Raw genomic sequence first — 257,679 nt, forward strand, 5'->3', positions numbered from 1 at the left:
CGCCAGCCAGATTAGCAAAAATATACCCTAATTTAAGGCTGAATTACTAGAGATGTGGAAATGATAATGGAACTTTCTTCCATATGTGGTGGACATGTCCCCAAATAAAGAAAATCTGGAATAAAATTAGAACATGGATCAATGAAATTACCTTACAAGAACTTAAATTAAAACCTGAAATCTTCCTGTTAGGCATAATAGACTAAAAAAAAAAAAGAATACTTCTATCTTATACAACATATAATCACAGCGATTAAGATATATATTGCCCAAAACTGGAAGAAAGAGGAAATGCCAACAGAAAGAATTGTGATAAAAAAATATATGACTTAGATAAGTTGACATAAGAATTGAAAGATAATGATGAATCAAAATATTACGAGGTATGGAAAGAATTTTACAGTTGGTTGGAAAAGAGGAAGCAGAAATAAAGCTGTATACAGGATTACTATGTTAAAGAACTGTTGAAACATAAAATGGTTTTTGTTGAAACTAAACATAAGAATATATACTGCTCAAAAATAAAATAAAGGGGACACTAAAATAACACATCCTAGATCTGAATGAATGAAATATTCTCATCGAATACTTTGTTCTGTACAAAGTTGAATGTACACAACAGCATGTGAAATTGATTGCCAATCAATATTGCTTCCTAAGTGGTGTTATGCCGGGCTTCACGTTACGAGCCCCAATTAAGTCAGAAGTGTAAATTCAAACACACATGCTGTTGTAAACAAAGAGTCGGTTTATCAAAACAAAAGTATTGTACACACGCACTTTAATCAGCAAAAGTGCTCTCCCACAAACCACAAGCCTGGAATGCTGTGAAAAGCAAAAACAAAAGCAGAGCAGAAAAAGACAGCTGTGAAGACATCACAGCCAGCCACCCTTCAAGAGTCCACAAACTGTACTTAACTGTGAAATATCCAAAAAGTCTTTGTAAATTCTGGAGCAGTCCAAAAATCAAACAACACTCGTCTCTCTTCAAACGGATAATCTCCCAGGCATGCTCTTAGCGATGCTGGCAATTTATCAGCAGCCCCATTAGCCTAATTGCCCCAGCCACAGATGTTTCCCCTTATCTTCTATAATACTTGCGCAGTTGTTCCCTTCTCATCATAAACCTGTGCTTGCGAGCATCTATGAATCCCTCTTCCTCCGAGTCTAACGATGACTCACTAATGGGTTCATTAGCTAATGGGCTGCCTATAACTACCTCATCATCTGATCCTGCTTCGCTCCCTGAATCTTCCCTTGACACAGAATCTTCACTGTCCGAAGCTGTTGGCAGTAAAACCAGTCTCTGAGAACGTGAGGATTCTCCCAAACAACACCCACAGTCCTCGGAGCAGGAGCTGGCCCAGAGCCAACCATGACAAGTGGACAGTTTGATTTTACAAAAGTTTGATTTACTTGGAGTTATATCATGTTGTTTAAGTGTTCCTTTAATTTGTTTAGCCGTGTTTATGCAAAGCAAAAAGGTTTTACATGAAGCTGAAAGAAAAACCATTGGTTCCAAGCATGGTAAAATAACATACAAGATATAAAGAAATACTGTAGCTGTCAAGGACAGCATGGGTGTGTGGGTGTTGTTATATGTTTCTATGTTTCCTTTTTCCTTTTCTTATTTGTTCTTTCTGTCGCTATTGTTGTCTGTGTAACCCGTTTGTCCGATTTAAGACATTGTACAATGCAAAATTAATGTAAATAAGTATGAAACAGATGCTAAAGACTCTATATAAACGATCTCTGTGACAATATTACAAGTAATTGTGTTCTCTTTGCTGATGATGTTAAACTATTTAATACCTCTGACAATACTTCTACCCTACAAGGACCTTGACCATGTAGCTGAATGGTCTAACAACTGGCAACTTCAAATCTCTACCAACAAATGCTCTGTCCTACACATCGGTAAAAAAAATCCGAATACTAAAACTGGTAAAACTGAACTCACAGAAGATCCTCACTCAGTCAAAGACCTTGGAGTACTCATTTCCAATGACCTAAGTGCTAGAGCCCACTGTAACAACATTGCCAAAAAAGCATTAAGAATTGTAAACCTAATCTTGCATAGTTTCTTTTCTAGAAACACTGATTAACCAGAGCATACAAAACATTTGTCAGACCTATTCTAGAATACAGTTCACCTGTGTGGAATCCACACTGCATATCAGACATTAATACAATTGAAGGAGTCCAGGAATACTTCACAAGAAGAGTCCTTCACTCCTCCTCACGTAACAAATTACCCTACTCCTCCAGACTTCAAATACTACATCTAGAAAATTTACAACTACGTCATATCCGAACTGGTTTAACTGTTGTTCATAACATCATACATCATAATGTACTCCCTGTCAGTGACTACTTCACCTTTAACAACAACAAAACAAGAGCACGTAATAGATGCAAACTGAATGTAAATCTGGTAACTACAGGCTAGTTAGCTTGACATAAGTTATAGTTAAAATGATGGAGATTCTACTCAAAAAAAGGATAAATCAGCACCTAAAAACCAATAACTTATTGGACCCAAACCAGCATGGCTTTACTGAAGGCAAATCATGTCAGACTAATCTCATTGATTTCTTTGACTATGTCACAAAGGTGTTGGATGAAGGTGGTGCCGTGGATATTGCCTATCTGGACTTCAGCAAAGCCTTTGATACGGTTCCACATAAAGAGCTGATAGATAAGTTAGTGAAGATTGGACTTAATCCCTGGATAGTTCAATGGATTTGCAGTTGGCTGAACTGTAGATATCAGAGGGTTGTTGTTAATAGCTAGTATCCTGAGCAGAGCCTGGTTATAAGCGGTGTGCCACAAGGGTCTGTTCTGGGTACCATTCTTTTTAATATCTTTTTGAATGACATAGGGGAAGGTTTGGTAGGGAAAATTGCCTATTTGCCGATGACTCTAAAGTGTGCAAGATTGCCATTTGTTATTGAACTAAAAATTGATTATAAATCTCTGATCAGTTTTATTATACTCTGCAAACTCTACAAGGCACCAATAAAGGCATTAAATGTTTATTCACATGACAGCAGACATAAAAGAAAATATTAGACATTTGACATAGGATTAGATTTTTATTAGACAAGAAGCAGAAAATGATTTTGTGGGTTTATTTAATTCTTTTTTTGATGCAACTAATGGAATCGGAAAAAATGAAGCATTAGATACACATTTATTTGCATAAACCAATGAAGAATGTAGAACAGCATATTATTAGTACAGCAGTAGTAGAAAACATTTCTCTTTAATAAAATAGAATGCAAGTAAGATGTGACACAAAGGCTACTTAATCCACTCCCTATTGTTGAGGGTCATCAAGTGAAAGCTATCCATTTGAACACAAAAGCATCAAGTAAGAAAAACCTTTGATTGACAGTCAGAACAGTCAAAAATCTATGATAGAGGAAAGTGAATTGACCCTGTTGTGAGAATATCTGGCCTTTTCCTTGAAATGCTCAGTTAGTTATTGATTTATTGGGGCTTTTTTAAAGACATGTCTCAAAGTCCTTTAACTTAAATAAATGTAAGTAAAGTTATGATAAAGCAATTTGTTGCTTCCTCAGAAACAAATGAATTCTGTCTTTTAATCATTTAGCCAACAGCCCCCAAACCATTGGAATAACAACTGATGGCCGATTGAACCGAAATTTACTGTAAAACAATAAGAAAACAATAAGAAAACCTCTAGTGTATTAGGCATAAGCATATGAGACTATTATTTTGACTTCAGATGATATTCTCTCATTATTCTTCCAGCCTGCCTCACAGCATTGTTTATATTATTTTATTTATTAAATGTATATGCCACCCATTGGGGTATATGGGGTGCTCAGGGAGGGGTAGCACCTCTGGTGTAGGGTCAAGTTGTGTCCTTTTATGGCAGTTCATTTAGGGCAGCTCATTCACCTTTGGTCTCCACCTGTCACTCAGATCTCACCTGTGGCTCCTAGTAGCTGTAGCATGCGCAGCGGCCACATCCCGGGCAACAGCTTCGATAGGCTGGCCAAACCAGGCTGAGAGTAGCCGATGAGTCATTGACCTTTGGCAAGATAGGGACTTGTCTATCCTGAGCATGTGAAGACAGGTTCCGGCAGACTGAGCAGATGAAACCTACTAGAATAGCTCATGAATAGCTCATGAAGGTGGTCTCTGCAAGCGATGTGGTACACTAAGAGCATGGAAAGACACGAAAGAAGCCCTGGTCAACCACTAGGAGAAGGGAAACTCTGACTGCAAACCTCCACTTCCTTGTGGCTATATCCATCATTGGAAAAGGCTTCAGGAGTAAACCCCCGAGGCAAAATCTGGAGCCACAGTCCCAGAAGCAGTTTGTGCCGGTGTACAATCACGTTCTGATAACTCCTGCGATGTAGCTGGAACCAATCGTATTGGCCCTTGCGATACCATTGGATTATTTCAGAGACATTGAGAGGAAGGATCTGCTCCTTGGGTAACAGCTTATCCCCCATACTAACCCACCCAGGCTTTGTGCTCCAGGAAAACCAGAGCATGGTGCCATGGTCTTTCGAGACCGAAGCATGCCAATGCAATGAAAAAATGCCACCCATCTCACTATCAAAAGCAACTCTGGATGGCTGTTTCTAGCTGGTGACCAAATAGAAAGGAAGCTAAAGAAAGTAGACTTGACAGTATCATTTGTACACATTAGGAAGCTGCCATAGAACAGCTCAGCGGCAGAGTGGGAGGGGTTCTCTATGGTTCAGGCATGAATCTTCCAACCCTCTCCGAAGATAATAGGAGGTTGTACCTGGAAGCTTTTGCATGCCAAGGTCATAACTCTTCCACTGAGCTATGCTCCCAGCTAAATGAACACAGCTGCCTAATGAACAATCTATTTCATTATTGACTTTTCTCTGGGGAAAAAGGATTTTTCCTGCTCTGCTACAGAGATTTTTTTTTCTTAAAGGACTGAAGGGTTAGGACTGAAACAAATGCCACCCGTATGGAAAACGAGTTTCCTCTAAACTTACAGCTCAGGGGAGTTATATCATTTCAAATGCATAAAACCCTAAGGCTGGAAGGGAACCTTGGACATCTTCTAGTTTAAACCCCTGCCCAAGGCAGGAGTCCTTATACAGGTGAGTCCTCGACTTACAACAGTAAGCTATTCAAACTTACAACTTATTGACCAATGACCATTTTTCACACTTTTCATGGTTGCACTTTTCATCATTGCAGCATCCCATGGTCACATAATCAAAATTCGGAAGCTTGGAAACTGGTTCATATTTATGAGGGTTGCAGTGTCCTGGAATCATATGGTAACCTTCTGGAAAGCAAAGTCAATGGGAAAGCCAAATTCACTTAATATTTTTCTTAGCAGTCAAACTTCTGTGCTCAATTGTGGTTATAAGTTGAGGATTATCTGCAGCATCTTATAAATAGCTGGGAATTTATCTGGCTTTTTTTTTTTTTTACATAAAGGCTCTTATCCAGAAACCTAGATTCCAAGAAGTGGGGCAATCCTGGTTTCTATCTCCCTCTTTTCTAATTTCCTCCCCTTTTCCTTCTTTATTATGCCTGAAATCTCTGATATTTAGTATAGATAGGGAGAAAGATTCCAATAGGATGAAATTCTATGATCTCTAACTTTGGAGTAAGACTCTACAGAATTACTTCTGAATTGGCATGGGTAACATCGGGTTATGCGTGAAACAACAAGCAGAGAGGAGCAGGAAGAAAGAAGTGGAAGAGATGAAAAGAGGTTAAGTCAATGTCAGCTAATTTCTGGACTCAGCAATACATTAGGAACTATCAGGAGAATTTCCAGGTTGGAGTCTGGAAACGCAATGGTTCATCACCATCATCATCATCATGTCTAGAAACCTGTTCTTGTGTTTTAAAAATGGAATTATTCCATGGAGTATAGTGAATGCAGACACTTCTTAAGGCCATGAAACTAATGATAACTACTATTTTCTGACCGCTCATGAGGGCAGTGGGATTTCCTGCTGCAGCTGTGATGTTTAATCTTTTCAATCGGAACCACATGACGATTGTTTAGAAAGGGCTAAGCCAACTCGGTCATGATCTCGGTCAAAGACTGAGTAGTATCGTCGGAGGAAAACATCTCCCAGGATCCAGAGTGGTCCTGTGGGCTTTGGGATGTCGAGGGTCATGAATCCACTGATGCAAGCAGTCACCTTTGCCTGTCTCACCTGTGGAAGAAAGAAGACACCCGAATAAGCTGAATGATAAGCTTATGAACCTCAGGGTTTCACATTTTCATCATTGCATGTCTTTCCCCTGAGCATAACATCCCCTGCTGATCTATGGCAGCTGAAGAACAGATAATCCCCTTTTCCTCCTAGCGTAATATGATTTATTCTGTTTGAAAAGAACTTAGATACTTTCCCACTCTTCTTGCATCATTTGTAATCAAAGATGTCAACAACTGAACTTTCATGTTTGGGGGCAAATGTCCACATCCATTGAGGCAGGGCCCCAATGACAAACTTTGGACCCATGATTGGGGTACAGCCCTATGGGAAAATGCCAGACTGGGGAAAGTTGTGCTGGGGTAAATATTTCTTGGAAACATGTACTGCATTTATTTTATTTTATTATTTTACTTTATAGTCATTGCACCCTGTACAATGAAATTAAATGCCATCTTCAGTGTACATTATAACTATAAAAATAAAACAGAAACATACATCCTTCACATTCTATACAATTGAATTGAAAACGTGATATTGCAATAATATTCCACTGTACAGTGGAATTCAATATTGTTACTTCCCTAGGATAGAGGTGGTGTAGGGTTTCCTGCAGTGAAGGGCTACCAAAATGTTTACTACCACACTGTAGGCATGGCCCTGCATTTTCTTTCAACATCTTTCACTGCAAACTGGGGTGGAGCTCCATTTTCACTGCCCCACTGCATTCCCTCATGTCCGGGCAGTAGCCTACCCCTGGTTTCCTGCCTAAGCAAGGGGTTGGCCCTAGAAGACCTCCAAGGTCCTTTCCAACTCTGTTATTCTGTTCTGCTTTTTCAGCCTATTTGTCCTTGTTTTATTTTCCTGTACCGTCTGCCGGATGGTAATAGTTCAAAAAAAATGGGTGCCCAGGATGAAATGGATCTTTAAGGATGTTTGAATTTTCTTAAGGCAGCGGGAGCTATAAGCCTCTTCCAAAAAGGGGAGAGGGCAACCATTGATCTTCTGGGCAATGACATTAACCCTCTGGAGTGAGGTCCTATCTGCCACTGTGCTATTGGCAAACTATACAGAGGACAGAGGTGCAGTAAGTTAAAATACTCTCTATGATGCAGTGGTAGAAGGTCACCAGCATTTTTCATTCAGTTGTTGTTTCCTGAGAAGTCTCAGGTAATATAATCTCTGCTGGGCCCTTTTGACCAGCACTGCAATGTGAGTGCTCCAGGTCAGATCCTCCTTTATGATAATACCCAGAAACTTAAAACTGGCCACTTGCTCCACTCGGTCTCCATTGATAAGCAAGGGCTGGATGTCTGATCTATCTATCTATCTATCTATCTATCTATCTATCTATCTATCTATCTATCTATCTATCTATCTATCTATCTATTTGATTTGTATGCCGCCCCTCTCCGCAGACTCGGAGCGGCTAACAACAGTGACAAAAAACAGCATGTAACAATCCAATACTAAACAACTAAAAAAACCCTTATTTTAAAACCAAACATATATACAAACATACCATGCATAAATTGTAAGGCCTAGGTGGAAAGAATATCTCAGTTCCCCCATGCCTGACGGCAGAGGTGGGTTTTAAGAAGCTTACAAAAGGTAAGGAGGGTGGGGGCAATTCTAATCTCTGGGGGGAGTTGGTTCCAAAGGGCTGGGGCCGCCACAGAGAAGGCTCTTCCCCTGGGTCCCACCAAATGACATTGTTTAGTTGACGGGACCCGGAGAAGACCCACTCTGTGGGACCTAACTGGTCGCTGGGATTTGTGCAGCAGAAGGCGGTCCCTGAGATAATCTGGTCCGGTGCCATGAAGGGCTTTGTAGATCCTATTCCTTCTATAGTTCATTATAAGTTCTTTGGTCTTATTGGTGTTACGATTGGACAATGACATTAACCCTCTGGAGTGAGGTCCTATCTGCCACTGTGCAATTGGCAAACCATACACCATGAAAAAAACTGGTCCACCCCAATCAAATATATACTAGATTCCTAGCTCTTCATTATATATGTTGGTCAACAACAACAATAAAATACATACTACTGAAAGTCTCCTTTGCCCCTCCCTTCCAACAGTAAATAAAGTTTCCCCAGGATGATCCAGTGATATTTTATTAATGTACAGTAGACTGAATCGGAAGGATTTATACAAATCTAATAAATTGAATTATAGAAAACATGATCTGTTTGTGAGCAATTGTTCCTATTGTGAAGCCTTCAAAGTAACTTCAAATTTTGTCAATACATTTTATGGAATTATTTTCCATTTTGTTTTATAATTTATATCATTTGTTTTTATAAAGGGAGCCAAGTTGAATGTGGTAGAGGGAATAATGACATTATCATAATGTATCCTCTGGTTTCATTTTTTTAAAAAATGTGTAAAATGAAATATTCCTCCTGTCTGGAGGAACAAATTCTCTGCCCTTGATTTTATAGGACCTTCCTTTAAATATTCATGATATTATGAGGAGATCAAGATTCCACTGGTTTCCAATTTCCATATGATGCAGCTGAAATAATCAAGATGGAATACTGACAGTGCGATTGATTTTATATAAATTGGGCCACCATCTTAACATTTTTCTTCATACATTGTGGACATTTTTGGTTCAAAATATGCTCAGCCCGTACTGTTGTATTTGGGGACCTCTTTTTTGAGTAGGATCTTAACCTTCTGCCCTGCCCATGATCTGGTTCCATCAAGACGCTCTACTCCAGGAAACTGCACCACAATTTCAATTTTAAAATCTTGGGAAAATTCTTCACTGACTGGAGGCTCACTTCTATTTCCAGCAAAATGGTAACTATCTACTTTCACCTTAACAGAAAAAGTTACATATGAAGCCCCAAAAGTCTACTTAAACAGCAACTTATTCCCCTATAATATCCATCCAAAGTCCCTTGGAATAACATTGGACTGGAGTCTCTACTATATGATACAACTAAAGAATATGACAGCAAAAATCAATACTAGGAGCAACATACTCCATAAATTATGTGGAGCTAAATGGGGAGCATCAACTGCCAACCTCAGGGCATCAGTACTGTGGTTGGTCTACTCCAGGGTAGGCAAAGTTGGCTCTTCTATGACTTGTGGACTTCAACTCCCAGAATTCCCTGAGCCAATCATGCTAGCTCAGGAATTCTGGGAGTTGAAGTCCACAGGTCATAGAAGAGCCAACTTTGCCTACCCCCTGGTCTACTCCATAGCAGAATACTGTGCCCCTGTAACAGCTGCCATACTAGTAAGTTAGACACCAGACTGAATGACATCATAAAGATTTTAAGCGGATGTATTACAATCGCTCCAACTTGCTGGTTTCGTCCTTTGAGCCATATAGCATTGTCAGTTTTATGAAGGCAAGATACACTAGTGAAGGAATACAGAAAAATAATGAACAACTCACTGCTATCAGTAGTTCATGCTGACCTTTCTCATTTATCAGCTGGAAAACACAAACCCAGGAAGCCCCCCCATTGGTACTTCCATAACATCTGCCAAACAACTTGAACATCAGTTCCCAATGGAAAGTCCAATGGGCTTCTGAACGCCCAGACATAGAAAAACATATAAATTACCACACACAAAAAGGTGCCAAGCTCTGAATCACCCTGCCAGTAATGGGCAATCTTGAATATGACTCACACCTCACACGGTGTCTGCTAGGATTCTCGGTATAAATGGGGCATAGTACCCTCCCCTCAATGGGACTGTGAGGTCCCATGTCAAACTGTAAATCACAAATTGTGAGTAGTTGTAAGTTTAGGGCACATGAAGAATGTGACATGATGGTTTTTCACACTTAAGACCTTTTTAGCAGATTGTGTGATTAAAAACTCAGGATGTTTGGCAACCGGTTGATACTCATGATCATTGCTATGTCCCAAGGTCATATTATCCCCTTTTGTGACCCACTGACAAGCAAGGTCAAGGGGGAAACCAGATTCACTTAACAACGGACTTGCTAACTTAGCAACTGCAACTATTCATTTCACAACTGTGGCGAAAAAAGATCATAAAAAGGTACAAAACTCATTTAACAAAAGTCTCACTTAACAGAAATTTGGGGTTCAGTGGTGTGTGTGTGTCATAGCATTATCTGTATTGTCAAGTATCTGATTTTTTAAAAAAAATAGAAACAATGCTGCACGTCAGTGGTTAGATGGTCTAGTGCAAGGGTAGGCAAAGCTGTCTCTTCTGTGACATGTGGACTTCAACTCCCAGAATTCCTAAGCTAGCATGATTGGCTCAGGAATTCTGGGAGTTGAAGTCCACAAGTCATAGAAGTGCCAACTTTGCCTACCCCTGGTCTAGAGCAGTGAGGGCGAACTTATTTTTGGTTCGTGTGCCAAAAGGGTGTGTGTGTGTGTGTGTGTGCTAGCAGGTGTGCACATGCCCACACCTATTCCCTCTGCACCACCAGGGATGAGTTGCTACCAGTGCGGTAGGCAACTGCGCACCAGCAGCGGCTGCCAGATTGTGCAATTTGTGCGCAACCACTGCTGTGCCAGTTCTTCGGGCACTACCATCTTTTTTCTTTAATTTTTGGTAATTTTTTGCCCTCCTGCACATGTGCAGAAGCAAAATCTCATGAGGGAATGCTTGCACACCTGAGATTTTTCCAATTTTTTGCTCACACACATGCGGGGAAGCAAAAAAATTGCTGAAGTCTCTCTTGCGCGCATGCATCCCCTCAAGAGATTTAGGCGCATTTTTGCTTCCTGCTGGGGACACAGTGCATGTGTAGAACGTGCGCACACACAATATTCCCAATGCTGCAAGCACAGCGCACTGGTAACAGAAGGGAAAAGCAATCCGCCCTTCCTTCCCACGCATGCAAACACACACTCCTGCGCGTGCACACAATCCGCCCCATTCCCGAGCATTTGCACAGGCCTTCCTGAACCTTGGGGCGGTAAAAAATCAACCCGGAAGTTCAGAAAACCGTACTTCTAGTTTGCCCATTGTGCTGTTTTTTGCACTCTGGAGCTTCAGGACAAGGGGAAACTGGGAGTTTGTTTCTCCAAACTTCCGATCTGCCCGTTGGGCGTTTTTTTGCACTCCGGGAAACTTATCTGAAGCTCCCAGAGGGTAAAATGACCTTCTCCAAGGCTGAAAATCAGCTGGCTAGTGCACACGCGTGCTGAAGCTGACATAGGGCAATGGCCTCGTGCCCTCTGATATGGCTCCATGTGCCACCAGTGGCACGCTTGCCACAGGTTCGCCATCATGGGCCTAGAGATTGGGATTTGAACACAGACCTTTTAGCATTTATATTTTATTGTGTTTTATTCATCTAGTTGCAATGTTAATGCTGTGAGCCCTAGGAGAGGGGCAGCATACAAATCCAATTAAATCTAAATCTTAATTTATAGTGTCAGTCATTTTATATATATATAAATTGCTAGTGCAGGCAGACGGGGACATGATTGAAGGATTGACTAAATGATGGCAAAATGAGATACAAGTAGAGGTACAAGAGATGGAAAATATAGTAGAAAATATAAGGAAAATTAAAAATACAAGAATCGGGGAAATGAGAAGGAAAATATTACATAAGTGGTATTTTACTCCCGTTCAACTCGCACACTTTCAGCAGAATGTCAGGGGTAATTTTTGGCATGGGTGTCAAGATAAAGGAGTGTTTATGCATATGTTTTGGGAATGCCCGAGAGTACAGGAATTTTGGCAAAAAGTGAAAGAGGATATTAATAGAATGCTAAATATACAATGGACAATCACTAAGGAAATGACAGTACAGTACTAGTTAAAAGTAATGCGATGGGAGAATTTAGAGAAATAAAACAAGCAGCAATAGAAAGCGCTCAGGCAGTAATAGTTTTGGGTTGAAGGGATGCGACAAAATGGACAATGCAAAATTGGTATAGGTACATGATGGACCATATTCAATTTGAAATTATGGATAAAAGGATAAATGCGGATAATGAAATTGAATTGGGACAACTGATGGGACGGTGGGACAAGGTAAGGCGACATATGATGAGCAGAATCCTTGACCAAGCTACAAGAAATAAATTGGAATCCCTCTATAATATGTAAATAGATTACATACAAGTGGATTATATAAGAAACACCTCCGATTTGGTGGTGGGGTATGTGTGTGTGTCTGGGTGGTGGGCACATTTCACTATGCACTGTTTTATGTTGTGTATATTAAACTTGTTAAAAATTAATAAAAATAATTTTTGAAAAATTATAGTGTCAGTCCATGTATGATATGTCATGCTCTAAATAAATAATAAATTTCAGTGTAAATGGAATTAAACCTTACATCGGAAGCAGAAAAATGAACCTGGAAAAACATGGTTTTCCGGCTGTGCATTAAGCGCCCCACCTACCCCGCTGTCTCGGGGATTTCATTGGCTCACCTGGAGGGTATATTCTTCGGGAGTCAAGGTGTAAGGTTTGCCATCCAGATGAAAAGTGATACTGGGCATCTCAGTTATTTTCTCGCAATCTATTATGTACTGGAAGAAGGAAAGGGAGACAGGCATGAAGAAAAAGAAGAAAAAAGTTACTCTCACGCTTATACAAAAGTGCTTGTGTTGTTGCTGGTTTTTCTCTTCTCCTCCCTTGCTGATTCCCGTCACACTCGCTGCCTGAGACAGGTGGGAAAAACTGTCACTGTTGATCACGGCAATCTTGTTTCTTGGTTTTTCTCTTCCCTGTCAAGCCCAGCAAAATTCAGCAGGTGGCATAATGCCATCATGTAGTGACTTTGATGCCAGCAGGAAAGGGAATGTCGTCATCGTTATCATCATCATCATCATCATCATCATCATCATCATCATCATCTTGAATTTATATAGCCACCTTTTCGCCCATGGAGACTCAAGGCGGCTTACAGAGTATAAAACCACATTTAAAACAATAAAAAGAATGAAAAGAATCAAACCAATTAATACAGTAAAATATAATAAAACACACACACACACAACCCAGTGGCAACTGATCATACAAGCCATTGAATGGGCTCCATCCCGCTCTGGGTACCCCAGGCCCACTGGCAGAACCAAGTCTTCAGCGCCTTCCCAAAAAGAATTAGAGTGGTGGCTGTTCTAATCTCTAGGACAGTGTTTCCCAACCTTGGCAACTTGAAGATATTTGGACTTCAACTCCCAGAATTCCCCTGCCAGCGAATGCTGGCTGGGGAATTCTGGGAGTTGAAGTCCAAATATCTTCAAGTTGCCAAGGTTGGGAAACAATGCTCTAGGAGAATGATGTTCCAGAGAGAGGGAGTCACCTTGGAGAAGGCCCTTCTTCTGAGTTACACCAGGTGTATCTCCAGACGCGGATTCCCATTACAGATGCTACCGGTGCACTGTGCGCACAGCTTCAATCCTCTTGCGTCCATGCATCACAGTGTGTTTTTGCTTCTGAGCATGAAGCAAAAATGCACTGAAATCTCGTGAGATTTCATTCATTCATTCATTCATTCATTCATTCATTTGAATTGTATGCCGCCCTTCTCCGAGGACTCAGGGTGGCTCACAGCATATAATATAACAACACAGTACAACGGCAAATCTAATTAAATTTAAAATTACAATCTAAAAGTCCAATATTTAAAAACAATCATACTAGTTCAATCATACAACATATATTTCATTTCGTTGGTTAGGGGGCTGAGACCGAATTGCCCTAAACCTGGTGACAAAGGTGAGTCTTAAGATTCTTAAGGAAGGCAAGGAGGATAGGGGTAGTGCGAATCTCCGGGAGGAGCTGATTCTAGAGGGCCGGGACCCACACAAAGAAGGCTCTTCCTGTATGCCCTGCCAAGCGAGTCTTTGGAGAGGGGCGGCATAAAAATCTAATAAATCCTTAAATCCTTATTTATTTATTTTATTCAATGTTTCTTTAATGCTGCCCTTCTCCTTAGACTCAGGGCGGCTTACAACATGTTAGCAATAGCACTTTTTTAACAAAGCCAGCCTATTGCCCCCACAATCCGGGTCCTCATTTTACCCACCTCGGAAGGATGGAAGGCTGAGTCAACCTTGAGCCGGTGGTGAGATTTGAACCACTGACCTGCAGATCTAGCAGTCAGCTTTAATGGCCTGCAGTACTGCACTCTACCTACTGCGCCACCACAGTATGACTGTGATTGGGTGAATCTGCTTTAATGATTGTTAATTGTCTGGGGTTTTAGATTTAGATCTTATGTTTGGGTACTTCTTACATTTTGTATTCTTTATTTGATTTTATCTTGTAAGTTGCCCTAAGTCCACTGAAGGAGGGCGGCCTAGAAATACAAACAAACAAAGAAACAAACAAACAAATTTTCGGTACTTTGCACACTCCCTTGTTGCTGTCCAGTGATCATCTGGGGATATATCTTCCTTACCTGTCCACCGAAAGCATGTTGAGCACCAATAATTTCATGCAGAGCCTTTATGTCCGTGCTTGGTCCCGTAATGAGAGAGGTTCCGGTGTCCACAATGCCTTGGCAACTGTCTTTGCAGAGGGTGGATGAATTGGTAGTGTCAAGAAGGGTCCATGGCCAACATGTATTGTCCCTGCGTTGTTTCTCTATGGTTATCCTAAACAGAGTTTTGGGGAAAGGACAGAGATTTGGTTCTGCAACCCAACAAGACTTCAGAGGGTCATCAGAACTGCAGAAAAAACAATTGCTGCCAACATGCCTTCTATCGAGGACCTGTATACTGTATACTGCCATGAGTCAAAAAGATGGCAGTAAAATTTTTTACTGACCCCTCGCATCCTGAACACAAACTGTTTCAACTCCTACCCTCAAAACTTCACTACAGAGCAATGCACACCGAGACAGCTAGGACACAAAAACAGTTTTTCCCCAAATGCTATCACTCTGCTAAACAAATAATTCCCTCAACACTGTCAAACCTTTTACTAAGTCTGCACTTCTATTTCTACTAGTTTTTTCTCATCATTCCTATCATCCTTTTCCCCCCACTTAGGACTGTATGACTGTAACTTGTTGCTTGTATCCTAAGTTTTTTATTAATATTGATTGTTTCCTCATTGCTTATTTGACCCCTATGACAATCATGATTCTTGACAAATGTATATTTTCCTTTATGTAAACTGAGAGCCTATGCACCAAGACAAATTCCTTGCGTGTCCCATCACACTTGGCCAATAAAGAATTCTATTCTATTCTATTCTATTCAAAACTTGGTTTAGATTGGGTGAGAAGGCTCAGTGGGAGGTGAGAGAAAGTGCCAGATCTTCCAAAAGTGCAACTTCCATTTCTCTTGACATAGGAGAACAGATAATCTTTGACTCAATTGGGATAGGTTGTTATGTGAATTGCACCTCATTTGATGGTTTTACTAGATAAATGGTCAAAGCAATGGAAACTGCAGTTTAATGTTTCCAAATGTAAAATAATGCACTTGGGGAAAAGGAATCCTCAATCTGAGTATTGTATTGGCAGTTCTGTGTTAGCGAAAACTTCAGAAGAGAAGGATTTAGGGGTAGTGATTTCTCAAAATGGGTGAGCAGTGTGGTCAGGCGGTAGGAAAAACAAGTAGGATGCTTGCCTGCATAGCTAGAGGTATAACAAGCAGGAAGAGGGAGATTGTGATCCCGCTGTATAGAGTGCTGGTGAGACCACATTTGGAGTACTGTGTTCAGTTCTGGAGACCTCACCTACAAAAAGATATTGACAAAATTGAACGGGTCCAAAGACGGGCTACAAGAATGGTGGAAGGTCTTAAGCATAAAACGTATCAGGAAAGACTTAATGAACTCAATCTGTATAGTCTGGAGGACAGAAGGAAAAGGGGGGACATGATTGAAACATTTAAATATGTTAAAGGGTTAAATAAGGTTCAGGAGGGAAGTGTTTTTAATAGGAAAGTGAACACAAGAACAAGGGGACACAATCTGAAGTCAGTTGGGGAAAAGATCAAAAGCAACATGAGAAAATATTATTTTACTGAAAGAGTAGTAGATCCTTGGAACAAACTTCCAGCAGACGTGGTTGGTAAATCCACAGTAACTGAATTTAAATATGCCTGGGATAAACATAGATCCATTGTAAGATAAAATACAGGAAATAGTATAAGGGCAGACTAGATGGACCATGAGGTCTTTTTCTGCCGTCAGTCTTCTATGTTTCTATGTTTTGCTACAGTCATTAAGTGAATCACTGTCATTGCTTTGTTGGAAGCCCTCTCGAAAGGTCACAAATGGCAACTCCAGAATTCAGCAACCTTTGTAAATACACGATGGTTGCAAAGTGCCCTTATTTTGACCATGGGTGACCACTGTAATTGTGAGGACGACCTTGCCCGTGACTTTGTTTCAGTGTTATAACTTTGGACAGTTGTTGCAGGAATGTGGCAAGCCAATGCAGAAGCTGGTGATAAATTAACTGCTTGCCACGCTATCTATAGAAGGCCTGATGTTTATGGGAACTTGGAATTTTCATGAGGGAACCGATGCAGCCACAAAGCATTCTTTTGAGTGGTTCAAGGCCATCCTATGCCCACTCACCTGGACAGAAGTGGAAGGAGGACTGGCCATGCTGGCACAATCTGAGTGGACAACATGACAAGTTTGTGGCTGGGGGACAAGGGATGTGACCTTTCAACTGAGTAGGAAACTCAGGTTCAAATTTCCCAGTGTAGGTGCCAGGATGGTTCGGGCAATAAATTGGAACTTTGAAGAGTTACTTTGAGTTGGACTCTGATTTAGGTTGGATGCTGCCTGGAACCTTGACAGAAGGATCATAGTTCTTGGAGCATCTGTATCTGGACTGTGCCACTTTTAGAGTCTGGTGGGAACATTGTCTGACTGTCTGCTGCTTTATTCCAAAACCAACCACCATTTTCATTCTGTATACATCTCTGTGTTAGGGAAGAAGGTGTAGCCTCAACCTCTTATTGAGGTGGTAAATTTTTATGCCTTGGGGTCACATTGGACTAGCCCTCAGATGCACAGGGCCCCCACCAGGCTGTGTACTCTCACCACTTCTCTACTCTCTCTATACCAATGACTGCATCTCAAGTGATCCATCCATTAAAATACTGAAGTTTGCAGGTGATACAACAGTGATTGGTCTCATTCGAGACAATGATGAAACCGCATTCAGATGGGAGGTTGAACAACTAGCTTCGTGGTGCAACCAGAACAATCTGGAACTGAACACACTCAAAGCCATAGAAATGGTGGTAGACTTTAAGAGAAACCCTCCCATCCTATCACCTCTTACAATACTAGACAACACAGTATCAACAGTAGAGACCTTCAAATTTCTAGGTTCTATCATATCTCAAGACCTAAAATGGTCACTTAAGATCAAAAACTTCATCAAAAAAGCACAACAAAGAATGTTATTTCTGTGCCAGCTCAGAAGCTTAAACTGCCCAAGGAGCTGCTGATACAATTCTACAGAGGAATTATTGAGACTGTCATCTGCACCTCTATAACTGTCTGGTTCAGTTCTGTAACCCAACAAGAGGATAATCAGAATTGCAGAAAAAACAATTGCTGCCAACCTGCCTTCCATTGAGGTCCTGTATCCTGCACGAGTCAAAAAGAGGGCTGTGAAAATATTTACTGATGCCTTGCATCCTGTACATGAATTGTTTCAACTCTTACCATCAAAATGACGCTATAAAGCACTGCACACCAGATCCTCAATCCGAGTATTGTATTGGCAGTTCTGTGTTAGCAAAAACTTCAGAAGAGAAGGATTTAGAGTTAGTGATTACTGACAGTCTCAAAATGGGTGAGCAGTGTGGTCGGGCGGTAGGAAAAGCAAGTAGAATGCTTGGCTGCATAGCTAGAGGTATAACAAGCAGGAAGAGGGAGATTGTGATCCCGCTATATAGAGCGCTGGTGAGACCACATTTGGAATACTGTGTTCGGTTCTGGAGACCTCACCTACAAAAAGATATTGACAAAATTGAACGGGTCCAAAAACGGGCTACAAGAATGGTGGAAGGTCTTAAGCATAAAACGTATCAGGAAAGACTTAATGAACTCAATCTGTATAGTCTGGAGGACAGAAGAAAAAGGGGGGACATGATCGAAACATTTAAATATGTCAAAGGGTTAAATAAGGTTCAGGAGGGAAGTGTTTTTAATAGGAAAGTGAACACAAGAACAAGGGGACACAATCTGAAGTTAGTTTGTTTGTTTGTTTGTTTATTTATTTATTTATTTATTTATTCAATTTTTAGTTGGAGGAAAGATCAAAAGCAACATGAGAAAATATTATTTTACTGAAAGAGTAGTAGATCCTTGGAACAAACTTCCAGCAGACGTGGTTGGTAAATCCACAGTAACTGAATTTAAACATGCCTGGGATAAACATATATCCATCCTAAGATAAAATTACAAAAAATAGTATAAGGGCAGACTAGATGGATCATGAGGTCTTTTTCTGCCGTCAGTCTTCTATGTTTTATGTTTCTATAACGGGACACAAGAACATTTTTCCCTGAACGCCATCACTCTGCTAAACAAATAATTCCCTCACCACTGTCAAACTACTCACTAAAGCTGCATTACTATAACTATTAGTCTTCTCATTGTTCCTGTCCCCATCTCCTTTCACTCATGACTGTATAACTGTAACCTTTTGCTTGTATCCTTACAATTTACATTGATTGCTTCCTCATTGTTTATTTCTTTGTATCCTATGACAATTGTGAAGTGTTGTATCTCATGATCCTTGACAAATTCCTTGTGTATGCAATTTTACTTGGCCAATAAAGCTTTTTATTCTGTTCTATTCTAAACTGATCACATTATCTGCAGTTTGAGAAGGCATTCATAGAATCATGGCCTTTTAAAGCCTGGAGCTGGGTCATTGCAAACTGGACTTTTTTTAATTTAAAATTTGATTATGTAAATTAAGTGATTAACATAAACATGGGGTGAGGCAGCCAAGAAAGATCAATGGCAGCCATTTTATTTCATTAACATCATTAATATTTGCGGCAAAGGAAGAGGGGACAGGACAGGCAGTTGCATTGGGGAGACAAAATAACTGTGCCCAGTTTAGGCTAGAGAGATGATTGACATCCCTGGTCTCTGTTAGTAAGAATGACGAAAGCACTTTGGAAGAAAATAATATATCAAGTGTGGTAGATGTGGGCTGCTAAGCTGGAACGGTGACGTGTGCTCGCCCCCGTGGCTCTGAGTACTAGCGGAATCCAGCGCAATTATGCTACTGCACCTGGACAGGTAGAAAAATCGTGCGCAGACATACAGGTGCACAACAGTTCTATTTATTTATTAATTTATTATTTATTAATCAGATTTGTATGCCGCCCCTCTCCGCAGACTCGGGGCGGCTCACAGCAATAATAATACAATGTAAACAAATCTAATACTGTATTTAAGTTAATTTTTAAAAAAACCCAATTTAGAAACCAATCATACATACTGACATACCATACATAAATTTTATAAGCCTAGGAGGAGGGAAAATGTTAATTCCCCCATGCCTGACGACACAGGTGGGTTTTAAGGAGCTTACGAAAGGCAAGGAGGGTGGGGAAAACTCTGATATCTGGGGGGAGTTGGTTCCAAAGGGTCGAGGCCGCCACAGAGAAGGCTCTTCCCCTGGGTCCCGCCAAACGACATTGTTTAGTTGACGGGACCCGGAGAAGGCCAACTCTGTGGGACATAACTGGTCGTTGGGATTCGTGCGGCAGAAGGCGATCCCGGAGATATTCTGGTCCGGTGCCATGAAGGGCTTTATAGGTCATAACCAACACTTTGAATTGTGACCGGAAACTGATCGGCAACCAATGCAGACTGGGAGTGTTGGTGTGACATGGGCATATTTAGGGAAGCCCATGATAGCTTTCGCAGCTGCATTCTGCAGGATCTGAAGTTTCCGAACACTTTTCAAAGGTAGCCCCATGTAGAGAGCATTACAGTAGTCGAGCCTCGAGGTGATGAGGGCATGAGTGACTGTGAGCAGTGACTCCCGGTCCAAATAGGGCCGCAACTGGTGCACCAGGCGAACCTGGGCAAACGCCCCCCTCGCCACAGCCGAAAGATGTTCTAGTCTCATTTTAGGCATGAATTTTGGCAGGGTGACTGAGTCAGTGACTTTCTCTCTCAGTCCAATGCACCTCACAGGGTGGTGGTTGTTGTTGACAAAATAGGAGGAAGAAGGAGCAATATTCATGTTGTTGCCTTGAGTTACTTTTAATGTAATAAAGGTGGGATTAAAAAATCTAATAAATAATGGTTTCTACAGAGAATTCCCGCTGAATCTCTTATACATCTACCACAGGCAAAATAGGGGTTGGCCTAAGGCAGGATGTATACTGCTAAGAAAAATAAATAAATAAAGGAAACACTTTTAAACAACAGAATATAATTCCAAATAAATCAAACTTCTGTGAAATCAATCTGTCCATTTAGGAAGCAACACCGATTGACAATCAATTTCATTTTGTTGTCACAGAACAAAGTATTCAATGAGAATATTTCATTCATTCAGATCTAGATTCTGTTATTGGAGTGTTCCCTTTATTTTTCTGAGCTGTATACAATCTTGGCTAAAATTTTATCTGTCATACATCATCTTGACATTTTCACCCAACCTTGGTGTCCCCTTCAGGAAGGAGAAATACGTTACCCAGAATTCTAAGCGGTGGCTCTGCTGATAGAAGGTTTATGGAATTCAGTCCATACATCTGAGGGAGAGTTACACTGGGGAAAGTCGCTCTATCTAGTCTTCCTTTTTTCTATGCTGTCATTATCAATCTGACGCTTTCCATGTATAGTAGACTGCAATACCCATCAGTCCAGATTGGCCATGCGGTCCACACTAGGTTGGGGGAAACTGTGTTTAGTGATCAGAGAAGCAAGCTGGAGGAGACTGCTTTGCTTCTTTCTGGTGCCCTTAAGCTCTTGCAGGACTATTAGGTAGGACAAGAAAAGAAAATAGGGAGGGGGGAAAAACTACGAAGGAAATAGCATAATAGAGGACAGCAGACTCGATTGTCATTTTTTAAAATACTACGGCATTGCCCTCTAGTGTTGAGGGGTGTCACTGCAAGCAGCTAAACTCAGCCCGCACTAGTGGTGGCCTACTATCACTCAACTTACAACCATTTGCTTATTAGCGATTATTCAAAGTTACAATAGTATTGATCAATGTGATAATGAGAAGTTCTCATAATTATGACCACTGCAAAATCTCCATAGTCACGTGATCATTATTTGGGCATTTCACAAATAGCATATATTTATGATGGTTGTAGAATAGAAGAGAACAGAACAGAACAGAGAAGAGTAGAGTAGAGTAGAATAGAAGAGAAGAGAACAGAGTAGAATAGAATAGAATAAAGTAGAGTAGAATAGAATAGAAGAGAAGAGAAGAGAACAGAGTAGAGTAGAATAGAATAGAATAGAATAAAGTAGAGTAGAGTAGAATAGAATAGAATAGAATAGAATTTTTTATTGGCCAAGTGTGATGGGACACACAAAGAATTTGTCTTTAGTGCCTATGCTCTTAGTCTACATAAAAGAAAAGATACATTTATCAAGAATCATGAGGTACAGCACTTAATGATTGTCATAGGGGTCAAGTAAGCCATCAGGAAACAATCAATATTAATAAAAATCTTAAGAATACAAGCAACAAGCTACAGTCATAAGTGGGAGGAGTTGGGTGATAGGAATGATGAGAAAAACTAATAGTAATAATAATGCAGACTTAGCGAATAGTTTGACAGTGTTGAGGGAATTATTTGTTTAGCAGAGTGATGGTGTTTGGGAAAAAACTGTTCTTGTGTCTAGTTGTCTTGGTGTGCAGTGCTCGGTAATAACGTTTTGAAGATAGGAGTTGGAACAGTTATGTCTAGGATGCGAGGGGTCAGTAAATATTTTTTACGGTCCTCTTTTTGATTCATATACAGGGTCCTCAATGGAAGGCATGTTGGCAGCAATTGGTAGCTGTTTGGGAGTGTCATTCACTTAATTTCAGTGATTCTTTTAATAACTGAATCAGCAAAAAAACCGGTCATAAAATGAGATGTGACTCACTTAACAACTGTCTTATTTATTTATTTTTTATTTATTCAATTTTTTAATGCCGCCCTTTCTCCTTAGACTCAGGGCGGCTTACAACATGTTAGCAATAGCACTTTTTAAACATCGCCAGCATATAGCCCCCACAATTCGGGTCCTCATTTTACTCACCTTGGAAGGATGGAAGGCTCAGTCAACCTTGAGCGGGTGATGAGATTTGAACCGCTGACCTGCAGATCTAGCAAGTCAGCTTTAGTGGCCTGCAGTACAGCACTCTACCCACTGCACCACCTCGGCTTGCCAATGGAAATTTGGGGGTGAGTTGTGATCTTAAGTTGAGAATAACTCTCATTTTCTCCAAACAGATGGACTCTTAGCCTTTTCTGTCTGTGTCTACAAAATCATAATGTCTCACATGTGTGTTAAACCCAGAATCTAAAGGTGTACTCACTTGTCCATCTTGATCTGCCAATAGGCTTTGCGTGACACTGGGATGTAGTGAAGCTTTCCAATATAGGCGTTGTGGTTGATGCCTCCAAAAATAACTTCACCTCCCTGGTCTTGTTTTGAGGTCTTGTTGGTGCTAAGAAAAACATTGCAAAAGTTAAAGCATCTCTCTTAAACCCCAGCATCATTTAATACAAGCAAGTTAACTTTTCCAAGATGGCTGAAGGTCTTGAGGTTTTAATGGTTCCAGAGAGGAGTAATTATGGTACTCATGTTAATTTATCTCAACTGTTTCCCTTATTGTATTATAAGCTGTAGCCAGGAATGAGTTTCAAGTGTGTCTAGTGGCTAGAGCAAGTGTCAGCAACCTGCGGCTCTGGAGCCAGATGCAGCTTTTTGGGCCCTCTGCTGTGGCTCCCTGTTGGGTGATCCCTGCCCTTTGCCCTCCCCTCCCAGTCACTCCTTGCCTGGCCTGAGAAGTTAAGGGTGATGGTGGGGGTGGAGAAATTGTCAGGGCATAGATACAGAAAGAGGAGAAGAGAGAGGGAGACATAGAGAGATTCAGAGGGAGGGAATTTCAGACTTGAAATTCTTGGTTTAGACAACTTACAACTCCGTCGTCTCCGTTCCGACTTAATTATAGTTCATAAAATCATATACCAAAATGCCTTACCTGTTAACAACTACTTCACCTTCAACCGCAACAACACACGAGCACGAAATTGATTTAAACTAAATGTCAACCGCTCCAAACTTGACTGCAAAAAATACGACTTCAGCAACAGAGTAATCAATGCCTGGAATGCACTACCTGATTCTGTGGTTTCTACTCCTAACCCCAAAACCTTTAACCTTAGACTATCTACAATTGACCTCTCCCCCTTTCTAAGAGGTCTGTAAGGGGCGTGCATAAGCGCACCACTGTGCCTACCATCCCTATCCTATTGTCTTCTTTTGTTACTTTTTATCATTACTTATCTAATGTTTAATTTGTACAAATTATAACCCTATAATTGTTTGACAAATAAATAAATAAGTAAATAAGTAAGGAAAGAAAGAAAGAAAGAAAGAAAGAAAGAAAGAAAGAGAGGGAGGAATAGAGGGAGAGTTTTGTGGTTCCCGGTGTTTTTCAATAACCAGTTCACTGCCCTAATAACTGGCTAAATAGGTGTGGTTTGGGAGGGTCATGTGGCCACTGCTGGAAGTGAGTGGCATTGAGTTGGCCATGCCCACCCAGGTTTTATGGCTCTCAGTGTTTTGTTTTCTGTGGGAAATGGGTCCAAATGGATCTTTGAATGTTTAAGGTTTCCGACCCCTGGTCTAGGGCCTAGGAATAGAAATCAGGATATCAAAACATTTTGGAAAATTGAAAGCACAATCCAGCAATGGCTTTCCTTGGTTTTTAGGTGTATCCTTACTAAGGCCTTAGGTGCCTGGGCTAGTTCTATTATAGCTACCCAGCCATTTACCCTACCTCCAATCATCTATTCCTCTATTCCAATTGTGTGTGTTTTTCTAACCTGACCACTTTAAACATTCTGCCTGAGGAATTCTGGAGAGCAGATGACTTATAGTGACTTAGGTCTGAATAATACTGCCCTTCCCCATCAATATTCAAATTAGATCCACCATACCTGGGCTGCACAACATCATAGAGCCACCAGATGGTGGTAAAGAGGTAATTCTTCACCTGAGCAGGTGAGAAGGGGGGGAATCGAGGCTAAGTGTTATTTCTTTCCCCATAAGGTCAATTGTCCCATTAGCTAAAGAGAAGCATTTTCACTAGGGAAAGGAAGCATTAATTCCACCCTCCCAGCATTCTTTGGCAATTCTAAAGGAAATTCCCTTCCAGTTTAAAAGTTTAAATACTGGCAAAAAAGTACTAACCATTCCATCAGACCATTTAGTGAAGGTAACACTTAGCAAAGGTTGATAGCATGCTTAATTTTGCCATCAAGAATCAGTTCTTATCTTGAATGCTCTTTTTCCCATATCTATCTATCTATCTATCTATCTATCTATCTATCTATCTATCTATCTATCTATCTATCTATCTACGGTATCTATCTATCTATCTATCTATCTAGCTATCTCAGTGTTTTTCAACCAGTGTGCCGTGGCACACTAGTGTGCCGCGAGACATGGTCAGGTGTGCCGCGAAGCTCAGCAAGAGAGAGAAAGAGAGAGAGAGAAAGAAAGAGAGAGAGAGAAAGAAAGAGAAAGAAAGAGAAAGAAAGCAAGAGAGAAAGAAAGCAAGAGAGAGAAAGAGAGGCAGGGAAGGAGGGAGAGATAGAAAGAGAGCAAAAAAGAGAAGAAGGAAGGGAGAAAGAGGGATGGAGAGAAAGAGGAAGGAAGGAAGAGAGAGAAAGAGGGAGAGAAATAGAGCGAAAGGGAGGAAGAGAGAGAGAATTTTTTTTGTCCAAACTTTTTTTAGCCCCCCCACTCCCCCCCGCTCAAGGTGCCCCATTATTTTGTATATGTAAAAAATGTGCCGCAGCTCAAAAAAGGTTGAAAATCACTGATCTATCTCTCCATCCATCCATCCACCCATCCATCCATCCATCCATCCAGTTATTTTGACAGAGGAGTAGGCTCATAGCCATTCAGGACAACCCTATTGATTCTTATTTGATAGATTTCAAAATTAAATCCAGATGTTGCACACAGCCCTTGATCAATACCATCAAGTGAGATGATGACACGAAACAGAATCAGGTCGCGTAGCAAGCCAAAACAGGTTCCTGTTGAATTGGCACAATTCCTATTTCTGAGTAAGCTTGGTTTTGCTGTACAAGGGAAGTTTGTTTTCGTTCCTTTTTGTTTCCGTCCCTTTTTTGCTCTACTCCTTTTTCACATCATATTATCATTAAATCTATCACAGGGAGGTGGATTAGATGAAGAAATCAACCTGACTGGCCAGTTGGAGAGAGGACTCAGGCCAAGAAGCATGGAAAGTAGTCCTCCAGGGCTGATGGCTGAGAGCGCGGCTACTGGAAGGCAGGTAACAATACGTTTTTTGCCTGGACTACAATTTCCACTACAGGTAGTCCTCAACTCATGGTCAATTGTTTAATGTTTGTTCAAAGTTATATGACAGATTTTCCCTCCCTCCCACCTCAGAAAAGGTACTTAGAGCCTGGCTTCCAATGGGCCTTCCCTCTTCCCATAGTCACATGATCACATGGTCACATGTCAGGTGCTTGGCAACCGGCCGGCATTTATGATTAGTAAGGGGCGAGTACAAGTGCACTGGAGTGCCTTCCGTCCCCTGTCCTATTGCTCTCCTATATCTCCTATACCTTTCTTCTATTCCTATATCTCTTCTTCTATTCTTTCATTGATATGTTCTATTACTATATCTTCTTTTCTATTCTTTCTTAGATATATTTTACTATGAATATCTCCTCTATAACCTTCATCATGTATTTTATTATGTTTGTGTGTGTGTGTATATATATATATATATACATATATATATATATATATATATATATATGTCAAATGTTTTAGCTGAATTTGAAAATTAAGGGAGACTAGGATAGATCTATTTCGGCCTTATTTTGGCCTCATCAGCTAGCCATACCCACTGGGACTTGAACCTGCAACCTTTGCCTTGTAAGGCAGAGAATTAACCTCTAGGCTAATATATATATACCCACTAAAACCCTCATTGTGTGTTGGACTAAATAAATAAATAAATAAATAAATAAATAAATAAATGAATGAATGAATGAATAAATAAACAAACAAACAAATAAATTGCAACATGGCCATTTATGATGGGATTTTTGCTGAAAACTGGAAGCCAGTTGAACAATGAGTTTGCTTTATAATTGAGGGGTTTTCTTTATGACCCCAGCATTTGCTTTACCACATTATCTTAAGGACTCCTGAATTTTATTTTTATTTTTATGGGCCTGGTTATGTGATGACCTGTTTTACAAGCGTCATGACATACAATTGTAATGTGCAGGTTCCATTACTGTCCTAAGTCAAAGACTACCTTTCTCACATCCACATACAGCCTGCCTCTTGACTAGGAGTGGGAGTGAAGGGTTAATTTGGTAACTGAAATAGTCCACTGCAAAAGGAGGGTCTCAGTGGCAGAAGACTTCATAAGGCGAAGCTGACAGACTAAACGCAGGGGTAGGCAAAGTTGGCTCTTCTATGACATTTGGACTTCAACTCCCATAATTCCTGAGCTAGCATGATTGGCTCTGGAATTCTGGGAGTTGAAGTCCACAAGTCATAGAAGCGCCAACTTTGCCTACTCCTGGACTAAAGGAATGACCCAACAGTTGAAGAGAGAAAGAATGAATGGAGATGCTCAACATCCCACTTGTATGTAAAATATGTTGTCTGATGCTCTATACAATATGTTAAATGGTCACATTGTATTCAACAGCTGATAATTGTGTACTTCAAGATGTTTTGAAATCCTGAATTGCTCTTGCTGAGTCAGTTGGACACAGAGCATTAAACCAATTACAAAACAAATTATCCTCTTGGATAGAAGTGATAGATGGTGTATTCCAACACATCTGGAAGGCACTTAGGTCAGGAGCATAATCTTTATCTTTATGCAGGAAGGAGTGGGAGGGAAGAAGGGAGGAATGGAGGGAAGGAGGGAGGATATGCCATCCTGAGTCGTCGGAGAGGGGCAGCATATAAATCCAATGAATGAATGAAGGAAGGAAGGAAGGAAGGAAGGAAAGAAGGAAGGAAGGAAGGAAGGATATGCTACCCCGAGTCCTCGGAGAAGGGCGGCATATAAATCCAATAAAGAAAAGAAGGAAGGAAGGAAGGAAGGAAGGAAGGAAGGAAGGAAGGAAGGATATGCTACCCTGAGTCCTCGGAGAAGGGTGGCATATAAATCCAATAAAGGAAGGAAGGAAGGAAGGAAGGAAGGGGAGGCAGAGGCAGAAAGATAGAACCAATTACGAGCTCCTAGTTTGATGTGACTTTAAGTCTAATTTATCTTAACCAGTCATTCTACACCCTACTGAACTTAAGGCTAAGATTCTTCAAAGAGAATGTTTCCTGTAGCACAGGGGTATCAAACTCATGTCTTCACGGCAGCGTCACATGACATATTGGGACTCCCCCCCCCACTAAAACAGGGAAGGGCATGCTGATGTGTGATCCATCAGGCCTGCCAGATGGGAGTTTGACATCCCTGCTATAGTACAAGGCAATATGGGTTGGATGCCAATTGCTGAGTATGAGGAAGGGACACCTCCCTGTCACCAAACTCTAACAAAAAAAAATGAAACCCAGGAGAAAGTCTTGTGCTTTGGACAATATCAAGGAGGAAGTGATACCGATAGCAGAGAGGTCCATACTTGCAAAGATGGAACGAGAAGACATTGTCTTTCAGAAGTTTTGCCTTCATCATATTATCAAAGGGTGGGGTGATGTTGTTTACTGAGATGGAGGGATAACCCAATCCCATGATACCGTCAAACTTGGCAGCCACAAATACCAAGCCTGGCAAATCGGTAGCTTCAGCAAAGGTCTGGTTCTTAACGGTCAAGTTACCAATCTGAAGAGAAAGAAAATACACAGCATTTTGCCTTCTGTTTCATTTATCAAGAGGTGTCCATAAAATATGAACCACAACAAAGTGCAATGATAACAGTGCAATGATAACTGCCTGGTTTTTATGTGCATCATATAATCACTAAACCCAGCTATATAACTTTTCAAAGTTTACTGCAAACTTTGGTATAGAAATCTCATTCAGTAGAAAACTGAATTTTATCTTCAGGAAAGGAAAGAAATATGCCCTTCTATTTCCTTCTTAATCCCCACTCTCTTCCAGCATTAAAACTATTTATTTCTCAACCCACTTGATAATTACTAGTAACTTACTAATATTACAACCTACAATTACTTCTCACTAACAAAAATAACAAACATAATCAAACTAAGCCATCACAATCCAAATGCCTGCTAGTTTGCAGGTACTCCTCCTCCTCTCTTTTTCTCTCTCTTCTCTCTTTCTTCTTCTTTTCTTTCTTCCCTCTTTCCTTTTCTATCCCACCTCCAATCACCTTCTCTTTCCACGTTATTCTATTACATATTACAGCTATAAGATTATCCAAATAAGAATATTGAATACAAAATATTTACATGTAGACAAATATTCGGAATGTGTATACAATAATATATATAAGCCGTTGTATAAAAATACTATTTACCCCCTCCCCCTCCCCCTTCTCTTTTTTGTATTCCCATCCCCCTTTTCCCTGTTTTCTTTTTTTAATAAACTAATAAAGTATATTTTTTAAAAAATCTATTTATTTCTGAGAACCAGATTCCGTCAGCTTCCAATACTCACCCTGAGGACATCCTGGCTTAAGAATCCTTTAAGGCTACCGCTTCCATAATGAATTTCAAATTTGCTTTTATCAGCCTTGTGGGTGCAGGAAAACAGGGAACGATAATGTTTGTGTACCCCTGATGGAGAAAAAGCAGTTAATTGAGTACAGAGAACAGACTGATCTAGGGCTTCTTTCTCCTTCTCTTCCCTTCTCTCCATGCTAATCTACTTTATGGTATATATCAGTGATATTTCTCAACTTATAGTCTATGTCAGGGCTTGTCAAATTGGCGGTTCGTAGGCCAGATATGTCACATGCAGGCCGTGCCCATCTCAGCTCCGCAAAGGGGAAAAAATCATGATATGTCACATGATTACAACGTGATGCCGCAAAATTGACACCCATGGTCTATAACAGTGATGGCGAGCCTTTTTTTCCTTGGGTGCCGAAAGAGTGTGGGTGTGTGCTATCATACATGTGTGAGTGCCCACACCCATAACTCAATGCCTGGGGGGGAGGAAACTGCTTCCCTCACCTCCCAGGCGCCTTCTGGAAGCCGGAAGTAGCCTGTCTCCCAACTTCTAGTGGGTCCATGATTCGCCCTCCCCAGGCTCCAAAGGCTTCCCTGGAGCCAAGGGGGGTAAAAACACTCTCCCCCATCCTGCCAGAGGCTCTCTGGAAGCCAAAAACAGCCACCCAGAGCCTCTGTGCGAGCCAAAATTCAGTTGGCCGGCACACACATGCATGTTGGAGCAGATATGGCTCTGCATACCACCTGTGGCACCCTTGCCTTAGGTTCGCCATCACTGGTCTATAATATACCCTTCATGGCACCGGACCAGAATATCTCTGGGACCGCCTTCTGCCGCACGAATCCCAGCGACCAATTATGTCCCAGAGAGTTGGCCTTCTCCGGGTCCCGTCGACTAAACAATGTCGTTTGGTGGGTCCCAGGGGAAGAACCTTCTCTGTGGCGGCCCCGACTCTCTGGAACCAGCTCCCCCCGAAGATTAGAACTGCCCCTCCCTTGCCTTTCGTAAACGCCTTAAAACCCACCTTTGCCGCCAGGTATGGGCGAATTGAGATGTGTATGTCTGCTTAATAACGGGTTTTTTTTTTATGTTTTTAAATTATTAGATTTGTCATGAATTGTTTTATTGCTGTTGTGAGCCGCCCCGAGTCTACGGAGAGGGGTGGCATACAAATCTAATAAATAAGTAAGTAAGTAAGTAAGTAAGTAAGTAAGTAAGTAAGTAAGTAAGTAAGTAAGTAAGTAAGTAAGTAAGTAAATAAATAATACTGCAGGTAGATGTGTTATAGTTGCCCCCCCCCCAATAACTAAATCAGTTTCAATGCAAAATATTTTATTTGCACAGAACTTTTCCCTAACTGGAGTATAAGACCAAACTTAACATGTGATCAGCAATATGCTTCACAGTCCCAATACTCACTGGGAAAAACTGCAGTTTTCATGGCTGCCATGAATTCCTAGACTATCAGAGACATGCAATTCCCAAAGAGTCACTGAGACTACTCACTATCAAAAAGTTATGTGATTTCAACTGTAGTTATATTGACTCAACTGGGCAAGCAATTACATAGCGGGGTGAATGGTGTGCTAACTCCTATCAGCCTGAGAGCTCCCAACCTTATACAGTGGTACCTCTACTTAGGAACTTAATTCGTTACGTGACCAGGTTCTTAAGGAGAAAAGTTTGTAAGAAGAAACAATTTTCCCCATAGGAATCAATATAAAAGCAAATAATGTGTGCGATTGGAGAAACCACAGGGAGGGTGGAGACCCTGTTTCTTCCCAGGAGATTCCTAGAGAGGCTCCACAGAGGCTTCTCCCTGCCTTTTCCGGCCCTGTTTCCTCACACAAGATTCCTAGAGAGGCCCCACGGAGGCTTCTTCCTGCCTTTTCCTGTTACAGTTTTGGAGGCTCGGGTTTGTAAGTGGAAAATGGTTCTTGAGAAGAGGCAAAAGAATCTTGAACACCTGGTTCTTATCTAGAAAAGTTCAGAAGTAGAGGCATTTGTGGGTAGAGGTACCACTGTATATTCAATATAATAATTATTTTTGTCATAGGCAACTTGATGAAGGCTCTAATTGTTATGGGCGTCAACAAGGCCATCCATACCTAACCTTATCTGTCCCACCAGGGAGAATCCTGCTGGGGAAAATGGAACCCACACAGTGACACTAGCGTTCTTCTTTGAGTCTCAGTTTTTACATCAGGTAGGGTGCATCCATAATCCAATCATGGATGGTTTTGTTCTGATTTCAAAGTGACCTACCTTTCCAGGAAAGAAAGGCATTTGGACCTTCCAAATCTTCCCTGGTGTTGGATTCACACATTACTGTGGCTTCTTTGCTTTGGTTTTTGCCTGTGAACCAGGCCAAAGTCTCCTAGGATGAAATTGTTCTTTTACCACTAAGTTGAAAACTGGAGAGAATTTGGCTGACCAAGTAATCCTTCTGCTTCTCTAAGAGAGGAACGGATTACTGTAACAATGGTTTCATTTATAATTTTCTCATCTGGTTCATTCTACTGTCACATCAGTTTGTGATTTTAAGAAAAGCCTGCACAACACTTTGGATACATAGCCATGCACATTTCTCTTGAGCACCTCCTCCCCATGCACTTCCACTCAATTCTCAGGAAATCAATTGAGGGTATGATGTCTTACAGCATGCCAGATGTATCAGGCAACATTTGGAAGAAGGCACCCACAAGTTGGACGAGCCAGTATCAAAGACGACGTTGAAGCATTGTTTTGGGGTTCCAAGACAGATTTGACCATAGTATTGGGCCTAAGGTATAGCAAGAGAAGAAGAAAACGAAAGGGTCAGCATTTTATAATGACTTGAACCAATGTCTTTATCTATGGTAGTAATTTATCTATTTATTGCCCTTATTTGTTTGTTTATTATTCTTTTTTCCCCCACTTTTTTTAAAAAAAACTTTATTGAGTTTACAAAAAATAGGTTAGAGATAGGTTAACATTCATTTAAATATAAATCCGCATATTTATTACTTAAACCATGACAATATCAAACTATTAGGGATTCTTAGGGAAAAGGGAGGGTAAAGGGGAGGAAAGAGTGAAGAGAAAGAAAAAAGAGAATAGAGGAGATATGTAAAGAGAAGCTAAAGTAGCAAAAAGAATAGCAAAGAAAGATAGAGGGAGGGTGAAAAGAAACCAGCGAAAAGCTGATGTATCATTTTCATACGACGTTGAGTCAGAATTTATCATTGGTAGATTATTCCCTTCCTTAAAGCAGAAGAAAATTTCTGTTAGATTATTTTAGGGTTAGGGGTGTAAATTTTTCCAGTGTTACATATGGATTATATTCTTTTACTTTGTATTGATTAGAGTATCTTTTAAGAATTTGTCATTCACTAATAAATTATTTTGTTGGGTTATTTTCTTTTTGGATTAATTGAGATATTTTTTCCCTCATTCTTAAATAGAGACGACTAATTTGATGCTGAAACGTAATTGCAGGATCTAAGTTCAGACCCTTGAGTGATTTTGGAATAGACATTCTCTCTTAGACCAACCTGTCTCACAAAGTGCAAAGACGGGCTACAAAAACGGTGGAAGGTCTTAAGCATAAAACTTATCAGGAAAGACTGAATGAACTCAATCTGTGTTGTCTGGAGGACAGAAGGAAAAGGGAGGACATGATCAAAACATTTAAATATGTTAAAGGGTTTAATAAGATTCAGGAGGGAAGTGTTTTCAATAGGAAAGTGAACACAAACCAAGGGGGCACAATCTTAGGTTAGTTGGGGGAAAGATCAGATGTGAGAAATGATATGAGCAATTTGAGAAAATATTATTTTACTGAAAGAGTAGTAGATGCTTGGAACAAACCTCCAGCAGATAGTAACTGAATTTAAACATTATCCTCAGTAACTGAATTTAAACATGCCTGAGATAAACATATATCCATCCTAAGATAAAATACAGGAAATAGTATAAGGGGAGACTAGATGGACCATGAGGTCTTTTTCTGCCATCAATCTTCTATGTTTCTATGTTTCTAAAGTTTCTCTCCCTTCTCACCCAATGGCCATGTAGGTTACCTTGATTGTCTGATTCAGCGTCACCCAACCTTGGCAATTTTAAAATGTGTGGACTTCAACTCGCAAATGAAGTCTGCATGTGTTAGCTGAGGAATTCTGAGCGTTCAAGTCCACATGTTCCAGATGGGGCATTTCGGGAGTTCAAGTCCACATGGGCTAGATAGTGTATTCTAGGAGTTGAAGTTCACACATCTTAAAATTGTCAAGGGGGAGAAACCCTGGTCTGGAGAAAAAAATAAAATAAAAATGTAATTGTAAATTAAATAAATACACCAATAACGAACTCATTCTAAGCGCCAGTCTTTTTTGTATGCGATATGGCAATCGCCAAAGGCAAAACTGAGATATAGCACCAGGCACAAAAACCCTGACATTTGCAGAAGAATTCAAGCACTTCAGAAACATTAAAGAAGAAGAAAAGAAGAACAGAAAATATACTACAAAAACATATGGACTTCATAACTTGACCAAGGTAAATCAATAAGTGCAATTTACATAGACTTTTGTAAAGCCTTTGATTCACTAGTACATGACAAACTACTTCGAAAACTAAACTCTTATGGCATCTCTGGTCCCCTTCATGATTGGATAACTGTGTTCTTGTCAAACAGATAACAAATAGTTAAAATAGGGAGTGCCCTATCAAATCCTGCATCTATCAACAGTGGTGTCCCTCAAGGCAGTGTTCTAGGACCAATGTTATTCATTATTTACATAAATGACCTTAGTGATCATTTTGTAAGTAACTACATTCTCTTTGCTGACAATGTTAAACTATTCAACACCACCGACAATATTTCTACCCTTCAAAAAAGACCCAACCAATGGTCTGATAGCTGGCAACTTCAAATCTCAACCAATAAATGCTCTGTCTTACACATTGGCAAAAAGAACCAGAACACAAAATACAAACTTGGAGGAGACAATAATAATAATAATTAATAATAATAATAATAATAATAATAATAATAATAATAATAATTTATTAGACTTCTATGCCGCCCCTCTCCAAAGACAACCTTGTAGATGACCCTGTCAAGGATCTTGGAGTATTCATATCTAGTGACCTAAGTGCCATAGTCCATTGTAACCGCATTGTAAAAAGGCAATAAGAGTTGTTAATCTTGTGTAGCTTCTTCTCTGGCAATATTAATCTGCTAACCAGAGCATTCAAAACCTTTGCCAGACCAATTCTCTAACACAGCTCACCCGTCTGGAACCTGCACTGCATATCGGACATTAATACAATTGAGAGAGTCCAGAAATATTTCACAAGAAGAGTTCTCCATTCCTCTGCTCACAACAAAATACCTTATTCCACCAGACTTGAAATTTTGGCTTAGATAACTTAGAGCTATGTCGCCTTCGATCTGATCTAAATGTAGTTCATAAAATCATCTACCGCAATGTCCTACCACCAGTCAGTGAATACTTCAGCTCCAGCCACAACAACACACTCACAAAACATAGATTCAAACTCAATGTAAACTCCTCAAAACTTGACTGCAGAAAATACGACTTCAGCAACAGAGTGATCAATGCATGGAATGCACTACCTGACTTTGGTTTCTTCCCCAAACCCCAAAAATTTTAACTTTAGACTATCTACAGTTGACCTCACTCATTCCTAAGAGGTCTGTAAGGGGCATGCATAAGCACCTCATCGTGCCCATTGTCCCTGTCCTACTGTTCTATTGTCCAAATTTACTTACTTACTTACTTACTTACTTACTTACTTACTTACTTACTTACTTACTTACTTATTGGATTTGTATGCTGCCCCTCTCCGGAGACTCGGGGCGGCTAACAGCAATAATAAGACAGCGTACAATAATAATCCAATAGTAAAAATGATTAAAAACCCATTAATATAAAAACCAAACATACATACAGACATACCATGCATAGAATTTGGTTGCTTTTGTTTATGTTTATATCATACTTATTATCTTGTACACATTTTGACAAATAAATATATAAGTAAATGGATAGTTAGCTAGATAGCTAGATAGCTCGCTAGTTAGATAGATAGATAGATAGATAGGTAGGTAGGTAGGTAGGTAGGTAGGTAGATAGATAGCTAGATAGATAGCTAGATAGCTAGATAGATAGATAGATAGATAGATAGATAGATAGATAGATAGATAGATAGATAGATAGATAGATAGATAGATAGATAGATGATAGAGATAGTTAGATAGATAGGTAGGTAGGTAGGTAGGTAGGTAGGTAGGTAGATAGATAGATAGATAGATAGATAGATAGATAGATAGATAGATAGATAGATAGATAAAATTATCCTTGAATCCTGTCTCATTATGGTAGGATAAGTGATGTTCTTTGGAGGAAATGTATGCCAAGTGTATTCTTTCATTAAGGTCACCTAAGGTCACTCCAGCTACCCAACTAAAGACAGCAGGCACCTAGGTTCAGCAGCAGTGATACAGGAAGATGCTGGAGATTGGTGATCACCTTAACCACAACAGGAAGGGCATCATTTTAAGCTGTGTTAGAGAAGGCAGTGATCAGCTGCTTCTGCATTTTACTAGAAAAACCACATGGATAAATAAGATAGAAGTGATTGATGTCATAGTGCCACTCAGGTCAAATTGTACCAGACATACTAATTGTTTATTTCTGAAAACTAATGACGTTTATGATGAGGTTAGATTGGAACTGAAATTCCAGATATTTAGTTGCTGATGTTTGTCATGCAGGAAAAGAAGATCTGGAACTTACTAACTAGCTAGCTAGCTAGCTAGCTAGCTAGCTAGCTTGCTTGCTTGCTTGCTTGCTTGCTTGCTTGCTTGCTTGCTTGCTTGCTTGCTTGCTTGCTTACTTACTTACTTACTTACTTACTTACTTACTTACTTACTTACTTACTTACTTACTTACTTACTTACTTACTTACTTATATAGAAACATAGAAACATAGAAACATAGAAACATAGAAACATAGAAACATAGAAACATAGAAGATTGATGGCAGAAAAAGACCTCATGGCCCATCTAGTCTGCCCTGATACTATTTCCTGTATTTTATCTTAGGATGGATATATGTTTATCCCAGGCATGTTTAAATTCAGTGACTGTGGATTTACCAACCACATCTGCTGGAAGTTTTGTTCCAAGCATCTACTACTCTTTCAGTAAAATAATATGCTCTGACCTTGCTTCTGTTCTTTCCCCCAACTAACCTCAGATTGTACCCCCTTGTTCTTGTGTTCACTTTCCTATTAAAAGTCCTTTCCACCTGAACTTTATTGAACCCTTTAAAATATTTAAATGTTTTGATCATGTCCCCCCTTTCCCTTCTGTCCTCCAGACTATACAGATTGAGTTCATGAAGTCTTTCCTGATAAGTTTTATGCTTAAGACCTTCCACCATTTTTGTTGCTCGTCTTTGGACCCGTTCAATTTTGTCAATATCTTTTTGTAGGTGAGGTCTCCAGAACTGAACACAGGATTCCAAATGTGGTCTCAACAGCACTCTATACAGCAGGATACATATTTTGTGTTGGTTCTGATGTTTACGTGAGTTCCTGGAGCAATACTTACTTATTTACTTACTTACTTACTTACTTACTTACTTACTTACTTACTTACTTACTTACTTACTTACTTACTTACTTACTTATTTGTCATACAGGAAGAATTGACAGTGGAGATATGGAATGCAAGAATCATGAACATGGAAAAGTTTTATACAGAGATATGAAATGAATTGTATATAAATAACATATTAGGCCTCGGTAAATTGAAATGGATTGGAGAATCAGACGATCATACTTTTAACTATTCAGGACAGGAAAAGCAAAGAAGGAATGTCCCTGTTTTTATAGAAAGAAATAGTACAGGCCATCTTCCAATTAAGAAAATTCCTGACTGTTGAAATCTCGAACCTAGATTATAAATTCCTTCAGAAAAGTGCATCAGAACTTTGATTGTTCATTAAGTGACTGGTTATAAATTGAGGACTACCTGTTCTTGGGAACAATATAATCAACATACAGGTAAATTTAATAGAACATCATGGACAACACTTTAATATTATTATCTAAGTTCATGGTCCAATCATTGATGCAGAAGGAGAAGGAGAAGAAGAGTTTTATTATTAATTTCAATTTGAAATGTATAGAACATGCAAAATGTGCTGACTATGGTTAAAAGCTACAGATAGTAGTAAATATAATCCAGGAATATTTTTTTAAAAAAAATTGTATAATCCAGGAATAAAAAATAAAGCAAGACAGTGACTAATTTCTGTCTGCCAATCCTATAATATTGTCATTGCCAGACTACTCTTCAACCAATTAATATTGTGCAAATTCCAAGCCAAACACAAGTCAAATCCCTCTGTTTTCAAAGGCCTCATTTGCACACAAATGAAGCTTCCGGGTCTCCGTCTGGGCAAAAGTTGTCCCAGTAGTACTAGTAAGGAGTTGAGGGAGAAGGGAGGAGTTGGAGACAGGTGCCTCAAACACCTCTCCCTCAAAGGGAAAGAAAACGTCGCAAAGAGGAGACAGATACGTATTTGCAAGGCAAGTGAATCTGGTGAGGCAGGGAGCGAAAAGCATGAGGTAGGGAGGCCTTGGGGGCGTGTTCCATCTCTAGCTCCGCCCCCCACGGCCTTCCCCACCTTGAGATACCTCATGTGCACTTAGCAAACCACGCATCCGCCCACGCATTAAATTAGTGAATGTGTGGACGAAAGCAGGGAATAATCTCTTCAAGGTATGAGATTTATTCCCACGGATCCTCGAGATATGAATGGAATGGGCAGGCCCCAACACATGCATAACTCGAGCAGACATTGAAGGTAGAAGCTGACACAAAAATCCAAGCTAAGTCTTTCAAAGTATTTCCAAAATCAGAAGGAGATTTAAGTTAATACGGTAAAGGATGTCAGTGTACATACAGTAACTGATTCAAAGAAGGTCAAATAAAGATGACGAATCCCAGCGGCCGATAAGGTCCCACAGAGTTGGCCTTCTCCGGGTCCCATCGACTAAACAATGTCGTCTGGCGGGCCCCAGGGGAAGAGCCTTCTCTGTGGTGGCCCCGGCCCTCTGGAATCAACTGCCCCCGGAGATTAGAACTGCTCCCACCCTCCTTGTCTTCCGTAAACTACTTAAGACCCACCTATACCGCCAGGCATGGGGGATTTGAGACACCTTTTCCCCTGGCTTATTATGATTTATGTTTGGTATGTATGTGCTGTTTCGTTTTTAATTATGATAGGGTTTTTAGTTTTTTGGGGTTTTTTTATATTAGATTTGTGCCTGTATAATACTGTTTTTATCGTGTTGTGAGCCTCCCCAAATCTTCGGAGAGGGGCGGCATACAAATCTAATAAATTATTATTGTTATTGTTATTATTATTATTATTATTATTATTAATAATAATTTAGGATCTGAACAACAAATACATTTTTCAAGGTATTTCCAAGAATCTCTAGTACTAAAATATGCAGTTAAATCAACACTTTGAATAGTAGTATTATCAAGTGGGAGGGCTACAAGCATTGAGAGAATATCCATATAAAAACAGCAATGAATAGGAAAAGAATCTGTAAAGACTCTAACCAAATTATGCCAGCAATTCTAGAGAAAGACAAAATGATAAAAGAGAACGAAAAAGAGTAATCTATTACAAATCAAAGAAAGAACACTTACTTATGCAACTATGGTACAGTAAACCTGATTGCACATCCTAGCAAAATAATACTTAGGATTATTTGGATCATTCTAGGTTTACAAAAATTATTTGGATCATTCTAGGTTTACAAGGACTAAGAAAGATTATTGATAATGCACCTAGAAAATTAAGAAAGGGAAAGGATTTTATAAAAAGTCAGTATGGGCTTAATTGATGATATAAAGACATTTTGATTGCATCAGCCACGTCCAATTGTGGTATATCCTGAGAAAATCAGAAATCCTAGAATAACTTACCAGCCTTGTGCAAAATTTATGTAAAGGACTGGAAGCCACAGTTTGTACAGAACACAGCAAAAAGAATGGGATTTATAGTGAATATATATTCAGCAAAGCTGGATTGGAAAAAACCTGAATGCATACAGGTAATCTTCAATTTAGAACCACAATTGAGCCCAAAATTTCTGTTGAAACATTTATTGTGAGTTTTGCTCTGTTTTATGACCTTTATGAGCAATGTTGCTATTGACCTGGCAGGTGGTTTCTGCTTTTCACTAGTGAGCAAACAATAGGAAAGTAACGCTCAAGAAATATGTCACAGGATAGAATTTTGTTAGGATAGAATTTTGCTATTTTGATAGCAATAAATGTTGTAAGCCGCCCCAAGTCCTCGGAGAGGGGCAGCATATAAATCCAATTAAATGAATGCATGAACAAACAAACAAACAAACAAATAAATACCTGGAAAATATATTCATACTATATGCTGAGGAATATCTCTATATCTACAAAAATTAAAATTGTGCTTGCAATGATTTTCTCTGTGACATGCCATGGAAATTAAAGTTAGACTTTGAAGATGCAGGCTAGAAAGATGATTATTTTGAACTTTGGTGTTGGAGAAGACACCTCAGAATGCCATAAATAACAAGAAAACCCCTACAACTTTAACCTTAGACTGTCTACGGTTGAGCTCAGCCCATTCCTAAGAGGTCTGTAATGAGCGTGCATGAGTGCATCATTGTGCCTACCATCCCTAACCTACTCTCCCCATTTATTTGTATCCATTTCATGTATTCGTAAACATGTTTATACACTGCTCAAAAAAAAATAAAGGGAACACTTAAACAACACAATATAACTCCAAGTTAATCAAACTTCTGTGAAATCAAACTGTCCACTTAGGAAGCAACACTGATTGACAATCAATTTCACCTGCTGTTGTGCACATTCAACTTTGTACAGAACAAAGTATTCAATGAGAATATTTCATTCATTCAGATCTGGGATGTGTTATTTGAGTGTTCCCTTTATTTTATTTTTTTTGAGCAGTATAGTACATCTCACAACATTACCATTTGTTGAAGTGTCATCTATTGAATATTAAAAAGGGCAAGTAGAAGCCAAGCCATTCATTAACTACAGTGCCTGAATTCCCACAACATACCTAACCAGAAGCAAACAAGTTTATTTTTTATTAATTAGATTTATAAGCCACACAACTTCTTACGGACTTTGACGGCATGGGTTATCACTGTGGCTTATGTAAAATACACAGTTATTGAGACTCCTATCTGGCAGCTAAGTTTCCTTACTTGATAGATTTGTCACTTGCTTTTTTCCAGAGGCTCATAGTAGTTTACATAGGGTCTTTCTTCAATTTATCCCACAACAATAGCCCCAAAGAGTAAATTTGACCGGAAGAGATTAAGTTTCCTTAGTTGAGGATGGGCTTGAATCTCCTCAAATTTGTCCAATGATTTGACCCTCAGGTTATGGTATTTTGACATCATCACACTTGGGTTCAGAGGCCCTCCATTTACCACTGCAACACTTCGACATTTAATCATAAACTTATCCCTTCTATTAAGAAAACATACATCCATGTAGTTGTGGAGACGCTGGCGAGTGATAGAAGCTGTTGTTGGTGGCTTTCCAGTCCTGAATCCACCTCGCCTTAACACTTCAGCGATGGGAAGCCCTGACTGGCCAAACCGGTTTCGGACAGATGGGAATTTCTGGAGACTGATCCTGCCAGGGAATAGAAAACAGATAGAAGGGATGGAGTGGGGGGTTAAAAGTAATGATGGAGGGTATGATATTCTTGCTATCAGTCACTATCATTATAATAAATCAATGGGCCTGATGATTGACAAAAATCTAGGACAGACATAAAAAAATATAAATCTTAGTAGGTTCAAATGATTTCCCAGAGCCCCCAAGATTATGTACAACCAAAGAAATGGAGTGTGGGAGTGGGTGGGATTAAAGGTAGCCCCTTTGCCCTTTAGCATTCTTCCTCACTTTAAATTGTATTATTTGCAGCATTCCCCTTCATGAAATACAGTTATCCGGATGATGAAAGATATGCAGACCTGATTGAGGGCATATAATGTACGAACTGAAATTATTTCATTTGGTCAAATGGTGCTACGGGAAAAGCCATAATCGATCAGATTCACACTACCTACTGATCTATGAAAAATGAAACAAAGTAACTTATCAATGAATGGTAAAATTTAAAATTATATTGTATTTATCATATTATAAAGGATGTACCCTATATGTAACATTGGAAGATTTTATTCATTTACTCCCAGACAAATCTAGTAGAAACCTTTAAAGCAACAAGAAGGGGAATAATATATTAGTGACACTTTCGAAATTTAAGTCGTATTGATACGATACATCAGCTACATTGCTGGTTCCTTTCCATTTCCTATCTATACTCTCCCTCTCTCTTTATTCTTTTTTCTTTCTGATCAATACTTCCTTTTTCTCTGTTTTCTTTTTCTTTCTTCACCTCTTTTCTTTTCTCTATTTTCTATTTGTATCTCCTCAATATGTCAAATATTATGTGATCCTATGGTATAGATATCAATTGTACTGATTTACAACCAAATTACTGTTGACTTATTACAAGTTACCTTTTCTGTTTTTGTTTTCTGTAAAACTTAACAAAGACATTAAAAAAAAGAAAAGAAAAATGAAGCAAGATTCTGGTTTAGGATGAAGCAAGATGGAGTAGATTCAAGACAGGTTTACTTTCTTGTAGTATATGTGTTGGGACAGATGTTAAAGGTACAAGAATATTTCAAAAGTAAAACGGGCAAATCAAACTCTAGGGTTAACCCCTTTTTTAACCTCAGGTGCCAAAAAAGTGTGCATGCACATGACAGCGTATGCATGTGTGCCACCTTCTAATGCAATGCAGCCTCGCAGGGGGCCCCCACATGTGTTCCCCCCATGCGTGCACTGGTGACCCCCACTCGGCAGCCCTTTTTTGTGCTAGCAGGCCTCCCTGAAGCCTCCTGGGACCAAAAACAGTTGGGGGCAGGGAAGGGCTACCCAAGTTTTTACTACCACATTGTGGGCATGGTCTATGCAGGACGCCCTGCATTTTCTTTCAACGTCTGTGCAAATTGGGTGCTCTGGGGTGGAGCTCCATTTTCACTACCCCAGTGCGTTCCCCCGCATCTGAGCAGCAGCCCCCCCCTGGTTGGGGGATACTGCACCCTCCCATGTCCCATTTTTAGTCCCAGTAGGCTTCAGGGAGGCCCGCTAGAACCAAAATTGGAGAGGGGTGATCTGCGTTCTCCCCAATTTCTTTCCCCAGCATCGCGCACTTGGATTCCTTATTCCCGTGCCTTCTCCAATCTATCCAAATTTCTTTCTCCAGTGCAGTGCGTGGAAATATCCTATGCATGTCTAGCAGAAATCCAAAGATCAGCTGGCTGGCGGGAGGCCTGCACATGTGCAGTGGGGCTGGGCTGGAGTGATGGCTGGCGTTCCTGCAGAGAGGGCGTTTCATGCCATCACAGCTCTAGAGTTTATTATTTCCTTGGATTGGGATTTTAAATCATTGAATTAGATCATTGGTTCACAATCTGGGGGTCAGGACCCCTTTGGGGTCTGTTCTGCCGGGCTCTATGGTAAGAGTCTCCCGAATATTCAAGGGTACAAATTTTAGACACACACGCTTGAAAGTTCAAAAACAATGTTTGTTATCACAAAAATTCGAAAGAAACAAAGCACCCTTTTTGTATTGCAAAGGGCACTCGTCCAAAAACCACCTGATAGTCTGTACAATCCCCTTAATCAGTCTTTAAGTACTCAGCTAGCAGCTGTGAAGGAACGTCACAGCACTTCTTCTCCCACAAAGTGAAACACACACACTTTACTCTGCTTTGGTTTCAAAGTCGTGAAAAATCAACAAAGTCCAGAAACAGCAAGGCACAGTCCTGAAGAACAACAATCAGATAATCTTCCACAACGGCCAAACCAACACGCTGCTATTTATATCAGCAGCTCTAATTACTGGAGCCCCACCCAAACACAGGTGGCCTCTCTTATCTCCTGTAATATTTCTGTAATTGGTCTCTTCTATGCATAATTCTGCGCATGCGTGGGTCTAATACTTCCTCATCCGAATCAACTGAAGATAATGGAGATTGGCTTCCTGGGCTGTGTGCCAAGCCCCCCTCTTCTAAGTCACCCCCAACTTCTTCTTTGTCCGAGGAAACTGCACTACCTGCCTCTGTCAGCAATAAAACAGGCCTATGACATGTTGATGTTTCCCCTGCATCCACCTCCACATTCCTTGGGGCAGGAGCTGGGCCAGAGCCAACCGCAACAGGGTCAAACGACCATTTCACAGGGTTCGCCTAAGACCATGGGATAAGACAAATTTCCCATAGTGTTAAGAACTAAACCTTCTATTCTGGCACCTTGGAATGTATTTTTACAATCCGACCAATCAGGCGTTTACAGTGGGGGTGTCCCTCTGACCTTTCTGCCAATCAGCTTAAAGCTCTGTTGGGAGAATTGGTGCTAGACTTATGGTTGGGGTCACCACAACACAAGGGATTGTATTAAGGGGTCACGGTATTAGAAAAGTTGAGAACCACTGAATAAATTTCATAAATTTCTTAATTCATAAATTTCTTGTCCATCTGGCATTACTGTGTTCAGAAATCTGTAGAGTTAGCTTGGCATTTTTCATCCAACATTCCTCAACCCTCTCCCACCTACCCACATGAGAGAATATTAGGCATCAAGGGAGAGCGATAAATCCTTACACGTGTAATGAGAGATTTTTTAATTAACACTGATACTTGGGCATCACCCACCTGTAGGCAGAAACAGGGCTGGACAGGTGAACTAATTGTAGGTACCTAGTATCCCTAATCAGTGCTGAGTAAGTCATAGACTGGTGTGCTCTGGCACTTCGTAAGACATCAGGTGTTTTCTCATAGCTGCCTGGGAGAAGCCAAACATTAGCCAATCTCTTGATTTGTATCATATGTAAAAGATTTTCAGGAAGGAAGATGAACCAGAACTGATGGATGCAAATGGGGTTATTCTGGAAGAATTGGGTTGAGTTATCAACTGGATAAGATATCTCTTCAAAATACAGGAAAGTGTATTTAACTATTACTCTCCGCTTTGCTCATATATTTATTTATTTATTTATTTATTTATTCAATTTTTTTATGCCGCCCTTCACCTTAGACTCTGGGCGGCTTACAACATGTTAGCAATAGCACTTTTTAACAGAGCCAGCATATTGCCCCCACAATCCAGGTCCTCATTTTATCCACCTTGGAAGGATGGAAGGCTGAGTCAACCTTAAGCCTTTGATGAGATTTGAACCGCTGACCTGCAGATCTAGCAGTCAGCTTTAGTGGCCTGCAGTACTGCACTCTACCCACTGTGCCACCTCGGCTCATATATGCTACCAGGAACTGCTTGGCAGATCTAAATGACTGCCTCACTATATCTCTACAATATTCTTGAATCATAGATCTCATAAATATTTGATTCTTATTATTTTAGAGGAGGAGAGTGAATCATATACATCCCATGTATACAGCTCATCCGTTTGGAACCCATATCGCATCTCAGACATCAACACCCTTGAAAATGCCTAAAGATACTTCACCAGAAGAGCCCTTCACTCCTACACTCAAAACAGAACACCCTACGAGACTAGACTTTCAATCCTGGGCCTAGAAAGCCTAGAATTAAGACGCCTTAAACAAGATCTAAGTATTGCCCACAAGATCATATGCTGCAACGTCCTGCCTGTCGGCGACTACTTCAGCTTCAACCACAACAACACAAGAGCACACAACAAATTTAAACTTAATATTAACCGCTCCAAACTTGACTGTAAAAAATATGACTTCAGTGACCGAACTGTCGAAGCGTGGAACTCATTACCGGACTCCATAGTGTCATCCCCAAACCCCCAACACTTTACCCTTAGATTATCTACCGTTGACCTATCCAGATTCCTAAGAGGTCAGTAAGGGGCGAGTACAAGTGCACTAGTGTGCCCTCCGTCCCTGTCCTATTGCTCTCCTATATCTCCTATACCTTTCTTCTATTCCTATATCTCTTCTTCTATTCTTTCATTGGTATGTTCTATTCCTATACCTTCTTTTCTATTATTTCTTAGATATATTTTACTATGAGTATCTCCTCTATAACCTTCATCATGTATTTTAGTATGTGTATATAGATATATACCCACTAAAACCCTCATTGTGTATTAGACAAAATAAATAAATAAAATAAATAAATAAATAAACAAATAAATAAATAAACATGTTTAATGGCACCCAGCTTGGGAAAATCCATAGTGCTTGTTTCCCAAAAGGGAATGGCTAAAAACAGAGACAGATTGATTGGATGATAACCCTGAAAGTGCTCCAGTTCCAAGTATGAGTAGTCCTTGATTTATGACCACAATTGGCATCAGAATTTCTGTTATTAAACAAGATGGTTGTTAAGTGAGTCACACCCTATTTTACAGACTTTTTTTTTGCCACAGTTGTCAAGCAAATCACTGCAGTTATTATTAAGAGAGCAGCTTCTCCCGTTGACTTCTCAGAAGCCAGCTGGGAACGTTGCAAATAGTGACAAGTATCCATCATAAATTACATGTCAATTGTCAAGTGCCTAAATTTTGATCATATGACCATGAAAATGCTGTGATGGTGAAAAGTTACAAAAGGGTGAAAACCGATCAAAAGTTACTTCTTCAATGTCATTGTTGCTTTCAATGATCACTAAACAAGGACTACCTGTATTGCTTAATGTTGGAATTCATTGCTGGAATGTATTTCTATGTAACACCTACAGTAGTATTCAGCCAGTAGATGGCAGCATTTACAAGTTTGGATCTGTGCTATGTACTCCATACTCTTTTGTTCTAAGAGGAGTTTCCTGTTTCCTGTTACAGTTAAATAGTTGAGCAGTGAAGCACATGGTGATTGTTCTCTTTTGTTTGCTCTGTGGTGCTTTATGGAAACAGAATTTCTAACACTTACCATGTTTCTCAGAAAATAAGACTGGGTCTTATATTAATTTTTGCTCCAATGGACACATTAGGGCTTATTTTTCAGTTACGTCTTATTTTTGAAGAAATATAGTACTAACTGCGTCTGTCTGGCTGACAATTTTAACGGGATTAATTTTGGGCTAGGGTTATATTATTGGTATGCCGAAAAATCATGTTAAAGCTTATTTTCCAGTTGGGATTTATTTTCGGGGAAACAGGGTAGTCATACCCAAGCAGCACCCCATATCTTTCTTATTCCCTTAGAGAAAGAGCAGGAGAGTTTATTTGGCTTCCTCCCATTCCAGGATTAGTTGGCTTCACACACTGCATTAAGCCATAACATTTATTTTTTGGGGGGTTTAATATGTTATGTGAACCCTGTCGTAGTGGCTAAGCATTGGATAAGACAATGACTACTTATGTAGTTATAGGTATCTTAAGGCCCCTAGCACTACATGAAGCTGCCAGATTTGATTTCAAGTTCCAAAGATCAGACTACAACTACAAAAATAGTTGTTTTATACACTGATTAGCTTTTTGAGGTAGGAAGCTCACAGGACAAGTATTGTAAACCCTAACATTTAAATTTAAACTTTAAAAGTCTCCCTTGAAGTAAACACATCTTCGTGAATGTGTCTGTGAATTTGTCTTGGCAACAGTGCAAAAAATGAAATGATCTTATTTTGGGATTTTCTAAAATAATTCACCCTCTAAACTGTTTGATCCTACATGGGTTTTTATTTCATATTGAACAAACGTCACTGCTGTAGCACAACCTAAGGGGGTTAATTGCACTCTGAAAAAGCCTCCCCCCCAATTTTAAACATTCATTTCCCAAATCAAAAATTATCCTACATCAGTTCTGGACACACATATATTCCTGATATATGTATCATGACCTCACTGACTTTATATCCATGGTCTGCCTGTGTTCAAAGGTCAGTGCAACAGTGAGTACATTTAAAATACAGTCAGTTGGATCTAATGCTCCTGATTAGGTCCCTAATATGAACCAGATAGGGCAAGCAGTTCTATCTAGCCGTCCCGAGTCTGCGGAGAGGAGCAGCATACAAATCCAATAAATAATAATAAAATAATATGAGGACCATAGGACCAGCCTTGTGAAGTATGATCATCATAAAAGTAAAGCTCTGTTTCTGGTTTTCCTCAAATGTCCTTAGGGGCAGAGATTTCTGGGTTTAATTCTTTTCTTCTTAATTATTATTTTATAATGTTTTGTTCTTTTTCATTTTAAGGCATTTCTTGCTCAAGATAGCTTGAAAATTCTGCATAGCATTTGCAAATCAGTCTCCAGCTAATCCTGATGTTCTCGCTTCTCTACAGCAGAAATGCTCTACAGTATTTGTGAACTAGTCTTTGAGTATCTTATGTATGATACTCATGATTCTTGACAAATGTATCTTTTTCTTTTATGTACGCTGAGATCATCTGCACCAAGACAAATTCCTTGTGTGTCTATTCTATTCTATTCCATTCTGCTGTATTCCATTCTGTTCCGTTCCATTCCATTCTATTCTATTCTATGTATTTATTTTATTTTAGAGAGCTTCTTTGTTTTTATTTAGGTTAAAGAACAATATATTTAACCATTTCCCCCCCATAGTTGATAATTTTCACTACATAGGTTTTTCTCCTAATTTGTCTGATGCATGCATGGAAAAGTGCACACATTTCAGCAGATTTAAAAAACAACCCCTAGTATTTGTCTTTCTATTCCTAATCTCCAGTAATGTGTTGTTGTTAACCAAGAGACCAAACCTAAATGGTGAGTTATTGCCTAACTATCAGGAGGTTGTGAATTCGATGCTACTTAGAGGCAGATGTAAGGGTCCCCTGCTTGGGCAGGGGGTTGGACTAGATAATCTGCAAGGTCCCTTCCAACTCTGTTAATCTGAACTCTAACGCAGGGGTGTCAAACTCAATTTCATTGAGGGCCATATCAGGATTGTGTTTGACTTCAGGGAGTGGGGTGGCGTGGCCATGGCCAGCCAGCCAGTTTGACGTCACTCAATATTCAGATGCCTGTGGTGGATCCATTGCCTCCAGTGGAGGAAGATGAGACCAGGAAGAGCACTAAATCCTATCAGGCCAAAGCCAGAATGCTTGGAGATTTTTGCCTGCTGCCATGTCCTGTAGAGGAGCCATGAAGCCCCTCTCAGGTCACATGGAGGATCCCCGGACAATGTCACAGGCTGTCCAGAGTCCTAGGCAGTGGAGAGCAAGCACTCAACCCAGCACTCAAGCTTCAGGGCGCTGGGACCCCCCAGCCCAACCTGACCCAGCCCCACTTCCCAGAGGGGGTGCCTGGTGGCGCTTACCTCCTCGAGGCTGCTGCTGCTGTTCTCGTTCTCCTTGGCCAGGTTGCTCATGGTGTGTGCGGGAGGGCAAAGTATGTGGGTCAGAGAGAAGCCCACTCCCTCTCCACGCAAGTAGACCTGGTTTCGTAACCAAAGCATCCTCAGCGATAGGATGGGAGACCACCAGGAGAGGTCAGGAGGAGGAGACCAGGGGATGGCGAAAGGACAGCAGGGCTGCTGGTGGCCAAATGCTAAGGCAGGACTTTCTTTCTTTCTTTCTTTCTTTCTTCTCTTCCCTTTCCTTCCTTCCTTCCCTTCCTTCCTTCCTTCTCTTTCCTTCCTTCCTTCCCTTACCTTCTTCTTTTCCTTTTTTTCTTTCTCTCTTCCTTCTCTTTTCTTCTTTCTTCCCCTTTCTTTTTCTTTCCTTGCTCTCTACCCATCTTCCCTTCTTTTTCTTCATCTCTCTTCTTTCTCCGTTCCTGTCCCTTCTTGGATGCTCAAATGCAAAAGGGGAAACATTTCTCTTTTAGTTTTGCTTTTAGTTTGTTCTGCTAGCCTTCTGCCAGTGAAAATGGAGCTCGGAGGTGGGGGGAATGCTCAGATTTTGCTGGCAGAGGGCTGCAGGAGGCTGTCACAGCCAAAAACAGAGCCTGGGAGGGCTGTGCACGACAGCCCCAAGTTCTTTTGGGGTTTCCAGAGCTGCCCTGCAGGCCAAATCTAAGCATCCCAGGGGCTGGATCTGGCCTGTGGACCTTGATTTTGACACCCCTGCTCTAAAGGTACCTTACAGTAATAACACAATGTAAAGTTCACATTTATTTACCGGGATATGCTATTAAAAGTTACAACACCTATTTTGAATCAAGGCCAACTCTTGTTTATTTTGTAATCAGGCTACTGTAGTGTTCCTCATCCTTGACCATTTTAAACTGTATGGATTTAAACTCCCAGAATTCTTACCCTAACCCTATGGAATCTGAAATTTCATACCTCCATATCAAAGGTGGGAGAAATCTACATTAAATCTAAGGAAAACTCTTAGCTATCATCAAAAATGATGAAGGACAAACCTGAAAGAAGACATATGTATATTTGTGTAAATTTGGACCTGCAAATTGGCCTATACAATAATTTAAGTAAAAATGTAATCTGTCTCGGTTGAGTTGGGCAGAAAATAACCATGTTTCTGCCTGGCTACTCAGCTTCTTAATATGGATGTGTAATTTCAAGACTATTGTTTTTATCTTGAAACTGGACAAGTGCTAAAGGAATTTTCAGTGAAGAGGGAACTCTCAGTTGGAGTCCACTAGCATCCTAATCCAGCAATTTGTTTTCTGGCCAATTGCAAGCCTAAAACTCAATTTAATCCCCCCCTTGTTCTTTTAAAGAACCAAAGAGTTCTGGTTCTCACAAGTTTTGTTCTTTTTACAGACTTTACAGGAATGTAAAGAATATATACATTTATAAATACTGTATATACATATATATTTAAAAATTTTTTTTTAAAAAAAGCCAAGTCTTTAAACCCAGTCCTGTAGCTAAAGTCTTTCTCTTCTAATCTGTTTAATTCCATTTCTTTTCAAATGTTTGAGACATCCCAGTTTTTAAAAATCTTTTAGGGTGTGCTTTTACTACCAACTACTGGTTATTCAATATATCAGTATTTTTCAACCATGGCAGCTGGGAGATGGAAGGACTTCAACTCCCAGAATTTCCTAGCTAGCCTAGCTGAAGAAGGTTGAGAAACACTGCAATGTATACTTCTTATTTTTATCTGAAATCTCTGCATTGTTCTTTCTTCTGCCTCCTTTGAAGACACTTTCCTGCATGATAGAAAGTCCCTTTTTTCCTATCTCACATCTAAAATTTCAGATGTGTCAGAACTTCTACTTTTTCAGATATTACTAAGGTAGAATTCTCAACCCGCTGGGTAAAGCTGTTGGGAGTTAAGTCTATGGACAGTCTATGGGCAGCCACAGATTCACATGTTAAGCTGCCAGCATCCTTCAAGAGAGAGGAGAGTCCTCTCTCTTGAATAATATTATCTATCGGTTTGACTGATCTATTATTTTAATCTAAGTTTCCACAACCAGGTGATCTCAAGATTTATCGAAACTAAAATTCCACTATTTCCAGGATCTCCCTCTGTATCCCAGTACAAAGAAAAGGGAAAAGTAGATCATTACATTAACTTCACAGAGATCCTTTTCTAATCCCTATAGCTTGATTCTTCAAATTCTCTGCAATCTTATTCTTCTTCCATGATCGAGGGCCCCTCAACCCTCCCCCCTAAACTAGAATGAGGACTAGAGTTTACAGAATTCACCCTGCTAACCAGGAAGTTGGGAACTAACTGGTCCAGCCCAGATGTCGCATCTGAAACTAAAAAAGGCTATCCTATCTTCTATGAGGATCTAAATTCCTAGGTATTCCTCTGCAGCCCAGAGTTCAATAACCATCTTGCATTATCTCACCGGATTTGCCCTTCAATCCCAATTGCCAGCAGCATTATGATCCAGATTCTGCCTCCCATCTTCCGTCGGTTCAGTCCTTCGGTTCAGTTTCCAGCAGGAATTCCCTCCTCCGTGTGTCCTGAATGCACCCGGATTATTTTTCACGGGGATGGAGAAGTATATTTGCACTGGCTGGGGAGTAGCATTATTGCCTCGCCCATAGGACCTAGGAATGTGGGTTGTAGATCCTGACTGGTTAGGACTGCTGGGGTTTACCGCCTCTATTCTATGTAATTATTGGGGTTCATGTTTCAATTGACTAAGAGCACCTGATGTCAAAAATGCTTTGCCGCACTCATTAATGAGCAGTGAATTTTGATAGCTCTGAACTCTTTGGTCGTCAGGCGAGCTCAGTCCGAAAGCAGATCTCCTTAATGTTTGGCTAGAACTTGTTGTATTCCCTGTTTGTGTCATGAAAACCTGAGGGTTCAGAAACAAAACAATTTTCCTTGAAGCCCTTGAATAGGTAGAGCCATCATTGGTGCGATATACAGTATCTCTTGCCATCAAGACAGAGAGATTAATTTGGCAGCAGGAAATATTATATGAATCAGCGGACAACAGCTGGGAAATTCCCCTTCTGTTTTGTTTTTATTTTCTTTAAAACAAAAATAAAATCAGGTAACTATGCTTATATAAATCTGGGACACAAAGAGATAGTTACTATGCATACAAAAAACCTCTCTCCCTCTCACCAGACTACAATCTAGTCATTGAGATAAACTATAAAACCTATCCAGGTCTGATAAAATAATGGTTCCTAGCTCTGATGTCTCCTTAATTTAACTTTGTAATTTTTTTTCTATCATAGCAACTGACCAGACCTTATTAATCCACCCACTTTTTTTCCTGTTGTGCCAAATGTTGCAAACCTTTTGTTCAGGTGAGAAAACTACGTTTCGTTAAGATGAAGTTACTGCAACAATCCCCAGTGTATTTATTATTCTATCTCAATCACACTTCAAAATATTTATAGTCACTAAGGTAGGGTTTGAGGAAACACTCAGGCTTTTGAAGACAATTCATTGTGAACTGCTTGCTTATGAGACAGCTGCAGTTGCTGATTAAGTTAGGCAGAAGGGAAACAGCTAACTAAAAAGGACTCAAGAATGACTCACTTTTTCATTTTGCAAATTAAAGCTTTTCTTGAACTTAAGGCCAATATTAGCATCTGTTTTGCCTGAAAGTCCCATCCTCTTCTGAATAGATAGTCCTCAACTTACATCCACAATTGAGTCATGAATTAGCCATAAATTGTGCTTTTGGTTAAGCTGGTCACCATGTGATCATGCCTGATTTTATGATATTTTTGGGGGGTGATGGTCATTAAGTGAACTCATTTTCTTTAAAGGGTATTTTTTTACCAGAAACTGGAAGTCAATGCCAATTTCTGGCAAAAAACAAAAGCAAAAAGCAGAGTCATGTGACCAGGGAATCAGAGCTCTTAAATGCAGGTTAGTTGCCAAGCAAGGGGTGGGTCGCCATAGAAACCTCAAATCTGGGTTGTAAGTAGTTCTGTGGAGACCAGTTGTAATTTCAGTCACTAAGAAATTATTTCTAAGTTATGGCCCATAAATTATGGGCTATCTGTAATACAGTACTCAACTTACAGCAGTTCATTTAGTGACTGTTCAAAGTTAGAACACTTTAGAAAACTTGTGACATGACCGTTTTTCCTAGTTACATCTGTTGCAGCATCTCTGTGGTCATGCTGTATTCACAATCTCCCTCTTCCTGCTTGTTATACCTCTGGCTGCATAACAAGCAGGAAGAGGGAGATTGTGATCCCCTTATATAGAGCGCTGGTGAGACCACATTTGGAATACTGTGTTCTGTTCTGGAGATCTCACCTACAAAAAGATATTGACAAAATTGAACGGGTCCAAAGATGGGCTACAAGAATGGTGGAAGGTCTTAAGCATAAAATGTATCAGGAAAGACTTAATGAACTCAATCTGTATAGTCTGGAGGACATAAGGAAAAGGGGGGACATGATCGAAACATCTAAATATGTTAAAGGGTTAAATAAGGTTCAGGAGGGAAGTGTTTTTAATAGGAAAGTGAACACAAGAACAAGGGGACACAATCTGAAGTTAGTTGGGGGAAAGATCAAAAGCAATGTGAGAAAATATTATTTTACTGAAAGAGTAGTAGATCCTTGGAACAAACTTCCAGCAGACGGGGTTGGTAAATCCATAGTTACTGAATTTAAACATGCCTGGGATAAACATGTATCCATCCTAAGATAAAATACAGTAAATAGTATAAGGGCAGACTAGATGGACCATGAGGTCTTTTTCTGCCGTCAGTCTTCTATGTTTCTATGTGATCAAAATTTAGACACTTGCCGAATGACCTATATTTATAATTGTGATATCCTAGGGTCATGTAATCAATCCCCTTTTGTGCAAAGAAAAAAAATCTGTTGCGAACTCCACATGGCAACAGGAAGGGCACCCAGACAGGAAATTCTCAGCTCCATCCAGTCACCCTGACTCTACCTTGAATTAAGGGATTACAGTGTCATTAAAAGGAAGTTTTAAGCGGACTCTGACATAGTGCGGGAATAAATGCTAGGGAGAAGATGTTTCTTCTCACAAGCCTCTCAAAAGTTGTTTGGATTCACTCCCTGGTGGTTTCTGTTGCTGGCGATTTCAAAACACCCACATCGGTTTCCAACTAGTCAGGAAGAGAATGCAAAGAACATAACAGTCAATAGTTCTCCCCTATAGTTATGTACTTGCAAAAAATTAAAAAATGAAAGGTTTCTATAAGGAAGAGCTAAGAGGACATCCAGGCACTATCCTTCTATTTGCTCTGAAAATACCTGTGAATTAATAGTGTCCCAGTGTGATTTATATTCTCTTGGTAGGACCATGCTTGGACTATTGCATTCAGGCATGATATTAAAAAGGTGTTGAGAAAGAGTGCATAGAGGAGCAATAAAGATTATTAGGAAACTGGAGACTAAAACGTGAAGAATGGTTGCAGGAATTGAGTATGTCTAGCCTAATGGAAATAAGGACTGGGGTGACATGATAGCAGTGTTCCAATATTTGAGGGTCTGCTGCAAAGAATCGAGGAGGTCAGTCTATTCTTCAAAGCACCTGAAGGCAGAACAAGAAGCAATGAACGGAAATTAATCAAGAAGAAAACCAACTTAGAAATTTGGAGAAGTTTCCTTAGAGTTAGAATAATTAATCAGTGGAATGGCCTGCCTTTGACAAGTTACGGATGCTCCATCAGTGGAGATTCTTAAGTAAAGCTTGGACAGATACAGTGTCTCCTGCTTCCAACACTATTATTTTTCTGCTATAACATCTGATCCTCTATGAGGAAGTTAACTTGAACTCATAATCTGGGAGGTGGATTGAGCCGAGAGCTCCTGCCAATGGGCCAGTGGTTCTCCAAAGCGTAGCAGCCCATACCACAAAAGAGAGAAATCTGTAAATTCCAAATGCATCCTGGCCAGTGGTGGGATTCAAATAATTTAACAACTGGGTTCTCTGCCACGGATGGGGATTGATAAACACTGCATTTTATCCTGGGATCACATAATTGCCGATTGCAACCTTCCCAGATGGCTTCTAGCAAGCAAAGTTAATAGGGATATCTGAATTCACTTTATGGCCATCTGATTCACTTAACAACTTTGCAGTGATTCGCTTAACAAAAGTAGCAAGAAAGATTGTAAGATCAGGTATGAGGTACTTAAATCACACCTGATCACACCTAATCACACTAAATTGCTTTGCTTAGCAATAGAAATTCTGGTCCCAATTGTGGTCATAAGTTGAGAACTACCATATTTTTCAGAGTATAAGATGCACACACATCCAAAGGAGGCTGAAAATTTTAGTATGTAATATACTCCAAATGTAGCTTTTTTAAAAAGCTTTTTTTCCCCAGCCCTGAGGTGCTAATGATCTTCCTGGCTTGCAGGCTTTTTTTTCATTGCTACTCCGAAGAAAGTTTTTTTCTAGCCCTAAGTCTTTACAGGCTTTTTTTCAGTGTTACTCCCTGCGAACATTTTTTTCAGCCCTAAACAGGGGATAAAATGTGCTGAAGCTAATCAGACTAAGGACACTAGCTAGGTCAGGGGTCCCCAACCACCGGGCCGAGGACCAGTACCGGGCCGCGGGGCATGTTGCACCGGTCCGTGGAGTCAGCAGCTGCCGGCCCTCCTGCCGCCACCCCTTCCCTCCAGCGCTTCGCCTCCCGCCAGGCAAGAGGCCTCGGGAGGCAGGTTCTGCCGGCCACACGACGATGGATGGGACAGAGTGGCGGGAAGGACTGAGAGGCTCAAGCCTCTTTTGGCTTCTGCCGCGGTGCGCTTTTGCGTTTTTGGCTGGGAGGAGGCAGGAGGGCCAGCCTGACCCCCTCTCTCCAGCGCTTAGCCTCCCGCCGGGCAAGAGGGCTTGGGAGGCAGGTTCTGCCGGCCACAGGGCGATGGCGGGAAAGAGGGGCAGGGAGGACCAGCACCCCCATGCTTAATCCCGCCCCCAACCACACCCCTTTCCGACCCCACTGGGCCATAGAAAAATTGTCTTGCTGAAACTGGTCCCTGGTGGAAAAAACGTTGGGGACCACTGAGCTAGGTAAATACTTGGTAGGTAGATTTCCCCCCCCTATTCTCCTTCCCCAAAACGAAGGTGCATCTTATACTCCAAAAAATACTAAATTAACTACTAGCCATCCGTCCCCTGACCCTCCCACTTTAGGAAGAATTGGTATCTGCTGCCGTGCTGGCATTTCCGGGAGATTTGGATGGCACATCCTGTCGATCTTTTGCAAAGCACTGAAGACCTGAAAGCTTTCATACACAAATTTGTGCTGTGATGTATGGATGTCCCACTGGCTGGTTGTTAAGTCATTGTTTCAGTAATTGCACTAAAGTTATTCCTTTTTTATTTATATCTTTACCCAAATCATGTATTTTGTTAGAGCTCCTATTGCTGTTGTACTTTGCTTTATTCCATACATTGTACATTGTTTCATGTTCTTTTTTAATGGTTTAATTAATAAAACAGCTAATTAGCAATTTAATTAACATGATTAAATAGTTAATGGCACAGTTAAATAGTTAATGTATTTAATTCCTCCCTCCACCTCGTATCATTATTATTTGGTGAGATTTTCTATGGCTGACACCTTAGGGTGGTTTCTCCTCGCTTTGTTTCCATATTATGATTTTCTGCAGAGGAGATCCAGATGTTTCCTGGGGTAGAGAAATGCCTTGTAATGCCTCTTTTAATGTTTAGAGAGAGATTTATTTAACCTGGGGTGGGAAAATCAAATGACAGTTGACTATGAGGCAAAGCTCAGCTGAGATATGTTTTCCTCTGAGCCGAGTTCAAATCTGTTACGTCTATCTCCATGCAGTTTTCCTACAATACAGAAGTGCTTTGTCATTATCTTCTCCAATCATGGTTTTCCAACTTACAATCTTGTCTATAGCCTTGGGATTTCCTGATGCCTTTTTTTGCCAAGTTCTAACCAGCTTTAAACCCCACTTAGTTTTTGGAGATCAACCACAATGGTTAGAACTGGTATGACCTACATAATTGTATCTTAACACAGCTTCTGGATTATTATCAATTAAACTGACAATAGATACGTTGAGAAAAGTGTAAATAAAATGCTGGAAGCACACCAACAAGCACACCAACTGGCTTACATCAGCCCCTGCCCATGTATTTGTAGGATTAAATGTGTCATAAGAACCAGAAGCATGGAAACAAAAAAAAAAACTAAAAATGGCCACTATGCTTATTTATTTATTTATTTTCCAAAATCCACAGCTACTAAAATATCAATTAAAAAAACCCAACAACCCACAGATGTTCACAAATTCATCTTGGTTGTCTCAGCCTTGTTTCCACACTTTGATGGATGGAGTGCACTTCTATAGGTGGAGTGAAGTTGCTTCTGAATAGTTTTTCTTTCCCAAATATCAGTCATCCAGGGATGTGTTGAAAGAACGGCGTGGTTGGGCCTTACAAACTTCCCACACTTCACTAACTGGCCATGTGAGGGCCATTTTCAAATGCATATCCATCTCACGTGCTGCAGATCTTTGGATTAAGATGTGACTAAAGAGAATTTGTGGGGTTGTGAGACATCTTTCTTGTTTTGCTTCTTGTGAAGTTTGACCAGCCCTTCAGGGCACGGTGCTTTCAACCTCTGTGGCAAATAAAGGAGAGCTTTAAGGCACCTTGATTTGTTTGTGTGTCAGAGAAACAAGAAGAAAGGACGAATAACTACGTAAGCACATAAAAATCCGCAGGCATACTGAGTTTGTAAATCAGACCGGATGTATGTGTTCAATAGATGTATGTGAGTATGTGTTTGTAGTTACTTACAAGTGCTATGTAGAGGAATTTGGTGACTATACTTTTACGCAGCTTTGCTTCTGAGTCTTTATTATTCTAGAGTCTATTTTACCAATTTTGCGTCACCCTCAAAACAACAAAAGCCTTGGTTTCTGTGAATAAAATATTTAAATGGCGCTTCAGAGGGCTTGCCTTGCAATTCTATAACTAAAGGGAAGGACAAAAAGCTAGGCTGAATGCAGAAGCCAGAACCACCCATGTGGGGTGCCATGTGGACCCACCCACCCGTTGTAGCTTCTGAGATTTCACTACCATTTCCCACAGTTTTCCGGGTGAACTTCGCAACTACATAGGCTAAGAACTTTCATGACTATCAAAATGCAACCGGATCTCTGAAGAAACTGAATTTTGCATCTTTCTGTCTTGGAAAATGCAATCTCAAAAATGCAAACTATATAGAGATGTAATTTTACTGATTGGGTAATTCCCCATCCCCACCCACCCCCGATTCTGCCCATTCTATCTAACCCTGTATGGGTTCCACATAATTGGCAGGGTAGAGGCCCACGTGTCCACTGTCAGTCACTCCTTTGCACCAGCCTTGTTCATCCTCGTCTTCCAATTTGGTGAGAAGCTCTCCTGAAAAGGAAAAGCAGGGGAGGGTCTCGTAAATTATTACAGATAATGAGAAGGGTGAAATACAGTGGTCCCTCGAGTTTCGCGATCTCACCTATTGCGAAACGCTATATCGCGAGTTTTCAACCCGGAAGTAAACTCCACCATCTGCGCATGCGTACCCTTCCACACATGCGTAGATGGTGGAGTTTCCCCGCCGGGCAGAGGCTTCCCTGGGTCTTCCCCCTCTTGCCCCGGTAAGGCGCGAGCAACGGCGTGGGCGGGTGGGCGGCACACGCACGGGGAAACCCCAGGGCCGCTTCTCAGCTGAGAAGCGGCCCCAGCAACAGCGCGGGGGGGCGGGCGGCACGCGCGCGCGCGGGGAAACCCCAGGGCCGCTTCTCAGCTGAGAAGCGGCCCCAGCAACAGCGCGGGGGGGGCGGGCGGCACGCGCGCGCGCGGGGAAACCCCAGGGCCGCTTCTCAGCTGAGAAGCGGCCCCAGCAACAGCGCGGGGGGGGCGGGCACGCGCGCGCGTGGGGAAACCCCAGGGCCGCTTCTCAGCTGAGAAGCGGCCCCAGCAACAGCGCGGGGGGCGGGTGGCACGCGCGCGCGCGGGGAAACCCCAGGGCCGCTTCTCAGCTGAGAAGCGGCCCCAGCAACAGCGCGGGGGGGCGGGCGGCACGCGCGCGCGCGGGGAAACCCCAGGGCCGCTTCTCAGCTGAGAAGCGGCCCCAGCAACAGCGCGGGGGGGCGGGCGGCACGCGCGCGCGCGGGGAAACCCCAGGGCCGCTTCTCAGCTGAGAAGCGGCCCCAGCAACAGCGCGGGGGGCGGGCGGCACGCGCGCGCGCGGGGAAACCCCAGGGCCGCTTCTCAGCTGAGAAGCGGCCCCAGCAACAGCGCGGGGGGGCGGACGGCACGCGCGCGCGCGGGGAAACCCCAGGGCCGCTTCTCAGCTGAGAAGCGGCCCCAGCAACAGCGTGGGGGGGGCGGGCGGCACGCGCGCGGACAAGCAGCAGCAGCGAGGCGGCGGGGAAACCCAATCTTCGGCTCCTCGCTGCTGCGGTGGAAATAAAAACACCATCTGCGCATGCGCAGATGGTGTTTTTACTTCCGCACCGCTACTTCGCGACAAATCGATCATCGCGAGGGGTCCTGGAACGGAACCCTCGCGATGATCGAGGGATCACTGTAGCTTGAATTCATAAACTGATCTGCCATCAGTTGCGGCCCTATTTGGACCGGGACTCACTACTCACAGTCACTCATGCCCTCATCACCTCGAGGTTCGACTACTGTAATGCTCTCTACATGGGGCTACCTTTGAAAAGTGTTCAGAAACTTCAGATCGTGCAGAATGCAGCTGCGAGAGCAATCATGGGCTTCCCCAAATATGCCCATGTTACACCAACACTCCGCAGTCTGCATTGGTTGCCGATCAATTTCCGGTCACAATTCAAAGTGTTGGTTATGACCTTTAAAGCCCTTCATGGCATCGGACCAGAATATCTCCGAGACCGCCTTCTGCCGCACGAATCCCAGTGACCGATCAGGTCCCACAGAGTGGGCCTTCTCCGGGTCCCGTCAACTAAACAATGTCATTTGGCGGGCCCCAGGGGAAGAGCCTTCTCTGTGGCGGCCCTGACTCTCTGGAACCAGCTCCCCCCAGAGATTAGAACTGCCCCTACCCTCCTCGCCTTTCGCAAACTCCTTAAAACCCACCTTTGTCATCAGGCATGGTGGAACTGAGATATCTCCCCCAGGCCTATACAATTTATGTATGGTATGCTTGTGTGTATGTCTGTTTAATAATGGGATTTTTAAATATTTTAAATTGTAAATTATTAGATTTGTTATAAACTGTTTTTATTGTGTTGTGAGCCGCCCCGAGTCTACGGAAAGGGGCAGCATACAAATCTAATTAATAATAATAATAATAATAATAATAATAATAATAATAATAATAATAATCAAATTGCATAACTACATATAGTGCTCGTCTTACAACAGTTGGTTTAGTGAACGCTCAAAGTTGCAACGGCACTGAAAAAAGTGAGTCATGATCATTTTTCACACTTACGTGTGAAAAAAAAACTATGACCGTTGCAGCATTCACCTGACAACCTGGCAACTGAGTCATATTTACGACAGTTGCTGTGTCCCAGGTTCATGAGATCACCTTTTGCAAGATTACGTTCTGACAAGCGAATCAATGGTGAAGCGTAACAACTGTGTTACAAACCTAACAGCTGCATGTGATTCACTGAACAACTATGGCAAGAAGGTTCGTAAAATGGGACAAAATTAACAAATGTCTCACTTAGCAACAGAAATCTTGGACAGAATTGTGGTTGTAAGTCGAGGACTACCTATATTAAGAGAATGGTTTGACACATATTCTAAAACAATCGAAGGATTTCTGGGTTGCTTTTCAGAATTTTTTTCCCCAACAAGGTATCCAAATACAGTGAAAATCTATTAAATATTTATTAATGTTATTTTAATGGACTAATTATTTGAAGATATGTTATATTGCTATTAATACCAGCCTTGTTCTGGTATTGTTACATTTAGAATAGTAGGACTGTTCATATGATTCTGGGTTGATGTCTAAGTGTTGGGAACGCATTTGTTTTTTTCTTGGCTATATTCCTAGAGATTAATTTAAAATCCATTAAAGCAAAAAGGTGGATTGTGCAAGCATGGAGACTTACCAAAAGAATTAACATACCGTGCTGGAAGAAAAACTGATTTAAAGCAATGCATTTTTGTTTTGTTTTTTTAAAGATCAAGATAAAAGATTTTTGATGGTAGTAATTTTTTTAGTCGTTTTGTTTATTACATCCTTTTTCAGGCCCATCTTCCTCTCTGCATTTTATTAACATGAATTTTACGTAAATGATTACACATGACACACACACACAAATTTCAAAGCCAGCCACCTCATCTCAAGTTCTAACCTATCAAAAACAAGCAGCTATAATATGCCATCTATTTTTGCTAATTAAAAGCAGGCTGAAATCAATCAAGTTTTAGAATTGTCTTCCCCATCCTGGAACTCTTCAGATTGCCACTTCCTTAATTCCCCATTCAGGTTAGATATTACTCAAGGAGCCAGCATGCCCACCAATTTCAATTACGGTATGCCTACAAGTAGGCAACTGTAGCTAAACTCTTGTGGTGTTACAACACTTTCCCAATAGCATTGTGGTTGCTGGCCAGCCAAGCCTTTGTTTAGAAGATTGCTTGTTAATGGCCCAGAATCTTGATGTTTCCTTAAGGAAAAGTAATGTTTGGGGAAGATCTCTCGAGAATCAGCCCCCGCAGCTCTGAGAAAATGAGCCACATGTACCTTGCTGAGCCTTAATGAGTAAGAGGGTGAAATTATGCGTACGCATGAGTCTGTATTCTGAAACAAGAGACAGAGATGCCAATTAGTTGAGGCTTGAACTACCTTCGAGATCTGGTATACGGTAACAACTCCGACGCTGGAAGTAGGACGCATGTTTGCCTTCTATGTTTGGTTTGTAGGGCATCTGTTTTGTTCATAAATATTACTGGTAGTCCTCGACTTATTTTTTTTATTATTTTATTAATATTTTTATTTATTTTCATAATATAACACACACACACAACATATAACATGTGCTCAGTGATTGTGCCAACCACCAGACAATCAATCATACCCCACCACCAGTTGGGGGTATTTCTTGTATAAATCATTTAAACCCAAGAGTGAAATATTTCTTTACATATTATAGAGTGATTCCAACTTGTTTCTTATAGCTTGGTCTCGGATCCTACTCGCCATATATCGTCTTACCTTCTCCCATTGCCCCATCAGCTGTTGCAAATCAGTTTCATTAATCGAATTCATCCTTTTATCCATAATCTCAAATTGAATGTGTTTCACCATATACCTGTACCAATTTTGCATTGTCCTCGACTTATGACCACAATTGAATCCAAAATTTCTGTTGCTAAGCAAGACACAAGTGACTTTTGCCCCATTTTATGAGCTCTCTTTCCACATTTATTAAGTGAATCACTGCAGTTGTTAAATAAGTAACAATGCAGTTAAGTGAATCTTGCTTCCCTATTAACTTGGCTTGCTATAGGAGTTGCAAAAGGTGATCCCAAGACTCAGGGACACTGAAACCAGTATTGAGTTGCTACCAGTATGGATGAGGGCGGAGCACCGATAGTGAAAGTTGCACTACACGCGCAGCTTCTGTTCTGTGGTGTGCACATTTTTCCTTCTGTGCATGCACAGGAAGCCAAAGATTAAGGGACGCGTGCAAGAGAGAGATTCCATCATTTATTTCCTTCTGGGCATATATCCAAAAAATAATAATAATCACAGAAATCTCTCACTTGTGCGCATTCCCTTGCAGGATGTTGCTAGTTGCTCATGCACAGAAGCAAAAACAGGCTGAGACACATGCGCGTACACACAGGAAGACAGAAGCTGTACATGCAGCGCACCAATGGGAATCCACCCCTGACTTAAACCATTGTAAATAGGAGTTCGTTGCCAAAGTCTGAATTTTGATCACATGACCACGAGGATGCTACAACAATTGTAAGTGTGAAAAACAGTCATAAGTCACTTTTTTCAGTGCAATTTATTTATTAATTAAATTTGTATGCCACTCCTCTCCGTAGACTCAGGGTGGCTCACAACAGTAATAGAAAAAACAATGTACAATACAAATCTAATAATTAAAACTAAAAACCCACAATTTAAAAAACATGTACACAACATACCATACATAAACAATATAGGCCTGGGGAAGTTATCTCAGTTCCCCCAAGCCTGATGGCAGAGGTGGGTTTTAAGGAGTTTACGAAAGGCAAGGAGGGTGGGGGCAGTTCTAATCTCAGGGGGGAGCTGGTTCCAGAGGGTCGGGGCCGCCACAGAGAAGGCTCTTCCCCTGGGACCTGCCAAACGACATTGTTTAGTCAACGGGACCCGGAGAAGGCCAACTCTTGTGTAGAGATGGGTTCCTACCGGTTCTAACCGGTTCTTTAGAACCGTTAATAAACCAGTGGTGACATCACAGGAGCCGGTTCTGTCGGTTGGGCGCCACCATCTTTGATTTTGCTTCTGCGCATGTGCAGAAGTTAATTTTCCAGGAAGGGATGCACACCCATGCACAAGCACACTTCCGGCGCGATGCAAAGGGGTGAGCATGGTTAGTAGAACCTACCCCTGGTGTTGTGACTTCGAGCATCATTAAATGAACTGTTGCAAAGTCGAGGTCTAGCTGTATTAATGTTTCGCTCCTCCCACAAAAAGGAGAAGGTCCTTGACCATGGTCCCGTGACAGAAGGAACCATGGCCACTCTGCTGATCAGCCACAGCTGGACAAAGGGGAACAGGTTTCCCATTAGAACCAGCACAAATAAATATTCAATAGGGCTGTGAAGCAGGGAGGAGGGATACTTTAATCTTAGTTGCCTTATGCAAATCCAAGTGAAAATTCCTAATGCCAACTGTAGTGGGGATAAAACCCTTTTCAGTACTGCTAAAGTGGGGATGGATAAATCTACTAAGTCTAGCCTGTCTCCCGAGAATCCTAATGATGAACTGGCTGTCCTCTTCTCTTCCCACCCCTCAGTCTTAGCAGTAGGTCCCCACAGGCTGAGTGGAACTGAAGAGAAGAAGGGAGTCAAGTGGCTAGCCCTGAAGAACGTTCGGAGACTACAGTTGGTCCAGAATGCAGCCGTGCGAGCTCTTGTGGATGCCCCTAGATGCACCCACACTATACCAATTATTCACGAGCTGCACTGGCTTCCTATCGGCCTCCGGTCACAATACAAGGTGTTGGTCCATGGGGTAGAGCCTTCTCTGTGGTGGCCCCGACTCTCTGGAAAAAGCTACCTCCTGAGATCTGTACTACCCCCCACTTTATTGGCCTTCCAGAAAGCTGTAAAGACCTGACTTTTCCAACAGGCTTGGGGCCACTGACCTTGGGAGGGGGGATGATTAGTAAGGTCGGCCCATGAATGTTTGAATGACTGTAACTCTTTTAAAATGAAATGTCTTTTATATGGATCTATACCTGTTTTTATTGTGAGCCGCCCTGAGTCCCAAGGGAGTTAGGCAACATAGAAATTAAATTTAATTAATTAATGAGTACCATAGGTTGAGGATACTGAAAAAGAGATAGCTCCTCGTTTCTTCTGCCAACCTTGTTTCATTTTGAAACTTAGAAACATAGAAGACTGACGGTAGAAAAAGACCTCATGATCCATCTAGTCTGCCCTTATACTATTTTCTGTATTTTATCTTAGGATGGATATATGTTTATCCCAGGCATGTTTAAATTCAGTTACTGTGGATTTACCAACCACATCTGCTGGATGTTTGTTCCAAGGATCTACTACTCTTTCAGTAAAATAATATTTCTCATGTTGCTTTTGATCTTTCCCCCAACTAACTTCAGATTGTGCCCCCTTGTCCTTGTGTTCACTTTCCTATTAAAAATACTTCCCTCCTGAACCTTATTTAACCCTTTGACATATTTAAATGTTTCGATCATGTCCCCACTTTTCCTTCTGTCCTCCAGACTATACAGATTGAGTTCATTAAGTCTTTCCTGATACGTTTTATGCTTAAGATCTTCCACCATTCTTGTAGCCTGTTCAATTTTGTCAATATCGTTTTGTAGGTGAGGTCTCCAGAACTGAACACAGTACAGTATTCCAAATGTGGTCTCACCAGCACTCTATATAGCGGGATCACAATCTCCCTCTTCCTGCTTGTTATACCTCTAACTATGCAGCCAAGGATCCTACTTGCTTTTCCTACTGCCCGACCACACTGCTCACCCATTTTGAGACTGTCAGAAATCACTATCTTAAATCCTTTTCTTCTGAAGTTTTTGCTAACACAGAACTGCCAATACAATACTCAGATTGAGGATTCCTTTTCCCCAAGTGCATTATTTTACATTTGGAAATTTTGTTTGTTTGTTTGTTTATGATTTGATTTGTATGCTGTCTAGATGGTATGGATGGTATCTCGTCAAGATGGTATGGAGGGATGACTTTAGAAAGGAGAATCTCAGATGGGGCAATTGCCATGTAAAAAATATCTCAGCCACAGAAGGGGAAATGGTGTGGGAGATGTTTCAAAAGAGACTCTCATCGGTTTTCTGGAAATTAATAAAAGGGGAGAATACTTTCATCTCGCAAGATTCTTTTAATGTAACATTACAACAGAGATCCAGCTTAGTGTAGTGATTAAGGCACGGGACAGCTGGATGACCTTGGGCCAATCATGTGTTTTAAGCCCCAGGAAACACATAATGACATACCATTTCTAAAATCTTGCCAAGAAAATTGCAGAGACTGGTCCAGACAGTTGGTTAGCATCATCAATTACTCAAAGAGCACAAAAAACAAATCAAAACCCAATCCCAAACCCCTCACCATAAAGCTAGAACTTTATGTCTTGTGTGGATAAAATTGCAGGCTTAATACCACTCTTTTCAGCCCTGGCTGGAATAACGTTTGACAGACAGAACCCCATTTTTGATCTAAACTTCCATCAAAACTCTCTGGTTACTCAGCCTCAACTCAATCCCCTCAAGTACATTGCCTGGTATGTTTAGTGGGACAGAAGGAAACAGAGTCAGTAGAACTCTCTATGTCTTTTGTTTAGTTCACTGTAAATGAGGATGCCGTTTAATGGCATTATTCTATGACATAATAAAGTGGGTCAACAACTGTTACGCTAGTACAGGGGTGGGCAATTAATTTTTGCCATGGGGCCGCATGATAAATTGGGATGGTTTTAGAGGGCCGGATTAATATAATTAACTCAGTTCTACCCAATACTGTGTATTATTGGGTAGAACTGAGTGAATTATATTATAATTATAAATTATAATTATATATAATATTATATGTTATATGTTATAAATTATATTATAATTATAAATTAATTGCCCACCCCTTCCTTCCTTGTTGCCTCCATTTCTCCTTCCTTCCTTCCTTCCTTCCTTCCTTCCTTCCTTCCTTCCTTCCTTCCTTCCTTCCTTCCTTCCTTCCTTCTCCAGATGGAGAGAAGCTTCTGTTTCTCTGATTTTCTCTGCCATTTATTTCTGCTTTTGGGCAGTTCTTTACTTCTCTTTCAAAATATTCCTTTCAGCTGCCTCTCTTCAACTGACCTACATTGTCAGTTGAGAAAACATAGTGGAGGCTTTGCCTGAAAGTAGCTTTGGATTCCTTTTCTTCTTCCTTCTCCCTTCCCCCCCCCTCCCTTAGAGGTGGGGTGGGGAGTTTGCTTTAAATTTCTTGGAAATGCCAATGAAACCAATGAAAAATTAAAAAAATGAACATCTATTGGACTTTTGCAAAAGGGCACGGAAAGAGAATTTCTCCTTCCTTCCTTCCTCCCTCCCTCCATTTCTCCTCCCCTCCTCCCTCCCTCCATTTCTCCTTCCTTCCTCCCTACCTCCCTCCCTCTATTTCTCCTTATTTCCTCCCTCCATTTCTCCTTCCTTCCCTCCTGCCTCCATTTCTCCTTCCTTCCTCCCTCCATTTCTCCTCCCCTCCTCCCTCCATTTCTCCTTCCTTCCTTCCTCCCTCCATTTCTCCTTCCTTCCTCCCTCCATTTCTCCTCCCATCCTCCCTCCCTCCCTCCATTTCTCCTTCCTTCCTCCCTCCCTCCCTCCCTCTATTTCTCCTTCCTTCCTCCTTCCATTTCTCCTTCCTTCCTTCCCTCCTCCCTCCATTTCTCCTTCCTTCCTCCCTCCATTTCTCCTCCCCTCCTCCCTCCCTCCATTTCTCCTTCCTTCCTCCCTCCATTTCTCCTTCCTCCCTCCCTCCATTTCTCCTCCCCTCCTCCCTCCCTCCCTCCATTTCTCCTTCCTTCCTCCCTCCATTTCTCCTCCCCTCCTCCCTCCCTCCATTTCTCCTTCCTTCCTTCCTCCCTCCCTCCATTTCTCCTTCCTTCCTCCCTCCATTTCTCCTCCCCTCCTCCCTCCCTCCATTTCTCCTTCCTTCCTTCCCTCCTCCCTCTATTTCTCCTTCCTTCCTCCCTCCATTTCTCCTCCCCTCCTCCCTCCCTCCATTTCTCCTTCCTTCCTTCCCTCCTCCCTCCATTTCTCCTTCCTTCCTTCCCTCCTCCCTCTATTTCTCCTTCCTTCCTTCCTCCCTCCATTTCTCCTCCCCTCCTCCCTCCCTCCATTTCTCCTTCCTTCCTTCCCTCCTCCCTCCATTTCTCCTTCCTTCCTCCCTCCATTTCTCCTTCCTTCCTTCCTTCATTTCTCCTTCCTTCCTTCCGTCTTTCCTTCCAACCTCCTCTCTGAGGTGAGGAGAGGCCAGGCACCCTATCCCTAACCCTTGGCGTCAAATTAGCCACCTTTAAGCCAGTCACATGACCCTTAAGCCACCCCGGCCACATGATCGTCAAGCCACTCCCACCTGGTCACATGGCCAGCAAGCCACACCCATAAAATAAAATAAAATAAGTGTGATAGTAAAAAAATAAAATCAGCTCTTCACTGAGATAGCACTGAATCTAACTTGCATGGAGCAGCCTTAGGAAGAGGCAGGACCATTCTCAGTTAATCCTGACCACTTTGGCAAAGGAGGAAATAATATTAGATGAACAAGGCCTGTATGCATCACCTCTGTAACTGGAAACACCACTATCTCCTGATCCTTGTCAAGTGCAAACAACCACAGCCTATTTATGAATAACAAAAGTCAGTAACTTTATTATCTGCCACTAAGTTACAAGAATCTCACCAGAATGCTTGTCTTTCCCTGGGAACAACTAGAGAAGGCATCACGGATCCTGGGAGTCGGTGGGAGATGTCAAGTTTATGCCACTTGCGGCTACAGAAGGACTCCAGGCTAGGCCCTTGCTCGACTCTCCCTTCCAGCCTGGCCGGCAGTTTTCCAACAAGCCACTGATTGCTTATCCCCATCTTAAAATTACAGTGTTCCCTCGATTTTTGCGGGTTCGAACTTCGCAAATAGCCTATACCACGGTTTTTCAAAATACTTAAAAAATTAAAAAATACTTCAAGGTTTTTTTTTTCTATACCACAGTTTTTCCCGCCCGATGACATCATACATCATAGGCCAAACTAATAATTTTTGCAAATAAATAAAAAAAATAATTATTGTTAGTAAATAATTATGTTTATAAATATCAGGATTACTAAGTGTCTTATTCAATATACCAGTAATAATGGTGAGTAAATTGTTGTTAAGGGGATGGGAAATGGTAATTTAGGTGTTTAAAGTGTTAAGGGATGGCTTGTGAGACTGTCCATAGCCAAAAATGGTGTATTTACTTCCGCATCTCTACTTCGCGGAAATTTGACTTTCGCGGGTGGTCTCGGAACACATCCCCCGCAAAAATCGAGGGAATACTGTACTATGTTTCCTGGAAAATAAGACCCAGTATTTCTTTCTTTTGGGCCCTAAAATAAGTGTCGCCAGGCAAAGGCAATCCTCCCATGGCTGCCCGGCATTGCGGCCCACTGCCACTCTGCTTTCCCGCGGCCTGTGCCGTGCATCTGGATCATCATCTATCCCATGCTTCTGCCTCTGACTGCTGCATCCCATGGCTGCTGGTTCCAGCCCATGGCCTTGGCTTTCCCACAGTTCAATCAGCACGTCCGGATTACCTGCCTCCCCTCTGCACCTCTGCCTCTACTTTCACAGGTACTCACCTGTGTTGCGCGGACTGTGGCTGCTGCCAGACACCATCAGCTCATGTGCGCTTGCATCCGCCTACGGTGGCCACCCCCACCTCCGTTCACTAAGTCTGACATTTGGGGAGGGCTTATATTAGGCGCATGCATTAAATAAATAGGGTTGGCATTATTTTCGGGATAGGTCATATGTACGAGGACATGAAGAGAATGGAATAATGTGAATGACAAGAGAAGGGAAATCAGAATACATTTTAGGAGGTTGGAGTCCAATTGTCTCTCCTTATCCTATACCCTCATATATCTTTTCTTCCTTTCATATATCTTCTCCTCTATTTTTATATCTTTTCTTTATATATAATGCACCATGTCTATTCTCTTCAATATGTATTGGAATAAATAAGTAAGTAAGTAGGTAGGTAGGTAGGTAGAGATAGATAGAGATAGATAGAGATAGATAAATAGAGATAGATAGATAGATAGAGATAGATAGAGATAGATAGATAGATAGATAGATAGAGAGAGATAGATAAAGATAGATAGATAGATAGATAGATAGATAGAGATAGATAGATAGAGAGAGAGAGAGAGAGAGAGAGAGAGAGAGAGAGATAGATAGATAGAGATAGATAGATAGATAGATAGATAGATAGATAGATAGATAGACAGATAGATAGATAAATAAAATTTAATACCAGCCAGTCTCTGGAGATGAGACTTTGAAGAATGATGCTGTGTGGAAGGATTATAAAGATAATACTCACCTGCCTTGAAACTTAGCTCATCTGCTTCCTGGCCAATATAATCGTACACGGCACGAACCCGCTGACCTGGTATTGGTGTAGGTGTAGGTGCAGGTGCAGGTGCTGGTGCAGGTGCTGGTGCTGGTACTGGTGCTGGTGGTGGCTTGGGACTGTAGAAAGGAGGGAGAATGTGACTATAAGTGACCTTGTTCAACCTTTGCTTATTATACCTACCCTGATCTTTCTGCATATTCTACAACAGGTTAAGGCGATGTACATGGTAAGCCACAAATTATGTGTTATTATATTACAGCTTCGTGTGAACTATGAAGAAGATCTGACACCAAGTGAAATTAATGGCCAAATGGAGATATATATATAGGATTTCTTTGGATCATCAAAGTTAGCATCTGGTCATTTCTTTGCTTTATCATAGAATATTAACGGCAGAAAAAAACCTCATGGTCCATGTTATACTATTTCCTGTATTTTATCTTAGGATGGATATATGTTTATCCCAGGCATGTTTAAATTCAGTTACTGTGGATTTACCAACCACGTCTGCTGGAAGTTTGGTTCCAAGCATCTACTACTCTTTCAGTAAAGTCATATTTTTTCATGTTGCTTTTGATCTTTTCCCCAACTAACTTCAGATTGTGTCCCCTTGTTCTTGTGTTCACTTTCCTATTAAAAACACTTCCCTCCTGAACCTTATTTAACCCTTTAACATATTTAAATGTTTCGATCATGTTCCCCCTTTCCCTTCTGTCCTCTAGACCAGGGGTCCCCAACCACCGGGCCGCGGACCAGTACCGGGACGCGGGGCATGTTGCACCGGTCCGTGGAGTCAGCAGCTGCCGGCCCTCATGCCGCCACCCCCTCCCTCCAGCGCTTCGCCTCCCGCCGGGCAAGAGGCCTCGGGAGGCAGGTTCTGCCGGCCACAGGACGATGGATGGGACAGAGGGGCGGGAAGGACCGAGAGGCTCAAGCCTCTTTTGGCTTCTGCTGCGGGGCGCTTTTGCGTTTTTGGCTGGGGGGAGGCAGGAGGGCCAGCCTGACCCCCTCTCTCCAGCTTTTAGCTCCCGCTGGGCAAGAGGGCTTGGGAGGCAGGTTCTGCCAGCCATAGAGCGATGGCGGTAAAGAGGGGTGGGGAGGACCAGCACCCCCATGCTTAATCCCGCCCCCAACCACACCCCTTTCCGCTCCCACTGGGCCATAGAAAAATTGTCTTGCTGAAACTGGTCCCTAGTGGAAAAAACGTTGGGGACCACTGCTCTAGACCAGTGCTTTCCAACCTTGGCAGCTTGAAGATATTTGGACTTCAACTCCCAGAATTCCCCACCCAGCGAATGCTGGCTGGGGAATTCTGGGAGTCGAAGTCCAGATATCTTCAAGTTGCCAAGGTTGGGAAACACTGCTCTAGACTATCATGTGAGTGATAATCATAAATGTAGAAAATAACAAAGGATTGAAAATCTATAAATACCAGTAGTTAAAGGGATTCTGAAACCTGCTAGCTAGCCGAACTTTCTTAAGGTCTCCATAAATACAGGGACTGTCTTTCCAAGATGAGATTTCAGGAAGAGATTCTAGATAGTCCTTGATTTATGGACCACAATTGGGATCAGAATTTCCACTGCAAAGCAAGGTGGATATTAAATGAATCATGCCCAGTTTTGCAATCTCTGTTGCAATCTTTACACTATTAAGTGAGTGTTGCAGGTAGTAATGATGTGATCCTTAAGCAAATTTGACTTCCTCCATTTACTTTGCTTGTCAGAAATTGGCTAAGAAAGTTGTAAATTATATTCACACTGACCTTGAGATGCTGCAACCACCATAAATACATGCCAGTTGCCAAACACCCTAGTTTTAATTACCTGATCACAAAGATTCTATAATGATTGTCTCTGGGAGAATTTCTTGTAAAGCACTTTTTTCCAGTTCTGTTGTAACTTTGAACAGGACTAAACAACTGATTGTAAGTTAAGAACTACTTATAATTTGTTTGTTTCAAGAAGTCTTGGCTTGTTGGTCTACAAGAGACATGGATTACCAGGTCCGTGAGAACAGATTTAATGTCACTGGGCCTAGAAAAACCAGAAAGTGAGTAAAATTGTGACAGACTTCTTAGTTAAGTCTTTTGAGTGATATATCATTTTTTTAGAAGGGTAATTGTATCTACAGTCTAATTCTGTACCTCTGTCTCTTTGTTTGCTTGGGTTACTTATGAATTACAAGATCTCAGCTTCATAGAACTGTCTGTAGTTTTATATAAGGTTAAATCATAGCAATTGGACCAACGTTTATTAAAACTAAGACTTTTGACCTGGGTGATTAAATATTCATTTACAAATTGCTTGCAGTGAAACTATCCTAGCAAATCTTTCCTTTGTTGTCTTATTATTATTTTTTTAAATTACACTATTGGGTTTGTAATCTCTCATTTTATGTTCCAAAACTATTTGGGTCTGGTAATCCTGCTAAGAAGGGAAGTGCTTTTTCCCGGGGGGAAAAATGGTTCCTGTCTTAGTATAAATTGAGAACAAGTTTAATTTTATTAAATTTTATTAAATAAATTATTTATTTATTTTATTTTATTTAATTATTTTTTTAATTTAACAAGTCAACATTTTATTCCATCAAGCTTCCTGGTAGCTTTGGTTTACTACTGGTAATCTTGGATTTACTACTGTTTGATTAATTCAAAGTTCAAAGTTCAGGCAATCTCTTCCAAAACCTGTTTATGACCCAGTTCCAAAGTTCGGATGTTTGTTCCCTCCCCACCAGTAACAGTCACATGGTTGCCAACTCACCCACATTTATGGCAGTCTGCGATCCAACCATGATTTATTTACGGGACTGTCTCCTGCCACATACCTCCAGGAGACCAATTAGAGCACGCAAAGTTGGCATCTCCAGGTCCCATCAGCTAAACAATGCAGGTTGGCGGGACCGTGGGGGAGGGCCTTCTCTGTTGCTGCCCCAGCACTATAGAATCAACTCCCCCCCCCAGGTCCGTACAGCTCCCACCCTGCTGGCTTTTTGTAAGGCCACGAAGACCTGGCTACGCCAGCAGGGGGCCCTAAGTCAACCACTAGCTCAGTGTTTCCCAACCTTGGCAACTTGGAGATATTTGGACTTCAACTCCCAGCATTCGCTGGCTGGGGGATTCTGGGAGTTGAAGTCCAAATATCTCCAAGTTGCCAAGGTTGGGAAACACTGCACTAGCTTGTCCATGTGTATGAATCGGTATGAATGGCTAGTACGCATGCTGCTGAATTGTTTTTTGAGTTTTAATTAGGCTTTTAGAATTTAGTTTGTTTTTTTCTTGACTTTTTATTGTCATTTGTAATTTACATTGTTGTAAGCCGCCCTAAGACCTTCAGGATTGGGCGGCATACAAGTCAAATAAAATAAATAAATAAATAAATAAATAAATAAATAAATAAATAAATAAATTTACGGTCATTTTGCTGAGAACCAGAGTTTATTTTTTGTTTCGGGCAAAAATTGGCCCATGGTAAACAATGGATTCACTTAATGACTTCAATGCTCACTTAATGACCACCATAAAAATGTTGTAAAATCAGGTTTGGTCATGACTCACTTTCCGATTGTCACAATTTATGATCATAATTGCAGGGCTTCATTATGATTGTGACTCAAGGAATAGCCATACTTTGCAAGTGCTGTTGACATGGTTAAGCAGAGAGAACATATTTCAGGTCTATAATTGCTGGGCTGCTTTACAAATTCAATATTGCTCCCTATAAAGTAAAGGAGCAACATTAGTCTTCAAATATTCCTGAAAGCAAACTCAAAGTTGCAATTCTTTGGAAAGTGAGGTTATTTTTTTTTATTAAATCATAAACGTTCAAAATAACTTACTGCAGAAAAATAATTAGCACAAATTTCTAAAATGGCTACAGAACATTTGATTGTGTTACGAAACAGTTAAGCTCAACCTAGATGTTTTTTTAAAATAAAGTTTTATAAAATGCCACAACCTGGAAGATACCTTCCAAATAAAACTGAATCCCGACCAGAAGTATTGTTTTCTTATCATTACTCAAGTTATAATAATAACCCAGCAACGTCTCTTTAATTATTTCATCCCTATCCTATCACGTATTTTTAAATTTGCTTAATAATTGAAAGGGCATTTGGGAGTTTTCTTTGAATAAAACCAGAGATGATTCAAGTCTAAAATACTAATGTTTAACCCCGCCACCAAAAGCAATTTCAGAAGTTCAATATCTGATTGAACAAGGATGAGCTGCACAGAGGTTGAATAAATCCACATCTCCACTAAGGAGCTGCTGTTGGCACAGATAGTTACGAGTTCTGTATTCTTTTGGAGGAGTATTATACCATAATAAAAGCACAACAAGAAACATGCATGTGACCTTATAATAGGAATATAGAATATACATTGTAGTAACTATTTTAAAATAATGATTTCTGAAAAACAGTTGGCTACATCCCCAAAAGTAGTTAAGCCCCAATCATGGTTATCAACCCAGGCAGTTGACATCACATATCATGTTAGGATATAGTTTTTAAGATGAACAAACCATAGTTGAGTGGGTACCACAGTACACAAAACCGGTTAGCCACATTTAGGTTGTTCCCTCTCATCAAACAAAAATTCTTAGAAATGTTTTATCAAATAGTAGCTCAAAAATATCAACAGATCAGATCATGGATCTCCTCTGCCATTCCCATTCCCATTTTTATTTTATTTATTCTTTGTCCAATATACAATACATATGGAAGAGAATAGACATTAAGTAATATATATAACGATAGAAAGTAAAAAGAAGAGAAGTAGATGGGAGGGAGAGAATATATATGATATAAGAGATAAGGAGAGAATATATATGATATATATATAGATAAGGAGAGAATATATATGATATATGAGATAAGGAAAGACAATTGGACAGGGGACGATAGGCACATCAGTGCACTTATATACGGCCCTTACTGGCCTTTAACACAGCCCTCGTGTGTTAAATCAGAAATAACTTTATATTCAGGGCTGTGGCGCTATGTTTGAAGGGCATGTTTTTCTGGGTGGCCTCACTTTCAAGTCAACTGAAGTTTTATGCATTCAGAAATACAGTGATATCTCTACTTACAAACTTAATACATTCCATGACCAAGTTCTTAAGTAGAAAAGTTGGTAAGAAGAAGCATTTTTTCCCATGGGAATCAATGTAAAAGCAAATAATGTGTGTGATTGGGGAAAACCACAGGGAGGGAGGAGGCCCTGTTTCCTCCCAGGAGATTCCTAGAGAGGCCCCACAGAGGCTTCTCCCCACATTTTCCAGCCCTGTTTCCTCCCAGGAAATTCCTAGAGTGGCCCCACGGAGACTTCTCCCTGTCCTTTCCGGTTACAGTTTTGGAGGCTCGGGTTTGTAAGTGGAAAATGGTTCTTGAGAAGAGGCAAAAAAATCCTGAACACCCGGTTCTTATCTAGAAAAGTTCATAAGTAGAGGCGTTCTTAGGTAGAGGCACCACTGTAAATAAAAATGCCCCATGTAGGAACAAGTGGAACTGTCTCAAATAACTGGGCATCCAAGCAGGTCGAAGGACAAGACAAGCTTTGCTGCCAATCAGGGATGGCCTTCAAGAAGGGAAGAGAATTCAATAGATCCAAAACTTTCAATGTCAGGTTTTAGGATGGAATATCTGTGGTAATGACAAGGAAGGCATCCTCTGACCTTGCTCACAAGTGAGAAGGTGCCTTCTCACTTCTACTCATGATGCAACAGACAGCCTGGGGGGATTCTGGGATTTGAAGCCCTTAAAATCATTGGAATAGACTTATCAGTCAGGAAGGGTCTAACTCAATTTTTTTGGAGACGGGGAAGTTGATGAAATTCAACAGTTTTATAGCTACTAAGCGGTGGCTCAGTGACTAAGCTTGTCGATCAGAAAGGTTCAGTTCAGCGTTAGCGCCACCGCCACGTAACGGAGTGAGCTCCCATTAATTGGCCCAACTTCTGCCCACCTAGCAGTTCGAAAGCATGTAAAAATGCAAGTAACAAAATAGGGACCACCTTTGGTGGGAACGTAATAGTGTTCCCTGCATCTTTGATATTTAGTTATGCCAACCACATGACCACGGAATCATCATCAGACAGTGCTGGCTCTCCAGATTAGAAACGGAGATGACCACTGCCCTCTAGAATATGTGCCAGGGGAACCTTTGCCTTAAGCCCAAACCACACAGAGACATATTGGGTGAATCCAACCATCCTACTTTGTATACTGTGCTTTATGGTTCAGCATAGAGTTTGAACCCAGCCAAATGTGGCTTATTTGATAATGATTGAGCAAATCATAGGTTGGTGTGGTGCCTTAATCAGATAAGTAAGAGACTGTAGCCAAATAGCCCTTTTTCTTAATTACCGGCTTCCTGCTATTGTCACGGACTCTTCACTTACTTTGCGAGGTTGCAAGAATTCCAGTGGAAAAGGGTCTTGATGACTAAGAACATTAAGACTGCCCGTTTGTATCACACCACAACTTTTCAGTGGTCAGCCAGATGTCCCTGAAGTCCTTGTTCCTCCCTCTCCCCATCGTTCCTCTGATGCCCTGCCAAGCTAAGGTAGTTGACAGAGCCAATAGAGGCCCAAAAACTTTTAAAACAATTCAAATATGTGGCTGTCACTGTATCTCAGTGATATTTATTATTATTTATTATTAATTAGATTTGTATGCCGCCCCTCTCCGTAGCCATATATAGTGCTCAAAAAAAATAAAGGGAATACTCAAACTACACAACCTAGATCTGAATGCATGAAATATTCTCCTTGAATACTTTGTTCTTTACAAAGTTGAATGCTGACAACAAAATTAAATGGATTGCTTCCTAAGTGGATAGTTTGATTTCACAGACGTTTGGTTTACTTGGAGTTTTTTTCCTGTTGTTTAAGTGTTCCCTTTATTTTTTGAGCAGTTTATTTTAATTCTATGGTCTATAAAGAAGCTCTTGCTTTTTTCCTGTAGGCTAAACTCTTCAGTCTCACTGGATGACCCCTGACTCTAATGTTTAAGAGTTAGGGTTTTCCTGTGTCACATGTTAATCAAGCACGTGCCTCCTCTTTTCAAGTTCAAATATTCCAGTTTTTTTCTTGCAGGAAGAATACTTGACACTCCAAATCAGGGGTCGGCAACCTTAAACACCCTAGAGAACCATTTGGACCTATTTTCCACAGAAAAGAAATCACTAAGAGCCACAAAACTCTTCCCATGCCTGACTGTATCCTAAGCAGCCAGAAAACTAGCATATACAGTTGAATTAAAGATTATTTTCTGCTAAAAATCTCATTTTCTTGGACTTATCCATCATTGGCTTACTGGGGGTCACACACTGGCAATTGTGAGCAGTATTGGGTTCCTGGGGAGACGGTGTTCCAGAAGGAAAAATGGAGCTGGGCACACAGCTCTGTTTCCCTGATGCAAGGTGTGTCCGGGCGCCAGCAGGTCAGATTTTGTCCATGAGATTTTGCTGATTTTTGATACTTTTTTGCTTCTGCAAAGCAAAAAAATGCTAGAAATTGGTGAAATCTCCTGCGTCCTCGCCAAGATTTGGCTTCCTGCACATGCGCAGAAGTCGAATCTTGCGCTGATATGTGCGTGCCAGCTCCGGTCAGTGGGAGCACAGGCGACAAGGAACCCTTGCCTGGTTGTGAGGCATGTTTTGAGCGACAGGGAGCTGCAGCAGAGGGATGAAAGAGCCATATGACATATGGCTCCAGAGCCGTGGAGTGCTGACCCCTGTGTTTGGGAGTTCACTTTTGCACTTTTTCTTTTTAGCTTACTCTATCCTTTTTACATCTATATATGGCATTCCAACTGTAAATATAATATAGATTTGTGCTATTGCTTTACAATATCTCATTTATCTTTTCTTCCTTTCAAATATGTTCACCTATTCTTTTATATCTTTTCTTCTATTCTTTTCTTTATTTATATTATTACATATCTATTCTCTTCAATGTATTATGTATTGGACAAAATAAATAAATAAAATAAAATCAATAAATGTTGGCAATTTTTCATCCATTGTCTTGTGATCCTTTGCATATACAGGGTTCCCTCGATTTTCGCAGGGGAAGCGTTCTGAGACCGCCCGCAAAAGTTGGATTTCCACGAAGTAGAGATGCGGAAGTAAATACAGTGATCCCTCGATGTTCGCGATCTCGATCTTCGCGAAACGCTATATCACGATTTTTCCCATGATGACGTCACTCTCTTCCTTCCTCTTGCTCTCGAGCGGTGGGTGAACGGGCAAGCGGCAAACAGCGGGTGGGCGGGTGAACGGGGCGAGCGGCAAACGGCGGGCGGGCAAACGGAGCGAGCGGCAAACGGCGGGCGGGGCGAACGGGCGAGCGCCAAACGGCGGGCGGGCGGGGTGAACAGGCGAGCGGCAAACGGCGGGCGGGCATCAGCGAGGAGCCGAGGCGGCGGGGAAGACCCAGGGAAGGTTCCTTCGGCTGCCCAGCAGCTGATCTGCTCGGTAGCGCAGCAGCAGCGAGGAGCTGAAGATCGGGGTTTCCCCTTTGCGTGGGCGGCTGGGAAACCCCGATCTTCGGCTCCTTGCTGCTGCTGCGCTACCCAGAAGATCAGCTGCTGGGCGGCCGAAGGAACCTTCCCTGGGTCTTCCCCGCCGCCCACACGCAAACCCCACCATCTGCGCATGCGTGGCCATGAAAAAAAAGGGCGCGCATGCGCAGATGGTGTTTTTACTTCCGGAACCCTACATCGCGAAAAATCGATTATCGCGAGGGGTCCTGGAACGGAACCCTCGCGATAATGGAGGGATCACTGTACACTATTTTTGGCTATGAACAGTATCACAAGCCTTCCCTTAACACTTTAAACCCCTAAATTACCATTTCCCATTCCCTTAGCAACCATTTAGATTATTACTCACCATGTTTATTTATTAAAGTTTATTTAAAAACATATTTATTAAAGGTGGATGAAAGTTTGGTGATGACATATGACATCATTGGGCGGGAAAAACTGTGGTATAGGGGGGGAAACCACGAAGTATTTTTTAATTAATATTTTTGAAAAACCGTATTATAGACGTTTCGCGAAGTTCAAACCCGTGAAAATCAAGGGAACACTGTATTGCGTTATAATAGAAACATAGAGACATAGAAGATTGACGGCAAGTGAACACAAGAACAAGGGGACACAATCTGAAGTTAGTTGTGGGAAAGATCAAAAGCAACGTGAGAAAATATTATTTTACTGAAAGAGTAGTAGATCCTTGGAACAAACTTCCAGCAGACGTGGTTGGTAAATCCACAGTAACTGAATTTAAACATGCCTGGGATAAACACATATCCATTGTAAGATAAAATACAGGAAATAGTATAAGGGCAGACTAGATGGACCATGAGGTCTTTTTCTGCCGTCAGTCTTCTATGTTTCTATATCCTTTTTCAGTTACTCACAAACAACTTAAATAATCTCCTAGTGTTTTCTGCCCCACTGAGGCATTTACACTTACTTAAACTAGACCATTTGACTATATTCAATCACTTAATAATTATTTCCAGTCTTTACCACCTTGTTTGTAATCATATCTGCAAACCTGGGCAGTTTGTAAGCTCTCTCAAAATCATTCTAGTTCTTGTTCCACCCGCCCTTCCCACACAACTGGGAAAAGTGCCCTTTTATTTATTTATTTATTTATTTATTTATTTATTTATTATTAGTTGGACTTGTATGCCGCCCCTCTCCGAAGACTCGGGGCAGCTCACAACAAGTAAAAACAGTCACAACAATCCAATTAATTAAAATATTTAACGATTTAAGAAAAACCCCATGTAATAGCAAACACACACACAAGCATACCATGTATAAATTAACGTGCCCAGGGGAGATGTTTAGTTTCTCCATGCCTGACGGCAAAGGTGGGTCTTAAGGAGTTTTCGGAAGGCAGGAAGAGTAGGGGCAGTTCTAATCTCCGGGGGGGAGTTGGTTCCAGAGAGCCGGTGCCGCCACAGAGAAGGCTCTTCCCCTGGGACCCGCCAACCGGCATTGTTTAGTTGACGGGACCCGGAGAAGGCCCACTCTGTGGGACCTAATCGGTCGCTGGGATTCATGCGGCAGGAGGCGGTCTCGGAGATATTCTGGTCTGATGCCATGAAGGGCTTTAAAGGTCATAACCAACACTTTGAATTGTGACCGGAAATTGATCGGCAACCAATGCAGACTGCGGAGTGATGGCGAAACACGGGCATACCTAGGTAAGCCCATGACTGCTCTCGCAGCTGCATTCTGCACGATCTGAAGTTTCCGAACACTTTTCAAAGGTAGCCCCATGTAGAGAGCATTACAGTAGTCGAACCTCGAGGTGATGAGGGCATATTCTTTGCTTTCTGATTCTGAACCAACTAGCAGTCTTTGAAAAGAACTGCTTCAGAACTGCGTCTTACCCTGGGAAGATGAGGTTTATTGAGTTTGTAGGATGGACAGTACAAGTTACACGTTGTCCAACATTGATTTGGCTTTGGAGCAGCGATGGGCTACCAAAATTTTTACTACCACACTGTGGTTGTGGCTTATGCATTTTGTTTCAACATCTTTCAGTGCAAATTGGGTGTTCTGGGGTGGAGCTCCATTTTTGCTACCCTACTGTGTCCCCCCCCCATCCGGGCAGTAGCCCACCCCTGATTATCTACTACATAAAGTGTATGTCCACACACATGTGCACAGCTCTTCTAAAATTATACACATTCAGCCTCATTTACTGCAATAGGAAAAATATACCCAGAGATCAGAAGGGAAAAAAAGAAAAAAACTGACCATACCCGTAAGAGCTCATCATTGTGCTATCTACTAACTCTTCAGAGATACTAGCGCAGACCTGGGCAAAGGGCGGCCCGAGGGCCGGATGCAGCCCGCCCGCTGTCTGTGACCGGCCCGCGGAGGTTGGAAGGAAAGAAGGAAGGAAGGAAGGAAGGAAGGAAGGAGAAATGGAGGGAGGAAGGAAGGAAGGAGAAATGGAGGGAGGAGGGAAGGAAGGAGAAATGGAGGGAGGAGGGAAGGAAGGAAGGAGAAATGGAGGGAGGAAGGAAGGAAGAAAGGAAGGAGAAATGGAGGGAGGAAGGAAGGAAGAAAGGAAGGAGAAATGGAGGGAGGAAGGAAAGAAGAAAGGAAGGAGAAATGGAGGGAGGGAGGAAGGAAGGAAGGAAGAAATGGAGGGACAGGAAGGAGAAATGGAGGGAGGAGGGAAGGAAGGAAGGAGAAATGGAAGGAGGAAGGAAGGAAGGAGAAATGGAAAGAGGAGGGAAGGAAGGAAAAATGGAGGAAGGAGGGAAGGAAGGAGAAATGGAGGGAGGAAGGAAGGAAGGAGAAATAGAGGGAGGGAGGAAGGAAGGAAGGAGAAATTCTCTTTCCATGCCCTTTTGCAAAAGTCCAATAGATGCTCATTTTTTAATTGTTCATTGCTTTCATTGGCATTTCCAAGAAATTTAAAGCAAACCCCCCATCCCACCTCTCAGGGGAAAAAAAGGGGGGAGGAGGACCAAACTTTTGCTACTGGTACTGTCTTTGTGGCCGTACCTATAGGAGCCCACCACTGCTTTGGAGGGTGAGAAGGAAGAGAAAGGTGTAGATACATACAACTCACCAGCGCTGAGAGGGGGAGATGCTGCAAGGTGTCACTTTCTCTGGTTCTTTAGCTTTCTTGATCTTCACTTGTGGCCGCTCATGGTCAGGACTCCAATCCTGGGTAGCAGGAGAGGAGAGGAAGAAAACGTGAAATCTAAATTTGGGCCACATCCCATTCAGAATAAAAAGAAGAAGAAAAGTTGGATGTGGTTAGGAATCAAAAGGGCAGCTTTGCAATAGCAGAACTTTGTTGACGTTGATACCTTTTTTGGATAGTTGGGTCTGTCAGTCACCTGCTGGAAGTCTCCAATCACCACAGCACGGAAAGCATTATAATATTTTGGAGGTAGGTGAAGTGGGTTTCCCAGCAAAGCCTTAACCTCAAGAGATGGATGATAGCCAGTCCAAAGAAGAAAAAATAAAATCTGCCCTTCTTAATAAAAGTATTGAAAAATGTATGGGAGCCTAAATAAACGAATACATTTACCCTGAGAAAAATGTTCATCAAAACCTGCTAGCAATTTGTTCAGTGTTTTTTTTAAGTATTTTATTTATTATATTATTTTATTTATTTATTTTGTCCAATACACAATGAGGGTTTTAGTGGGTATATATCTATAAACACATAGTAAAATACATGATGAAGGTTATAGAGGAGATACTCATAGTAAAATATATCTAAGAAATAATAGAAAAGAAGATATAGTAATAGAACATATCAATGAAAGAATAGAAGAAGAGATATAGGAATAGAAGAAAGGTATAGGAGATATAGGAGAGCAATAGGACAGGGGACAGAAGGCACTCTGGTGCACTTGTACTCGCCTCTTACTGACCTCTTAGGAATCTGGAGAGGTCAACCGTAGATAATCTAAGGGTAAAGTATTGGGGGTTTGGGGATGACACTATGGAGTCCGGTAATGAGTTCCACGCTTCGACAACTCGGTTACTGAAGTCATATTTTTTACAGTCAAGTTTGGAGCGGTTAATATTAAGTTTAAATCTGTTATGTGCTCTTGTGTTGTTGTGGTTGAAGCTGATATTACTAATTTTTACTATTTAGCATTATTTTGCAATTTTCCTCTCAACTTGTATGCGTGGAGAATGGATTTATTATCACTTGTTTAGTGACCGTTCAGTTAAGAAAGTGCTGGGAAAAGTGATTTAGAACTGCTTCTTGCATTTATGATTGTCACCCCATGGTGACCCGATCAAAAGTTGGGCACTCGGCAATTGTCATATGTGGTCACAGGATGATAAGGGGACTGGAAACTAAAAAATACAAAAAGCAGTTGCAGGAACTGATCATGGCCAGTCTTGGGAAGAGAAGGACCAAGGGAAACATGATAGCAGTCTTCAAATACTTGAGGGGCTGCCACAGAGAGGAGGGGGTCAGGCTGTTTTCCAAAGCACCAGAAGGCCAGTCCGGGGAATAATGGATGGAAACTGACCAAGGAGAGATTCAATCTGGAAATAAGGAGTAACTTTCTGACAGTGAGAGCAATCAACCAATGGGACAGCTTGCCTGCAGAGGTTGCGAGAGCTCCAACACATGAGATTTTCACAGGGAGAGTGGGCTGCCATTTGTCCGAAATGGTATAGGGGCTCCTGCTTGAGTGGGGGGTTGGACTAGATGACCTACAAGGTCCCTTCCAATTCAAATGAATGAATGGATGGATGGATGGAGGGTGGATGAATACATTTGCAACAGCTGCAGTGTCCCAGGGTCATGCGATTGACATTTGCAACTTTCCCAGTCAGCTTCCGACAAACAAATTCAATGGTTGAAGCTGGATTCACTTAGCAAACATATGATTCACTTAATGACCCTGCAAAAAAGGTCATAAAATTGGGCACAACTTTACTGAATGATTGCCTCACTTAGCGACGGATGTTCTGCTCCCAATTAAAGTTGTAAGTTGAGAACTACCTGCAGTCACTATTTCTCAAAAGCCATTAATCATTCTCAAAAACAATGAATCGGTGGAATAGCTGGCCTCTGGAAGTTGTGGGTGCTCCGTGATTTAAATATGTGAAGTTTAGGTTTTAAGTAGAGATTGGACAGCCATTTGTCCAGAATGGTATAAAGTCTCCTGATTGGGTAAGGTGTTGGGCTGGAAGACCTCCACGATCCCTTCCAAATTTGTTATTCTGTATTCCATATAGATTCCTGAAGCCTTCTTCATCCAGGGCCCATTTGCCAGATTATATAAAACCTTAGAGAAGATGTAGGTGTAGGAATTATTGCCTTTTGTACAGTATTTCATTTGGTGCCGAGAATCTTTTTACAGTAAAATCCTATAATTTACCTTGAAAGAAATATAAAGTTAAATAGCATAATTAATTAAATCAGATTTGGAATTTTTTTAAAAAAACTTTAGAATAGAATAGAATAGAATTCTTTATTGGCCAAGTGTGATTGGACATACCAGGAATTTGTCTTTGGTGCAGATGCTCTCAGTGTACATTAAAAAAAAGATACATTTGTCAAGAATCATGGGGTACAACACTTAATGATTATTATAGGAGTCAAATAAGCAATGAGGAAACAATATTAATAAAATATTAATAAAAATGTTACAGTCATACAGTCATAAGTTGGAGGAAATAGGTGATAGGAATGATGAGAAAAAACTAGTAGTAATAGTATTGCAGACTTAATAAATAGTTTGACAGTGTTGATGGAATTATTTGTTTAGCAGAGTGATGTCGTTATATGAAAATTCCAATGGGATTTTTAATTATATTTTATTTAATTATATAATTAAATAATTATATTTTTAATTATTTAATATATTAAAAGTTTTATTATATAAACATTCCAATGGGATTATCCCCAATAGCATTGATGCACCCAAATTTAATTAATATAAAAAAGATAATTAGATATAAGGATTTGTTAAAGGAATAGGGAAATTTGAAAACAGAACAAAAATTGGAACATGATTTAGGAAGGGGGATTGATTGGTGGACATATACACAAATGCAGCCTAAATATAAAGATGACAAAAATATGTGAAATACAAAAAGATCAGCAGGAATTGAACAAAATTATACAAGGAGCAGAGGAAAAATTAAATAGTAAAATATACAAATATTTATTGAAATACAAAATGGATGACAAAGTTGTCAAAGAAACAATGATTAAAAGGGGAAAAACTTTAGATAGAATATAAAATTAGAGAAATGGGAAAAAATGTGGGAAAGAAATATAAAATTGACTATGTCAGTGGCATTCAAGGAAAACCAGTGAAAAATGCTTTATAGGTGGCATCTTGCTCTGGCAAGACTGGCTAAGATGTACCTGAACTGTTCACATATGTGTTGGAAGTTTTAAAAACCCTATCATTTATGGTGGACATGCCCATCAGCAAAAAAATATTAGGCTAATATCAGAAAACGTTTAGAAGAAACAATTGATCAATCCATAGATTGATCAATCAATCCACCGGAGACATTTTAATTGGCAATATTAAATAGAAAATACTCTAAAGAAATGCAATATAATTACAGCTGCAAGAATAGCATATGCACAGAAGTGGAACAATGATTATACACCAACTGAGGAAGAACTGATAAAAAAATTCTGGACTGTGCAGAAATGGATGAGCTAACGAAGGAGATAAAGGAAAAGAAAGATACAGATTATTACGCAGTATGGGATAAATAGTACAATTGGTTGGAGATTAGAAATAGTAAATAGAAATGAATTAGGAAACAATATAAAAGATTTAACGTTTATAAAATAAATAAAACAATAGTTGCATGTATAGAAATGAGGTATAATGGGACAATAAGAAGAATGTAAAGAAGATCAGAAGAGAAAAATGTAAATACAGTGTTCCCTCGATTTTCGCGGGTTTGAACTTCGCGAATAGCCTATACCACGTTTTTTAAAAAAATATTAATTAAAAAATACTTTGCAGGTTTTTTTCTATATCATGGTTTTTCCTGCTCGATGACGTCATACGTCATCGCCAAACTAATAATTTTTGCAAATAAATAACAAAAAAAAAATCATTGTTAATAAATAATTATGTTTATAAATATCAGGATCACTAAGTGTCTTATTCAATGGTGAGTACCAGTAATAATGGTAAGTAAATGGTTGTTAAGGGAATGGGAAATGGTAATTTAGAGGTTTAAAGTGTTAATAGATGGCTCGTGATACTATCCATAGCCAAAAATGGTGTATTTACTTCCGCATCTTTACTTCGCGGAAATTCGATTTTCGCGGGTGGTCTCTGAACGCATCCCCCGCAAAAATCGAGGGAACATTGTAATAGAATACTAATGTTACAAAACTGTTATGAAAAGGGAATATGTGTTGTATGTTGATGTTTGTTATGTTTTGTTGTTTTAAAAATAAAAATTTAACGTTTTTTTTTAAAAAAATCAGACTCAGCCTGAAGACTTCTGAAGATTCCTAAACCAAGCTGATTTTTAACATAATATAATTTTTATACACTAAGTCGTAATTGTGAAGAGGTGTAAATGGGATGTTAAATGAAAGCAAAAATCTTTACCTCTTTCAAGATATTTCTGGCAACTTGTCAAAAAAGGGACAACAGGGATTACTGTTGTTATCAAACAATCTGAAATATTTCCCTAGCTATCAGCTGAATTGTTTTGTCACAGAAGACGTTAAAAACAGCAATTGGCTGTCAGCCTGAAGGCTCTGAAGAGAAAGAGTTCTTTGTTTCAGAGGGGAAGAAAAACAACATGGCGAAGTGAGAGTATCTGGATTTAGAATCCACTGAACAGTAAATTCTTTTTTTTTTCTTACTGGAAATAACAGATAGAACTTGATTTATGAACATAATCGAGCCACAAATTTCTGTTGCTGGGACATTTCCTAAGTGAGTTTTGCCCTATTTTATGACCTGCCTTGCCAAAGTTGTTAAGTGAATCCCTGCAATTGTTAAGTTAGTAACATGGTTGTTAAGCAAATCTAGCTTCCTTATTGACTTTGCTTGTTAAAAGACCACGAAAAGTAATCACATGACCCCGCGACACTGCTGGCTTCATAAATGTGAGTTAGTTGCCACGGGTCTGGTCCCATGACCATGGGAATGCCACAATGGTCATAAGAGTGTAAAATGATCCTACAATAACTCACTTTTTTCAGGTTTGTTGTAACTTTGAATCATCGCTAAGTTTGTTATAAGTGGAGGATTACCTGTATTACTGTGTTGGGACATACAGTGGTACCTCATCTTACGAACGCCTCTTCTAACAAACTTTTCAAGATACGAACCCGGTGTTTAAGATTTTTTTGCCTCTTCTTCCGAACTATTTTCACCTTACGAACCCAAGCAGCTGCTGCTGGGATGAAGGGGTTTCTTTTTTCCCCCTTTTTTGAAGAAAGAAAAGGGAGGGGCACCTTGGAGGTGTAAAGATTTTGCATGCTTGCAAAGGCACTAAATTGTGTCTTTTTAAGAAAGAAAAGGGAGGGGCAGCTTGGAGGAGTAAAGATTTTGCATGCTTGCAAAGGCACTGAAACGGTGTCTTTTTAAGAAAGAAAAGGGAGGGGCGCCCCCCTTGCCTTTCTTCCTTCCCACTCACCCTTTAGCCTAGCCTTGTTTCTTCCACCCGCCCCCTTTAGCTGCTCCTCCCTGCCCTCTGTCCACCTCCCTTCTAAAGTTTGGAATTTTCCTGAAGGATTTGCACGCATTATTTGCTTTTACATTGATTCCTATGGGAAACATTGTTTCATCTTACAAACTTTTCACCTTACGAACCTCCTCCTGGAACCAATTAAGTTCGTATGATGAGGTATCACTGTATTTCTATATTCGGACCAGATTACTTGCAGTACCGCCTAATGCCACATGAATCCCACTGACTGGTTTGGTCCCACAGAGTCGGCTTTCTCCAGGTCCTGTCAACTAGACCAGAGGTCCCCAACCGCCGGTCCGCGGACCGGGACCGGGCCGTTGGGGTTTTTCAGCCGGTCCGCGGCACCAGAGCCCCCCTCGGCCTTTCCGCACCACCAGCGGCGCTCCCCCCCGCCAGCCAGCCAAGCCCCGCGCCCGCCGGAACCGGCTCCTCGCTCTCCCGCCGCGTTTGCAGGAGGTGGAAAGGGTCGGGCGGCCCGCCAAGGCCAGGAGGGACGCTGCTGCCCCCCCTTCCCTCTCTCCGCCCGCCGCTGCGCCTCCTTGTAAAAGCTCCCCCCCCCAAGTCTTATCCTTCCCCCTCCGCCCCACGGCCGGGCAAGACCAGCGCTACGCGTTGATGTCAGCATGGCTGGCTCCACGCGAGGAGGCCAGCCTGTCCGCAAGCAGCCCGAGGAACTCAGAGGTCTGGAGGCGCCGGCGGAGCGGAGAGAAGCCCCCGCTAGGCTGCGCGCTCCGGTCTTTCCTCGGCCCTTCGGAAGGATCGCGCGCCTCTTCTTCCTCCTCGTTTCTTGGTCCCCATCCTCCTTTCTACTTTCTCCCCCTTCTCTTCCTAGCCCACTCAGAATATTCAAAATAAGAAAAGCCTTTGCCGGCGAAGGTTTTTCTTATTTTGAATATTCCGAGTGGGCTAGCAGGGGGATAGGGAGCGCGCGTGAGAAGAGAGAGAAAGAGGGGGAGAGAGAGAGAAAGAGAGAGGGGGGAGAGAGAGAAAGAGAGGGAGAGGGAGAAAGAGAGGGAAAGGGGGGAGAGATAGCAAGAGAGGGAGAGAGAGGAGAGAGGGAAAGGGGGAGAGAGGGGGGAGAGAAAGAGAGGGAGAGAGAGAGGAGATAAAGGAAGAGGAGAGAGAGAAAGGAAGAGAAAGAAAGAAAGAGGGATAGAAAGAGAGAGTGAGAGATGCTCAGTGAGCCTTTCTTTGAAGTTGCCTTTCTTTCTTTCTCTTTCTTCCTTTCTTTCTTGCTCTTTTTCTTTCTCTCTTTTACCTTCCCTTCCTCTATTTCTTCTTTTCTTTCTCCTTCCTACCTTCTTCCCTCCCTCCCTCCCTCCCTTCAGTCCTTCCTCTCTTACTCTCCCCTTTCATAAGTTTCCTTGCTTCCTTCCTCTGTTCCTGTCCCTTCCCCCTTTCTTTCTTTCCTTCCTTCCTTTCCTCCCTCCATTTCTTGCTTTCCTTTTCCTTCCTCCCTTCTTTCCTCCTTCATTCCCTTCTTTCACTCCTTCCTCTCTTACTCTCCCCTTTCACACCTTTCCTTGCTTCCTTTGCACCCTTCTTCTGTTCCTGTCCCTTCCCTCTTTCCTTCCTTCCTTCCCACCCTCCGTCCATTCATTCACCCATTCCTCTCTTGATCGCCCCTTTTACGGCGCCGCTGACAGCTAGCTCCCCCCCCCCCCACCGGGCCATGGAAAACTGGTCTAGCTTAAAGCCGGTCCCTGGTGCAAAAAAGGTTGGGGACCTCTGAACTAGACAATGTCGTCTGGCGGGGCCTAGGAGAAGAGCCTTCTCTGTGGGGGCTCCGGCCCTCTGGAATCAGCTCCCTCCGGAGATTCGTACTACCCCACCCTCCTCGCCTTTCGTAAGATTCTTAAGACCTATTTATATCATCAGGCTTGGGCCGATTAGATCTTGACCCCTGGCCAACGAATATTGTACGAATGGGTGTGATTGATTTTATTATTTGGGATTTTGGATAGCTATTTAATTTTTAATCTAATTGGATTAATGCTATTGTAACTTACTGTTTTTATGTGTTGTAAGCTGCCCCAAGTCTTCGGAGAGGGGCGGCATAGAAATCCAATAAACAAACTAACAAACTTCTGTGTCTGTCTGTCTGCCTGTCTGTCTGTCTGTCTGTCTGTCTGTCTGTATCCGGAAGGATTCTGAGAACATGCAGCATGCTCTTCTCCTACCATTGAAGAAGAAATTCTTCCCACCTCAAATTTTGGCCAGTTCATGGGCATTCCTGGGCCGTTTCGGTTACGCCACCACTTAAGATCCTCTTGGTCATTTATCTCCTCAATGGCCTGATGCAAGTCACTATAAACAGCTTGGATGCTGAAGAGAAGGAGAAACAGAGATGAAAGATGATCACACATCCAAGCAGGCAACGTGCACAAAACATTCCCACTTAAGAGCAATGTGTACAAAACAAGTCTAACCAAGGATGCTGCTGCCCTCAAGGCGTTTACCACGTTGTGAAACTGATTTACAGGTTTTTACAGGATGTACTGAGTTGCAACATTTGCCGTGTGGAATTCTACTGTGCTTTCCAACCATTTTTTAAAAAAATATATCCAAGAGAAGAAAAATAGAACAGCCTTATGTTCTGATTGATAGCGCAACCTGGTGCTTTTCAGGAAAATTGGCTACAAGGCAAGGCAGGCTGCAGTTTTAGCAGCTAGATTGCAGGTTGTAGGAAAGATCATATGGGTGGAAGGCGAAAGGAGGTACATTTACTTTATGTATTGTATTTATATGTCGCTCACTCCAAAATGGATTCATAGCAGCTAACAACAATCATAAATACAACAATTGTATAAAAAGCAATAAAAATACAGCAATAAAATCAACAATGCAGTAAAACCAGTAATATTTATTTTATTTATTTATTCATTTGTCCAATACACAAATACATAGGAAGAAAAATAGACGTGGTAATATATATAAGGGTAAAAGTGAACTTAGAGGAGAGGATATATAAAAGGAAGAGAATATATATGATAGGTGAAAGGAAAGACAATTGGACAGGGGACGAGAGGCACACCAGTGCACTTACGTACACTTATGTATTTTTAAAAAAACCATACATACTAATTCCAGGCCTACCGGAAAAGCTAGATCTTAACGGCTTTCCGGAAGATCGGTAGGGAGGAGATAGTGTGAATCTCTGGGGGCAGTTGGTTCTATAACACCGGAGCCGCCACAAAGAAGGCTCTTCCCTGAGGTCCCGCCAACCGACATTGGTGGACGGACATGGAGAAGGCTGACTCTGTGGGTCCTTATTGACAACGAGGGAGGAGGGAGGAGGTGGTCCTATAAATAGTCTGGCCCTGAGCTATTTAGGGGAATAGGTAAGATTTACCTTGGAGAGATGCTAAGGTACAGTTTAACCAGCTCCATCTCAGGCCATGAGATGGGGATAATGTGGAATGGAGACTTCCATTGTAGAAATGGTCGAGGTAAGAACAGATTAGGCATTGATTGTCCTAGAGAGAACCTCTCTATGGTCACTAAGCAGAACAGGATGACTTGCCATGGCCAACTCGCCCCAGCCGACTCACCCTGCCTGCATTTCTCTGGCCATCTTCCTGTGACCGACTCACCCTGGCCAACTTCCTGTGCCCAATTCGCCATAGGAGGATTCACAGCGGGACAATTCAACATGGGGTAATTCAACAGAGGAACAAAAGAGGGACAAGCGATTCAAGCTCTGGCTCACTCTAGCCTCCAGGATGTCTATCTTGAGAAGGTTAAAACCTAAAGTTGTCCTAGACCAGGGGTAAAATACTAACAGTTCAGACCAGTTCACCCAAACTGGTAGTAAAACATGCTTTAACAAGTTTTTTTAAAAAATTCAGACAATTAGCTATGCCTGATTGTTTGTGAAGTTCCTGCTTGTTGCCGGGGCTATTTTGTGTGAAGTCCATCTCTTTTTGCACTGTGTGTGAGTCAGTTGTGTAGCTTTTGTGTTATTTTTGTGTAAAGTGTGATAGTTGGTTTTTGAGCTCACCGTGACACTGTGAGGTTCCTGTTTGATGCAGGTGCCATTTTGTGTGAAGTCCAGCTGCTTTTACGTTGTATATGAGTCAGTTGTGCAGCCACCTCCCTCTGGTCACATGACCACCAAGCCACGCCCACAGAAGTAGTAGGGGAAATTTTTGAATTTCACTGCTGTCCTAGACTCATCATTAAGAGTTGGCTTGATGGTGAATTATTGATCACACAATCAACTAGCAGTGAGGTTTCATGTATGAGAACTTTCATTTATGAGAAGGTGAGAAATTGGGAGGGATAGATTAAAAAAAAGACGTCTGGATAAGGGAAAGGAAAAGGGGAAACAGAAGACTTACCTAAGCCTTAACACCAAGAGATTTAGGACAATTCATCACAGCCATCTCACTCTGACTGACTCAACCCAGCCAACTCGCTTCAGCCATGGGGAAGTGGGACAATTCAATGTGGGATAAATCAAGAGAGGGACAAGAGAATTACAAGGGGCCTTGCCTTGCTTCAGGATTGAACCTTCCCAAGTTAAAAGTCCTCAAGGTTGGGCTGAACTAAAGCATGGAGTCACCCATCTCGCTTGTCCCTCTCTTGAATTATCCTGCATTGAATTGCTCCATGGCGAGCTGTCCCATGGTGAGCTGGCTGCCAAAAGATGTCCCACGGAGAGTTGCCCATGTTCAGCCATGGCAAGGTGGCTGGGGCAAGTTAGTCAAGGCAAGTTGTCCCATTTCAACACCAAGTGTCCAACTTCAGGAAATATGGGCAGAGACAATTATAGTTGAGTGAGCAGGTTTCAGAAGAGTGGGGAAAGGGAGCTGTTTAGTTCTGAGCAAGTCATTCAATAGTTCAGTATAAAATTAATATGCTTAGACACTAATACCTCGTCTTACAAATGCCTCATCGTACAAACTTTTCAAGATACAAACCCGGGGTTTAAGATTTTTTTGCCTCTTCTTACAAACTATTTTCACCTTACAAACTCACCGCTGCCACTGGGATGCCCCACTTCCGGACTTCTGTTGCCAGCAAAGCACCCGTTTTTGTGCTGTTGGGATTCCCCTGAGGCTCCCCTCCATGGAAAACCCCACCTTCGGACTTCCGTTGCCAGCGAAGCACTCATTTTTGTGATGCTGGGATTCCCCTGCAGCATCGCAAAAACACAGAAGTCCAGAGGTGGGGTTTCCCATGGAGGGGAGCCTCAGGGGAATCCCAGCAGCGCAAAAACGGGTGCTTCGGCTGGCAAAAGGGTTGAATTTTGGGCTTGCATGCATTAATCGCTTTTCCATTGATTCCTATGGAAAACATTGTTTCGTCTTACAAACTTTTCACCTTAAGAACCTTGTCCCGGAACCAATTAAGTTTGTAAGACAAGGTATCACTGTACATTGTTGCCTAATAATATTAGTAAAGGCTGTAGAATACTGACAATTGTGATTTTTTTTTTCCTGCAGGAGGGATGGAAGTAAACCCAATATGAGTTTCTCTATTAGTGGAAAGTTCTTTTGTGGAATGTGGCATTTTGGTATAAAAGGGCAGAGGACATCTACGGTATAGCTGCCTTTGGAGAGATAAATTCAAGGGAATGAAAGAAGCATCAGGTCATCTGGTGATTCAAAAAAAGTAGAGATGATGGTTTGACTGTATAAATTAAAGTTGGCATCTTGACTTTTTTTATTCCTCCTCAATGGTCACCCTTGGTTTATTCCTCCATCTAATGGCAAATGGTGGTAATGCACATCTGGAGGAGTGGTCTTTCATCCCCACCCATTTTTAGCTAGTAATCCATATCTGGAATCCATGAGGCTAGAGAGAGTAGATCATTGTTTCTTAACCTTAGAAACGTTAAGATGTGTGGACTTCAACTCCCAGAATTCCTCAGTCAGGCATGAAGTAACATAGCCAAGAAGGCTTCCAGAGTTGTAAAGCTAATCCTACATAGCTTCCGCTCTGGCAATCACACACTACTTACCAGAGCTTACAGAGCTTTTGCCAGAACCATCCTCGAATACAGCTCATCTGTTTGGAACCCATATCGCGTCTCAGACATCAACACCCTTGAAAATGTCCAAAGACACTTCACCAGAAGAGCCCTTCACTCCTCCACTCAAAATAGAATACCCTACGAGACCAGACTTTCAATCCTGGGCCTAGAACTAAAACTAAGACGCCTTAAACAAGATCTAAGTATTGCCCACAAGATCATATGTTGCAACGTCCTGCCTGTCAGCGACTACTTCAGCTTCAACCACAACAACACAAGAGCACACAACAGATTTAAACTTAATATTAACCGCTCCAAACTTGACTGTAAAAAATATGACTTCAGTAACCGAGTTGTTGAAGCGTGGAACTCATTACTGGACTCTATAGTGTCATCCCCAAACCCCCAACAATTTACCCTTAGATTATCTATGGTTGACCTATCCAGATTCCTAAGAGGTCAGTAAGCAGTGAGTACAAGTGCACTAGAGCAGTGTTTCCCAACCTTGGCAACTTGAAGAATTCTGGGAGTTGAAGTCCAAATATCTTCAAGTTGCCAAGGTTGGGAAACACTGCACTAGAGTGCTTTCCGTCCCCTGTCCTATTGCTCTCCTATATCGTCTATACCTTTCTTCTATTCCTATATCTCTTCTTCTATTCTTTCATTGCTATGTTCTATTACTATATTTTCTTTTCTATTCTTTCATAGATATATTTTACTATGAGTATCTCCCCTATAACCTTCATCATGTATTTTACTATGTGTAGATAGATATATACCCACTAAAATCCTCATTGTGTATTGGACAAAATAAAAAAATAAAAATAAATACATAATAAGTAGATAAATTGCATTTTTAACTGGTGTCCAATAATGGCTATTTTACCACTCTTTTCAATGAGGAAGGAAATCCTGCTGCATGAAGCTTAATGCCAACATCTTCGTTTTAACAAATGGATCTGAACAATGTGAGACCATCTGTATGAGTTATATGGCCTTCAAATTGTGGTAGAATGTAGTTACAATCACAGGAGGGAGAGGTTGCTTTGTAGAGGGCAAAAGGGCCGTGAAGTTTAGAATGTCTGTGAGGCAGAAAGAGGATAAAGACGGACCCCTCCCTAGCACTTCACAGCATGTATCTATAGCTACGCAGATTGTGGTTTTAGTCAGGCAAGATTCTGTCTGTAGGCCAACGACAATAGAGAAGCAACACTATATGTTATGCTTCGGGACTGATGCAAGACTCTTTTTTCCACACCTGGAATCTGCAGCGACATCCAGACGCTGATGCAAGGCAAGGAAGGCACTTTTGAGGAAGACAATCCGTCTCTGCTCCAGAGCCTGCCCTTGCTCAAACACAGACTCCATTTCTTCCATGTAGCGAGGGCTGCAACGGTCGAGTTCCTGCAGGGCCTTCTCATAACGTTCACGGATCTGTTGACCAGAGCCAAGAAAATTAACATGCTTTCAGATTCTTCAATCTTTGGTATTTCCATCCCTAAGCATAATTCAATTCAATTCAATTTATTAGATTTGTATGCCGCCCCTCTCCGAAGACTCGGGGCAGCTCACAACAATAATAAAAATATTCCAGTGAAAACAAATCTAATATTAAAAAGCACATAAAACCCTATCATATTTAAAAAAGCAAACAACATGTACACACCCAAACATAAATATAAAAAAGCCTGGGGGAAAGGTGTCTCAACTCCCCCATGCCTGGCGGTATAGATGGGTCTTCAGTAATTTACGAAAGACAAGGAGTCTGGGGGCAGTTCTAATCTCTGGGGGGAGTTGATACCAGAAAGCCTGGGCTGTCACAGACAAGACTCTTCCCCTGGGGCCCGCTAAATGACATTGTTTAGTCGATGGGACCCGGAGAAGGCCAACTCTGTGGGACCTTATCGGTCGCTGGGATTCATGCGGTAGCAGGTGGTTCCGGAGGTACTCTGGTCCAATGCCATGCAGGGCTTTAAAGATCATAACCAACACTTTGAATTGTGACCGGAAACAGATCGGCAGCCAATGCAGGCCACAGAGTGTTGCAGAAACGTGAGCAAATCTAGGAAGCCCCACGATGGCTCTCGCGGCCGCGTTCTGCATGATCTGAAGTTTCCGAACACTTTTCAGAGGTAGCCCCATGTAGAGAGTGTTGTAGTAATCGAACCTCGAGCTGATGAGGGCATGAGCGACTGTGAGCAGTGACTCCCTGTCCAAATAGGGCCGCAACTGGTGCACCAGGCGGACCTGGGCAAACATCTTCCTCGCCACAGCTGAAAGATGATGTTCCAATGTCAGCTGTGGATCGAGGAAGACGCCCAGGTTGCGGACCCTCTCTGAGGGGGTCAATAGTTCCCCCCCCCAGGGTAATGGAAGGACAGATGGAATTGTCCTTGAGAGGCAAGACCCACAGCCACTCTGTCTTGTCTGGGTTTAGTTTGAGTTTGTTGACACCCATCCAGGTCCCAACAGCCTCCAGGCACCGGCACATCACTTCCACTGCTTCGTTGACTGCTCTCAGATGTCTTGGGCAAGGCCATGCTCCTTGTGGCCCACAGTAACCAGACTGGTTGGTTTTGCTGCATTGCAGGGAGAGAGGAAGAAACTCATCTGTTTTGGGGAGCTGAATAAGATTGATGGGTTATCTCCTGCCTTAGATCAGGGAACCTGAACGAACGTAGGAGATAGACAGAGAACAGTGCCTGTGGGTGTTAGAATATGCGCTCCCACTCAAATCGCATCATACCACTCCGAGTTAAATTAGCATTTAATATATGTGTGTGAGTGTCTATAATTGCTGAATGTTTACAAGCTCATGAAATCTCAGAAGATTTTGGCAGTCTCTTGCGATTCCTGAGATCTTGTGAGATCTTGGAATGAGGTTGTCAAGGTTTTGTAATATTTGAGGTGAATTTGGTTAGGGTGCTAACTTTTGCGTGAAATGTTTTATCTCTGATATTTGATTCGACACAAAAATATGTAACCCTTCCCTGGTGCAGAGCTGAAGGGATTGGATACTGTAGCCTAGAGGATAATTCTCTGCCTTACAAGGCAAAGGTTGCAGGTTCAAGTCCCAGGGGGTATGGCTAGCTGATGAGGCCAAAATAAGGCCAAAATACATCTATCCTAGTCTCCCTTAATTTTCAAATTCAGCAAAAAAACATGTGACACACACACACACATACACACACACACATATATATATAAAATATCAGAGATAAAACATTTCACGCAAAAGTTAGCACCCTAAGCAAATTCACCTCAAATATTACAAAACATTTACAACCTCACATATCATATGTGTAGAATTATGTCCTCCACATTGTAATGTGTGTTTGTAATTTGCTTTTACTGTTCTGCAATTCTGGGTAAAAAATAACTCTGCACACCCAGCATCTTGATGAGCAAAAAGGTTTGAATTGGCTGACGTGGAAAAAAAATCTGCAATTCATAATTATTTAATTTTCTTTTTGAACCCAATCCAGAATATTAAAAGGTCACACTGTTCTTCAAACAGATTTTGTATTTAGTTTTCTGCACTCAGGCAACAACAGTATTATTCTGTTGAAATACTTCAAAAGAAAAGGATTTAGGGGTAGTGATTTCTGACAGTCTCAAAATGGGTGAACAGTGCAGTCAGGCGGTAGGGAAAGCAAGTAGGATGCTTGGCTGCATAGCTAAAGGTATAACAAGCAGGAAGAGGGAGATTATGATCCCACTATATAGAATGCTGGTGAGACCACATTTGGAATACTGTGTTCAGTTCTGGAGACCTCACCTACAAAAAGATATTGACAAAATTGAACGGGTCCAAAGACGGGCTACAAGAATGGTGGAAGGTCTTAAGCATAAAACGTATCAGGAAAGACTTAATGAACTCAATCTGTATAGTCTGGAGGACAGAAGGAAAAGGGGGGACATGATCGAAACATTTAAATATATTAAAGGGTTAAATAAGGTCCAGGAGGGAAGTGTTTTTAATAGGAAAGTGAACACAAGAACAAGGGGACACAATCTGAAGTTAGTTGGGGGAAAGATCAAAAGCAACATGAGAAAATATTATTTTACTGAAAGAGTAGTAGATCCTTGGAACAAACTTCCAGCAGAGGTGGTAGATAAATCCACAGTAACTGAATTTAAACATGCCTGGGATAAACATATATCCATCCTAAGATAAAATACAGAAAATAGTATAAGGGCAGACTAGATGGACCATTAGGTCTTTTTCTGCCGTCAGACTTCTATGTTTCTATGTTTCTATTCTGCATAATTGCATTTCCAATCAAAGAAAAGAAAAACTGTTTGCTTTAAATCATTTTGATTTTTTTTTATTCGAGATAAATCCCCAAGTCCTAAACATTTCTCAGATATTAGCAAAAGATCTCAATTGCTGCTGCAAGGTAAACAAACAAAACACGTTATAGATAGACCTCATCTTACAATTGTAGCAATTGTTTAAAGCATATTGCCACCAACAATCTGGGTCTCCATTTTACCCACCTTGGAAGGATGGAAGGCTGTGTCAAACTTGAGCCTGGTGGGATCTGATCTGCCAAACAGCAGGCAGCCGGCAGGCAGACAAGTAACCTGCAGTACTGCACTCTAACCACTGCGCCACCGAGGCTCTCGTTATGATTCTTGCAGCAGCCCCATAGTCATGTGATCAAATTGTGCGCTTGACACCTGGCATTTATTTACAACTGTTGCAGTTTTGGGGCGTCAAGTGATCACCATTTATGGCCTTCCAACAAGCAAAGTCAAAGATGGAAGCAGGGTTCATTTAACAATGGCACAGTGATTAATGGATGCAGTGATTTGCTTAATGACCATGGCAAAAAAAGCATACAAAATTAGGTATGATTAACTTAACTGCTTTGTTTAGGAATGAAACTCCTGGTCCCAAATGTGTCTTAAGTCAAAGACACCCCCACCCCACCCCCATTATACTGAAGGAACAAGAGGGACAAACCCAATTGATACCTTTGATAAAAGTTTCAGGGAACAATTGGTTAAGTAGATCAGGGGTCTCCAAACTCGGCAACTTTAAGCCTGGCGGACTTCAACTCCCAGCATTCCCCAGCCAGCTTTTCTGGGAGTTGAAGTCTGCCAGGCTCAAAGATGCCAAGGTTGGAGCCCCTTGCTCTAGAAGTTGCTAAAATATAACTCAGAACAACTTGTGCCACTTTGGCCTAAAATGAAGAATGCTGGGAACTGTAATTCTGTTTCTGCTTTGTATTTTTAACCAAAATATAGGCAGTCCTTAACATACAGTGGTTCATTTAATGACCACTTGAAGTAACAACAGCAATGAAAAAAGTGACTTATGACATTTTACACATTTACGACCTCCCCATGGTTGTGTCATCAAAATTCAGACACTTGGCAACTGACTCATATTTATGACGGTTGCAGTTTCCTCAAGGTCATGTGCAGAATGTGGCCATGCGAGCTATCATGGGCCTCCCTAGGTACGCCCACGTTTCATCAACACTTCGTGGCTTGAACTGGCTGCCGTTTTCCGGTCACAATTCAAAGTGTTGGTTATGACCTATAAAGCCCTTCATGGCATCGGACCAGAATGTCTACGGGATCGCCTTCTGCCGCACGAATCCCAGCGGCCGATTAAGTCCCATAGAGTTGGCCTTCTCCGGGTCCCATCGAGTAAACAATGCCATCTGGCGGGACCCAGGGAAAGAGCCTTCTCTGTGACGGCCCCAGCCCTCTGGAATCAACTCCCCCCGGAGATTCGAATTGCCCCCACCCTCCCTGTCTTCCGCAAGATGTTAAAGACCCACTTATGTCGCCAGGCATGGGGGGACTGATTCTCCCCCCTTTGCTGATTATAGCACTTGAGAATGGTATGATTGCGTAGTACTGATTTTTTTTTTAATATTAAGGGATTTTAACTTCCTTTTTACTAATATTAGATTTGTACCAGTTTTTTGTATTTTATTATTGTTGTGAGCTGCCCCGAGTCCTTGGAGAGGGGCAGCATACAAATCTAATAAATTATTATTATTATTATTATTATTATTATTATTATTATTATCCCCTTTTGCGACCTTCTGACAAGCAAAATAAATGAGGGACCCAGATTCACTTAACAATTATGTTACTAACTTAACAACTGTGGCAAGGAAGTTCATAGCATTGGGTAAAACTCACTTAATAAATGCCTCAGTTAGTGACAGAAACTTTTGATAACTCAATTGTGGTCGTCAACTGAACACGACCTGTCATGGCCAGCTGATGATGAATCCAACCATAGCTTATAATAGATGGACATACCAGGCACAATTTTGGCCAATGTAGTTGGCCTATCTGACAAACTGCCCCACCAGCCAGGAGCAACGGAGAAGATGGAGAGGTAGGAAAACTCCCCTACCTTGTTGGTTTCTTGGCTACAGCGTTGATGTTCTTCCCGCAAAGTACGTTGCCGATCGGGAGGTACTTCAGCCCCTGGTGCCGTCTGAATTCCACTCTCCCGCAGTGTTGCGATGTACTCTTTGCGACAGGCCTTGTGATAAAGAGTTTTGGCCTTCTCTGCCTGAATGTAGAAGTTGAAGATGAAGAGGAGGAGGAAAGGGATGAAAAATCAGGACAGTTGGGACACAGTAGTCCCAGAAATCCTGCTTCTTAGTTTCCATATACCCTTAATTTATGGAGTCAGTGGGAAGGAAATAAGGCTACGTAGGCAGTCTCCTACTACAGTGGTACCTCGGTTTTCGAACGCTTCTCAGTTCGAACAAATCGGTATTCGACCAGGAAATTCAAGAAACTTTTGCCCTGAAATCCAAACAAATATTTGGAACTCGAACACTCGAGAGAGCTGAAGACAGAAGCCGGCAAGCTACACAGAGAGAGCGAGCCAGGGACAGTAGCGGGCGAGCGAGAGAGCTGAAGATAGAAGCCCGCAAGCTACAGAGAGAGAGAGAGAGAGAACCAGGGACGAGCAAGAGAACTGAAGACGGAAGCCGGCAAGCTACAGAGAGAGAGACACACACACATGGGGACAGAAGCAGGCAAGCTAGAGGGAGAGACAACTGAGGAGGGGAATTTATTTTAAATTGTTTCAGTTCTCAACTAAATCGGTTCTCGACCACACTTCCAGAACGAATTGTGGTCGAGAACCAAGGTACCACTGTATTCATAAACTGAGGACTCCGTCAAATTTCATGTTGGACCTAGTCGGAAAAGGGTAGAGATCAGGGCAGTGGTGAAATCATTTTTTTTTACTACCGGTTCTGTGGGCGTGGCTTGGTGGGAGTGGTGTGACTTGGTGGGAGTGGCTTGGCGGGCATCATAGGGGAAAGATACTGCAAAATCCCATTCCCTCCCCATTCTGGGGCCAGACAGAGTTGGTGTTAGCCAGTTCTCAGAACTACTAAATGTCTGCTACCAGTTTTGCAGAACCTGTTGGGTTTCACCTTTGGAGCAAGGGTCAAGGGAGAGAGAGAAATACAAGTTCACAATGAAGATAAACTTGGTTCACCAGGCTAATTCTGGTTCCTGAACAAACCTTGGATTCTATCCCTCCATGTCTTTACCTATCTCTACACCTTGAGAATCCCAAAGGTTCTTCCTACCTTCTTGAGCTTCTTTGTCCAGGGTTTCTGAGCCCGCTGGAAACCATTTTCTAGCTCGCAAGCTTCCTTGAAGCCTCCAAAGAGCTTGCGGTGATAGGAGTCATGCTGCCAGGATCGGATACGTCCAGTATCCTCAGAAACCAAAGTCCTTTGCATCTCCATGTGTAGCCGGCTTAACCGCTCAGAAGCCCCCAGGAAAGCTTGCCATGCTCGGAGTAGGGAACCATATGCCGGGCCTAGAAGTGAAAGAAGAAGGATAGGGAAAGACAGGATGAATTCCTTCATTGCAGCAAAATTGAGAACAAGTGATTTATTGGGATTTGAAGAATGCAACTTTGATACTTTATTGAGGATCTGGAGAACTGGAAAAGTGATCTCAGTAGAGAAGCCATTATAAAATTGACTTCATTGGCAACTTTTACTCTGTTATAATCATGTGCGGGATTTTCTCCCCGTTGACAAAATTGAACGGGTCCAAAGACAGGCTACAAGAATGGTGGAAGGTCTTAAGCATAAAACGTATCAGGAAAGACTTAATGAACTCAATCTGTGTAGTCTGGAGGACAGAAGGAAAAGGGGGGACACAATCGAAACATTTAAATATGTCAAAGGGTTAAATAAGGTCTAGGAGGGAAGTGTTTTTAATAGGAAAGTGAACACAAGAACAAGGAGAAACAGTCTGAAGTTAGTTGGGGGAAAGATCAAAAGCAACATGAGAAAATATTATTTTACTAACAAACTTCCAGCAGACGTGGTAGATAAATCCACAGTAACTGAATTTAAACATGCCTGGGATAAACATATATCCATCCTAAGATAAAATACAGAAAATAGTATAAGGGCAGACTAGATGGATCAAGAGGTCTTTTTCTGCCGTCAGTCTTCTATGTTTCTATGTTTCTCCACTAACACAGATGTTAGTGCATAGGAAGTGAGGGTGGGCAGAGATCCATATTTAGATTGATAGACAAAAAAATTGGCCTACTGTAAACGAGTCTTTTTCAACCTTGGACACATTTGGACTTCAACTCCCAGAATTCCTCAGTTACCCCAGCTAATCACACATCTTTTTTTGTAATACTTTTTGTTGAATTTTTTTCAATTAAAAAGACAAAACATAATTTCACTCATACAGTTTGTCACTATCGGAATTTCCTTCTTCATTCTACATTTTCTCTACCTAAGGCTATTATTCTTAATTTAAACATTATTACTATTTACAATTTTATGTGTGTTGTATATTATTTTACATCTATTTACATTTTACATTTACATCATTTTATATTAATTTACGCATTAATTTTACTTTCCCTTTCAAGCCAATCATATAATCTATTCCATATTTTGTAATACATTGTTTCCACTCTCTCTCTCTCAATTTCATTGTTAGTTTACTCATTTCTGCGCTTTCTAGCATCTTTTTATAATCATTGTGTTTGAGGGTGTTTTTCCTTTCTTCCAATTTTGGGTGAATTTGATTCTCACTGTGGTAATTATATGATGACTAACATATTAAATTTCCTTTATCATATTTTCTTTTATTATTCCTAGAAGAAACAGTTCTGATCTCATCTCAATTTTTCTGTTTCGTTATCTCCTCAATCCTTTTTTAATTATCCCCCAATATTTCCTTAAATTGGGACATGTCCACCATACAGTATATGGTAGAATGTCACTTGTATGTCATTACATTTCCAGCAATTGGGTGATATGGATGGATACATTTTGGGCAATCTCATTGGTGATAGATGCCATCTGTAAAACATTTTATATGTGTTTTCTTTGTATGCGGCCAACATTAACAATTTGTAATTTTTTTCCCAACTGTTCCCAGTGCTCTAATTTGATGTATCCAAAGTTTTTGACCCAGGCTAGCATTGATTCTTTTACAAATTCCTGCTCCATTTTATGTTTTAAAAGACAATTATATACATTGGTTATCACTTTTTCTTCTGTGTATGTTAATAATAATAATAACAACAACAACAACAACAAAAAACTTTGGAAGGGATCTTGGAGGTCTTCTAGTCCAACCCACTGCTTAGGTAGGAAACCTTACACTACTTCAGACAGATGGTTATCCAACATCTGTTTAAAAACTTTTAGTGTTGGAGCATTCACAAATTCTGGAGGCAAGCTGTTCCACTGATCAACCATTCTGATTGTGAGGAGATTTCTCCTTAGTTCTAAGTTACTTCTCTCCTTGTTTAATTTCCACCTATTGCTTTTTGTTCAGGTGCTTTTGAGAATAGCAACCCCTGAGATATTGGAAGACTGCTATCATGTCTCCCCTAGTCTTTCTTTTCATTAAACTAGCCATGCCCAGTTCCTGCAACCATTCTTCATATGTTTTAGCTTCCAGTCCCCTAATCATCTTTGTTGTTCTTCTCTGTACTTTTCTAGAGTCTCAATATCCTTTTTTGCATTGTGGCAATCAAAACTTAATGCAGTATTCCAAGTGTGGCCTTACCAAGGCCTTATAAAGTGGTATTAACAGTAAATGCGATCTTTATTCTATCTCTGTTAATGCAGCCTAGAACTGTGTTGACATTTTTGGCAGCTGCTGCACACTGCTGGCTCATAGCATAGCAAATCTGTCTGTCCATCACCCTGGGGGGGGATTATTGACCCCCTCAAAGAGGGTCCGCAATTTGGGCGTCCTTCTCGATCCACAGTTCACAATAGAGAAACATCTTTCAGCTGTGGCAAGGGGGGCGTTTGCCCAGGTTCACCTGGTGCACCAGTTGCGGCCCTACCTGGATTGGGACTCACTGCTCACAGTCACTCATGCCCTCATTACCTCGAGGCTCGACTACTGTAACACTCTCTACATGGGGCTACCTTTGAAGAGTGTTCGGAAAGTTCAGATCGTGCAGAATGCAGCTGTGAGAGCAATCATGGGCCTCCCTAGGTATGCCCATGTTACACCAACACTCCGCAGTCTGCATTGGTTGCCGATCAGTTTCCGGTTACAATTCAAAGTGTTGCTTATGACCTATAAAGCCCTTCATGGCACCGGACCAGAATATCTGCGAGACCACCTTCTGCCGCTCGAATCCCAGTGGCCGGTTAGGTGCCACAGAGTTGGCCTTCTCCGGTTTCCGTCAACTAAACAATGTTGGCTGGCGGGACCCAGGAGAAGAGCCATCTCTGTGGTGGCCCCGACCCTCTGGAACCAGTTCTTCCCGGAGATTAGGATTTCCCCCACCCTCCTTGCCTTTCGTAAACTTCTTAAAACCCACCTCTGCCGTCAGGCATGGGGGAACTGAGACATCTCCCCTTTCCTATGTAGTTTTATGTATGGAATGTTTGTGTGTATGCTTTTTATATAAGGGCTTTTTTAGGTTTTTAATGTAAAATTGTTATTTTAGACTTTAATATTAGATTTGCTATTGTATATTGTTTTATCACTGCTGTGAGCCGCCCCGAGTCTACGGAGAGGGGCGGCATACAAATCTAATAAATAATAATAAATAATAATATATGGCAGCTGTAGGAGTGTCCATAGAGTAAGCTTTAAAAAAGTCACGACGGCAGCTATGACTATGTAATTGAAACTCCACCTGGTTTTTTTATGTTCATCACGGTGCTTTGATTGCCTTATCACACCTAACAGCTTGACACCATTGGCCATCAGAGAACCATGAATTTGATATCAGACATTTCAGCTATGCTCATGGGCTGCAGAAATGGGCCTCAAAATTATTTATTATTATTATTATTATTATTATTATTATTATTATTATTATTATTATTGGGTTTGTATGCCGCCCCTCTCCGTAGACACTCGGGGCGGCTAACAACAGTAGTACAAAACATCATGTAAATCCAATACTAAAACTAATACTAAAACAATTAAGAAAAACCCTTATTATAAAACCAAACATACAAACAAACATACCATGCATAAATTGTAAAGGCCTAGGGGGAAAGAATATCTCAGTTCCCCCATGCCTGACAGCAGAGGTGGGTTTTAAGGAGCTTACAAAAGGCGAGGAGGGTGGGGGCAATTCTAATCTCCGGGGGGAGTTGGGCCAGAGGGCCAGGGCCACCACAGAGAAGGCTCTTCCCCTGGGGCCTGCCAAAGGACATTGTTTTGTTGATGGGACCCGGAGAAGGCCCACTCTGTGGGACCTAACAGGTCGCTGGGATTCGTGCAGCAGAAGGCGGTCTCGTAGATACCCTAGTCCGGTGCCATGAAGGACTTTATAGGTGATAACCAACACTTTGAATTGTGACCATAAACTGATCGGCAACCAATGCAGACTGCGGAGTGTTGGTGTTACATGGGCATTTTTGGGAAAGCCCATGATTGCTCTCGCAGCTGCATTCTGCACGATCTGAAGTTTCTGAACATTCTTCAAAGGTAGCCCCATGTAGAGAGCATTACAATAGTCAAACCTCGAGGTGATGAGGGCATGAGTGACTGTGAGCAGTGACCCCCGGTCAAATAGGGCCACAACTGGTGCACCAGGCGAACCTGGGCAAATGCCCCCCTCGCCACAGCTGAAAGATGTTTCTCTCAATGTTCTAGAGTGCAACATTTATTACTGATTTTTGACAGGATACTTCCTGACCACAGATTGCCCAACTATGGTTTACAGTCTATAATAACACGATGATAGCATCCTTTGGAATGACATCACCTGGAGTTCAGGAGATAACTCCCCAAAATATATGTATCCTGAATTATTTGCAGATGAATCCCAGCATTTTACTGATTGCTCAACTGCAGTTTCGGGTACGTTAAAAAGAAAAGAAAACCTAACAGCATTCTCATATAATAGATGTTAAAATGCTGCAGGGCAAGTCTCTGGAATACAGAACATTTAGATTGTCTGAGATAACTTTTAAAAGGCACAATTTATTCGGCTTTTCAATTGCACTGGTTGTCAACAGCAACTATCCATGGAAAAACAGTTTCTTCTGTAGGCATCAGAGCAAAGATATTATCAACCCATCAGAAATACTTATTCTTCCATATACCTTATCAAGATGAAATTGTTACTTCAAAAGGGAAAGAAAAATACAGTATCCAGAGCCATATCATGGGAAATATCTACCTCTCTTTTGATGTTACAACTAGGGTAGTTTTAGGAAATGCATTATAGTATTATGACTAGCTATATCAACATTCTAAATAAATACAGCAGCACTGGGAAAGTTGAAAGGAGAATTTTCCTGGAACATTTTTTAAAAGTCTTCCATAGTATATTCTAAGAATAAAAAAATGAACTAAAAGTTTGTTCAGGAACAAACTTTATTGGATCTTGAAATAGAAGAGACTTTTCCTGCTGCTGAGCTGAAATATTTTACATCCATGTGATCTCTAGAAAACTACATTTGCTGTCCCTTGTTTCCACCATTCATAATCATTGCAATCATCATTACATGTAAAGTAATTGGCAATAAAACCTGATTTTGTATACTTCGAGGTTGTGTTTGAATGATTTTGAACAAATGCTTTTAGCATAGCAAGGAATAATAGGTTTCACACATGGACTGGGGACAAATTGAGGGCAGGATAATGGAGACATGGTAGGAAAAAAAGGTTGCAAGGATCCTTTGGGGCAATACTGTAGTTAGGTATAACTGGAGAAAGACCCAAAAAGGCTGGTGGGATACTAATTCCCTTAACTCCCTATATTGCTTTCTGTTTTTGTGGTGAGTTGATGCTTTGCCTACAGAAATAAATCAGAGTAAAACTGCATAACTCAGACCTTGGAGACATGGAGAAGCATCAACGACACAAGGATGGTTGGATTTACAACGCACTCTAGTAATGTTGCAAATAACTTGTGAATAAACATTCGAGGTGTGGCAAAGTATTGGCCTTAATCCTAAAGGAAATAGCAAGCATACTAACTTACAGTTAGAACATATATTTCTATCAGTTTTTTTCCCACTCCTATCAGTTTTTTCCCCATTTTTTTCAAATGAAACAAAGCAAACCAGAATTTGGAACCTCCATAGCAAAAGGAAAAAAGTGTGCAATAGGGTTGATATTCCTGGAGGCGTCTGTAATATGGTAAATGATTTAGCTTTACTAGATAAATGGTCAAAGCAATGGAAACTGCAGTTTAATGTTTCCAAATGTAAAATAATGCACTTGGGGAAAAGGAATCCTCAATCTGAATATTGTATTGGCAGTTCTGTGTTAGCAAATACTTCAGAATAAAAGGATTTAGGGGTAGTGATTTCTGACAGTCTCAAAATGGGTGAACAGTGCAGTCAGGCGGTAGGGAAAACAAGTAGGATGCTTGGCTGCATAGCTAGAGGTATAACAAGCAGGAAGAGGGAGATTGTGATCCTGCTGTATAGAGCGCTGGTGAGACCCCATTTGGAATACTGTGTTCAGTTCTGGAGACCTCACCTACAAAAAGATATTGACAAAATTGAACAGGTCCAAAGGCAGGCTACAAGAATGGTGGAAGGTCTTAAGCATAAAACGTATCAGGAAAGACTTAATGAACTCAATCTGTATAGTCTGGAGGACAGAAGGAAAAGGGGGGACATGATCGAAATATTTAAATATATTAAAGGGTTAAATAAGGTCCAGGAGGGAAGTGTTTTTAATAGGAAAGTGAACACAAGAACAAGGGGACACAATCTGAAGTTAGTTGGGGGAAAGATCAAAAACAACATGAGAAAATATTATTTTACTGAAAGAGTAGTAGATCCTTGGAACAAACTTCCAGCAGACGTGGTAGATAAATCCACAGTAACTGAATTTAAACATGCCTGGGATGAATATATATCCATCCTAAGATAAAATATAGAAAATAGTATAAGGGCAGACTAGATGGACCATGAGGTCTTTTTCTGCCGTCAGACTTCTATGTTTCTATGTTTCTATGTAAGGATGAAACCACTCACTTGCGTCAACAAGGGGCCGCCATTTGCGAGTCCATTCATCCATCATCAAAGCATAGCTTCGTTCGATCTTTGCCCGTTCCTGGAAACAAGCTACAATCTGGTCACAGACACGATACCCATCGTCCAGATGTTTAACTGTGCTCTGATAGTGATTGGGCTGCAGGAGAAGAGATGGGAAGAAAGGATGGGGAATTGTCTCAGTCTCGTGGTGCAGGAATGCCCCTTCAAAAGAATGCCTACCGTTTAATGCCTTGCCTTACAAACCCCACGGAATTCTACCTCCTCTGGGGTCCTGTGAATTCCAACCAGGATCAAACCAACCCCATTTGAAGTTTTTGAAAAACAGAGAATCCCAAGCACTATCATTAAGTGTTCCAGAAAAAAAACAAGCATAAATTAGGTATTATGACTTTTAATTACTTTAAAAGACTATGGGGTAATGGGATAAATGTGTTTTCAAAACTGGAAGTCTTTGCACAACATGCTAATCCATAATTTACCAAATTACAGTGTGCTCAATTAACCCAGTTCTCTGAACTTGCACAACACAGAGAACCATAAATTATGAGTTGGGTTCATTCATCACAATAGGTTAAAGTACGAGTAGCTAGTCTGAAGTTCAAGGAACATTGCTTTTAAGTTATCGTTTATTTTTTTAAAAACTCAGCGGTGGGGGTGGGGAAATGTAGCCAGACAGCAAAAAATTCTGATACTGATGTTTGCAGTGTTGTTGTCAAGTTCTTTTTTTCCTGTTTAAGATCAAGTGGTATGATAATGAAAAATCCACATTAAGAGAACGGGAAATTTTGAATAAACAGAGTGTTGATGTCCTAATTAGATTAGATTAGATTTATTGGATTTATATGCCCCCCCTCTCCGCAGACTTGGGGCGGCTCACAACAATGGCAATCCTAATCTCAGGGAGCAGCTGTTTCCAGAGGGTCGGAGTCACCACAGAGAAGGCTCTTCCCCTGGATCCCACCAGATGACATTGTTTAGTCGACGGGACCCGGAGAAGGCCCACTCTGTGGGACCTAACCGGTCGCTGGGATTCGTGCAGCAGAAGGCGGTCCCTGAGATATTCTGGTCCGGTGCCATGAAGGGCTTTATAGGTCATAACCAACACTTTGAATTGTGACCAGAAACTGATTGGCAACCAATGCAGACTGCGGAGTGTTGGAGTAATATGGGCATACTTAGAGAAGCCCATGATTGCTCTCGCAGCTGCATTCTGCACGATCTGAAGTTTCCGAACACTTTTCAAAGGTAGACCCATGTAGAGAGTGTTACAGTAGTCGAGCCTCGAGGTGATGAGGGCATGAGTGACTGTGAGCAATGACTCCCGGTGCAAATAGGGCCGCAACTGGCGCACCAGGCGAACCTGGGCAAACGCCCCCCTCGCCACTGCTGAAAGATGTTTCTCTAATGTGAGCTGTGGATCGAGGAGGACCCCCAAGCCTAATGTGGTTTTCTTCATAGCGATTTGGGACTGTTGTTGCTTTCTTCTATTTTTTTTCCAACTTTCTAATCTAGGTTACAACTTGGATATGTCTTCATTACCTTTAGGGAAATCAGAAACCTTCAGCACCACAGCTCTCCCAGCTTCGCTTTTTGCTACCCTTTCGTTAATGTCATGCAGTTTCGACTTCATTGATTTTTATCCCATGGAATTCATATAGGGCTGCCCTTGTAGCCAGTTCAGAAGTTGCAGAATTCAGCAGAGTGGGCAGCTTACAGATGGATTTTGGGATGCCCGTGTTGTACCTCTCCTCTGAGACCTGCACAAGCTTCTAGTGTGATTCTGAATGAAATTCAGAGCCAGCTTGCTCTGGTGATTATGGCACCAGGTTAGAAAGCAGGAGACCGTGAGTTCAAGTCCTCCCCTTAGGCCTGAAAGCCAAGTCATTCTCTCTTGGCCCAGCTCAACTCACAGAGTTGCTATTATGGGGAAATAGAAAGAGGAAGTGTGGTTGAATATGTTCGCCACCTTGAGTTATTTGTAAATATGATAAAGGCAGGATGCAAATAAGCAAATAAATAAATAAACTGCTGTTAATCCAACCCAGTGCTTCTCAATTATTTTCTGTTATGCCCCCCCTCCCCCCGGCAGGAAGAAGTAAACACTTCATGCCCCCCCCAAAACTCTCCGTCGGGACAATTGTAATATTCAGCACATTTTCACTGAAAAAAACTCAAGCAGTTTATCAGCGTGATTGGGGTGTACAGTAATGTGTTTTGGTGACGCCTTAATTTATTTGGCTTCATGCTGTCCGCTGCCAACATTATTAGACACAGGAAGGAAGGAAGGGAAGGAGGGAGGGAAGGAAGGAAGGAAGAAAGGAAAGGAAGGAAAGGAAGGAAGGAAGAAGGAAAGGAAGGAAGGAAGGAAGGAAAAGAAGGAAGGAAGGATGGGAGGGAGGGAGGGAAGGAAGGAAGGAAGAAAGGAAGGGAAGGTCATTTGTGATGCCTTCCATCACTCTCAGATGTCAGATTCACACAATATGCTCCACCAGATGTTTTGTATTTTTGTTTTGTAGTTCGGCATGTGATGCAAACTCAGCCCATTTGGTTAATTTAAGATTCAAGGTATTCTGGTGATTTGAAATGGGGGAGCTCAATAAATGAGTCAAACGTGTTACATAAACATAAGATTGAGCCTCCTCCCCTTCTGCCACCCTGCTCACCATCCTTACTCACCATCCAGAAGCTGTTGGTAGTTGGCTCATCGGCAGCCACCTCGCTGTATATCACAGACATGGTGTCACCTGTTTAGAGGGAACAGGTTTCATAGTGCATCCAAAAGTATCAAATAAAGTTCTCATCTTCAACAATTGTTTTGGAACCATTTTTCAGATGTAATCATGAAGAACCTAACTTTTTTTTAATTTTTAACAACAAAGTCCAGAAAACAGCAACACACGATTCCTGAAGAACTGCGATCAGATACTCTTCCACAATGGCCAAACCCACACGCTGCTATTTATAGCAGCAGCCCTAATTACTGGAGCCCCACCCAAACACAGGTGGCCTCTCTTATCTCCTGTAATATGTCCTTACTTGGTCTCTTCTATGCATAATTCTGCGCTTGCGTGGGTCCAAGGCGTCTTCATCCGAATCAATGGAAGATAATGGAGATTGACTGCCTTGTCTGTGTGCCAGCCCCCCTCTGCCGAGTCACTCCCACCTTCTTCTTCGTTCGAGGAAACTAAACTCTGAACTGACTCTGTCGGCAATAACACAGGCCTGTGACATGTTGAAGTTTCCCCTGCATCCACCTCCACATTCCCTGGGGCAGGAGCTGGGCCAGAGCCAACCACAACACATAAGTTATAAAAATATTTATTTGTACTCATATTCTAGCATCATACATGTTTTTATCATAAACCCATTTTCCTTTTTTCTGTCCATTTACATCACGAAGAACCTAATTTAATACCATGTGAGAATGACCTTGGAAGGCAGAAGGGAGAGCCACAAATTGAGCAAAAGATATCTCAGCCCACCAAAGGAGAAGGATGTGGTAGATGTTACACTTTCTGTTTTATTTTATTTTATTCTGTTTTATTTTATTAATTATAAAATTTATTGGTTCCCCAACTTACCACAAGGCAGTGCTTCTCAATTATTTCCTGTTACGCCCACCCTAAATAGAAGTAAATAGTATCAGGGCCCACCTCACCCGACTTGCCACCCTCAAATTGAAACCCACTGCAAGATTCGTGTCCTACCTGATACTTATACCAGTACAGTGGTACCTTGACATATGAGTTTAATTCATTCCAGACCCAAGCTCGTAAGTCGATCAACTCGCATCTCACACAAATGCCTTTAGACTTTGTTTTTCGCGCCAAGATAACTGGAAGCAATTGAGATTCTTGCGCCACCTAGTGGAAGCTCGGCTCCTATCCCGAATTTGAGCTCGGGTGCTGAACAGAAATTTCGCTCGCGTCGCAGCTCGTAACTTGGAATACTCGCATGTGGAGCAGCTCGTATCTAGAGGTACTACTGTACCTCTGTTGCATTCCTCAGCGTTGTGTCCAGGGCAACCCGTTCTGAAAAGAAAATGTCTCGTGACTTCAAGAAGTTTGACTGAACTCACGAGAAGTTTTCTTTTAGAACGGGAACATGATGGAGATACCGGTACAAGTGTCAGGTAGGATGCATGTCCTACTCCCTGCGGCAAAAAAAGCCACGTAAAAAACCCTGAATAATAAATTAACCATGTGCAGAAGCAAAAAATTGCTAAAATCTCACACACATGCGCATCCTCTTGCAAGATTTCAGTGCGTCACGCTGGGGACACTTCACAAACAGCGCATCGGTAGCAGCTGTAATTGCAATCTGCCCCTATAGGTGGCCTATAAATTACTAAACCAATCAATCCCTCTGAAAGCAGAAGAAAACTGCAAGTATTTGCTCCTAACTGTTCAAAAGTGCCTTACATTGAATTAGAGCAACTTTGTTCATATGGACACTTCTAGGTATGTTGGGACTGGAGGTTTTTAAAGAAGTGGCTGGACAGTCACTTATCAGAAATGCTAAGACACCTTTCCCCCAGGCTTATTATAATTTATGTTTGGTATGTATGTGCTGTTTGGTTTTTAATTATGATAGGGTTTTTAGGTTTTTTTAATATTAGATATAATATTGTTTTTATCGTTGTTGTGAGCCGCCCCGAGTCTTCGGAGAGGGGCGGCATACAAATCTAATAAATTATTATTATTATTATTATTATATTTATTTATTCATTCATTCATTCTTCTATGCCGCCCAATCCGAAAGGACTCAAGGCGGCTTACAACAATATAAAAAACAATTAAAAAGAAGTCAAAACCCAAATAAAAACCCATAATAAACTAAATAATCAACATACATATATAGATAGCATTCATACAGTTTGGTCATGCTAGTTGTTAATTCATGGCCCCCAGGCCTGCCAGCAAAGCCAGGTCTTCGTGGCCTTTTGGAAAGCAGTGCGGACCTTGGGAGGGGGGAGTTGATTCCATAGAGCCGGGGCTGCAACAGAGAAGACCCTCCTCCATGGCCCCAGCAACCTGCATTGCTTAGTCAATAGGACCTGGAGGAGGCCAACTTCGTGTGCTCTTATAGGTTTCTGGGAGGTATATGCAGCAGGAGACGGTCCCATAAATAGTCTGGCCCTGAGCCATATAGGGCTTTATAGGTAATAACCAACACCTTGAATTATTCCCGGAGACTAATAGGAAGCCAGTACAGCTCACCGAGTGTAGTGTTATATGGATGAACCGAGGTATATCCATGACAGCTCACGTGGTTGCATTCTGGACAATTTGCAGTCTCCGAACACTCTTCAAGGGTAGCCCCATGTAGAACGCGTTGCAATAATCAAGACGGGAGGTGATGAGGGCCTGAGTGACTGTGCGCAGAGCCTGCTGGTCCAAGTAAGGCTGCAACTGGTAAACCAGACGAACCTGGGCAAAGGTCCCCCTGGCCACAGCTGAGAGGTGGTGATCAAGGCTCAGCTGTGGATCCAGGAAGACACCCAAGTTGCAGACCCTATTTGAGGGGGTCAAGATATAGGACCATGATGGTGAACCTATGGCATGTGGACCACAAGTGGCACGCGAAGTCCTCTCCACTGCACAGGTGTGAGTGCCTCCCACTGGCCAGCTGATTTTCAGCTCAGACAGGCTAATAATAATAATAATAATAATTATTATTATTATTATTATTATTAGTAGTAGTAGTAGTAGTAGTAGTAGTAGTAGTAGTATTAATTAGATTTGTATGCCGCCCCTCTCCGAAGACTCGGGGCAGCTCATGCTTTCTCCCCACTTTCTGCGACCCATGCCTTCCAAGATCTCTGGAGATTCCACCCCATCGCTGTTTGGGCATGCAAGGCTTCCCTCCCTCCCATCTCCGTTTGGGGAAATAGGATCCCCCCCTCCCCAGCTCTGTTTGGAGAAAGAGGATTTCCCCCTCCCTCACAGCTCTGTTTGGGAATGGAGAGGCTTTTACCCACTACCACTACTGTTTTGGGAGGGGAGTCCAAAACAGGGGGTGTCGTTCGTTTGTGCGTGCATGCGCAGTGGATCATGTGCACATGTGCAGGAGGTGAGACATTCAGGAGGAGCATTGCATTATGGCTGTGAGTCTTTCCTGATACGTTTTATGCTTAAGACCTTCCACCATTCTTGTAGCCCGTCTTTGGACCCGTTCAATTTTGTCAATATCTTTTTGTAGGTGAGGTCTCCAGAACTGAACACAGTATTCCAAATGTGGTCTCACCAGCACTCTATATAGCGGGATCATAATCTCCCTCTTCCTGCTTGTTATACCTCTAGCTATGCAGCCAAACATCCTACTTGCTTTCCCTACCGCCTGACTGCACTGTTCACCCATTTTGAGACTGTCAGAAATCACTACCCCTAAATCCTTCTCTTCTGAAGTTTTTGCTAACACAGAACTGCCAATACAATACTCCGATTGAGGATTCCTTTTCCCGAAGTGCATTATTTTACATTGGGAAACATTAAACTGCAGTTTCCATTGCTTCCATGAGTGAGCACTCATGCACGTGTGACAATGCCCATGCGCACACTTTCGGCCCCTGAGGGGGAAAAGGTTTGGCATCACTGATATAGGATTTCCTGTTTGAGGAGGCTGGACTAGAGGACCTCCAAAGTCCTGTCCAGCTTTATCCTGATTCGATGACTAAAAGCCCCATCGGCTGGGAAAAGGCCAAGTTCCTTAGCTTTGTTTCATGTGGACAGATTTTCCCCAAATGAGATGAGGTAGAAAAAATTTCCCCCCTCTATTTATGAAATAAATGACTCCATTGATCAGATTTCAGAAAACGTATGTATGTGTGTGTAGATATAAGAAATTACATCTATACACACGTACTTATCATAATAAGCACTTTTGTTTTGCAAGTTTAATTAAAAGAAAGATTCAAACCTTGTAGATCACATAAAAGTTGGTGCATTAGCACAGTGTTTTTCAACCAGTGTGCTGTGGCACACTAGTGTGCCGCGAGACATGGTCAGGTGTGCCGCGAAGCTCAGAGAGAAAGAAAGCAAGAGAAAGAGCGAGAGAGAAAGAGAACAAGAGAAAGAAAGAAAGAGAGAGAGCAAGAGCGAGAAAGAAAGCAAGAGAGAGAGAAAGAGAACAAGAGAAAGAAAGAGAGAGAGAGAGAGAGAGAGAGAAAGAGAGGGAGGGAAGGAGAGAGAGAGAAAGACATAGAGGGACGTAGGGAGGGAGAGAGAAAGAGAGCAAAAAAGAGAGGAAGGAAGAGAAAGAAAGAGGGATGGAGAGAGAGAGAGAAAGAGGAAGGAAGGGAGAGAAAGAGGGAGGGAGAAAGAAATAGAGCGAAGGGGAGGAAGAGAGAGAGATAATTTTTTTTGTCCAAACTTTTTTTAGCCCCTCTCCTCCCCCCCCCCCCCGCCGCTCAATGTGCCCCAGGGTTTCGTAAATGTAAAAAATGTGCCGCGGCTCAAAAAAGGTTGAAAATCACTGCATTAGCAGCATAGATGATTTGGCATAAGCAAATTATAGAAGAAATGTTACAGAACCTTTAATTAAATCCAGAGCTATTTATTCGAATTCAATTTAGACATTCCCAATCTTGGACTAGCAGCTATCTTCAAATTTGCCAACTTTAAAACTTGTGGACTTCAACCCCCACAAGTCTTCAGCCAGCAGTAGCTGAAGTCTACAAGCCTTAAAGTTGCCGAGTTTGGGGACCCTTGTCATAAAGCAATATTTTTTATTTATTTTTTTTATTTATTCTTTGTCCAATATACAATACATATGAAAGAGAATAGACATTAAGTAATATATATAATGATCGAAAGTAAGAAAGAAGAGAAGTAGGAGGAAAGGAGAGAAAATGTATGATATATGAGATAAGGAAAGAAGATTGGACAGGGGACGATAGGCACATCAGTGCACTTATGTACGCCCCTTACTGGCCTCTTAGGAACCTGGAGAGGTCAATCGTGGAGAGTCTTAGGGAGAAATGTTGGGGGCTGGGGGCTGACACCACTGAGTCTGGCAATGAGTTCCACGCTTCGACAACTCGATTGTTAAAGTTTGCATGCTCACTTTGACAATTTGAGGATTTACCCTTCATATGTTTATGTTAAGAAATTGTCTTTCTCCATATATTATCTTCTAAAATCTTTTAGAAGTTGCTCATCCCAACGATTACAACAAACATTTATACAACATGCCTTATTTCAGCATTCTCTTTTCAGAAGTATAGAGGTAGCTCTTTTAGGAATTGTATACGGTGGTACCTCTTAAGAACTTAATTTGTTCCGTGACCAGGTTCTTAACTAGAAAAGTTTGTAAGTAGAAGCAATTTTTCCCATAGGAATCAACGTAAAACCAAATAATGTGTACAAACCCATTAGGAAAGAAATAAAAGCTCAGAATTTGGGTGGGCGGAGGAGGAGGAACAAGAGGAGGTAGACAGTTGCTGCCGAAGGAAGAAGGTGAGGTGAGAGGAATCAAAAGTCCAAAACTTTAAAGCTAAAAAAAAAAAGAGAGACTCTGAGGCAGCGAAGAGGAGCACGTGCCTCCCATACACCCGGCACGAGGCTGCCTCCCATACACTGCGCCAGAGAGAGAAACCCAGGGGGAATGGCAGGAAACTCGCCGAGCCTTTGTGCCACTCTCAAATTTCCTGGGAAATTTTTCCGGGCTCAGGTTCTTAAGTAAAAAATGTTTCTTAAGAAGAGGCAAAAAAATCTTGAACACCCAGTTCTTATCTAGAAAAGTTCTTAAGCAGAGGCGTTCTTAGGTAGAGGTACCACTGTATTTCTAAATAGTACTTATATAGCTCAACACTGCCCCTAGACTGTTTGTTGAGTTTTATACAGTACAGTGTAAGAAACCCTGAATAACAGCCTACATCTTTTCCCAATTGCTATATTGATTTTGGTGTCACTTTCCATGCTTGTTCTTTAAGATGCATCCATGGTCTTTTTCTTCTTTTTGCAATGAGTGATCCCATTGCAAATAGATCCATTTTATTAGCAGTCAATTGAAGGATCCATTAAGAGTCTAATTTCAACTATTAACTTGCTGATCAAAAAAAGCTGGAATGCCATTATGGATACAAAAACAGCTAATGTTCACGAAATGGTTATTTCTCTATCGGAAAAAATGTGAAAATGGGATTCTTCTCTCCCACCTTCCAAGGAAACATAAGTACAGTGGTACCTCTACCTAAGAATGCCTCTACTTACGAACTTTTCTAGATAAGAACCGGGTGTTCCAGATTTTTTTGCCTCTTCTCAAGAACCATTTTCCACTTACAAACCTGAGCCTCCAAAACTGTAACCTAAAAAGGCATGGAGAAGCCTCGATGAGGCCTCTCTAGGAATCTCCTGGGAGGAACAGGGCCGGAAAAGGCAGGGAGAAGCTTCCGTGGGGCCTCACTAGGAATCTCCTGAGAGGAAACAGGGCCAGAAAAGGCGGGGAGAAGCTTCCGTGGGGCCTCTCTAGGAATCTCCTGGGAGGAAACAGGGCTGGAAAAAGGTGGGGAGAAGCTTCCGTGGGGCCTTTCTAGGAATCTCCTGAGAAGAAACTGGGCCGGAAAAGGCGGGGAGAAGCTTCCGTGGGACCTCTCTAGGAATCTTCTGGGAGGAAACAGGGCCTCCACCCTCCCTGTGATTTACCCAATCGCATGCATTACAGTGATCCCTCCATTATCGCGAGGGTTCCGTTCCAGGACCCCTCGCGATAATCGATTTTTCGCGATGTAGTGGTGCGGAAGTAAAAACACCATCTGCGCATGCGCGCCCCTTTTTCGACTGAGGAGCTGCCTGCCTGCCCGCCCGCCGCTTGTCCGCCCGCCGCTTGTCCGCCCGCCGCTTGTCCGCCCGCCGCTTGTCCGCCCGCTGCTTTTTCGCCGCTTGTCCGGCCGCCGCTTTTTCGCCGCTTGTCCGGCCGCCGCTTTTACGGATGCCGCTTGTCCGGCCGCCGCTTTTCCGCCCGCCTGGGAGTTGAAGACCCAGGGAAGGTTCCTTCGACCGCTCAGCAGCTGATCTGCTCGGCAGCGCAGTAGCAGCGAGGAGCCGAAGATGGGGTTTCCCCGTTGCCCACGCAACGGGGAAACCCCATCTTCGGCTCCTCGCTGCTACTGCGCTGCCAAGCAGATCAGCTGCTGAGCGGTCGAAGGAAGCTTCCCTGGGTGCCGCCAGCCGCTCGAGAGCAAGAGGGGGAGAGATAGAGAAAGAGAGAGAAGGAAAGAAAGAGATGAGAGAGGGAGGAAGAGAGTGTGAGAGAGGAAGAAGCACGATAGAGAAAGAGAGAGAGAAAGAAAGATGAGGAAGGAAGAGAGTGACGTCATCGGGTGGAAAAATCGCGATATAGCGTTTCGCGATGATCGAGATCGCGAAACTCGAGGGATCACTGTATTTGCTTTTACATTGATTCCTATGGGGAAAATTGCTTCTTCTTCAAAACTTTTCTACTTAAGAACCTGGTCATGGAACAAATTAAGTTCGTAAGTAGAAGTACCACTATATATATGTTTGTACTTGAAGACTGGCCATATTCTAAGAACTGAAACACCCATGTGTTTAGAGTAGGAATCCTCGAAAAGAACCAATCCATATTTGTGATGCAAATGTTCTGAGTTCAGTCTCCAAGTCATAAGATTATATTTATTTAGAACCTGGCCAGTCAGTCAAATAATTTAGGCTCAGAAAAAGGGAGCTTTATACGATGTGGTAAAAATAAAGTTTTGTGGCAGTTGGCAATCCAATGCCTATCATGGTTGACTGCAGTCCCGATCCCACCCTGAATTTCATCAGCCCAAGCAAAGATTCTCCCTGGATTTTTGGAGATCACAATTTTCCCTTCTAAGCTTTAACCCTCCAGGGGAAAAAAAAGACCTTTTTTCGCTTACGGCTAGAACTGGGGCAGGAGGAAAAGTAAGGGATAACTAATGAAAATTCTCTTTCAAGAATGATGGTGATTAGCCAAGGCACATCTGAAAAAATAATGGCGATGGGATACTAGGGTAATCCAAGCTTAAAATTAGCATCTAAATTGCATCTCTCAAATACTGCAATTTGGATCAACTCTGTTCTGATGAAGCTGTTTTTAAAAACTTCTTGCAGCATTAAAAATTATTTTAATTTATTCCTGAGTGTTTCTTGGCAGTTTATGCAACTTAAGGGTTTGTTCTTTGTTTTATTAGTTCAGATGCTTTTGCTGCATCTGGGGTTTCGCGGGAGGAATTAACTGTGACCTGGCTCCAATCATTTTTTTTTTTAATAGAAGCAGATAAAATTTATATTAGTCATACATGTCACCTCCAGAATAACAGGTTTTAATGTCCTGTGCTAGCATACTAATGGAAATTGTTTGGTCAGAGTTTTAAAATGAAGAAGAGGAAGTGTCAATCTTTCGGCAGATTAAGCACTGAAGGTATTCATCTCATTTTCCTGTGATCTAAAATTAGGCATATATTTGACACTTTGGGGAATGTTTAATAAAGGGTTGATTTTGACTGTAATTGGAGAGACACACAGGATATGGAACATTGCCATATATGGTTTGATCAGGAATGGGACAATGCTGGTGTCTGGAGGCTGTTGGGGTCTGGATGGGTGTCAACAGACTCAAACTCAACCAGGATAAGACGGAGTGGCTGTGGGTTTTGCTTCCCAAGGACAATTCCATCTGTCCATCCATAGCCCTGGGGAGGGGATTATTGACCCCCTCAGAGAGGGTGCGCAACTTGGGCGTCCTCCTCAATCCACAGCTCACATTAGAGAAACATATTTCAGCTGTGGCGAGGGGGACGTTTGCCCAGGTTCGCCTGGTGCACCAGTTGCGGCCCTATCTGGACCGGGATTCATTGCTCACAGTCACTCATGCCCTCATCACCTCGAGATTCGACTACTGTAACGCTCTCTACATGGGGCTACCTTTGAAAAGTGTTCGGAAACTTCAGATCGTGCAGAATTTATTATTTGGATTTGTATGCCGCCCCTCTCCGAAGACTCGAGAGAGCAATCATGGGCTTTCCTAAATATGCCCATGTTACACCAACACTCCGCAGTCTGCATTGGTTGCTGATTGGTTTCGGGTCACAATTCAAAGTGTTGGTTATGACCTATAAAGCCCTTCCTGGCATCGGACCAGAATATCTCCGGGACCGCCTTCTGCCATACGAATCCCAGCAACCAGTTAGGTCCCACAGAGTTGGCCTTCTCCAGGTCCCGTCGACTAAACAATGTCGTTTGGTGGGTCCCAGGGGAAAAGCCTTCTCTGTGGCAGCCCCGACCCTCTGGAACCAGCTCCTCCCTGAGATTAGAACTGCCCCCACCCACCTTGCCTTCCGCAAACTCCTTAAAACCCTCCTCTGCTGTCAGGCATGGGGGAACTGAAATATCTTCCCTAGGCCTATACTGTTTATGTATGGTATGTTGTGTGCATGTTTTTTAAATTATGGGTTTTTAGCTTTCTAATTATTGAATTTGTATTATATATTGTTTTCTGTTGCTGTTGTGAGCCGCCCCGAGTCTGCGGAGAGGGGCAGCATACAAATTAAATAAATAAATAAATAAATAAATAAACAAACAAATAAACAAATAAATAAATAAGCAAACAAACAAACTTGCCACAACCAACTCACCATGGGCAACTTGCTATAGCCAATTCACCACGGGAGAACTTGCCACAGACTGATAACTTGCCGTGGGACAATTCGCTGCAGAAGAATTTAGCAGTTCTATTTAATCATTCAAAATAAATAAAAATTATTTTAATTTTTGCCATTCATACTTCATTCTGTCACTCCTTTCCTATCTTTTCTTTAATTATTATATTCCACCATTTTTTTGATGTTAGCGTAATTCTTGTCCCACAGCAAGTTGTCCTACAGCGAGTTAGCCGTGGCATTTTCACCATGGTGTGCTGGCCACAGCGAATTGTCATACAGACCCATTTTGATCTTGTCATGCTATTGTCACATATGGGGTTGAAATCAACAGGACTGCTGCTGGAAGTGGATTGATTACTGTGTTAGAAACATAGAAACATAGAAGATTGACGGCAGAAAAAGACCTCATGGACCATCTAGTCTGCCCTTATACTATTTCCTGTATTTTATATTAGGGTGGATATATGTTTATCCCAGGCATGTTTAAATTCAGTTACTGTGGATTTACCAACCATGTCTGCTGGAAGTTTGTTCTAAGTATCTAATACTCTTTCAGTAAAATATTTTCTCACGTTGCTTCTTTCCCCCATTTAACTGCAGATTGTGTCCCCTTGTTCTTGTGTTCACTTTCCTATTAAAAACAGTTCCCTCCTGAACCTTATTTAACCCTTTAACATGTTTAAATGTTTCAATCATGTCCCCCCTTTTCCTTCTGTTCTCCAGACCATGCAGATTGAGTTCATTAAGTCTTTCCTGATACGTTTTATGCTTAAGACCTTCCATCATTTTTGTAGCCCGTCTTTGGATCCGTTCAATTTTGTCAATATCTTTTTGTAGGTGAGGTCTCCAGAACTAAACACAGTATTCCAAATGTGGTCTCATCAGCATTCTATACAGCAGGATCACAATCTCCCTCTTCCTGCTTGTTATACCTCTAGCTATGCAGCCAAGCATTCTACTCATTTTCCCTGCCCTGACTGCACTATTCGCCCATTTTGAGACTGTCAGAAATCACTACCCCTAAATTTTTCTCTTCTGATGTTTTTGCTAATGCAGAACTGCCAATAATCAGATTGAGGATTCCTTTTCCCCAAGTGCATTATTTTACATTTGGAAACATTAAACTGCAGTTGAATATTATTATTGTGTTAATAAATCACAAGTTGTTTTGAGATATTCTCTATTTCTCTATTTATATAAACCCATGTCTTTTAACAAGAATTGATAAACAGTGGTACCTCTACCTACAAACGCCTCTACTTACAAAGTTTTCTATATAAGAACTGGGTGTTCAAGATTTTTTTGCCTTTTCTCAAGAACCATTTTCCACTTACAAACCCGAGCCTCCAAATCGGTAACCGGAAAAGGCAGGGAGAAGCCTCCGAGGGGCCTCTCTAGAAATCTCCTTGCAGGAAACAGGGCCGGAAAAGGCGGGGAGAAGCCTCTGTGGGGCCTCTTTAGGAATCTCCTGGGAGGAAACAGGACCAGAAAAGGCAGGGAGAAGCCTACGTGGGGCCTCTTTAGGAATCTCCTGGGAGGAAACAGGGCCTCCGCCCTCCCTGTGGTTTCCCCAATCGCATGCATTATTTGCTTTTACATTGATTCCTATGGGGAAAATTGCTTTTTCTTACAAACTTTTCTACTTAAGAACCTGGTCTCGGAATGAATTAAGTTCATAAGTAGAGGTACCACTGTAGATTGAAAATGTATGTATATCACCATTCTGCTGGAGCAAAGGAACCATTACTGAACATAGGGAGGAACTTAATGGGTCAAATATAATCAGCATATTTTTGTGAGCTAGAGAGCAATCGGAATTTTGGTGCAGGAGTGCCTCACTTTTTCTGGGCCAATGCCATATTTCACTTTTTAAGTGGTGCATTGGGACCTACAGAACAATTAAGTCCGATTTAATCAAATTTAGATTTATATTATAATTAAATTCAGTTGTTACATATTTCATTATTTCCCACTTCTATTGCACGAAAATTATAATTTTGTAATAACCATTACAGATCTCTGATAGTCTTCCTCTTTCCGATCCCTGGGCCTTTGATTACACACTTCCAGTGCACAATCTTGTTCAACAACCATATCCACTTCCTTTCCTTGATATGAGTGATTTTTTAAACAATGGCTTATTGATTAATCTGTGACTGGCTTACTATATAACACTAAGCCATAAGCTAAAGCTCATTTTGGATGAGTCTACATAATACGCTAGCCCAAAATCAAATAAACCACTGATGTGATGATTCAGCAGTATGGACTAGTTTGTTCTCTAACCCTGGAGACAGTTCTGATTAACTATTGCATTTTTATATCCAAACAGATGACATGTAATGAAACTGCCTTCTTCACCGCCCTGTTCCCTCCAGATGTATTGCATTACTACTCCCAAAATGTTGAAATCTAATACGTTTAGAAAACCACGGGTTTAATAGAGAATTATTCTTTTTTACTTTGAAAGTAATATTGAATTGATTGGGGTAAGAATGCATTTCTTCTGCTTAATTTCCTGCCAAAAGGTCATTTCACTACTGTAATTGTTGGCGCTGTTTCTGAGTGGTCTAACACATGGCAACTCCAAATCTCAACTAGCAAATGCTCTGTCCTACACATTGGGAAGAATAATCTGAACTCCAAATACGAACTGAATAATCAAATTATCACAGATAATCCCCACTCAGTTAAAGACCTCGGTATACTAACAACAAAAGATTTAAGTGCCAAAGCCCACTGCAACAACATAGCCAAGAAGGCTTCCAGAGTTGTAAACCTAATCCTACGTAGCTTCTGCTCCGGCAATCTCACACTACTTACCAGAGCTTACAAAACTTTTGCCAGACCCATCCTCGAATACAGCTCATCTGTTTGGAACCCATATCACATCTCAGACATTAACACCCTTGAAAATGTCCAAAGATACTCACCAGAAGGGCCCTTCACTCCTCCATTCAAAATAGAATACCCTACGAGACTAGACTTTCAATCCTGGGCCTAGAAAGTTTAGAACTAAGATGCCTTAAACAAGATCTAAGTATTGCCCACAAGATCATATGCTGCAACGTCCTGCCTGTCAGCGACTACTTCAACTTCAACCAAAACAACACAAGAGCACACAACAGATTTAAACGTAATATTAACCGCTCCAAACTTTACTGTAAAAAATATGACTTCAGTAACCGAGTTGTCGAAGCATGGAACTCATTACCGGACTCCATAGTGTCATCCCCAAACCCCCAACACTTTACCCTTAGATTATCTACGGTTGACCTATCCAGATTCCTAAGAGGCCAGTAAGGGGCGAGTACAAGTGCACTAGAGTGCCTTCTGTCCCCTGTCCTATTGCTCTGCTATATCTCCTATTCCTTTCTTCTATTCCTATATCTCTTCTTCTATTCTTTCATTGATATATTCATTGATATGTTCCTATATCTTCTCTTCTATTCTTTCTTAGATATATTTTTGTTGTGGTTAGCTCTGGCCCAGCTCCTGCCCCAAGGACTATGGATGTGGGGGAGACATCCACATGCTGCAGGCCTGTTTTGCCCCCGGTGGAATCTGATGATGAAGGCTCCTCTGACCAAGAAGACATAAGTGACAGGGAGGAGGAGAGTGCGGCAGACAGCTCAGAAGGAGATCAATTATCTAGCTCCTCCTTGGATTCAGAACAAGAGTTAATGATACAGTCACACATGAGGAGAGCGATGCATAGGCAACAACAACTGCGAGATTATTATCAAAGAAAATGAGGCCACCTGTGGTTGGGTGGGGCTGTGGTAATTAGTGAGGCTGCTATAAATAGCAGCCTGTGGGTTTGGTCATTGTGGAGGATTATCTGATCGTTGTGTTTCGTCACTGCTTTACTGACTTTGACTTTTTGTGTGCTGATTTTTCCCCACTTTGAAACTAAACCAGAGCAAAGTGTGTTTCACTTTGTGAAAGAAGAAAGACTGTGAATTGCCTCACAGCTGCAACTAAGTATCACAGAAATGATAAGGGACTTGTATAAATTACCAGTTTGTTTGGAGACCAGTGCTCTTTGCTATACCAAAAGAGGGCTTAGTTTAAGTGAATTTTCATTATAAAGAACATTGTTTTGAATTTTCAAACGTGTATGTGTCTGAAATTTGTACCTCTGAATTTTTGGGAGGTGTCTGCCAGAGAGCCCTACAGAACATATTTTACTATGAGTACATCCTCTATAACCTTCATCATGTATTTTACTATGTATGTACCCACTAAAACCCTCATTGTGTATTGGACAAAATAAATGAATGAATGAATGAATGAATGAAGAAAGAAAGAAAGAAAGAAAGAAAGAAAGAAAGAATAACTTTTGTGGATTTGGAGATCCACCCCAAGGTAAAACATTTAAATCTGATTTTTTTTTCCTTTTCCACCACTTATAAAACTCTAACCATGCACACTTCTGGATTTGTAGGTTGCCTTTTCACTCTCCTTGCCTGATGCATCTGCTTTATTTAAGATCTTTATCAGATGAAGGGATGTGAAAACCATATAATCTTGCCCATAATTGTACTTGGTTGGCCCCAATAAAAAGTCTTGCTTGATTGTGGGTTTTCATGTTCTTTTATTCCCTTTGTTTGTGCTTTTTCTCTTTCTCATCCCCCACCATTCCTCTCCCTGAACTTCCAGACAGCCAGCCAAGAGATTTTGGACAGCACGGCTTGAAAATGGACTGATCCATTGAACACTAGATGGAAAAGCCATTTGAAAAAAGAGGAATGTGGGATAGGAAAAGGCTGCAGATGGGAGAACATGTGTTTGCAGTTAAGTGGGACTGTGGGCTGGAAAATAAATAGCATATTGCAGAGAAGAGCACAGCAGTAGCATCAACCCAGCAAGGAAGCAAAGAGCAAAATAAGGATCTGTTCAGCTCCATACAATGAAATTGTGTTGTAGACATACGAATTTTCTGAACGTCTGAAAGCCGTTCCTTCTCTGAAGGTGACTGTAACCTCAAATAACAAATCAAGAATGCAATATTTTGGGAAACATAAAAGGCAGCATTTCCTGGATTGTTATTCAGATTTTAAACATTGTTTATTTAATTTGGGGTTTACTGTCCCTTTAAAGTTACCAATTGTGGTTAATTTAAAAATTAAAAGAAACCCTGGGTTAGTAAATGAGTGATTAGTGCCAGGTTAGGATCAGTTACTTACGGCAATGTTTCCCAACCTTGGCCACTTGAAGATATCTGGACTTCAACTCCCAGAATTCCCCAGCCAGCGAATGCTGGCTGGGGAATTATGGGAGTTGAAGTCCAGATATCTTCAAGTGGCCAAGGTTGGGAAACACTGACTTACGGGACCACCTGCTGCTTCATGTATCCCAGCGGCCATTCAGGTGCCACATAGTTGGCCTTCCGCAGGTCCTATCAGCTAAGCAATGCCATCTGGCGGAACCCAGGAAATAGCCTTCTCTGTGGCAGCCCCGGGCCTCTAGAATCAACTCCCTATCAGCCCCACTCTCCTGACCTTTCGTAAGATCTTAAAAACTCACCTTTGCCAGCAGGCTTGGAGCCATTGAGTACTGCCATCTTACCAAATGTATGATTGTGATGGAATGATTGTGGATGTTTGTTCTTAATAATTGGGGAAGGGGATTAGATTAGTTTTAAGTTGGATTTCTAACATGATCTATTTTGTATTCATTCTTGTTTCGTAAGCTGCCCTGAGTTTACAGAGAAGGGTGGCCTAGAAGTCTAATAGATAGATAAATAGATATATAGATAGATAGATAGAAAGATAGATAGATAGATAGATAGATAGATAGATGGGATAGATAGATAGATAGATAGATAGATAGATAGATAGATAGATAGATGGGATAGATAGATAGATAGATAGATAGATAGATAGATAGATAGATAGATAGATAGGATAGATGGGATAGATAGATAGATAGATAGTTAGATAGATAGATAGATAGATAGATAGATAGATAGATAGATAGATAGATAGATAGATAGATGGGATAGATAGATAGATAGATAGATAGATAGATAGATAGATAGATAGATAGATAGATAGATAGATAGATAGATGGGATAGATAGATAGATAGATAGATAGATAGATAGATAGATAGATAGATAGATAGATAGATAGATAGATAGATAGATAGATAGATAGATAGATAGATGGGATAGATAGATAGATAGATAGATAGATAGATAGATAGATAGATAGATAGATAGATAGATAGATAGATGGGATAGATAGATAGATAGATAGATAGATAGATAGATAGATAGATAGATAGATAGATAGATAGATAGATAGGCAGGCAGGCAGGCAGGCAGTGCAATTCCTGAGTCAAAGGGAAGAAGGATCTGATTTTTGTACCTACCATACCTATTGTATTTTTGTACCTATTCAATAGCTCTCGGAAACTACCAGAGACCTCAAAGTTACTTTTTCAAAAGGTAACTTGAAATCTTTTTCCTTGAGAAAGAAGATGATTCTCAGAACTGATGAAGCTTCTTGGATGAGAAGCAAAACATCCTCTTCCTTAAGGGGGAAAAAGTCCTGTTGCCTTTTTGAAAAATCGCTGAGACAACTGTGACCTGGATGACTGAGGCTCTCCATAGGTACCAGGGACACTAGACACCTGAAATTTTGCAGCTGTGATTACTAAACCAGAAAAAAAAATCATATGTTCTTCGAAGGTTTGTTCTAGGATAGTTTTACTCCATCCTGGTTTCCTGCAGATGTATTAGATTTACAGCAATCAGAACTCCAACCCAGCATTGCCAATAGAATTGTGTTCCATCCTATCTGGTCTTGTAACTGGATCTTCATTTTTAGGATAATTTCTGAATTATCTGTGTATCTGGTAGCCTATCTACAGAAGAAATTCAGCTGCAAGCAGAACTGTGAGGAAGTAGATTGACATCAGTGTAAGAAATGGGTGGGTGGGTGTTTTCATTTTCTTTTTCTTCTGATGCCTAATATTTGCTTTGACGTTTACAATCTTTCCCAACCCGCAGACCTCAAAGAAGGGATAAATGTCTACTATTGGAAATTGGAATTAATCTCCTGCGTAGGGATTTTGAGTTTAGCTGGTAGACAGGCCAAGTTGCCCACCCTTCATTTAAAATCCATCTAATTATTTCTGAATGACCAGAGGGGTTATGTTAGGGGCTTCCTAGCAATTAGCCCATTATCCCACATTTTTGTTATTTATCTTCTGCTATGCAGCTGTCAGCATGCCACCGACAAGTTTTCCACGCCCCACCCTGCTCCCACCCCATTCTTTCAATTTTAGGCTTAATTTAAGTAAGAGAAGTGTCAGAAACTGGTATTCATTCCCTTCACTTGGGAGACCTACAAATAGTAAATCTGCTAGAACTGCTAGAATGAGAAAACTGTTTTGTCCTGTAAAAGGGTAGGTATCAATTAGATAAGACTATGCAACTAAATGGGACAAAACTGAAAACAAATATTGGAGAATTGCTATTTTCCTGTGAAGGCAGAACCTGTGTTTCTACATGAACTGTGGTTATTTCAGACTGCAACTTGTTCCATGCTTGGCACCTGACTTTTCTTAAATCCTGGGATTACATATGGACTGTGGTCTGGCCTACAACTGCTACCTTGTCTATCACGATGACAACTCCCAAGATATGAATACTGCACAATTGGCCTATGAACTCGCCTGAAGCTCATCCAGACAAGTGAGTGACATAAAACCATAAAATGATTGTCTCAATCTTGGTTTAGCAGCTTTCCTGATGGCCAATCATGATTTATACCATAGTGTGCAGTGCAAACTGGGCCATTATAACTTATAAGTAGAATAGAGTAGAATGTTATTGGCCAAGTGTGATTGGACACACAAGGAATTTGTCTTTGGCGCACAAGCTCTTAGTGTACATAAAAGATAAGTTCATCAAAATCATAATGATAGTCTGGGAACAAATAAGCAATCTTTGTAATAAGCAAAATATTACAAATTTAACAGGTTCTGTTAAAAAGTGCTATCGCTAACATGTTGTAAGCCACCCTGAGTCTAAGGAGAGGGACGGCATAAAAAAATTGAATGAATGAATGAATGAATGAATTCATTCGGGACCGCCTTCTGCCGCACGAATCCCAGCGACCAGTTAGGTCCCACAGTTAGGTCCCATCGACTAAACAATGTTGTCTGGCAGGATCCAGGGGAAGAGCCTTCTCTGTGGCGGTCCCGACTCTATGGAACCAACTCCCCCCCGGATATCAGAGTCGCCCCCACCCCCCTAGCCTTTCGCAAGCTCCTTAAAACCTACCTCTGTCATCAGGCATGGGGGAATTGAAATTTCCCTTCCCCCCTTAGGCTTATAGAATTTATACATGGTATGTTTGTATGTATGATTGGTTCTTTAAATGGGGGTTTTTAACATTATTTTTAATATTAGATTTGTTTACATTGTCTTTTTTTATTGTTGTTAGCCGCCCCGAATCTTCGGAGAGGGGCGGCATACAAATCTAATATAAATAAATAATAAATAAATAAATATAAGCAAACAGATCATATTAGGAAAGTTTCAATATAAATTGTGAGGATACAGGCAATGAAGTTACAGTCATACTGTCATTTGTGGGAGGAGATGGGTGATGGCAACGAGGAGATTAATAGCAGTGCAGACTTAGTAAATAGTTTGACAGTGTTAAGAGAATTATTTGTTCAGCAGTTATGGCATTTGGGGGGAAAATTGTTTTCGTGTTTAGTTGTCTCGGTGTGCTCTGTTGCATCATTTTGAGGGAAGGAATTGAAACAGTTTATGTCCAGGATGTGAGGTGTCTGTAAATATTTTCACAGCCCTCTTTTTGACTCATGCTGTATACAGGTCCTCAATGGAAGGCAGGTTGGCAGCAATTCTTTTTTCTGCAGTTCTGATTATCCTCTGAAGTCTGTGTCGGTCTTGTTGGATTGCAGAACCGAACCAGACAGTTATAGAGATGCAGATGACAGACTCAATAATTCCTCTGTAGAACTGTATCAGCAGCTCCTTGGGCAGCTTGAGCTTCCTGAGTTGACGCAGAAAGAGCATTCTTTGTTGTGCTTCTTTGATGACGTTTTTGATGTTAGGTGACTGTTTTAGATCTTGTGATATGGTTGAACCTAGAAATTTGAAGGTCTCTACTATTGTTGTCTAATATTATAAGAGGTAGAAGTATGGGCAGATTCCTCCTAAAGTCTGCCCCGGTTTCTATGGTTTTGAGTGTATTCAGTTCCATATTGTTCTGGTTGCATCACAAGGTTAGTTGTTCAACCTCCCATCTGTATGCGGATTCATCATTGTCTTGAATGAGTCAATCACTGTTGTGTCATTTGCAAACTTCAGTAATTTAACAGATGGATTGTCAGAGATGTAGTCATTTGTCTAGGGAGAGAAGTGGAGAGAGCACACAGTCTTGGGGGGTTCCTGTGCTGATTGTACAGGTATCTGTTTAACTTCACCTGCTGTTTCCTGTTTGTTAGGAAGCTTATAATCCATTTACAAGTGTATTCAGTACCGTTAGCTGGTTCAGCTTGGTTAGAAGAGTGTCTGGAATGATGGTGTTGAATGCTGAACTAAAGTCTGCAAAGAGAACACTTGCATAGATCTTTGGAGTCAAGATGTTGTAGGATGTAGTGCAGAAACATATTAACAGCATCATCTGTTGATCCATTTGTTCGGTATGCAAATTGCAGGGGTCTAACAGGGGATCCATGATGGTTTTCAAGTGGGACAGCACTACCCTTGCAAAGGTTTTCATAACTACCGATGTTAGAGAAATTGGTTTGTAGTTTTATTTATTTTATTTTATTTATTTATTTATTTAGTCCAATACATAATACACATTGAAGAGAATAGATATGTAGTAATATAACTAAAGAAACGAATAGAAGAAAAGGTATAAAAGTATAGGTGAACAAATTTGAAAGGAAAATAAATGAGATAAGGAGAGACAATTGGACAGGGGACGGAAGGCACACTGGTGCAGTTATGCACGCCCCTTACTGACCTCTAAGGAACTTGGAGAGGTCAATCGTGGATAGTCTAAGGGAAAAATGTTGGGGGTTAGGGGTTGACACTACTGAGTCAGGTAATGAGTTCCATGCTTCGACAACTCGGTTGCTGAAGTCATATTTTTTACAGTCAAGTTTGGAGCAGTTAATATTAAGTTTGAATCTGTTGCGTGTTCTTGTGTTGTTGCGATTGAAGCTGAAGTATTCATTGACAGGTAGAACGTTGCAGCATATGATCTTGTGGGCAATACTTAGATCGTGTTTTAGGCGTCGTAGTTCTAAGCTTTCAAGACCAACGATTGATAGTCTGCTTTCGTAGGGCATTCTGTTTTGAGTGGATACTTCTGGTGAAGTATCTTTGGACATTTTGAAGGGTGGTGATGTCTGAGATGTGGTATGGGTTCCAGACAGATGAACTGTATTCAAGGATGGGTCTGGCAAAAGTTGTTCAGTTCCTTGATGGTGGGCTTCTTTGGCACTGGGATGATAGAGCATTTGAAGCAAGAAGGAACATAGCACATCTCTAGCAATTTATTGAAGATTCAGGTGAAGATGGGGGCCGATTGATTATCTTGTCCGGGCCTGGAGCTTTTCCTGGCTTTTGTCTGTGAAATACAGTAGGTCTTGCACTTCTTTTTCTGTTATCGCTAGGGATTGTGAACCCAATGGTAGGGGGTAGTAGGCTTGGTTATTGTTAGTGTGCCTGAGATAGGTGGCTGTAGTTTCCTTTCAAACCTGCAGTAAAACATGTTCAGCTCATCTGATTTCCTTCAGCCTGGGAAGGTGGTTTGCCATAAGCAGACTGGAGGAAATCAGCAATTGGCAGATAATCTGAGTGTGTTTTATTGCAAGTTTGAAAGGAAACTATTTTAAAGATTCATATTCAATGTATTTTTCCAGAAAGATGTACAGCTGAAGATAATATTTAAAGAAACCATAGTTAAAAAGCTAAAAAAATTGAAATAGTCTTTGGATAATTTTTTGCTGTTGTGATAATGGGAATAGTCAAGGGGAATAGCCATATTTTAAATTCTACGATATTGAACTAAATAAGATGCACAATAACTTTATAGTGATTTACAATAGCAAATCTGGCAATTTAAAAAAGGAATTGAATATTTTTAAATGTTGAATTGATGTTTCTTCCTTTTAAAAATGGACTAAAAACCAACAAATACAAGTCAGCATTATACAGAGTTGAAGATGCTGGATTGGGGGCAAAGGCTAATTATCCACTTACCTAATCACTCTCTCAACCCAACCCATCATACGGGATTGTATTTGTAGGGGGAATTAAGAGAAGGGATCAATAGGATGCTCTTGAACTCCTAAATTAAAAATGGGATATGAATCTAATAAATTATCCAATATTGTTTTGTATCTTTTGTATCTTAAAACCCACCTCTGCCGCCAGGCATGGGGGAATTGAGATACTCTTTCCTTCTAGGCCTTTACAATTTTATGCATGGTATGTCTGTATGTATGTTTGGTTTTTATAATAATGGGTTTTTAATTGTTTTTAGTATTGGATTATTATTGTATGCTGTCTTATTATTGCTGTTAGCCGCCCCGAGTCTCCGGAGAGGGGTGGCATACAAATCCAATAAATAATAATAATAATAAATAATAATCTTTTCTGATGTCCTCAAATATTGTAATTAGCTACTTGCATCAAAGATAACAAGAGAATTAATTTGGTGTAGTGGTTAAGACAACAGACTAGAAACCGGGAGACTAGCTTCCTTTGGCAGGAAGTTAGTTTAGGCCTGTCACTCTCTCTCAGCCCTAGGAAAGAGGCAATGGTGCTTCTGAAAAAATCTTAAGAAAACTGCAGAGATTAATTCACCCAGTTGTCAGGTGTCAAAGGCACAAACAGACAAGCCTAGCAATTCGCTTACAATATCATCAAAACAGTCTAGAAAAGTACAATGTAGGTAATTGATTTTAGTACACTATAGTGCTTTAGCAAACTATAGTGTATAATTATGTGGATTATTTTCACAGTAGCTGCTAAAGGATACTGAAACTGATTCAAAACCAATTTATGGCACAAAGTTTTTATCACATTCAAACATCAAATCCCCCTCCTGCCATTTTTGTAGCTCTCAAAAGAACCTGCTATGGTTAATATTTTAGTATGTCTTTAAACAAAACATACTAATTAAAACATTAGTATGTGTGTAATTCTTCACACAAGTTATAATATTCTAGTAAATTTATGAAGATGTAACTGAATTTAACCAAAGTTGTTGGAACTTGCTGTCGTATGTTTGCAAAATATATTCAACAATATAATGGTCTCTTGTGATAATTTCTAATCCTATAACAATTTGCGTTCTTTAGCCTTGAATTGAATTAATGTATTTTTTTATGCTTAAAAAGGTGGTGAACAAGAAAAGCTGGGAACCCAGATTTTACATCATACATATTATGTAAACCCAACCAACTATTGTTTAGTCAACTAACTATGGTGAAAGAAATTCCTAACATTCAACTAACATGATGAAAATCCAGCCATTGTCCATGCACTGTGCGCCTAACACAAATTTGGTGGACATTGATTCTTTTTATTTTAGATCCCCAAAATAATCACAAATACTACTCTATATTGATATATTTGAAACCAGTCCTAAGAAATTATTTAGGAAAGTTAAAAATATACTACTCAGATGTGAATTCTTCTCCTGTTAGCTCAATTTTGTAGCCTTCTCCTTAGCTAAAACCAAATTTGGTCATCAGCCGCATGCATCTTTCAAAATAAATAAATAAATATCTGTCAAATCATGCATGCTTGCTTGAAAAGTATTTGGGATTTTAAAAAGGCTCAAAGTGCCAAGAGATCAGCCAGCTATGGAGTGATGGGTTTAAGCATAAGTTCATGCTCAGCAGAATGAGAGAGATGTGCTGTCATTAGAGATGTCATATTTCCATGTGGTTGGCAAGGCTAGACTAGCAGAATGATGGAGTAGGAACATGGACTCATGGACACAACTATATTGAATTGTACAACTTTATTCCAGCTTCAATTTTAGTTGAAAATTTCTTTCCTTCATAGCTACGGGAAAAGAGAAGTACAGTGGTACCTCTACTTACGAACTTAATTCATTCTGTGACCAGGTTCTTAAGTAGACAAGTTTGTAAGAAGAAGCAATTTTGCCCATAGGAGTCAATGTAAAAGCAAATAATGGGTAAACCACAGGGAGGGTGAAGGCCCTGTTTCCTCCCAGGAGATTCCTAGAGAGGCCCCACATAGGCTTCTCCCCGCCTTTTCCAGCCCTGTTTCCTCCCAGGAGATTCCTAGAGAGGTCCCATGGAGGCTTCTCCTTGCCTTTTCCGGTTGCAGTGTCGGAGGCTTGGGTTTGTAAGTGGAAAATGGTTCTTGAGAAGAGGCAAAAAAAATCTTGAACATCCAGTTCTTATCTATAAAAGTTCATAAGTAGAGGCGTTCTTAGGTAGAGGTACAACTGTAGTCTCTTTACCGACAGTTGCCCCACCCATGTAACTCTCCACCCCATTACAGCAAATCCCATCAATTTAAAAACGTTAAAAGAGCAAGCACAAGATAATCACTGACTTATGATCAATCACTTAGCAATTGTTGAAAGTTACAACAGATCCCGTCCCAAAGGCTCTGAGGTTCCGATCACTGGCGGCTCCTCATTAATGGTCTTGTGACTGCATTTTGGGCAACCAACCCTCATTTACAGCTGTTGCACATGACTCCAATTTTTGACAATTTATGCTGAAAACCAGCCTCTGGCAAAATTCATACTGAACAGTGATTTTGCTTAATGAGTGCAGCATTCACTTAAAAATTGTGGTGTTTGCCTTATGACAGCCTCAAAAAGAGAGTTGTAAAATGGGTTGGTCGCATGACCTATTTTACAATTGTCACAATTTATGACCACTGTTGTAATCATAAGTTTTTAGGCACTGAACTTTAGGAATGGAATATTACTGGAGGGTGATGTTTTAGCCTAATGGGTGCTGTATAAACCTTATTTCTTCCTCTATTGAAAGGAAGCAAAGTCCAGGCTGAGTAAGCAAGCTGCAGAATCCATGACCACGTGGAAAATAATTAACTTGATATACAACATGAAGAAAACCTATAGCTAACTTCCATATAAGGAAATATATGCCTTACTCTCATTCCTTTGCTAATCACCAGTGAACACACAATCCAGGAAAAGGCAAAGAATGGAGCTTCCGTTAATTATCTATAGGGAAGTCACGAGGAGGTTGCCTTATACAGTGCATGAGTGAATGGTAGTTGGAGGATGGCTTAATGTATGTGGCCACATGTCAGGAAAAGTAAAATACAATGAAAGGAGAGATCTTGATTCAATCGAGGTCGTCTCATTGAGAAAATTCTCTGTTGCTTCATTCTGATGTGGCAATCATGGCATTCTGTGCCTCCCTAGAGGTCGGCCCACTGGGGGAGGGCTGTTTGCCTTCAGACCACAATTGGCAAGCTTTATTATAAGTAATAAGTTGAGGGTTACCTATAATGTGTAGGGGCTCTGGCACAATTTCTCTGTTCTAGTATACGCAGATTACAGAAATGGTAAGGGATTCTGATGAAAAGAAGCAGGGAATGGACCTCTGGCACAAAACCAGCTCATTGCAACATTAAATTTCCTTCAAGCACCCGAAAACAGAAGCACATTGTTCATTCTGACTTTACTTATAGAGAAGAGGCTACGGATCCAATAAACTGCCCCACAAGTATGCAAAGAGGAGAACCAGACTTCAAAATATAACCCACTATATGCACCTCCTTTCTTTCTCCACCCCTCCTTCTACCAAATTTAATAAAATCAAACATACAGAATCTAGATAAAGGACTCCGGGGAGGGGGGGATGATGGTGGCATTGCTATTTGGTTTCTTTCTTAACTGAAGTTTTTTCTTTCTAAGGAACAAAGAAGCAGTGTTAGGAAAACTAAGAATAATTACAATGGAAGCTCAAATATCATTTGAGGCTCCTTGAAATGCTATGAATAAAGTGGTGGGGTGCCAGTGAGGCATTTGCATGGGAGTCCCGGCTGATAACTTCTGTGCTGTGAGAGTCTATACTTTTGCCACAATGTCCAATGTTGGCCAAAGATGCAGGCGCATTTTTGTCTTTCAAGATCACTGCCTGGTGGACGTAGAGGAACTTTTTCTCTGTTCACACTGGAGGTCCACTGCAACCCCTGAGAAGGAAGGTACATGGATGTGGCATTCCCTTTGCTGTAACCACTCATATGATGAAGTTTATTTATTTATTTAGTCCAATACACAATGAGGGTTTTAGTGGGTATATATCTATATACACATAGTAAAATACATGATGAAGGTTATAGAGGAGATACTCATAGTAAAATATATCTAAGAAAGAATAGAAAAGAAGATATAGTAATAGAACATATCAATGAAAGAATAGAAGAAGAGATATAGGAATAGAAGAAAGGTATAGGAGATATAGGAGAGCTATAGAACAGGGGACGGAAGGCACTCTAGTGCACTTGTACTCGTCCCTTACTGACCTCTTAGGAATCTGGATAGGTCAACCGTAGATAATCTAAGGGTAAAGTGTTGGGGGTTTGGGGATGACACTATGGAGTCCGGTAATGAGTTCCACGCTTCGACAACTTGATTACTGAAGTCATATTTTTTACAGTCATGTTTGGAGCGGTTAGTATTAAGTTTAAATCTGTTGTGTGCTCTTGTGTTGTTGTGTTTGAAGCTGAAGTAGTCGCCAACAGGCAGGATGTTGCACCATATGATCTTATGGGCAATACTTAGATCTTGTTTAAGGCATCTTAGTTCTAGGCTTTCTAGGCCCAGGATTGAAAGTCTAGTCTCATAGGGTATTCTATTTCAAGTGGAGGAGTGAAGGGCTCTTCTGGTGAAGTATCTTTGGACATTTTCAAGGGTGTTAATGTCTGAGATGCGATATGGGTTTCAAACAGATGAGCTGTATTCGAAGATGGGTCTGGCAAAAGTTTTGTAAGCTCTGGTAAGTAGTGTGAGATTGCCGGAGCAGAAGCTACGTAGGATTAGGTTTACAACTCTTGAAGCCTTCTTGGCTATATTGTTGTAGTGGGCTTTGGCACTTAAATCTTTTGTTGTTAGTATACCAAAAAATGTGAAAAATGGAACCGTTTTTTGCAAAAAATGGGACATGGCGTCAGGAGGCCAAAAATGGCTTTATTTGGTGTATTCGATGCTTATACAGTGATCCCTCGATGTTCGCGATCTCGATCTTCGCGAAACGCTATATCGTGATTTTTCCCACGATGACGTCACTCTCTTCCTTCCTCTTGCTCTCGAGTGGCGGGTGAACGGGCGAGCGGCAAACAGCGGGTGGGCGGGTGAACGGCAAACGGCGGGCGGGTGAACGGGCGAGCGGCAAACGGCGGGCGGGCATCAGCGAGGAGCCGAGGCGGTGGGGAAGACCCAGGGAAGGTTCCTTCGGCCGTCCAGCAGCTGATCTGCTCGGTAGCGCAGCAGCAGCGAGGAGCCGAAGATCGGGGTTTCCCCTTTGCGTGGGCGGCTGGGAAACCCCGATCTTCGGCTCCTCGCTGCTGCTGCGCTACCGAGCAGATCAGCTGCTGGGCGGCCGAAGGAACCTTCCCTGGGTCTTCCCCGCCGCCCACACGCAAACCCCACCATCTGCGCATGCGCGGCCATGAAAAAAAAGGGTGCGCATGCGCAGATGGTGTTTTTACTTCTGGAACCCTACATCGCGAAAAATCGATTATCGCGAGGGGTCCTGGAACGGAACCCTCGCGATAATGGAGGGATCACTGTACTCTGAAAAATATGGTATGTGTTTGTTAGATTGTTAAGCTTTTTCATTTTTATAAATAACTCAAGGCATAGAAAACATAATAGTACTCTTTCTTCCTCCCTTTTTCCCCACAACAGCAACCTTGAGAGGTGGGTTGGGGCTGAGAGAGAGTGACTAACAACTCAGATGCACCCAGCTGGCTTTCATACCTCCAGCAGATCCTGAATTTACAATCTCCTAGTTTTTAGGCCAATACTTTAACTGCTAGACCAAATTGACTTTATATTTTTTATATTTTATATTTGAAGGTCTAACTAAGCCCCCCTTTTTTGTGCAACTTAGCATTTTACATTTAGTTACGCAGTTACACTACATTGCATTTGCTATATTCTTCCCATTCCTGCATTTTGGAGTTGTTCGTTTTAAACTCTGTCCAGCTCCCATGTTGTTTTTAACTTCTCTAAATAATGTGATATCATCAGCAGATACGTTCTTCTCCGCCAGCGCGTCCAAAATCTACATCTGTTGAACAGTTGTGTGCCAGAAGTTGTTAAAAGATTTAGCAGTCCTGCCACGAAGTGTATATTTGCCTTTCTAAACTATGTATTTCTCAGTTTAAAAGGCTCTGTGCAACTCAGACATTATTCAGAGGTTTTGTACCAGCAAAGTTATTCCTTATCCAGGCTCCATTACTGGGGTGGATGGAATGGCCATTTCTCCCATTTTCTATTCCTTGTAGCCTCTAGGACTACATTAAACTCCCCTCCTACCACTGAGATCCAGCACTGCGATTTAATTTTATTCTGGCTCCAATGGCTTTTTCCACAAGCCAAAAAAGAAAGAAAAAAGGACCTGGAAATTAAGAAGAGGGGAGAGAAGGCAGCTCCCAGCTGGAGTTGGCAAAGGATGGGATTTGTTCTAGGGGAAATGGCTCCTCTCTGCCTCCCAAATTTGGCTGCCTTGCCTGCAGTTTTCCTTCCAACTAAGAAAAAATGGGGGGGAAAGTTTTTTTAAAAACCCACAAAACTGGTGAAAATTGCCAGATGGAGGCTGTTCCTTTATTTCCCACAGCAGGGTGGAGGCAAAGCAAATTCTAGGAACTGACTTGCCAGCTTTCCAAGATCTACCCAAATTTTCTTCGATGGTCAAAACGAAAGCACTTGGCACTCCTTGACTGTCCACGACACTTAGAATCTCAGTTCCAAGTCAGTCAAAGATGGTTAAAGTTTACGACTTCAGTTTTTCCTTTGGTTTCAGATCGCCTGAATCATGACTAATTTCTCCCCTGTTCATTAGGTGGAGGGGGGAGAATAAAGGCTCCCAAATTGGCTTACGAATATGGATTGTGGGATATTCCCTGTTTTTTGATGCATAACCAAGACGACATATATTTTATAAAGCAGAGGAATGGGGGATATATTATACAAAGAGAGAAGGAGAGGAGGGAAAGCAAATTCAGGCAATGTTTCTTTAGTAAGTGTTAGAAAAATTGCCCAGCTGGGTTCAGTTCCAAATGGAGAGGGGAAAAAACACTGGAAACATGGAGACTGCTTGGAAAGATGGTTTAATGGTGGCTTGAGTTCCTGAACCAGAAAAGGCAATCACATGCTTCAAGATGTTGGGTGAAGAGAAATAAAAGTCTGAGATGCTAAGAGTGCCTGAGTTTTATACCTTCTGTTGGGGGCCCCACCTTAAGAGTTCCTCTTCCTGCACAGGAAATGTATCCCATTGGCTGTCAAGACTCTGGGAGGGGGTGTGGCGGGGGTCTTGGCTAACTTGGTAGGCTTTTGTCTGTCTTCCACCGGGCTTGTTTGAGTGCTGGCTGATACATTCTTCCCAGATGGCATATAGTGAGATGGGAAGAGGCTAATCCTATCTTTGTTATGTCGAATAGACTGGCTCAGTCCTTAATTGACAAAAGTTGGGGGCTGAGTTCTGGTATTTATTTTATTTTATTATTATTTTTTATTTATTATTTTTTTTATTTTTTTATTTTTTTTTATTAATTTTTTTTTTTTTTTACAGTATTTTATTTTATTTTATTTTATTTTATTGTTAGTTAGTTAGTTAGTTAGTTAGTTAGTTAGTCCAAAACACAATAATACACAATGAAGGTAATAGAGGACACCTTCGAAGAAATAGAATTAGAGAAAGAATAGAAGAGAGAATATAGGATAAAATAAATCGATGAGAGGATAGAAGAAAGATATAGAGATAGAAGAGAAGATATATGGAATATAGGAGAGACTATAGGACAGGGGACGGAAGGCACTCTAGTGCACTTATGCATGCCCCTTACTGACCTCTTAGGAATCTGGAGAGATCAACCATGGACAGTCTAAGGGTAAAATGTTGGTGGTTTGGGGATGATACTACAGAGTCCAGTAATGAGTTCCACGCTTCAGCAACTCTATTACTAAAGTTGTATTTTTTACAGTCAAGTTTGGAGCAGTTAATATTGCGCTTGAATCTGTTATGTGCTCTTATGTTGTTGTGGTTGAAGCTGAAGTAGTCGTTGACAGGCAGGATGTTGCAGCATATGATCTTGTAGGCAATACTTAGATCATGTTTAAGGCATCTTAGTTCTAAGCTTTCTAGGCCCAGGATTGTAAGTCTAGTTTCGTACGGTATTCTGTTACGGGAGGAGGAATGCAGGGCTCTTCTGGTGAAGTATCTCTGGACATTTTCGAGGGAGTTAATGTCTGAGATGCGGTATGGGTTCCAAACAGATGAGCTATATTCTAGGATGGGTCTGGCAAAAGTTTTGTAGGCTCTGGTAAATAGTGTGAGATTTCCAGAGCAGAAGCTACATAGGATTAGGTTAACAACTCTTGAAGCCTTCTTGGCGATGTTGTTGCAGTGGGCTTTGGCACTTAGTCTTTTGTAATTAGTACTCCGAGGTCCTTAACCGAATGGGGGTTATCTGTGATGATTTGATTATTCAGTTCGTATTTGGAGCTCTGATTCTTTTTGCCAATGTGTATGATCTTCTCTTTTTGGGGAAATACTTTGCCTTTCTAGCAGTGGTGGGCTCCTACCGGAATGGCTAATTACGCATGGCTCTGCGGCTCTGGCACGCGACTGCGGGATCAAGCGCATTTTGCTTCAAGCACCTGTGCAGGTAGTGAAATCTTGCATAGGGACACACATGCACACACATTTCTGCAAGGTCCAGGGAAGCAAAATTGAACTCCATCCCAAACTCACGCGCCAGAGCCGCAGAGCTGCACACAATTAGCCGTACCAGTAGGAGCTGACCACTGCTTTCTAGTACTGTATATCCTAAAATATTTCATTTTTCTAGGAGAGGGGCGGGTTTTAACTCAGTGGAAAAATTAATTTTGGCAGCTTTCCCCATCAATATATGATCAGCACTTAGTTAAGTTTATCCAAATCGAACTGAAATAATTTACACAATCAGATCCCGCTTAAACAAATGCAACAAATCTCTACAAATGGTCCTGAACCAATAGCAGGTTGCTACCGGTACGGTAAAGAATGCCACACCGGTAGTGATCGCTTCGCTGCACACACAGCTTCGGTTATCTTGCGTGCGCTCGCGCATGCATCCCACCATGTTTTTGCTTCTGCGCATGAGCAGGAAGCAAAATCTTGCGAGCAGACAAAGTTGAGAGAGAGATTTTGGTGACTTTTTGCTTCTGCGCATGCGCGGAAACAAAAAAAATTGCCAAAAGCTCACACACATGCTGGGACGTGCACCCACACAAGTTAACTGAAGCCGTGCACGCAGTGCACCAGTAGTGGCGATAACAGGAATCCGCCCCTGTCCTGAACATACTGCTTTGTTTTAGAAGGGGACTTTCTTATCCAATCAACCTGTTGGAATTCTGTCGAAAAGCACGTCCAAGTTTCCAAATAAGTATGGATGCCAGAGGAAGTAAAAAAAGTCAAGATGGCAGCCACCACATATCATCAAAATCCCACTTTTTTTCCCACGCAAAAACCTCTGCGTATATTCCCACCAATAATTTTGTCCTGGCTCTTTCATCTTTTAAAAAACCCATTCATTTGTTTACATTTTTTTTCTAACAATAGTGCTAAGAATTATCCACTGGGAAGCATCCGAAATCAGCCCCAAATCCAAACCGCGTAGACGCATCCAAGGATTAGTTTCAACCAACACCACAAATTTGATGATCCTTTTGCTAACAGCAGAGGCCTTGGCCAACTTTAATTGGAGCATTGCTTTACTCCAGTGTAGTGCTTCTCAACCTTGGCTGCTTGAAGCTGTGTAGACTTCAATTCCCAGAATTCCCCAGTCAGCATGTTGGCTAAGGAATTGTGGGATTGAAGTCTACATATCTTCAAGCTGCTAAGGTTGATATATACTCCCCGACTGCCATCTACGGTCCAGAAAGTCCCAAGCATTATAGCTACCACACACAGCCACTTTTCTCTCTCTCCCCCCCACCTCCAAATATCAGCCCCACAAATTATAGTCTTGCTTTCTAACTCTTCGTGCTGCATTCTCTCTTAGTTTTTCCTTCCTGCCATTGGGCTGTGGTCAGAATAAAATGGGGAGGAAAGAGAACCACAGAAGCCACCCAGAATTTGGAGGGAAGGCAATAAAAATTTGATAAGAGGAAATAAAGCAAAAACAATGCAAGAATAATTTAAGCTGAATTTTGGGATTCAAATTTATAGGTACAGATACATCCTCTTTTTTTTCCTTTCTCAAAAAAATGTTCATCCATCCCCCAAAAAGCTCTTTTTTTTCCTGGATTTGCCAATAGGACAGTTGACCCTGTGTTTTATTCTACAGGATTGGGGACAATATTGGAAAAACCAGGATAAATAATACCTCCTCCTTGACTTAAAGCAATTAACTATCCCTGTTTGCACCCCATTTTATAGTAAAATCTACTCTATAAACTTTTCCTCCATTTATTTTGCATAACAATCGCAGGCAGGAAAGTGGACTCTCTCCAGCCTGGAAAATTCCTTCAGATGTGCTGGATTACAATTCCCATCATCCCTTGCCGGCTGGATACCATAGGAGCTAGAATCCAATTTATGTGGCAAATAGTAGAAACATAGAAACATAGAAGTCTGATCGCAGAAAAAGACCTCATGGTCCATCTAGTCTGCCCTTATACTATTTCCTCTATTTTATCTTTGGATGGATATATGTTCATCCCAGGCATGTTTAAATTCAGTTACTGTGGATTTATCTACCACGTCTGCTGGAAGTTTGTTCCAAGGATCTACTACTCTTTCAGTAAAATAATATTTTCTCATGTTGCTTTTGATCTTTCCCCCAACTAACTTCAGATTGTGTCCTCTTGTTCCTGTGTTCACTTTCCTATTAAAAACACTTCCCTCCTGGATCTTATTTAACCCTTTAATATATTTAAATGTTTCGATCATGTCCCCCCTTTTCCTTCTGTCCTCCAGACTATACAGATTGAGTTCATGAAGTCTTTCCTGATACGTTTTATGCTTAAGACCTTCCACCATTCTTGTAGCCCGTCTTTGGACCCGTTCAATTTTGTCAATATCTTTTTGTAGTACTGTAGTTTGAACAAGACTGAACACACACACACATGCACACAACACAACACACACACACACGGACACTCTCCGAGTGTATCCCAAACTTTCATTTTCTGGGCCCACCCCTTTCCTCTGCCCCCCTTCGCCCCCACCCACTTCTACAAATGCCCATTGAGCAATTTTGCTTCTGGCTGGAAAACCTACCTTCTGGTGGAGCCCCCATCCTGCCCGTCCCCGTGCTCCGCTCGCTCAGTTCCAGAGCATGTGGAACGCTGGTTGGTGGCTCAGCACCAGATGGTGGTGGCTCAGCACCAGTGGGGATGGTGGAGGGGAGAGAGCTGGGGCAGGTGCCAGGGAGGACTTAGCTGTGCCGCTCTTCCTCCCAGCCACCCTCACCCCAACTCCCTTCCCACCTTCCTCTCTCTCTCTCTCTCTCTCTCTTGCCTTTCCTTGCCTCCCAATTCTCCATCCGTGCCTGCCACCCTCACTAACTCATAGCACCTCCTTCTAGTTCAGTATCATCCTCCCCCTTTATCTCTTCCCCTTCCTCACTTATCCCTGATAGCTTTTCCCTTTTTACTATTTGTCCTTCTCTTTTAACATTTAAGATTAAATGTTTAAAAGTAATCAGTCGTCTACATCGGGTCTCCAAATTCTCCTTTTTTCTCTAGACAAGTTTTTGTGATAATAGCACAAAATAATAGCACTGTACTTTCAAACAATTAAATATATCTTCCTACCTAATCCTATTTTACCCTGATTCATTTATAGGATTAATCTTTTCAGTCAATCATTCGATGGGAGTTACCGAAGAGCTAAACATTTCCATTTAAAGGTCTTTTAAAAACCCTAAGAGCAGGGAATAATGCAATGTTTTGCAAGTAGCAAAACAATTAAAATATGGCAATAAAAACTGTGATAAAATACGACTTTGAGTAAAGATAATCTCAGAAATACATTTCATTAGAAATAATCACCACTTAGTCAAGGACATGTACTTGTCAAAAATAATGATTTTTAAACATTCTAGTATGTTAACAATTGGTGGATCTTTTGCACCTCAGATCTAATCAATTGATTATCTATCTGATCAGTCAATCATCTACTTATCATTAAAATGATGCAACATTATTCTATTGTCCAGATACAACAATCTAACATTTATTCCCCAAATAACTGTGTGCATGCAGATAAATCCACTAAACTATCTAAAGTAGAGCATCTACTCCAGTTTAAATATTACTAAATTGGGATTAACTGGCCAGTGGCCAGTCAGTATTGATTTAATTGGTGTTTTAATCCTAGCCCCTCTCCTCCCCCCATATTTTTATAATACCCAGTACAAGTTTTGCTATTGCCAAATTGCAAAAAGCAACAATTGTTTTTTACAGTACAAAGCGCATGATGTGTTACAGATAAATAGTTGTGGTCTGGATAATGTCATGACAGCAATTTTATTTTTTTTTAGTTAACTGTTCCTAATTTTTACAACACTATGAAACAAGTTGTACGATCATTTCCACTTTCCTAATTGGAGATGTGATGTAGTGGATCAGTTCATGGACAGTGAAACCAAGATTTGAACCCTGCACGCTCTTCCCTGCCACAATAACTTGCTTCTGCTGTGTCTCTCTTCACACAGCACACACATCCCTCAATGTTTGCGCTTCTCCTATTTCTTTTTCTTTTCACATTTCTTTTTGCATTTTTCTTCCTCTCCGCTCTGTTTTTCTTCCCATAGATGGAGTGGACTCTGGAGCCTAACTTCTTCCCTGATCGTTCAAGTTATTATACTCATTCTCTCTCATAACTGCTGCACACATTCACAAGTTACTTGAACTTACCTTTCCCGTCTTCCTTGCTTGTTTCTGCTTTCTCTTTCATGCTGTTGCAATTTCCAGTCTTCCAGTGTTTTCCAAACTTGGAAAAAAGGGCTGTTGCTGGTAGGAGATGAATTTAGGCCTGGAAAATTCCTCCTTGCTGGGGAATGTCAAACTTCAGGAAGGGTTTTTTTGTTTTTTTTTTTGGAAGGGGGGGGAAAGGACTAGTTAACCCTTTGTTACCAAGCCACTTATCCTAGCTAGCTCTGAGCATTGCACAGTCCTGTAGCTGGGACCTGCTAAGAGGAAGCTGTTACCTTTGCTATTCAGTGTCCCAGAAAGACAGGCATAGCATTGATCTTTACGTGCTGTCCCAGCAGATTCTCGGTCCCTCCACGCCCCGACAGCTGCCACAGCTGTACCCCTGGATCTTTTCCAAAAGTTGGGAGAGAACAGCTTTTCTATTCCAGGAAACTGACGGGGCATACATAAGGGAACAGATTCTGATTTTCCTCTCTCTCCAAATTCTCTAAGACACCATGGTAGACAAATTACTCTTGTGACCAATTTGTGCTAGGAACACCACAAATGAAAACCAACACACTCACATGAAATAAATAGGGAAGCAGGGGGCCGGGAGGTGGGGGGGAACAGAGCCCAAAGTATAAAGCTCCACCCTAAAACTACAAATAACTACAATGGAAAGCATACAACCAGAGTAAACTGATCTGTGCAGGACCAGGAATATGCTGGGGTTGTCAGTAAAACTGGCTGATCTATTTTGTTTCGGCATATCGAATTCTAACTTCACGGTCTGAAGCATGTGCATATGTATGCGTGCATGTTGACTGCCAGAATGAAAGGAACATAAGGACATTGGGATATATATTAAGAGCAGTTGGCAAGTAGTATGTAATAATTGGGGGGGACGGGACAGAAAGCACAATTTTAAGGCGTTTTTTTAATCCTTATTTTTTTAGTCCTTGACTTATATAGAAACATAGAAGTCTGACAGCAGAAAAAGACCTCATGGTCCATCTAGTCTGCCCTTCATACTATTTTCTGTATTTTATCTTAGGATGGATATATGTTTAACCCAGGCATGTTTAAATTCAATTACTGTGGATTTATCTACCACGTCTGCTGGAAGTTTCTTCCAAGGATCTACTACTCTTTCAGTAAAATAATATTTTCTCATGTTGCTTACGTATCACAATTGGGACCAGAATTTCCATTGTTAAGCAAAGTGGTTGTTAAGTGAGTTCACCTTATTTTAACAACCTTGTTTGCCAGGGTTCTTAAGAAAATCATTGCACTTGTTAAATAAATTACAGAGTTGTTAATCAAAGAGGGTCTCTCCCATTGACTTAGTCAGAAATTGGCTGGAAAGATTGCAAAACGGCAACTGGATCGTTCCAAGACCCTGCAACCATCATAAATACGGTTTATGTACATTGCCAAGTGCTCAAATTTAGGTCATGTGACTTGCTGCAATAGCCTTAAATACAAGGACGTATCATCACTTTGTGACATTGTAAACTCTGAACCAATAGTGGGTTCCTACTTGTACAGTTGACGCCATCATATGGTAGCAAAAATTGAGCGGTGTGCATAGCTCTGCATCTCCAGCATGTATGTCCGAGCAAGATTTCACTTCTGCGCATGCACAGGAAACAAAATATCGCGAGGGGCTGCGCATGAGAGATTTTAGCTATTTTTTTGCTTCTGTGCATGCGCAGAGGCAAAAAAATCGTCGGAATCTCACGCATGTGTCCACTCGTGAAATTTTGCTTCCTGCGTATGTCGTGTGCAAAATCTTGCTTGGACGCACGCACGGCAGATAGAGCCGCACACGCAATGCACCAGTGGCAGCGGGAGCAGGAACCCCCAACTGCTCTGAACAGTCTCTAAACAAATGGTTATAAGTTGAGGACTTTGTGTACAGAAACTCTTATTCTCAGACCTGCCGTTAGCAAATACCAATAATTCCTCCCCCCCACCCCATGATTATAATAAGAACTAAGCACTTACTCTTTTTAAAATCAATGAAAGCTCAGATTCCAAACTCCAGATTAAGGTAATCCATTCTGGGCTGGCAAAGTGGTCGTTACGGCAGAAGCTAAGTCTCCCTGTGCATTCTTACCAGCAACTTCTGCGGGTAAAGCAGCAACTTCTACAATAGCTGTGGCAACCCTCTCCTGCGGGTAGAAATGGCTATATTAGGAAGTCCAGCAGAAAATCAAAACTTTAGGTTTTGTTTGTTCTGTCCCTTCTCCTTTTGTAAATGTAAAATGTTCTTACATTTGCTTCCACGGCATAGTCCAGCTTCTGGATCAGGAATCCAACGTCTATTTCGGGGGTGTATCTCATTTCAGTCCCTTGTGTTGCCATTTTGAGGGCATGAACTGCCCAGGGTGTGTGCTTGTTTAAAGACCACAGAGAAAAATGACTGTCCCGTGTTTGGGAACGTCGGAAGAAGAGCATGCTAGGGATTTTTAGAGAATCAGCGGCAAGACAAGCCGAAGATTTTTCCAAAATTGTCAAAGAGATGAAGACGTTTGTGAAAGACAGAATATATTTCTTTTGGTTTTAGAAAGGTATTTAAAAAAAAAAAAATAAGGGCTGCCTATTACGGCTGTAAATCACGATGGTTCTAAAGCAGGACAGAATCTTATGGCCTTTTTTCAAAGTGATAGTTAAGCAAACATAGTGGAGTATAAGGTCATTAAGCAAATCCGTTGTTTGCTAGGGGGCATTTTTTGCCGAAAACTGTTCAGTAAATGCTGGTATTCAGTTAAATAATCGTAAATTGCGGTCATGTGTTTGCAGGGTACTATAAGTGTCTGTAAGGGCATCCTGGTTGCCTAACACCCAAAATGAAGTCACATGACCATGGGATGGGGCTAGGCAGCAGTGGGCTACTAGCTGGAACGCTAAATTGCACTCGCCGCGGCAGCTCATAAGTGTTTGCGGGGCCAGCGCGATTTTGCATCTGCACCTATGGAGGTAGCAAAGTCGTGCATGGAGATGCAGGTGCACCTGTGTTTTGGCATGCGCGGAAGCAAAAAAAACCTCGCCGAAACACGGGCGCACCTGCGGCTCCATGCGTGATTTTGCTACCTTCACAGGCGCAGAAGCAAAATCGCGCTGGCCCCACAAGCACTTATGAGTTGCGGCAGCTAGCGCAATTTAGCATTCCGGTTAGTAGCCCACCGCTGCGGCTAGGGCAATGATGGTGAACCTGTGGCATGTACAGCCATATCTCCCAGCACACGAACCGCTGCCCCAGCTCAGCTGTAGCACACGTGCGTGCTGGCCAGCTGATTTTTGGCTCAGACAGAAGCTCTGGGAGGGCATTTTCAGTTTCCAGAGGACCTTGAGAGGAGTCAGGGGAAGCCTTTGGAACCTGGGGAAAGGGGGAAAATGGGCCTACCAGGCCCACCGGAAGTCAAGAAACGGGCCATTTTGAGCCTCCAGAGCAATGGTTCTCAACCTGGAGATCGGGACCTCTTTGGGGGTCGAACGACCGTTTCACAGGGGCCGCCTAGGACCAGGGAAAAAGACAAATTTCTCATGGTGTTAGGAACTAAAGCTTCTATTCTGGCACCTTGGAACACATTTTTACAATCCGACCAATCAGGCGTTTACAGTGGATATGTCCCTCTGACCTTCCTGCCAATCAGCTTCAAGCTGTGTTGGGAGAATTGGCGCTAGACTTATGGTTGGAGGTCACCACAACTTGAGGAACTTTTTATGACATTCATTTATTTATTTATTTAGTCCAATACATAATACACATTGAAGAGAATAGATATGTAGTAATATAACTAAAGAAACAAATGGAAGAAAAGATATAAAAGTATAGGTGAACAAATTTGAAAGGAAGAAAAGATAAATGAGATAAGGAGAGACAATTGGACAGGGGACGGAAGGCACACTGGTCGCGGCATTAGAAAGGTTGAGAAACACTGCTCCAGAGGCTCTCTGCAGAAGCTGGGGACTCTGTTATCGTCCTCCCCAGGCATTGAATTATGGATGTGGATACTCGCAGATGCGCGATAGGGGAAACAGGGAGGGAAAACAGGTTCACAATCACTGGGTTAGAATTGTATTCATTATAAGCCCTTTATAATTATAAATTATAAGCCCTTATAATTTTGCAACATGGTTGTAAGTACCTTTGGTGCTAGTGAGCACTAAGCAACTGGTGAAAGGTTGAGACTAAATATACTGATCTAAAAAATAAAGGGAACACTAAAACAACGGAATATAACTCCAAGTAAATCAAACTTCTGTGAAATCAAAATGTCCACTTAGGAAGCAACAATGATTGACAATCAATTTCACATGCTATTGTGCACATTCAACTTTGTACATAACAATTCAATGAGAATATTTCATTCATTCAGATCTAGGATGTGTTATTTAAGTGTTCCCTTTATTTTTTGAGCTGTGTATATAATTCTCATATTCTCATATGGCAAGACATTCTACAGCTTTGTAGATCTTTATACATCTACAACGATCTCGTAGGTCTTGGTTTTTCTCCCCAGATGCAAGGATAATTTTACATATATTTACATCTATATACATTGTTGAAAAAAACAAAGGGAACTCTCAAATACAAATCCTAGAACTGAATGAATGAAATATTCTCATTGAATACAGTACTTTGTTCTGTACAAAGTTGAATGTGCTGACAACAAAATGAAATTGATTGTCAATCAGTGTTGCTTAAGTGGACAGTTTGATTTCACAGACAGTTTGATTTACTTGGAATTAAATTCTGTTGTTCAAGTGTTCCCTTTATTTTTTGAGCAATATATATAATACACATACACACACACACACACACACATATATATATGTAGATTGTTCTGAGTTCGGGTTTTGCCCCGTGTAATATTTTGAGTGTCTATGCATAGACACTCAAAATATTACACGGGGCAAAACCCGAACTCAGAACAATCTACATACATATACCCGTGAAAATCTACGAAAACAAATATATATATATGTCACATGTTTAAGCTGAATTTGAAAATTAAGGGAGACTAGGATAGATCTATTTCGGCCTTATTTTGGCCTCATCAGCTAGCCATACCCACTGGGACTTGAACCTGCAACCTTTGCCTTGTAAGGCAGAGAATTATCCTCTAGGCTACAGTATCCAATCCCTTCAGCTCTGTACCAGGGAAGGGTTACATGTTTGTCGAATCACCCTGGTATATTGAAGGAACATCACAGCTCCTTTTTTGCCTCTCGGCCCAACCCAGGGCCATTTCCAAGGCAGTTAATTTTATTGATAGCCGACAATTCTATCTATATGTGTCACATGTTTAAGCTGAATTTGAAAATTAAGGGAGACTAGGATAGATCTATTTCGGCCTTATTTTGGCCTCATCAGCTAGCCATACCCACTGGGACTTGAACCTGCAACCTTTGCCTTGTAAGGCAGAGAATTATCCTCTAGGCTACAGTATCCAATCCCTTCAGCTCTGTATATATATATATTACATCTCACTAGCTTTCTTTAATTTATTACTTTTGTACCAAGTGTTTGGTACAGTGGCTGAAGTTCCAGACGCAAGTCACTTTCAAGGAGCTGTTGGCCAAATATAGAATTTTTCTGGCTTTGAAATAATGTTCAATCAGCACCATTGCACACCAATAATTCCTACTGCAGTACTTAATGTCACTTATTTTTTACGTTGTTTGACAACATCCCTCAGGATTTTGACTTACAATAATTATGTTGTAGAATTTTCTATTGCTTAAAGCTGTATAGTTAGCAAGTGATTAGTTGATATTGACATTTCGTAGTCCTTGGGATTTTGCCAACTATTTAAATAGAACAGAAGAAAAGAATTTTATTGGCCAGGTATGATTGAAATTTGTCTTTGGTGCCTATGCTCCCAACGTACTTAAAATAAAAGATAAGTTTGTCAAGAATAATAAGGTACAACACTTAATGATAGTCCGGGTACAAATAAGCAATCAAATCATATTAGGAACCAGTCAATATAAATTGTAAGGATACAAGCAACAAAGTTAAATACAGTCATTTGTGGGATGGGTGATGAGAACGATGAGAAGATTAATAGTAGTGCAGATTTAGTAAATAGTTTGATAGTGGTGAGAGAATTATTTAATCAGCAAAATGATGGAATTTGGGGGGAAACTGTTCTTATCTTTAGTTGTTCTGGTGTGCAGTCCTCTACAGCGTCATTTTGAGGGTAGGAGTTGAAACAGTTTGTGTCCAGGATGTGAGATATCTGTAAAAGTTTTTAGTCCCCTTTTTGACTCATGGCAATGTACAGGTCCTCAATGGAAGACAGGTTGGCAACAATTGTTTTTTCTGTAGTTCTGATTATCCTCTGAAGTCTATGTCTATCTTATTGGGCTGCAAAACCAAACCAGACAATTATAGAGATGCAGATACAGACTCAATAATTCCTCTGTATTAGTGTTGGGTGAACCAAATCTGCAAAGTTCGGGTTCGTACTGAATTTTGTGCGGTTCGGTATACCAAACCCGAATTTTTGCAAAAGTTCGGCAAAAAGTTTGGGTTCGGGAGAGCGCCAGGAAGCGTCGCTGCCCAGCTGTCACCTTCCGAAACAGCCGGGGAGCTGTTGGCCAGTCGGGAGGCGAAAAAGGAGGTGCGGAATCCCATGAGGAGATTCCAGGGGCGGAGCTTTGACGTCACTGAGACGTCCTTCCTGGCCGGCTGAAACGGGGACTCCAGGAAGGACATCTCAGTGACGTCAAAGCTCCGCCCCTGGAATCCCTTCGTGGGATTCCCCAACTCCTTTTGCGCCTCCTGACCGTTCGACAGCTCCCCGGCTGTTCTGGGAAGTGCCGCCGCCCAGCTGTCACCTTCAGAAACAGCCGGGGCGCTTCTTGGTGGTCTCCCAAACGCCGAACCTGGAAGTTTGGCAAAAGTTCGGGTTTGGCTTCGGAAGAGCGCTGGGAAGCGTCCCGGCTGTTCCGGAAGGTGACAGCTGGGTAGGGGCGCTTCTCGGCGGTCTCTTGAGCACTGAACCCAGAAGTTCGGCAAAAGTCTGGGTTCAGGCTCAGGTGCCGAACCCGAACTTTTTAAAAAATTCGGGTGCCGAACCCGAACCCCGTTGGGTTCGCCCAATACTACTCTGTAGAACTGTATCAGCAGCTCCTTGGGCAGTTTGAACTTTCTGAGTTGGAACAGAAATAACATTCCTTGTGGTGCTTTTTAGATGACGTTTTTAATGTTAGGTATCCATTTTAGATCTTGCTATATGATTGAACCTAGAAATTTGAAAGTCTCTACTGTTGATACTGTGTTATCTAGTATTGTAAGAGATGGAAATATTGGTGGGTTTCTCCTAAAGTCTACCACCATTTTACGGTTTTGAGTGTATTCAGTTCCAGATTGTTCTGGCCCCACCACAAACCTCCCATCTGTATGCGGATTCATCATTGTTTGAAATGAGTCAGATTGCTATTGTTTCATCCTCCAACTTCCGTAGTTTAACAGATGGGTTGTTAGAGATGCAGTCACTGGTATACAGTTGGAAGTGGAGAAAGCACACACCTTGGGGGCCGCCTGTTCTAATTGTACAGGTATCTGGTGTGATTCTGCTTAGCTTCCTGTTTGTTAGGAAGCTTATGATTCACTTACCTGTTCAGGTATCTCTAGCTCTTCTAACAGCTCAGTTAGAAGAGGGAATGATGGTATTGAATGAATGTTAATACATCTGATTTTGTCTATATTTTTTCAGTTTACTACCATAAAAGATTAGTCATTCCAAGAGAGCCAAAGATTTAGCCCTCCTTAGGTGGATGGATAGAGTCACTGAAGCAGTCAGTATGAGCTTAAATGGACTCCAGGAGATGGTATAGGATAGAAAGGCCTGTAAGGACATTGCCCAAGGGGTCACAAGCGGTCAGACAGTAGTTACAAATACAGTGATACCTCGTCTTACAAACGCCTCGTCATACAAACTTTTCGAGATACAAACCCGGGGTTTAAGATTTATTTGCCTCTTCTTACAAACTATTTTCACCTTACAAACCCACCGCCGCCGCTGGGATGCCCCGCCTCCGGACTTCCGTTGCCAGCGAAGCACCCGTTTTTGCGCTGCTGGGATTCCCCTGAGGCTCCCCTCCATAGGAAACCCCACCTCCGGACTTCTGTGTTTTTGTGATGCTGCAGGGGAATCCCAGCAGCGCAAAAACAAGCGCTTCGCTGGCAATGGAAGTCCGGAGGTGGGGTTTCCCAGCGTTGGGAGCCTCAGCGAAACCGCAGCATCGCAAAAACACAGAAGTCTGGAGGTGGGGTTTCCCATGGAGGGGAGCCTCAGGGGAATCCCAGCAGCTCAAACATGGGCGCTTCGGCTGGCAAAAGGGGTGAATTTTGGGCTTGCATGCATTAATCGCTTTTCCATTGATTCCTATGGGAAACATTGTTTCGTCTTACAAACTTTTCACCTTAAGAACCTCGTTCCGGAACCAATTAAGTTTGTAAGACAAGGTATCACTGTAACAACAAATTAGTTTTGTTTTCAAATATGTGATTTATGAAGCATCTAACATTTCTTTCGTGGAAACTGTAAGAGAAATTGGTATAAATATCACAACTAATACTTTATCTTTCTTAGAGAATGAAGCATTTTAATAACAATAAAATCATTAAAAACAATTTAATTATAGCATTTTACCTCTGTGGCTAATCATATTCACCTGGGAAACAGTAAACTTCTTGGTGTTTTCTGGAAAATGATAGTTAATAGCAGGGGTGGGCAATTAATTTTACCATAGGGCCGCATGAAAAATTGGGATAGTTTTAGAGGGCCAGACTAATATAATTAACTCAGTTCTATCCAATTATTGGGTAGAACTGAATTAATTATATTATAATTATAAATTATAATTATATATTATATACATTATATATTATATCTTGAACACCCGGTTCTTATCTAGAAAAGTTGGACCGACCTCCGCAGGCCGGTCACAGACAGCGGGCGGGCCGCATCCGGCCTTCGGGCCGCATCTTGCCCAAGTCTGGTTAATAGTTCCTCCAAGAATAATATTTTCTGTGTGCATCTTCAAGTCAGTTTTGATTCCAGGTGACTCATTATTTCTTGGCAATCCCATTTTCAAAGATAGTTTGTATTGCTTTTGCCCTAGGACTGAGAGAGCATACTGACCCAGTCATTCACTTGGCTTCTGGGCCTATGACAGGACTCTAGATCAGAATTCTATTTTGTAGCCTGTGATTTTAATCACTACAGTAAAAAATGGCTCTCTTAAATCTTAATTCGTAATATACATTTTCTCCACAAATTTGTAGAATTCATCTTTAAAATGATGTAGTCTTTAAATTTATTTATTTGTTATTTATTTATTTATTTGATTTGATTTGATTTGTATGCTGCCCCTCTCCGTAAATTCGGGGCGGCTAACAACAATAGTGAAACAACATACGGTATAACAAATCTAATATTTAAAATACAGTGGTACCTTGGTTTTCGAACGCTTCCTTTCTCATACATTTCAGATACCGAACAAAATTTTCTGCAAAAATTTGCTTCAGTATCCGAACAAAAATTCGGATACTGAACAGAAAATTTTGTTTTCTATCCAAAATGTAAGATCTGAGGGACGAGGTGAGAGGGAATGGGAATCAGAACGCCCCTCCTGGCCGCCCTCTTAATAGCCTTCCAGTCTCTACCTTGTAACTGCTCCACGCAGCAGGAAGGGTTGGGCTGGCTACAATACCGGCAGCTTCGTGGGGGCTACTTTCCTCAGCATTCAGTTGGTGGCGGCTCCGTCGGCTTCCCTTCAAGGAGCAGCAGCAGCGTCGGGAATGTCGCACGGTTCAGTTGGTTACCTCCAGGAAGTTGCACCAACTTTTTCTTTCCCCGCGGCGGCGGCTCGGGCAGCTTCCCTTCGAGGAGCAACAGCAGCGTCAGGAACGTCACGTGAAGGGAAGCCGCCGGAGCCGTCGGAGGGAAAGAAAAAGTTGGTGCAACTTCCTGGAGGTTGGAGGTTGGAAGGTTGGAGACTGGGCGATAGTTGTTGAGAATGGCTGGATCCAGGGAAGGCTTCTTGAGGAGGGGGGCACAAGTGCCTCCTTGTAGGGATCCGGAAAGGACCCCCTCCCCAAAGAAGCGTTGACAATCTCCTGGACCCAGCTCCGTGTCACCTCCCTGCTGGCCGAGACCAGCCAGGGGGGACACAGATCCAGCAAACAGGTGGTGGAACTCACAGCTCCAATGGCCTTGTCCACTTCATCATGTGGCACCAGATCAAACTCTTCCCAGACAGATGGACAAGTACGGGCCCCAGTCACCTCGACTGACTTGTTGTCAGTCGACTCTGTTATCCAATTGGAGTCGAGGTCCGCTCAGATCCGAGCAATTTTATCAGCGAAAAACATGTTAAAGTCCTCAGCACTACTCTGCAAGGGCTTCCGAACTCCCCCCTGGTTAAGAAGGGATTCCATTGCAATTTGCATTGCAAGCCAATAATATGTTTCATCTTGGACATAAATTGTTTCAACTTCTATCCTTAAAACAATACAACAGGGCACTGCACACCAGACCAACTAGATACAAGGACAGTTCCCCTCCCCCACAATGCTATCACTGCTAAACAACTATTTCCCACAACACTGTCAAATTACTCACTGACTGTATTACTATTCTTCTTCCCATCCTTCCTAGTACCTATCTCTTCCACTTATGACTATAACCATGTTGGTTGTATCTTTACAATTTATACTGTCTTATTTGTTTCCTAGTATGATTTGGTTATTAGTAACCTATGACTATCATTCATTATTGTATCTTATGATTCTTGATTAATGTATTTTAAATATTTCTTTATGTACACTGAGAACATATGCACCAAATTCCTTGTGTGTCCAATCACACTTGGCCAATAAAGAATTCTGTTCTGTTCTATTCTATACCCTGGAAAGGACAGCAGTTAGTAAATGGAAAGATTAATTTAATTAATAATCAAATCATTAATCTTAAATCCCAGTAAAGATACATACATTAATCACAGTCATAAAACCAAAATTAGACCTAGAGGATGTAATCCATTCCATTAGGACTGCATTTTTCTCTTTTGTTTTTAGAAGAAACCAATCAGTAGTATGTTGTTAACTTAAAATTTCTAAAGTTGCTGCCTATTTGGTTACTTTTTTGTTACTTATGTACTTCTTATGTACATAACACTTTTCCAGTTTACATTGCCAAACGCAGTTGCGTCTCAACTTTAGCAATTTAAAGATGTGAACTTCAACTCCCAGAAGTCCCCAGCCAACATCACTGATGAGGGAATTCTGGGAGTTGAAGTCCACACATCTTAAAAGTTGAAGAGTTGAGACAATTAGTCCTACGGCTTTATCAATTAAGCCTTGCCCTGGCAAAGAGGCAACCGGATGCCAAAGAAACTCAACACCCTATTTTCTCTTCGCCTTCATGCCACTAATACGGTAAAAGTTTCCATTTGCATTTTCTCTTTACCTCCTTTTCGCGCGCATTTAGACTGGCCGAAAGGCGGAGACTTCATCTCCCTTCGCTCGCGCGCGCCTGTCTTAATAGCGCGCATGCGTAAAATGATGGTCTTGCGAGAGCGAGATTTAGGCGAAAGAGAAGGCGGGGCCACGAGCAGTATAAAAAGCCCACGTGCACCGGCGATCCGTCCTGTTTCAAATGGCGGCCAACTGCAGGTAGAAGCTCGTGGCGGGAGTGGCAGGGGGGCCGTTAAGGGCTATTTGTATCGTTTTTATTTGCTGCTGTGATTGATTTTTTTTTTAACAAGGAAAAAGCGAAAGCCGGACCTGTTGATTTGTTTTTAAAAATCGGGGAGGACGGGGGGAAAAGGGGACTCCTTATAGCAAAGGGGGATTGGAATAAGAAATAGGACTGTTGATATGAGCGGGAAGATAACGACCCTTATAGAAAAGGCCTTGAATGATCTATGGAATGGGGATTCAAATCGATCAGAATAGAGCTGGAAGGGACCTTGGAGATCTTCTAGTCCAACCCCCTGCTCAAGCAGAAGATATAATGTCATTTCAGAAGAGTGACTGCCCATAGTCCCTTCTTAAAAACTTTGCAGTGATAAAGCACCTCCAACTTCTAAAGGCAAATGGCTAAGTGTCTTCACTGTTAGGAAGTTTTTCATTAATTCCAGATTTTTTTCTCTTTGTTAGTTTTCATCCATTGTTTCTTGCCCTGCCCTCTGGTGCTTTGGAAAATAGGTTGTCCCCCGCTCCTCTTTATGGCAGCCTCTCAAATACTGGAATACTGCGATCATGCCCCCCCTCCCAGTCCTTAGAGTAGTTGAACTCCCCAACCGTTACTCGTTTGTTTTAGTCTCCAGGCCTTTAATCATCTTAGCTGCTCTTCTTTGTACTTTTTCCCCCAAAGTCTCCATGTTTTTTTTAACGTGACCACTACCAGATGCAATATTCCAGATGTGGTCTTATTAAGTCTTTATATAAAGCGGTACTTAATACCCTAGATTTTGATCCTGTGCCTCTGCTTATGAAAACAAGGATTGTATTAGCTTTTTTGGCTGCTGACACAGACTGCTGGCTCATGATAAGGGATCATCTGATAGAACTCTAAGGTTCTTTTCATGGTTACTGTTTTGAGCCATGTTTTGCCTAATCTGTTCTTGTACCTTTGGTTTAATTGAATTAAGCCTCTTTTTTCCTTGGTAGGTGGGAAGGACAAGGCAACAGGATTCTTCCAATGATGTTAGCACTGGGCACAGACTACTGTGATGATAACAGTGCCCCCCTTGCCTTTGACATCTTGGGGGTCTGAGGAACAAAATCCTGGCCTGCCTGTTAAAATTTGTAATTGAGGAAGATGCTCTTGGGAGTGCTTGATTGCTGGTAGTGATTGCCATGTTAGGGAAACACAGGTACAGGTAGTCCTCAATTTAACAATTTGTTTAGCAGGTGTTCAAAAGTTACAATGGCCCTGAAAAAGTGACTTTTGCCTGTTTTTCATGCTTGCAACCTTTGCAGTACTCCTATGGTCAAATGATCAAAATTCAGACATGGGCAATAGCCATGTTACTAACTTGACTACAGTGATTGACTGGCAAAATGAGGCACTTAGTAACAGAAATGTTAGGCTCAATTTGGGTCATAAGTTGAGGGCTACCTGTACTTGCCATAATAGCTAAGCTAACTTAAAAGAATAGGTTTATCTGTCATGTCTGGCTGAGTAATTCTAGAGTTGAAGTCTGCACACCTTGACAATTACCAAGGTTGAAAAAGGCTGCTCTACATTCACACAAAATGTGATTGGATAGCCATTTAATGAATAGGCCTTCTAGATATCATGAAAAAGGCCAAGCAACAGATGAAAAGATGCTGCATTGTCCCCCAAATATTTGTATCAAGAAAGCCAGTTTGGTCAATAGGTTAAGGCAGCGTTTCCCAACCGGTGTGCCGCGGCACACTGGTGTGCCGCGAGACAGGGCTACGTGTGCCGTGAAGTTCCAGCTGGGTGGGGCGCTGCCGGTACTTCCGTCCTGGGGCTACCGGTCGCAGCTGTCCCTCGGCTCCTGCTCGATGCCGCGGTTTTCGGCTCTCCTGCTGGGCTCCAAAGAAGGAAGGCAGGAAGAAGGAGAGCTCCATTCTTCACGCCTTTTTCCCGCCTTCTTTGGAGCCCAGCAGGAGAGCCGAAAACCGCGGCATCGAGCAGGAGCCGAGGGACAGCTGCGAGCGGTAGCCCCAGGACGGAAGTACCGGCAGCGCCCCACCCAGCTGGAACTTCTCTGGCGTCGGCGGCAAGTGTCCTTTGTGGCCCGGCGGGAGGGCATTGGCGGTAGGAGCGGGGGGGGATGGCTGCAGCGGCCGCCGGCAGTCGCGGGGAGATGGCGGCGGCGAGAGGGAGCGCTCGCTCTCTCTCTCTCTCTCTCAGCTGACTGCAAGCGGGAGCCCTGACTGTGGCAGTTGGACGTGCTGCTGGACGTCGTACATGCTGGCGCTGCGGGCCTGGCATATACGGTGTCCAGCACCACGTCCAGCCGCCGCCGTCAGGGCTCCCGCTTGCAGTCAGCTGAGAGAGAGAGAGAAAGAGAGACATATAAGAGAGGCAGAGAAAGAGAGACAGCAAGAGAAGCAGAGAGAGAGAGAGAGAAAGAGAGAGAAAAAAGAGACATAGCAAGAGAAAAAGAGAGACTTAGCAAGAGAGGCAGAGAGAGAAAGAAAGAGAGACATAGCAAGAGAGACAGAGAGAGAGAAAGAGAAAGAAAGAGAGATAGCAAGAGAGGCAAAGAGAAAGAAAGAGACATATAGCAAGACAGTGAAAGAGAGAGAGAGCAAGAGAGAGAGAAAAAAGCAAGAAAGAGATAGCAAGAGACAGAGAGAGAGAGCAAGGGAGAGAGAAAGACATAGAGGAAGGGAAGGAGGGAGAGAGAAAGAGAGCAAAAAAGAGAAAGAAAGAAAGAGGGATGGAGAGAGAGAAAGAAGGGAAGGAAGGAAAAGAGAGAAAGAGGGAGAAATAGAGCGAAAGGGAGGAAGAGAGAGGTTTTTTTTGTCCAAACTTTTCTTTAGCCCGCCCCCCGCTCCGCCCCCCCCTTTCAATGTTCCCCAGGATTTTGAAAATATGAATAATGTGCCGCGGCTCAAAAAAGGTTGGGAAACACTGGGTTAAGGCACAAGAAAGCAGGAGAGTGAGTGTCTTAGCCATGAAAGCCACCTGGGTGAGTTTGACTCACTCACACTTAGTCCAATCCCACTGCACAAGGTTGTGTGGAAAATTGGGATGCTGCTTTTAATTAATTTAATTTGTTGGGTTATTTGTAAAATAAAAGTGGGAAATACATAAAAATCTTGAGTGATAAGTGCAGTGAGGGGAGCATGTTAGAAGGGGGGGTTTGGGGGGGTCTTAATAAAACTTTGAAAGTGACCTACTTATTTATCTTCCCCCCCTCCCCCCCAAAATCTGTCTCTTACATTTTGCAGATGTGATTATATCAGATCCTGGAAACAGGAATTTAGTAGCAAACCACGCGCCGATCCAGATAGATGTTTCTGCAAACGGAAGCCATTGAAGCCATTCTACATGTGGAACGGTTGAAGGTAAATGGGATCAGCAAGACTTGGGTTTTTCTTATGCTATTGTTGTACAAAAAGAACTGATAGAAGTTTAAAAGCCTTTGATCTGCCCTCCTTTTTAATAACTTTCTGACTTCAAGTCATATAAACCCAGTTCTACTAATAAAATACAACAATTCCTTAAAGAAAAAAAATGCTAACAGGCAGCCCTGGAATCAACATTTAGAAAGCACTGCAGTTACACCTCTGCCTAGCCAGGAAAATCTTTGCTAATAAAGAAAGGTAACCAAATATACTGCTCAAAAAAAATAAAGGGAACCCTTAAACAACACAATATAACTCCGTTTTCGTCCTCACCGGGCATCATAGTTCCCTCTAAGCTCACTTAAAAATCATCATCAACTCAGAGTTTTCCAAACCTGCCCAGAAGCCGAGAGGGAAGGAGAGAGAGAGAAAGAGAGAGAAAAAAGAGAGGAAGGAAAAGAGAAAGAAAAAGAATGGGAGTAAGGAAGAGAGAAAGAAAATCAAAATCTAGTTTGAAACTAGCTCAACTATTTAAGTGGCATTTTGATATTGATAGAGTTGCCCTGTTATGAGCTCACTGTTATAGACACACAGTACAGTATTTTATTTTGAAATTCTCTGAGGCAAAACAGGGTGGGTTTTTTATTTGTTTGTTTGTTTGTTTATTTGTTTATTCATTCATTCATTCGTTCATTCATTTATTTATTATTTCTGTGCCGCCCAGTCCCGAAGGGACTGCCGCTCAGACACTATACTTTTCCACCCACCCACCCAAAAAATTAGAGGGAACACTGCCGGGCATTGAATTATGGATGTGGGTACTCACACGTGTGTGTGTGTGTGTGTGTGTGTGTGTGTGATAACAAGCGCACACATGCTTTCAGCACTCGGGTGGAAAAAAGGTTCACAATCACTGGGCTAGGATTTATAATTTTATACATTATAAGCCCTTATAATTTTGCAACCTGTCTGTAAGTACCTTTGGTGCTAATAGGCACTAAGCAACTGGTCAAAGGTTGAGACTAAATATACTGCTCAAAAAAATAAAGGAACACTTAAACAACACAATATAACTCCAAGTAAATCAAACTTCTTTGAAATCAAACTGTCCACTTAGGAAGCAACACTGATTGACAATTTCACATGCTGTTTGTACAGAACAAAGTATTCAATGAGAATATTTCTTTCATTCAGATCTAGGATTTGTCCTTTGAGTGTTCCCTTTATTTTTTTAAGCAGTGTATATATAGATGTGAAGGGCGACGCAACAGGATTCTTCCAATGATGTTAGCACTGGGCACAGACTACTATGATGAGAACAGTGCCCCCCTTGCCTTTGACATCTTGGGGGACTGAGGAACAGAATCCTGGCCTGCAAACAAAAACAGAAGAACTAGCTACACAAAATATAATTATAGATTGGTAGACTTACCTCCAAATTCAAACGAGATGCAAAAATGATACGGAACAAATAGGTATAGATAATGTAACTCAACCATTAGATTGGGTTATTTATAAAATAAAAGTGGGGAATACATAAAAATCTTGAGTGATAAGTGCAGGGAAGTGAGCATGTTAGAAATGGTGTTTTTTTTTGGGGGGGGGGGGAAATGCCTTAATAAAACTTTGTGAAAGTGACCTTATTTCTCCCTCCACCTCCCCCCCAAAAATCTGTCTCTCAGATTTTGCAGATGTGATTATACCAGATGCTAGAAACAGGAAATTAGTAGCAAACCATGCACCGATCCACACACCGATGTTTCTGCAAGTGGAAGACATGAGGCCATTCTACATGTGGAATAGTTGAAGTTAAGCAGGATCAGCAAGACTTGGGTTTGTGGTACGTTATTGTTGTACAAAAAGAACTGAAGTTTAAAAGCCTTTGATCTGCCCACCTTTTTAACAACCTTTTGCCTTGAGATTATAGAAACCCAGCTCTACTAATAAAATGCAGTGTTTCCTTTTAAAGAAAATAAAATGCTACAAGGTAAATCTGGAATCATCATTTAGAAAGCATTGCAGTTTTAATACTTAACGCCCATGCTCTTATACCTCTGCCTGGCCAGGAAGATCTTTGCTAAAGAAAGATAACCAAATATTTCCTCTCACCATAAAATCTATACTTCCAGCTCCTTCATGGTTATGAAGAGCATTTTACTCACCAAAGGCTAAAAATGTGTATATAATAAACCTTGCTGATGTGATAATAGGTGGCCAGCCAGTCCAGAAACCATGTTGCTGTCTCTCCACTAGAGGGACTAATGGAAGCCTCTGATCAGAAATGCATGCGCCAATTATGCAGGAAATGGACTTTGTTCAGAGATGAAGCAGGGAAAACCAATTTGGCTAAATAAAGATACAGAAATGAGGATTCAAAAGGGTTGGGATAGTGGAGAAAGGATTGCAGATATGATCCCCCATTTTCCCCAGCTTCCATGTATGTTGAGTTCTGGAATACAGTGATCCCTCGATCATCGCGAGGGTTCCGTTCCAGGACCCCTTGCGATGATCGATTTTTCGCGAAGTAGCGGTGCGGAAGTAAAAACACCATCTGCGCATGCGCAGATGGTGTTTTTACTTCCACCGCCGCCCGCCGTTGCCAGCTCCGCTTCCCAGCTGCGAAGCAGAGCTGGGGGTGTCCCGAAGCGCGCGCCGCCCGCCCACCCACGCCGTTGCTTGCGCCGCCGCTGTCTTACCGGGGCAAGAGGGGGAAGACCCAGGGAAGCCTCTGCCCGGCGGGGAAACTCCACCATCTACGCATGCGTGGAAGGGCACGCATGCGCAGATGGTGGAGTTTACTTCCGGGTTGAAAACTCGCGATATAGCGTTTCGCAATACTCGAGATCGCGAAACTCGAGGGATCACTGTACAGTGATCCCTCTATTATCGCGAGGGTTCCGTTCCAAGACCCCTCGTGATAATCGATTTTTCGCGATGTAGGGTTGCGGAAGTAAAAGCACCATCTGCGCATGCGCGCCCCTTTTTTTCCTATGGCTGCACATGCGTAGATGGTGGAGTTTGCGTTCCCCGCCGCCCACGCAAAGGGGAAACCCCGATTCGGCTCCTCGCTGCTGCTGCTGCGCTACCGAGCAGATCAGCTGCTGGGCGGCCGAAGGAACCTTCCCTGGGTCTTCCCCCTCTTGCTGGCGGGCGGGCGAGCGGCGGGCATCAGCGAGGAGCCAGGGTTTCCCCTTTGCGTAGGCGGCCGGGAAGACCCAGGTTGGGGGTTCGGGGGGGTGCTGGGAAGCCCCCCAGGCCGGCTGCGACCTTTTAAAACAGCCATGCCGCTTCCCAGCTGACTCCCGAAGCCAAAGGCGGAAGTGGGTTTTTTTAAAATATTTTTTTTAAAATCGTGATATAGCGTTTCGCGAAGATCGAGATCGCGAAACTCGAGGGATCACTGTACAGTGATACCTCGTCTTACAAACCCCTCGTCATACACACTTTTCGAGATACAAACCCTGGGTTTAAGATTTTTTTTGCCTCTTCTTCCAAACTATTTTCACCTTACAAACCCAAGCCACCGTCACTGGGATGCCTCGCCTCTGGACTTCTGTTGCCAGCGAAGCACCCGTTTTTGCACTGCTGGGATTTCCCTGAGGTTCCCCTCCATGGGAAACACCACCTCCAGACTTCCGTATTTTTGTGATGCTGCAGGGGAATCTCAGCAGTGCAAAAACGGGCACTTCGCTGGCAACGGAAGTCCAGAGGTGGGGTTTCCCAGCGAGGGGAGCCTCAGCGAAATCGGAGCATCGCAAAAACATGGAAGTCCAGAGGTGGGGTTTCCCATGGGGGGGGAGCCTCAGGAGAATCCCAGCAGCGCAAAAATGGGCACTTCGGCTGGCAAAAGGGGTGAGTTTTGGGCTTGCACATATTAATCGTTTTTCCATTGATTCCTATGGGAAACATTGTTTCGTCTTACAAACCTTTCACCTTACAAACCTCATCCCAGAACCAATTAAGTGCGTAAGAGGAGGTATCACTGTATATCATATCCTCTGGATATTGTTTGTTTGTAAGCAATTTATTTTTTTTCCTAAGGTGTGTTTCATTTTTAAGTGTATGCACTTTGTCATTGTATTTTTCCAAAATGCAGCCTACGTCAGACTGAATTATCTGCCTGCGTTCTTCTCCTGGCTTGGAATAAGAAATAAACCAGATTTAACCTCCAACAGAAGAGAAGAATTGCCAGAATAGAGAGGGAGATGCTGCACTTTGCCTCCTGAAATGGACTGGCCTATCGGCTCCTCCTTTTCCTAGTCTGCCGTCTCTTCCAATGTCTTTTGCTTTTGAGAGGCTGAGGATCTCATAGTAGAAGGTGAGATATAATATTAAATGCAGAAGGGAAGGGCTCCACGTTAGAACCATCTTCAGAGATTCCTCCACCCCCATGCCCTGTTTCCCTTCTTCCTCTTTTCCCTTCCCATAGATTTGGGTGCTTTTGTTGGTCCTCAGTTTACAACCTTTCAGTTGTGATGGCAATGTTATAACGGCGCTGCAAAAAGTAACATGACCATTTTCCACGCAACTCTTGCAGCACCCCTGTGGTCACGTGATCAAAATTTGAACACTTGGCAACTGACTCATGACAGTTGCAGTGGCCCTTGGATCATACAATTACCTTTTGGGACCTTTTGACAAGCAAAATGGGGAAGCCAAGTTCACTTAACTAATTGATTTAACTGCTGCAGTGATTCACTTAACTGACAAGAAGGCAAAGCTCACTTAGCAATTGTCTTGCTTAGCAATTGAGGCTTTGCTCAGTTGTGATGGCAAATCGAGGACTGCCTGTAATCACTTACGTAAAGCTTTAGGTGCCGAGTATTGTAACCATTTTGTTTAATGGGCAAAAAATGTCAATTATTCTTGAAAGATGAGTAAATGGAAAGGAAGCACACTACTGAATAACTGCCTTGTTGCTTTGACACTGTACTTCTGTTAACACTCGGAGCATGGTATTCAAGAATGGAATCTGAGCAAAACATTTTAAAGATTTTATTAGAAAATTTACACAGCCTCCCCAGCTTGGTGGGGTTACAAGGATAAAACCCCAATACAAAAGCAACTCAGCACCACTATGACAATAATTAGACCAGCCACTTGACGGGCTTCATGTCACTCGTGCCCCCAGTCTCATTGGCAGAACCATGTCTGCAGGGCCTTGCAAAATAGTGTCAACGTGGGGGTCAATCTTATTTCTGAGGGGATGGTGTTCCCCAGGGAGGGAGCCCCCACAAAGAAAGCCCCAGTATATTTCTAACTTGGATATCTTTTATTTTTCATAGATGAAATGTTACCCAATTGCTGGCAGCCTTAATGTGATCATGGCTCTTCTGGAATGTATGCAGTACTGTATAGCCTACTAGGACCTTTAAAAGGGCTATTGGTAAGTAATTAGGTGCTGTGAAGGTGATTAGTAATTTTTACTGGTATATCCCAGTTTGGTGCCTGTTGGATGTCTGGGAATTGAAGCCCAGTTTATCTTGTGATACTTGATTGGGGAATGCTGTCCAAACCTTTAGGTGTTGCGATGCTAATGTATTTTGTGTTGCTTGTTTCATTCAGGCAGCACCAAATTGCCTGTCCACATTTTAACGAGCATGGAAGAAGCCTAGGTGGAGGATCTTCCCGAAGAAGAAATGCAACTCAAAAATTTTCCTGGATCCAATGTTTGGGATGGGAGGGATTTGCTGTTGTTTTTTCATGCAGAAGTGAGAGGCTTATTGATGAAGCAATGGGACGTTTACTTACTCAATAAACATTTCATTAATTGGTGAAAAACTTTGCTATGTCTGTTGGAGCTGCAAAGAATAATACCACCACTAAACTCTTGCAAAATATTTGTGATAATGTTGGACTTCTTATACGACACCCATCTGAGTAAACTTATTTATTTATTATTTATTTATTATTTAGATTTGTATGCCGCCCCTCTCCGCAGACTCGGGGCGGCTCACAACAAAGTGAAAACAATTTACAACAAATCTAAATTACTGTTTAAAAATATTTTAAAAACCCCATTTTCTAAACAAACATACATCCAGACATACCATTCATAAATTGTATATGCCCAGGGGAGATGTCTCAGTTCCCCCATGCCTGACGACAAAGGTGGGTCTTAAGGAGCTTACGGAAGGCAAGGAGAGTAGGGGAAGTTCTAATCTCCGGGGGGAGTTGGTTCCAGAGGGCCGGGGCCGCCACAGAGAAGGCTCGTCCCCTGGGGCCCGCCAACCGACATTGTTTAGTTGACGGGACCCGGAGAAGGCCCACTCTGTAGCTGGTAATACTGTTCCAAAGCATTCCTTCTTACAAGGGGTTATTTTCTAACTTCTCTCTTCAAGTGTTCTTTTCTGACTCCTACCTCTGCTATTAGTAGCAGGAAAATGGTAGCCCTTGAAGAGCTGTGCAGCTTACTTAAAATGCCATATGATGCAATGGGTTGTGAACCTCTGCTGTAGAAGCTACTTGAGAACTGGGTCAAGCAATCTAAGCAGCCAAGTTCAGGGGCTGGGAAAGGAACAGCGAAAATTACTCTGCAGAGTGGGAGAAAATCTTTGACTTGCAGCAAAATGTAGCAGTTACATTTTTGGAAGGTGATCTTGGCTCACTAAATGTATTGTAGCTGCCCAGTCAGAAAATCTCCTAAGCAGTGTTCTTTTCAAGGACACTGCCTTTCCATACAATTGGGTGCCTGCAACCTTGTAGGTGTCCTGTATTCATAGATTTGAGAGATACCAGGCGAGACAATATAGCCATCCTTTGGGTGTTGCAAGTATTGGTCACAAATGAAATACTAAAGTACATTTGTTTTTCATGCGCCTTGTCTGCAAACAAGTTTATTGACATTAAACAAAAGGGGTAGTTATTCCTACTGGCAAGACTAAATGTATGAATGAAGTATCCACAATGATATGCCTCTGTAATGGGAAAGTAGCAGCTGCCTTTGGTACAGTGATGTCAAAGTAGCTATAGAAGGGGTCTTCGACCTTGTTAACTTTAAGATTTGTGAAACTGGGAGTTGAAGTCCACAAGTCTTAAAAGTAAACAAGGTTGGAGACCCCTGACCTATAGTACAGTGTTCCCTCGATTTTTGCGGGTTCGAACTTCGCGAAAAGTCTATACCATGGTTTTTCAAAAATATTAATTAAAAAATACATGTTTTTCCCGCCTGATGACATCATATGTCATCGCCAAACTTTCATCCACCTTTAATAAATATTTTTTTTAATAAACTAATAAATAAACATGGTGAGTAATAATCTAAATGGTTGCTAAGGGAATGTGAAATGGTAATTTAGGAGTTTAAAGTGTTAAGGGAAGACTTGTGATACTGTTCATAGCCAAAAATAGTGTATTTACTTCCGCATCTCTACTTCGCGGAAATTCAACTTTCACGGGCGGTCTCGGAACGCATCCCCCGTGAAAAGTGAGGGAACACTGTATATCACTGTGGCAGTGAATAACTCTGCCCTTGAACTGCCGTGCTACCCTTTGCTTTCTAAACTTGCCTTATATCAAGCAGACCCCAAGAAATTGATCTTTTAAATGGATTGGGGGGGTTCATCTAGGATGCCTCCTTTTATTTATAGAAAACTATGGTTCCTTGAGTAGGTGGTTGAACCTGGCTTACCCTGCAGCACTGGATGTAGTGCAAAACTGCACAATAGCTTAACAATCATGTCCTACGCAGTATGTTCTGTGAATGGTAACTCAAGTCAGTACTGAAATGGGCAGTTTGAACCCAAAAACTATGTTGTATAAAGTCAAAAGTCCAGCTTTCCTGCTAGCTGGTGAGAAATTACTGAAGGCATGAAAATGTAGTGTCTTGGCCATGGACTTCCCAAACTACTGAGTGCAGCATTTGGTGGAAACAGGAATGACATGAAGCTGTTCCTGGGTTTAGTGCAGAGCTTACGGAATATTTGAGACGGGGAGAAATGAGTGGGGACAATATGAAGCTGATGCAGTGTATTTAAATGAACCTTAATTTAGATTGGACACTGAAACCTGCTAAAAGGGGGAAGCGTCTATACAAGGAACTTGAGCACAGGACCTGTAGACGAGAGCTAAAATCTAACACTGTTGTGCCATTGATTTTAACATAATGGCATTTCAGCTAAGTACTTTGCATTCCTAGTAATATCCTGTGCTGAATTTCCTGCTGGCCTTGACCTCCAAGTAGTTGGTTAAGAACAATCCTGGCACGGAAGTCTTGTCAACTCCCTCCTTTTGTCACACACATTCTCCCAATTAGAATGCTAGCTGAGTAAGGCTGGTGAGAAGTCCGAGATGGCTGCATTGCACCACATTTTTAAAAAATACAAAAAGGCTTCTTGCTCCACAGGGGTTGGACGGTTGCCATTCAGCTTATCTTCATTATCACCTCCTCCAATACAAGACGCCCATGCCAAGCAGTGCCAGGCCCAGCACACCTACTGCTACCGCCAGGGCTATCACTGCGCTCCCTGCAAATAGAATATTGGATCAGGCTTGAAAGTTTCAATTAACTAGCACTGTGCTAAGAAAGGAGGGGGTGGGGGAGATGATCTCATTACCTGGACCGCTCTGAGGGTTTTTGCATTCGGCATCCCAGTCCTCTGGAATAGCTGTGCGGGTGAGATGAATGAACAGTGGCAATGGACAAGGGGTGGAGCAGCCAGGGAGAGGTAGGATATGGGGCCTGTGGTCACTCCTGTTGCGGTAGAACATGGCAACGCTGAAGGAGCTGAAATGTGAAAATTTAAAAAAAAGTTTTTAACATCCCTCCGGAGCCTGCTTTGCCTCGTCACGTCTCTGCCGAAAGAGATATTTATTTGCTGCTGCTTTTCCCCTTGCGCAATCCTTTAAAAGGTTCAGGTTCTGCCACCTCAGCCTCTCCAGTGATGCTACAGTCTGGCTAATGCGTCAGCAGCTAAATTTGCTGACAGGTTGTTTGAAGGCAGCCAGCTCTGCTGCAAGGAAATACGTTTTGAAAGTGATGCAAAATCTGGCTTGGAAGCAATGTAAGAAAAAGAAAGCAAAATGAAATGGCAGAATGGAAATTAGCTTTGTCTAGAATTTTGTACCTTCTCGAGTCCAGGATGTGCAAAAATCTCCATTTTAACATATTGATTGATTGATTGATTGATTGATTGGATTTGTATGCCGCCCCTCTCCGGAGACTCGGGGCGGCTAACAGCAACAATAAAGCAGTGTACAATAGTAGTCTGATGTTAGAAATAATTAAAAGCCCATTAATATATATAAAAAAAACCAAACATACATACATACCATGCATAGAATTGTAAAGGCCTAGGGGGAAGAGGGTCTCAATTCTCCCATGCCTGGCGGCAGAGGTGGGTTTTAAGCAGCTTACAAAAGGCAAGGAGGGTGGGGGCAATTCTAATCTTTGGGGGGAGTTGGTTCCAGAGGGCCGGGGCCGCTACAGAGAAGGCTCTTCCCCTGGGTCCCGCCAAGCGACATTCTTTAGTTGACGGGACCCGGAGAAGACCCACTCTGTGGGACCTAACTGGTCGCTGGGATTTGTGCAGCAGAAGGCGGTCCCTGAGATAATCTGGTCCGGTGCCATGAAGGGCTTTAAAGATCATAACCAACACTTTGAATTGTGATCGGCAACTGATCAGCAACCAATGCAGACTGCGGAGTGTTGGTGTAACATGGGCATATTTGGGAAAGCCCATGATTGCTCTTGCAGCTGCTTCCGTGAACTACATAATAATTACGGGAAGGCAAAAGTTAAATCATCTTTTTGTGTGTGTTTAGGATACTGCCCAGTTAAGCTCCTTTAAATGTCCTGCCTGGAAATCTTCGCAAGCCGAAGATTGTTTGTCAAATTAACACTATGGTTCAATATTCACAAGACTTTGTATGTGTTCAGCCTTTTAAAGTTTCTAACAGGATCCCAAGAATTGTCCTGAGTGTGTTGAAGAGCAATGCACCATGCCTGCATCTTGGAACTTGTAAGACAGACGCCAGCCCACCCTTCTTTGGTTAAACTTACTTGTTGCCTTCTTGGTAGAATTCAAATCCATGACAAGCTGCATAGGGTGGTGGGTGGCCATTGTAAACCCCAAGGGCTGCCTGCAGAGCAATCAAGGTGCTGTCATGCTAAGTAGAGGAAGCAAACAGAAATAATTACTAAGCCATTTACATAATAAAATAGACTGGATTATCCCTTCTTCCCTGCATGTCCATGATTTCCTTCCTATCCTTATCTTTATTCTTGAATAAAACTTGACATGTCAAATTGTACTCTCTGTATTGTCTGGGAAAGGTGCTTATAAAAGTGAAGAAAGGTATTTTAAGTCCAGAGAAGTTTTTTTTTAAAGTAACATGCTTCTTTTTGTCTCTCATTGCCAATTATTGGCACGAATCCCAGCAACCAGTTAGGTCCCACAGAGTGGGACTTCTCGGGGTCCCGTCAACTAAACAATGTCATTTGGCGGGACCCAGGGGAAGAGCCTTCTCTGTGGCGGCCCCGACCCTCTGGAACCAACTCCCCCCAGAGATTAGAATTGCCCCCACCCTCCTCGCCTTTTGTAAGCTTCTTAAAACCCACCTTTGCCATCAGGCATGGGGGAATTGAGATATTCTTTTCCCCTAGGCCTTTATAATTTATGCATGGTATGTTTGTATGTATGTTTGGTTTTATAATAAGGGTTTTTTAGTTGTTTTAGCATTAGATTGTTATATGCTGTTTTTTATTACTGTTGTTTGCCGCCCCGAGTCTACGGAGAGGGGCGGCATACAAATCCAATAAATAAATAAATTATAGCTATTTTCCTTTTTTGCTTGTTTATGTTATCTTCCCAAAATCACTATGGTGAGTTGAATAGAAACATAGAAGACTGACGGCAGAAAAAGACCTCATGGTCCATCTAGTCTGCCCTTATACTATTTCCTGTATTTTATCTTACAATGGATATATGTTTATCCCAGGCATGTTTAAATTCAGTTACTGTGGATTTACCAACCACGTCTGCTGGAAGTTTGTTCCAAGGATCTACTACTGTTTCAGTAAAATATTATTTTCTCATGTTGCTTTTGATCTTTTCCCCAACTAACTTCAGATTGTGTCCCCTTGTTCTTGTGTTCACTTTCCTATTAAAAACACTTCCCTCCTGGACCTTATTTAACCCTATGACATATTTAAATGTTTCGATCATGTTCCCACTTTTCCTTCTGTCCTCCAGACTATACAGATTGAGTTCATGAAGTCTTTCCTGATACGTTTTATGCTTATGTTCATTAAGTATTTCCTGATATGTTTTATGAATAGGCGTATAGATTTAAAATAAACCAAGGAACGGGTAAAATATTCAACCACCAATATCAGGAAGCATGACTAGGTTTGATCCATCCTTATTTGAAAGTTTTTGCTTATTTTGAAATAAGATGTTCACTCAGCTGGGGCAGTTGTGGGGAAGGGAGGTAAAGCTTCAGCTTTTTTTTCTGGTAAGCCCTGAAATTTTGCCAAAACAGCACCCCTGCAAGGCAGCAGCTAGAATTCTCAAGATTGCAGGGAAAATGGTGCAGAGAAGAAGAAGATTGCTCTGAATTCTCTGGATTATCCCATTTTCCAAAGTGGATCTTTGCAATTTTAAGGAACAGGAGAACTTACAGCAGAATACATTATCATCTTAAGCGGCAGATCCTGGCACACAATTTTGGAAAAGTTGCTCAAAATAGCACCCCAGCAGCAACCCTGCAGAGAGGAAAATATGCTGTTAGATAATATACTGAAACGTATCTGACATTCAGAAAAGCAGAAGACTGAAAAATACCAGCTGCACAGTGTTGTATCAGAAAATATACTAAAGCTTAAAAAGGAAGTTGAAGTTGATTTCCCTCCAGCACTGGCTTTTGGCATGTTAAACCAGTGATTTTCAACCTTTTTTGAGCCGCGGCACATTTTTTTACATTTACGAAATCCTGGGGCACATTGAGCGGGGGGGGGGGGGTGTTAAAAAAAGTTTGGACCAAAAAATTATATATATATCTTCCTCCCCTTCACTCTATTTCTTTCTCCCTCCCTCCTTCTCTCCCTTCCTTTCTCTTTCTCTCTCTCCACCCCTTTCTTTCTCCTCCTTCCTTCCTCTCTTTTTTGCTCTCTTTCACTCTCCCTCCCTCCCTCTATGTCTTTCTCTCTCTCTCCTTCCCTCCCTCTCTTTCTCTCTCTCTTGATTTCTTTCTCTCTCTTTCTCTCTTTCTTTCTCTCTTTCTTTCTCTTGTTTTCTCTCTCTTGCTTTCTCTCTCTCTCTCTCTTGTTCTCTTTCTCTCGCGCGCGCTCTTTCTCTCTCTTGCTTTCTTTCTCTCTCTCTTGCTTTCTCTCTCTCTTGCTTTCTTTCTTTCTCTCTTGCTTTCTTACTCTCTGAGCTTCGCGGCACACCTGACCATGTCTCGCGGCACACTAGTGTGCCACGGCACACTGGTTGAAAAACACTGTGTTAAACAACGATTCCTTGATAGCACCACCACAAGGTGGTGCTATCAAGCTAGGTTGGCTAGTTGCTGGATCCTGAAATGCAGAATTCCCAATGAGATTATGCTATGTTACGCTAGTATATAATAGGACCACTATGGCATCATTGAACCATAGAAAACATGTCCTCATTTGGCACATCATTCTACATGGGGAAATGTGGTAAGTTTACATGTCTAAGAGTCACTTTGTAGGGTAGATGGGTGGTATAGAAATTTAAATAAATAAGAGGGAAGGAAGGAAGGGGAGGAAAGGAAAGGAAAAAAGGAATGAAGAAAGGGGGGGAAGGAAGAAGGGAAGGAAGGAAGGAAAAAACTTCTGAGCTGCTACACACTTTAGTACTTTCAGTCATTTTCCATCAAAATGTTCTGTTTTTACTTATTAACTTAGTATTGCAGAATTTATCATACAGGTAGTATTCAATGTACTACCTGTATTGATTGATCCAAAAATTTATGTTGCTAAGCCCCATTTTATGAGCTTTTTTGCCACAGTTACTGTTCTGCCAGGCTCTCTGGTAGGAGCCTCCCGAAAATTCAAGGGTACAAATTGCAGACACACACACACACACGTTTGAAAATTCAAAACAATGTTCTCTATCACAAAATTCAAAATAAACTAAGCACTCCTTTTGTATTGCAAAGAGCACTCCTCCCAAAACAACCAGGTAGTCTGTACAATTTCCCTTAAGCAGTCATTAAATACTTAGCTAGCAGCTGTGAAGAAACTTCACACCCCTTCTTCTTCCATGCTCTGCTTTGGTTCAAAGGCGTGAAAAATCAACAAACTCCAGAAAACAGGAACACACAATTCCTGAAGAACTGCGATCAGATACTCTTTCACAACGGCCAAACCCACACGCTGCTATTTATACCAGCAGCCCTAATTACTGGAGCCCCACCCAACCATAGGTGGCCTCATTTTCTCTTGTAATAATCCTTCAGTTGTTGTCTCCTATGCATCACTCTACGCATGCGTGGATGTGTCATTAATTCTTGTTCAGAATCCAAGGATGATACAGATGATTGATCTCCTCCTGGGCTTCTGCCAAACTCCCCTCTTCCCTGTCACTCATGCTTCCTTGGTCAGAGGAGGCTTCATCGGCAGATTCTATGTCACCCCACATCCACCTGCACATTCCTTGGGGCAGGAGCTGGGCCAGAGCTAACCACAACAGTTACTAAGTGAATAATTGCAACTGTTAAGTTAGTAAGCACGGTTGTTAACCCTTTGCCTATCAGGGAAACGCAAAACCCCCCCGATGACGTGTTCCCAGGACACTGCAACCATCATAAATATGAACCAGTTGCCAAGCATCTGAATTTTGATCACCTGACCATGAGGATGCTGCAACAGTTATTAAATGTGAAAAATGTTCATGTCACTTTTTTCAGTTCAGTGATGTAACTTTGAACGGTCACTAAATGAACTGTTGTAAGTCAAGGGCTACTGCATATGTCTCTGGAGATTCTCAGTCATCCAGGTCATGGTTGTCTCAAGGGTGGACAGAGGAACTGGGTCTTTTCCCTTGAGGAAGAAGTAGAAAATGTTTTGCTTCTCACCCAAGAGGCTTCGTCAATCCTTCCGTCTCCCTGCCCTATGAATTGGTGAAGCTTGGATGCACATAGGAGTGAAATCAGAGGGAGGAAGAAGAGAAAGAGGAGAGGGGGGGAAAGGGGAAGGGAGGAGAGAGAAAGGTTAGAAGGGAGAGGGAGAAGAAAGAGGAGGAGGAGAGGAAGGAAGAAGAGGGAAGTAGGAGAGAGAGGAGAGAAGGAGAAAGAAGAGAGAGAAAAGGGAGGGAGGTAAAGAGAGAGGGAAGTGGTACGATATCGTGGGCGGGGGGGACACGAGCAACCTTACAATGTTATATTTATATAAACAGTCCAGTTCAATATTGGGTTCCTATTTGGACAAGGGGGCATTCCGATAGGGAAAAATGGCGATACATGTGCAGTTCCAGGAGACTGACATGCAGAACATATGTCGGAGCAAGATTTGGCTTCTGTGCATGCACAGAAAGCAAAATCTCGTGCATGAGATTTTGGTGGGGGGTGGTTTTGCTTCTGCGCATGCGCAGCCAAAATCTCGTGAGAGCGTGCATTCCCTCGCGAGATCTTGCTCCATGTGCAAAAGCAAAGTCTTGCTTGGGTGTGTGCGCGCGCCCGCCGGACGTGTGGAGCATGTTGCAGTAGTGAAAATGATTAAAGTCCGTTTGAACCTTAATTACCGCGGAGGCGATGGATGGAAGCTTTTTAGTTATTTGTTCAAAACAAGATTTCTTTTATTATAAAAGTAGAAAATAAAACATGTCTCGGTGGACAACATAACAAAATGCGTCTTACATAATGGTGGATAGAAAGAAGAATGGAGTTTTAGGATGAAGAAGAAGGAAGTAGTGTTAGATGTGGCAGGATATTACATCATAGTAGGAGGAATTTAATAAAGCACACACAGTTAACTCTTTAATTACTGAATGTCTCTGGGGCTGGCAATATTCAGCGTGACAGAGCACACCGGTAGTGGTGGGAGCTGGCAACCCTTCACTGGTCCAGTTGCCTTTTGAAGGCAAAAAGAGCACATTTGAGACACAATGAGCCAAGGTGGTGCAGTGGGTAGAGTGCAGGGCCCTAAAGCTGCAGGTCAGCGGTTGAAATCTCATCGCCGACTCAAGGTTGACTCAGCCTTCCATACTTCTGAGGTGGATAAAATGAGGACCCCGACTGTGGGTCTAAGTAGAAGGGCGTCATTTAAAAAATCAAATAAATAAATAAACAAATAAATAAAATGTATCATGTACTTCTTGATCTTGATTCCAAACAAAGCCAGTAATTCATATTTAATTGTACCTCCAATGAATCGAGCTTTTTCCTGGGCAGCGTGCATTCCCACATGCGCTTCAATATTAAACACTTCTATCTCTGAGAGAGTTGACAGAACCCGTGGTGTAGCCCAGCTAGGCAAAGTCATGTTATGGGTTTTCTGTATGGAAAATGGAAAAAAACAAAAACAAATGGAAGTTTTCTAATAAAATGGAATCTTGCTTCCATATACAGTGGTACCTCTACTTACGAACTTCAATTTGTTCCCTGACCAGGTTCTTAAGTAGAAACGTTTGTAAAAAGAATCAATTTTTCCCATAGGAATCAATGTAAAAGCAAATAATGCGTGCGATTGGGGCAACCACAGGGAGGGCGGAGGCCCTGTTTCCTCCCAGGAGATTCCACAGAGGCTTCTCCCCACCTTTTCTGGCCCTGTTTCCTCCCAGGAGATTCCTAGAGAGGCCACACGGAGACTTCTCCCCACCTTTTCCAGCCCTGTTTCTCCCAGGAGATTCCTAGAGGGGCCCCACGGAGGCTTCTCCCTGCCTTTACTGGCCCTGTTTCCTCCCAGGAGATTCCTAGAGAGGCCCCATGGAGGCTTCTCCCTGCCTTTTCCAGCCCTGTTTCTCCCAGGAGATTCCTAGAGAGGCCCCACGGAGGCTTCTCCCTGCCTTTTCTGGCCCTGTTTCCTCCCAGGCAATTCCTAGAGAGGCCCCATGGAGGCTTCTCCCTGCTTTTTCCGGTTACAGTTTCGGGTTTGTAAGTAGAAAATGGTTTTTGAGAAGAGGCAAAAAATCTTGAACACACGGTTCTTATCTAGAAAAGTTTGTAAGTAGAGGCGCTCTTAAGTAGAGGTACCACTGTACAGGCAATTCCCAACTTACGATCCCAATTGGGACCAAAATGTTTAAGGCAGGGGCTTGCAAACTTGCAAGTGGGTTGCGAAAGGTTGCAAATGGCGATCACATGATCCTCCAGCACTGCAAACTTAGTATATGTCAATTGTCAAGCGCCCAAATTTTGATCATGTGACCAACCATGGAGATGTTACAATGGTTGGATGGCAATTTTTTCAGTTCCGACTTTGAATAGTCGCTAAACAAATGGTTGTAAATTGAGGATTATTTGTAATGCAGTATCTTACCTGGCAGAAAAGTGTGTCATGCACCTTCCAGAGGCCTCTCAGGCTCAGCTGCTCAGACTTAAGCCCTGTATAATTAGCCATCTTTTCCATAAAGCCCTGCAAGAGAGGACCCAAGGTTCATTGTGCTCAATTATTTCCGTCTCAACTAACCCTGTAGTCTTATTTTCATTCATTCATTCATTCATTCATTCATTCATTTATTTTGTCCAATACACAATGAGGGTTTTAGTGGGTATATATCAATATACACATAGTAAAATACATGATGAAGGTTATAGAGGAGATACTCATAGTAAAATATATCTAAGAAATAATAGAAAAGAAGATATAGTAATAGAACATATCAATGAAAGAATAGAAGAGATATAGGAATAGAAGAAAGGTATAGGAGATATAGGAGAGCAATAGGACAGGGGACGGAAGGCACTCTAGTGCACTTGTACTCGCCCCTTACTGACCTCTTAGGAATCTGAATAGGTCAACCGTAGATAATCTAAGGGTAAAGTGTTGGGGGTTTGGGGATGACACAATGGAGTCCGGTAATGAGTTCCACGCTTCGACAACTCGGTTACTGAAGTCATATTTTTTACAGTCTAGTTTGGAGCGGTTAATATTAAGTTTAAATCTGTTGTGTGCTCTTGTGTTGTTGTGGTTGAAGCTGAAGTAGTCGCCGACAGGCAGGACGTTGCAGCATATGATCTTGTGGGCAATACTTAGATCTTGTTTAAGGCGTCTTAGTTCTAAACTTTCTAGGCCCAGGATTGAAAGTCTAGTCTCGTAGGGTATTCTGTTTCAAATGGAGGAGTGAAGGGCTCTTCTGGTGAAGTATCTTTGGACATTTTCAAGGTTGTTAATGTCTGAGATGCGATATGGGTTCCAAACAGATGAGCTGTATTCGAGGATAGGTCTGGCAAAAGTTTTGTAAGCTCTGGTAAGTAGTGTTTGATTGTTTCCCCAAAATTAGATCTGATTAGCAGAGGTTTTTCCCACTGTACTAGAAACAGAGGTTAATTTCAGAAACCACTGAATCATATCTGGGTCCTGGGATTGACTCATTTGATTGCTTTGTAGATTTTCAGACAACTTAATCAAAGTATAAGCTATTACCTTTATTTGAGATATTACAAATTGTGCTATGAAGCACTTGAAATCTGAAAATGTTTTTTAAACAATAAAACTTTATATTTAGCCATTTCTCATTGAAGTAATCCTACTCAATCCTCCTGACTTGTATCCTGTCTGGGATAAGCTATGTGTAAATTAGTTCTGATTATTTCTGAGGCAGTGATGGCTCAAAAGAAACTTTTCTTCCTTTAAAAGCTTAATATCAGATCGTCGCCTTTTATTGCCGATCTAAAACTCTTCCCTTGCAAATCAACCACTAATCCCTCTTCATGGAATGGATCCTGATAAAAAGAAGATGTTTTCTTTTAAGTGGTGCTGTCTAGGATGACATTGGCAATCACAGTATTTCAAACAAAGCAAGACCTAAATGTAATGAAAGAGTTGAGAAGATGTATTTTTTAATTCCTAAATGCGTGTTAAATAACAAGCTATATCAGCCTGTATTATAACACGACAATGCAAGTGATGCAAATTAGCTTGTGTGCTTTTTATTTGCTTTTTCTAGATTTTTATTACAGTATTTCTATTTCATACTTTTTTTGTTAAGTGCCCAGAGATTTATTTACAAATAAGTAACTCCATATGTAGTAGGAGTTAAAATTAATGGAAATAACATCTGCATAAAAATGTTGTTGTAGGACAGTGGTGGCTAACCTTTGTGTTGTTGTGTGCCAAAAGCAGGGGGAGCGCAGGGGGTCACACATGTGTGTGCCCACACCGATAATTCAATTGTCCCTGGTCCCGTGCATCTGCGTGTAACTTTCTTGTCTTTCTCCCTTTTTTGGCATGTGATGGCACAGTGGGCCCGTTTTTCGCCCTCCACAGGCTCCAGAGACTTTCTAGGAACCAGAGAAGGGTGAAAAAGGCCTTCCCCACCCTCTGAAGGCCCACCTGAGGTGGGAAATGGCCCATTTGTTGACTTCCGGTGGAAGTAGAAGGCTCATTTTCCACCCTCCCTAGCCTCCAGAGGAAATAACAGACTCCCCCTACCCCTCCAGAAGCCCTCCGGAAGCCAGAAACAGCTTCCCAAACTGGCCACTGGAGACTCATGGGAGAGGAGGGGGCATGACTAACCAAAAATCAGCCAGCCGGTGTGCTCTATGGCAATAGCTCCTGTGCCAGCAGATTGGGCTCTGCATGCCACCTGTGGCACACATGCCATAGGTTCCACCACTGTACCCTCTAAGCTGCACGTGTGCGTGCACGCGCACCCCAAAACACACACACCCCGGTGAGAAAAAGAGAGAGAGAGCAAGAGGGGGGGAGAGAGAGAAAGAGAGAGAAAAAGAAAGAGAGAGAAGAAAGGAAGGAAGAGAGAGAGAGTGAGAGAGAGCAAGAAAGAGAGAGAGAGAGATGAGAGAGGAAGGGAGAGAAAGAGAGTGAGAGAGAGCAAGAAAGAGAGAGAGAGATGAGAGAGGAAGGAAGAGAGAGAGAGTGAGAGAGGAAGAAAGCAAGAGAGAGAGAGACAGAGAAAGCAAGAGAGAGAGAGAAGAGTGGAAGGAAGAGAGAGAGAGAAATGATATAAAAAAGGGAAGAAAAAAGAGAAATGAGAAAATGATTGAGGCAGAGAATGACAGGAAACAGAGAGAGAAGTGACTCTTGATGTAAAGCATATGGTAAAAGCACTTAAATAATAACAGAGAAAAAAAACCCAGCCCTCACCTGTTTTTATTAATAGTTATGTTTTTGGTTTTGCTAGTTGTTTTAGTTTTAATAGAAATGGATTTTGGGTTTTTTTTAATTATAAATTTCTTTTAATAAAAAAGAAGGGATTTTTTTCTTATTTATTTATTTGTTTTTTTGTTTGTTTATTTATACAGTATTTCTATGCTGCCCAGTCCCAAGGGGACTGCTGCCCAAACACTATACTTTTCCCCCCACACCGAAAAAAAATTAGAGGGAACATTGGGTTCCACATCCTGGTTATAGGATCATGTAAAATGGATCAGTTTGTTTCAGAATTGATGAATGATATAATTTTTGTTATTCAAGGTCAAATGACCCAAATAACTGCAAATGGCATACAATTAATATACAGTTATATTTAACTGTCTTGTGTGGAGTATTTTGAGATGCCACATACTGTACTTGACTGTTATTTCAAGATATCCTTTGGTCTATTATTCAGGAGTCCATAAACTGAAGTTTCACTGTACAGTGGTACCTCGAGATACGAGTTTAATTCGTTCCTGACCTGGGCTCTTAAGTCGAGCAGCTCTTATCTCGAACGACTTTTCCCCATAGGAATTAATGTAAATAATTTTAATTGGTTCCAGCCCTCAAAAAACTCACAAAGTTAGTCTAAATTATGCAGAAAGACAAGTTTTTAATGAAGAAATGTACATGTACATATAAATGAATAATGAAGTTTCTTTCACTTAACTTGTAAACTTTCTTAAACTTTTAAATTTACATATGTTCAACTTCTCTGCCACCCAATCCTGTAGGACAGAGGTCCCCAACCCTTTTTGCACCAGGGACCGGCTTTAAGCAATCAAGAGAGGAATGGGATAAATGAATGGACGGAGGGTGGGAAGGAAGGAAGGAAAGAGGGAAGGGACAGGAACAGAGGAAGGAAGCAAGGAAACTTATGAAAGGGGAGAGTAAGAGAGGAATGAGTGAAGGGAGGGAGGGAGGGAAGAAGGTGGGAAGGAGAAAGAAAAGAAGAAATAGAGGAAGGGAAGGTAAAAGAGAGAAAGAAAAAGAGCTAACTTCCGCGTTCAGCTTCAGGAGACAGCTGCGAAGCCGCGCGCATGTTTTAAAAGGTTGCAGCCGGCCTGGGGGGCTCGGGGGGGTGCTGGCAAGCCCCCCAGGCTGGCTGCAAGCCCCCCCGAGCCCCCCAGGCCGGCTGCAACCTTTTAAAACACGCGTGCCGCTTCGCAGCTGTCTCCTGAAGCCGAACACGGAAGTTAGCGTTCGGCTTCAGGAGACAGCTCCTTGGCGCTTGTATCTCGAATTTGGGCTTGTAAGTAGAACAAAAATATCTCTCCCCTCCCAGCTCTTATCTCGAGTTGCTCTTAAGTAGAGCAGCTCTTATGTCGGGGTTCCACTGTATTGCTATAATTTTATATTTTGGCCACTGTTAATGTTATGCATTTGTTTTGTTTTTACAAATGCTTTGGATTTTTACTTGTTCTCACTTTACAGGCTACCATGGAACCATTCAGATAAAAGGTGAAATAAAAGCATTTTAATCAGTATTAAAGAACTTGTGAGTCTTCACATACTACTGAACCACAAGTCCCAGGATTCTTTACTGTTCCCAGACTATTAAATACTGTAGTTCAGCAATATCTGAAGTTATCTCATCTTTTTCAAAAAATCAAGTACCTAAAAGCATAGTTCATATAACATGCAAAATTAGGCTAAAATTTGTTCCCCAATTTGTTTAGGGAATCCAATCATTATCCTAGCATATTGTAGGAAATATATATTACATTAGGCATAATATAGTTTGGATAGAACATGTTAAGTTAACTATTAATTATATATTGTTAATCTATGCTTAATGGGTTGCAAAATTTCAATCAGACAGAAGATAACCTACCGGTATTTGCTTTGTCTACCATGATTTTTTTAAAAGCCTAATTACAATTAAAGTGTCTAGACTTAATATTGAAAGGGACGGCTAGGAGAATCTGTTTTGGCGGATGGAGGCTTGGAGCATATTGTATAGGCATGCAGTAATTTATTTAGACCATGTTGGACAGGAAAATGGTTTATTGATTGATTGATTGAGTGACTGACTGACTGATTGATTCATGAGATTATGTGAATATATTCTGAAGATCTTCCGGACTTTGATTTTCAGCACTAGTTCATAAAATAGCACAATGACTTGATATTTAGACACTCAAGGAAATTTAGGGACTGCAACTGTGATGGTAATCAAGGAAGAGAATCATAATAATTTTAATGATTCCTTGGGAAAAAGCTGTGAGAATTAAAATTGATTGAAAACATTATCACTTTCCATGAGCAAAAAATGTTGGTGATGGAATGGATGGTTTATAAATGTACGTATCCTACAACAGAAGACTAAATTGCCTTTACCATTCCTCAACTTCTTTTTCGATTTTGAATTGTGGGGAATCCTACTTCTGGAATTTGGATTTTAATTATTCTCCTTTTTCTTAGCCCTATTCCACCATACCTTCCATTGTCCCAATCTAGCTTGATAGCTTGGCAAATTAATAGTCTCTTCCATCAATTGTTGATACCGTTGGCAGGTTCTGGTTGGTGGTTTTAAAAGCTGGGGACAGAAGTAGGGAATATAGAGCATTAGATAATTTGTCCCAGCCTGAAACTATTGGGTTGTACTTCACTGTTAAAGAAATCAGGTACTTTGACTAAATACAGGTAATCCTTAACTTATGACCATGATTGAGGTCCAATTTAGTGTTAAGTGAGACATTCATTAAGTAAGTTTTGCCCCTTTTTTTGACCTTTCTTGCCATGGCTGTTAAGTGTGTTACTATAGTTGTATAGCTGTATACTTATGATCCTACAAAAGAATCATAAACAGTGGTGGGATTCAAACAATTCGCACCGGCTTGAGAGAATCATTCGTTAACTCTTTGTAGAGTTCTGCAAACTGGCTAAATAGTCTCTGCCTCCCTGCCTAACAATCCGAGTAGCTCACACACACCTCATACCTTCCTGCTCTTTTGTAATTAGCCAAAGGAAGGGGGAAGAAAAAGAAGAAATAACTACATAGAAATTTCCTCAGCAGAAAATTTCTTCCTCCTTTAAAACTTTAAAAATATGAATTTAGAGATGTAATTTCTCCTAGTTTTCCACTACAAAAAAGACTTTCAAGAACTACACAGATGAAAACTTTGCTCCCATATATTTATAATTTACCTCCATGACCTGCAAGACTTCTAGGGAAGGATATACCAAAAAACCCCACAAGAAAACAAAACTATAATATTAAAACTAGGATTACCATATTTAAGCATTCTAAAAGAGAAGATATACCTCTGAAGATTTTTTTTTTCATGTGATGCAAACTGCATAGATTTATTAATTTGTTCTTTTTATTGTTAGTCCTCTATTTAGTGTGCATTCTGTTTCTTCAAAGCCTAAAGTGAACACATCATTAGTAACTGGGGATAAAATTATTTTTTAGCCAGCAAGCATTCTAAGGTCAAACATGTGAAATACTGTACATGCAAATAACAAGTGAAAGCTAACTAACTAACTACCGTAATACCTACAGGACCGCCTTCTGCTGTATGAATTCCAGTGGCTGATTAGGTCACACAGAGTTGGTCTTCTCCGGGTCCCGTCAACTAAGTAATGTCGTCTGGTGGGACCTAGGGGAAGAGCCTTCTCTGTGGCAGCCCCGGCTCTCTGGAATCAACTCCCTCCAGAAATTCGAACCGCCCCCGCCCTCCTTGCCTTCCGCAAGACTCTGAAGACCTATTTATGTCGCCAGGCATGGGGTAATTAATATATCCCCTCTCTGACTAGTAAGATTTATGTATGGTGATGAGTTTTCGGAAAGGGGCGGCATACAAATCTAATAAATTGAATTGAATTGAATTGTGTAATTTTGATTGTTTTAATGATAGTGGGGTTTTAGCTATAGTTTTTAATTATTAGATTTGTATTGCATTGTTTATTGTTGTTGTAAGCTGCCCCGAGTCTTCGGGGAGGGGCGGCATGGAAGTCTAATAAATTATTATTATTATATTATTATTATTATTATTATTATCATTATTATTATTATTATTTTTACAAAAGATGGGTGTTGTTTTATTTTCCATTCTTTTACTCCTGAGCAATACATATATATATATATACACACAATACATATACACACATATAAATATACACATACACGTGAGGGTTTTTTTTACACAACTAAGCAATAAAACCCCCACATCTTTTTATGTACTGTATGTTGCATATGCAGGAGCTTGGTGACAATTGTCAACTTGGCTTTTTTGATTCTCTGCAGACATTCCTGAATCCAAATACTGAGAAAGCTAACAAGTTGGACCTCTATTGAAGTAGGTTTCCCCTAAATCCTGATTAAAATATATGTTGGAATAATGGCTGACAGCTCATTGTCACAGAAGCAATGTATGAGAATCAAATCTCTCTGTGATCAGCATTTATATCAGTATTAAGTTTAAGTTTATCGGAGAACGTGGGGCAGCTTACAACATATAAAAAAGACAATACTGTATATATCAAAATCCAAATAATTAAAATTCAAAGTTACAACTACAGTATAAATTAAAGAACCAATTAAAATACCCATTCAATTGTCAAACTAAACAAAACTCTATTGCTGTGCTATAACTCTCTTTTATGATAAGCCAATGTTTGCTTCCAGGTGGAATTAAATTTCTACATTAACCTTGTTTTTGACTCTTGTAGAAAAATAATGACCCTAGATACTTTAGGGCCAAAAAAGAGAGAGAGAAGAATTCCAGTTAATCCTTATCCACTTTATTTATTTATTGTTTGATTTATGTCCTGTCATCCATATAGGAGATCCCAGCAACATATGATACTTAGTGCTTTATCCTCATCTTCCTGTTTTTCTCTAAAAGAAATTTCTTATGAAAAAAGTAAGAAGGATTGACTGTCCCAAAGTGACTAGCAGGACATATTCTAAAATAATACATTCTTTCCATATGTGGTGCTGACCAGATTCACCTCAACTGTCAAAAGTGCACTGAAAATGCTTGCAGGTAGTCCTCAACCAAAAACCATTTGCTTAATAGTTGTTCAAAATTATAATGACACTGAAAAAAATTAACTTGTGACCAGTTCAGAGGTGGGACCAGGTTGCCTGAACCAGTAGCGACCCACTGCTGCTGATGATATCACGGAACCAGTTTGGTTGGTGGCAGTCCGTGACCAGTACCATATTGGAGGGAATATTTTTTGATTTAAAAAAAAAAAAACATTATTCTGAGCATGTGCAGAAGCTGAGGTTTTGCAACTGTGCATACGGTTGGCATCTTTTTTCCAGCTTTAAAAAATAATTTTTTTTTTTTAAAAAATTCTGAGCATGTGCAGAAGCCGAGTTTCCAGAACTGCGCATGTGGTCAGCATCTTATTTTTAGCTCCCCTCCCCCCGAGTTTCTGGGAATGCGCATGTACATCAAGCGTGCTTGCACCCACGAGGCGCAACCACAAGGTGGGCGCACCCCTGGACTAGTTCTCACACTTATGACGGTTGCAGTATCCCCAAACTTACATAATCAAAGTTCAATTACTAGGCAACTGGTATATATTTGCAGTGTCCTGGGGTCCTTGGATTATTGTTTGCAACCTCCCTGGGAGCATTTGACAAGCAAAATCAATTAGAGAAACCAAATTCCCTTAACAACTGTAAGATTCACTTAACAACTTCAGTGATTTATGGCGAAAAAAGGTCATAACATTGGGGCATGACTCACTGCCTTGCTTAGCAGTGGAAATTTGGAGTTCAACTGTAGTCATAAGTTGAGTATTTTATTTCTAGGGAAACTGTCAGTTAGCAAATCAATGTTGTTACCATTCACCAACGTTTTGTATACATATCTTGTAATCCATATTATAATTGTTTTTTAAACAATCATACTACAAATTTATGAAGCTACATATTTATACTTTTTGTTGTTATAAATTATTTTCTACTGCCCCACGTCATTTCACTGAACTGGTCCTTGCAACGTATCGTGTGTAGCTATATAAACTTTAAATGGATTACATATGGGTTGTGTTCACTTACTTTGTCAAACTTAGTAGGCACAGTGTGGATGGGAATAGGTTTCCAAGGAATCTCTGGATGTGAATTTGGATAGAGCCCCATCAGGTTGGCTTGGGCGCTCATGATGGTGCGGTCATAATCGGTGCTCCTGATGTAGATCTGAAACAGCGGATAACCATGCAGTGAGTTACCTATATTGGCCACAGATTGACCAAAACATTGACATTGTACAGGTTAGTATAGGCCAGTGATAGCAAACATGTGTTTCCTTAGGTGCCGAAGGAGCCTGGGCGTGTGCTATCATGCATGTGTGAGTGCCCACACCCATAATTCAATGCCTGGGGAGGGCGAACACAGTTTCCCCTGCCCCCCCCCCCCCCCTGAGGCCCTCTGGAGGCCAGAAACAGCCTGTTTCACAACTTCTGTTGGGCCCAGTAGGCTTGTGTTTCACTCTCCCCGGGCTCCAAATGCTTCCTTGGAACCAGGGGAAAGTAAAAATGCCCTCCCCCATCCCCCTAGAGCAGTGATTTTCAATCTTTTATGAGCTGCAGCACATTTTTTACATTTACAAAATCCTGGGGCACACCACCAACCAAAATGACACAAAATGACACTCCAATACAGTACATATTACACATATAGTTAATAATATAGTTATGACCTATAAGTTATGGCCACACAATGACAAGTGCGTGGCAGCCCGAGTGGGGAACTTCCTGGGTGTGGGTGAGAGGCGGCCTGCTATTGGTTCATTGCTAGTGGTCGGGATGAATCCTAGAAGGTGATTGGTCAGAGAGTGTTGCCTGTGCCACTCTTCCTGTCACTGATAGCTGGAGGGATTGTGATGGGAATGTTTATTTCGGATGGAGGCAGCTGGCAGCGGGCCGGATAAATGGCCTCCAGGTGACGTATCTGGCACATGGGCGTAGTTTGGGGACCCATGTTTAATTTCCACATGGCACACCTGACCATGTCTCATGGCACACTAGTGTGCCGCGGCACACTGGTTGAAAAACACTGCCCTAGAGGCTCTCTGGAAGCTAAAAATGCCCTCCCAGAGCCTCTGTGTGAGCCAAAAATCAGCTGGCCGGCACACACATAATAATAATAATAATAATAATAATAATAATAATAATAATAATAACAACAACAACAACAACAACAACAACAACAACAATAATAACAATAGCAATAGTAATAGTAATAATAAATATAATAATAATAACAACAATAATAATAATAAATATAATAATAATAATAATAATAGTAATAATAATAATAATAATAATAATAATTATTATTATTATTATTATTATTATTATTATTTATTGGATTTGTATGCCGCCCCTCTCCGTGCATGTCGGAATTGAGCTAGGGCAATGGTTCGCATGCCAGCAGATATGCTCCACAGGCAACCTATGGCACCTGTGCCATAGGTTCGCCATCACTGGTACAGCCTTTCTTGTCTTCAATTTATAACCACAATTGGGATTAAAATATTCTGGATAAGTGAGGAAGTCACTAGGTGAGTTATGCCAGATTTTTATGACCTTTTTTTTTGCTGTGGTTAAGTGAATTACCGCATGACTCACATGAAATCACATGAATCTGGTTTCCCCCATTGTTTTCATTTGTTGGAAGTCCCCTAGGAAGGTCATGATGGTGAATGCATGACCCTGGGATTGCGCATGTGTGGAAGCAAACTATCGGCAAAAATCGCTGAAATCTCACGGTCACACGCATCCTCGTGAGAGATTTTGTTTCCTGCACATGGGCAGGAAGCAAATCTTGCAGCAGGCGTGCACACATGACCGCCAGTCAGCGGGAGCTGTGCATGTAGCTCCATTTCCGCCAGCGGAACGGCATCCCCCCCCCCGGTGGGGGAGCAGTCCACCCCGGGAGTAAAGGAGTTTTCTCATTATTTTTAGAATGACTTTTTGAGAAATGTTGATTTTTAGATTAAGATGTTTTGGTTATCACAGATCTAACCAAAGACACCCACCTACAAACTAAAAAGTCTGAGCAAGGTTGTGGTTAGGGTCTGGATTCATTGGTTGCTGCTGTTCATTTTAATTATTATTTGTCTTCCCCTGTTTATGGTCCCATTCAGTTTGTTTGCTACCTCGGGAATTCAAAGGAGCTGAATTATGTTGACCAATGTATTATTAAAGAAATATTACTTCTTGTGGTTTGTAAGAAGGGCTCAAAAATCCAGCGTATTTCTCCCGGAGGAATTTCCCCAGAGCCTTCTGTTGCAAAATGCCCACCTAAACAGGGAAAAAGCAAACATTAAAATACTACCCTCCGAAATAGGCTTGCTTTGTGGCTGAAGAGTAATATATAAAGTGAATAGCAGCGTGGATATGAGCAAACATGATTCCATGGCTGACCTCTGGTCTGATACAAGGCCTGGCATTAGGCTGCTTCTTGGATTTGTCTGCAAGGAATTTAAGCTTCTGATTCTGAAGCATTTGTTTGTTATTCCTTAGATTTTGCATTCTTGTATTGTGGTAAGATTTATAGCTGCCCTCAAGAACTTTTATCTAGCTCCTGCACAAGCAACTGTTGGCAACAGGATAATTTATAAGATTACTTAGAGGAAGCTGCTGCTGCTGCTGCTACTGCTGCTGCTGCTGCTACTACTACCACTATTATTATTATTATAAAATACAATACAGCAAACAAGATCATTATGCTGGATTTTGTATTTCATCATCAGTCATGTGCTTCCCAAGCACCTAGGCCTGAGTGATGTAGCGGCAAATTATGCATGCTGGTGCAAGTAAAGTGGCCTTTTGCAGTTGATAGATGGAGATTTGTCAATTCCAATGGTTGTCAAATGTCATTGAGATCTTTTGGCACCATGCCCAGCCTCAATATAATATAATATAGTATAATATATTAGTATAGTATAGTATAGTATAGTATAGTATAGTATAGTATAGTATAGTATAGTATAGTATAGTATAGAATAGTATAGTATAGTATAGTATAGTATAGTATAGTATAGTATAGTATAGTATTAGTATAGTCTACAGTGTTCCCCCGATTTTTGCAGGTTCGAACTTTGCGAAAAGTCTATACCACGGTTTTTCAAAAACATTAATTAAAAAATACTTCGTGGTTTTTTCCCTATACCACGGTTTTTCCCGCCCAATGACGTCATATGTCATCGCCAAACTTTCATCCACCTTTAATAAATATTTTTTTAATAAACTTTAATAAATAAACACAGTGAGTAATAATCTAAATGCTCAGGGAATGGGAAATTGTAATTTAGTGGTTTAAAGTGTTAAGGGAAGGTTTATGATACTGTTCATAGCCAAAAATAGTGTATTTACTTCTGCATCTCTATTTCGCGGAAATTCGACTTTCGCGGGCAAGTCTTGGAATGCATCCCCCACGAAAATTGAGGGAACACTGTACTATAACATAACATAACATAACATAACATTGTTGTTGTCAAAACATTGCCAAATGTTTACACTGTATTTGCCATTTTTGTCCACTTATCAGGTCAAGGACCTGGGACAAACAGATGTTATGTAGGACAGGCTGCAACAGGCACCAAGCGAGGATTGTCATTTGACCCCTCTTCTGCATGCCGGCACAGGCTGCCATAACAATAATTACAATTTACCCCTGAACGTACCTCACTCAGCTGCTGGAAACCATGTGGCCAAGCTGCTGCTTTGTGGGGATCTGTAGGGTAAGTGCTGAGAGGAGATCGGTCACCATGGCGATAAACCTGCAAAAGGAAAAATTGCAAGATTGGCAGTTATAGACAACCAATGCTGCAACGTCCTACCTTCAGCTTCAACCGCAACAACACAAGATCACGCAACAGATGCAAACTTAATACGAACCGCTCCAAACTTGACTGTAAAAAATATGATTTCAACAATCGAGTTATCGAAGCGTGGAACTCATTACCTGACTCAATTGTGTCGACCCCTAACTGCCAGCACTTCTCTCTTAGACTCTCCACGATTGACCTCTCCAGGTTCCTAAGAGGCCAGTAAGGGGCGTACACAAGTGCACTGGTGTGCCTTTCGTCCCCTGTCCAATTGTCTCTCCTTTCTCTCACTTATCATATATATTTTCTTTCTTTCATATATCCTCTCCTCTAAGTTCACTTTTACCCTTATATATATTACCACATGTCTATTTTTCTTCCTATGTATTTGTGTATTGGACAAATGAATAAATAAATAAGTATGTGAGTAAGTTGACTCTAAGGAGGGTTAACTACATAACTAGCTTAAACCAGGATCGATAAATCACCATTACTCTGTTCATCCAATATAGGTTATGATGTTGGTTATGATGACCTATAAAGCCCTACAAGGCATCGGACCCGACTACTTGCGGGATCGCCTTCTGCTGCATGAATCCCAGCTAGGTCCCACAGATTCGGCCTTCTCCAGGTCCCATCAACTAGACAGTGTCGTTTGGAGGGACTTAGGGGAAGAGCCTTCTCTGTGAGGGCTCCGGCCTCTGAAATCAGCTCCTCCCAGAGATTCGTACTGCTTCCACCCTCCTCGCCTTCCATAAGAGTCTAAAGACTCATCTATGCCACCAGGCTTGGGGCTATGATTCTAGCCCCCTGGCCAACGAATGACATGTATGTTGTGTTGAGTTGTATGATTTTTTTTTTAATAATGGGGATTTTAGTTTAGATTAGTGGGTTTATATTAATTGTATTTTTATTGCATTGTACTGCATGAGTCAAAAAGAGGGCGGTGAAAATATTTACTGACCCCTTGCATCCTGGACACAGTTTCAACTCCTACCCTCAAAATGTCGTTACAGAGCACTGCACACCAAGACAATTAGACACAAGAACAGTTTTTTCCCGAACGCCATCACTCTACTAAACAAATAATTCCCTCAATACTGTCAGACTTTTTACTAAATCTACACTTCTATTCTACTAGTTTTTCTCATCATTCCTTTCACCCATTTCCTCCCATGTTGACTGTATGACTGTAACTTATTGCTTGTATCCTAAGATTTTTATTAATATTGATTGTTTCTTCATTGCTTATTTGACCCCCTATGGCAATCATTAAGTGTTGTACCACATGATTCTTGACAAATGTATCTTTTTCTTCTATGTACGCTGAGAGCATATGCACCAAGACAAATTCCTTGTGTGTCCAATCACACTTGGCCAATAAAATTCTATTCTACTCTATCTATTCATTGTTCTTTTATATGTTGTGAGCAGTCCCAAGTCCTCGGAGAGGGGCAACATATACATTCAATTAATAAAATAAATAAACAATAGCATGCCCAAATCAGTAAACTCAGTTATAGTTTAGGATGAATGGGCTTGTTTACATAACGTGCTAAGGCTAAAATCCCATTATGCTGAACCATATGTTAACCAGCTTTTTAGCCTAACACAGCAACTTCTGCAAACCCACCTAGAAGTTTAAGGAAAATATCAGTAGCTCAGGATTGAAATAAAGGATCCTTGGTACTCTCTGCGCTTGGTTCTTTTCTTGCTGATATTACATTACCCATATTAGTAACATCATCAGTGGTAGTAGGGAGCAAGGATTGCCCTGACAACATTGATGAAAGTGGTCTTGTTGATTCTTTGTTTGGGCTGTTCACTGTTAGCTTGCTCAGTAATTCTTTGATTGGGGTATTGTTACGTCTTGATTATTGGTCTGATGTTAATTTTGTGGCTAATCTCTGCTCATCTGAGTGTTGATGAACAGGGGATGATGTAGGGGAAGTGTTTTGGTGTTTTTGTTCCATTTCTGAACAGTATGTAGATGTTTATGTCTAAGTAATAATTTGCAACTTCATCAAAATTGGCCTGACCACTCAATCCATAATAGCACAATCGACAAAACTCATAAAAAGGATAACATCGCCATACATCAAAAACGTCTCAGAAACCACCACCAGACTATTACAACCACATGGCATTGGTGTAGTACACAAACCAACTAAAGCCCTCCAAAACATCCAAAGTAAACCAAAAGACTCAATAGGCCAGAAAAAACCCCAGGAGTCATCTACAAGATAATATGTAAGGACTGGAACAATCACTATGTAGGACTAACTGGCAGAAGACTAGCCGAGTGAATTTAATTTAATTTAATTTATTAGATTTGTATGCCGCCCCTCTCCAGAGACTCGGAGTGGCTTACAACAATAACAACAATGTAAACAAATCTAATACATTAAAAAACATCTAAAAACCCATTATTAAAACCATACAACACAACACATACCATGCATAAATAAATAATATAAACCCAGGGGCTCAATTGCCCCATGCCTGACGACATAGGTGGGTCTTCAGTAATTTATGAAAGGCAAGGAGCTTGGGGGCAATCCTAATCTCTGGGGGGAGCTGGTTCCAGAGGATCGGAGCCACCACACAGAAGGCTCTTCCCCTGGGGCCCACCAGATGACATTGTTTAGTCGACGGGATCTGGAGAAGGCCAAGTCTGTGGGACCTAATCAGTCGCTGGGATTCATGCAGCAAAGGACAGTTCTGAAGGTATTCTGGTCCGATGCCATGTAGGGTTTTATAGGTCATTACTAGTGATGGGCGAACCCAACGGTGTTCGGGTTTGGCAAGTTTGGAGGAACTTTACGCAAAATTCAGCCAAATCCGAACTGAACCCGAACTCGAACCCGAATGAGGAATCCCTCCCACGAATCCCTGGGGGCGGAGCTTTGACATCACCGGCAGGTTGCTAAGGACGCCAAGGTGATCACTTTCTGGATTCCATGGCATCCTTAGCAACCTGCCGGTGACGTCAAAGCTCCGAATGCCGAACACGACACCGAACTTTGCCCAAAGTTTGAAAAAAATTCGGGTTTGTGTTCGGCATACCGAACACCGCAAAATTTTGTACAGACCCGAATTGTGCGGGTTCAGTTCGCCCATCACTAGTCATTACCAACCCTTTAAATTGTGACCGGAAACTAATCAGCCACCAACGCAGGCTGCGGAGTGTGGACAAGATGTGGGCGAATCTAGGGAGCTCCACATGGACCAAGGGTGGTATTCACTTACATTCCCTACTGGTTTGCAAATATGTGCTATGCTCCCATGCACCCTATCTGTGCATGTGGGGCTTCCACTTACCAACTGCTACTGGTATGTCCTCCGAGATCGTCTTGGACGTGCATGCTCAGAAGCAAAAAAAAGCCAAAAATTGATGAAATCTCATGTGCGAGAGCATCCTCGTGTGACATTCAGCTTGATTCACATGCACAGAAGTCAAATATCATGCGTACACATGTGTGCACACATTGGGGGCATGGAGATGCGTGTGCATCTCAATTTCCGCCACCGGAACCCCGATCCTAACTATACCGGCTGCAACCCATTACCGGTGCACAGCCTTGAAAATGTGAATAAATGCAACATGATTACATCTGGGTGGATGGGCAGGGCTATCTGCAGTCAGCACCATCAGTTCGTCTGAATTGGATAGAACCAGCTGAATACCATCTCTGACATAGACATAAATAACATCTACATGCTATGCATAAGGGACAATGAACAATCCAAAAAGGGAACAGTAAAGACTGAAACACCTCCCCATAAGCAATCAGCATCCAGATGAGCATAGATTAACCACAAGATTAACATCAGACCAACAACCAAGAAGTAAACAATAACCCCAGGCAAGCAAGCTAACAATAGAAAACACAACCAAATTACCATCAAGACACTCCCATCAATGTTGAGAGGACAAGACATGGTGATAAACCAAAAAGTAAACACAAGACCAAAACATCTCCCTATAACAGCCAGATGAGTCTTTGGAGAGGGGCGGCATACAATCAATCAATCAATAAATAAATAAATAAATCAATAAATCAGCATAAATTAGAAATGGGCTGTCTGGGCTCATCCACAATGTTCATAAATAAGATAATAAGATGGGCTACAAAAATGGTCTTATTATAAGATAATAAGACGGGTCCAAAGACAGGCTACAAAAATGGTGGAAGGTCTTAAGCATAAAACTTATCAAGAAAGATTTAATGAACTCAATCTGTGTAGTCTGAAGGACAAAAGAGAAAAAGGGGCATGATAGAAACATTTAAATATGTTAAAGGGTTAAATAAGGTTCAGGAGGGAAGTGAACACAAGAACAAGGGGACACAATCTGAAGTTAGTTGGGGGGGAAATCAGAAATAACGTGAGAAAATATTTACTGAAAGAGTAGTAGATGCTTGTAACAAACTTCCAGCAGACGTGGTTGGTAAATTTAAACATGCCTGGGATAAACATATATCCATCTTAAGATAAAATACAGGAGATAGTAGAAGGGCAGACTACATGGACCATGAGGTCTTTTTCTGCCGTCAGTCTTCTATGTTTTCTATGTTTCTATGTAATAAAGTACAGTACTTTGTGCCACAAGGCATGGACTTTAAACAAGGTATGAACCCTCTTGACCCACAAAAATAAAATAGTTCCTGCTATTATTTATCTTTTTGTATTAAATCCATTTCTCTCTCTCTCATTTACGCAAACATACACAGACACATTATATCTTCCCCCACCCCCTGCTTTCTTTTCCATATACACTATATAATACTATATACGTAATATTATATTTATATATAATACTATATAATACTGCTGATGAGTCAAGATACCTGTACATCGTAACCCCAAATCCAGATTGAGTCTACCATATCCTAAAACGGCATGGAAAGATAATAGTAGCGGACTCTTAAGAAGTAGGTTTTCCAGTAGCCTTATAAAATTATATACATAATTTTATAAATAAAATTGTGCTTGAGCGAGCAAGGCCGAAAGCACCAGCCTGAAGATGTTGAGTAGGACCTTGTCAAAACATCGCCAGGATTCTATAAACCTAACATGAGAAAAGAATATGCCAACACCTACACACACACACAGTATCATTCTTCTAGACCTCATTATAGATAATGCACATTCTGTTGCTATAAAACCCATCCTTCTGAACTATACTTCAATTCTCTGTGACCCCCAAGATTGATATTTTTGCTTTCCTTTTTTTTCAAGCAATTGGAGACATGACAAATTAATCATATGCCGTTCAATTTTTGTTAATAGTTCAATTTTTGTTGAACTATTAATGTTGGGCCGGCACTAAACCCAATCAACACGGCATCCTTTTACCAGATCAAACTCTAAACAATCCACAACTTAAATCTCCACCTTTTTCAACTGAGATCCCACTAACCCATCCCAAGAACCAAGCAGGCAATTATTTCCAATCCCTGGCTGCAAGCCGGGCTAAAGAAAACAGAATATAGAATCATAGGGCTGGAAAAAACTTCAGGAACATCCCTGCTCAAGGCAAGAGCGTTACACCACCCCAGTCAAATGTTTGTCCAATCTATTTTTTAAAAAACAAAACAGTGATAAGACCAGCCATCTAACAGGATGTTCTCTAGAGCAGTGTTTTTCAACCAGTGTGCCGTGGCACACTAGTGTGCCGCGAGACATGGTCAGGTGTGCCGCGAAGCTCAGCAAGAGAGAGAAAGAAAGCAAGAGAGAGAGAAAGAGAAAGAGAGAGAAAGAAAGGAAGAGAGAGAGGAAGAGAGAGAGAGGAAGAAAGGCAGGGAAGGAGGGAGAGATAGAAAGAGAGCAAAAAAGAGAGGAAGGAAGGAAGAGAGAAAGAAAGAGGGATGGAGAGAGAGAGAAAGGAAGGGAGAGAAAGAGGGAGAGAAATAGAGCGAAAGGGAGGAAGAGAGAGAGAGAGAAAGAGAGAGAAAGAAAGCAAGAGAGAGAAAGAGAGAGAGAAAGAGAGAGAAAGAAAGCAAGAGAGAGAGAAAGAAAGGCAGGGAAGGAGGGAGAGAGGAAGGAAGAGAAAGAGAGAAAGAGGGAGAGAAATAGAGTGAAAGGGAGGAAGAGAGAGAGTGAGAATGGCTGAGGAACTCTGGGAGTTGAAGTCCGCAAGTCTTAAAATTGCCAAGGTTGGAGATCCCTTCTCTAGAGCATTCTGCTCTTTTAATTCCATCCAGCTTTCTCTTTGCCTATCCTGACTGTGAGAAAATAACGGGTTTGAGCACTTAATGGGAGAAAGCTGATTGAAATCATCTTGTCTGGCCCAAGACCCTGGGATTCCCAGCTCTGCCATTGTCCCAATCTGTGTACCAGCGTAACGAAGCGAAGAATTCTTCCTTGGGCAGCTGAGAGAAACAGTATCTCCTGGAGGAGAAGAATCCACGCTGGGAACTTCATGGTCTTGAGCCCCTCGTAAAAACACAGGAGAAGAGTGAGGGCTCCAATTATATAGCTCTAGCTTCAAAGAAAACATGTAATTATCTTGTTGGTGTTTTTTTTTACCCCTGCTGACAGATTTAATAGGTGCCCCACCACAAACCATGTGAAGGTGAGGGGATTGTTCCAACTCTGTTATGTCGCTCTCCCCATCCATCTCACACTTGCTCATCATCTTTAAATTATTTCTCTGTGGACAGGCGAGGCATGGGGAGGGTGGGGGGGAGAGAGAGGATTGGTCTCCACAATTACAAATCTCAGCCAAGACATTACGTCTTGCGTGTTCCAGCTGCAGATATAAAGGTCAAGGCATGTGGCAACCGGTAACTCTGCTTGTTTAGCCTGAGCTCTTTCTTTCTTCCTTTTTTTAAAAATATTTTTTTATTGAAATATATACATTAAAAAAACAATGTAGAGAAAAAAACCATAAACACAACATACAAACCCATAAAGACACACATATATACATACACATACACACAGAAACGATATTCAAGTTAAAATATTCTCGTCCATTAAACACGTTATCTCCATAGTAACTTTTGACGGCTATAACAGATGGTGATACAGAAAAAGAAAAATTAGTTGTGGTTATTTAATTTATATACATGTTTGTTCTGCTTTTTATCGCCTTATTTCAATCAATATCTATCTATCTGTCTATATCTGTCTGTCTATCCATCCATCCATCCATCCATCCATCCATCCATCCATCTAGCCATCTAGCCATCCATTTCGTAAATTACTCAAGACCCACCTATACCGCCAGGCATGGGGGAGTTGAGACACCTTTTCCCCAGGCTCTTTATATTTTATGTTTGGCATGTATGTGTTGTTTGGTTTTTAAATATGATAGGGTTTTATATGCTTCTTTTTTAATATTAGATTTGTTTCGCTATAATGTTTTTTATTATTGTTGTGAGCCACCCCAAGTCTTTGGGGAGGTGCGGCATACAAATTTAATAAATAATAATAATAATTATTATTATTATCATCCATCCATCCATCCATCCATCCATCTATCTTTCTATCTATATATCCATCTATCCATCTATCCATCTATCCATCCATCCATCCATCTATCCATCCATCCATCCATCCATCCGTCCCTCCGTCCATCTGTCCATCCATCCGTCCATGCAGGATCTACTATAGTGGTATGTCTTAATCACGGCAAGTTTAAAATGTGTAGATTTGAACTCCCATAATTCTTTCCTAGATGCCAAGTTTGTCAAGGCTGAGAAAAACTTTCCTGGAGTATTTCTAACCAATGACTATCCAGTCTCTGTTTGAAAACGTCTCACTACTTTGACAAATAAGTCCAATTGTTTTTAAAACTACTTTTTGAATTAGGTCTCATCCAGATACAGTATAATGTATTATTGCTGGATCATGGGGGAATATATACAAACACCAGAGAACACTAAACGCAAGGGAGCCACAGATAAATTGGTTTTCCCTAACTTAATAGCTCAGTAGAAGGAATACTTGCAAGCGGATAAATTATCATAGCTAAATATTCCCTTAACATTTGATTCCAGGGTCATCTTGATTTCCATTAGGTAAGATCAAATGTTTAAAGAGAGATGGTAGTGGAAAAATGCATTTTAAATCTGCCTGAATCCATTTTCTAAATTCATTTTAAATTCAAACCTGTTATGGTCATGATAAACCTTACTTTTTTCTCCCTATTCTTGAAATCAGATTCTGAAATAACTATTGATTGGTTTCAGAGCAAAAGGCCAACAATTATTCTATCTCTCCTGTTCCCCATATGAGTGGGCAGGGCCTGAGTTTTCTGCACAGAATGATAAAAGTGCAGATACAGTATTCCCAAATGAATTCATGTTTACTTAAACCTTATACAACTGAGCTGACCAGTTGGAAATGGTCCACCAGACACAAAATTCCACTTTAAAAGCAGAACTTTAAAATATACATTAACCATACTTTTTCACATTGGTTTGGTTGAGAGATTTTAAAATGCTGGATTAATTTGTTCTTTTGATTCACATTAAAATAATAGCAAGGCAAGAGCGCTGGATTTAAAATAATTGCCTTTGTGCTATTTCTGAAACACTAATCTGAGTGGCCTAGCCCTGCAAACTTTACTGTACAAGTGACAACACATCTTTGTGCAACGTGGCCAGTTGGGCACTTAGAAGATAAGAGGATAAGTATTAGACAGAGCAGTGGTTGGTATTATAATTGACGGGTAGCAAAACTTCTGGGAGAAATTGAACCACAATCCACTGTGAGATCAAAGGTGCTAAGGGTCAAAGCAAATCTTGGAATTAAATCTGGCAAAATAATCATGGGGATATTCAATAGGGATCTATCCAGATATATACATTGATACCCATTCATTATTAAAAGTGCCACTGATGTCTACATAAGGCATCTCATATTTCTGCATTTCTGTACAGATAACTTCTTGACCTACGATCACAATTCAGCTCAAAATTTATGTTACTCTGTATGATACGTTAAGCAAACTTTGCTCTACTTTGCAACCTTTCAGGCCATAGTTATTAACTGAACCACTGCGGTTTAAAGTTAGTAACAGGGTTATTAAGAGAATCTGCCTTCCCCATTAACTTTGCTTGCCAGAAGGTCGCAAAAGGAGATCACTTGACGGTGGGACACTGCAAGAGTCATAAATATAAGCCCTGTTATCTAGTGCCCAAATTTTGATCACATGACCATGGAGATGCTGCAACAATTGTGAGTTGGTCAGTGCCATCGTAGCTTCGAATGGTCATGGAATGAACGATCATAAGTCAAGGACTGTTTGTATAGTAACTCTCAACATGGCTACTGCCCAAGAGTTCAATGACCTATTGGAGCAAATGTTTGTATATCTGAGAGTGGCTACCAGTACCAAGAAAGTGAAGCTGTTTTTTATTTAGAGGACCTGTCCTGATCAGACCTCTAGCTTACTCTCCAACCAGCCTTTTCCCTCAGAACTAAAAACTAACTGACAACAATTTAGAGGCCAGCCATGGGATTACTTGGAGTTTTTATTGTCACCGTCCTTTTCCTTGGAGTTGCAGGTGGGTACAAATACTTCAACTGCAGCTTTTGTTGTGTGCTCAGGTAAAGAGAAATGATTGTGTCAGGTAGGAGTTGTTGATGGACATACTTGACAGCTCTCTAAATATTCCCTTGAAGCCATAGATGGACAAACTTTCAGAGATCAATTGGCATCACAATTTTTTTTTAAGGCCAGACTAAAGTCCCCGAGTGATAGTCACTGTATCATATATAAGGTTAGGGGGAGGTTTTGAGGTTGACGTGACTTTGGACAACGTGGTTCTTTTAGAGTTAATGTTACACTTTTCATGAAAATGAAATGCCAGTAAATTATGCGGTCTGCGTTCATCCTTCAGCAGTCAGGATCAAAAGTCGTGATCGGAGTTCTGGGGACCACGTATGTGGAACATAACAACCGCTTGGGGCAACAGTCCACCCACCCCTTAAAAAAAATCCTTAATCAAACCAATATGAAAATTATTCTACTCTACCAATTAAGAATGCCCAGAATGTCAGGGCCCAGGGGAAGAGCCTTCTCTGTGGCGGCCCTGACCCTCTGGAATCAACTCTCCCCAGAGATTAGGATTGGCCCCCACCCTCCTTGCCTTTCGCAAACTCCTTAAAACCCACCTCTGCCATCAGGCATGGGGAAATTGATTCCCCTGGACTGTTTCCGTTTTATGTATGGTTTGTTTTTATATTAAGGAGTTTTAAATTGTTTTTAACTATTGGATTTGTACTGTTTTCTTGTTGTGAGCCGCTCTGAGTCTTTGGAGAGGGGCGGCATGCAAATCTAATTAATAATAATAATAATAATAATAATAATAATAATAATAATAATAATAATAAAAATAAGGTAGAGATTTAAATCTCCATTAAACCGGGAATGTCCCTTAGATTATCAAAATGAGACAAAAACATGTGCAGAACGATTGCAGGAATTGGGAATGGACAGTCTAGAAAAAAGAAGGATTAAGGATGATATGATAGCAGTATTCCAGAATTTGAGGATTGCCACAAAAAATCCCAGTGACTGCTTAGGTCCCACATAGTCGGCCTTCTCCAGATCCTGTCAACCAGACAATGTCGCTTGGCAGGGCCTAGGGAAAGAGCCTTCTCTGTGGGGGCCCCGGCCCTCTGGAATCAGCTCCCCCCAGAGATTTGCATTGCCCCCACCCTCCTCGCCTTCCGCAAGAGTCTTAAGACTCAATTTATGCCACCAGGCTTGGAGCGATTAGATTTTAGCCCCCTGGCCAGCGAATGTTATGTATGGTTGTTTTCTGAATGGGTACAATTAAGTAAACTAGTCTAAAATCCCCAACTATATTAAAAATCAATCGTACCCATTCAGACAACAACCATTTCTTTTCTCTCCTTGATTAGGTTCCATGCATTGTTCCTTGTTTTTCCTTCTGGTGCTTTGGAAATCAGATTGATCCAGATTTATTTGTTTGTTTGTTTATTTATTGGATTTATATGCCGCCCTTCTCCGAGGACAAGGCACAGCTTACAACGTATAAAAAGAAACAATAGAAGACAATAGGGTAAATCCAATTAATTAAAGCTAAGTAAACTAGTCTAAAATCCCCAGCTATATTAAAAATCAGTTTTAATTAACTGCATGAGGATGCGGTTGAATGTGCAGAGGTCCCTTCTCTATGACAATTGCCACTGCTGGTTTATGTCTGATAGAAGTTGGAGTACAACAGTTGGAAAACCATCTTTACCCCATCTTTATTGGGCTAAAACAACATGTACAGTGATACCTCGTCTTACAAACCCCTCGTCATAAAAACTTTTCGAGATACAAACCCGGGGTTTAAGATTTTTTTGCCTCTTCTTCCAAACTATTTTCACATTACAAATCCAAGCCGCCACCACTGGGATGCCCCATCTCCGGACTTCTGTTGCCAATGAAGCACCTGTTTTTGCACTGCTGGGATTTCCCTTAGGCTCCCCTCCATGGGAAACACCACCTCTAGACTTCCGTGTTTTTGCGATGCTGCAGGGGAATCCCAGCAGCGCAAAAACGGGTACTTAGCTGGCAACAGAAGTCCGGAGGTGGGGTTTCCCAGCGAGGGGAGCTCAGCGAAATCGCAGCATCACAAAAACACGGAGGTCCGGAGGTGGGGTTTTGAGGACTTCCGTGTTGTTGCAATGCTGCGATTTCACTGAGACTCCCCTCACTGGGAAATCCCATCTCCGGGCTTCCGTTGCCAGCGAAGCACCCGTTTTTGCGCTGCTGGGATTCCCCTGCTGGGATTCCCCTGCAGCATCATAAAAACACAGAAATCCAGAGGTGGGGTTTCCCATGGAGGGGAGCCTCAGGGGAATCCCAGCAGTGCAAAAACGGGCACTTTGGCTTGCAAAAGGGGTGAGTTTTGGGCTTGCATGCATTAATCGCTTTTCCATTGATTCATATGGGAAACATTGTTTCATCTTACAAACGTTTCACCTTACAAACCTCGTCCCAGAACCAATTAAGTTTGTAAGACGAGGTATCACTGTATATTTAAGAATATGTAACAAATACATTTTTGGCATATAAACAGTGCTGCAATGATTTAAAGCTTTGGTCTGGATTTAATGGTTTTATGCATTTGAATGAAGATAAATGTAGTTACTGAATTGACAGTCTAATAGCTCCTAAAATTCATGATTTTATCTTATGCTAATAATAATCAGAGTTCTATTTTTTTTTAAAAAATCAGCAGACCATTTGATTAGCTAGTTATCAGCCAATCCTGACTAAGTATCTACAAATATTGATGTAATTTATAGGTACAGTGATAGAGAAAAAAATAAATAGACACTTTCACTGCTTCGTTGTCTGGACATGGGGTGAGATGTACAGTTGGGTATCATCGGTGTACTGATGATATCTCACCCCATGCCCTTGGATGATCTCATCCAGCGGTTTCATGTAGATATCAAATAGCAGGGGGGAAAGGACCAACCCCTGAGGCACCCCACAAGGGAGAGACCTAGAGATCGACCTCTGACCCCCCCCCCTAACATCGACTGCGACCGACCGGAGAGGTAGGAGGAGAGCCACTGGAGAACAGTGCCTCCCACTCTCAACCCCTCCAGCCGGCGCAGAAGGATACCATGGTCGATGGTATCAAAAGCTGCTGAGAGGTCAAGAAGCACCAGGACAGAGGATAAACCCCTGTTCCGGGCCCGCCAGAGATCATCCATCAACGTGACCAAAGCAGTTTCTGTGCTGTAGCTGGGCCTGAAACCTGACTGTTGAGGGCCTAGATAATCGGTTTCTTCCAAGGACCGCTGGAGCTGGAACGCCACCACCTTCTCAACAACCTCCCCCATAAAGGGAAGGTTGGAGACTGGATGATAGTTGTTGAGAATGGTTGGGTCCAGAGAAGGCTTCTTGAGGAGGGGGCGCACAAGTGTTTCCTTATAGGGAGCCAGGAAGGACCCCCTCCCTTGACAATCTCCTGGACCCAGCTCCGTGTCACCTCCCTGCTGGCCGAAACCAGCCAGGAGGGACACGGATCCAGTAAACAGGTAGCAGAACTCACAGCTCCAATGGCCTTGTCCACTTCATCATGTGTCACCAGATCAAACTCTTCCCAGACAGATGGACAAGTACAGGCCCCAGTCACCTCGATTGACTCATTGTCAGTCGACTCTGTTATCCAATCGGAGTCGAGGTCTGCCCGGATCTGAGCGATTTTATCAGCAAAAAATGTGTTAAAATCCTTGGCACTGCTCTGCAAGGGCTCCCCAACTTCCCCCTGGTTATGAAGGGAGCGGGTCACCCTAAACAGAGCGGCCAGGCAAGATTTCGCTGATGCAATCAAGGCGGCATGATACGCACATCTTGCCGCCTTGAGCGTCACTTTGTAAGTCTTAATATGAGCTCTTACAAGTGTTCGGTCGGATTCGGACTTACTCTTCCTCCATCGCTTCTCTAGACGTCTCTTCTGGCATTTCAACTCCCGGAGCTCCTTGGTAAACCAAGGAGCTCTCCAGCGTCTAGTGCCACAGAGAGGTTGCAACGGTGCAATACATACATACATACATACATACATACATACATACATACATAAACACACACACATTAGCACTGTCCTGGCCTTAGAAAATTCTGTTAAAATTGAATTGATATTTTTAATAATGTTCAACTATTTTCCTTTTATAACAGGGTCAAAAGACTTTGATCTTTCTGACGTTTTTGATTTTTCTCAAGATACCACAACAGCTTCCCCAAGAAGACCAGGAAAACAGGGTAAGCAAAAAGTAAAAAAAAAATTGATTTTATTAATGTTATAATTTATCTTTAAATGAGAAAGATCTTAGATTCACTGAAAATAAGTCAGGGCATTTTTTTTCTTATTAATGTTTGGAGAGGTTTTTTTTTCAATCCAGCATGTCAGAAATTTCAGTTTTCATTTTTGTTAACAAACTAGACTTTTCTGAAGACAGGCTTGGATATAAGCCTTATATGGTGAATTGTCAACCGTAATTTTTAGCTGTATATTGATTAGAAATTAAGGGGGTTCAGTGTTAGTGCATATGGGTAAAATCAGGTTCTATCGACCATCCTTTGGAAGCAAAATAAAGTCATGAAAAGGGCCTTCTCTATGTATTCAAATACAATTCTTTATTGCTCATGTGTATCTTGGAAAGAGGAGGTTTTTTGAGGATGAGAAAGAACGTTTCCAGCATTTTTTCCCTAGCAAAATGACAATACCTTTAGCCTGTAACTTTTCCCCCACAATAGTCTATAATACCAAGATGAAAAAAAAACCCTGAATTTTTGTTTGTTAGGAAGCTATTAAAATATTCAAGAGGCTCTCAGCTGGACATTTATGATAAGTTGAGAAGGGTAGAGGATACAGTTCCCTCTAAGCTGAGCAGTGAGCAATCGCTCACTTAAAAATCATCATCAACTCAGAGTTTTCCAAACCTGCCCAGAAGCCGAGAGGGAAAGAGTGAGAGGGAAGGAGAGAGAGAGGAAGAGAGGAAGAGAGAGAAACAGATAGAAAAAAGAGAGGAAGGAAAAGAGAAAGAAAAAGAATGGGAGTAAGGAAGAGAGAAAGAAAATGAAAATCTAGTTTGAAACTAGCTCAACTATTTAAGTGGCATTTTGATATTGATAGAGTTGCCCTATTATGAGCTCACTGTTATAGACACACAGTACAGTATTTTATTTTGAAATTCTCTGAGGCAAAACAGGGTGGGTTTTTTATTTGTTTGTTTGTTTATTTATTTATTATTTCTGTGCCGCCCAGTCCCGAAGGGACTGCCGCTCAGACACTATACTTTTCCGCCCACCCCCCAAAAAACTTAGAGGGAACACTGGTAGAGGATAACTTTGAAATTGAAGTCTTTCCTTTATTCTTTTCTTTCCAGAGTGTCCAAATGTTGCCCGAGACATTGTGTTATTGATTGATGGGTCTAGCAGCGTTCGAACTGGAGAATTTATTGCACAGAAGTTATTTGTTTCAGCCTTCAGTAAAACGTTTCCTGAAAATACTCTGGTCAGTTGGAGGAATGGAGAACCCCATGAGGAGGATAATATTTTCAATCTGGATTGCTCTTTGAAGCCAAGGGAATGGGAGGGAATGAAGTGATGGAGAGATATTCTGTTCTTCTGAGCAGGATTTTCATAAGACAGTTGAGACACCTCGTCATAGACTTGGGGAGAAAGGGAATACCTTTGTGAGATATGGGTAAAAAATGGTGCAAAGAAAAGAACTGCCTAAAAGCTTTACAATTTAATTTGTAGAGAAAGAAAAATTAGAAAAAGGAAGAAAGGAAGGAAGGAAGGAAGGGCAAATGGACAGAAAGGAAGAAAGAAATGGAGGGAGGAAAGAAGAAAGGGACAGATATACAGACAGGCAGACAGGAGGAAACAAGAGAAAGAAAGAAAGAAAGAGAGAGAGAGAGAGAGACAGAGATAGATAGAGGGGGGGGAGAAAAGAAGGAAGGGACTGATAGACAGAAAAACAGATGGAAGGAAAGAAAGACAGAAGGAAAGAAAGAAAGAAAGAAAGAAAGAGGAGGGAGGGAGGGAGGGAAGGAGAGATGCTAACCAGCGATTAAATTGAATTGTACAAAACAAAATTATGAATTGTAAAAAACAAAATTATAAAGCAGATTTCCTTGTCCTTTTCTATGTTCATATAATATGCTATGTCATGTTTAATTAGCTAATTAGCATGCTGGCTGGGGAATTCTGGTACTTGAAGTTCACATATATTAAAGCTGGTCAGGTTGGGAAACACTGGTTCAACCATATACCTGAACAGTGGCTTCGCACCTTCAAGGGCTGGCTGGTGAGCGAGTAATTATTTTCTGACTCTTTATTCTTTATTTTAAATTAAAAATTATTTTATCATCTAGAAACAGCAAGTTCTTGTGAGTTCTAAACTCACAAACAGGGCCCATCCTGAGAATGCCTGGATGCCAAAACAGGCCTTAAGATATATTGCCAGAAGTAAACTGGTCCGAATATAGTTTGAATTGGATTTGTAAGAGTTGAAGGATGATCTAACACAGTGATTTTCAACTTTTTTGAGCCGCGGCACATTTTTTACATTTACGAAACCCTGGGGCACATTGAGCGGGGCGGGGAGGAGGGCTAAAAAAAATTTGGACAAAAAAATTCTCTTTCTCTCTCTTCCTCCCTTCCACTCTATTTTTCTGTCCCTCTTTCTCTCCCTTCCTTCCTCTTTCTTTCTTTCTCTCTCCATCCCTCTTTCTTTCTCTTCCTTCCTTCCTCTCTTTTTTGCTCTCTTTCTCTCTCCCTCCCTACCTCCCTCTATATCTTTCTCTCTCCTTCCCTCCCTCTCTTTCTCTCTCTCTCTTGCTTTCTTTCTCTTGTTCTCTTTCTCTCTCTTGCTTTCTTTCTCTCTCTCTTGTTCTCTTTCTCCCTCTCTCTCGTTCTCTCTCTCTCTTGCTTTCTTTCTCTCTCTTGCTTTCTCTCTCTCTCTCTTGCTTTCTTTCTCTCCGAGCTTCGCGGCACACCTGACCATGTCTCGCAGCACACTAGTGTGCCGCGGCACACTGGTTGAAAAACACTGATCTAACAGACCATCCAAAGAGCATCAGCTTGGGAAAGTCTGACCCTGCCTGTTGTAGGAGCACAGCTAATTAATAAATGTATATGGATTTTTTTTTAGAAATTCCAGTTCGCTGCTTCCACTTTCATCCTCCTTTTCCTCCCTTCCTCAGTTCTCCCTTCTGCAGTTCTCCAACAAAATTCAGGAGCATTTTGACTTCAGAACTTTCCGAAATAACCGAAACCTAAACAACGCTCTACAAAATATCAATCAGCTGCAAGGGTCGTCCTACACAGCCACCGCCATCAAGAAAGCTGTGTAGGTCTCTGGGCAGCCTTTCCTCTTCCCCAACCCTGGCCAGGGATACTGGGGGTTCACACATCCCCTATCATGGAGCCATTGCCATGGAAGAATCCTCAACCCTTGGAATATCTTCTGCTGGACCAGAATACGGGTCTGGTAAAGGAAATGGGCAGTGGCACTTTGGTCTCTCTCTCTCTCCCCCCTTCCCTTCCTATTTATTAGGGAACTGTTCACCCCACAGAAAGGGGCTCGCAGCAATGCCCAGAAGTTCCTGGTGGTTGTGACCGATGGAGAGAAAGTTGGGGATCCCTTGAACTACCCAGAGGTTGTCCAGGAGGCTGACAGAGCTGGAATCACACGCTTCGCTGTTGGGGTGAGGGCCAGCTTATTTGCTTGTCTTGTCCTTTGTCTCCACCTTTTGCTACCCCACCCACAGGGAGCTTAGATCAGTGGTTCTCATCCTTGGCAGCTTGAACACGGCATCTTTCCCCAGAATCCCCCACCCATCTTCATAGAAACATAGAAACACAGAAGTCTGATGGCAGAAAAAGACCTCCTGGTCCATCTAGTCTGCCCTTATACTATTTCCTGTATTTTATCTTACAATGGATATATGTTTATCCCTGGCATGTTTAAATTCAGTTACTGTGGATTTATCTACCACGTCTGCTGGAAGTTTCTTCCAAGGATCTACTATTCTTTTAGTAAAATAATATTTTCTCTTGTTGCTTTTGATCTTTTCCCCAACTAACTTCAGATTGTGTCCCCTTGTTCTTGTGTTCACTTTCCTATTAAAAACACTTCCCTCCTGGGCCTTATTTAACCCTTTAATATATTTAAATGTTTCGATCATGTGATCTCACCAGCATTCTATATAGCGGGATCATAATCTCCCTCTTCCTGCTTGTTATACCTCTAGCTATGCAGCCAAGCATCCTACTTGCTTTCCCTACCGCCTGACTGCACTGTTCACCCATTTTGAGACTGTCAGAAATCACTACCCCTAAATCCTTTTCTTCTATCTTCAAGTTGCCAAGGTTGAGGATCACTGGCATAGATGATGGAACTCAACCAGGATCATGGCGAAGGTCAACGGTCACCTCTCCAGCTTGCAGCCTCAAGTTTTGATATTTTTTTCCCTCATTCTGGTTGCTTTTATTGTTTTTACTTTGCTTTAATTGTTAGCTGCCCAGAATAATGTACAGAGCCTTGGTACCCAACTGCTTTGAAACTCATTGAATTTGGTACCCAGTGCATTGGAAGAAAATTTTATCTAGTACAGTACTCATTGTTTGGTACTTAGTGCACAAGCTAGAACTTGTCGGCATTGGCTGTCTTTAATTCACACGGTTTCTTGTGCGAAACATTATTCAGTACTCATCATTTTTGATACTCATTATGTCTTTCGGAACCAATGAATATCAAGGTACCATTGTATAGGAAATAAGAAATCAATCAGTGTAGCATTTTAGTGTTTTTTAAATTATTAGATTTGTTTTTTACATTGTTCTTGTTATTGTTGTGAGTCGCCCCGAGTCTACGGAGAGGGGCGGCATACAAATCTAATAAATAAATAAATAAATAAACAAATAAATAAATAAATAAATATAGACACCTTTATCTAATACAGTGATACCTCATCTTACGAACTTAATTGGTTCCAGGACGAGGTTTGTAAGGTGAAACGTTTGTAAGACGAAACAATGTTTCCCATAGGAATCAATGGAAAAGCGATTAATGTGTGCAAGCCCAAAACTCACCCCTTTTGCCAGCCAAAGCTCCCGTTTTTGCACTGCTGAGATTCCCCTGAAGCTCCGCTCCATGGGGAAACCCCACCTCCGGACTTCCGTGTTTTTGTGATGCTGCAATTTCACTGAGGCTCCCCTTGCTGGGAAACCCCACTTCTGGACTTCCGTTGCCAGCGAAGCGCCCATTTTTGCGCTGTTTGGATTCCCCTGCTGAGATTCCCCTGCAGCAAAAACACAGAAGTCCAGAGGTGGTGTTTCCCAGGGAGGGGAGCCTCAGGGGAATCCCAGCAGCGCAAAAACGGGCGCTTCGCTGGCAACAGAAATCTGGAGGTGGGGCATCCCAGTGGCGGTGGCTTGGGTTTATAAGGTGAAAATAGTTTGGAAGAAGAGGCAAAAAAATCTTAAACCCCGGGTTTGTATCTCGAAAAGTTTGTATGACGAGGGGTTTGTAAGACGAGGTATCACTGTATATCTATTAGATCTATAAGTATCTAATTGCAATGAGGCCACCTACCTCTCATAACCTTTTCTACATTTATTCTTATTTTGTTGGAATTGAGGTTTTATGGGATGTATTTTGTACACTGTGTGTAGTTGTGGTGTTTGGTCTGTGAGTGGGAATATGTACTTACTGCTTTGACTTTTATTTTATGAACTACTTTTATTGGATGGAGTTTTCTAATTACTAGGTTCTCTAGAATTGTACCACACCTTTGTAAACACACAGATTAATAACTATTATTATCACCCATTATCATCGTTGCTACCAAAATAAAAATAGTCATTGGCTCTCTGTAAAAGTGTGTACCAGCCCAGGAAAAATAAAATACTATAATAAATAAATAAAAGAAAGATGTGGTTGTTAAACAATATCCTGGGGGAGAGCTGGAAAGGATAGCACAAAGCTTTGTCAGCAATTTGTCTTCTGCTATATAGGATGGATGTTTTATAACAAATTAGAGCAGCTGTTTTATCAATAAGCAATAAGTGGATTTCCCCTCCCAACCACCCGTTTTGTGAGTATGCCAGTGTGCCTATATCAAACTAGACCGGGACTCACTGCTCACAGTCACTCATGTCCTCATCACCTAGAAGTTCGACTACTGTAATGCTCTCTACATGGGGCTACCTTTGAAAAGTGTTCGGAAACTTCAGATCGTGCAGAATGCAGCTGCGAGAGCAGTCATGGGCTTCCCCAAATATGCCCATGTTACACCAACACTCCGCAGTCTGCATTGGTTGCCAATCAATTTCCGGTCACAATTCAAAGTGTTGGTTATGACCTATAAAGCCCTTCATGGCATCGGACCAGAATATCTCCGGGACCGCCTTCTGCCGCACGAATCCCAGCGACCGGTTAGGTCCCACAGAGTTGGCCTTCTCCGGGTCCCATCGACTAAGCAATGTCGTTTGGTGGGACCCAGGAGAACAGCCTTCTCTGTGGCGGCCCCGACCCTCTGGAACCAGCTCCCCCCAGATATCAGAGTTGCCCCCACCCTCCTTGCCTTTCGCAAACTCCTTAAAACCCACCTCTGTCGTCAGGCATGGGGGAATTGAAATTTCACTTCCCCCTAGGCTTATAGAATTTATACATGGTATGCTTGTATGTATACGCGGTTCTTTAAATTGGGGTTTTTTAGATTATTTTTTAATATTAGATTTGTTTCCATTGTCTTTTCATTGTTGTTAGCCGCCCCAAGTCTTTGGAGAGGGGCGGCATACAAATAAAAATAACTTTAAAAAATTAAAAACAAAATTAAAAAAAACCTCTCAGACTTCCAATGTACCCAGAAAGGCTAACTGTAATACAAGTAGTCATTGTTTAATGATTGCCTTATTTGTTGACTGCTACAACAGTCATGAAAAGTAGCTATGTGATCAATCCTTGCACGTAAGACCTTTGCAGGTCAGTAGAGCAAAGGAAAGCTGAAGTGACAAGCACAGTTGCAATTTCACTTACCAACTTACAACTAAGTTGCCAGGCCCAATTAGGGTTGCTTAATGTGGGCTGCCTGCATTTCAAAAGCTAGCCTGAAACTTACAGGTTTGCTAACTATAACTGCTTGCCAAAGTTTCAAAGGGGCCAATGTGCTCATCCTATAGCAACCAATAGGATTTTTTTTCCCCTTGTTGTCGGTAAGAATCGGCAAACTGCTTGGTCTGCAGTTTGCAAGGGTGTTTGGAAACCGTGTTTTTCAAAAATCAGTCCAGCTTGCTGGTAACAGTTAATAATTAACCTGTTTAAAACCTAAGGAAGGGGACTTGACATGTAATTATCAACATTTGCAAACTGAACATTCCTTTACAAGTTGTGTCAGAGCTATTTCGGTGTTGCTTTGTGGCAGGGTAATACACCAGCTTCCTGCAACTTTAGTAAAATGCCTGTGGGCCAGATTATCAAGCATGTCCCCTTTGGTAAATCCTTGCCCCTCATTCTGTTTTTGCCAGTTGAGGATGCCATGACCTTCTTCTCTGCAACAATCTTTGCCTTCCTTTCCAGGTTTTCTGGGTTGAAAGATAAATTTTAGAGCATGGTTGCATTGTGGCAGTGCCTCTCAAACTTGGCAACTTTTATTTTTATTTTATTTTATTTGTGTTTTTTTTTTCAAATATAACATACAAAGAAGAAAAAACATACTACTTAAAAACATACACATACAACATCTGGGAAATGAAAGTTTCCCCACTTTTTAGGTATTTGATCATAGAATTTTGCTTCTTTCACATAGTATTAATTTTTTGATTCTTTTATTCGACGTGTTGCTTTGCGTAGATTTTTATTTATTTCTTTGTTGCTCTTTTGTTCAGCCAATCGTAAAATTTTGCCCATATTTTATAGTAATCTGATTCTTCTTTTCCCTCTAATCTTTTAGATAACCTGTCCATCTCCGCACAGTCTAGTATTTTTTTAATTGTTATATTTTCTTCCGGTAGTTTGTCTATTTTCCATTGTTGGGCATATACTATCCTGGCAGCTGTTAGTATGTGTATAACTAGGTATCTTACCTCTTTTTCTATTTTTTTATTAAAAATACCCAATAAATATAATTCTGGGTTTTTTTTTCAATTTCTTCATTTACTATTTCTTTTAACCAATTTGTTATTTTATTCCAGAATTGTTTTGCCTGTGTGCATGTCCACCATTGGTGGTAGAACGTGCCTCTTTCTTTTTTGCACTTCCAGCATAATGGAGAGGTTTTTGGGAACATTTTTGATAGTCTTTCTGGCGATAGGTGACACCTGTAAAACATTTTTAATTGGTTTTTCTTAAATGCAGTCGATTTTGTCAGCTGCCAATTATTAGCCCGTAATTTCCCCCATTTTTCTAATTCAATTGTGTAGCCAAAATTCATTCCCCAGCTTATCATATTCTCTTTTACAATTTCCACTTTTGTCTCATAACGAATCAAAAATTTATATATTTTACCGATTAATTTTTCATCATTTTTTAATAGTGTCCTGTCCAATTCACCCCTCCCTATCTGAAAACCATATTCCTTTTTGTCTTGGCAACTTTTAAGATATGTAAATTTTGACTTCCGGAAATGGTGGGAGCCAACAATAGCAGAATAATGGAATTGGAAAGGACCTTGGAGGTCTTCTAGTCCAGAGGTCCCCAACCTTTTTTGCACCAGGGACCGGCTTTAAGCTAGACCAGTTTTCCATGGCCCGGTGGGGGGGGGGGGGGAGCTAGCTGTCAGCGGCGCCGTAAAAGGGGCGATCAAGAGAGGAATGGGTGAATGAATGGACGGAGGGTGGGAAGGAAGGAAAGAAAGAGGGAAGGGACAGGAACAGAAGAAGGGTGCAAAGGAAGCAAGGAAAGGTGTGAAAGGGGAGAGTAAGAGAGGAAGGAGTGAAAGAAGGGAATGAGGGAGGAAAGAAGGGAGGAAGGAAAAGGAAAGCAAGAAATGGAGGGAGGAAAGGAAGGAAGGAAAGAAAGAAAGAAGGGGGGAAGGGACAGGAACAGAGGAAGGAAGCAAGGAAACTTATGAAAGGGGAGAGTAAGGGAAGAAGGTAGGAAGGAGAAAGAAAAGAAGAAATAGAGGAAGGGAAGGTAAAAGAGAGAAAGAAAAAGAGCAAGAAAGAAAGCAAGAAAGAGAAAGAAAGAAAGAAAGAAAGGCAACTTCAAAGAAAGGCTCACTGAGCATCTCTCACTCTCTCTCTCTTTCTATCCCTCTTTCTTTCTTTCTCTTCCTTTCTCTCTCTCCTCTTCCTTTATCTCCTCTCTCTCTCCCGCTCTCTTTCTCTCCCCCCTCTCCCCTTTCCCTCTCTCTCTCTCTCTCCCTCTCTTGCTATCTCTCCCCCCTTTCCCTCTCTCTTTCTCTCTCTCCCTCTCTTGCTATCTCTCCTCCCTCTCTCTTTCTCCCTCTCCCTCTCCTTCTCTCTCTCTCCCCCTCTTTCTCTCTCTTCTTCTCACTTTCTCTCTCTTGTTTTCTTTCTGTCTCTTTTGCTTTCTCTCTCTCTCACTCTTTCTTGTTTTCTTTCGCACGCTCTTTCTCTCTCTTGTTCTCTCTCTTTCTATCTCTTTCTCCCCCCCCTTTCTCTCACTCTCTCTTTCTCACTTTCTCTCTATCTTGCTGTCTGTTGCTATCACTCACTTTCGTTCTCCGTTCTTCTCAGCGGTGACGCGCGCACGCCCTGCCCGCCTCACCTTTGCGAGAGCACTTTCGCCCCGGGCTCTCAGCAAGGGGGTTTGCAGGAGAGGTGGGGCCGGCGAAGGTGATATTCAATGTCGGGGGCACACAGGCGGTTGCACGCGCTCCCTATCTCCCTGCTAGCCCACTCGGAATATTCAAAATAAGAAAAGCCTTCGCCGGCAAAGGTTTTTCTTATTTTGAATACTCCGAGTGGGCTAGCAGGGAGATAGGGAGCGCGTGCAACCGCCTGTGTGCCCCCGACATTGAAGACCTCCGCTTGACGCCGGCATTTCCTCTCGGCGTCAAGGAGGCGCAGCGGCGGGCGGAGAGAGGGAAGGGGGGGGCAGCGGCGTCCCTCCTGGCCTTGGCGGGCCGCCCGACCCTCCCCACCTCCTGCAAACGCGGCGGGCGGCGGGGGGAGAGCGAGGAGCCGGTTCCGGCGGGCGCGGGGCTTGGCTGGCTGGCGGGGGGAGCGCCGCTGGTGGTGCGGAAAGGCCGAGGGGGCCCTGGCGCCGCGGACCGGCTGAAAACCCCCAACGGCCCGGTGCCGGTCCGCGGACCGGCGGTTGGGGACCTCTGTTCTAGTCGCAGGAGACCCTGCCATCAATCTTCAATGTTTCTATGACTTGTGGACTTCAACTCCCAGAATTCCTGAGCTAACATGACTGACTCAGGAATTCTGGGAGGTGAAGTCCACAAGTCATAGAAGAGCCAACTTTGCCTACCACTGCACTAACCAACAATATGCATTCAGTTTTTTTACAGTTTGTAAAGAAAATATATTAAACGAAGGCAGCAGTGTTTCTTATACCGGTAATTGTAGAGCACTGAGAGTTTGAAGTAGATGAATTCTAGGTCATACATACTCCTTGATGCTCACTGCCTATCATCTAAGAGGGCAGGGGGCCAGGTGTGGGGGGGGAAACCTATTTTCTTCTTCATTCCTACAAACGTCCTTGGACAATCAGTACTCAATGGTCTTTCACTGACTTTCTTCTCCCTGGAAGGTTGGTCTAATGGTTTCAAGCAGACTGTTCCAACAGGAGCTTCACGCCATAGCTTCTCGACCTGCCACGGAACATACCTTCCTCCTGAGACAGTTCTCAGATCTTATGAGTATCCAGCTGAAAGAGAAGATTTGTGCCAGTCACGGTAATAGGATTTGGGATCTTTATTATTATTATTGTTATTGTTATTATTATTAATTAGATTTGTATGCTGCCCCTCTCTATAGACTTGGGGAATAGAGGAGAAGTACCCATTCAAGAGGGCGGGTAAAATATTTACTGACCTCTCACATCCTGGACACAAATTGTTTCAACTCCTACCCTCAAAACGTCGTTACAGAGCACTGCACACCAAGACAACTAGACACAAGAACAGTTTTTTCCCGAACGCCATCACTCTACTAAACAAATAATTCCCTCAACACTGTCAGACTTTCTACTAAATCTGCACTTCTATTCTACTAGTTTTTCTCATCATTCCTATCACCCATTTCCTCCCATGTTGACTGTATGACTGTAACTTGTTGCGTATATCCTAAGATTTTTATTAATATTACTTTTTCATTGCTTATTTGACCCCTATGACAATCATTAAGTGTTGTACCACATGATTCTTGACAAATGTATTTTTTATTTTATGTACGTTGAGAGCATATGCACCAAGACAAATTCCTTGTGTGTCCAATCACACTTGGCCAATAAAAATTCTATTCTATTCTATTCTATATACCAAGAAAGGGCTAAGGATGTAGTGGATTGCTACCGGTGCAGTAGGGGACTGCGCATCGGTACCGGCTGCCAGATTGCGCAATTTGCGTGAGACCACTCCGGTAGCAGTCCTATGGGCGCCGCCATGTTTTTTCTTCAATTCTTTGTAGGTTTTTTTGCTTTGTGCGCATGTGTAGAAGCAAATTTTCATCAGGGGATCCTCACGAATCTCCTGCGTGAGATTTCAGTGCGTTGTTGCTTCCTGCACATGCTTATAAGCAAAATTTATGCTGGGGATAAGACATCTGAAGCTGCACGCGCAGAACACCGAAAGCGGCGGTAATTGCAATCCGTCCCTGGACTAAGGGCCCTTGCAAATCTATGCAGGCATTACAGGGAGTCCTTGACTTACAACTGCAGCTCAGCCCAAAATTTCTGTTGCTAAGTGAGATGTTTGTTAAGTGAATTTTTAACCTTTGTTGCCAGAGTTGTTAAATGAATCATTGTGGTAGTTGGGTTAGTAGCCCAGTTTTTAAATGAATCTGGCTTCCCCACTAACTTTGCTTATCAGATCACAAAGGGGGATCACACGATCCCAGGACACTGCAACCATCAAAAATAGTCAATGGCCAAGTGTCCGATTCTTGATCACATGACTTTGGGGATGTTGCAGTTGTCATAAGTGTGAAAAACAGTCATGTCAGTGCCATTTTAACTTCGAATGGTTACTAATGTTGTAAGTTGAGGACTATCTGTATTGTGAAGACTGTTCCTAATTACCATGTCCCCCTGAAAATAAGACCCTGTCTTATATATTTCTGGGCACCTGAAATAAGTGCTTGGCCTAATTGCCATGCACTCAAAGGCCCGATTGGGCTTATTATCAGGGGATGTCTTATTTTGGGGAAAACAGGGTAGTAATTCAACCACTTAACACATGGACATGCCCAGGATATCACTAGGAGTTGGGCTTAACCTGAAGGAAGCTATACTACATCTTTTGAAACTGATCATGAGAAGTAAATCCCTGCCAAGTGAAGGAAGATAATTTTATTAATAAGATAAACAAGGAACCATAAAATTGTTTAAAAAATTCCAGCAACCAATTTTTCTCCTTAATAAAATTCTTGCCACTTATTTGGAGTAATGTGACGGGCAAAAATTCAGTCATAGATTATACATTTGTCAGAGATAGAAATAGTTCTTATCAGTCACTATCTGCTTCCCCTTATTGGTTAAAATCCTAACAATCCTAACCCCTTCAGCCATGTGATTGAATCCTTAATTGCTACATATACCTCTGTATATATGTTAACGTGTGTGTGTGGGGGGGGGTTCTACCGTGTTTTCCCGAAAATATGACGTACCCCGAAAGTAAGGCATGTCAGAGATTTTGCAGAATTTGTTAATATAAGGCACCCCCCGAAAATAATGCGTAGTGGTGGAAAAACATACGGTACCGTAATATGCTTTCTTTCTTCCTCCCCCCTCCCTCCTCCATGCCTGGTTTTACTTAACCCCAAAACTGAGCTGCTTGGTGGCTCACAGGACCTCTGCCGCCGCAGATCTTACCACCATGTCTTCTGTTGGCCGCCACGGGGACAGGAGGTGCAATCTGGGCAGCAGTGGCCAAGGCTCAGCCCCCTTGTCGGACCCGTCTTTTTTCGGTGCCGGCGCCGCTTGGGGAGGAGCCCTCGGTGGCCATGGGCGTGCTTCCGGATCCAGAGGCAGAAGACAGCCTGATGGATGAGCGGCTACCCGCCTGCAGCAGCAAAGGGGACCGACGGTTTGGGCTGGTCAGCGTCGGGAGCTGCTCCTCCAATGCCACCGCCAATTTTGCTGCCGCCGATTTTGCTGCCGCCGGGCCTCTCAGCTGTCTGGCGACCTATGTGTCTTCTGTCAGCTGCCGCGACCAACAGAAGACATGTGGGCCGCCAGACAGCTGACAGGCCCGGTGGCAGCAAAATTGGCAGCAGCAAAATCGGCAGCAGCAAAATCGGCAGTGGCATCGGAGGAGCAGCTCCCGACGCTGACCAGCCCAAACTGTTGGACCCCTTTGCTGCTGCAGGCGGGTAGCCGCCCATCCGTCGGGCTGTCTTCTGCCTCCGGATCCGGAGGCACGCCCATGGCCACCGAGGGCTCCTCCGCAAGCGACGCCGGTGCCGAAAAAAGATGGGTCCGGCGAGGGGGCTGAGCCTTGGCCGCCACTGCCGAGATTGCACCTCCTGCCGGCGTAGCGGCCAACAGAAGACACTGGCAGCGGCGAAATAAGCGGCAGCAAAATTGGCGGCAGTGGGGGCAGTAAGGCTCTTCAAGTGGAGTGTACCAATGCTCCAAGAATTAAAGGGGAAGGATCGGAATATAAGGCACCCTCCGAAAATAAGACGTAGCACAACTTTTGGAGCAAAAATTAGTATAAGACAGTGTCTTATTTTCGGGGAAACACAGTATATATAAAGGATGAGTGGTGACGAAAGAATAATTGCAACTGGTAAAGAAAGGACAGAATGGCAGATTGGTGTGAAAAATTCTGCTTTGTGTCTTCTAGGTACTGTGGTCCCACAGCCCACCTTAGCACCCCCAATTTCTTGCACCTCGTGCTCAGACTCCCGTGTGCTGCAGAAACTGGAGCAATTAGTACAAGGCCTGGATCAAGTAAAATCCAAGCTGGACCTGCTAGCTGCAAAGGTTGGGAAATGTGGACATGGTTCCCACCGTTAACATAATTTCCAGGAAGAAGAGAGTGATGCAGAGAAATGCAGGACAAACTTAAAGAGTTGCAGTTTTGGTTCAGTTTCCAGGACCAAAACTTCTGAATTTAATCTAGATCCCAATATGATGTTGAAGACCCTTTGATGCCAATAAAACCATTAGCTCATCAGTCTTGTATCTGCTTTTTAAAAAATATAGCAACAATATACTGTACTGTATTCCTGTTCTGTAGAAAGCTGACCCTTAGAGATACTCACTACATATTATGTACGTCCAAAGATATTTCACCAGAAGAGCCCTTCACTCCTCCACTCGAAACAGAATATCCCTACGAAAATAGACTAACAATCCTGGGTCTAGAAAGCTTAGAACTACGACGCCTAAAACACGATTTAAGTATCGCCCACAAGATCATATGCTGCAACGTCCTGCCTGTCAATGACTACTTCAGCTTCAACCGCAACAACACAAGAGCACGCAACAGATTCAAACTTAATATTAACCGCTCCAAATTTGACTTTAATTTGACAAAAATATGACTTTAGCAATCGAGTTGTCGAAGCGCGGAACTCATTACCAGACTCAATAATGTCAACCCCTAACCCCCAACATTTCTCCCTTAGACTATCCACGATTGACTTCTCCAGGTTCCTAAGAGGTCAGTAAGGGGCGTACATAAGTGCACTAGTGTGCCTTTCGTCCCCTGTCCAATTGTCTTTCCTTTATCTCATATATCATTTATATTTTCTTCCTTTCATATATCTTCTCCTCTATTTTCACATATTTTCTTCTATCCTTTTCTTTATATATATTATTACATGTCTATTCTCTGCTATATTTATTATGTATTGGACAAAATAAAGAAATAAAAACATTTTTTTAAAAAATATTTATTTACAATAGGACACAACACACTTCGATTAAAACACAAGAGATAATACAAAATATGAAATATAAGGTCCGTACATGTTACAAACGCATGTCTGGTTCACAGATATAAGTTTTTCCTTCATTTGTCACAGCCAGGAAATCAACAAAGTCTCCATTGCAGGCTCTATTTTGACTTTCTATCACTTACCATACTTTTCGGTCTATAAGATGCACTTGCCCCCCAAAAGTGGATGGAAATGTTTGTGTGTCTTCTAGAGCAAATGTTGCTGAAGCCCCATCCACCCACCGGCCTCCACCCTTTAGTCTCTGCCTCCCAGCTGATTGGTGGTTGGATTAGCCTCCAGGAATACCGCAAATCAACTGTTCCAGGCTGCTAGGATCGCCACTGCTTATCGACACCTATCATCTATCGCCGCCTCCATGTGCCCCTTTCTGGGCCCATTCCTCCATGCTGCCTGGAATAGGCTGAAAATGGGATGTGCGGGGGCCGAAAATGGGACATAGGGGGGTTGAAAATAGGGTGTGCAGAGGCTGAAAATGGGCCGCACAAGGCGGCAATAGACAGTGGTGGTGATGGGGGGAAACAACGGCAATCCCTGCAGCCTGGAACAGCTGATTGGCAGTATTCCAGGAGGCCAATCCACACTCTAATAGTTGCTCATGCTAAATCAGGCTGTGTTGAAGCTGACCATTTAAATATGTTAAAGGGTTAAATAAGGTTCAGGAGAGAAGTGTTTTTAATAGGAAAGTGAACACAAGAACAAGGGGGCACAATCTGAGGTTAGTTGGGGGAAAGATTAGAAGTAATGTGAGAAAATATTATTTTACTGAAAGAGTAGTAGATGCTTGGAACAAACTTCCAGCAGACGTGGTAAATCCACAGTAACTGAATTTAAACATGCCTGGGATAAACATATATCCATCCTAAGATAAAATACAGGAAATAGTATAAGGGCAGACTAGATGGACCATGAGGCCTTTTTCTGCCGTCAATCTTCTATGTTTCTATTTGCTGCAAAGAGGCAAATTGCTGGGAGGCAGAGGCAGATTTTTTTTTCTTGTTTTCCTCCACAAAAGCTAGGAGCATCTTATGGTCCAGAGAATCTTATAGTGCAAAAAATATGGTATACGTTGGATAATTTATTTTTCAGCCCCCGAGTTTGATGACGGTAATTTTACCCCACTTATGGAGGGCAACCATACATCTATCATGGCCAGTACGAATTCATATCAGTGTGGTTCATTTTGAATGGGGCTGGCTAAATCCAGATGGTTTTTCCAAGATGCAAGGCAAAATTTCACTACACAAATGATTACAATAACATGTTTAAAAATGTACCTTAAACCAAAGAATCGTGGCATTAAGAAGACAAACATACCTTAAATTCTTGGGGCATAAAAGAGAGAGAGAGAAGGAAAAACACTGGCAGGGTTTGATGACTTATGTGAGATCTATGAGATAGTCTAGACCAGGAAACAAACTGTACACAAATTTGATGGAAATTGTATGTACTGATACAGGCTACAGTGACAGAATCTTAGTATGTTGACTGTGCTTTACTTCTCTTCTTCTTTGCTTTAAGGGAAGAGGAGATAAATAGACAGATAAATTTTATACGTAATAAGAAATCAATCAATTAGTTTTCTAGAAGTCTAGTAATCAAATTTCAGAGTTCATCAAGAGAAAACAAATACAGTGTTCTCTCGATTTTCACGGGTTCAAACTTCGCAAAAAGTCTATACCACGGTTTTTCAAAAATATTAATTTAAAAATACTTCAGTTTTTCCCCCTATACAGTACCACGTTTTTTCCCGCCCAATAACGTCATATGTCATCACCAAACTTTCATCCACCTTTAATAAATATATTTTTAAAATAAACTTTAATAAATAAACATGGTGAGTAATAATCTAAATGGTTGCTAGGGGAATGGGAAATTGTAATTTAGGGGTTTTAAGTGTTAAGGGAAGGCTTGTGATACTGTTCATAGCCAAAAATAGTGTATTTACTTCCGCACCTCTAAATTCGACTTTCGCAGGCGGTCTCGGGACGCATCCCCCACAAAAATCGAGGGAACACTGTATAAAACAATTTAAGTAGTAGGATAGTAAGTTCTTTAAATATCTTATGATATTTAATCAATGTTTAATCAAATAATCAGCTTATACTTCTTCTTGTATCCCACAGAACTAGAACAAAGCCATCTTTGATTTGATCCTAACTTTTAATTTGTTTCTTGGTTTTACAATATGATTTTGTAACCATCTCTGCAGTTTCTCCAAAGTCATCTGCGTTGCTCTTTGCACAGACTCATTAAGTTGCAAGGGCTTTCTTCACCAAGTCCCTCAGCAGGAATACATAGCAGCAGATAGCCCTCCATAAACTCCAGAAGCCATAGGTAGCATGACTAAGAGTAAGAGATGGTGGAAGAAGCCGTAGTTTATCATAACCTCAGAAAGCACATATTGCCCAGTCTGATTCGCAACATCATTTTAGTTCAATTCTTGAAGCACAACGAGCAAAAAACATGAAAATAGATAATCCTGCAGGCAATTTTGCTCAGAAGTAATCTCCCTTGGATTTAAGGCGGGTTGTTTCCATATATCAGATGATTATATATAAAAAGCATACCATATACAATTATACAGAGAAAATATAGGTAGGTTTTTATCTCTCATAAGAATTCCGAATTACTCAATGAATTGGGCTGACATTATACAAGTAATTCATAATTGAACCTAACTTTTCTGTTTTTAAGCAAGGCAGCTGTTAAGTGAATTTTGCCCCATTTTACTTCAGATGGAAACTACAGTTCTAGATAAGTGTAGATGGTCTCCAGATACTTCTTGGTATCTACACAATCAGGACTAGTGCTAAATTGCCTGGATCTTTTAGTCTTCGGTCTCCATTCAGCTTAAAAATTTTCTTTTATTATTGACTAGCAGTACCTGGCCATGCATTGCTGCGGCTCAGTCTGGTTTGTCTGGTTTGCCAACTTTAGAACATGCAGCATATAATTGTCCACATGAGAAGCAATCCGTGTGTAGATCTAAACTGCACAACTCTAAAGATTGGCCTTGAGCCTTTGCTGATGGTGATTGCCAGTGCCAATCAAATTGGAAATTGCAATCTCTGGAATTGAAATGGCATATCCGTTGGAACCATAGGTCTGCGAGGAATGAGGACATCTTCACCTTTGAAAGGTCCTGAAGATCTTTGCATGTTGCATGTTGAATGGCAATTTCAGAACGGACTGAGCAGTTCTTTCACCTGGTAGCAATGTCACAGCTATTCTGGATGATGCAAGAGCCAAGGCTATGTCACTTTGGGATCAAATTGCTGCCAGAATCAATCTGACTAGGACAACAGGTCCATCGTTCATGTATGGCAGGGGTCCCCAAACTTTTTACACAGGGGGCCAGTTCACTGTCCCTCGGACTGTTGGAGGGCCGGACTATTAAAAAAAAGCTATGAACAAATCCCTATGCACACTGCACATACCTTATTTTAAAGTAAAAAACAAAATGGGAATGTACTATTTAGAGGGGGGGAAGAAGTCTGAAATTCATATATGTTTATGTTTTGTTTTTAATTTTTTTTGTTAACATCTGATTGTAGGTTTTCTTGGTTTATAGAAAAATGTATAAATAAAGAAGGAAGCACTTTGGCATAATGGTTAATAAGTTAGAAATATAATTGGTGTTGCACTTTTTGAAGGAACATTAAGGAGGGAATTTAATTAAAAGAAAATGAATGTAACTAGACGACAAAATTAGGGGGGGGAAACTTTTGCAACTTTTTTGATGATTAATATTAGTTACTAACAAAATACCGCATTTTATTTATAGAAAATTAGATGGAACACTGTGTTGTGTCACTCACCCGCGGGCCGAATAAATGCCCTCAGCGGGCCGCATGTGGCCCGCGGGCCGTAGTTTGGGGACCACTGATGTATGGGAATGTATTTGTCATACAGCTTCATTCCTGTCACATGTGTGACATCTATATAATAGTAGATATATAAAAACACACACATATTTGAATGCAACATTGTGTCAAAATTTCAAAGCAATCGGTGAAGGTCCTGTTTTATTTATTTATTTATTAGATTTGTATGCCGCCCCTCTCCGTAGACTCGGGGCGGCTCACAACAGCAATAGAACAATTCATAACAAATCTAATAATTTAAAAACATTTTTAAAACCCCATTATTAATCAGACATACATACAAACATACCATACATAAATTGTATAGGCCTGGGGGAGACATCTCAATTCCCCCATGCCTGGCGGCAAAGGTGGGTTTTAAGGAGTTTACGGAAAGCAAGGAGGGTGGGGGCAGTTCTAATCTCCGGGGGGAGCTGGTTCCAGAGAGTCGGGGCCGCCGCAGAGAAGGCTCTTCCCCTGGGACCCAGCCAGTTTTAAGCACCTGCATGTTTTTACATGTCACAGGTGTGACATCTATATAATATAGGTATATAAAAACACATGCCTATTCAAATACAACGTTGTGTCAAAATTTCAAAGCAATCAGTGAAGAAATTTCAGAAATTTAAGATTTTGAACAAACGAACATTTACATTGTTATTTATAGAGAGAGCATGAATAATAGTTGTGTTTTTTATTATTTATAGTGTTTAGCATTCATGGGGAGGCCAGCTGCTTGGTAATATCATCTTGTTTCACTAATTATTATCTTGAATGAAAGGCAGCAAACTGGAAACTGAGAAGCAGACATGATCTAAATTTTGTTTTTATAACTAGTCAGATGACTATCTATTTTTACTATGTAAACTTTTTTCCCTTGGGAAAAAAAACTGCCAGTCACTACTGTAGATTTGGTCACATACAACAATAAGCCAAACATAACTTAGCATGCTTGTTTGTGAATTAACAAGTCAAACCTAGCTCATAGAATTTACTAACTATGACATTATGGATCAGCCAGTTTTGGGAATCCATCCAATCATGAGTTTTTCAATAGGGCATAGGTGGTCAAGCTTGTTTGAATTGCAGGCTACACTGTTTCGTTCCATTGTGGTTTAAGATTATGGGGTGATTTTGGCCCCTTAAATCTTTCCTCAGTAAGGGGCGTGCATAAGTGCACCAGGGTGCCTAATGTCCTCTGTCCTAATGTTTCTCTATTACTAGTATCATGTATATAAACATTGTTATATCTGTTTTGTTATAAACATTGTTATATCAAGTATACATACTTGACAAAATAAATAAAATAAATAAAAAATAAATAAACTGGGAAAGAATTCATTGGATTTGGAATTTGTTAGGATCCAAAGAGTTGCTCACCTATTAAATATTACTAATTTGACAGAGAACATGCAATGAAAGATAGCAATTTAGGTAGAAACAGTAAAAACACAAAAAATAGATGATTTTATGTACCATTTTCACTAAAGATAGGGAACATTTAAGATGTGCATAAAAGTTGAATGCAAATGGGGTCTTTAAATTTGGATGAAAAAACAAAAAAGAACACATTAAGACTGAAGAGTTCATATATTATGGAACAGCAACTGGAAGAAAACTGAGAAAGTTGATGGATGGAGTTAATATGTTATTTCCGAAAGACAGCAAAAAACTTTAAGGACAAGCAGGATATACAGTACAGTGGTACCTCTACTTAAGAACTTAATTCGTTCCGTGACCAGGTTCTTAAGTAGAAAAGTTCTTAAGTAGAAGCAATTTTTTTCCCATAGGAATCAATGTAAAAGCAAAAAATGCATAGAAACCCATTGGGAAAGAAATAAAAGCTCGGAATTTGAGTGGGGGAAGGAGGAGGAGGGAGAAGAGGAGGAGGACAGTCGCTGCAGAAGGAAGAAGGTGAGGTGAGGGGAATCAAAAAAATCCAAAACTTTAAGGCTTAAAAAAAAAAAAGAGGGATTCTGAGGCGGTGAGGAGAATGCGCCTCCCATACAATCGGCGCAAGGCTGCCTCCCATACACTGCGCCAGAGAGAGAAACCCAAAGGAACCTCCTGCTCCTTTGACCGAAAGCTGGCTGCTGCAACTGTTACCTGCTGCCTCTTCCTTCCCAAGCTGAAGGGCTCCACTCTCCTCTCGCTCGTTCGCTTTGTAGCCGGCGCCTTTCCTTCACTGTGGAGACTCCTCGGTTTGGCTGAAGCTGAGTTGATCTGGACAGGGCAAAGCGCCCCCTTTTGCCTTTCCACGCCCAGACGCTCCAGGAGGCAACCTCGCGCCGGGTTTATGGGAGACAGCGCGAGGGAGTTACCACAGCGAAGTGGTTTATTCCCTCTCCAAGCGCCCAGAGAAAGGAAAACGCTCCATTCTCTCTGGGCTGCCAAAGCCTCCTTAAGCGCCACTGAAAGGCTCCTCTGGCAGCCCAGGAAAGCCTGAGGTGGCCGGGATTAAAGGGGGAATGGCAGGAAACTGGCCGGGCCTTCGTGCTGCTCTCAAATTTCCTGGGAAATTCTTCCGGGCTCGGGTTTTTAAGTAGAAAATGGATCTTAAGAAAAGGCAAAAAGTCTTGAACACCAGGTTCTTATCTAGAAAAGTTCTTAAGTAGAGGTACCACTGTATATGAATTAGGGAGCCACAGCGGCACAGTGGTTAGAGTGCAGTATTGCAAGCTACTTCTGCTGATCACCAGTTGCCAGCAGTTTGACAGAAAGAATCTCATCAGGCACAAGGTTGACTCAGCCTTCCATCTTTCTGAGGTGGGTTTTAAATGAGGACCCAGGTTGTTGGGGGTAATATATGCTGACTTTGTAAGCCACTTAGAGAGGGCTGTAAAGCACTGTAAAGCAGTGCTAAATTTCTAAATGTATTATTATTAATTGGATTTATATGCTGCCCCTCTCTGGAAACTCGGGGCAGGTGCAAAATGCTATTAATGCATGGATTTGTGTTGCTTTGTGATGGAAAGGAATGGTGAATGGTGTTGGTGTAAACTAGATTTGGTTACATTTCTAACTCTTCTTGTTTGATGCTTCTAATTTCTCAGGCATACTATTTCTTGTTCCTTCCTTCACTTCACTTAATGTTATTTATCCCCAAAGTGATTTGGGGATAAACAACATAGTTTATTTTTATTTTTCCCATGTCTAACAGAGACGTTGCAGATTTTTTCCCCTTTAGACAGCAATAAATGAGAAGGTAGAAAATGGGCATCTGTCCCACAATCAAGGTGGCATTTTTTGTGTGAAAAAACAATCCAGTGCAGTCGTTTCCAATCCAAAAACTGATCTCTCCATTGAACTATTTCTTTAAATCCTCAGGCCCAACTTCAGAAACAATTCCAGGATATGCAAAAAAACACCGCTTCGACAAACGCCGTCCTTCCTCACTTACATACGCCATTTCCCTTCGGTTCTCTTCGGAAACGGTCGCGAAGTCTCGGGGAGTCCCGCAAAAAGAGCCAACCTTAAACAGAGGAGCCGCACGGTCTGTCTGTCGACTTCGGCACATCGATTGTTTGCTCTCTCTCTCTCACGACCATTTCCGAATTCCTTCGGCTATTTCCGGTTCCTCTCGGGGAATTCCGGCTTCGCTCGGTCTCCGGGGAAGCAGCAGCAGCAGCTGCCTCCCCGCCGCCGCCGGAGCAAGCAGTTAGAAAAAAGTCTTGGCTGAATATGGAAGGTATGCGCGCGGACGCCCCCTCCCCTCTCCGCGGTGGGCTGGCGACCAGACGCGAAGCCACGCCCTCCGCCCCCCCCCCGCGGCCCCGGGGCTTGCTAGAGAGGAGATCCTACTGGCGTCACTCACACTGAGCAAGGTCAAAGGTCGCCGCTGAGATGTTTAAGTCGGGTCCAGGGCTTACAAAGTTTATTGGCTGAGCGATGTGATAGACCGCGGAGAGAGGGAGAGAGGGGAGGACGGCCGGTTCTGGGTTCAAGTCTAGCTCCGTTTGTCCCTGTTTTTTTCTTTCCAGAGCCTCAAAAGGTGCAGGATGTGGGCGTGCTCCCCGCCCCGAACGTCTCCGGGGACCCCAATCCTGAAGAGACCATCCAAAGCCTGCAAGCCCAGTTGGCAGCCGCCTTGGCCGAAGTGGAGACAGTCCGAGCTGTGGCTGCAGTGAGCGAAGGCACCAAGCAGGAGGCGGTGGAAGTCGTCCAGCGCCGGTGCCAGGAAGAGGTGGCTTCCTTGCAGACTATCTTGAAAGGTGAAGGAGTGCCGGTTCAGGGTGGGTGGGGGAAGGAGCTTGGGGTTGTTTTGCCCAAGTGCTTTAAGCCTTTCCTCCTACACCTTTGCCTTGGAGGTGGCAGCTCAATAGTTTTATTTCCTTTCTAGATACCATTTCCAGCTATGAGGCCCGTCTGTCAGCTTTTCAGCGTGACAGCCGGGAAAATGTTTGGAGCAGGCTGCCAAGGGCCAACCCTCTGGACTCATTGGAGAAACAGATGGAGAAAGTAAGTGGCATACTCAACCATGATTCTCTCAACACTGTCAAACTATTTACCAACTCTGCACTACTATTACTACTAGTTTTTTCTCATCATTCCTATCACCCATCTCCTCCAACGTATGACTGTATGGCTGTAACTTGTTGCTTGTATCCGTAAGATTTTTATTAATATTGATTGTTTCTTCATTGCTTATTTCAGAGTTTCCCAATCTTGGCAACTTCCTTCTTTCTTTCTTTCTTTCTTTCTTTCTTTCTTTCTTTCTTTCTTAAATTTGTATGCCGCCCTTCTCCGTAGACTCGGGGCGGCTCACAACAGTAATAGAAAAACAATGTACAATACAAATCTAATAATTAAAACTAAAAACCCATAATTTAAAAAACATGCACACAACATACCATACATAAACAATATAGGTCTGGGGAAGTTATCTCAGTTCCCCCGTGCCTGACGGCAAAGGTGGGTTTTAAGGAGTTTACGAAAGGCAAGGAGGGTGGGGGCAGTTCTAATCTCAGGGGGGAGTTCGTTCCAGAGGGTCGGGGCCGCCACAGAGAAGGCTCTTCCCCTGGGATCCGCCAAACGACATTGTTTAGTCGACGGGACCCGGAGAAGGCTGGGGAATTCTGGGAGTTGAAGTCCAAATTTCTTCAAGTTGCCTAGGTTGGGAAACACTGGCTTATTTGACCCCAGTGACAGTCATTAAGTGTTGTACCTCATGATTCTTGACAAATGTATCTTTTTCTTTTATGTACACTGAGAGCATATGCGCCATAGACAAATTCCTTGTGTGTCCAATCACACTTGGCCAATAAAGAACTCTGTTTTATTCTAATCTGTCTCTGAGGGCTAAACTGTGTTTCCAGTGGACTGGGGTGGGTGGGTGGGGAACAAAACCAAACCCTATGTCTGTCTCTCTCTCTGCAGGCACAAGAGGATACTCAGCGACTCAGGGCCATTGTTCTGCCCATGGAACAGGAAATTACTGAACTGAAAGCAAAACTGTCCCACGCTGAAAGTCTGGTTCAGGAACTGCAGAGCGAGGAAGTGAGATGGAAAACAGATGCAGAAGGAAAGGTAAATATTGAAAGGCAGAGGTGAAAGCTGCTTAACAGGGTAGGGAAAAAAATGAGAAAATGAGGAGGAAGGATAAAATATCTTACAAAATATATCCGAAACTGATGGCTATCTTGGAATAGATACCAAGCCTTTGTGCATTTAATTTAATTTATTTATTTGATTGATTGATTTGATTTGATTTGATTTGTATGCCGCCCCTCTCCGGAGACTCGGGGCGGCTAACAGCAACAACAAGACAGCGTATAACAATAATCCAATACTAAAAACAATTAAAACCCATTATAATTAAAAAACCAAACATACATACATACATACATACCATGCATAAAATTGTAAAGGCCTAGGGGGAAAGAGTATCTCAATTCTCCCATGCATGGCGGCAGAGGTGGGTTTTAAGAAGCTTACGAAAGGAAAGGAGGGTGGGGGCAATTCTAATCTCTGGGGGGAGTTGGTTCCAGAGGGCCGGGGCCGCCACAGAGAAGGCTCTTCCCCTGGGTCCCGCCAAGTGGCATTGTTTAGTTGACGGGACCCGGAGAAGGCCAACTCTGTGGGACCTAACTGGTCGCTGGGATTCGTGCAGCAAAAGGCGGTCCCTGAGATAATCTGGTCCGGTGCCATGAAGGCCTGGGTAATACCAGAAATGTAAGTCTGCAACTGTAAGCTCAAGTGTTTTAGGTGGATCTCTAAAAAGAATATAGATTGGCTAGGACAGTGTTTCCCAACCTTGGCAATTTGAAGCTATTTGAACTTCAACTCCCAGAATTCTGGCTGGGGACTTCTGGGAGTTGAAGTCCAGATATCTTCGAGTTGCCAAGGTTGGGAAACACTGAACTATAATATAAAATTACTTAAAATTAAGAATCGTTATCAAGATGACGTCTTCAAGTTGCCAAGGTTGGGAAACACTGGGCTAGGAAGACAAAAGTGTGTGACTGGAGCAAAAAATGAATGACGCGAGGGCAAAATAAATTTTACAGGAAGATTAAAAGTGTGGGAAAGTTGTGGATCTATGATGGCGAACCTATGGTGTGTGCACTGTAGGTAGCATGTAGAGCCACCAGGTGAGGTCGCACTGAGTCGGCCTCCCCTGGGCCCTGTCGGCCAAACAATGTTGGCTGGTGGCTCCATGGGGGAGAGCCTTCTCTGTTGTGGCCCCCAGCCCCCTGGAGGTTCACACTGCACTCACTCTCTTCGCCTTTCAGAAGGTGTTAAAAGACACAGCTGTGCCGCCAAGCCTGGGAAACGTGAGCGAGAGTTTTGCTACAAACGTAGGATGATTGACTGTTTTTATTGTGGGTTTTTTATTCATTTGCAATGTTTTAAAATTCTATTTATTATTATTGTTTCCATTTTATTCTTGTAAGCCGCCCTGAGTTCACAAGGAGAAGGATGGGCTATAAATTGAATAAAATAAATAAACAAAGCCCTCTGCGGGCACACTAACTGTCGCCCCAGTCCAGCTCCACTAAGCTTGCATGTGAGCCTCCCGCCAGCCAGTTGGATCCCGCATGTGTGGGATGCGTTCATGCATTGCACAGAGGGCCCGCATGTGTGGTGGGCACCCACATTGCATTTTGGGGGTTTGTGTGTGTGTGTGTAAAAAGGAAGAAAAAGATAAGAAAAGAAAAAGGAAGCGTGAAGAGAAGAAAACAATAAGAAAGATAGAAGGAAAACAGAGAGAAGAAAGAAAGAAAATGTAGGAGAGAAAGGGAATAAGATGGAAAGAAGGGGAAGAGTTGAGGTAATAGAGTCCATCTATTGTTCTTATGTTCTTATATTTTTACAATCCAACCTATCAGGCATTAATAGGGGGGTGTCCCTCTGCCCTTCCTGCCAATCAGCTTAGAGCTCTGTTGGGAGAATTGGCGCTAGACTTATGGTTGGGGGTTACCACAACATGAGGAACTATATTAAAGGAACGCGGCATTAGAAAAGTTGAGAACCACTACACTACATGAAACTACCGCCCCCCCCCCCCCAAAAAAAAAGAGGGTGGAAATGTCAGTGGATCTTCTTATACATTGAATATATCCATTTTTGGCCTCCCAAAGCCTCCCGAAATGGGCCAGTTTTTCACAAAAATGAGGTGTGCAGAAGGCAGAGTGCTTCTGGGGGCTGGGGAGGATAAAACCTTTTTTTCCTTATTTACCTCTTTGAAATCTTGGTGCGTCTTATATACCTGTGCATCTTACAGTCCCCAAAATATGGTAAGCATGCCATTAACTCTTTTTCAACTCCTAATGACCGTATAGATCCTCTCCATCTATTCTGAACCTGAAATAAATGGTCCTAAAAATAACGAGAACTCCTGCTATAAATACTTTAAAAAAATATTTAGCAAACAAATACAAAAGTATACAGTATCATTACAGATATACATGTAGAATCATTTCAAAAGAAAAGAAACAGAAAGAAGGGAAACTTACAAACAATTTAAAAAAACAAGAGAGATATCTTTGTTCTCTCTTCACTATCTTATTCTTGCTGGTATCTTACTATATTTTGTGCTGTAGTCCATATAGAAACATAGAAGTCTGACGGCAGAAAAAGACCTCCTGGTCCATCTAGTCTGCCCTTATACTATTTTCTGTATTTTATCTTAGGATGGATATATGTTTATCCCAGGCATGTTTAAATTCAGTTACTGTGGATTTATCTACCACGTCTGCTGGAAGTTTGTTCCAAGGATCTACTACTCTTTCAGTCAAATAATATTTTCTCATGTTGCCTTTGATCTTTCCCCCAACAAACTTCAGATTGTGTCCCCTTGTTCTTGTGTTCACTTTCCTATTAAAAACACTTTCTTCCTGGACCTTATTTAACTCTTTAATATATTTAAATGTTTCGATTATGTCCCCCCTTTTCCTTCTGTCCTCCAGACTATATCGTATAGTGTAAATGTTTACGATCTTATCATTTGTCAGATTGCAATTTTATCATCTTGATAACGATTCTTAATTTTAAGTAATTTTATATTATAGTTCAATGTTTCCCAACCTTGGCAACTGGAAGATATCTGGACTTCAACTCCCAGAAGTCCCCAGCCAGAATTCTGGGAGTTGAAGTCAAAATATCTTCAAGTTGCCACGGTTGGGAAACACTGTTATAGTTGATATAGTTCACCTTTATAAATTAGCTCATACATAGTTTTAATCTTTTATATTTGCCCCCTCTTTAATCTCTATTATATCTTCCTATAAATAGCTATAAATACTTTGCAGTACCCAATATGAGCCACTTGCAATTGTTTTTTAACTCCCATAATTTTTATTTTCAGCATTCCTTATGTAGCTCAGCGGAATCCCTTCTTGCTGACCCCGAAGGTACGCCTGCATATTTGCCTGGAAGTCATCCGGTTCTTTTGACGGAAAGAGGAGTAGCAGAGAGGTTTGCCTGTAGTCTGGACAGCATCTCCATTGCTTCATTTTCCTCTTTGACACTAAATTCTGAGCCTTCTGTCCGACGCAGACGTCCCACAAGTCCTGAGACTTGTTCCATTACCTCCTCAACTGGAACCCTGGTGCCTGAGACTATTTATTTACCACCAATGGGATACCAACTTGTGTCTGAATCTGAGTGGACTCAACTCCAAGAACAGGTTTGTGTGTGGAAGACAAAGTGCCTTTTGTGCTGTCTTTCAAGATATAGCCATCCAATATAGTAACTTATTTTATATAGAAAGAATATTATGTTCCAAATTATTTCCAAATACTTCCACTTCAAGACTCCATAAACTTTCTTTTTATTTATCTACTTCTGTTGTTTCTGACCATTCATGTTGTTTTCTGGTGGTCTTCCTTCTCCCTGCTTTTGCTATACCTTTTATTTTTTGGTGGAATTATGAAATTAAGCACCCTAAACTGATGTTGAAAGAGTTTGGGAGTATTACAAAAATGTTTAGAGTAACTTTCAACTATGAGCAGTGGTACTTAAAAAATTGTGAGTTTGTTGTTTGTTTGTTTATTCGTTCCTTCCTTCATTCCTTCCTTCCTTCCTTCGTTCATTCATTCATTCATTCATTCATTTATTAGATTTGTATGCCACCCCTCTCCGTAGACTTGGGGCATCTCACAGCAATAATAAAGACAATGTAAAAACAAATCTAATAATTTAAAAAACACTAAACACCCCATCAGTGTTCCCTCTAATTTTTTTTTGGGGGGGGGGGCGGAAAAGTATAGTGTCTGAGCAGCAGTCCCTTCGGGACTGGGCAGCACACAAATGATAAATAAATAAATAAACAAACTAACAAACAACAAACAAACAAATAAAAAACCCACCCTGTTTTGCCTCAGAGAATTTCAAAATAAAATACTGTACTGTGTGTCTATAACAGTGAGCTCATAATAGGGCAACTCTATCAATATCAAAATGCCACTTAAATAGTTGAGCTAGTTTCAAACTAGATTTTGATTTTCTTTCTCTCTTCCTTACTCCCATTCTTTTTCTTTCTCTTTTCCTTCCTCTCTTTTTTCTATCTGTTTCTCTCTCTTCCTCTCTTCCTCTCTCTCTCCTTCCCTCTCACTCTTTCCCTCTCGGCTTCTGGGCAGGTTTGGAAAACTCTGAGTTGATGATGATTTTTAAGTGAGCGATTGCTCACTGCTCAGCTTAGAGGGAACTATGCACCCCATTATTAAAAGCAAACATACACACAAACATACTATGTATAAACTGTATAGGCCCGGGGGAGATGTCTCAGTTCCCCCATGCCTGACGGCAGAGGTGGATTTTAAAAAGTTTACGAAAGGCAAGGAGGGTGGGGGCAGTTCTAATCTCCGGTGGGAGCTGGTTCCAGAGGGTCGGGGCCGCCACAGAGAAGGCTCTTCTGCATAGACATGACCTAAAATGTAATCTTGTTCTTCACTAAAGTTCTAAAACTAGTTAAATTGAATGAAAACATTATACCTGTTCATTTATTTATCGAAAAATTGTTTCTTTATTGAAAAGCTACATAATGATGCATGGTAAAAGTTTAAATATGTTTTTCACTCCTTTATTTAAATGGGGTTTTTTTAATCTACTTTTAGGACATTTATGAAGAACAGATTATCTGTTAGGTCATCCTTTTGCAGAAATATTGAAAATTCAAAAGAGTGTTGCCATGGAAGGCTTCACAGAGCCACAGCAGCTACTTCACAAAGGGTCAGGCCCAATGCTGGTCAGCAGCAGGAGGGAGAAAGGAAGAAGTGAAGCACTGGCCTCCAAAAGGACAAAGATGGGATGGGGGTTGCATAGGCAAATTGCCCCCACCCTCCTTGCCTTTTGTAAGCTGCTAAAAACCCACCTCTGCTGCCAGGCATGGGGAAATTGAGATACACTTTCCCCCTAGGCCTTTACAATTTTATGCATGGTATGTCTGTATGTATGTTTGGTTTTATAATAAGGGTTTTTAACTGTTTTTAGTATTGGATTATTGTCATATACTGTTTTATTACTGTTGTTAGCCGCCCCAAGTCTGCGGAGAGGGGCAGCATACAAATCCAATAAAGGAAGGAAGGAAGGAAGGAAGGAAGGAAGGAAGGAAGGAATAAAAAATAAAATAATAAAATAATAAAATAAAATAAATTGGAGAAAATTGAAGCACAGGCAAATGTTTCAGGTCAGGAAAAATGTGGGGGGTTTGCCTGAGAATAGCATGGCCTAATGACCACACCTGGGATAACTGAAATTGCTATTGTTAATCAGTGCAGTTATACCTTTTATGTAATGATTACTTCACTCAACAATTGCAATCCCAATTAGGATCATTAAGTGAAGATTACCTGAGTCCTTTCCTTGCAACCTCCTTTTGAAAGGGGATGATTGTTAAGTGAAACGTATTTATTTATTTGTTAGATTGGTAATACTTCCCTAAATCAAATTATTTAAACTTTTATACAACTGCATAACCTGAAAGTACCCAACCTTTTCCCCAAATACATTAAAAGGGCTCCATAAATTTCAGCCCTGATTGCCTTAAAAGAGGTTGAACCGTAGAAGTACAAGATTGCCTACCTGTATAATAAGAATATGAAAAGAGCAAATAGCCTTTATATATGGCTTTCTTCATTGTACCCTAACCCTAACCCCCCCCAAAAAAACCCCTGCACCAAAACATCCTGCAGTTTGAAGCCTCCTAGTTCTATCATATTCATATTCTATCATATTCTCCGGGTCCCGTCGACTAAACAATATCGTTTGGCGGGACCCAGGGGAAGAGCCTTTTCTGTGGTGGCCCCAACCCTCTGGAACCAGCTTCCCCCAGAGATCAGAATTGCCCCCACCCTCCTTGCCTTTCGTAAGCTCCTTAAAACCCACCTCTGTCATCAGGCATGGAGGAATTGAGATACTCTTTTCCTCCTAGGCCTATACAATTTATGCAAGGTATGTTTGTGTGTATGCTTGGTTTTAATAAGGGTTTTAAGTTATTTTTAACATTAGATTTGTCATACGCTGTTTTATTATTGTTGTTAGCTGCCCCGAGTCTATGGAGAGGGGCGGCATACAAATCAGATAGATAGATAGATAGATAGATAGATAGATAGATAGATAGATAGATAGATAGATAGATAGATAGATAGATAGATAGATAGTAATTTTTGGCACACCGTACCCAAGAGAATTGTCAGACTCTAGTGGAAGATTGGTGGGCTGGGGATGAATTCACTTGATAATGATTCTATATAATCAGTATTGTTGGTGTTGGCTTCTCTATGCCATCTTTGTACCTTGATCATTCACAGTTATTGTCTTAATGAGGATTTTTACTTGCTTTGCAAAGTGTTTTGGGAGGACATTACAGCTAGGTGACATTTTTTTCATAGACTATCATCAACTTTGTAACTTACAAAGGGATAATATGCCACAGGGATAATAAGATAATTCTGATTAGCATAGTGAGAAATACAGGTAATCCTTGCTTCACGAGAGTAATTGGGACTGGAATTAGCATTGCTAAGTGATGCAGTCATAAAATGTAAAATCATATGACATGACAGCTACTTAGCAATGGCAATTCTGGAAGTTCCAAAGGCAATTCTGGAAGTGAGAACTGTGTGGGTTAAGCAAGGACCTCACGTGTTTGGGACTTCTTGCCGGCTCCCCCATTGACTTTGCTTGTGAAAAACCAGCAAATTTCAGTGGCATGACTACAGAATGTTGCAACAATTAGAAATCCAGGCTGGCTGCTGAGTGCCAAGATTGCAATCAGGAGACTGCATGAGTGCTGTAACAGCTGGAACTTTAAGGACCAGTCATAAATACCACTTGTTCAGCATTGTGGCAAATTCAAATGGTCACTGAACAAATATTAAATGAGAACCGTCGAAGAAGAATTTTGAGGAATGAGAGGTATGTAGCTAAAAGCTTCCTTTCCCCATTCCCTATATCCTTGGTGACCTCCTCAGGTGCAACAGCAACATGAAGCTCTGGAGGAAAGAGCAACGGAGAAAGCTAACCTGGAGGAGGCATTGAGACGTACCAATGAAGAGTGCAATAAGCAGGTAAACGCCATATCTTGGAACTCACACTTGTTCTAATGCTAAACTACTGTGTTTCCCCGAAAATAAGACACTGTCTTATACAGTGGTACCTCGCTTCTCGACCACAATTCGTTCTGGAAGTGTGGTTGAGAACCGATTTGGTTGAGAACCGAAACAATTTAAAATAAATTCCTCTCCTCAGTTGTCTCTCCCTCTAGCTTGCCTGCTTCTGTCCCCGTCTCTCTCTCTCTCTCTCTAGCTTGCCGTCTTCCGTCTTCAGTTCTCTTGCTCGCCCCTGGCTCTCTCTCTCTCTGTAGCTTGCCGGCTTCTATCTTCAGCTCTCTCGCTCACCTGCTACTGTCCCTGGCTCTCTCTCTCTCTCTCTGTAGCTTGCCGGCTTCTGTTTTCAGCTCTCTCGCTCACTCGCTACTGTCCCTGTCTCTCTCTCTCTCTCTCTCTCTCTCTCTCTCTCTCTCTCTCTCTCTGTAGCTTGCCGGCTTCTGTTTTCAGCTCTCTCGAGTGTTCGAGTTCCAAATATTTGTTCGGATTTCAGGGCAAAAGTTTCTTGAATTTCCTGGTCGAATACCGATTTGATTGAATTGAGAAGCGTTCGAAAACCGAGGTACCACTGTATTAATTTTTGCTCCAAAAGTTGTGCTATGTCTTATTTTCGGGGGGTGCCTTATATTTCTCAAATAAGACAAATTCACAGGCAGAAAAGCTGACACCCCCAAAGAAAGTGTACCGTACGGTACACTGATTACGGTACGGTACCTGTCAGTATGGCACACACACACACAAACAACGGCACTTATATGGTACAACAGTATACTCCCGCTATTGCAGCTTCCGGCCACCAGAGGAACTACAGTCTACACACTGTAGTGGAGACTGTAATGGCGGTGAGACAGTAGCAGACTGTGTCTGCTGTACTGGACGGTACAAAGCGATGGAAGGGGCCAGCAGGGGACGCCACATTATTACGGTACCGCTATGAACAGCTTTGAATGGTACCGTATGTTTTTCCACCGTACCATATGTAAACTTGACTACACCTTATTTTTTGGGGGTGCCTTATATTAGCGAATTCTGCAAAACCTCTGACATGCCTTACTTTCGGGATACGTCTTATTTTCGGGGAAACAGGGTAGATATCTGTTCTTTCTCTAAGGACCTTGCGGTGGAATACGGGATTAAATCCATGTATCCATAAAGCATGTGAAATTAAGTCATAATAAAATACTAAATATTAATGAGGATACTTTATTTTTAAAAAGTCTGTCAGGGAATTGTGCACTGGGTGTCCAAATGGAGTTAGAGATGCTGACAAGAACTTGGGGTTTTATATAAATAAATATATTTACAGTAAATAAGAGAGGCAAAAGGGAGCATAGTCAGGTAAATGAATACAAAGGGAACATCATGAGGTTAAATCACAGAGAGCAGACAGGGCAAAAAAAAGCAGGAAATGAAGAAATTTCCTTTTTGCTCACAGCCATCAATCACAGCTCAGATTCCCTTATAAAGTGGCCAGCTCTATAACCAATTAGCTATAACTCTGTTCTTACTCATTGTCCAACCCTTCACTGTCCCAGCTGTTAAAATTTAAATATACTGTACAGTGTTCCTTCGATTTTCCCGGGTTCAAACTTCGCGAATAGTCTATACCACGGTTTTTCAAAAAATATTAATTAAAAATACTTCCCGTTTTTTTTCCTATACCACGGTTTTTCCCACCCGATGACGTTGTAACTAATAATTTTTGCACCCGATGATGTCATAACTAATAATTTTTGCAAATAAATAACCAAAAAATAATTATTGTTAATAAATAATTATGTTTATAAATATCAGGATCACTAAGTGTCTTATTCATTGGTGAGTACCAGTAATAATGGTGAGTAAATGGTTGTTAAGGGAATGGGAAATGGTAATTTAAGGGTTTAAAATGTTAAGGGATGGCTTGTGATACTGTCCATAGCCAAAATTGGTGTATTTACTTCCGCATCTCTACTTCACGGAAATTCGACTTTCACGGGCGGTCTCAGAACGCATCCCCCGCAAAAATCGAGGGAATACTGTATTAACAAACTTTGTAGAAACATCCAGTAGAAATAGTTTGCCATTGCTTTTTACTAGAATGTTTTATTTCGTAGATAGGTCTTATTCCAAACCAGGACAAATTCTTGTTTTCAGTTTCTGGAACTCTGTCAATAATGTATTTAAAAATAAGTATTCTGAGTCTATTTATGAGGAGACAAAAGGGTCAGCCTGGTATTTGAAAAATAATTGTGGGTGGTAGGCTGATGTCTTACAACTGAGAATACCTAAGACTTCATTCATCTGAGGTTTGTGGGTAAAAATCTCTCAAGGATAATGTTGATTTCTGGGTAGGTGCATATACTGCAGGAAGAAGTATTACTTGAGATACTATAAGCACCAGCCTATGTAGATCTTTAAACATTAAGTTGAGAGATAAGGTATTGGGTGAATGTAGTCGCTAAGCCATAAATTATAGTCTGTAAGGCTGAGTTTACACCAGATGTTAAACCAAAATCAAGCAAGCGACATTACAGCATATTACATTCTGCGGACTTAGTCACAGGCTTGCTAAAGATAATATGATACCTAAAGGCAGTTTGGTGATTTTAACCTGGCACCGTTCACTTTGCGAAGTCTTAAAGAATGTGAACTTTTCACCAGCCAGTTTTCACAAGTCAGTCTCCCTTTCTCAATTTTTCTGAGTAGGTTCAGGTTCTTTTGACCCAGATCCAGACATCAGAGAATATTCTCCAAGGCCTCCAAGCCACCGTGAATGAAACCCAGCGGAAGACCCAAGAGCAGATAGTGAGTATGGTAGAAGGGTGATGGTGCTGGGAATAAAGCAAGGAATAGCAGAAGAGATGCTTGGGAAAAATGATCCTGCTACGATGCATTCAATTTTGGATCTTTCAAACTCAGATTTTAGATGGGAGGAGTTGCCAGGCTATTGACCTGTTCATTTACATTCTGCCTGGCCTTCTGCAGTAGAGGCTGAGGAAAATAAGGTAGAAGAAATTGCCTATCTCTAATGACTAGAGCCTCAGTGGAGCACTCTTATCTAAATGCAACTATTCAATATACCCCTGGGGACTTGAGGGCAAAAGAAAGCCTTTATGTGGCACTTCTAATTTTTCAGACTTCAGGCCAGTGCAATCTCTTCCTAGGACGTGTTTCCTACTAGCGATGTTTTCCTACTAGGGATGAGGAGTTTGTGTGTCTTACATATTACGGAATGTCTTGAATAGTTTTCTCATAAAATCATTTAGGTATTTGGATATCAGCAAAATCCATGTCCTTAAAAGAAGATAATTATAATAAACTCCTGAAGCAAATCAAAAAAGATTTAGTAACTTGGAAGAATTTACAATTATCATTTTTAGGCAGAATCTCTACAATTAAGATGAATATTTTGCCTAAAGTTTTGTTTTTATTTCAAGTAATTCCAATAAACCCTGGAAAAGAATTTTTCACAGAATTAACAAGAATAACAAAAAAATTCACGTGGCAAGATAAAAAACCTAGAATAAAACAGTGTGCAATAGAGGATATAAAAGAAAGAGGCGATCTTGCCTTCCCGAATTGGAAGACATACTACCAAGCTGCCTCTTTAACTTGGATTAAAGAATGGCTTACTTTACAAAACAGAAGATTATTGAAGTTAGAAGGCCACGATATATTTTCCTTTTTCCAAATGTGCCAATAGGAAACAGGGGGGACATGATCGAAACATTTAAATATGTTAAAGGGTTAAATAAGGCCCAGGAGGAAGTGTTTTTAATAGGAAAGTGAACACAAGAACAAGGGGACACAATCTGAAGTTAGTTGGGGGAAAGATCAAAAGCAACATGAGAAAATATTACCATATTTTCCGGCGTATAAGACGACTGGGTGTATAAGACGACCCCCTAAATTTTCCAGTTAAAATATAGAATTTGAGATATACTCACCGTATAAGACTACCCCTCTTCTGATGCACACCAAATAAAAATGAAAAAAAAAAGAGGGAGGGAACAAGAGGGAGGGAAAGAGAGACAGAGATAGAGGGAGAGAGGGAAGGAGAGACAGATAGAGGGAGGGAGGAAGAGACAGAGAGAGGGAGGGAGAGACAGAGAGAGAGGAGTGAGGGAACAAGAGGGAGGGAAAGAGAGACAGAGAAAGAGAGAGGGAGGGAGGGAGGGAGAGAGACAGAGAGAGGGGAGAGAGACAGAGGCGGATGGAGGAAGAGTGGGAAAGAGACAGAGACAAACAGAGGGGAAGGGTGGGAGGGAGAGACAGAGAGAGAGGAGTGAGGGAACAAGAGGGAGGGAAAGAGAGGCAGAGACAGAGAAAGAGAAAGGGAGGGAGAGAGAGAGAGGGGAGAGAGACAGAGGCGGATGGAGGAAGAGTGGGAAAGAGACAGAGACAGAGAGGGGAAGGGTGAGAGGGAGGGAGGGAGGGAGAGAGGGAGAGAGGGAGAGCTAAGGGGAGGAAGAGTGGGAGAGAGAGAGAGAGGAAGGATGGGAGAGAGGGAGGGAGACAGAGAAATTGAGAGAGAGAGGGAGGGAGAGCGAGAGAGACAGAGACAGGCGGAGGAAGAGAGAGAGAGGAAGAGTGGGAGAGAGAGAAAGAGATGCTCCTCCATTCCTTTGGGGATCCGGCTAAAGTCGCCCTTGGATTTCCGGCAGGCAGCTCTGCCCTTCCCCCCCCCCTTCCCCGGGAGAAGCCGCAGGCGAAGCGCCGGACAGTGCGGGGCTTACAGGTAGGCGGTGAAGGGCCCGAGGCCGGCGGGCACGGAGCCCAGCGCCCCTTCGGAGCAGTCGGTGAGAGCACCACGCCGTCCTCGCAGTGGCAGAGCGGCGGGCAGAGGAGCATCACCCGCGGCAGCGGCGCCCAAGCCAGAGCGCCGGAGAGCGCCAGGACCAGCCAGCCGGGCAAAAGGCCGCCCGGCCGACCACCCGCAGCCGGCATGCGGGCCGCCGCTTGGCCCTCTCCCTCAGCCCGGGCGGTGCGCGGGAAGGCTCCCCCGGGGCTCTGGCGGCCGGCTGCAACATCCGAAGCTCCCGTGCGCATCTTGGTCGGCGCCGGCGGGAAGGGGAGGCATGGCTGGATGGTCGCGGTTTTCGGGTTTCAGGCGGGCTGGGCTGGGAGGCGTTCCTTCAGCTCTCTCCCCGCCGGGCAAGAGGCAAAGGCGGTGGCGGGAGTAGCGGCAAAGCGGCTGGACCGCCGCTTCATTCTTCTCCGCCTCGCCTCCGCTACTCCCGCCGCCGCCTTTGCTTCTTGCCCGGCGGGGAGAGCAAAGGTGGCGGCGGGAGTAGCGGAGGCGAGGTGGAGAAGAAAGAAGCGGCGGATAGCTGGCGAGCCGCCGGCTAGAGGGCTGGACCCCAGCAAAGCCGGCAGCGGGAGCGGCGGCAAAGCGGCTGGACCACCGCTTCTTTCTTCTCCGCCTCGCCTCCGCTACTCCCGCCGCCGCCTTTGCCTCTTGCCCGGCGGGGAGAGCAAAGGTGGCGGCGGGAGTAGCGGAGGCGAGGCGGAGAAGAAAGAAGCGGCGGATAGCTGGTGAGGCGCCGGCTAGAGGGCTGGACCCCAGCAAAGCCGGCAGCGGGAGCGGCGGCAAAGCGGCGGAATCTGTGGAATCAGTATCCGGCGTATAAGACGACCCCCCACTTTAGATAAGATTTTCAGGGGTTAAAAAGTCGTCTTATACGCCGGAAAATATGGTATTTTACTGAAAGAGTAGTAGATCCTTGGAACAAACTTCCAGCAGACGTGGTTGGTAAATCCACAGTAACTGAATTTAAACATGCCTGGGATAAACATATATCCACCCTAAGATAAAATACAGGAAATAGTATAAGGGCAGACTAGATGGACCATGAGGTCTTTTTCTGACATCAGGCTTCTATGTTTCTATGTTTCTATTTCCACAGTCCTTGACTTATGACCACAATTGAGCCCATTTCCATTGCTAACCAAGCTAGTTGTCAGTTATACCCAATTTTACGATCCTGTCGCCACCGTTATTAAGTGAATCAGTGCAGTTAAGTGAATTGTGTGGTTGTTAAGTGAACTCGGCTTCCCCATCGACTTCGCTTGTCACAAAGTGATTACATGACCCTGGGGCAGTAGAGCTGTCATAAACAATCGTCAAGTGCTCAAATTTTAGTCATGTGATCATGAAGATGCTGCAGCCATAAGTCACTATTTTAGTGTTGCCTTAACTTTGATAGCTAAACAAATGGTGGTAAGTCGAGGATTGCTTGTATAATTTGTCCATTATCATAGAGCTGGAAGGGACCTCCAGGGTCATCAGGTCCAACCCCCTGTTCAATGCAGGATTCATTAAACCATCCCAGAAAGATGACTGTCCAGTCTCTGTTTGAAGACCTCCAGTGGAGGTGAGCCCACCACCTCCTGTGGCAAACTGTTCCACTGGTTTATCACCCTTACTGTTAGAAAGCTTTTTCTGATACCTAATCTAAATCTACTCCCTTGCAGTTTCATTCCATTGTTTCTAGTCCTTCCATGTGCTAATGAGAACAATGCTGATCCCTCTGCTCTGTGACAGCCCTTCAGATATTTGTAGACAGTTATCAAGTCTTCTCCTTTGCAGACTAAACATCCCTAGATCCTTTAACCATTCCTCATAGGACGTGGTTTCCAGACCACTCACCATTCTTGCAACTCTCCTTTGAACTTGCCCTAGTTTATCAATGTCCTTTTTAAATTGGGGCCCCCAGAACTGAACACAGTATTCCAAGTGTGGTCATACCAAAGTACTGTAAAGAGGAATAATTGCTTCACATGAGTGAGATTCTATGCTCCTCTTGATGCATCCCAGGATTGTCTTTGCCTTTTTTGCAGCTGCTTCACACTGTTGACTCATGTTTAATCTGTGATCTACCAATACACCCAGGTCCTTCTCACCTGTGCTGCTGCTCAGACCTATTCCTCCCATTCTATATGTGCTGTTTTCATTATTTTTGCCCAGATGTAGGATCTTGCATTTCTCTCTCTTAAATACCATTCTGTTAGTTTCAACCTATTGTTCAAGCTTATCTAGACCTTTGTGAATCCTATCTCCATCTTGTTTAGTATTAGCAACACTGCCTAGCTTTGTGTCATCAGCAAATTTGATAAGTTTTCCTTCAATTCCTTCATCTAGATCAGTGATTTTCAACCTTTTTTGAGCCATGGCACATTTTTTACATTTTAAAATCCTGGGGCACAACACCAACCAAAACGACACAAAATGACACCCTAAGACACTCTCCTCTCTTTTTCCATCCGTCTCCTCCCCACCCTTGTGTCTGTATACACACTCTTGAACCATTTCCAAAAACAGGTGAGGGTTGGGGGGGGGGATTCTCTCTTATTCGTTGGGTGCTTTTTATCATATGCTTTAAATTAAGAGTCACTTCTCTCTCTTTTGTTTCTCTCTCTTTCCTCTCATTCTCTGTCTCAATCATTTTCTCATTTCTTTTTTTTCCCTAACCTTTTTGCTCATTTCTCTCTCCCTTCCTCTCCTTTTCTCTCTCTCTCTCTCTTTCTTTCTTTCTCTCTCTATCACTCTTGCTTTCTCTGTTTCTCTTTTCTTTCTCTCTTGCTTTCTTTCTCTCTCTCACTCTCACTCTCTCTCAGCAAAAAGTTGCGAGACCGGAACCTGAGCTTCCTTCTTCGCGGCACACCTGACCATGTTTCACGGCACACTAGTATGCAACGGCACACTGGTTGAAAAACACTGGTCTAGATCATTTATAAATATGTTAAATAGCACTGGGCCTAGGACAGACCCTTGTGGAACTCCACTTGAAACATTCTTCCAATTGGATGTGCAACTATTTATTACCACTCTTTGAGTACGATCACTAAGCCAATGTTGAATCCATCCAACTGTTCTTTTGTCAATCCCATACTTGACCATTTTTTCAATAAGGATGGAATGTAGATTATAGATTTGACCATTCCAGATCTTTTCTCATTTATAAATTCTCTGCTTGTTGTTCCGGATGAGTGTTCCTCAGAGGCCTTCATGCAGAAACCTTTAAATTCTCTCTTGGAGATATCAGTGGAAAGAAAGTTATTGGTTGCTGACTGTCCCTCCCTCCTCTTGTGGTTCTCTTCCAGGCTGATTTGGCTGCCTCCCACAAACGCCTCAGCTACGAACTGCAACGTCTCAATGCTGAGAATGAAGGGCTGAGGGGGTTGAGTTCCCAGGATTCTCCCCCCAACAGATGATGAAACTAGGGACTTGCCCACCACAGTGCAGGTATGTAGACTCCAATTTCTGCTGATATTGAAGTTGAGTGAGTTTTGGTGGTGTTGTAAAGGATTGGATTTATTTTTATTTTATTTATTTATTTTGTCCAATACACAATGAGAGTTTTAGTGGGTATATATAGATATCTATCCTAGTCTCCCTTAATTTTCAAATTCAGCAAAAAAACATGGGACATATATATATATATATATATATGTAGATTGTTCTGAGTTCGGGTTTTGCCCCGTGTAATATTTTGCATGTCTATGCGACGTTTCGGTGAAATCACATTCACCATCATCAGGCTGAAGTTGTAAGCTTCGTGATGATACATCCCGCCTACCAGAAATTTGGAAACCAGCCTTAAACAAAAAAACATATCATAATCATCACCATGTCAATCCTTCAACTAAATGTGATTCCACCAACCAATCAAATCATTAAAACATAGCCACCCAATCTACTTGCTACATTCAAACCAAATCTCCGCCCCCCCCCCCCCCCCCCCACTATTTATAAGGAACAAATGGCAGTTGCAAACAAACTATATCTACAGCAGCGTGAAGCTTACAACTTCAGCCTGATGATGGTGAATGTGATTTCACCGAAACGTCGCATAGACATGCAAAATATTACACGGGGCAAAACCCGAACTCAGAACAATCTACATACATATACCCATGAAAAATCTACGAAAACAAATATATATATATATATATATGCATAGTAAAATACATGATGAAGGTTATAGAGGATATACTCATAGTAAAATATGTCTAAGAAAGAATAGAAAAGAAGATATAGTAATAGAACATATCAATGAAAGAATAGAAGAAGAGATATAGGAATAGAAGAAGGTATAGGAGATATAGGAGAGCAATAGGACAGGGGATGGAAGGCACTCTAGTGCAGTGGTCCCCAACGTTTTTTCCACCAGGGACCAGTTTCAGCAAGACAATTTTTCTATGGCCCGGTGGGGGCGGAAAGGGGTGTGGTTGGGGGCGGGATTAAGCATGGGGGGTGCTGGTCCTCCCCACCGCTCTTTCCCGCCATTGCCCTGTGGCCGGCAGAACCTGCCTCCCAAGCCCTCTTGCCCAGCGGGAGCTAAACGCTGGAGAGAGGGGGTCAGGCTGGCCCTCCTGCCTCCCCCCAGCCAAAAACGCAAAAGCGCCCTGCCGCAGAAGCCAAAAGAGGCTTGAGCCTCTCGGTCCTTCCCGCCCCTCTGTCCCGTCCATCGTCCTGTGGCCGGCAGAACCTGCCTCCCGAGGCCTCTTGCCCGGCGGGAGGCGAAGCGCTGGAGGGAGGGGGTGGCCGCATGAGGGCCGGTAGCTGCTGACTCCACGGACCGGTGCAACATGCCCCACGGCCCGGTACTGGTCCATGGCCCGGTGGTTGGGGACCCCTGCTCTAGTGCACTTGTACTCACCCCCTACTGACCTCTTAGGAATCTGGATAGGTCAACCATGGATAATCTAAGGGTAAAGTGTTGGGGGTTTGGGGATGACACTATGGAGTCCGGTAATGAGTTCCACGCTTCGACAACTCGGTTACTGAAGTCATATTTTTTACAGTCAAGTTTGGAACGGTTAATATTAAGTTTAAATCTATTGTGTGCTCTTGTGTTGTGGTTGAAGCTGAAGTAGTCGCCGACAGGCAGGACGTTGCAGCATATGATCTTGTGGGCAATATTTAGATCTTGTTTAAGGCATCTTAGTTCTAGGCTTCCTAGGCCCAGGATTGAAAGTCTAGTCTAGTCTCGTAGGGTATTCTGTTTCGAGTGGAGGAGTGAAGGGCTCTTCTGGTGAAGTATCTTTGGACATTTTCAAGGGTGTTGATGTCTGAGATGCGATATGGGTTCCAAACGGATGAGCTGTATTCGAGGATGGGTCTGGCAAACGTTTTATAAGCTCTGGTAAGTAGTGTGAGATTGCCAGAGCAGAAGCTACAAGGATTACAACTCTTGAAGCCTTCTTGGCTATGTTGTCGCAGTGGGCTTTGGCACTTAAATCTTTTGTTGTTAGTATACCAAGGTCTTTAACCGAGTGGGGTTATCTGTGATAATTTGATTATTCAGTTCGTATTTGGAGTTCAGATTCTTTTTCCCAATGTGTAGGACCTTTAATAAAACAGTTCCCCCCTCCCTTTTTTTTCCTTCCTCAGGAGTTGCAAGGCATGGTATCCAAGCTGAGACAAGAGTCTGCCTTACAACTTCGGGCTGCAGAGCATCAGGCTGAGCGCCTGCGAATTGAAATTATATCCTTGCGGGAGCAGCTGGATGAAGAAACAGCATCTCAATCAAGCCTGAAGGGGGCGCTGGAGAGAGAGCAGGAAGAAAGAGGTGGGCAGTTGAAAGGGAGGAATGATTGCAGTCCTAATTGTACAGATAGGAATAAATTTCTAGAATTGGCAAGTGCTAATTTTTTGTTAAAGAAATCAGTTCCTCTGCATTTAGAAGCTTGTTATGAAGAATTCTCTTTAAGCGTTAACAACTTCTCCTTTTTGTTTCCTTTTCTCCCGGTGTTTCTGACTGAAAGAGCTTTTGCAAGGTAAGATGCTCTCAAGCTATATGGTCCATATATTTCCATTGTACCATTTATGCATGTTCACGACTTGGATTTCTTCTCCTACTTTCCAGCCTCTTTGAATAGTATTCAGAGTGAGATGGAAAGGCTGCAGCAAGAGCAAGAAGAGCTGAATAGAATTCAGGTAAACTTGAATTCCTACCCCAAAATTTTGCACTTGTTTCCACTGTATCTTTTTCAATCTGATGTCCTGGCAGGGACTGAATTCTCAGCGATGTCACAAGTCTGTCTGTCTGTCTATCTATCTGGGTCGAAAGGGACCCTGCAGGTTGTTCTGTCGGGCTCTCTGGTAGACTCCTCCCAAAAATTCACAGGTACAAATTTCACACACACACGTTTGAAAATTGAAAACAATGTTCTTTATAATGAAAATTCACTTAAACTAAGCCCTCTTTTGGTATAGCAAGGAGCACTGGTCTCCAAACAACCTGGTAATTCGTACAAGTCCCTTATCAGTTCTGTGATACTTAGCTTGCAGCTGTGAGGCAATTCACAGTCCTTCTTCTTTCACAAAGTGAAACACACTTTGCTCTGATTTAGTTTCAAAGCGGGGAAAAATCAGCACACAAAAGATCAAAGTCAGTAAACACAACGATCAGATAATCCTCCACAATGGCCAAACCCACAGGCTGCTATTTATAGCAGCCTCACTAATTACCACAGCCCCACCCAACCACAGGTGACCTCATTTTCTTTGATAATAATCTCTCAGTTGTTGCTGCCTATGCATCGCTCTCCGCATGCGTGGCTGTATCATCAACTCTTGTTCTGATCCAAGGAGGAGCTAGATAATTGATCTCCTTCTGAGCTGTCTGCCACACTCTCCTCCTCCCTGTCACTCACGTCTTCTTGGTCAGAGGAGCCTTCATCAGCAGATTCCACCGGGGGCAAAACAGGCCTGCAGCATGTGGATGTCTCCCCCACATCCACAGTCCTTGGGGCAGGAGCTGGGCCAGAGCTAACCACAACACAGGTCATCAAATTCAACCCCCTGCTCAAGCAGGAAACCCTACGCCACCCCAGCCAGATGCCAGTCCAATTTCCTTTTGAATGTGTAGAGTGATAGGGCGTTCACAGCCTCCGCTGACAGGCCGTTCCAAAATCTTGCAATGTTTGATACAATCTTAGGGGAATTCTGGAATTCAAATTCTAAACTATGTGGAGGTTATCACATTGGAAAAAAAGTATTTATTTCTGCCCTTCCATACCTTGCAATTTCATATCATAAAGGAATTTGCTCCTCCTATAATTTATTTTAATTTAGTTATATAATTAGTTTTATAATTTTAGTGAACACTTAATTGACATTTTTATTGAGTTTCAGTAAACATTAGCGATTGGGCCTGCAAAAATGCCTACTGCACTGGATTGACTGGCTCATGTACCTGTGTAAAGTTGGTTTAAGTAAATTTATTGCCAACTTGCTAAACTCTTTGAATACAAGGATGTTTTCTCCCAAACAAAACGGAAAAATCAGGCCAGATGATTCCATGTTATGTGAAGTCTAGGGAAGAACTTGAGAGGATCAAAATGTTTCTTACAGTGCCCCATGGCAGTGTTCCTTCTATTTTTTTTTTCGGGTGGGCGGAAAAGTATAGTGTCTTAGCGGCAGTCCCTTTGGGACTGGGCGGCACAGAAATAACAAATAAACACATAAATAAATACATAAATAAATAAATAAACAAACAAACAAAATAACAAATAAAAAACCCACCCTGTTTTGCCTTAGAGAATTTCAAAATAAAATACTGTACTGTGTGTCTATAACAGTGAGCTCATAATAGGGCAACTCTATCAATATCAAAATGCCACTTAAATAGTTGAGCTAGTTTCAAACTAGATTTTGATTTTCTTTCTCTCTTCCTTACTCCCATTCTTTTTCTTTCTCTTTTCCTTCCTCTCTTTTTTCTATCTGTTTCTCTCTCTTCCTCTCTCTCTTCTTCCCTCTCACTCTTTCCCTCTCGGCTTCTGGGCAGGTTTGGAAAACTCTGAGTTGATGATGATTTTTAAGTGAGCGATTGCTCACTGCTCAGCTTAGAGGGAACTATGCCCCATGGTTCCTCAGAACCAGCCTGATCCCACAAATGATGCTGAGAAGAACATTATATTTCTCTAAATTCTGCTTAGGCTTCTTTTCCTCTGCTAGGCATCAGATGTGTTGTTTATCGTATGTGTCCAGTCTTCAGAGAAGGGCGACATACAAATCTAACAAATTGAATTGAATTGAAGATCAAGATAGCTGAAGAACTAAGTTAAAGAGGACTGCAACTATTTTGGTTAATGTGTTGGACAAAATTGAGGCACTTCAGAATCCTGATTCTAACTAAGATTTTAACTAGAGCCGGGGTGGCGCAGCAGGTAGAGTGTTGCACTGCAGGCCACTGGACCTGACTGTAGATGTGAAGGTCAGCGGTTCAAATCTCAACACCGGCTCAAGGTTGACTCAGCCTTCCATCCTTCTGAGGTGGGTAAAATGAGGACCCTGATTGTGGGGGCAATATGCTGGCTCTGTTAAAAAGTGCTATTACTAACATGTTGTAAGCCGCCCTGAGTCTAAGGAGAAGGGCGGCATAAAAATTGAATAAATAAAATAAAAAATAAATAAACTAATATTTCCTCACTTGAATGTATTGGTAAGCTCCTCAATTGTATCTGTGTTGGATTTCAAGAGTCCACAAAATGATCCTTGTTTGTTTGTTTATTAGATATGTCCAAACTGGTCAACTTTAAGGCCTGGGGTCTTCAACTCTGAGAGTTCCCTCAAATCCCCCAGCAAATGATGCTGGCTAGGAAATTTTGGGGAAATCCCCAAGTCTTAAAGTAGTCAAGGTTGGATACCCCTGTTCTAGCCTTTTACTAAATTGCCTTTAATCTTTCAATTTGGGGAAGATTGCCACACTGACATCCCCCCCACCCCCCAAATTTCTAAAGAAACCGATGCAGTTCTACTTACTTTAGCAGCTGACCAGCTTGTTTTAAATGAAGCTTTTTAAATGCAGAGCCATAGTGATATACTGCAAAAATCTGTGGAATTTCTGATTTATAGAACATCCCAAGCTGGAGGAATATAAACATTTGAGAATGGGAAGTTGAAAAGGGAATATGGTTGAAAAACAATGGGAAAATCATATTTAAATAGTAGAAGAGAGGCCCACAACATATTTAGCTAGATCTTTTCTCAGAGAACAACTCCAAGCCATATTAAATGCTCTAGAGAAATTTGTTATACAGTAATTCATATTGTCTTTATAGGCAAGCTACACTGTACTATTCCATACAATGAGGACAGCTACCCTCCTCCCAAATGAGTCCACTACCATTGCAGTCTTCATTAGTCCGATCTCTCACTTGTTTTAAAGAATGACATGCGTTATGCAGTAACCTACTCCCAGATTCATGTCTTTAACATTGCTGTCTTCAGAACTTCATTTAATTCTTCAAAAGTGTTTTTAACTCAGTTTCCCAGTTCCTGGGAAATCTTCCTTCAGTTTCTCTATGCCACCTGAGTAGGATCCAGGTTGTTTGTGGACTGTCCAACCAAAATAGGCATAAGTGTTAAATCTGGAACACCTTCCCAGATTCAAATTTCACCAATTGCAAAGTTTGTGAAGAAAAATATGAAGGGATGTAGGCAAAGTCAATATTCAGTGCAGAGCTAATACAGTGTTCCCTTTATTTTCGCAGGGGATGCGTTCCGAGACCACCCGTGAAAGTTGAATTTTTAGCTGTTGGGATTGTGCAGATTTGTGTGGGTGGGCTTTTCGTTCTAGTTGACAAGTGAAGATGGTACCTATTACTTTTATTTGTGCACCTGAAGCTTTTGCCCATCTTATTTGGGGAAAGATGTTTATGGGGCTCAGTCATCTTTGTTCTTTATATTTTAGATGCAGCCTGATGTGACAGAAGCCAGTACACTACCGGGGAGACCAGAGGCTTAGACTGAGGATAAAGACATTGGGCCTCTTTCTCTTTCTATCCCTGACACTCCAGGAACCTCAGGGAAATCTCCAGGCACCAAAGGGTCAACTTGCTCATCCAGAGCCTCACCAGCTCTTCTCTCTGCATGGGTAGGAGTACCAGAACTCTGGAGGAAGGGATGGCTGGGTTCTTCTGTTACGCCCCCAACCCTTGTCAGGAGACTGGAGCCCCCAGAGCATAATAAATAAGACTGTTTTGTAGCTTTCTTAGCCTTTGTCTCTCCCTTTCAAGGTTGATTAATTAAGGTTGAGGTGGAGGGTAGCACCAAGTATTAAGACTCTGGCAAAAATGCACAGCATGAGCATCAAAGTGGCCTCCTCAAAACAAAAGCACTGTGAATAATGGCACTTCCACTTTTCAAGATAACAATGAAGCTTATAAGCTGTTTAAGCATTTCTGGAGACCTCACCTACAAAAAGATATTGACAAAATTGAACAGGTCCAAAGACGGGCTACAAGAACAGCGGAAGGTCTTAAGCATAAAACATATCAGGAAAGACTTAATGAACTCAATCTGTATAGTCTTGAGGACAGAAGGAAAAGGGGGGACATGATCGAAACATTTAAATAGGTTAAAGGGTTAAATAAGATTCAGGAGGGAAGTGTTTTTAATAGGAAAGTGAACCCAAGAACAAGGGGACACAATCTGAAGTTAGTTGGGGGAAAGATCAAAGGCAACATGAGAAAATATTATTTGACTGAAAGAGTAGTAGATGCTTGGAACAAACTTCCAGCAGACGTGGTTGGTAAATCCACAGTAACTGAATTTAAACATGCCTGGGATAAACATATATCCATCCTAAAATAAAATACAGGAAATAGTATAAGGGCAGACTAGATGGACCATGAGGTCTTTTTCTGCCGTCAGTCTTCTATGTTTCTATGTTTCTACAATGAATACTATTTTGCATCTATGTTATCCTAGCTCCTTTATTCAAGCCAGATAGAAAGAATTCAGCTGAAAGGGCTGCGGTGGTGGCTATTTCTTGCTCTCTTCCTTTTGTCTTCTTTTCAGAGGCCTTAGCAATCTCTCTCTCTCAGGTTGGCTTCACCCTTTGAACCAAATTATACATTGCTGAATAAATCACAGGGATTATATCTCCCATACCCCTACCTCAAAGCCAAACCAGCGACATCGTTTAGCCTGATGTTTAGAACTAAACACTATTCCCACCAAAAGGTTGGGGAATCAACTTGCGTGAAGTCGAACTTGCAGCTCCTAGTTCAAGTCTGACTCAAGCTTCCGGTACTCCTAACCACTGTATCCTTGAAAATAGTCAGTTTATCTGGGACTTCTGGGTGAGGAGAATGATAGATTAATACATCTCTGAAAGCATGGAGGCAATACTGAGGCTGGTACTCTGACTTAGTGGTGATTAGATTAGATTAGATTTATTGGATTTATATGCCGCCCCTCTCCGCAAACTCGGGGCGGCTCACAACAAGGTAAAAACAATACATAATAACAAATCCAATACCCACCAATCCAATTACAATTTTAAGCTAAAAAATTCATAAATATTAAAAAACAAACACACAATCAATGTAACACCAAAACAACATGGGCAAGGGGGAGATGTTTCAGTTCCCCCATGCCTGACGGCAGAGGTGGGTTTTAAGGAGTTTGCGAAAGGCAAGGAGGGTGGGGGCAATCCTAATCTCAGGGGGGAGCTGGTTCCAGATGGTTGGAGCCGCCACAGAGAAGGCTCTTCCCCTGGGTCCCGCCAGACGACATTGTTTAGTCGACGGGACCCGGAGAAGGCCAACTCTGTGGGACCGAACCGGTCGCTGGGATTCGTGTGGCAGAAGGCGGTCCCGAAGGTATTCTGGTCCCGTGCCATGAAGGGCTTTATAGGTCATAACCAACACTTTGAATTGTGACCGGAAACTGATCAGCAACCAATTCAGACTGCGGAGTGTTGGAGTGATATGGGCATACTTAGAGAAGCCCATAATTGCTCTCGCAGCTGCATTCTGCACGAATGGAATTCGTGAGCCAATTCTTCAGAGTTTTTCAGGACAAACACCAGAGATTTTCCAATTTGCATGAGCAGTCTGGATCTCAGCTCCTTGTGTGAAAGCTTGCAAAATCAAAAACGAATATACAGGCATATTACATAGAAACAGAAGATAAATGGCAGAAAACAAACCTCATGGTCCGTCTAGTCTGCCCTTATACTATTTCCTGTATTTTATCTTAGGACTTTTACCTTATTACAACTAGAAGGTATTGGGAGCTATGAAAGGGAAGCTTACAGCCCCAGCAAAATGTTTAATGGATGTTGGGTCCATCCAAGTTCCACTTTCCTAAACACCTTAGATTACAACTATCCAGCTTACGTGATCTTCAGAAAAGGCAATTTCATTGGACCATCTGGTGAGTGCTTCTACGGTCTGTAATTTACTTAATAAAAAAAGAAGAGACGAAAAAACATTCTAAAAAAGTAATTTCTTGCAAAAAAGAGAAATGAAAAAAATGATTGAGGCAGAATGATTTAAAGCACATGATAAAAAGCACCCAAAAAATAAGAGAGAAAAAAACCCCAGCCCTCACACATGGGGGGGGGGGAACAAGGATGGAAAAAGAGAGGAGAGTCTTAGAGTGTCATATCGTGTCATTTTGGTTGGTGGTGTGCCCCAGGATTTTGTAAATGTAAAAAATGTGCCACGGCTCAAAAAAGGTTGAAAATCACTGCACTAAGGTGTTAGCTGCCTTGGCAGCCCATCTGAGAAGCCCCCCCCCCCCCCCCGGTACATGTCCATTGTTACCTGGACGATACCTTTCTCCTGGCTTCCTCCAAGGAGCAAGCCATTCATGACATAGCCCGTAACATCCTGAGATGACATGGGTTCTCTATCAATGAGGACAAAAGCCATCTCTTTCCTTCTATTCCTCTGGAGGCCGTTGTCGATTCCCTTGAATATATGATATTCCTCTCTCAGGAGCAGCAGGACAGAATTCTCGAATTGGTCTCTTCTGTTCTTCAGAATCGCTTGCTATCCACGCTCCTAGAACAATTGATTTCAGCCCTCAACATTACCCCTTGGGCCCACCTATACTGCAGGGATTTGCAATGATTTGTCTTACCTTTCCAGAAAGCTGGACCTGTTTCCTCCCTCACAAAGGTCCTGGTGCCCCCCGGCGTTTTGCCAATCTCTCCTCTGGTGGAAGTCTCCTGCCCTGTGCCAGGACTGTTTGCTTCGTGAACCACCTAGACTGGTGCTAACGGATGCCAGCTTCTCAGATTGGGGGACCCACACAAAGTCAGTGGTATCCCAGGGCCTCTGTACAGGAGTCCTGTCTTCCCATCAACCAGCTGGAACTGCGTGCAGTTATCTGAGCCCTCCAAGAGTTGAGTCAGCTGATGATGGGGAAACATATCCTAGTAATCACCGACAACAACGGCCAAGGCGCACATAAACAGGCATGGAGGCACCAGGTCTCTTGCCCTCATGGAGGAGGCCAAGGCTCTGGGCAATTGGGCGGGACAACACTTGCTTTCCATCACAGCAGAGTATATTTCGGGAGAGACCAATGTTTAAGCAGATTGGTTGAGCTGCTCCATCGACCAGAGTGGAGGCTACACCTGGACCTCTTCTGACAATTCTGCAGTAGGTTTTGCAGGCCCCTTGTAGATCTCTTTGCAATCAATTCAATTCAATTTATTAGATTTGTATGCCGCCTCTCTCCGAAGACTCGGGGCGGCTCACAACAATAATAAAAACAATATTCCAGCGAAAACAAATCTAATATTAAAAAGCACATAAAACCCTATCATATTTTTAAAAAAGCAAACAGCATATACATACCCAAACATAAATATAAAAAAGCCTGGGGGAAAGGTGTCTTAACTCCCCCATGCCTGGCGGTATAGATGGGTCTTGAGTAATTTACGAAAAACAAGGAGTGTGGGCGCAGTTCTAATCTCCGGGGAGAGTTGATTCCAGAGGGCCGGGGCTGCCACAGAGAAGGCTCTTCCCCTGGGGCCCGCCAAATGACATTGTTTGGTCGACGCCCAGCTATCCAGGGGCGGAGGGGGTGGATGTGCTGAGATGTGCCTGGCCCGCTGGTCTCCTTTATGTCTCCCCCCCACACTGGCGCTGATTACCAGGGTGGTCTGCAAACTGATGGACGAGAGGGCAGAGGTCATGTTGTTGGCTCTGTATTGGCCCCACAGGGCATGGTTTACAGACCTCATGACTCTATCAGTCTGCCCTCCCTGGCACATCCCAATGTCCACCTCCTCTCTTAGCCAGGGGGTGATCATCCACTCCAAACCCCATTGACTACCACTGACTTCCTGGCCATTGAATGTACCCTAGTCAACTGCCAGGTCCCGCCCCCCCTGGAGCTATTGACTCATCTTGGCCAACAGATGTCCATCCACTGAACGCATTTATGCTGCCACCTGGAGGATCTTCTGCAACTATTGTGAATGAATGTAGGATGTATGAATCTGTTTGTTTTTAATTGTGGGTTTTTTAGAACACAATTTTATGTAGATATATAATAAGTTGTAAACCACCCTGAGTCTCAGGAGAAGGGTGGCATAGAAATTAATCAATCAATCAAACAAACAAATAAACTAGTGTAAGGGTGCCCAGTGTTCTTCCACAGACCTATCAGCGGGCTAGCTATTGGGGTTCCTCAGGGAGGGGTTTGATAAGGGGTTGTTGCCCCTTATCAACATGCTCAAGAGACAAGTGGCAGCCTTGTCATCAGTTCTGGCCTGTGGAGAACTTTCCTCCTTATCTTAGCATTCCCTCATTAAACGCTTGCTACGAGGAGCCACGCTGAAGTGTCACCCAGTGTTCCATTGCTTTCCAACTAGGGATTCATTGTGCTGGACTCATTGATGGGCTCATGAGCCGCTCTGGGACTGCTCCCTTCACCGCCTCATGCAGAAAGTGGCCTTCCTGGTGGCCATTACATCAGCGTGCAGGATTTCAGAACTGGCGGCCCTGTCCGTCCGTAGAGACCGGTGCCTCTTCTTCCCAGATAGGGTGATGCTTCTACCATTTTCCCAAAGATAATCACCTGGTACCATAGGGCCCAGGATCTCACTTTGCCAAGTTTCTGCATGTATCTCTCCCATCCCCTGGACCACAAGTGGCCCACCCTAGACATTAGATGAGCTCTGCACATCTACCTGAAGAGCTCTGAAGGTTGGTGTAGGTCAGAGGACCTCTCTGTCTCTTATTTTATATCCTCTATGGGGAAAAAGGTGTCCTCAGCCACAGTTGGGAGGTGGATCCTGGCCATCATAGCTAAAGCTTATGACCTGGTGGCATCTCCCCATCTTCTGAGCATCGCTGCCTATTCCATTAGAATCCCTGCAGTGAGTGCAGCCTGGTCCATGCAGGCATCTCTGGAGGAAAGCTATAGGGCTGCCACCTGGGCGACACCCTCTTTCATTAAGGAATATAAAATCGATGCCTTTGCATTGGCCGATGCAGCCTTTGAGCACAGAGTCTTTCACAGGTCCTTCCTCAGTAGGGGATGGGGACCTAAGCTCCCTCCTGCGGGACTCCTAGCTTTGGCAAATCCCACACTGGATAATAGCGCCATCCACTATGGAGAATGGAACGTTGTTCCTACCTGATACATTCATTGTCATAGGTGTGGAGCTATCATCTAGAGTCTAGACCATTGTTTTTCAACCAGTGTGCCGCGAGACATGGTCAGGTGTGCCGCGAAGCTCAGAGAGAGAGAGAAAGTAAGAGAGAGAGAGAAAGAGAGAAAGAAAGCAAGAGAGAGAGAAAGAAAGCAAGAGAGAAAGAAAGAAAGAAAGCAAGATATAGAAAGAGTGAGCGAGAAAGAGAACAAGAGAGAGAAAGCAAGAGAGAGAGAAAGAGAACAAGAAAAAGAAAGCAAGAAAGAGAGAGAGAAAGAGAGAGAGAGAAAGACATAGAGGGAGGTAGGGAGGGAGAGAGAGCAAAGAAGAGGAAAGAAAAAAGAGAAAGAAAGAGGGATGGAGAGAGAAGGAAAGATGGAGAAAGAGCGAGGGAGAGAGAAAGAGTGAGAGGAAGAGAGAGAGAGAGATTTTTTTTGTCCAAATTTTTTTAGCAGCCCCCCCCCCCCTGCTCAATGTGCCCCAGGGTTTCGTAAATGTAAAAAATGTGCCGCGGCTCAAGAAAGGTTGAAAATCACTGATCTAGACCAGTGTTTCCCAACCTTGGCAACTTGAAGATATTTGGACTTCAACTCCCAGAATTTCCCAGCCAGCAAATATCTTCAAGTTGCCAAGGTTGGGAAACACTGATCTAGACCCTCCCCTTTCTTTTAGCTTAGGTCCCAGCTAGGTTCCTATGGGGGATAAGAATTGGAGTTTCTCCTGTCAGTCCTGCGGAGTGGGCCTTCTCCGGGTCCCGTCAACTAAACAATGTCGGTTGGCGGGCCCCAGGGGAAGAGCCTTCTCTGTGGCGGCCCCGACTCTCTGGAACCAACTCCCCCCGGAGATTAGAACTGCCCCTACTCTCCCTGCCTTCCGTAAAGTTCTTAAAACCCACCTCTGTCGTCAGGCATGGGGGAATTGAAACATCTCCCCCGGGCATGTACAATTTATGTATGGCATGTTTGTGTGTGTGCTTGTTAGTATATTGGGGTTCCTTTTAAACTTTTTTAAATATTTAAATTTATTTGGATTTGTTACGATTTGTTTATGCCTTGTTGTGAGCCACCCTGAGTCCGCGGAGAGGGGCGGCATACAAATCTAAATAATAAATAAATAAATAAATAAATAAATAAATAAATAAATAAATAAATAAATAAATAAATGTTCTCTTCTCGGTGGCACTCTCAGGATGACTGCTGATGACCACGACCACGACTTCCTCTTGACCACACCTTGTGCTGTGGCTTCGTCAAGTGGGCTTAGTGACAGAGGCAGAAAATGTCACTAAACAGACTCAGTCATAGGTGTGGATAATAGCTCCACAACGTATCCGGTGGGAACAACATTCCATTTTCTCCAATCTTCTGATGAATGCATGTTCTGCCGTACTGGAATGTGCAGAAATCTAATTTTCTTCAAACTCCCAGACTTTCCGGTATTGTGTTTCAACGTGGGATTGAGGGAATTGTAGTTTCACCACATCTGAAGAGTACCACATTTCAGAAAGGCTGATTTTAATTATTTATTTATTTATCTGCATTGGTTGCCGATCAATTTCCGGTCACAATTCAAAGTGTTGGTTATGACCTATAAAGCCCTTCATGGCATCGAACCAGAATATCTCTGCCGCACGAATCCCAGCGACCAATTAGGTCCCACAGAGTTGGCCTTCTCCGGATCCCGTCGACTAAACAATGTCGTTTGGCAGGACCCAGGAGAAGAGCCTTCTCTGTGGCGGCTCCGACCCTCTTGAACCAGCTCCCCCCAGATATCAGAGTTGCCCCCACTCTCCTTGCCTTTCGCAAGCTCCTTAAGACCCGCCTGTCGTCAGGCATGGGGGAATTGAAATTTCCCTTCCCCCTAGGCTTATAGAATTTATACATGGTATGCTTGTATTTATTTATTTATTTATTCTATTTTTATGCCGCCCTTCTCCTTAGACTCAGAGCGGCTTACAACATGTTAGCAATAGCACTTTTTTAACAGAGCTAGGCTATTGCCCCCACAATACGGCTCCTCATTTTACCCACCTCGGAAGGATGGAAGGCTGAGTCAACCTTGAGCCGGTGATGAGATTTGAACCGCTGACCTTCAGATCTACAAGTCAGCTTCAGTGGCCTTCAGTACAGCACTCTACCTCACTCTATTGTATGTATGAGTGATTCTTTAAATTGGGGTTCTTTAGATTGTTTTAATATTAGATTTGTTTACATTGTCTTTTTACATTGTTGTTAGCCGCCCCGAGTCTACGGAGAGGGGCGGCATACAAATCTAATAAATACAATACAATTTATTTATTTATATTATATTATATGTTTTAGAATTTATTTGCTGCCCTTCTAATGGACTCAGGGTGGCTTACAGCAATAAAATAATAAAGTTAAAATACTTTAGTAAAAAGATAAAACAGGTAAGAATGATACAAACCTATATAAATAGCATACAGTCATCATTCATTCATGCTACTGGCCAAAACGGGACCTGTCAATGTGTGTTTTCATTGCCTTTCGAAAGGTGAGGAAACATTTCAGTGTAGCATATTTAATGCCTGTCTTTTGCTGCTAAAAAAAATATATCTTATATTTAGTCCACATCTATTTGCTAGCAATTTTCACCCATAACTTCTAGTAATGTTTGTATTTTAGAGGTTGGAGAATTTTGAAAAGTGAAACTTCCAGGATTGAGAACCACTGCTTTAGACTAAATATAGGCTTGGCTTCCAGCTCAAGCTCCTTTTAATCATAACTTGACTGAAATATTCACTTTAACCTGTTCTCTAGTGGGACAGGTAAAAGTGAATATTTTAATATCCTCTCTTCTACTATAGTATCTGTACATATTCCAATTTTTCTCCACAACAGTCTGAGGTGAGATTCAGTATTCCTATCACCAACCTCCTCCCATTTATGACTGTAACTTATTGCTTGTATCCTTATGGTTTATATTGTTTGCTGGTTGCTTATTTGTACCCTATGACAATCGTTGTGTTGTACTTCCTGATTCTTGACAAATTTATCTTTTTTTTATGTACACTGAGAGCAAATGCACTGAAGACAAATTGCTTGTGTGTCCATTCACATAAGGCCAATAAAGAATTCTATTCTATTCCTTACACTTCAATGGCAAAAGATGGGATTTGAAACAAGAGTCTCCATAGGTCCTTCCTCCAATAATTTTCTCATTTCTACCAAACTGATAAAACTATTTATCTATTACTACCATTATTTCTTACCACTCCTATCACTCATCTCCTCCCACTTATGACTGTAACTTGTTGCTTGTATCTTTTAAGATTTTTATTAATAGTTTCCTGATTGCTTATTTGACCCCTATGACAATCATTATTGTACTTCACGATTCTTGACAAATGTATCTTTTCTTTTATGTATACTGAGATCATATATACCAAGATAATCACACTTGGCCAATAAAGAATTCTATTCTATTCCTATTCTTCTGTTCTATTCCTTCCTCCAATAATTTTCTCAAGTTTCTACCAAACTGATTAAACTATTTATCTACTATTACTACTAGTTTTGTCTCATCACCCATCTCCTCCCACTTGACTGTAACTTGTTGCTTGTATCCTCAAGATTTTTATTAATATTGTTTCCTGATTGCTTATTTGACCCCTACGACAATAATTAAGTGTTGTACCTCCTGATTCTTGACGAATGCATCTTTTCTTTTATGTACACTGGGAGCATATGCACCAATAACAAATTCCTTGTATATCCAATCACACTTGGCCAATAAAGAATTCTACTCTATTCCTATTACAGTATTTCTATTTTTCTTATTTTTAATCTATTCCT

General features: G+C 41.8%; 5 protein-coding genes, 1 long non-coding RNA gene and 2 other non-coding genes across 11 annotated transcripts; 5 read left to right on the forward strand and 3 right to left on the reverse strand.

Moving 5' to 3' along the window:
* Positions 1-6,017: 6,017 nt before the first annotated feature.
* LOC139155326 (cathepsin D-like) lies at positions 6,018-50,936 on the reverse strand. The gene is made up of 9 exons (XM_070730453.1): positions 50,878-50,936; positions 40,621-40,771; positions 31,680-31,803; positions 29,007-29,125; positions 28,009-28,208; positions 22,671-22,802; positions 14,577-14,772; positions 12,601-12,699; positions 6,018-6,200 (listed from the first exon to the last, which is right to left on the reverse strand). The coding sequence occupies exons 1-9, from the start codon at positions 50,934-50,936 to the stop codon at positions 6,018-6,020; spliced, it is 1,263 nt and encodes a 420-aa protein (XP_070586554.1).
* Positions 50,937-56,682: 5,746 nt separating this feature from the next.
* LOC139155266 (protein kinase C and casein kinase substrate in neurons protein 3-like) lies at positions 56,683-155,388 on the reverse strand. 4 transcript variants are annotated; one of them, XM_070730382.1, is made up of 11 exons: positions 155,300-155,388; positions 145,815-145,981; positions 109,687-109,754; positions 106,990-107,146; positions 100,114-100,349; positions 98,913-99,074; positions 93,786-93,961; positions 88,755-88,875; positions 80,951-81,048; positions 69,307-69,455; positions 56,683-57,887 (listed from the first exon to the last, which is right to left on the reverse strand). In XM_070730382.1, exons 3-11 carry the CDS (start codon positions 109,744-109,746, stop codon positions 57,772-57,774), a joined length of 1,275 nt encoding a protein of 424 aa, XP_070586483.1. In that variant the 5' UTR covers positions 109,747-109,754; positions 145,815-145,981; positions 155,300-155,388; the 3' UTR covers positions 56,683-57,771. The 4 variants fall into 4 exon arrangements, with proteins under 4 accessions (XP_070586483.1, XP_070586481.1, XP_070586482.1 ...); XM_070730380.1 differs by lacking the exons at positions 145,815-145,981; positions 155,300-155,388 and adding an exon at positions 143,808-144,078; XM_070730381.1 differs by lacking the exons at positions 145,815-145,981; positions 155,300-155,388 and adding an exon at positions 142,168-142,213.
* Positions 155,389-155,478: 90 nt separating this feature from the next.
* Positions 155,479-164,664, forward strand: LOC139155252 (uncharacterized). The gene is made up of 6 exons (XR_011557051.1): positions 155,479-155,505; positions 158,767-158,883; positions 160,566-160,723; positions 162,980-163,201; positions 164,169-164,269; positions 164,449-164,664. It is a non-coding gene; the product is annotated as an uncharacterized lncRNA (long non-coding RNA).
* Positions 156,528-156,617, forward strand: LOC139155330 (small nucleolar RNA SNORD88). The gene has a single exon (XR_011557060.1). It is a non-coding gene; the product is annotated as a small nucleolar RNA SNORD88 (small nucleolar RNA).
* On the forward strand, positions 160,157-160,246 carry LOC139155332 (small nucleolar RNA SNORD88). Its single transcript, XR_011557061.1, has one exon. It is a non-coding gene; the product is annotated as a small nucleolar RNA SNORD88 (small nucleolar RNA).
* Positions 164,665-167,262: 2,598 nt separating the features above from the next.
* Positions 167,263-194,388, reverse strand: LOC139155249 (testicular acid phosphatase homolog). The gene is given in 12 exon segments (XM_070730361.1): positions 167,263-167,348; positions 167,439-167,608; positions 168,884-168,990; positions 170,504-170,575; positions 170,577-170,587; positions 174,211-174,343; positions 175,328-175,423; positions 180,606-180,704; positions 184,188-184,325; positions 186,347-186,433; positions 187,819-187,914; positions 194,302-194,388. Coding segments are annotated over 12 exon segments (1,182 nt in total).
* A 2,926-nt stretch (positions 194,389-197,314) lies between these two features.
* Positions 197,315-215,772, forward strand: LOC139155250 (integrin alpha-X-like). Its single transcript, XM_070730362.1, has 7 exons — positions 197,315-197,480; positions 201,626-201,709; positions 202,837-202,964; positions 204,661-204,806; positions 205,014-205,164; positions 212,184-212,328; positions 215,440-215,772. Exons 1-7 carry the CDS (start codon positions 197,429-197,431, stop codon positions 215,610-215,612), a joined length of 879 nt encoding a protein of 292 aa, XP_070586463.1. The 5' UTR covers positions 197,315-197,428; the 3' UTR covers positions 215,613-215,772.
* An 8,022-nt stretch (positions 215,773-223,794) lies between these two features.
* LOC139155267 (rab GTPase-binding effector protein 2-like) lies at positions 223,795-248,449 on the forward strand. Its single transcript, XM_070730385.1, is given in 13 exon segments — positions 223,795-224,110; positions 224,403-224,633; positions 224,762-224,880; positions 225,799-225,948; positions 229,229-229,549; positions 233,337-233,432; positions 236,160-236,258; positions 241,557-241,652; positions 241,654-241,698; positions 243,850-244,027; positions 244,224-244,235; positions 244,325-244,395; positions 248,156-248,449. Coding segments are annotated over 13 exon segments (1,479 nt in total). The 5' UTR covers positions 223,795-224,103; the 3' UTR covers positions 248,210-248,449.
* The last annotated feature ends 9,230 nt before the right edge of the window (positions 248,450-257,679 follow it).

Source organism: Erythrolamprus reginae, unplaced genomic scaffold (assembly GCF_031021105.1).
Source record: "Erythrolamprus reginae isolate rEryReg1 unplaced genomic scaffold, rEryReg1.hap1 H_1, whole genome shotgun sequence".
Taxonomy (NCBI): domain Eukaryota; kingdom Metazoa; phylum Chordata; class Lepidosauria; order Squamata; family Dipsadidae; genus Erythrolamprus; species Erythrolamprus reginae.

Bases quoted from the DNA above. Each gene is read 5' to 3' on its own strand.
- LOC139155266 (XM_070730380.1), bottom strand. From the start codon at position 143,847: ATGAAAGAGAAAGCAGAAACAAGCAAGGAAGACGGGAAAG. The intron at 69,456-80,950 runs GTGAGTTGTATG...TCCTTTCTACAG, and splicing joins ATCTCCCCCTCTCAGCGCTG to TCCCAAGCCACCACCAGCAC. The intron at 57,888-69,306 runs GTGAGTATTATC...TTTCCTTTTCAG, and splicing joins TGAGCTAAGTTTCAAGGCAG to GAGAGCTTCTCACCAAATTG.
- LOC139155326 (XM_070730453.1), bottom strand. From the start codon at position 50,936: ATGGGAGGCAGAATCTGGATCATAATGCTGCTGGCAATTGGGATTGAA. The intron at 40,772-50,877 runs GTGAGATAATGC...ATTCCCTGGCAG, and splicing joins GGGATTGAAGGGCAAATCCG to GATCAGTCTCCAGAAATTCC. The intron at 28,209-29,006 runs GTGAGTATTGGA...CTTTCTCTTCAG, and splicing joins TAAGCCAGGATGTCCTCAGG to ATTGGTAACTTGACCGTTAA.
- LOC139155250 (XM_070730362.1), top strand. From the start codon at position 197,429: ATGGGATTACTTGGAGTTTTTATTGTCACCGTCCTTTTCCTTGGAGTT. The intron at 205,165-212,183 runs GTGAGGGCCAGC...TCTCCCTGGAAG, and splicing joins TCACACGCTTCGCTGTTGGG to GTTGGTCTAATGGTTTCAAG. The intron at 212,329-215,439 runs GTAATAGGATTT...TGTGTCTTCTAG, and splicing joins GAAGATTTGTGCCAGTCACG to GTACTGTGGTCCCACAGCCC.